Genomic DNA, 264,759 nt, shown 5'->3' with positions numbered 1-264,759 from the left:
ACTTTAAGTAGTTAAATATTAATATTATGCTCAATATAATATGAATTTAATTTATTGATAATTGAATGTGATTTGACATGTAGGAATTAATCAGCTATTGAATTGTCTGTTATAAATTTTAATAGTGAATTAAGTATTGAAAATTTTAAATTATTATTACATACTTATTATGTTTTAGAAAAGTATTTTATTATTTAAAATGGATATTATTGTTAAATTCTAAAATTGTTATGAAAAATTATTCCAGAAGTGCATTTAAAAAAGGGTGTAATTTCGAAGACATTCCTCGTTTTTAGTAGCAGCGTATCATCGTCACTGTCATCATCCCCATCAAGATCAAACTTTTGGAGGGGTCAGGCCTCCTTGCTGATAGGGTGAAAGGATCACAACTTAAAATTCTCTTTTTCCCTTTATAATTTTCATAATCAGCCTATTCACACCCTACTAGGCCGGGACTCTTGTAAAATACCCAATTTTAGAGCACAGACCCATGTCGCAGCTCTAATCCTGGTTGGTGGATCTTAACAATTATTACCGACGGCTTAACGTGACTTCCGAGCAACAGAGGTCGTCACCGCCAATTAGGAAACTGCGGGCTTGTACGCAATAATAACAATTACAGAAAAACCCAGTACCACACAAATCTTGGCCCAAACGCAGGGCCACTTGATACGTAGTTGAACTTCTAGAGCAACGAGGTATTCTCCTGTACCCGTGCTCTAATGCGGATTACTGAGCTTGAATGGTAAATGACCAGATTTTTGGTTTTTCATGAATCCTGCGGGAACCGTACATTTTCCCGGGATAAAAAGCAACCTATGTTTTAATCTAGGGTATAATCTATCTTCATTACAAAATTCAGTCAAATTGGTTTACTAGTTTTTGCGTAAAAGAGTAACAAACACACACCCATCCATACAAACTATCGCATTTATAATATTAGTAGGATGATAATGATTATCACATGTATGTTAATGTAAATTTATCCTCATTTGAACCAATGTATGTCAGATACTAAGACATAAGTATGTTTAGGGATTTCGTGGTACTGGCATGGTGTTCTAATATCCCTTCGACCTATATGCCTCTTAATTCACTCAAAAATCATCTGGTGAAAGAGGTTGAGCTTTTTTATGACCCAAGAGTGATCTTTGATGCCAGACACCGTTAGACTGTGGGCTTTTGAAAGTTTTGCATTTATATATAAAAAATATTACAAGATTGTTTATTTGGTGTTACACAAACCCTAAACTTTCTTAACTACTCGCTTTCTTCAAGCAATCCGAAACAAGGGCATTTTTACAATGTATGAATGTATGAATCATTATTTATAAAGAAAATGTTTATACTATAAAGAAAATGTTTCAATTCTTTTGTTTTTTGATAAATTTAAATACTCTTTTAGTAAAAATTAAAAAAATATTGAATTTTCAAATTTTTCCAAAACGTTCCAAAAAACCTGTCAAAATGTTCTTATAGGTACTCATTACAAATATTAAGAAAAGCCAAATCGCGTTTCATATAATCTTGTTACTTTTTTTTTAACAAATGATTACTTCAAACTAGGTATAACTTAGATGTTTTTTGAGCTTTTTCGATAGAGCAACCTTGGATCTTTAAACGAATCTACTGTTTGTGACTTTAGAGGTGTTTAAATGTATGCGCTGCTAAATTAAATATAGAGTTTCAAAAATAGAATATTTTATCTGATTCCTCAATTTTATATTCTCTATAGACTGAATTTAAATGATAAACTATTTATTATTAAATTATTTATACTTACAGTTATATTATTGCGTCTTTACTAGTTAAGTGGTAGGTATATTTGCGACTTTAAAAACAACGAATGTAACAAAGAATTAAAAACTAATAAATAAATAACTTGAGTTTGATTATTCATAGATTAGGTTTATATGTACAAGCCTTCCTTTCAGCGCTTCCCAGTGGTCTTTTACCTTAAAAACATATTATTTAAGAACTTGTCCTTAGGTAATACGGTCTGTGTAAATAAAAATAAAAAATATTGCTTCAGAAGTTTTTCGATAACATGATATCTCATTAGTGGTCTGTAGTGTAGTTTATTACAATTTAATAAACCTAATCTTATTATGAAATATTATTGGTCGAGTCTTGTAAAAAAAAAAAGTTGAGGGTCAACCTACAAAGCAGGGGCAATTTATGCAATTATTGTGCAGGCATAGTATAGGCATGAATTCTCCTTTCAGGCTGATGAAGGTTGGAGTGTCAGTTAGTAAATTACATGGAGTAATATGTCAATATTACATACGCTATATGCTATGGCTTTTTATGAAGTTCACGCGGACGAATTCGCGTGAATTTCATAAATAGCATGCGAAATAATACTGTTAACGCTGAATTTACTTCACGTGACTTATATGGAAATAAATAAGCACCTGGTCCGGGTAGGAGGTTTCGGCTGCGGCTGATTACTAAACTACCAACCAATCCATGGCGTAAAGCGGTATGATACTTAGAGAACGCAGCTCCTAGACAACGTTTAAGGGATAAAGGTTTCGATACTTCCCTGCTCTTACAGTTTTTCGCTTCCATATTATATATTTTCGTCTCTTACCATTGAGTGAGATAGCAGCCGAGCGCAAACTTCTAATTAAAAAAAAATCTTACTTAAACCGACGGAAGGTAACAGTCAACGGTCCGTATCACGTTATTTTTACTTGAGTGCAATGCCCTCTTGCTACCAGCAGAGATGCAATTTGCCCGTGGGCCTGCTGTTTTGATTTTTTAGGGTTTCGTTGAACAACTGTAAACCGATCACAACTAACTGACAGCCTTGTACTTTAAAAACAGGGGAAAAATTCTACTATTTTCTGTCACCATGCTTCGGCAGGTGGACACGTAGATTCTTTCTCATGTCAGAGAATATAGTTTTTGTCTTTCTTTTATGAAATGGTGTCAGCATCATCGCTTGCAAGCTAGCCCTAAAAATCTAATAATCATTCTGTGTTGCAACCCAATCTTTTATATTGAAAAAGCTTCAAAGTTCTAAACTGAGTAACAGAAATGGATAATGACAATTGAAATTCTATCAATGATTCCTAGGTTTAATGAAAACGGGTCTAAGTCTTCTTCTTTCTTTTTATGCACGTTTTGGGCCGTAACAACAATGAGGGCCGCAATAATTTCGTCAACGTCACTGTAGTAAATCATAGTAAGTAAAAAAAAGTAATTTTGTCCATCGAAGAAAATGATGTTAGTTCAAAAATAAAGTTAAGGATGTAGAAAGGAAGCCTTTTAAAAATTCCACCTACTGCTAAGCTACCTACCTACTGTACCGGCGCTAAAGTGGAACATACATAGATTAAAAATTAATAAATAAATAACTACTAAAACAGTTACTGAAATAGGCACAACGGGCAGAAGTAAGAGCGTAAGATTTGATGTCGGTTAAGAATACATTTTTTTATGATGAAGAAGTTCTCATTGGTTTTGGTTTTACCACTGAACCTACCTTATATATATACACACTTAACCAGATATTTGCTAGTTTTTTTCATTACTTTGTAACACGTATTATTTTAGCGCCTAAATAAGTTCGTTAGCCTCACTTATACAAAACCTGTTTATATATTGTTCAGTTTTAATCACGATGTTTAACTGATCATTAGTTAGAGTCAGGTCCCCGGCTTTGCTTTCTTAACCTGGTGTTCTACTGAGCTAAGTTTGCTGGCATTTATATACCTACGCTTTTTCAACTGCGCGGGAGGTAAGAATTTAAGCGCACAAGCGTGTGCGCAAACACAGGTGCACTCTTTTTTCCTTCACTCTTTTCACCCAAAACTACCGGAAAGAAACCAGTCACAGGTTGACAGCTAAACGTGCTCTCCGAGGCACGGTGGTGAATCACCGTCAATTTCAAAACTTCGGTACTAAGAAAAAAATATATAAAAAAGCAATGTGTCATCTCCTGATTCAAACGTGACTCATTGTAATGTGGACCTTTGAAAAAGTAGGTAGATCGTAACTGCAATGTCTCCTACTAGATGGCGCTACAGTCGCTATAAGACTGATATAAAAAGCATATACTAATTTAGGAATCGGCGACGGTAGGAGAGCCGTAGCTTAATTGGTTAAAGCGCTCAGGCCGCGATTGCCAGAGTTGCAAGTTCACATCCTTTCGGTTACGAAAATTTTATACGCATTTTAAATTTATAAAATCGGCACTAAGAATTTCTTGATAGAAAAATCCAATACTAATGATTGGCCTGGGGATCGTACCCAAGACATCATGATCTGCAGTCCAACATGCTCTAGACCAACGAGGCAGTTGTTTGTCGTCGTTTATCTACTATGGTTAAAAAGACGTCGAAATAATGTTTGTCTGAGCGACGCAGCGACAATCTTTGCTAGCGGCTTTTGATGGCGATATCTCGCTGCTAAACGTGAAAGACTCGACGATACGCTACAAAACGGTTATGAAGCTGAAAGATCCGGCAGAGCATGTCCTGGATCCGGCAGCGGATTTTCTACAATTTTGCCGTAGATGTAAGAAAGCACGAGCTGGGGATTTGCTCACCTCTCGTATACAAAATAGTGCGCTGTACACCACCTAACTCAAGAGAATGAGGTGAGGCGCGAATAACAAATGAAGATAGCAATGCGTTGGCGCTCACTTACGTACAACGCAAGGGTGCGATAGATGGTGGTGAGTATTCTTGCCGCTTTACAGTCAGCGTACTAAGACTACAGGACGTACCTAGTCTTAGTACGAGATTTTCTCGTTCGCTATCGAACTTTTGTAGAAATAAAATCAGAAGTATAGTATATGTAAGTATTTGCGACTCTAAAGCAAGTGAAATTAGGGCTATTTTATTGTTTGCGAGTGAGGAAATTTTGCACTAATCCTACGGTATACCTTTGCAGAAAAGATGCCAGATATTATGCCCACAACATTTCTTAAAGGTAGGAATTAGTAAACGAATTTCCTAGCAAGAAAAAACAGGATATATGGGTAATAGGTACATGACAGTGGAGGTTCATATCAGGACTTTATTTCCATGCCTCTTAAAACAATTTAGTTTTCGTTCTAGGTAATTATCAGAAACACTAATCAATCATTAAATAAGAGTTGATGCAAACAACCTAACCTAACCTAGCAACATCGGGGCAACGAGGCCTGTGCCCGACGGTGTGACATTTTTTAGGCTGATGATGTTGATATGCATGAGGACTGCCAAAGTTTCACTTCAGCAGTTCCCAGTAGGTATTTCTGATGATCGGCAAGTCATAAAATTCTTATAAAGAAGAAAATTTAACAACAAAACTAGGTAGGTATTAAAGCTTATCAAAATAAAGCAACTGGTAAAATATAATAAAAAAAATTTATTCATTCAGTGGGACTTAGATTTTAAAATCCTATCCTAATAGTTCACAATTAGATTTCTACACTAAACAACTACGTTTAATTTAATAATACAAGTTTATCTATTTATTATAAATATCTACGATTTTAGCAACTTCACCATAGTACGAGTAAATAAGTAAGTAAGTAACATCAGAAAAAATACATCTTTAACACACTTATGACTTAAATCGTAGAAACATATAAGTATAGATGAAAACATTGGTTTCGACATAATTTAACCAGTAAGTTAAGGATATAGAAGGAACACTTATGGCCCTAAAACGGTGCCCTGTGGAACACCAGTCATAAAAATACAGTAAAAATCCGATTAGCCGCAGTAATAATCTAAAATCCTGATAATAGAGGGTACAAAATAAAACGGAAATAGAAATAATAATATTGAAGGATTATCTTCACTTTCTAGAAATAACTTTTAATAAATATTATTAATGGTAGTGCTGATCGACACGGCGCGTCGTGAACAAAGAACGTAACTCTATTGTTTTAATTTTAACGGTGTCAAAAATCTAACAAGCTCTACATAATATCATAGTATAAAAAGTCGTGGTTGTCTATAAATACATAAATACAATATATTTAAAAAATACAAAATATATTATTAAAAGAATAGTAAGCATGTGTTCATGCCGTCCTGGCATTGCTATTCTGCTCTAAACTTTGTTTTTCACAGATTTACTTTTTATAAACAGTAAGTATAAATGAATCCCAATATATGACATTAGAATAAGATCAGAGTTTTGCTGCTAAAAATGTATGTAACAAATGTGGTTACTCGGATTTCTACTGTATTTGACCTTAGTATATCAATAATTTAATTATTCGTAGCGGTAGTATTGTGGGTTCGCTTGTTGTGGTCTTTGCTGTTGTTGAAGTTGAGGCTGGTGCGCCTGCTGTTGCTGAGGAATCTGGGGCTGAGCAAGTTGAGGTTTTGGGGTCGGGAATTTGACTACGATGTCGGTGGGTTGACGGGAAACCTAGAAGTAAATATTTACAATTAGATTCTTAAATTACGAATTTCTTCAAATTAACGAAGCGAGATGTAAAATGTAACTCGCCAGATATAAATTAACGCACATAATATCACTGTCTGTGAGAGATCTGTAATTTCTGAATTAAAGTTAGTAACTTAGCTAGAAACTTTAATAACTCTCTTAAGAGCTGGCGCTTATCAAGTCCAACGGCTAAGTCTAGCAATTTAAAGGGGCAATAGCGCCAGCATTTTGGGTACCATGCCCATAAGTCAACAGTTAGACGGCTTATATTTATTATAAATATTAATTTTAGTTTGTAATTATTATTTCCTTAGAAAAATATATTTTCCGTTGGTTTATTAATAAAAAATGAAGTCACTCATAACTTTTAAAATTAAACTCTTCGTTATCTGTTCTTGGTAGTAAGTTTGCTCATCACGTATATTTAAAGTATTAAGATGTTCTGATTATCAGCTTCTAATTCAAGTATTAGGTTAAGAGTTAAGTGTTCTTACCTCAGCCTTGAAGCCTTCTTTAGGATCAGCAGTGTAAGTTACAGTCCTAATAAAACCGTCACTGTCTACGACTGAGTATGATCCCTTGATGACATCACCATCTCTTTGCTCTTTGCGGTTCTGGTAGTTGGTGAACTGGTCATCGCTCACATCGAAACCAAACTGGTAGGAAGGATGAGGCTGCGAAGAAAAACAAATGATATACTACCATGACTGGCTTAGTAAGAAAATAGTATTGTAGCCAAAAACCAAACTTTTCGTCTTCTGCCAAACGAAGTATTTATTACATAAACTAAGTAAACAGTAAAGTTGGTTTACATCAAAGCATATATAGAGGCTGGAGGCTCGAGGATATTCATTACAGAAATAAACTTTCCTTTTTATTAATGTATCAAACTACTTTAAATTAATGGACCTACTTTTCTAATACCTTATAAACAGATTTCCGTCATTTAATTAGATAAGCCCATATTTTCCTTATGTCCAACTAAAGTAAACTACTTCCTTGCATCAGGTTGCATATACCACTTAAGTGCTTAGTAGATATAAAAGCGGACATTCTATTTCTCGTACAAGTGGTCCAATTGGCCTATCAAACGTAGTTATACGAACGAGACAATCCAGTTTGGAGTGAAAGTTATACTCGTGGTGGCGAACGATCCTACCACGATAACTGATCCGCACGTATTTGATATACCCAACAGTATTATTATACGGAAATGTCTAATGAACGTTGTGAAAGCAGCTTAGTTTACTTAAACAGAAAATAAAGATTCTTCGAGTCTTACAATATTGGTTTAAATTAGGAATGCAATCTGCCACATAAGCACCATTCCTATTTCTGTTTTAAGCTTACGTACATGTTGATAACGTAACTACTTAGAATCCTGATTATTTATTTCAGATTTAATATATCAATCATACTGTATTTGGCATTGATTATTTTATGTAACGGAGCTTTCTAGGCACTTACGACAACTTAGTTGCGCTTGGGAGATAAAATTAAGTATTCGCCATTAAAAGGATTTAAACTTTAACGCTCTGTATTTGGAGTATATAGTACTATTTATTAATAGAATTTCATATTTGGAATACTTTGATCATCTTTAAAATTTACTGGTTATAAAATAAACAGAAATTAAATTGCTTTACACACAACTTTTGAAACGTCAAGCTTATCTGGTTGAACTTGAGTTTACAATTGATTTCGACAGCAGAGTAGACTACCTATTGCAAGAAACAAATTTTTATTTACATATTACAATCTACACAGAATGTATAATTATTCGGTGTGTTGCAGATGAAAGCGGATTGCTGATTACTTTCAAATATTTTTTAGTTGAGTTTTTTTTATAATATTATAAAACATGAGTGGTATAGCACAGGGTACTGATTTAAGGCTATAACTGTTAAACGATGTTAAATGTTTACGGATAAATACTGTCTGCTAATTTATTATCAACTTCAATTTTATTAAAATTTAAAAAGCTTTGCTTAGTGGTGATGACTTACATCATAGTCTTCAGGCTCACGCTGTGGCTGGGGCCTGTATTGCTGTTGAGGTTGCGGCTGTGGCTGCGGCTGGTACTGAGGTCTGGGCTGGTACTGTTCTTCTTGAACATTGTAAGGCTGAATAAAAAAAAACATTATTAGAAAATTTTTCTTTACTGAATCAGATATTTGAATTTCGAATTATTTAAATTCTCTTGTGCGTGTGATACATAAAATAAAAGGTTTCAGATTTATTTTCGTAATCTAACGACCCTTTTAAAGAGCGCAACATTAACTCAAACTGGACTGGTCTATTTTTTATTTTCCTTTCTGCCATGATTAATTGGTTACAACGGCATATTATTTTCTATGACAAGTGGAAAAGGTATGTCTCAAGCACTTCAAAACAGGTAGGAAATTTTTTAATATCGTCAAATGAAGTAAGCTTATTTTTAAGCAAGTTAAGAGAAGACATAGGTTACTTTGTCGTTATTAAATTACATTCGTCTGTTAGCCTATTTGTCCTTTTGTCACACAGCTCAAAAACCTACATGGGGTATGGTACCATGGCTCCGGTTTCGGAGCAAAACGTTAGTAGAGGGTACATTGCCGAGGATCTGTTTGGTGTGGAGTACACGGATTGAAGAAAATATAAATTACACCATACAGATTCTCCTGCTGTTAGCGGAGTAGGTATAGCAAATTAAGCTTAATTTTCATAGTACTATGGACCACAATTTCAAGCTAGCAGCAGAAATAATCTCGTACATGTGGTAGACGTATAGCTTTCAGATGGAGAGAAAGGAAATCTTATTAACTTAATTTTAACTTACAAGTCTTGCGGGCGCTGGTGTAGGCTGAGGAGCAGGTCGAGGTATATGCTGCGCTTGAGTCTGACCTCCGCCGATGTATTGTCTCAGTAGATGTGGAGGAATGCCTTCATCCTGCTGAAAGTAAGGAAAGATAATTTATTCTATTAAAATTATTCATGCTCTTGGCAATAATGGCTTTGTCACGTTGGTCTTCTGAAGGTGGTATTCTTGTTTACGAATATCGAGGTATTACGTTCGTTTTAAAAATAGTTTAGTATCTTCCTAATTACGTTTCGCATGTTACAGTCATGAAATTAACTCTACATCACACTGTTTTATGAGATGCCCTTTTCTGAGTAATTCTTATATCATGTATTAACGTAGTTTTTTTTTTTTTTTTGTCAAATTTCTTTAATATGAATTAGTAGCAAAGGCCTATCAAAGGAATCCAAGCTTGAATCTCCAACATCAGCATCATATTTAACCTGTTAACTATCCAATACAGGCTGGCAAGGCAGGTCACTTAAACGGGGAACTCCTTCGATTTCGTGTGTTTTTTTTTATTGATTAAATGTATTATTATGCATAGTTCTGTGGTCTCTATAAGTTATACTTTATAAAGCTGAAGAGCTTGTTTGTTTGTTTACTTGAACGCGATTATGTCAGGAACCGGGGTCCGTTTTGAAAAATTCTTTCAGTTTTGGATAGCAGTTTAAACGAACACAACGTCGTTCTCCTTTAAAAATTCTAAGAAAAAGTCCGCGACAGCATATGTTAATCTCTTAAGATTGACTTAAAGCGGACACAGTCACGAGGGTCCGCAACTAAATTGTAAGTGTAGGAAATTTCATTCTCTTCCGTCCTCGTAATTTTCGAAAAAGGGGTACAAAGTTTATCTTCACGTATTAATATAAGTATAGATAACTCGGAGGACAATATCAATTATTAAGGACATGTAAAGACTTTCACAATAAAATTAACCCACGCCGCGCCGACCTGAACCGAAAACATCAATATAAAAACGAAACTGCCAATTATCAGGTTAATGTGCAACCCAATTCTGGGTTACAATGACGTAACTGTAACAATGCGACCGGTTACGTCGCTTTGAGCTGCTTTTTAAATGTAACACATATGTTATGCAAATGGACACGAAATGAACATTGACGAACCAATTTGAAACTACCTAGTAGTTAAGAACCTACTGTTGCATACATGCAACGAACTGCCCAGGTGTTATGTAAAAATGGTAATTTTAACGTGACTTATAATGGTTAGAATATGCAAAGGTTTCAGTGTCATAGAAAGAAAACCGCCTCAGTACTTATCTAAATTTCTGTCTGTGTTTCCAACTTTTTGGCATCTTCTTTCATGATTATTTGATAAATTAAGCAAAACACGTGTCTGCTTAAATTCTCATTAACCTGGGGGTTCATTCGTTGTAATACTGATCAAAATCTATTTTAATAGAGTAACAAGAGGGTTGATTTAGGTGAAAACACAATAGCATGTGATAAAATCCAGTCTCCTGACATTGGAGCAGTTTGAAAGGTTTTAGCTCTATGTGCTTCTCTTCTTGGCGAGAGGACGCCCGTACTAGTAGTGGGACATTACATAACATTCAACTGATGATAAATATTTTGAATAATAGCCATTCTTTTTGCTTATCTGCCACTTCAATACCAAAGAGCCAGGACTGCTGAAAATGAGTAGGTATCTAGCACAAATATTTATATTTTTAAATCAAAAATATCAGTACTAAACTAATCCGTGTGTTAAGGAACAGTTTGACTTCAAATTTTAACGCGACATTGCATTTTTATATAATACTAGCGGACCCCAGCGCCATCTGTCGGGCTGATTTGTGAATCTAAACCATCCAGGGTGCCACCCAAACGCATACCGAATAATTCATTCAAATCGGTCCAGCCGTTTAGAACTAAGAACTATATTTATTACTGACGTTTTTACTATTTTCCTCAATGTTTTTCCTTTTCCTAAATTTCCACTAATATTAAGTTAATGCGAGACTAACGAACAGCAATACATTTTTATTTCTATAAAACATTATTCTCATTTTCCGCGGAAACGGGAAATTATGTCAGACTGTGTCACAGCAAACCGTGGTGGTTTAGCTGGGAAATTATATAATTGTGCAGTAATGTCACTCGCGCTTGACGGAACTCGATCATAACAACTCTAGGTATTATCTTTACAGGTAATGTTAATTACGCTAACTTAATAACATCATTACCAAGAGAATAATTTCACTTTTAAATCCAACTTTCAGATAAGTGATAACGATTTAAACACCGTTACAGTATTTCTGTAACGCCTCGAGTCTCCTACCGGACTGAAATTTATCTTTTCTTTTTTTCTTATTAGGAAGGACACTTGCTGATATCCACCTGAGGGGCTGATACGGGGGAGAGGAGGGAGAGGGGCGCGAATTTGTTAGGCAACTTTGTATAGAAAGACTGTTTCAGAGCATAGACCCACCAAGCTCCTCCAATGCGGGATGGTGAGATTTAACGACTATTACTACAATTTAGTGAGCGTGACCGACGGCTTTACGTGCCCTCAGAGTCACGGGGGCTGTCACCGCCAACTACTAATAGAAAAGACACCATAACTTACATTAATTGGCACGAACCGGGATTCAAACACAGGACCCCGTGATTCATAGTTAAACATGCTAACCAATTGACCAACGAGGCAGTTAATCTGCCTTATACATAAACACTAGCAATAACGCAAAGATTCAAACTTGCGATAAATGCATTCTAGGTCATTGACTTATAATGTAATAATGTACCAGAGCAGTCATGTTGAACGTAATTTACTCACACGCACGTGGGTGACATTAAAATCATAGAAAAATACATTTATTCGTTGGGAAGTGTATGGTAACCGACTTATAACAAACGTAAAAGACACAGAAATAATTAATTCAGTGAGCTTTTTTGAAAATTTTGCTATTATATCTCTTTTATAGTAACTCTATCACCGAAGCGGCAGGCAGATTCTGAGTGCACTTAGTAAAATCTACTTAATTTCTTCTTTAGAATGCGTCAATTAACTCAGCAAAAAGAATCTAAAAAGTTTTAGTAAAAACTTACTTTTTAAATCATGATTTAAAAATACTTCCGGAAAATAAATCAAATAATAAAAATCGCGGATCAACACCAAGACACAACAATACTTTAACATACCCAAAAGAACCGGTAAAACGTGACTTAGGTCGTTAGTAATAACTTAATTTTTTCGTACATAATAATTAGTTATTTTTTTGTGCGCACTTTTAATCTTTCATCACGCAACAAACTAATAAATTACTGGATTGACTATTAAGAGAAATGCACGATAAGTGTTCGAGATAGCATAAGTTAGCCAGTCCCCTGATTCTGAAAGGATAATTAACGAACTTTAAAAACTATCAGAGTTGCAAACGTCGTAATAATATCATCAGTTATCGTATTACGTTGATAAAAATTAAATCCAAATCAAAATTCATATATTTCAAGTAGGATTCAGTCCGTTAGTAGTGACTCTACTACCGGTTCGGAAAGCAGATTCTACCGAGAAGAGCCGGCAAGAAACTCAATAGTTGCTCTTTTCCAACATTAACATTTACAATCATTTTTCTATCTTGCGGGAGATGAGAGCCAAGCTGGCTGCTTCCAATCTACATTGTCATTAAGAAATTCATCAAATGTATTTGTATTATGTGTTAGATGTGTTTTTACACATTTTTTAAATGTATGCATTGGTACGTCCACAATTACCTCGTAAAAGCGTATACTCAACCCCACAAAGGGGGAGTAGGAATTGACAAATCAAAACGACAATTTTCACGCAAATGTAAATTATTACGTTATTCTATAGTCGTCCTTTTAGTAATCAAATTTGTAAGAAATTCAAAATCGCTAATATGATAAATTATGAGCGTTTCAGAAACTAAGGTAGCACTTTAATGGAAAGCAGTCTAGTAGAGCCTGAGATTAAACTTGGTTTGTAATTTAACACGGATCAAGTCGAGACTGCAATCTAAAATATTAAAAAGGTCCTTTTACAAACCGCATCCGTCAGGCAATATCAAATCAGGACACTTTAAAGAACCCATTTAAAAAAAAGGTGCTTTCACTAACCTGTTGCTGATGTTGGTATTGAGCTATAGGAGTCGCGAAAGCACACCCCAAAACCGCAAGCGTAATGCACTGACGTAACATTTCACGACACTATAATGAATCTATTTTAAAAATAAATTAAAATAAAATGCACCACACACGCGGGAACCACAACGATGTATGTTGCGTGTAGATCACTCTCACTTTTTATATAGAGGCACCCCTTCTCAGAAGTGTGGGCGGGAGTACAGAGGCCTGTGAGACAATTTAGGACTGTAGGCAATTCGAAAACTGGAGCATATTCAGTTTTGTGCACCTACTGGCTAGTATGTACGGTTAATACTAATTTGATTTTTTTTTTACTTAGAGTTGCTAAACATTAGTTAGGATGTCCAGTATACTTCGAGGACGGTAAGCTAACTTTTTTGTATTAATTAATTATACTAACCTGCATCGTCGGATCATCTGAGGGATCCTAATCAGTTCAAATATTTCCTGTGTTTTAAGTTATTCATGGACTTCATTGTGGGATGTCATGTATTTATATAGGTGTGCCATCATTAGCACAACACAATTTAGAAATAAAACATGTAAATAGGATATCTTGAAAAATATGAAAATGAACTCAGGTCAAACTTAAATTATGGAAATAAATTCACTTATGGATAAGAGAACTTTTTAATGGATTGAGAGTTAGGGCATTCTTTTCATTAATTGAGAATTTTTTAAGTCCGTTTTTTAAAGTGTTTCAAAAAAAAAATTATTTTTTATTTTTCGAAATCACACATAAGTTAACATAATTTGACCAAACAAATGTGTTAAAAGTTATTGTGATTTGATACTTTTAAAATTAGTTCTTATTAAAAATAATCTTTTTCGAAAAATAAAGTATCCTTTTGTAATCAATTCTGAATTTGATGAAGTGCTTATAGCTATCAGTTATCAGTGCTAACGTAGTTATTGTCCAACTACAGTGAAATTATTTAAAACTTTAATTGATAATCTTAATATAATAATAACCAGTAAACTTACAGTTACAAACACTAGTAACAAATTATCAATGCTTATTACTATTAATTAGCTGAATATGAACTAAGAGATGTTAAAATTGTTTAGAAAAAAGATTTACATCTCTTCTCTACATTTCTGTATAAATTTACAATAGTAGTTATGTAATTTTGGTCTGGTGATTAGGACTTCAATCTCATTTTATTTTTATTTATTTATTATTTATGTTCCACAAATTATGATTCCAAACATAACTAAATAAAATAAACAAAGCATAGCTTAACTCTATAAGAGGTCTCTTCCAGCCACCCCAGGATGTGACTAAGATGACTTTATAATTTGTTATAAAACTTTCTGGTTGACCAACTTCTAAACCCAGAACGCACCTCCAATTTTTTTCACTCGCTCTAACGGTGAAAGAACATATGAGGAAACCTGCATACCTACTAGAAAGTTCTGCAAAGTTTACAAGTTCTCTGTAAGGGCAAGGCTTGTAAAGTGTTAGATTCAGCACCTCGCCAGAGTGGTGAACTACGACCCTTATAAATATTGGATAGAAGTAGGCGTTTCTTTGCGGATATATTATGAAAATTAAGCTTAATTTGCTATACTCCACCAAAAGCAGGAGAATTTGTATGGTGGAATTTCGTAAATCCTTATACCACACTAAACAGGTATTATTTCATGGCTTAACCCTTTTCATTCTTAGAGATGGCTCTGATTTTTGGACCCTTTTCATTCTTACAGCAGCCTTGTAGTGGGCCGATAATCGGTTGATATTAAATTATATTGTAGGTGGTAGAAACCACCTCCATTTCTCTACTTATTTCTAGCTAAAGTTTCTTTATCATGTGGTAACAGTCGCCCGCGATTTCGTCCGCCTGTATTTCGGTTTTTGGAACACACCCCGGATACTGTTCGTTTTCCAGGGTATAAAATATCGAACGGATGCTAGGTGTCTACGCATAATTTCTCAAAGTTTGTCTTGTAAAGACAACATTAGTATTGGTTGAATCCCGCAGGAACGGTTTCCGTTTGTTTTTGCGGAATAAAGCGTACCTATCCCATGTCCGTCTCCAGAATGCAAACTATTTCATAGCTGTGACAAATGTGACAGACACAGATTCACTTTGGGATTTATAATATTAGTACCTATATAATTTTTAAGTTATTAACTACATTTCTTAAAAGTAGTTAAATTGGTACATACCAATAAATGGAGGTCAAGAAACACGCAAGGTATGCCCACTGGGGGCTGAATGGCTATCTTCCTTAATTTATAGTTTTGTGTGCAATAAAGTGTTCCTTCTTCTTCTTTCGAGTGACAGACAAGAGTCCTAAAACATCGTTATTACATAAAAACTGTCTTCTCACAAAACAATGCCCATTTCAGGCGTTCGCTAAAGGTACTATGAACATACCAGTTTCCGGGTGTGTACAAGATCGACTGAAGCTGTGGAAGCTCCTACATTAGTCAAAAGAAGAGATCCATAGCCATTAGCCACATGGGTCACCGAACATATAAAATCTGTCGGGCATATAAAAAGAGACAGTGAACATGGTGATATTTCGAACAGTTCGTGAAAGACCAACTAAAAAAACACAAAAGCGGGTAGTTAGTACCTCCGCAGTCACGTCCCGACAAATCTGAAATTATTTATTTAGTATGCACTGACGTAATGATGGTATATATCCGTTTAAATCTTAGTTTTATTAACTACATTATTAGAACTGGGCTATACATATATATATATATATAATATATATAATATATATATAATATATATATATGTATAGCCCAGTATGAAGGTAAAGATATATATAAGATATATGAAGGAAGGATTCCGGACCGGGTTAATTTGAGAATTGGATTGATTAGTTACCATATATATATATAGTTTGTTGAATATTCATTTATTCATTACCGGCCTACAGCACTGCACGGGTGTCCCACGTATGAGAAGGGTTTAGACCAAGTCCACCACCCCGTGGTCAGTGGCGTGCATAGAGGGTATATGCACAGGGTATGCAAATGATATAAAATGTAAAAAATCTCCAGTTAGAGTTATTTTATACTTAAGGGTAGGCTTTTTATAACCAACTCTTACTATGTCTGTCCTTAAGTTTTTTATAACTCGTACTGGAGAATTTCTTTATTTTATATCATCTGCATACCCTGTGCATACCGTCTATGCACGCTACTGGCCGTGGTCCTTTGCGGACTGGTGGACTCGACACGCCTTTGAGAACATTATAGAAAATTCTCTATGAATATAGTAAAAGATTAGACTATTGAATCAGACGAAAGGGAAACAACCACAAATAGTCCATACTCCATAGACAACTTCTCTCAAATCCTGCCAATCGGCGTAACAGCAACGCCTTGGTATTCTTAGTGATAACTTTGACAAAATCGTGACTGATATTATTTAATAGCTACAATTGAATGTCTTGATACGAGCATGAGAACGTATATTATTAGGGTAGCCAGACTCTCTGCTTTCCTTGGATAGTCTACTATTCAAAATTCGGATAGTACGATAGACAAGTCGGGAGACTATAAATATATATAATACATATAGATTTATATTTCTTTAGTTATTAATAAATATCTTGATCCTAATTTACATTCTATTATACAAAAACTGGGTCAAACTTACATACAATCTCGCCGCACGTGGTAATTTTGATGCAGTATAAGATTGTAACGGGCTTATCTGTCTGGCAGTTACATTAAACCCACAATCAGTTTCGCGACATCGCGTTAGAATGCTAAATCACTTGGTGGCACATCTTTGATGCTAGGATGGTAACTAGCCACGGCCAAAGCCTCTCAACGGATAAAAACTGTACCCTTTTCCATTTCTAATTTCAACAGAAGAAATTTGATATAATTTAGAACAAATAATTTCAAGTCGATCATTTCACTGAAGCCGCCGGCTGTCATTGCAATACCTGTAAGTGCAACAAAAACACGTATAATTGCATTCTTATTGATCCATAGTTAACGGAAAAAAATATTTCAGATACAATGTTTAATCGCCTGTTAAATGTTAAGACATCAAGGCCTAAATGATAATTGACCAATTGGCATTATTTCATTAACTTACTATTAAGAAGGTATTGGCAAATGAGGTATATTTCAATGTCTCAATATGACACGGTTTCAGGTATTAGATTGTTTCGGGGATGAACAAACGCCCGTAATTAATATATACTTAATGCAAACTACTACTTCAATTTATATAAGGATATCACTACTAAATGCAATCTGTAATCTAAAGATTTTGGATTCGTTTAAGAAAACTGTAAACTTTGGATGTCAGTGTATATAGTTCAAATGGAACCGGATAGGTCACGTTTTACGCCGAATATCCGGTGTCCAACAAGAAGCATTTCAATGGCAGCCTAGGGGGGGCAAACGAAGATGTGGAAGGTCCAAAGGCAACATGTAAGCGGTCTCTGGAAGCGGAAATGAAGGCCTCAATCTAATCTTGGAACACGATTAGGTCTGCAGCTCGGGATAGGTCTGGATGGAAAAAAGTAGTGTCGGCAGAGTATAGAGTTGAAGGACTCAAAGAAGGAGAAGTATATAGTTCAGCGTTGTAAGGGAAAACCTAAATTCCGAAGCCCCAATATCTCAACCCCTTGAGTATCTTATATTAAATGCTTCCAAATTCATAAAATTTTAATATGTTAGCTGTATAGTAATGTGTTCTATGTAAAACTTATAAATAAACAAATTTAAACAATTACAGGTAACGAGCTGCTTGTATGAGATTTTCCTAAGATAAAAAGAGGTCGATATAGGAACCTTGGGCTTCGATATAGAGAACCCGGGATCTACAGAGAGGTCACCGCATGTACTAAGGGTGCAACATGTCCTGGTATATTTTAATGCAATATGCTGACCATAGGTATATTCTATAACCACGCCTAATCAAGAGGCCGCGACCTACATTAATTCACGAATGTTTAATCCTAAATGTTAAGAATTAAAGCGCAAATCCATACTCATATTATGAAGCTGAAGAAGAGGTTGTTGAGAGAGAGCTGAGAAGTCAGTTAGTTGGTTTGCAAGTACTATACAAGTTGGTATCGTAGGTACTACACAAGTATCACTGGGATAGCCGCATTATATAAGATACTTTTTACAGTAAGTATTGATGCAGTCTAAGATAGTTGCGGGCTTACATGTTAGGGCCAGTTATATTAAACCGATATCCCTAATCGGTTCTCTGGTCGGTCTGAACCACACTTAACGATACAAATACAGAAACAAACTGTTTTATCCACGTTCCTGATACGTTCCGCTAGAAGGAATAGGGAGATATGGAACCTCGGCAACTGTGTTTCCTACCACGTAGGTATAATTTTAACCATTTGGGAACGGCAGATAGGAATACAGTTGACACTACCCCTCCTCTCCTAAGGGGGTGTTGTAGTACGAGGCGACTAAGTTAATATAAAACATAAAAGTTAAGCTTATAGATCCAAAGTCGAGTAGAGAAGTCCTATTATAGTAGGTATAAAGGACTACGTAATCGATAAAAAAAGCTTGGGTGTGAATTATTGCTCTAACCAGGTTGCTCTTCTACAGTCCTACTAATTTTAAATGACAATACTTGAATAAAGATATTTTTGACTTTGACTTTGACTTTGAAACAATTGAGAAACTGCGATTATGGGCAAACCCTGGAGTCCAGTAGTGGACTGCAATGAGCTTTTGGTGATAATAAAAACTTGAGTAATTTCGAGAAAAGAGTGAATAGGCATTTTCTGGGTAGGCGTGCTCCAACTTAGACCTCATTAATGCCTTCCAATAGGCATGATTGTCCTCGAGTGCTAACCTATTGCTAATAAAAAAGCAGAGCAACTTCTGTCTATCCATCTGAAAGAATGCTTATTTATATTTATTTTAAACTTACTGTTGCCCGCGTTCGTTCTTACGGTTTTTAACAAATTCCGTAGGCCCCGTTTGTTTTCTTGGGATAAAAAGTAACCTATGTTAAGCTCCATCCTTTCAAATAACTCTATCTATCAAATCTCTCCAAAATTCATTTTCCTTACTTTACGTCATAACTAAAAAATAGTTAGGACGTAAAGTAAGGACAAATCAAACAAATACACTTACGCTTTAATAATATTAGTATGTTTGGAAGTTTCTTTTTTTTTTTTTTTTAATTTTTAAAAGTGTTTTTTATTTTATTTTTAAGCATTGTTAAGAATAAAAAAAAAAAATGAAAAAGAGTAAATGGTTCTTAAAAATATTAGTCTTGATTTAATTTAGCGCAATTTCATTTTGTAATTTGAAATGATATACGTAGTTTTAATAATGATATGCTTAGTTGATAGTATTATTCGTTAGTAGGGCAAATATGTGAGGGAGGCACCGGTGCGTTCCTAGGTGATCCCGGAGCCTCCCATTATGTACTGAGGCTGGCAACCGAGGGGGTTTTAGTGGGTAGAAATCCCACATAACCCAAATTCTCCCCAATTCAACCCAAAGATTTCTGCCCCGTCAACAAAAAAAAAAAAAAAAGGGCAAATATGCGAATAATTCTTATTGTAAATTCAACTCCACTAAAATGTACATTGTCCATGAACACATTCTTTGAAAGCTGAACTTTTATTAGATTAAAGCCTAACTTCAATCAGACAGACATAGCGAGCCGCTCCTGTAGACCAAGGAGGCAATATGTAATACATATGCATACAGTCATACAAAACCAGTCGAACACGTCTCATATCCAGCTGTCCGGTGTGTTATACTGCTGCGACTAAGTGTGAACATACCCCAAAACATATTTCGCGTCATATGTAATCTCCGATCATTACCTGCTTTGTTGGTCTAGTGGTTAGCATGTTTAACTGCAGATCACGATGCTTTGTGTTTGAATCCCGGGTGGGCTAAAAATTGCTCGTTTTTGGGTATTCCTCTTCAAGAATTCTTTATTTTAGCCCAGAGTAACGAAATCGGAGTTGTAAACCCACGTACCTCAGAGAACACGACGACCTTTCGGTCTCGGCTATTATCACTAACTTGTAACAACAATAGCTAAAGTCCATCAACCTGCATTGGAGAAGTGTGGTGTGTATGCTCTAAAACCCTCGCTCCAATGAGCCTCCTCCAGCCCAGCAGTAAGCTTTTAGCAAAAGGTCTCAAGAGCGTTGTTCTCGATGGATTTGCAGGCTCATGAAGCTTAACATCTACGCCTCGGATTCATTGACACAGGACGGCACCACTGCAAAGTGTTGGTCTGTTTATAGGCGATGGGTTTCCACTTATGTGGGCCATCTGTTTGGTCCGTCAATTAAAACTAATAAAAATAACTTGAACGCCCGACTTAGTGTGAATATACCCCAAGTCATATTTCACGTGCCTTCGATGACGAGTTGCTTTCGGGTTTCAAGTTGCGCAACTCAAATGTCACTTGCTAGACGCTGATAAAAAGTATCGTTTATTTCGATTAAAGCCAGCCGATTAACCCGATTTATATTCGATCTGGCCTGTTGCACATTACTTTTAGGTCGAAACGCAATTGAAACTAACTTACATGATGTTAGTAGTAGACGTTTGCAGAATAAAGTTATTTAAAAATTGATTCGTATAAACTTGTGCTCTATTTAGGGTTTAAAATTAGTTCAAATTAAGTTTTATTTAAGTACTAGCTGTTGCCCGCGACTGCGTCTGCGTTTGATTTTGTTTTTTGAAGTGGCATTCAATTTGGATGTAGTTCTAAAAAAAATAAAGTATTCAGTATCGCTAAGCCTTAAATATGGGGTTTGCTGTTGTCCGCTGAGGAGTTCTGTCCTACCACATTCATCAGATCTACACAAAGTTTGGGCAAAATTAAACACATATTATAACCTCTATAGTACAAAAATTATTAATTATTTAAATTTGTCGTAGTTATGGTGTAAAATCGTCAAACACTTTCATCCCCTCTCCCAAAGGAACCGATAAAAAGTATCCTTTATTACTTCTAACACTTCCAAGAATATGTGTACAAAGTTTCATGAGGATCGGTTAAGTAGTTTTTGCGTGAAAGCGTAACAAACAACTTACGTTGACATTTATAATATTAATAGGGACGACAATAGGCAGATATCTTAATCGAAATGTGATACTTTAATACAGAGCGTATTAAAAAATGCCATTGCTCAACAGAGGCTCTATGATCACGAGAGATCTGTCTATCGGACAAAGCCAGCTATCGAGGCTTTAGACCGACAATGGTAGTCTCATACCTTCCAAACCCGAGATCGGGGGTTGAGAGTTTTTATCGACAGTTATACAACACAACCCGAACGTCTGTTGAGAATTTGGCCAAAGATCTGAGAGCCAAATTATCCCGACACTATACCGAAGTTATACGTAGATACGTAGAAGATTTAGATACGTCAGCCACTCAGATTTCAGGAGGTTATACAAAGGACTGGAATGAGTCAGACTTCCCATTTATCGCCAAATATTATCATTTGATGTGTGCAATTCAATCACAACAATCTTAAGGACAGCTGTAACCCGATTCTTTCTGTCAGCGACCATGGCCTGATCTAATAACTTCAACAACAAAAATCGTATCGTTAATTTTCTCCGCGGTTCCAGCCGCCTTAAAATAAATTAACCAACAACAAAGTCAAAGTCAAAGTCAAAAATATCTTTATTCAAGTAGGCCCACAGGTGGCACTTTTGATGCGTACATAAGGCATTACACGGTAGTGAGATGATGGCGATAACCACATTCGTAAACTTAAAACTAAAGCTACGAGGGTTCCAAACGCGTCAACAAAAAATGTACATTCAACGTCCACAGATTGTGTTGTATAATAGTTCAGTTCAACGCTCTACTCAACCGGATCTATTACTGATGATAATATGATAAGGTTATATGTATTACAATAATTATGTCATTGACTTACATGCAGTTCCATGTACATGGCTCGACGAGTTGGGAAGTGTTGATAGAAACCGCTATTCTCGTAGTATTTTTATATGACCAAATCAGGAATCAAGAGATCGGTATCACAGGAGCACCAGAGTTTTTTATACAGCTCAACTAATCGCGAGCTGAAGTGGCAATGGGTGGGGCATATAGCTCAGAGAACCGAGGGGCTTTTAAGTCCTAAGGTGCCGGAATGTCGATCTCAAATATAGACAGACAGATCGTGCAGAGCCGGTGGACCTACTCGTAAGTAGCACAAGATCGCGGTATTTGGAACTACCTACAGTAAACCTACATCGTTTGGAATAATTCACTCGTTCTACCGCAAAGGAGTTGATAATTTTTAGGAACCCTATTGGCTGGACCGTCCTAGAGATCCGTTAGCTAGTGATATGGTATCTCATGAACCGCCCAGTATGTGTAAGTACATATTTACTGCCCCTTTGATATAAAATATTAAAGTGAGGTCCCCATACAACATACTAGTTACTTCGTGTTTTTATATATTTTTTTATTTTACATATTTTTTTATTTGTACACTAGTACACAGTTAGGAAAATAAAGCACACACACACACAGTAAGGGAATTATACTTTTTGCTCGATCATTAAAACGATAATATTATGTGTCTACTTATATCAGCTACGGAACACTGCATGTACAAATGGCTCTTATTGGGCGGTTTTTTAAATGCTCAATTAACGTCTTATCAGTTTATCAGTTATCTACAGTAACATTTGTAGTTTCTGATAAAATGACTATTAATATGCAAAAGTTTGTAGTCAAACTAAAATCTGATCTTTATGTTCGCGTCTTAAATCCAAGGAAGTTGAGCTGTAATTCGAGAAACCAAATTTGAGCTTCTAGCTGTTGCCCGCGGATTCGTCCGCTTTTGTTTTTTGAAAGAAACGTGGCAGCACTTTATATATTTAGGATAGCTAAGCCTGGTTTAAAATCGTCAAACACTTTCGTCCCCTCTCCCAAGAGAACTGAGCCTTATTTCGGGATAAAAAGCATCCTATATTACTTCTAATACCTTCAGGAATATGTGTACAAAGTTTTGCATGAAAGCGTAACAAACTAATTTACATTCACTTTTATAATATTAAGTAGGGAGTAGGGATGTAGCGATAAGGGCGCTAAATTGAATAGGTACTTTTCGTTAAATTTTTATATACAATATTTCTATCTCAACAGTAGCCATATAAACGTATAATAGGAATTCGGAACACTGTTCATATATCTTTAGGTACACCGCAGCGGGAGAAAGGAAGTTTTGTCCTTGTTGCATGCTATAGATTGCATATCTCTTGTAATTTAATTCCTTTCAGTGGCTGACTTTTATTACCAATATCATACGCTTTTCCTAGTCTTGTAACTTATATAGTTACCTCAAGGTACTTGAAGCGGTGATAGCGCATTGGGTAGGAGCTCGACTTCGCTTTCCGGTTGCCAAGTTCGAATCCCAGCAAACACCTCTATTTTTTTTAAATTATGTTCATTTTAAATATTACTTGCTTCCAGTGGCGTGCACAGGGTTTCTGACCTGGGTATGCATAAAGAAGAAAGATGCCATAAAATGTAAAAATCTTTCGCATTTATGAGTTCTACAAAAATTGTAGGGTAGGCAGAGCTTTTGTGCATGTATGAAGTGCACGTCACTGCTTGCTTCAATGGTGAAGGAAAACATCGTGAGGAAACCTGCATGCCGGAGAGCTCTACATAACGTTATCAAAGGTGTGTGGAGTCCACCAATCCCCACTGGGCCAGCGTTGTGGACTACGGCCTTAACCTGTTCTCATTGTGGGGGGAGACCCGTGCTCTGTAGTGGGCCGGTAATGGGTTAAAGTGATGATGATGAAGGACCTAGTTGACAATCCGTTATGTAATGAAGTCCGTTATGTATTAGAGATACGAGTCTATTATATTATGATATGGAGTCTATTGACGGCCGACTGGCGCAGTGGGCAGCGACCCTGCTTTCTGAGTCTTAGGCCATGGGTTCGATTCCCACAACTGGAAACCTTTGTGTGATGAACATGATTGTTTTTTAGTGTCTGGGTGTTTATCTGTGTATTTTTTTTTTTTTGTTTCGCACCCAGTTATCTTCTGATATGGTATCAGAGACCTTCTTTATGCGACTTTTAATCTGAATAAGTGCAAGCTCACGATGGTCGTGATATGGTTATGCTACATTGCTTTTTTTTTTACTGCCTTTTAACTTTTCTTCTACTTTCTACTTATGCGTGAGTGGCGCTGTCTTCAGTAGCCGTATCTGTATATTAGAAGTATTTATGTGTATTTTATTCATAAAAATATTCATCAGCTATCTTGGTACCCATTACTTTGGGGCTAGATGGCGATGTGTATATTTTCGTAGTATATTTATTTATTTATGTGTTGATATCCTTAAAGACTCCCCTGAGACTACTATATCTTAATAGCAATACCTAATTCACAGACCCAGCAGATGGCCTACCATATGGTCACTGGTAAACCCTCGCCTATAAACAGAGTAATACTTCCCCGGACATGCAAGGAACTCGTCCTACAAAGAATTTAAGCAGGAGGTCCAGGAGGTTTGAGGGTTCGATTCCGAGCAGGAGCAATTCGGGAATTTTTAATTTCTGAATTTTCACTGTTTCGGTCTGGTCAAGGCTTTGGCCATGGCTAGTTACCATCCTACCGACAAAGACGTGCCGCTAAGCGATTTAGTGTTCCGGTGCGATGTCTCGTAGAAACCGATTAGGGGTATACCATACTCCCTAACAGGTTAGCCCGCTACCATTTTAGACAGCATCCCTTACAACCAGGTGAGAATGCAGTCAAGGGCTAACTTGTAGTGGAAGAAAAAAAAGAAACCAAAGTTTATGAAAAAAAACAAAAATGAAAACAAAAAGAGTCTTTATCAACAAAAAACTATAAAATAGGAACAAATCCCGCGTTACCTAAATCAAATAGGAATACAAGACAAAAATCTGCGAACACAGTCAAATAAATTATAAAACCGTAATCAGAAATGCTTCGCTACAAAGTGCGTTTCTTCCCAACATGATGTCGAACTCCCCACTTATAATTTGCATTCTTGTCTGTTTTAACAAAAGTGTGAACGGGTCCTATAACGCCATCACTTTCTTTGTTATCGCTGTTTTGATTATGATCGCTGTTGTGATCGTGATCAGAGCTGTGATTGTGATCATCTTCTTCATCGTAGTAATCATAGTCATGGTCAGGTTGTTTAGGTATTGGTTTTATCTGTTGTCTTATATACGGTTGTGGTGGAACTGAAAAAAAATAGATTATTTGAATTTTATATAGCATAGAACAGTTACAGTTGACAGAGGAAACAGATGTTGGATAGAAGCAGGCGTTACTTTGCGGAAATCCACGATATATAATGAAAGTTAACCTTAATTTGCTATAGTCCGCGAAAAGCAGGAGAATCTGTATGGTGTAATTTATAATTTCTTCAATCCTTATACTCTAAACCAAACAGATCTTCGGCAATGTACCCTCTACGCACGTTTCGCTCCGAAACCGGAGCTTCCTCAGGAGATGTTGACATAAAAATCATATATTAACAAAGCAACGCTTTGCAGGGCATGCAAGTCCATAATCTTCATGCGTTGGTATCAAGCTATACTGCCCTGCTTCTAATTATATCTACTGCCAACTACGCCCTTTAGACTTTAGGTTTGGAGATGTTGACTTTACAATGAATAATTGTTAGTTTAAGGATTGAAGAAATTATAAATTACACCATACAGATTCTCCTGATTTTCGCGGACGATAGCAAATTAAGCTTAATTTTCGTAATAGATGGCCGACCTAGTAAGTGGTAAACTATCATATATTAACAAAGCAACGCTTTGCAGGGCATGCAAGTCCATAATCTTCAGGGGTTTGTGTCAAGCTCATGTGCTTCTAATAATACTGCAAACTACACCCTTTAGACCGAAACTAAGAAATGCTGCTTGGCGACAAAAGAAAAACATGGTGGTATTACCTATGCCACAAAAAAGCTCTAAAATACTGTTAATTTAATTGTTACTAGCCGTTGCCCGCGACTTCTAAAAAAATTAAATTAATCGCTAAGCCTTAAATGAGGGGTTTGCTGCAGTCCGCAGAGGAGTTCTGTCCTCTATCTCCAACCACAGTTTGGGCCAAATCAAACACATATTATAACCTCTATACCTAATACAAAAATAATTATTTAAATCTTTTATAATTTGTAGGAGTTATGGTGTAAAATCGTCAAATACTTTCATCCCCTCTCCCAAAGGAACCGAGCTTAATGTCGGGATAAAAATTATTCTATATTACTTCTGACACTTCCAAGAATATGTGTACAAAGTTTCATGATAATTTCATGGTTAAGTAGTTTTTGCGTGAAAGCGTAACAAACTTACATTCACATTAATAATATTTGTAGGAATTTACTAAAAATGTTAGGACATACAGATTTTAAAGCAATGGGTTATGGGAGTAAACAAAATGGCTATTTTCTTATCTGTTTAACGGCTTATGTCGTTAACGATGCTTATTACATAGCGAATGCTTGTTAATTTTGGCTATTAAATATGAAAATTCGGTGTATGAAGATCATTAACTAAGCATGTCAATGCCAAATTCCATTGCATCTTTGAAATTACCTAGATCAGAATAGAAACATGTTGTCTATAATGAGAATCCGAAAATTACTACAAAAGTTACCAAACACTAGGTGAAATCATTTTTTTACTGCAGGTACGTGCTGGAATCATTATTTCTTGTGTAAAGAAGTATTTTAGATGAAACCCATCCTAAAGTAATTTCGACGAAAATGTAACTCGTTACTTTTTATTAAAATTCAAATTAAAAACTTCCGTAGCGTTAATACAAAAATATTTACATAATTGTAAGGGAATGGTGATAACTTCATTTGCCTACTTAAATCTAAAGCAGGGAGGGTTCCAAACGCGCCCTGGTCTAAGAAGAGCCCACAACAAACTTATCCGGGTAATTTTTTTTGTTATCACCATATCACAGTAAATTTATATTTAGCTATAAAGTTAGAGCAATTCACACCCAAGCTTTTTTATCGTTTAAGTAATTCCTTAACATTATAATAGGATTTTTCTGTAAGCTTACGTTTTATAAACTTTGAACTTTTTGAGAGACAACTCAAAGATTTCATTTGGTAATTTGTTATAAAATAATTAATTAACAATTTTATGTAGCCTAGCAAACTGCACAAAGAGTTTATTTTTGCTTCTAATATTTCTATTCTTACAGTCAATAATGTTAAAATCCAACTTATTTGGAGTGAAGAGCTTTTTGTGTCAGAGCTCGTCCGGGGTCTTATCACAATGCTTATTTCTGCTGCTAATCTGCATTGTTGTATTCCATTCTGAAGAGAATGGCTGCCGGTGTAATGGATGGACCCAGAGTGGCACTTTGTAAGAGTTCCTAACAGGCCGTACGAATAATTGATCTGTATATTATAGAGAATGGTTTTCTACAAACTGTCACGTGGGCCATCTGCCCTAAAATTTATACTCCTAATTACCTACAAAAAATAAAAATAAACTTATAAGTCAGGTTAGCAGTATGATTTAGAATACTTACTCGGAAACCTACGAGGATGAGGTATTTGTGCAAACCTGGTGACTCGTATTTGTGGAACTCTGTGTACCGGATAGAAGGGGAAGGACCATCCTGATACCACCATTAGCACACAAGCGAGGACAGTCTGTAAATATAAATGTTTGTCCATATGTAAAAAACTATAAGACTATTAATATGTCGCTTTGGGATAGCGATAGTTCTATCGCTAATTTTAATTCAAAAATGCCAAATCCTTATTAATATTATAATTGCGAAAATGTGTTTGTTCGCTTGTCTTGTCCTACCGCCCTAACAAAGCGACTAATCAAATTGAATTTTGGCATAGAGTTAGAGTTGAAAGTGCGTAGAGAAATATAGGATACTAGATGTGCCCTGCTGCTTCGCCCGCGTAATTTTGGGAGGCAGCGTACTGCTACATAGTCTACGCCATAGTCATATATGAGATTATGAGATATGACATTTTGTTTTCTTACGTAATTTTTGTTTTCAATGAAAAGTATATTATTTCTAATACCTCCAAGAATATGTATAAAAAGTTTCATAAAGATCGGTCCAGTAGTTTTCGCGTGAAAGCGTAACAAACAAACTTACATTCATATTTATAATATTAGTAGGGAAGTAGGGAGGGATTATCCCAGGAAAATGGTTCCCACGGGTTTTTTGAAAAACCGAAATAAACGCGGGTAACAGATATGAAGAGCTTTTATTTTGGAAAGCACAGTCAAACACTCCAATTGATGTGATTTATTTTTATAGACAACGTTTATGATCACATTTGTATCACGATTTTGCACTGCGTTGTGTAATTTAATAGTATTATTGAAATGCATCGCATTCGCACGATGTTTACTTCCTGACGTTACGTAAAAAATAAATTAAATAGTTCAAACAAACTAAAAAACACGCTTGGTATAAAAAAAACTAAACTTATTTCTACCTTTTAGTTTAGTTTATTTATAACAGCGATTTTTTTTAGTTTTTCTTGACCTATTATTTTTATTAGAGCAAAATTAATCCGTAACCCATTCACCATCAAAGAGATAAATAGAGATCAAAGAGAGAAGTTAAAGATAATGGTTGGAAATTAAAATGAAAATCATACCTGCCTTTGTGTCTATAGCTGAACATTATATAAATTTACAATAATCTTATTTTACAAATTAAAAAGTAACAGCTAACGCCCTCTACCATCTAGTAGCTTAATGTTTTTTGTGGAATTTGTTAGGTACGCGAACGCCATAGGTTTTTTTACATTTGGGTCTAGATGGCACTGTAGTAATTAGTAAAAAATCTTATTTTTTATAGTGAAAATTGGAATAATCTTCTCAGATTAGTGTATTGTCATCGGTCCTCGATATGTCTACAAAGTTTGAAAGAAATCTGACCGTTCAAAGTGGGACAAAATCGAGCTCAAAGGGGTCGGTTACATACATACAGGTGAAGCTAATATAAAGCATGTAATAAGAAGAAAAGCTATACTTATAAAGTAAGTTTTTTTTTCAATTTTTAGGTAGGTACTTTGATTAAAAAATTATCTCTCACAAGATAGAAAATTTTAAAGATTGCAAACTGTAAAATGATCTTGAGAGAGAACGCTCTTCTCGGTGAAATCTGCCTTCCAAACCGGAACACATCGGTAGAGTCACAAAAAACAGACTAACTTAACTTTTCGTGTTTAAAAAACTGGGCCTAATCCAAATATATGAATTCTGAATTTAAAGAGAAGAAGTTTATGAAAGAATGAATGAATGAATGAATGAATACACTTTTATTGTACACCACAGAGAAAATTTACAGAGATACAAATACAACAGCACAATAAGGTAGAACGTACAGTATGGCGGCCTTATCGCTAAAAAGCGATCTCTTCCAGGCAACCAAAGGCATACAAGAAAATGCTATAATAAATAAGTAGGTGGTACAACAATCATTAGTAAATATTAGGATTTAAAACTAAATTAACATAAAATAAACATAAAACATAGTACATATTAAACATAACATATTAAAGATATGTACAAAAATATAAAATATATTCCATACATATATACAAACATATAAACATACAAATACGCAACTATAAATTATTTTATTACAATAAATAGTTTAAACCTATCCTATTGGTCAGTGGGACGATGTGCAAAAACCCTCTGAATACTAGTTGTCTACACAGTTAAACATTTTTCGGTAGGCACTGTTTTTGTGCCTGTATGAAGCGAGAATGCCCAGCTTAAATGAAACTAAAGAATACCTAATGTTATATATTAATAATTGTAAAGTAAAACTTAGTACGGAGTAGCATTCACAAATAATTGTTAATCATATTAGATTACACTAACTGTTAACAGTTAAAACGCGGATAGAACTAGGAACTGTGCAACAACTTCGGATAACATTCACTTATTTTAGACGACCTCATTGGCACAGTGAAGAGCGCTGCGGTTTTAAGTTGGAGGTCTCAGGTTTGATTCCCGGCATTTTTATTATTTCATAGTGGTGTCCAAAAAAAAGTTTAAATAAATGAAGTTTTACATGATCAAAAACATGTAAAGCTTTGGTTTTCTGTTACCAAAAGATTTATAGTGCATTAACCTTGACATCGGTCAAACGAAATTTTTTATATCGTTAATTGATCTGATTTCTCAACTAGCATCACGAGTAACGCTATATAAAAACGCAATAGAAAATATACAGCTGTTATTTAATCCCTATACCCATCCCTATCCCTATCCCTACTAATATTATAAGTGTGAATGTAAGTTTGTTTGTTACGCTTTCACGCAGAAACTACTTAACCGATCCTCATGAAACGTACACGAAGTCGCGGGCAACAGCTAGTATTAAATAAAGGTAACCGTCCTCAAGAATAGGGTTTTATTATAGTAATAATTGTCGGACAAAGAAAATGGCTTACCGAAAGGTGAAAAACTATCGCGTCGAAATAAAGCAACTCTTTGCAGGGTATACAAGGAACACGTTTTACCCTGCCATGCCGCCCTGCGTTTATCAACTTGAGGCATAACCTAAGGTGAGGTGCTAAGTTTCATATGCCTGTACCGGCTACCAAGCCCTTCACACCAGAACTCAACATTGCAACAATGCTGATTTGAGGCAGAAAGTAACATGTCCCCATACCCCGTAGGGGGGTATTTCCTCGTACGGTCTGTCACATAAAACTCTACTACTACTAAATATTGGCAAATTCCAATAAGATTTTTCTAATCCGACTGGCAGTTCTAAGATTAGCGCGTCTTAAGAAGAAAACTTTGATCCCATATTTCTGACTATTTCTTGTATACTCTGAGGTGGACTGTGGAGTTCTATATGAATCCTGAAAGTTATATTTTACCATTTGTGTTGTTGAATCGGTGATAGTGCATTGGGTAGGAGCTCGACTTTACTTTCGGGGAGCTGCGTTCGAATCCCAGCTCGTACCTCTATAAGTTGTGGGTAATTAAAATATCACTTGCTGCAACGGTGAAGTAAAACATCATGAGTAAACATGCATGCCGGAGAGTTCTAACTAATGTCTTCAAGGGTGTGTGGAGTCCACCAATCCGTACTGGGCCAGCGTGATGGACTGCGGCCTTAACCTCTCTCATTGTAGAAGGAGGAGACTCAGGATGATTTTTTGCGTTGTCAACCTACACACCCAATTTCATTGACATAACTTTAAAAAGAAATGAGAGTCTCATTTCTTTTTTCATACCTGTTTATATCCTCGCAGAAACACTTCTGCTTTATTTTTAGTATAGATAGATATATCAGAATACGAGGATTACAGAGTTCATCAGTTACTTTATATCTTACATTAGGAAGTTAGGTACGTTAACAACTAGTCGTAACAGTCGAAGTGCTCTATAATTTTCCGCCAATAACAGTTTGCGGAAACTATTTTGCCTTTATAACTTACTACTAGTAGAGTCAGCAAAAATTTAATTTAATAATAAAAGAGTAAATCGATTTAGTGTTATTCCTATTATTTACCAAAGCTACCGCAAATCTAATCGTACCTGTTTAATAAATGATGTACGCAACTCCTATAAATAATAAAAGAATCACGTAAAACGGTCAAGAAACTTAAGTGAAATCAATGTAAGTTCATGAAATAATATAACTGAATACAATTTATCCAAGTCAACAGATTTCAAAATCATTGCCTTTTTATTAGGTCATGACTATTTGAACGATATCATAACCCTAAATTTTGTAGTAATTTTAAATTTCTCCTTTTAATCATAACTTCGATAAGTTTAGCATACCATTTAAGTAATAAGTTGACACGAGACATACTAAGTTCTACAACTCAGGCAGGGTAGTGAAAGTTCCGGAAAAATATTAGTGCAAACATCCTGCGTGCAACTTTAACTTCACTTGAATTATTTTGCAACTAAGTGATAGGAGAATAAAAAGCTTACCACAAAACTTCGCTAATCAGAGAGGCCAAGACGACTGGAAAAATAATATGTAAGTACTGTTGCCCGCGTTCCTGTCTGCGTTTACTACGGTTTTTTGTCAAATCCCGTAGGAAATACCATTGTTTTCCTCGGGTAACAAGTAGCCTATGTTACTCTCTGTACTCCAACAAGTCTATGCAAAGTTTATTGGTTGCATATAAACATACTTTCACATTTATAATATTAGCAAGGACAAGTATAGTTTTGCAGACTGTACAAGTAACCGTATAAGCGATTCCCGAACGTAGTCGTACTTCCATCCCCAGCCCCAGTTCGAAAACCGGATCGGAATTTGCGAAACGTCACAAGACATGAAAAACATTACATAAAAGAAACACTTACCAAGGTGTAGCAATCCATATTATCGGTCTTATTCGAGGCGGTAATGGCGGGCAGGAGGTCGGACCGCCTCTTTTAAAGTAGAAAGAAAACTGATCACTTTCTATGCCGATTTTACGCCTTGACGCGCTGCGCTCCGCTTCGAGTAATCTGTCACGATAAATGATTTGCTTAGAATGACAATCAACTATTTTATGAATCATTGTTATGAAATAGTTGTACTGCAGGTCGGCCCTAAATGTTTCCGAGCCGTGGCAAAACATGGCATGTGCGTCTAATACCTAATTGAGATGGTAAAAAAACAAAACGAAAATCAATTTTTGTCCAAATATGAAAGTGCCGGCAAAAACAATTTGTCATATTTTGGTAGAACTTATCGGGTTAAACTTATTTTGTTTTGACACTGAAGATATAGCTATATTGACAATTGGTACTATAGCACCAATAAGTCTTGTTTTTATTTGAGTTCTAAAATCTGTATTTTTTTCTACCACATAAAATAATTGTATTGTTGTCTTTTTTTGTTTTCTTTTAAAATATATTTTTTTTAATAATATATTGTTTTATCAGCTAGTTAGAGGAAAAAGGGACTTCACAATTATGTAATAATCATCATGTGTCATAATAATAAGTGTTAAAGTACTAGTTTCAACAAAATACAGGACATTTTTTTCTAGGCAATTTCACTTTTGGACAAAAAATGTATAAATCTAGGATGATGTCCTTTAATATTTTATTTTTTCTAAGATATCACCTGGGACTATCGCCTGTTAATAAATAAATCAAACTTTTATCTCTACTTTTGACGTAATGAGACTAATCACGTGTGCAACCATGTTAGCTTCGGTAAACATAAAGAGATAAAACCAGATAATAAGTAGATCTAATTATCTCGTTTTGCACATCCTAGCCAAGACATTTTTCTGTACGCCCGTTTAGAATGAGTTCCAAAACCAATTGAACAATCGAGTGCTTTACTGCACGTAGAATGCTAGGCGCTTTACCGAAAAAATCATTTTACAAACGCATCAATCTGGCAAGCTGGTGCAGATTACCCGGTTTGCATGCAGATGCCTACGACCATCGACGTAATACCCATAAAGCAATGCCTACCACCAAGTAAATAAGAGTGCCTCCAACCTTCCTCAATGCATAACTAAGGCAAAAATTTAGAATTTAGGCGTGAAAACTGAAAAAATAGTAAGTTAAGTACAGCTGCCTCATAGGTACCTTTTCTGACAGGCTACCAATGGTCCAGCACGGCAAGCCGTACAAAAAACTTTTGTCGTAAAAAAAAAAAAAAAAGAAACTCAAAACACTGAGTTTTGAGAGTGGAACTAATATCTACATAATATATGAGTATTACACATATTTAAACGGGGATAAACTTCTCTTATTCCATTTCCGTGCTTTAGCAGGTGGACAAGTTAACTATATCCCCTGTCAGGGGATATAATCGGGGGATATAATTTTTCTCTCCTGCCTGTGCTAGTCCTGCTTGTACAGTTGGGTTTTACTCACTGGGACTCGCTAAATTCCTACAATATAACAAAAATATCTGTAGGTAGGTAGGTAAGCTATAAGTTTTATTGTTACAAAACGGTGACACGTAAGTAGGTTGGTATCAGGTACTTAATAAAAATTAATTATTAAAAGCAATCATTCGGTTGCCTCACGAGATTATGTTCCCTGTAATAAACTAAATTAAGTACCTATGATTTTTATTATTCCAGTTCTATATAGAGTCTCTGCGTTAGACGTATTACTGGCCAAGAGCGACCTATTTAGACGATTTGAAATAAAAATAGATTATATTATAACAATAGAATATAACACATCTATGAGTCTAACCTTCTAAACACATGTAGATTCACGTGGACTTTATTTGTTTATTTACAAAACCTTATTTATTATTCCAGGCTTAATGCGATAACTAAGCTAATTCTAAAAACAAAGGAAACTAAAACTAGCTGTCTTTATGAACTCGCCCGGTGAACAACTAAATCCCGTTAAATCTCAAATTATGATTACACTTTATACACCCACGTTGGGATAGTATACTATGTACTATATATATTATTGTGTATATAGTACATAGAATATTATCCCAACGTGTAAAATATATACTGTATATGATCTCTATTAACAAAACAGAGTTTTTAAATTATTTAAAAACCGCAATGTCAGTATTAATATATCTAGTCTTTTTGTAGGCGGAAAGATGTCAACCAACGCCAATCATGGAGGAAATATTTGCTGCCTAAGATACAAAATTTTCGCTGGTCCAGACAATGGGACACTCACCTCTGGGATAGCACAATTATACATAAAATCAGCAGAATCCCGGGAGTCCATTACTCCGACAACGCATATCCTAACCTTAACCGGGGCTGCCGCGGCATACCGCAGGTACTGACGATAGCAAAGAAGCTACGAGTATCTATTATACCAGCTAAGAACCCCTACTGATGTGACGCTATCTACTATACAACGTGTAAATGAAAACCAAAATAGTACGTCACAGGCTTTATTAGTGAACCACTGCCACAATACACGTGACTCCTGTAACTTTATAAGGTACGCGTAGCGAAGCGTAGGTGCTATGCGCGTGTCGGTCTTTTATCTTTAATAGGGTTGTCATAAGTAAACACTTCGAATGAAACACTTTGAATTCGTTTGTATGCAAAAATAAATATGCTTCTTTTGATTTAATATTTTTTAATGTGATTTCTTATGAAATGAATCCCTCAATATTTCGTAATTAAGTTACACGTTGTATATCGCTAAGAGCCCCCTGCTTATACTGGCAGCGCAGGGATTTCGGACCGTTTGTTTTCCTGGTATATAAAATAGCCTATGACACTTCCCGTCCTTTCAACTAATTTTATACCAAAAATTAAGTCGTTTTATTTTAAAGTTAGGTCGTATAGTAAAGACAAACAAACAAACACACTTTTGCATTTATAGTATTCATGTATTGATTAAAGGGCAAGAAGAGTACTACCGGTCAGTCCGCCACAAGAAACAGCCACTCTATGGACGTTTAGAGAAACATCAAACACTCTGCTGATGTAGATAAAATTAACTGGGATAAAAAAACTTAGTTTGAGAAAGAATGGAGGTTCAATAGAATATAAAATAAACGCGGGTCAGGTACAACCTTTTCTACAATGACTTTGACCTGCATTTATATTTATAGAGCTGCAAACAAACGTCGAAAAACATCTCAATCTCAGGTATCTCGTTTTCGTGGTGATAATAAAGCTCAAAATTGAATGACGCAATAAGCTTGTCCTTTCAGCCCATATAAATATACGTAAAATACCTTTAAAGCTTGGGTACATAGGTCTATCACGTAGAAGCTATTTGATAGAAACACATAATCTTAACTGTAGGATGGATACAACAACGTATAAGCTTGAGTAGGTACATCAGGTTGCACAGATCGATAATCTGTGGTAGTGGGAGTGACATTATTTTGCCTATTGGTATTGCAAATGTTCTTCAAGTTACATTAACTAATGTTATTTATCATGGTATAGGTAGGTACTTTCTAGGCTGCTTCTTTTTTTTTTTTTTTAATCATTCTTATAGAGTAATAACATGTAGTTATTAGTGTGTGTACATTTTTATTATTGATATCTCCCGCTTCTCAAGTGTCTCGTTGGCTCGTGATAAGGTCGCCTTTTGCTGGAAAATTATTTTTATTTTGTCTCGTAATTTCGTTTTTATGCAGTAAAGTTATTTAAATAAATAAAAATAAAATAAGTGTTTAGGCCTACCTTAACACAGGGCCTACGTATTCCTGCGCAGTGAACTAAAACGGATATCAGTATGAGTACGACATCTGTACAAAGCACCATGCCTTCAGATTGATTTTCAGATTGGACTTCAGATTGCACTACCGATTGGACTTATTAACTTGGGACTCAAAAAATTGTTTAAGTAAAGCACTTAAACAATTTTTTGAGACAGTGCCTCACCGGGCAGTTCCTAACTTAACATAGCTTAACGTTATTGTAACTTAACGTACGTTGTTTGAAAGCAAAACATAGTTAAAATTAAAAAACTAAATTCTAAATTTCAAAAAAATAAATTCAAATTGCATTGTGCGCAAATAATGGTTTACTATCTTATATCAGTTGAATGCATTCAATTTGTAAAGGTCACGTGAATAATAAAAACTTGTGATAGTTGTTTTATGTAAAAAAGAAATAAGTTATGAAAACTTACGAAGTCAATTTGTAATAAGTAAAAGTGCAACTACTCTACTTTATCTTAATGAGATTTTTTGTTTGGCAAGCAGGATTAAATTGCCATTGATACAGACAGACTCACGGACTCATTGACTTTGACTTTGAAAATCAATTAAACTATTCATCCCCGTGGTTCTATTAACAGGGCAAATTAGTAAGTCCAAGAGATGGTATTACAATCTTACGTAATGGTTAGTGATGATGAAGTCTGAGGTGGTAGCTGGCTAACTTATTACGGGCATGGCAGTTCTATTCAACCTAATCGGTCCAGCTAATCGGCGTCATCGTACGCTGAATCGCTTGGTGGCACGCCTTTTTGGATAGAGTGGTAACAATCCACCGCCGAAGCCTTCCACCAGATCATACCAGAGAAAATTCAGAAATTATAACTTCTCGAACTCCTCAAACACCGGGAAACGAACCCGGGACCCCCCACTTATATTAACCGCACCGCTGAGCACTGCACCAAGAGTATAATCTTCCAACCCCAATTTGAACCTCTACGTGCCTGTAAAATAAGTTCATCTAAAGTTTATTAAAAATGTATGTATAGAATTAACATATCGTCCAAATAAAAATTAATCATAGCCTCTTTTATTAGAGCTAGTTATTCTGAAATCACTTCAATTTACATAATTATATAGATATATCTAGATATTAACACACCAACTTTGAACTTTCTTTTCGGTAAATGTTTAAGTAGGTATACACATAAATAAAAAATCACATTGCATTTTATTTCTTTAGACACAATGAAACCTATTAATCAAGCATATACTTATACGATCGAATGCTTTTTGTGTTCGGTAATCTACCCTTTGTAGTTTAGCATATTGCCTAATTTGCATATTTGAATTCAATAAGAATTGGTACTTCGACCTTCGTTGTACTGGCATACTTTCCATAAACACTTTTTCTTAACAAACCCGTACTTACTTTGTATATATTTTTTTGTTATCACCTGTTACCTAGGCTCATAATTGTTACTTGTCTTACAGTAATTTTGCATATTCTACAGTCTCAGTCAGTTTTTTCTGTCTTTTTGTTATTACTGTTGGCGTTGATTAAACATCAATGGTCTTTATAGATTACTAGCTGTTGCCCGCGACTTCGTCTGCGTTTGATTTTGTTTTTAAAGTATTCAGTACCGCTAAGCCTTAAATGAGTATAGTAGTATATATATATAACATGTGAGTTGTGACTGACAATAAATCATAGACAAATAATTTGCAATAAAATAAAATTGCGACTATAAAGTGCTTATATTAGGCCTACTTAAAATAAATGAATTTTGAATTTTATAATTAAAGACCTAAGCTATCCTATCTCTTAAGTTGGACCAGACTGCTCACGGTGTGCCAATTTTATTTAAAATCGGTTAGGTAGTTTAGGAGTCCATCGCGGACAAACATCGTGACAGGAGATTGATATATATTAAGATAAGATAGGCCACGTCGATAGATGTTTCTAACTACAGTATACAACCTTCTTACCTACGAGCTACGGTTTGGTAAAAGCTTATTAGATTTGTGTTGAGATTCGGTTTAACTTTCTTATCTGAACTAAACTTTCTTTAGTTGTTTATTTCTACACAATCAGTTGCAGATAAGAGTGTGCAAGAGGTACTACCTTACGGTGTTTTATTCGTGTCTTTTTAATTTGAAGTAATGATTTTAGCTGATTTGGTTTGTGGTGCAATTCTTTTTTTTTATTATTATTTATTTACGGTAGGTATTACAGTAATCTTAATTATAAACAAAAAAATACAAATTATATAAACTGCTTTACCCAAGATATACGCGAACAACAAAGGGCATGGTGCCCAAGACGCTGACGCTATTTCCCGTCTGTATTGCAGGGCTTCTTCTTTGGGCACCAAATAAGTGATTCCTCTCCATACACAATCTAATTTTCCTAACTAAGAAATAAGTTCTTTAGTTTCTTAAAAAAAATATATCAAGCTTCTATTCAAAAAATTTCGTTCATTTATGCTTTTAGCAAATTGAATGTGTCTGAAGTACTTTTACTAGATATAAGGTACCATGAAGTGAGTCGAGATAGTACATAACATTATCAGTTTGATGCGAAGAGGAATTTCTCCGATAGAGTCCGGAATGATATCATTCGGATAGTCCGGCAGACCGATTGACTGCGATTATAAGTTAATGAAACCTCACTTCTTTAAAATGAGAGGTTGCGGTTATTCCACAAACAAAAACATTCCTAAGGAGGATATAGGGGGTATGGCATGTCGGTAGGTTTAAATATGCCAAAACTGAAACAAAAAGTGTCAAGTCAATTTTGAAGGACACAAATTATGCCAACTCCAAAATATGATGAGTTAAGGTCAAGTGAAAAAAGAAAGGGTATGGATATAAGGATGCCTAAGCAAATTTGAGACGACAAACACAGTTTCCCTGACCGATTTCGGCCACGGTGATCAATATCGATAGAGATTTTTCTACTACACGGGAGATATTTTACCCAGGTACACTCTATATTCCCTCAATCTCATAGGACCGGAAACAGATCAGGCTTCGACCAACAGCTTAACGTGCTCTCCGAGGGACGAGGCTGAATCGCCGCCGATTTCCAAACTCCAGTCTGGTACTAAGAATTTCTTGATAGAAAACCCCATACTATTTATTGATTCGACCCGAGAATCGAACCTAGACCCTTGGGATCTGCAGGCGAACATGTTAAACACTAGACCAACGAGGCTGTGAGACGAGAAGATGTCTCGTAAAGGGTTTAACAAACCAAAGAAACGTTTCTCAGCGCACCGTTGCGGTTTTTACGACAGGAAGCAATTTATTTCTTCAATGTTACGTAACAGCTATCACTCGAGCAAATGCCCTAAAACTCTATTGTGTTTATGGCTTTCGCGAACTGTCCAAAGAAGTAATCAGTAGGTTTTATTGCCACTGCTTAGTTTTAAGCTCCCAACTTCTCTATTCGTATACATATAGTTCTGTCAATACAGACATTTAAAATAATAAAATTCCCGGAGAGCCAAATATTGGTGGAGAGCTGGGGTTTACCATTAAAAATAAAGTTTTAAAAATCCCCATCGGTCCTTTGTGTGCTACAAAACTTATTCGGGTGTCAACGGTCAAAATTTGAGATTGTTTTTGGATTTTTCTCGAAAAATGGTAAGTTTTATCAAAAAAAAAGCTCAGTCTAAAGTTGTAGATCTTAAAATTCTTTACAAAACTACGATTTCTGAGATATCGCGATTCTAAGAGTCACATTTACTATCGTATCATAATCAGGCACTTAAGACAAGTATAAATACCTATTTGTGTCTCTTTTAAACTATTCTGAAAACATTTATTCAAAAGAATGGCTGGCTGTTGATGATGAGTGTAAAGTTCGCACTTGTTATGTTATATTTTATTTATATTTTTAAATTATACTTACAGTGCACTCAAAATAAATGAATAAACTGTTTAAATTATAAGACCAGTTAGCTAAAATTGAGTGAGGTTAAAGCAAACTAAACCCGAGCTTGTTCATCGCTAAAATACTAACCAACCGGACAAACAAGGGGTTTATCAGTTTGGTAAAAAGGTATTTGTTAAATACGGTTTCATCAGCAAATTTTCTACACCCAGCAGGTAGGAGATTACTTTATAAAAGAAATCTTAAAGCGTTGCACAGTTACCTATTAGTGACAAAGGCGTTGTATGTTTTGGCAATTGGTAGGTATGATGCAAGACCTTAGGTCTCGATGAGTGAGACTGGTAAGTAAAACAACGGGGTGTTATAAGTTTGACGTGTCTGTGTCTGTGTGTGTGAATTTGTGTCTGTCTGTGGCATCGTGGCTCCCAACCGGATGAATCGATTTTTTTTTTTTTTTTTTAGCTTGAAAGGTGAATCTGTCGATGGCCGCCGCCACAAACGGCGGACCACAATAGTGGTTTTTAATAACTCCCCCAACATGGATAAAAAATGGAAGGGCTTGAATAGTAGAATACTACACGCTATGACAAATTTTAAACCTAACGTAGCCGCCAAAAAAATTAATTATATTTATTTTACAACTTGCCTACAGCCTGAAATAAATGAATATTATAGCTCGTTAAAATCGATAGGTACTTGTTAGGTTTGGAGAGGCACATAGCAAAAAAATAAAACGTTCCCATTATGAAACTAATAAAATCATTTTAATAATAAATTTTAACAAAGAATTAAAAAAAAAAAAACTACCCTAACAATGGAATGGCTGAGCTTGGGGATCTTCACACAATTTTTTAAAGGTTGGGGCAAACCCAACTGACAGCGCTGTCCAAAAACTATCAAAAAAAATATTTTTCCTGAATTTTTTATGTATAGAAGGAGCGCCTCGCACTTCACCTCTGAACTTTCTACGTTACCCAGGTTGGGCGCCCCTGCCTTAGTATTCCTAAGGCTTATCATTTTAAATCTCCAACGGCCGTTTGAACTAAAGATTTTGGATTAGAAAGACTACTAACTTTGGGCACAAGTCCATCTACGAGCTTTCTGTCATCCATTCAATTGATCACAGTACTTTTTAAAAAAAAGACACTTAATGAAAGGTCGGACGCATTTCACATTTATTTTCTAATTAGGCCTATTCTTTGAAAAAAAAAACAATAAAACAGTAATTTTAATGAAAGAATTACCAATCAGCGCACAATAGCTTCGTCAACGCTCTCTATATAACGACCCAGCACTGTCCGCATCAGCTCACCCACTGTCAAAACCTCAAGATGTCACAACGTCGATCGGGCCCAACGGTACATGAAAAATTTATAAATGTTTATTTACAAACACAATAGTTCCATAAATAAATGTAAAAGTGAAGTGAACGAATGTAATTCTGCGGTGGTGAAAGTGAAAGTGAATGTTTGATTTAGTTTCAGTGGCTATGAATGGATACCGTTATTGGTATTCCGAGTGCCCTATATATATTTTATTTATTTAAACCCTTAGAAAAAGAGATTTTATCAGCTTAATAGCTCATAGATACACGGATGGATCGATTTGAGTGCGTTTGTTTTTACTTAGAACTATCAAGTTTGTGTAATGGTTAGCATGTTCATCAAACATAGCACGAAGTCCTAGGTTCCATTTCCGGGTTGGGCTAAAAATATATTGGTTGGGTCGCTCGGTCCGAGTTGTTATCACTCAAATTTTAAGCCAAAATTTGCGATTACTCTTCTTAATCTTTATGACCCAAATAAAACCCAATAAAAGCATAAGTCCCCGTTGTGTAAACAACAACTGAGAATATAACATGTAATATGACCTGAGTTTATGTATATGATTGCCGAGGTGTATTTCTTGGGAGAATGCCAAATACCTATTATGACAAGGATACTTTGTCTTATCTTCTGGATCGTAAAAGACTAACTCAACCTGAGTTTAAGAAAAAATAAGTCTCGACTTTTTGAAAGATGTTGAATCTATGAGGACCATGTGAAATTAGATTAGAGCCAGAAGCCTCGAGCAGTCTAGGGGCGATATAATTGGAATTCACATAGTATCTTTAAGATTTATGTTTGTGCCTTCCTTAGGCAGGATGTAAAGAATAAAAGCTTGCGTACTTCGTAAAAGTTAGTTTTTTCTTATTAGAAGGTAGACTTTCTGATTGCTGTGTGTGATTGTTCTGTAAATTATAATAAAAGCGATGATATGAATCTACTGAAAAGTGTTTAAAATATTATACAAGTACGGAACAAAGCGGAGATATAGCGATTTCAGTCAGTTGTGCAGTAAAAAATGATACGCACTGATTTTGTGACCGTAAAGTTTTATTTCGATTATGCTAATAAATATGAAATGGTAACAGCCTAGTGAACTAGAGGACTTCGGCTTCCTATTCGCGATTTTGATCCCCCTTTTTGAACTATAATTTTTTGGATTTACGTCCTATTTGAGTAAAATTAAGTATCATGGGGAAACCTGCATATCTAAGAGTTCTACACAGCATTCTTAAAGGCGTTTGAAGTCTACCAATGGCCGCACGTGGCCAGCGGTTGGTCGACTACCGTCTAAGCTCATCTTATTCTGAGACATTCTCTGTAGTGGGCTCAACATAATGATGCTGATATGATGTTTACCTTTCAGAAATGGGTCTGGTGTGTTTTGGTCCTCAGTTCAGGGCCAGTTTGGAGACCCGTGAGCAGTATTAGTGCACGTACACCAGATAAGATACCATCTACTATTGAAACTCAGGCGAAATTTTTTCAGTAAGGTCTATTTTCATATTTACTATCTATTTTTAATTAGTTACTAGATTAGAAATATTCGGCTTTGTTAAAAATCAAATAAGTATATATAATTAATATTAATTGGTTAGTCTGTCTTCTATGCAGTCTTATATGTTTCATCCGATTAAGATGAGACTTTGAAAGTGTAGGTAGCGCGGAGAGCATCTCATTAACTACCAGGTGGGATTGCATCCTGGGGAGTCTAACATTGTCCAGCATATAAAAAACATAAGACTGCAGTGTGGCCGGACATGTTTCACGTATGGAAGATTACAGCCAACCAAAGAAGATTATTACGTCGGTGCCTGATAGGTGGAGATCGATCGGGAGGCCAAAATTGCGATGGATATATGAATTAGTCCCGACCGACCGAGATGCACATCGGAATGCAAAACTGGCAGACATGGTCAGAAGATAGAGATAGAAATAGGTGGAGAAATCGATAGGAGTAGGCCCAGGCCCCGAAAGAGCAAAAGTGCCAATGATGATGATGGTGATGATCACCTGTCAGTAAGTGATGATGCAGTCTAAGAACTTGGCTCAGCTTGGTTTTTACACGGCAGCGTACCAGAACGCTAAATAACTTGGCAGCTCTTTATCAGTAAGGTGGTAACCACCGCTGGCATAAGGCAAAGATTTATCTTAACATGTAGTAAGCGCATTACTTACGAAAGTTTAAAAAAGGCTACCTTTGCCAAACAAATATATCTCAACGTAACCTAATTTCATAATAAATAATTATTATGTCCACTATGATTTGGCAACCATTTTCTGATCCTAATGAAGTAGTAAACTCAACTAATCAAGGTTAGATATTTTTTGTCGATCTCTCTGACACCGTTGACTTTGGAAGTGAGAGATTCAGTTCGAATCCCGTAGTGCCAGATGAGTTTTAGAATATTTCTTAATGGACTAGGTACGATATGATCCAAGTAAAATTAAACTCTGCATTCTGAGCCCAAGGCCGTGGGTTCGATTCCCACTACTCGAAAATGTTTGTGTTATGAGCATGAATGTTTTTAGTTTCTGGGTGTTTATATGTATATTCTAAGTATTTATGTATATTATTCATAAAAATTATAAAAATATTCATCAGTCATCTTAGTACCCATAACACAAGCTACTTTGGGGCTAGATGGCGATGTGTGTATTGTCGTATTATATTTATTTATTTAAACTGTCTAGTTTGTCGATAGTTCGATTCCTGAGTCAGACCAAGAGTTGTTAGGTATTGGCTATTGCATGTTAAAAAAGTCAGTAGTTATAATCCCAGAGTTAGGGATTTGGGGCGTTTACTCCCGTGCCTTAAAGAGCAAGGTCTCGGTTAGAATCGAATAATAATCGCCCTAACCCGTTCTGTTTCGAGATTTGTGTATAACATAAACGGTGTTATTATCTCTTTGTATAATTATGTATTGTGTACAACCAAATTAACCTTCATGTACCTTTATTTTAAAATTATCAGATAAGCGCTACAACTAAATATAAATATAACAAAAACCCCTAAATGAAGAGGAAAATTAATTTGCTTTATAGGGATTTTTTCTCAGTACAGTTGAGTCCATACAAGATAGAGTTCGGACACGTCTGCGAAGATCCTAACACGTGGGAGCAGCGATACGAGAAGAAAGACTTTAAGAACCACAGGGACATGGGAAAAGTAAAAGATGTTTTGTTTTGTCATTCTGCTTTGTCTCTTAACTAGGGATGCAAACATTGTTCAGAAATGAATCGATGCAATTACCATAATTCCGTTTAAATTCAAACCATCGATTCAAGCAAACACCATTTTGCAACCATTTTGAAAATCTGTTGGTAATCATAAAAAAATGGCTAAATTAAGGCGTATCAGAATCGCTCATAAAGAGTACCGTTCTACGGTTCACTCGGGATTTAATACCAAGCAAAATAATTTTTTTCCTTCTCCCCCTTTAATTTTCAATTTTATTTAACTCTTTTATTTGTTTAATTAGCGGCAATAAAATTGAAATTCAAAACACTACCTATTACAGTTCATGAGATACAGCCCGCTGAAAGAGCGACGTACGGATAGACGGACAGTTATACTAGTCCCCTTGGTATTCTTCGGTTGCGGAATTCTAAAAAGTCATGGACTTGGCGATGGTTTTCTATTCAATATATCAAACGTTAATAAGAAGTTAATTGACCAAAAACTCGATATTTGAAAAAGATCGGTAAACTGTTTGTATCCCTACTTCTAACTACTTGTCTATGTTTCTTTCTCTGTCGCGCTTCGCTTGGCTTGGCTGAAGGTACAGGCATTTGTCTTCACCGGAGAACTTCGACCAGGGACACCGGTTGGGAAACGATCGCCACTTCATAGAAAGGCATGAGAAATCAAGACCGGCTGCAGGACTTTTCTCTGCTAAAGTACGCTGCTTATGCTTATAATATAACTAAGATGGTGTAAATTACATACAATAAAACTAACAGTTTCTTGCTCCTTCTTCCGTGCAAGCATTAATAAGTAGAATAGGTTATACCTAATTATTACTGTACTAGATTGCTTAGGTATGGAGATTTCAAAAAATCTAGTTTTTAGGTATGGGATTTATTTATTACATTAATTCAACAGGAAAAGGTACTTATACATTTAGATAGGTACTAACAACTTAAGCTTTTTGTTCTATTACAAAAAAATCATTTCATTGTTTGTTAAATTTAGTTCTAATTCGTAGAGTATAAGATATTTAAATGAACTGGATATAAATCATTCCTATAATTATAATTTGCACTGAACGATATGAATCTACCGCGGGTTCACCACAGCATTTGAATGGATACTTTTTTCGAAGTAATATCAGCACATTTAACTAATGCGATTACACGAGATGTTTCTATGTTATTAACATTGCAGTTTTACTAACATCTTGGACTTTTTCTTTAGCATTATATGTGTGTGTGTGTGTATTTGTGTGTATGTTATCATTGTATTATTAATTTATGTTATATTATTCGAACAGGTACGATGGGGTGATAAGAAAGGTGGATATGGAGAGCATTATTGGGATTTAAATCATGCAGGGCATACTGGAAACCAGGAAAATGACGATGATTACGATGATGGTTCCTATAATGAAGAAATACAAGATTATCCAGAGACTGCAGAACAATCTGAAAAATATGAAGCTGAGGAATATAATCCTGATGCATCGGATTATGAAAAAAGTTCAAGGCCTAAAAGAGAAAACTCTAATTTTGAAATACAGACCCTAAAAGGTGAAAGAAAGTATAAAGAAGAACGAAGACCTGTAAAAAAACGGTCAAATGTTGATGAAACGAAATTTAAAAGGCATATTACAGAAAGTCAGAATGATTATAACAGAGATTTAGTGAAAATTAATCCAAAAACCAAAAGCTTAAAGCAGTTACATGAGCAGTATTTAGAAGATATTCACTATACAAATGAAAAAAATCATCTAGTTTTAGTTCCTGATCAAAATCTAAAAGAAAGCTATGAAGATAAAGCATCTAAACGTTTTATACCTTACGAAGTTGGTGCTGGAAGAAAGCATAGTCAACAAATTGCTTCAGCACCCGTTCTTAGGCTTATTTTAGAGTCATCCACAGGCCGTGTCATTGATAGAGCAACAGGACAAGCATATGTTTTGGAGCCAGTGAATCTCAATTATAATTATAGTTAATTTATTATTCATTACCGTAAGATAATGCAAGTAATTTAATTAGGAAATTATTTATTAAACATAATATTCGTAGAAAATTTATTTGTTTTATTAAACTCGATGAGAAGAAAACGTAAGCTACATGAGATTTTTGAAATAGCAAAATATGTGTTGAAAATAATCAAACAATAGTAAACCATTTTTAAGTATAACTAACTAAAATAAAATTTAAACTCACTAGTTTAATTTTTTTTTTTAGTTCGTACAGTATGCATAAATATTTAATTGTATTACAAAATTGAATTTATTAATTATCGTAAGTGACAAAATACGTTTGTCATTTTACCGACCTCTGTTGTAATTAGTCGAGGTCACACAAATAATGCAATAGTAACGAATGAACGATACAAGATGATGGTAAATTAGAGAGGTTTAATCCTATGATTCTTATAGATCCAGAGATAAGATAAGATAAGATTCAACATAAAATCTTGCTAGGTTGCAAATGATAGAATTTCAGTCCTATTGGAATAACATGCTTTATGAAAAACCATTAGTTTTTCATGTACTAGGCTGTAGAATTATTTATGAAGCAAAGTCAAGTAATAAAGTTAGTATTACTTTATAGATTAAAATATGTAAACTATGTATTATTCTACAATTCTTGATATCTGGCAAAGCAACATCTTTTACTTTATCTTTTTACAATTATTAATATTTCATAAATTTCTCATAAGTATCACGTTCATCATCATCATTTTCATCATTATTATCATCATCATCATCATCATCATCAAGCCACTGTCAGCCAACTACAGGGTACCGATCTTCTCTCTGAATGAGAAGAGCTAGGTAACTATGTATTCGTAGACTTCACAGATCGTTGAGGAGAGTATGGAGCGCTCCCAAGTCTCAGGCATGCAGGAGGAACCTGAGAGCTCTCCATATTTGATATTCTCTTTCGTGATATTTTTAAAACGTATATAATTCCAAAAAGCGAGATTGTCTCCCAAAACTCCCAAACTTCGTAACCATTAGGCTATCACTACTTTACTATTGGCTGATGGTTCTCATGAAACTTTTATTTGGACTAGATACCAACCGGTGCCTCACGGTTTTTGCCTCTCTAAGTTCAAAAGAATTGGACTATCAGTTTTGTTGACGCGTATTTAAAGCTTTCCTCGAAATAATAAAAGTATGATACTACTTTTATGGCCGCCAATTGAGGATTGGTGTAATCTGCCTGAGCTATCATTCTTATTTTCTGATATAAACAAAAAACTATTTCTTTTCTGACTTCCGAGAATTTGAGTAGAAGCAAACAACATAAAACCTTTTTATTTTTTGATGTTTCGTAAGTCGTAAAGATTTATGTATACTCTTTTTCAGTCGGCCATCTGAAAGCAACAGAACTGTTATATTGTATTGTCAGAATAAAAGTGACACAATGCAAAAAGAAAAAGTTTAATGGAAGCCATTTTATCTGAGCATTTAATAAACGTTATAAACCTAGATACGTCGTAATGACAGCTTTATTCGATTTTCGAAACGGTAGCTTTGAAGTTTACTTATATTTAATCAATGTTTTATATGTACGATATCTTCAGTCGAAAGATAACTTTACGTCTTGCAGCAATTTTTTTATGCAAACGCCAAACACCGTGCTAAATTAAAACTAATAAGACATTAAAAATACATAAGTAGCTAAGTGTTACATAAAAATACAAGTTGTGCCTCTCATAAAGCGTCTGGTTAGGTTATTAAATTTAATAAATAGAGTCCAAAAAGTAGGTGAATTTTAAGTTATATAAAAAGCTCAACGCTGTCGTTTTTTCAAGTGCAACAGGCTCTAAGTAGGCTACATAATTATTCTGTTTCTAAAGATAATTACTAAATAGTTTTACGTAATATTATTATCTGGTTAGTTTCTGCCTATAATAATTTCTGTGTCATTTACATAATAATTAAGTAAATCTACGTTATTATCGCTTTTCGGTCTTTTCAGACAACAGGGTCACGGCCCCGTTAGTGTTCTATCTAGAAAATAAAAAATGCTTCCATTGCAATTATTTGTTAGTTCAACACGCTTTATGACAGACACTAGTTCGTCTCGTTCTAACTGTTTCATAACTCTGCTCAAAGCTATAGTAGACTCTAGATTTCGGCCTCAGAATAGCAAGTGGAACGAACAAAAACGGAAAACACATAAGCAGGTGTATAATAAATTTATTTGATAACAAGAGAGATAATACATATTAAAATAATCGCTGTAATAAATAATATATCAAGCAGTTTTAGACCTTTTTAAATCGCATTATAATGATTATCTGCATTGCAGCATCAGATATCTGCTGATGAAATAGGTATTTGATTAAATTTTTTTATCTACATTTCTTTTATTTTCAATGCCTAAGAACTTCTCTACCATCTGATTCTTAAAAATAAATTTAGATCCAGATTTGTTTTATCATATTTTTCAAATGGCACTTTGATTTCAACAAAACACTTTCCCACACTTAAAATAGCATTAGAACAACAGAACTGAACTTTTCGGTCACCATTATCGTACAACGTACAGTTACATCCGTTATGTACATGCGGGTTTAACTTGAAGCCTTATCATTTGATTGATCTCTGTATCTCTTTATTCTTTTTTTGCATTAATGTAAAACAAAAGTAGTTGAGAGGGGTAATACTATTATCATTTGTACAGTGCAAGAAGAAGAGTTACCGTAAGTTTTAATTCAAGAATATGGGTAACATTTTGGTCGGCCGATTGTCGAAAGGGGCAGCGACCCTGCTTTTGCCGTGGGTTCGATTCCCACAACTGGAAAATGTTTGTGTGGTGTTTATCATAATATTATTAGTGTTTATGTATATAATTAATAAACAATTCCATCAGTCATCTTAGTACCTATAACACAAGCTATGCTTACTTTGGAGTTAGATGGCGATGTGTGTTATGTCGTAGTATATTTATTATATATTTTATAAAATTAAAATATTTTGGCAAAATTAGGACTTTTAACATACTTTCAGCAAAAATATGGCCATTTCCAACCATATGGTTCTTCGAACGAACTTTCATTACCTTAGCATATTCTTTAATATTATTTATTTAAGATCTCTTCATCACACAACTGTTATTGTTAAAGTAACTTATAATTTTAATATGAACGATACGCAATTCATTATATTTTTTAATATAACAACAAAAACACTTTGTACAGTTTTTTTCTCACTATGGACCGCTATGTAAGGTAAGGGCGCGAGAAGATCTCCCTATAATACGCCACAATGAGTTTTGCAAATGAGAGCACGTGCCAAAGATAAAAAATGCTTAAAGAAATGTCACGGACCGGGCTGCTGGTCCCATTGTTATATTTTGTAGTATTGCTTTTACTATTCATGAACCTACTTACCGTTTCTTTCATTGGGATTGAATGAATAATATTATAACTAGGGGATTTTCGGTTTCACCTTAATTGTTTAATTAATAATATAATTAATAACTATATAATATATAATCTCAATTTTGAATTTAGTACTTCGCTTTCTGAATACCTAAATAAAAAGTCAGTAAAATAGATTAATCTGAATTTACGCCATAAACTACGCGATTTTTTTTCTATGTTTTAGGCTAGTGCTTGATGGCTTTTAATGATGAAGTCTAGATAGAAGCGCGTTTGTCTTGAAAATTTACGAGCACTGCCTGAATAAAGGAATAAACATTGATAGATTTACCATAAATCTATCAATTAAAGTCAATGTTTGCCATCCTAAAAATTTAAGTGCATTCGATATCCTCGCAGATTTTGTTTTAACGCCCTTATCACCATCACCTTGCTGTAGTACAAAAAGAAATAATTTTGAGCGATATAAGGAGCCTACGACATTACTAAAGTGTAGATATATTTTTGTTTGCTTTAATTATAATTTCTTCTTACCGATTGGCAGCGACCCTGCTTTTGTTTTTTTTTTTTCTGAGTCCAAGGCCTTGGGTCCGATTCCCACAACTGGAAAATGTTTGTGTGATGAACATAAATTTTTTTCAGTGTCTAGGTGTTTATTTGTAAATCATAAGAATTTATGTGTATTATTAATAAAAGTATTCATCAGTCATCTTATCATCCATAATACAAGCTACGCTTACTTTGGGACTAGATGGCAATCTAGAGATAGTCACTCACAATATTTAACTATTAAAATCTCCTTGTAGTATTGTAATAATAATATGTTTTCTTATTGATGGTAAGTTATCCCATTTTGTTATCTATTGCAATTGCACGCCAAATTAATGACAATATATACTGTTTTAATAAAATATCTTAACATCATATTAGCATTATTGCAATGAATGATTTTTATTATTGTAATCCAGATTGCTATTTGCTTTTGGTTCCCACATCGAGTTAACTAATCTTTTTATAACGGCCACTATCACGTATTCCTTAGATAATGGCTCAAGGGTCAAAGGATACCCCTGTCCACCCTTGCAATTTTCAAGAAACCTGTTTGACCAGTTAAAGACGTGGGAATCTTGCCCATATCCACTTCCCCTTCCTGTATTTTGAAAATAGACTTTATTGTTATAGACGTAAGGCCCTACAACAGTCTCATTGGCGATAGTAAACTGTCCCTTTCATATTTTAGTGCAGTGTTCTTTTGATGTCTCTTGAATGGGCATAGGTGTCCCTTTTTGCACTTGTTCGTAGGTTAGGGTGCTTTATTTGATTGGGAGGCTAAATTTTCTACACACGGGTCTTCATTTTAACGTATTTATCAGCTTGTTTGGTTTTACTTCTGCATAAAATAAAATTTCTGTAAAACTAAAACTCTTTCTCATTTCATCATCATCATCACATCAACCGATAGAAGTCCACTGCTGGACATAGGTCTTTTGTAGGGAGTTCCAAGTTCCACGGTTCTGAGCCGCTTGGATCCAGTGGCTACCTGCGACGCGCTTAACGTCGTCTGTCCACCTCGTTGGGGGTCGACCAACGCTGCGCTTACCAGTTCGGGGCTGCCATTCCAGCACGTGCACGTGCACGAGCGCAATAAAACGTGGTGATATCGCATTGGGTAGGAGCTCGAAATCACTTTCGGGAGGCCGACTTCAAATCCCAGCACCTCACCTCTAACTTTTCTAAGTTATGTGCGTTTTAAGTAATTAAAATATCACTTGCTTCAACGGTGAAGGAAAACATCATGAGGAAACCTGCATGCCTGAAGTTCCACATAATGTTTGTCCGTCTGTCTGTTGGTTTGTTCTGGCTAATCTCTGAAATGGCTGAACCGATTTCGACGGGACTTTTATTGGCAGGTGGCTGGTGTAATAATAAAGTAACTTAGGCTATGTTTATTTTACAAAAAATATTTTATATTATCATCAGATTAAAAGTTCTATTTAAAAAACCTCCGTTTTATTTTTTACAAAAATAAACAACTAATGCTTTAAAAAAAAACGCGGACGTAGTCTCGGGCAACAGCTAGTACTAAATACGCATACAATCAGTGACAGATTATCTTTTTTGTTTGGAAGTTTGGTACGACCGTGTGTCCCATGAAAACTATTATACTTTCACATGCAAATAAAGGGTCATTTGCCAAAAGTCCTTTCCCAGACCGGAAAGTGGTCAGACAGGTTTTTGGACGGACCCCTTCTTCAATACGAATAAAAGGACTCGGGTCTTCCTCGTCCGTTCCTTTTGTCCAAAACCTGTTTGACTAGTTTGGCCATGAGAAAGTGTCTAAGAAATTAGAAATAGTTATTGCAGTTTTTTATTAATCATTGTCCATTGCCAAGTTTTAAGATGACAACGTTTCTTTGGCCCATATTGTTTCCTTCGCCTTTGTTGGTACATTAAACTAAAAAAAGCCTCTTGGTTTGAACCTCTTTCAGGTGTTCACACCAGTGATAGTAAGTGCATACTATTGAAGTTATACTTCTGTTGGCGCGTTAGGTAAAAATTATGAGATTTAATTATTATGATTCGCGCGTGTAGCATACAGGCAAATAACGCATACAAACTTACACTCTACTAACACACACATTTAAGACACCTGTCGTCTCGTATCTACACACCACGCAAAGTCGAGTGGGGAAGGGCGGAACGACTGTCGAGTCAGTCGTGTTCCGATCTCCGGACAGTGAAGACGTGGACCAGTGAGATTGTCGAGCCGATATCTACACACTGTTATTACATTATAAATACATTAGTTACTACATTTTGGCGACGAGGAGAAAGAAACGGTAAGTACTTTTGATATCATAAAAATAAAATAAAATAAAAGGGAGGAAACAGGTCACATTCATTCGGCTGTAAAAATATTACATTGTTAGATTGAAATCCTATGATCAATAAAGTCCAAAAATCAAATTTATCATATAATATTATTGCATACGATTAATAAATTACATAATATCACTAAGGTTTATCTACAAGATCATGAGTTAACTCAACTTTACTTAACTTTCGTACTTTGTTTATTACGACTGCTGAGGAATGTTACCTACTTGTTTTTTTGTTAGTGTAATTTTAACGCTCGACGGCTAACTCGTAAACAACCTATATTCTATAACTTTAACTAAGCATACGGAATACGAGTATCGGCATTGATTCAAATGGTTGTTTCTACCTTTAGTGCAGTTATATACTAATTAGGTATTAAACCCTGTAGCACAAGTTACCTTTGTTACTTGGTATACTGAATTTATATCGACTAAAACATATTTTGGTACAAGGAATTAAGTTACACAAAATGTGACTGATTTGATACTCAATAGTGAGTGATCTAGCATTAAATTGCGATATGTAATGCATTAAATTGTGAAATTGGTTGGCATTAAATTGCGAATTTAGGTAGCATTTAATTGCGAAGCTGGGGGTCATTAAATTGCGATACGAGATGTTAAATTGCGAGGAAACTTATTGCATTAAATTGCGTAATAGTAGATGTTTCGTTGTTTACAGGCAACAAACAAAATGGCAATGTGTACACTTGACAAATTCGAATGTGAAGGCGAAATAGGGTCTGTTGCAGTTAGGTGGGAACGGTGGAAACGCAGTTTATACATATATTTAGTAGCAGCTGGCATTGACACAGAAGTGAAGAAAAGAGCATGCTTACTTCATTTCGGGGGCGTGGAATTACAAGAGGTTTTCTATAATATACCCGGAGCGAATGTAACGCCAGGCAACACTAACGACGGAAAGGTATTCGAAATTGCAATTCAAAAATTAGATGAGTACTTTGCTCCTAAACAAAGCAAAGGATTCGAGCGGCACCTATTTCGACTTATTAAGCAAGAACCACAGGAAAAATTTGAAAAATTTCTAATAAGATTAAGACATCAGGCAACAAAATGTCAGTTTACAAATATAGAAGAACATATAATGGAACAAATAACAGAAAAATGTTCGTCGGATGACCTTAGGAAAAAAATCTTGAAGACTGGCGACAAAATGACTTTGGATGATATTATTTCAGAGGCTAACGCATTAGAAGTTATAGAAAGACAATTAGGAAATTTTGGAGGCAAGAAATTAGAAAGTCAGGAGGTAAACAAGATTATTACAAGAAGAGAGAGGAACCAGGATATAAGGAAACGTGCAGCTTGTAGTCGATGTGGGAGCACGAACCATTTTGCCCGCGATTCAAAATGCCCTGCCAAGACTAAGAGTTGTCATAAATGTGGAATTATAGGCCATTTTCAAAGACAGTGCCGAACCAGGGACGGACAGAAGAGAAAATCGGATCGAGAGGAAGAAACTCATAATAAGGATTTGAAAAAATTCAAACGAAACATTGAAGAAACTGCTAATGTAGCTTCTACGAGCAAACAATTCGACTACATCTTCAATGTAAACACGGGTCCTACAGTATCGTGTGAAATAGGCGGTACGGAAGTAAACATGTTAATAGACTCTGGCTGCAATCATAATTTAATCACGGACAGGACATGGCAATTTATGAAACGGAGCAACTCAAATGTTACTAACCAAAACAAGAACCCGCAAAAGAAGTTTGTTGCATATGGTAGTGGAACTCCATTGAAATTACTGGGAGCTTTTGATGCGGATATAAAACTAGGGAAAAGATTGGACCAAGCTACTTTTTATGTGATCTCCGGGGGTACCCGTAATTTGCTGGGCAAAATAACAGCAACCTCATTAGGAGTTCTACAAATCAATATACCAACAGCTGTTAATAATGTGGAATGGAAAGCCTTTCCTAAATTTAAAGACGTGCTCGTGGAGATCCCAATTGACAAATCAATAAAACCAGTTGCACAACCTTATCGCCGAATACCCATTCCTCTTGAAGTCAAGGTCGAGGACAAGATTAAGGAATTGCTGCAGAAGGACATAATTGAGGAGGTCAAAGGTCCTTCCAATTGGGTTTCACCGATCGTACCTGTACTAAAGGACAACGGTGAAGTTCGATTATGTGTGGACATGCGTCGCGCAAACGTGGCCATTAAACGAGAAAACCACCCACTTCCAACTATGGACCAACTGCTGCCCAAGATGAGAGAAGCAAAATTATTCACCAAACTGGATATACAAGACGCTTTCCATCATATTGAGCTTCACCCTGACTCGAGACCTATAACTACGTTTATAACTGGCAAAGGATTGTTCCGCTTCAAAAGAATGATGTTTGGCATCACCTGTGCGCCAGAAATCTTCCAAAAGACGTTGGAGAGGATTCTTTTAGGGTGTGACGGGGTGATCAACTTTATAGATGACATTCTAGTATTCGGGAAGGATAAGATGGAACACGACGACAGGTTAGAAAAAGTTTTAAAAGTATTGGATAGCTATAATGTCGTTTTAAATAAAGAAAAATGCATTTACCGAGCTAGAGTAGTCAAATTCTTAGGACACGAACTTTCAGAAAGTGGGGTTAGACCTCTAGACAAATACTTATCTGCTATCAAAAACTTTAGAGCACCTGCGACCATATCTGAATTACAAAGCTTTCTGGGGTTAGTAAATTTTGTCGGAAAATGGATCCCTCACTTAGCAACGACCACAGAGCCTCTTAAAGAGTTACTTCGGCAGAAAGCAGGAAGAAATTCCGACATTACAGGGTCGTGGAATGAAGCTCGACAAGCTGCTTTTAATAAATGAAAAGCTTCTCTTGTTGACATATCATGTCTGGGTTATTATAATCCTAAAGATAAAACCACAGTTATTGCAGATGCGAGCCCTGTTGGACTGGGAGCAGTACTAATTCAAACCAATGATGAAGGTTCTAGGATTATAGCCTATGGGAATAAGACACTAACTGAATGTGAACGTCGGTATTGTCAAACCGAAAAAGAGGCACTGGCACTGGTCTGGGCCATCGAACACTTTAATATGTTCCTTTACGGAAAAGACTTTGACCTGGTGACGGATCACAAACCACTAGAGACAATATTTGGCCCCAAGTCCAAGCCTTGTGCCCGTATCGAAAGATGGGTACTGAGACTGCAGTGTTATAGATTTAACATCAAATATAGCCCTGGTAAAAATAATATAGCCGACCCACTATCGCGACTTTGCAAGTCATCCGATGATCCTCCACTAGTGGGTGTAGACTATGTTCAACATGTGATAGACCAAGTAAAACCTGTAGCTATTCCATTACAAGAAATTATCGAATGCTCTCGTCAGGACGCGGAAATACAAGCAGTCAAAAAAGGGTCTTTACGATAATCAATGGGACGATTCAACTAAGTCTTTTAAGCTGTTTCAGAATGAGTTATGCTTCTATGAAGATATTTTGCTAAGGGGAACTAAAATTGTAATCCCGAAGAAACTGAGAGACCAAATTTTACGTATAACTCATGAGGGGCACCCAGGTGTATCAGCAATGAAAACAAGACTGAGAACTAAAGTCTGGTGGCCAAAATGCGACAAGGACGCGGAGAACTTTTGTAAGGCATGCAAAGGTTGTGTTCTTGTTTCCGCTCCTAATCCTCCTAATCCTTTAAAGAGAAGAGAGCTACCTTCAGATTCTTGGGTTGATACTGCTATTGACCTGATGGGACCATTACCTAGTAATGATTATATTCTGGTAATAGTAGATTACTACTCCAGATACAAAGAAGTAAAAATATGTCGGACGATAACAAGCTTAGAAATAATCAGCCAACTGAAAGATGTTTTCAGTAGGCTAGGCAACCCAGTATCAATCACGGCAGACAACGGACGTCAATTCACTAGTGAAGAGTTCAAACTATTTTGTTTAGAAAGAAACATAAAGTTATACAACACCATACCCTACTGGCCCCAACAGAATGGGGAAGTAGAGCGGCAGAATAGAGATATTTTGAAACGCCTCAAAATCTGTCAGGTTGAGAAGAAGAATTGGAAGGAAGCTTTGCGAGAGTATATGGTTATGTACAACAGCACACCTCACACAGTGACGGGCAAAACTCCTTCGGAATTATTCTTTCGGCGACAGTTTAGAGATAAACTACCAATGCTACAAGACATGACCTACAACTCTGAAGATTTGGAAATGAAAGATAGAGATAAAGAGCAAAAGGAAAAAGGGAAGGAGTACGCGGATAGGAAGAGACGAGCAGTGAATGGTGATTTGGACATAGGTGAAAAGGTCTATCTAAGGAATATAAGTAAAAGTAACAAATTGAGTTTAAATTATGAACCAACAAGTCACACTGTCGAGTCGAACAAAAATGGAGATGTGGAAGTTCGCAATGATACAACGGGCCAAGTGGTAAGGCGAAATATTTTACATTTAAAACGAGTGGAAGGACAGTGGAAGGCAGTTGAGACAAGTGACACGGATAAAATGGGTAGTACCGAAATCGATTCTGAGTAATGGAAAGTAATTATTTAATTGATTATAAATAAGATTCTTAATCAGCAAGATACATGTGATTTTAATGAAAATTGATTTAGTTATTTTTGATTTATAAATGTAATGCCTAATGATTTGCACAGGTATAATTAAAATTGTTTGAACAACAACAACAACAACAACTAACTATTAAATTAATTTTAATATTATATAATGTATTTTAATAAAATAAAAAAAATATAATAAAGGAGGGATGTAGCATACAGGCAAATAACGCATACAAACTTACACTCTACTAACACACACATTTAAGACACCTGTCGTCTCGTATCTACACACCACGCAAAGTCGAGTGGGGAAGGGCGGAACGACTGTCGAGTCAGTCGTGTTCCGATCTCCGGACAGTCAAGACGTGGACCAGTGAGATTGTCGAGCCGATATCTACACACTGTTATTACATTATAAATACATTAGTTACTACAGCGCGCACACTCGTTTCGACACATTTGTCAAAGTGTGTGGGCTCATGATTGGCAGTTTATTTACTTGATACAATTGCACAAAAATCTTAAATTTTAATGTTGATTGAAACTTGGCTGTCCGATAATGAATCTATTAGTATTCCAAATTTAATTATGTTCATTATGTCCATTTCTTTAATTATGTAGAAATATTTTATTGTGATATTTAAATAAACTTTATTTAACTAGATAATGCGATACAATAAAACTTTCAATGTATTAAAATACCTTTTTTCTATTGTTAGTGTCGTTTTTTCTACAAATGTAGATTAAGGCAAAGATACAATTTTTAAAAAAGAGTTTTATCTTGGTACGCCAAGGCAGTATAACTTCTAACGCGTGCATATATATTAAATAAGTGCATACATATTTTTGTTTTTTTTGTATTTGTTACTATAAGTTCCTACTAATCAATATTTTTTTATATATTATGTGCGAAAGTGTTCGCTCGTTACCTATGGTCCTATCAAATTTAACGCATAGCATTAGCTTTAATCCCGATATGAACATAATACTTTTAATCCTGGGTACCACTAGCCGTAATTTTCCTTAAAGATAGCTTGCACCCTGGGAAGGATATTTTTTTGTGTGACAGAGACAAACGCTACTGGAGGATGTAAAAAACGCTTATAAAGTCACCTAACTACAGCAATAATAAAAGGTTTTAATATAAGTTATATGCTAATACATAGTGATCTTGTGAAAAGACACATAATTCAAGGAATAAGTACGAAGAATTGAGAACTCCTTTTTTCAAACAAAGTTAAAACTTCGAATATTAGCATCAACCATTTCCGTGCGAAAGTAAGATGGCTACGTACTCTACAGATTAGACTTCAGTTTTCGGAACGACGGCGTATCATGTCGTCGCTAAGTAAGTTAACATTATAAACTCAAACATCAATTTATCTGAACTTATATTACCTACACTAAGAGATAACTTCTTCAATCTTCCCTTGACACTTCCGTCTGTACTCCTCTGTACCTCTATTTTTCCCGCCATTTTGTATGACCTTTCTTTTTGATCTGGGTTCCTGTCATTTTGAATTCATACTTCATCATATACTAACCACAGATTGTACATAATTTTGACCAGTCTGCACAAAAATGCCTTTTTATCTTCAACCAAATGTACATACAAAGGTAGATTTGCTAACATATGGACTTTGACCTTGGCCCCTTTGACTAAGTGGTTCGCGAGTCTCCGCTGCTTGAGCTAGTTGACAGAATTATTTTGGTACTGAAAATTCTACCACATGCGTAGAATTTTCACATGATTCAATACAGTACATCCACAAAAGTTCTGTAGGCACTTAGGACTATCGATTTGAACCTCATAATTTCAAACGCAGAGATCGCTACTTCGCGATAATGCCACCTTTTGTACTACATTCTTTAGGCGTTTATTTTTTTATTTTTGTTTTTCTAAATGATGTGGTGTACAAGTAAAGAGTATAAATAAATAAATAATTTGAATTTTTTTAAATTGCTGTGTTCTGGTATGAACAGTGTGGTAGCACACTATTCATACCAGAACACAGCAATTTAATAGAGAGAACCAATAATGTGTTTAATCTTACAAGGAGACGTCGATGCTCCAGATCTTCATAACCGACTGTGCCTATATACGTGCCCCAAAAGACAATAACCTTCGTCCACGAAAAAACAAATTATTCGTGGTCCCTTCCTGTAACATTGTTGCACGAAGCACGGCACCTGGACCGCGGTCATTGTGGTCATTCAATGCGCACTTGGACAGCAATGCTCAATGGGATCTATTCCATGACGGTTGGACAGCATTGTTCCTTGAATTGTTGAGATACTTTGAGAATATTGAATGACCTTTTCAATATTCGCAGAGCATCACTAATATTAATATCATTTCTTTTATAATGTTGAATGTCATCTTTCATTCATTTGTCTTAAAGTTATCCATCCCTATCCCTATCCCTATCCCTATCCCTATCCCTATCCCTACTAATATTACAAATGCCAATGTAAGTTTGTTTGTTACGCTTTCACGCAAAAACTACTCAACCGATCCTCATGAAACTTTGTACACATATTCTTGGAAGTGTTAGAAGTAATATAGGATACGTTTTATCCCGACATTAAGCTCGGTTCCATAATAACTCCGACAAATTATAACCGATTTAAATAATTATTTTTAAATATATATTGTAGATCTGAATTTGGTTGGAGATAAAGGACGAAATTCCTCAGTGGACAACAGCAAACCCCTCATTTAAGGCTGAGCGATACTGAATACTTTAATTTTTTTTATAACTACAACTAAAATTAATGCCACATCAAAAAACAAAATCAAACGCAGACGAAGTCGCGGGCAACAGCTAGTAAATTATATAGTCCTATCTAGTTAGTGTAAGTGCCCCTGACGTACTAACAAGATGTTAAATAAATGAGAATTTCCTAAATTATACCTACGCCTCGGTTCATGGACAGGTCCGCGCGGCTTCGTAGGAAGTGTTTCTAGCCTGCCTTGCGGAGTGTTGCTCTATTCATAGGCAATGGTTTTACCTCTTTCCATCAGGTGTTCAATCTCCTTGATCTGGCAATAATTATAAAAAAGGACTTTGGCTACTATGCAGAGTATCCGTTTTGAATATCTATGTTGAGTATATATATTCAAAACTAAACGACTATATAGACTAGATAGACATTGAGAGGGAGCGTAGGGCGTTGATCACGTAGAGATACTCCCAACATAGTATCTCTACGTGATCAAATCAGAAATGAGGAGATCCGTAGAAGAACCAGAGTTACCGACATAGCTCAGCGAGTTGCTAAGCTGAAGTGGTAATGGGTGAGAACTTTTGTGGATGTACTGTATTGAATCATGTGAAAATTCTACGCATGTGGTAGAATTTTCAGAGCCATAATAATTCTGTCAACTAGCTCAACGTCGGCCCCTAACGAGGTGGACAGACGAACGAGTCGCTTGGAGCCGCTGGAAACAAGCGGCCCAGGACCGTGGATTTTGGAACTCTCTACAAAAGACCTATGTCCAGCAGTGGACTTCAATTGGTTGAAGTGATGATGATGATGATGTAGGGCGTTGGCGATAAGATGTCATATGATAGCCCGCAAGTTTACATGGTGTACAAGGCAAGTGAAGCTTACACTTTTCAGGGCATATTGTCAAACATTTTATACGTGTAGCTTGTGGGTGTCATATACACAGAGGGCTTATAACGACCTACGTATAAAATACAATAATGGCTTCAGAGTATTGTTGGGGCTGCCGCGCTTCTGCAGTGCATCACAAATGTTTGCGGAGAATCACGTTGATGACTTCTACGCAATCATGAGAAAAAGATCTGCATCAATGATAAGCAGAATGCGCGGAAGCTCCAACAATATTTCGAAAATATTAACCAATAAATGGGAAAATCCCTTTATGGAGCACTGGGTTGGTACACACACACACCAAGTGCTCAAAAGGGTACTTACCTTAGGAGATTCCTAATTATTTATTATTTATAGGTTCCGCCTATTTTAGTTTATAATATAGTAAATTAGATAATTGTTATTGTTGTAGCTATAGATTTTTATCTGAATTAAACGTTATTATTATTATTTTATGCTCTGTACAGGTCAAGGTATCAACAAAACATTACCTAAGTACCTACATAACACACCGAAGGGGTTCAAAACGTCGTTGATAAAAAATAATATGGTCACGGTGGGGATGTATCAACCCTTTGAATTCAAATAAAAACACAATAGACATGCAAAAGAGACTAAATAAGATAAGGGCAACAGCAGTAGCTCGCAAACAGTTCGAGTGGTCACATCTAGGAATAATTGACTCCAAGTTAGAAGATAAATAAAGGATAAGAAGTTTTCAATACAACTAACAGATCTAAATGAAAGTTTTATAATTAGGACGATTTATTTTATTTATTATTATTATTTTTTATTTATTTTATTTACTTTTAATTATATAGTAAGAGTTCTAGTGATAGTTTTAATTTTGGAAGAAGGTGGTGAAAGAGATAAAGAAGGAGGAAGGTAAGCAATAGATACATTTTACAATAGTTGTTATTTTACATAATTCGTAGCTCTGTTGGTCTGCTAAAACATAATAATAAGTCTGGACAAAAAATTAAAATAAGTCTCGAAAAGCATGTTAAGGATGGGATTATGATCATGAGAAGCGGCGAGAGGAAAAAATAATAAAATGTAAGGGTCAACTCCATCTAGACTCAAATGACCATCAAGTTAAAATCAAGGCGAATGTTCTACCATGACAGGTCTATACTTGTCTATTTTTTTGTAGTTATATTTGATCTGCAGTATTAATAGCAGAAGTCTTAAATCGTTATCGGTTTTTAAAAACTATAGCATTACTAGCGTTAGCTCAGGATCCTTCACCATTGCTATCATCGCCAAAATTGACAAAATCAAATGGTTTCAATAAGGAGCTGTTTATCCCTTATTCTATGTGTATGCGATATGATATGTTCAGGGCAATGAGGATACAAACAACGTCTCTTTGGGTGAAACGTAGTGATTATATTCTCTTTGAGTTAAGAAAAAATATGACCGCAACATGTTTTCGTTAGGTAGGTAAGTACTTATTGAATTTACATATAAACGTGTTGTATGTAAACTATTTATATAAACTATCTATAGTAATAATAATACTATAAATACGAAAGATTGTTACAGTAGGTAGTATGTATGTAGGTATGTTGTGTAGGTATGTAGGTACTTAATAAGCTCACAAAGTACTCAACAGATTTTATAATTATTTTTTTTATAGAAAGCAAATTTCTCATACAGTAGCATAGGCTATATTTTATTAATTAATAATTATTTTAGGCTGAAGCAATGATATTTCTAAAGCACCTCAAAATATGTCACTAGCCAGCTGCTTTATCCGCGTGCACTGACTTAAAACTTGTCCGTCATACATAAATAAATCATAGTATATGTTTCAATTATACATTTATCGAGGAAAGTTATACTTATAAATAAACTGCAAAAAAGCTCAAATAAATAAACTTTAATAAATATTAAAATTAAACAAATAAGCTAAATAAAGTAAAATATATAAACTGAAACAAATAAACTCCAATCGTTTAACTGAAATAAATAAACTACTTAATATAAATAAATAAACTTAGATACATTATCTAAAATAAAGATGGCCCTACGTTCATCAGCTTTTAGCCGTGAAGTTTTTAAATACCTACTATGTAATGTTGCTAATTCGGTTAAAAGCACGGCACTAATATCAAGACTGTTAGTTTAGTTTGGCCTACCTAAATTATCACGAAATATTACCTATATCATATTCGAACTTACAATTTCGATTTCAAATTATTCATTGTTCTAATTTTTAAGTAGGTACCCTATTTAAATAAATGTTGTTCTAGCCCAAAGAGGATAAACAAAACACTACAGATAAATTTTTACTCCGCTATAAAAAATAAAAAATATAGTGTGGTTATAGATTAATTTGCTTTTTTATCGATATATAACTTTTTTCAAGTAGAGAGCTTTACACTCTAAGCTCTTTACTTGAAATAATTAGCACTTAGTTAGGTAGTTAGGTGCTGTTTTTTTTTAATATTGTACAATCAAATATATTTGACCACATTCTTGAATAGTTGCTATTATATCGCTGCTTCATCTCTAAACAAATACGATTTTGTTAGGGATAAACATATGAACATTTCATGTCACCTATGATTTCGAAATACCTGTGAAGTATAGTTCCAGCCCAGCGATGCGAAGTATAACGGCCTGTGTACATAATATGTCTACGCATGAAATATTCACTAATATATTTTTTTTGAAATCTTGGATTATGAATCCTCATTCTAAATTTCTTAGTACAAATCATAAAATGACACGGATTTTTAAAGCATATCTATTTAATTTTTTTATGTAAGCGTATTATAAAAATCCAAGTGAAATCTTAAAATTTGGGTTAAAAAAGAAAATGCTCTTGGCACAACTGAAATTAAGAATAATAATTTCATAAGTTAAAGTTGTAATAATATTTTGAGAAAAAATATTTCTTTCGGTAAATTTAATTCGGGCTGTTAATAATAAGAAAATAAATACTTCTCAGGGACTTATAATTTCTGATACCATGACGTAGGTACTTGTATGTGGGACTCGTAAGTTGTGAAGCTATTATCTGTGAAGAAATGGCTAAAATCTATCTGTAAATCCATTGAAGGGTGCAAGTTTCTCACACTAATTCTTCGTCGTCAAAATAATTATATTATTAAGAGAAACGGCTATTTCTGCTATTCGCTATTTCATATCTACAAGGAGATCAATGTTTGCGTAAAAAAAGTATAATTATTAATCAACTGATAAGAATCTGTTGTGATCCCCCTTATTACATAATTTTAATGTTACCCATTTAAATTTTAATACAAAGAGTATCCCTAATTATCACGGATAAGATTTCAAAGTACTAAGTATATATATGGTAAACTTAGTATTGCTGTGTTTACATTCAAATATGCAAAAGTCTTTGTTGCAAAGTAATTTACAAGTGAAAGAAAAATAAAAGAACAGTTAGTTTCTGGTGATAGCTCTTTATTAATTATCTTATAAGCTTACGCGGATAAGGTAAGTTGGATTGGATTATTTATTAATTTAGTTAGTGATTTTAAAAGAATTGGTAGAAATTTAATTTATCTGTCTCATTAAGAATTAAAATGTAGCAATGAAAACTCACACTATTTGTAAAACTGGTGCTGTTAAAGATTATTTATATTTTTGAAATAAATTTATCACAAATAAGTATTCCAATCCCAAATCAACAATAATAATTAATGAATGATAATGATATAACTCCAACAAATCAAATGGGTAAGCATAGGTTCGTGGTCTTAGGTTTAATCTTGCTTGATTACTTTTTTTGTACTTTTGTATTTTTTTCAATTTTTTTTTTGTTATACGCGATGGCCAAATGGTTTATTCTGGTTCGTTCATCCTCAGGCGAGCAAAGTCCTCGAAAACGATGTTGTCATCCTCCTCATTGGTGTAAAGAGAATTCTCGTAGCGGTGTCGCTCAATGGATTGCATCTTCTTCATCGCGTTGAATCGTTGACGCTCAACGCTACCTGAAAAAACAAAACACAATACAGGATGTTAGATATGATCATAGGCTATATTAAAGTATCAAAATGTTAGACTGGCAATCATACCCTCAGCTGGGTGCAAAAGCTTGAATGGCACATCAGTAACGAGTTCGCCACCAAGGGTTCCACAGTTCAGCTTGACGCGCACGGAGTATGATACCACGATACCAATGGCCTCAGCTGGGCATTTGCCCTCAGATACCATGGTAGAGCTGGCGAGATTAACATCATCTTCCTTAAGGTGACCATCCAAAGCGACACCTGTAAAAAGAGTGCAATATTATGTTTAAATCTTGACAACAGAGCAATTTAATTTTCGAAAGAATTGCTATTTACCACGGATGTCCTTGTTGCTGCGAGCCAAAGGCACTAGATAGAAGGTCTTGGAAAGGCTTGCCCCAGGTGTAATAGGGCATCCTTCACGGCTTTCCAAGGAAGCAACATGGCGGCTGAATTGAGAATTGATCATGGTAATCTCAACATGCTGCACAACCATGCAGCGAATGTTTCGTACAGACTTCCTGGAGTTGTTCGATACAATGATGTTGGCCGCAAGTTTTTCGCCGTGATAGTAGATCTCTTTGTCCAAAGTCACCTCGAGGCTAATCTTCCCGTTGCTGAATGTAAAGCCCTTGCTAACAAGAGAGCTCGGAAGGCGTCGTCCACGGGAGGCTGGAGCATGTTGCAGCTAATTAAGAATAAAGAAAATATTGTTACTATGTCCATAATTGTTATTTATTTCTTGACTTATTTGCAAAAATTAATGATCAATTGATCATTCGTTCTAACCTTCTTGATAGCAAGAGTAACGGAGCTCCTCTTGTGGCCCTTGTCATCTTCGTTGTCGGCCACATAAGTTCGTACGCAATAGTCAACGCCCATGGGTTTGCCTTGGTCCTCATCGGATGGTTGGAGAGTCACCTGCAAATATAGAAAATGTTATAATAAAAGTCATGTTGTTAGTCAAATATTTGCATAAATAAAAAAGAAAAATAATTTTTTTCATTACCGAGCTTGGCGACATCTCTGGGAAGGTGAAAGTAAATGGGAAGGCATTCGGTCCAAGTTTCTTCAGCAATTTCTCCTGGACAGGTGTCAATTCCATCTTCGCGTTGACCATTGGTACAACTTGTTCATTGCCGATGACCATTTCCTTCGAGAATTTGACTCCCATGACCTCATCTTCCTCCCTACCGAATCGGTATGTTGTCACGAGCTATAAAGAAAAATTGGCAAGGATTACCATCACTTCACAAGAACACTTTCACTATTGACACATATCACATATTGCTCTATACCTGGCTGTAAACTTTTCGTCCTTTCAGGTACTCGGTATCAACCACAACGACGCCATCTACGGGATCGCAGTAATCTATATGATCAATGAAGTCCCGCTTGCCCAGGTAAACCGTAACTTTTCCATTTGGTGTAGTTTTCTTAAAAACTTTCACCGCAACAACAAAGGCCAATGATAGATAGTCAAGCATTTTGGAGGATTTAAAAGAAACTGGAGAAAAAAGAGAATTTACTCTCGAGGATTTGAAACAATTGTTTGGAGTATAATAAGGAATGTGTGAGTTTGAAGCGCTCACCAGAAATGTCGCTGTTTCATATGTTGCCTTTATATATATATGCATCCTGTGAGGTTTCTTACATGGTATTCTAATAGGATTTACTACGTAGGTGTACAAATTGGATTAAAATAGTGTGACGGTAACTCATGGAAAAATCGATAATGTAATGCCACAACACTATCTAATGTAGGTTATTTTTAATCTTTCAAGGGAATGTCAAAAATTGTTTTGACAGTTCTAAAAAAGGGTTATTTTTAGCACTTTTCAAGTTTGTTTTTGTTGTGATTAAATTTTTTATTCCAGTAAGATCAATTATTGTTAACATAAAAACCTTCTTAGGATATTTAATGAAATGAAAATTTGTGTGCAGGGCGAAAATGTACTTGGCTTCAAATTGATCTAACAAAGTAAGGTGCAAGTAATTTTAAGGTTGTAAGTGAACCGTATAGGTATTTATATTTCAGTACTTTAATGACATAGTTTCGAATATGAGTAAATGCTCGGAAAAATTATAGCTTGCGGTTAAAACTCCTTTCCTTGGAATGCAAATTACATATCTAAAATCGTTTTATTCGTCTTACTTTACATGCACTTGAACTACATGTATGTAATTTTCGTAACGTTATTTTTCACTGGTTCGGTAGAGCAGAATTCGCAGATTCTATAGAGCAGAAGCCGGCAAGTAATTCTGCAGTTGCTCTTTACCAAAATGACATTTAACAATTTTTTAACAGAGTTCGATCATCTATAATAATTCTAGGTGGTGTAGGTATGGTAGGTAGATGTAATCCGAGTAAATTTTTTCATGCATCTTTGTAATTACATTACTCAAAATATACTGACAATTTATTTTACTTAGATATTAAATTATTGGTTTCTAATAGCAATTCATAAGGATTCTTACAGGAAGTATTGTTAATAGGAAAACAGTACTATTATTTTCCTTATAGGTACAATAGGATATCAAAGCTTTGAAGAGAAAGAATATGTGGAATAGAAATGTAAATTTTAGAAAATTATTTCTTGATGTACCATAACTCTTATTGATTCACAACACTTTTAAGTTTCACTTCTTTGCTAAAAAAATTTTGTGACACTATATTCTGAATAAATAACAAAAATTGTTTTGTTTGCTAAGCACAATTTAATTCTAGCTCATTTACTTTGGGTATTGATTTAATAAGTGAATTTACCAAAACTTGTAGATACAAATTATTATTTATTTAAAACCTAACATGGTTTGGCTTTAAACAGCATATTTGTAACAGTAGTAAAGATCTTGCAAAATTCAGGCACACATATCTGCTGCTGTATGAAAGCAGATACCAACCACTGCTAGCACAGTGGTTAGGACTTCACTTTCAGGTGGCCAAGTGCGAATGACAGCATTTCTATTTTTTGTAAGATAGGTTTGCTTTAAATAATTAAAATATCACTTGCTTCAATGGTGAAGGCAAACATTGTGAAAACCTGTATGCCTGAGTTTTCTTCATTTTGTTCTCAAATGCATGTGAAGTCCACTAATCTACACCAGTGTGGTGGAATACATCTTAAACCCTTTTCATTCTGAATGGCCCTGTAGTGGGCCATTATTGGGTGGATGATAATTAAATTCCTTATATTTATTAAGACCATGTGGTAATAATTATTTATTGGTAAGTTTGCCAACTCCCATTGAAGCAGCATGGTGGGTCAAAGTTCTAAATCGCTCTGATGGAAGGGGAGGCCAGTTTAAGCCTTCGTGTGACCATGTCATCACACTCACCTTATTAGTAGTTCCAACACCTAATAGAGGCCTCCTCTTATGGGTGAGAAGGATTAGAGTTGTGATTCTCCATGCTGCAATGCAGGTTTGCGAGTTTAATGATTATTATCAAAAGTTAATGACTATAACCCGGACTAACATGCCCAATGCTGAGAATTAATAGGCTGATGGTGACCAAAATTTCAGTTGTCAATAGCTCAGTTTTACTTCAGTGTATGGATACACCTTTTGTAATAACTGTGTAAGTATTTATCATGATACCTGTTATTTCGAACGTCAGATTTATAATTTTGATCTCAGTAACTCAAGAAGTTTCCTATGTTTGTAGTTAAGTTAAAAAAAAAACTACTAAGTTTCTCATCTATTATCTAGAATTGGTTTAGAGCTATGACAAAACTAGGTTATGTTGAGTAAAGAAAAAACATTTATGTTTAAATATTTGATGGAAGTAGCAGTTACTTTGCAGAAGGCCAGGATGTACCATTGACATTAACCTTAATTCACTATTATCCACAGTAACCAGAAAAAACTTAGTAAATAACAATGGCAATTATAATTTGTACGGTACATGGTTCACATAGAAATTAGGTACACCCCAAGATATGTTAACTTGAGTGTGTGTTAGTATTGTTAATTATATTATTTTAAAAGTAATATCATATTTCTAGTTACACACTCAGCATGCCAACATTCCTAACACCGGGCCGGCATGGCTACAGTGTTCGCTTCTCCCGCACAAGACCTGATGCGTTGGCTGTGGCTACAAGTCAATACTATGGCCTGGCTGGAGGTGGGACTCTGTTTTTCTTGGAACTGGCACCAGATGGGACAACTATTGTGGAAATGCAGAAGTTGGAGTGGACAGATGGATTGTTCGATGTGGTAAGGTTTCTAAGTTAAGAACCTGAGTAGTCATTATGGTACATTGACCTTTCCAATAAGTATAGCAAAGTTATTGTCTTTGCAGGGAAACTAGCAACTAGAACTGATTTGAGTCAAAGCACTTAAGTTTTTTTACAATTAGTAGTAGTGTAGTGTTAACTGCCTCGTTGGTCTAGTGGTATGTGTGTTCAATAACGGATCATGTGGGCCTGGGTTCGAATCCTGGGTTGGACAAAAAATATGCCTTACCTAGGAGAGCATGTTAAGCCATTTATCATGTGTTGAACAGTGAAGAGTACAACACCATATAACTGCATAATTCAGTATACAGTATTCTTTTAAGCATAAGTTACATTCTACTTCGTCAGTAACTTTGGAAAACATAGCACTCCCATATAGCTTTTCAACCTCTTTTTCCTAAACAAAAAGTAGCATATATGTGTAATCCTCTAACTGCCTGTACAAGTCCTATCAAAATTGGACCAAATCGTTTCAGAGAGAAGCATGAACAAACAGACTGACTGCAAGTATTTACTTGTGGTCATTATATACATATATGAATTTAATTTGGTTATTAAACCACATTATATTTATATATATTTAAATAATCCTTGTTTTTTAATAACCACATATTATATTCATATATATATTAAAATAATACAATTATTTTGATGCTACTAAAAGACAGTTAAATGCTCTTTATTTGTAATGAATACATTATTTTTCACATATTCCTAGAAATTGAAAAGCGTCATTTTGAAAAAAATACCTAAAAATAGAGGGTGTGTCAGTATTTAATAGCAAAAAGGCTTTAGAATCTAGTCCACAGTTCAATATCCTTGTACATCTTCAACATAATGCTATTATATGGTTATTCATAAGAAATACCTAGCATATTGAAGCCACAGCAATGCAGTTATGAGAGCGCAAGTATGACGAAAGCACTAAATAGGCTTACCTACGTTTTTGTCGTCTACAAGTATTTATAGATTATCTTTCAGCCATAAAAAAATGTATGAAATTATATTTAAAAATAAAGCATTTTTTGTTTTATACAGATTAATAACTGCCACATTCTAAGAAAATTTTACGATACATCAACCTGCAGTGTTGTCTCAACCAACCGGCGTCAACTGCTAAACCATCCCTTGTTGGGATCTAAACACCAGTTTATTTGTGCTTATGTCTATCTGCTCTTTGTGACTTGTTTGATATTATCTGTCCCTGTGAATTGTTTGATATAATCTGTCCCTCTTATCTATTTCCTAAATTATACAGAGAATCGTAGCAACCAGAAAGTCACCTGGTAGATTCCCTTGAATTATTCAGGTAATAATTACAGTTGTAATTTACCCGAGGGAAATTTGTCACAAGAATTGGCCTGGTGTAAAACCTTACTTATATTATTATATTTGCGAGTGTGTGTTTGTTTATCTATTTGTTCTTCGGTTACTTTCTAGTGAAGAAAGCAACCAACTTGATTTTGGCATAGAGTGAGTTGAAAGAACAGAGAGTAACATCGGCTACTATTAACCCGAGGAAATCAAACAGATCCTAAAGGATTTCTTAAAACCGTAATAAACTCGGCCTAAGAACGTGGTTTACAGCTAAATAATAGAACAAATAGCCAACACAGTTGCCCTTTTCAGCAAGAAGAAGATAAACCATTTCAATGTCACAAACCAGTAGTGAAAACTTGGATATAATGTTTGCATATGAATAGCTCTTTAATTTCCTACCCACAGACATGGTCAGGCACGGCAGATGGAGTAGCCGCATGTGGTGCTGGAGACGGCGCCGTTATAGTATGGAGGGGAGGTTGCGCCGCTCCTCTAAGGGTTCTGAGGGCACATCTCAGCGAAGTGTGCTCGGTGGACTGGCCTAGAGCTCATTTATTGAGTGCTAGTTGGGACACTACTGTTAAATTGGTAAGATTGATATATCTGAAAATTGTTGAGTTGTTGATACCATGAGATCTGAGTGCTTAGTGTGAGATTTTCTACCTACGTTTACTTATTCGATCGCTTGTAAGTTAACTACATTTTGTATGGGACGTAAATAGCGCCACCTAGTGACATACTGTTTCGCATTGTCGTAACTAGATAGCGCTCTTTCGATACTATATAAATTTTATTTAACTTTCACCTTCCGTATTCTGCATCCATATTCTGTAACTTTTGAAGAAGTAATTCACTTTTGTTGTATATCCATATAACATTTATGATCTATGTAGAATTGTTGTTAAATTATGAATGTTGTATGAAGACAAACAGTTCACAACTGGTCGAAAAGTTATTGAATAGAGAAGTTGATATGGCTGGTTTTACTACTTTTCTTAAGCTCAATTTAAAATATTTTGTCTCGCTTGTTATAAAGTCGCAAATTATTTGATACTGATTTTTATTTTGCAAACGTTCCGCTAAGGGCGCTGCTATAGATTCATAGACGAATTTGGACTTTACAACAAGATGGATAAGTTCTATTCTACTGTAACGTTACTCAACAATTGTTTCCTTACTCAAGTACGACTTTGGCTTAATCATACTTGTTTTCATACGAAGTGAAGAATAAAAACACTCGTGTTTAAAAATGCAACGTTGTGTAAAAATTTGAATTCAATCCATCATGGACTTTTCGAGTTTTATGGACACAAACATACAGGAGCAAAACTTTTTGATTTAAAGATTGTCAATTTTAGTGGGACCCCGAAGCAGAAGTATGCCTCAGCACGTTCGCGGGTCATTCTCAACTGGTCTACACGGCAACGTTCTCGCCCCATTCGCCTGCCACATTCGCTTCGGTGTCAGGTGATGGCCATCTAAAGCTGTGGACTTGTACGGAACCTTCGAGGCCTGCTGCGGTTGTAAAAGCCCACGAAGCTGAGGTAAAACTTTTATTATTTGACTACGGTTTTCTGATTTTCAGCAGTCTGTTAATTGTATGTAATTTAAAATATTCCCTCATAACCCCTTCAATATTTATTAGGTCTTAATAAATGAAATGCTGTTAACATATGTTTGCCGATTATCCAAAAAACTGATTGTTTCTAATGAATGCTATGGTTGGAGCTAAAAGGGCTACACTTGTGTGATGCTAAATACCCCTAATTCAGTAATTATTGAAACCTAGAAACCTTCATGTAAAAAGGTATATTTCATAAACAGAGATCATTTTGCATACTTAGACTATTTTTACATAGACCATTTTTTATCCTGTAAGTTCCGTAGATGATTTTAAGACCAGTTGCAAAGGCGTACGCAGTGGCCATAATGTTCGCAGGTTCGATTCCGGTGGGAGACTGGTCGCGGCAAGTAACTACACATGCTAGTAAACCAAGTGTCTTAATGTATTCGAATTGTAGACTAACCAAGTACATTGCCAATTCTTTTGGACACTTCACGAAACTAAATTGACTTTATTTTCTCATCTTCCGCAATTAATAATAAATGAAAGGGCTTCACTAGTAGAATAATATACACTGTATTGAAAGTCGGATTTTTTAAAATTTTAAATGTATTATTTTAACGAATTGTGTATAATATAGTAGGTATAGGCAAAAATGTATGGCTGAACTGAAAACCCTGTTTGTGTCGGTGTATTTATCGGTCTGGAACTGTATCGTCCCTTATCATCAAGTGAAATCGCAGTCAAACGCTAGCAACTGTATGAAAAAAAATACTATTTGGGTTAAGCCACTTTACTTCAGAAGGCCTTAATATCCTATTACGTTAGCTTCACAAAGTGATTACAGGATGCGAATGCGTTCAATGAAAAATCAACTTTATTTTAAGTGTATATGGTTGGTTATCGTAGGTGCTATCGTGCGACTGGAGTAGAATGGAGACGCATGCGCTCGCGACGGCCGGATCGGACGGACTCATTCGAGGCTGGGACCTCAGAAGACTCACTTCTCCTATGTTTACGTTAAAAGGTAAGTTTTTTGCCTGAAAATGTAAATATGCCTTAAAAATTTTATAAAACCTACTTTGGACCCGAATACTGTTCTGTATTCTTTTTTTTGTTGTTCGTGTTTTGTTGCAATAAAGTAATCCTATCTATATATCCATGTGTTTATAAGTACTACCCACTTATCTACAGCGTGATAAAAAGAAGACGGCGGTAGAATACGAGTCATCTCATCATCTCTTCTTCTTCTTCTTTTTCTTCTTCTTCTTTGACCTGGGCCAGTCTCCGTACTTAGTTGTTCGGCAACATCCTTTGTACGTAGTACTGCTGGTACGGCTCCCCGCTTGGTCACTCCAGTCAGCCAAAACTTACTCCAGATGAGATAACGAGTCATGTCATAACGTTGTGTGATGATAACCAATGACTTAATGTGCTTTCCGAGTCACGTAGGCCTATTGCCTAAACTCGTTCCAGATAAATTCAAATTCAAAATAAATTCAATTCTGCCGTGGTTCGAGGACGTTTTAGATTTTATTTAGTTTTAAATAGTTTATATTTATAAAACAATTATTTGAAAGAATAAACATGAAATATTTAAGACGGCCGAGTGGCGCAGTGGGCAGCGACCCTGCTTTCTGAGTCCAAGGTCGTGGGTTCGATTCCCACAACTGGAAAATGTTTGTGTGATGAACATGAATGTTTTTCAGTGTCTGGGTGTTTATCTGTATAGTATAAGTATTTATGTGTATTATATTCATAAAAAAATATTCATCAGCTATCTCAGCACCCATAACACAAGCTACGCTTACTTTGGGGCTAGATGGCGATGTGTGTAGTGTCGTATTATATTTATTTATTTATTTATTTAAATATAGTTTTTTATATCCATAATGTAGAAACATATATGGTTGATACTATTTTTTTTTTAAATCATTATTTATTTTTAAATATTAATAAATTAACATAAACGTTACGAGCAAATATAATTTATAAGGTATAAAATTTAAACCTTTATAATAAAAATAAATTAGCACCTTTATTCTAGCACCTTTAGCACTTTATATATTATATTTATGAAGAGGTGACAGCCCAGTGTAGTGTTCGATTTCACTTTCGAGGGGCCGAGTTCGAATCCCAGCACGCACCTCGAACTAAGTAACGTGCGTTAAGCAATTAAATTTAATTAAATTATCACTAGCTTCAACGGTGGAGGACAACAACTTCCTAATATCTATAATCTATATTTTTCCCTTTTCGCCTTTGGTTAGCTGGAAGAAATCGCTATGTAGCGATAAGGCCACCAAATTATACCCTTATCTTGCTCTTTGTTTTCTATGTTTATATATCTGTAAATACTTTTATCTTTGTTGTAAAATAAAAGTGTATTCATTCATAACTTCATTTATTCATTCTCTTCTAAAACCTGAGAACGTTTTAACGAGAATTGAATCCAGAACTTCATGATCCGTAGTCGAATATAGCGACTCAAAGCAAATACACAATACTGTAACGGACAGCAGCGTCTTCTGTGCCACTACTGCGTTCTATAACTCAACCCGTCTACCCAACGTGGTGATTAAGGGGAAAACCCTGTAGTTGGGAGAGGCCCTTAATCCAGCGGTGGACTGTAGGTATAGGCCTTTTTAAATTTTTTTTTGTTTTTGGAATTTCCTCCAAGTGTAGGTAAAACATAAAAAAAAATATCTTTAATAATAAGGTCTTTTGTAGGGAGTATACCACGATCTTGTAACGCTTGGGTCAAGCGGCTTCCAGCGAATCGTTTGATGTTATCTGTCTCGTCGGGACTACCAACGTTGTTTTCTGAGCGAGGTCACCATCGTAAATTCGTAATATTAATATCTGTCTCTTTCTTGCAGGTTGCGAGTGTGCAGTGCGGAGAGTGCAGTTTTCCCCACATGCACCGTCCGTTATAGCGGCGGTATCTTATGATTTCACCACTAGGTAATTTTTCATTTATTATTTCTAGAGTAGCTGACGTTGTGAAGGATCGGAAGGAAACTTTCTTCCAATATTCTACACAGTATACCGTGACCTACCGTGTCGTGTAGCCCTCCTTGGAGTGCCCTCCTTAAGGTCAAAGCGTGATGCTAAATAACCTGGCCTTCCTCAAGAATAACGCAAAAAAATAGTTTTAAAATCTTTCTGGTATTGCCTGAGTTTTTCATGAATTTTGATCCCCTATTTAACCATAATTATTTATTTTGACCATAATTAATTAATTTTGATTTTTCTTTGAAACCTGAATCATATATATTGTATTTTTAATGAACAACCAACATATTGTTACATGGAAAGTGTTACTGACTCAAAAGGTGCCATAAACATTTTTTTTCTCGTGCCAGCAAATTCTGATTTTACTTTAAACACTCATGCGTAAGAATAAATTTATTTCCGATTACTTTTGCCATAATAGCGTAAGGGATTTCTCATTTTTCCGAAAAAATAAAACCACGCGGGCGAAATCGTCGTTTATTAACATACTTTACCTTGTTACGTAAGCGGCGTCGACCGTGAAACCCTAACAAGATTTATACAATCTGCAAGGACAGCTACTACACGGCTTTAATATTATATGAACGTTTAATCGATATGTTGACCTTTTTGAAAGGCTTCCAAAAAGGTTGACGTTTTCTGATGGATGCGTATGTTTTGTTTACAATGTTAAGCTAACCCTCGGCTAAATCTTACCCATTTTATATTTGTATTCCTGCAAAAAATCTATAAAGGTTAACTGCTGGATAGTTCTTTCGTGGGGACTTAAAAATAACTCGTTCTTGACCCGCTTGTACCCTGACTCGTTTTATCAAACTTCTACCAATGTAACGTTAATAAACATTACGAAAGTACACACATCGCCATCCAGCTACAAAGTGGAAATGATGTGGAGGGTCATAACTCAATCATCTTAAGACCCAACGTCCATCGGTCCTTCAAGTTACGTGACTCAACCACTGCCATTTCAGTAACTGTCACATCTCATGCCATTTCTGATTGGCTCTTCAGAGAAACTCCTGCTAAACTCCTAATTAGAAAATATTTAACAACATTTCGGTGCCATAATTGATCACTGGCAACACTGCTTACTGCCATTTCAGTAACATCAGTCACTCTCATTTCTGATTTGACCTGCAGAGATATTCCAAGCTTAACTCCCTAGTGCCCACTGACAGACTGAGATTTCAAATAAGAAAATATTTAGCAACAACATTTCGGTGCCATAATTGAGTCAGTCACATCGCATTTCTGATTCGACCTCGAGAGATATTTCGAGCATAGCGCCCACTGATCGACTGAGATTTTTAATGAAAAAAAATTTAGCAACCACGTTTTGACGCCATAATTGATCACTGGCAACACCGAAATTCAGACAAATATGGGTCGATGCTTCGTTAAACAACAATGTGTTATTTTTACTATTTTATGGTATTTCTAGGATATGGGACTTAAAACGCGGCTGTGATCCATTAGAAACTATACGGCATCATTCCGAGTTCACGTATGGCCTTGACTGGAATGCGTTGAGGCCTCACCAGATAGCCGACTGTGGTTGGGATTCGCTTGTGCACGTTTTCACGCCGAGGTCTCTAGTGTGAGATATGGGTGAGTTTTTATAATAATAAATAAATATATTAGGACAATACATATATCGCCATCGTGTAGGTACTATGATGACTGATGAATATTTTAATGAATAATATGCATAAATATTTATAATATACATATAAACACCCAGACATTGAAAAAAAAGCATGTGCATCACACAAACATTTTACAGTTGTGGGATTCGAACCCACGGCCTTGGACTCAGAAAACAGGGTCGCTGCCCACTGCGCCAACCGGCCGACAATAATAATAATAACTTTGTTTAGGCCAGAAATAGTTTACACGCAGAGTTCTAAATAAACAAATAAAATAAATATACTACAACAATACACACATCGGGCTCGCCATCTAGCCCGAAAGTAAACGTTGCTTGTGTTATGGATACTAAGTTGAATGGTGAATATTTTCATGAATAATATACATAAATACTTAGAATATATATGAACACCCTGACACTAATATGTGGGAGTCAAACCTGCTTCCCTTAGAAAGCAGGGTAGACTGCACTCTGCGCCAATCGGCCGTCAATCGGGAAACCTCGTAGCTCTAGTTTTAAGTTTAAGAATTTAGTTATGGGCATCATTTCACTACCATATACGATATTATTATGTAATGTATGTGCATCAAAAGTTACCTCTCTCGAGCTATTTTGTAAATGGCTAACCTCTCCTTTCTAACAAGGCTTGTTAGAAAGGAGAGGTTCTAGGGCTCCATCTATGAAAAATATTTAACAATCAATTTAAAGAAATCGTTATTTTCAGGTAATCAAATACGTTTTACGTTAAGTAAAACGCCTTAGTGCTTTTACTATAGCAGTCTGAGACCCCATTTGACCCTAAACAGCTTTGTTAATTTTACGGTTGAAACTGCGTAATCTTTTGTGATAACTTCAAAGTTATTTCTAAAAGTATTGATCTCAGGCAAAAGTAGTGGAACGAAAGTTTTTTTCGTTATAATGAATACTAATCTTTATATATATATTTCTTGTGTGCGTGTGTATGTCACTGAACTCCTCCTAAACGCCTGCACCGATTTGAATTTTTTGGTATGCGTTTGGGTGGCACCCTGGATAGTTTAGATTCACAAATCAGCCCGACAGATGGCGCTGGGGTCCGCTAGTATTATATATAATTTCTAACTAGCCTTTTATATTCCTTATTAAGGCTTGGGTATACGTCAAATGGGCTTCATTAAGAGTACATTAAAACCGTTCTCCTCCGAACTTTTTATCTCTATGCTTTTATTTATGGTAATAATTGGCGGAGAACAAGCAGATATTTGACAGAAAAGAAAACAATTTTAGGAAGTCGTATACAGTGAAGATATACAAGAAACAGTTCTTTAATGCGCATTGCAGTTGGTATATCTTTTATGTACAGAAAAATGCCAATAATCATAGACTAAAATTATCGTACCATGTTAACTGACTTTTTTTCATTTTTAGGTACATGGAAACAGGGTATGGAAAAAAGGAAAAGGTGTGGCGTTACTTAGAGTATTAAAAGTTGTATTATAATGCGTATTATCTACTCATTAATAATGTGCCAATACGATGGAAATAATCGTTAATTTATGAGCATTTACACCTACATTCCTATGAAGTATATGCAGCACCAAGCAGTATGTTGAAAGATGATGTGACATTGCATACTTGCAATTGTAACACAATCCAATAACTTCAGAGTAAAATGGAACTAATTGGTCTTGTTTTAAAGCTTAAATTGGTCCATCTACAGCCACCATAGTGGCAAGATTGCAATTGTAACACGAATGAAAATAGCGTCAGAGTGAACTGGACCCAATTAATCTTGTTTTAAAGCTTAAATTCATAAATCTTCTATAGCCAGATGTCTGAATCTAATGTCAGAGTAAAATTGACCTTATGCACCTCGCTTTAAGGCTTAAACTGGTCCGGTCCATCTTCGGCCAGCGTAGTGACTGCAATTTTATCACGAATAATGCAATTCTAACGACAGAGTAAAATTGATCTAACGTATCTTGTTTTGAAGCTTTATTTTGTCCAGATCTCTACAGCAAATGTATCGGCACGCTTACAGTCGTAATACAAATGTATCACCATAACGGCATAGTAAAATGCACCTAATGAGCCTTGTATTAAAGGTTAAGTTTGTCTACTCTTCTGCTTGTACCAAACGAAACACTATCAGGGTGAATTTAACCTTTGGAACAATGATGCTTGGCGTCAAAAATAAACATGGATTTAGTACTTCTCTGGACAAGCTCTGCCACAAAAAGGTCTTCTACTACGAATGGAGTAATTATGACGTAATGTTCGATCACATTGAACGCACATGCATCCGATAATTGAATGCCAACTTTTGGCATAATTTGAACCTATTAAGGAATGCTTGTAAATAAATTCAGTTAGAAATCTTATGTCAATACCAATAAGGTTTAATTTTCAGCAATTTTAATTTATGGTTTATATTTTATCTTTTGTATAGAAAGCTTCTATTGATGTTAATGTATTTGTTATGAATGTAAATAATATTCCTAAGTCTTAAATGATTACATAATTGTTGATTTGAGTGTATCACAGCTTCTGACAAACGTTAAGGTAACCGTCGATTAAATTTTTACTAAAGTCAGTAACATAACTGGCAATTTGAAATCCTGTAAAACTGTAAAAAAAAGCTTTGGTACACTCATTACAACAAACGATATTACCAATCCGTTTTTTTTTTACTTTTGGGTAAGCAATTTTTATGAAGCGAATTTATAATGTTAAAAATACATTTCCTTTATACCTAATAAGTATTAATTAATTATTAATAAATATGGCGGAATATGATGTGATTTTTTTTGTATAAATTGGTTATTTTAACTATATTCGTATTACTTAATTCGTGAAATTCCACATTTTGTAATGTTTGTGTCACAGCATTTATAATAAAAATAAATAAATAAATGATATATGACCTAAAATCAATTAAAACAAAATTATTATGAAAGTTAATTTTATTCATTTGCCACATTTTAGAACCTTCTAATACACAAGTTTATATAAACTGGACAAAAAGTCTCACATATACATTTTAAAACAAAATTTATATTTGTATAATGCTGATCAATCCCTTGCTTCACAATAGCATCGTGAAGAAACCTGAGAAAGGGGGCAAGTGAAGTCTACAAATCCGCACTTTGCCAGCTGGTGGTCTACGATTTGAACCCTCATCATTCTGAAGGGACACCCGCGCTCTGTAGTGGGCCGGATATGTGTTGAATACAATGTAAGCTATCTAAGCTAAAGCATGTGATAACAGATGATTATGTGTGACTCAAGATGTGTCGCCAAAAGCAGCCACCTAAATGCGCATAGAGAACTGAAGTTGATGACTCGGTTGCACAGAATTCTTTAAATCTAAAATTGACAAGTCAAAAGTTGTACGAATTAGGTAACAACGCCATCTGTAAGAATAACTTCGTACTATTAACTACGTCTTCAAGTTGTCTCAGTGAATCGGGATATTGTATGAAAGTTCTGTTTTTTAGGCGAGGGCATTACAATCTGCAAATATCTCTGAAGCGCTTTTTGTTAAAAACATTCAAGTATGGGAAATACTTTGTATGAAGAAATTACATATAATTAAAAATTACATATAATTAAAAACTGCAATGAAGTTTAATTGAAATATTTTAGATAACAGCGCCATCTCTTAGAATCACGTTGTACTAATACGTCAAGTTGTTCCTCAACCTACGAACCCTACCTTCAATGGCGGTTAGAATACAATAAACATTTTTCAAATCGTTCTTATCGTTTCCCCTCACATCAGTGAGACTCAAAGCTGGAAACAATATACAAGAGTGTTGGTTAAATTTTTGTTTTAGGAATTTCGCCTCGCAGTTCTCGTCTTGCTTGCCGCTCGGTTTCATAGTGCATGCTTCGGTCAAGATGATGTTATTATTTGAGACAGTGCAGTGGGAAATATTGTCCGGAAAAGTAACGGTTGCATGGTGCGAGGCGTCTTCGATAGGTAGCGCTAAGTGCTTTATGACTGAAACAAAACATATTTATGCTCTACAGGTAGTTAAGGCGTTGAAAGTATGGGTATCCTGGCAGATATGTGTCCAAAGTGTGAGACTTTCTTCCTACGTTTAGGACTTATTCGATCGCGTAAAAGTTAACTACGATTTATAGGTACGGTATCGAAGAAGCGGCATCTAGTTATGATACTGGGAAACCGTAATGTCACTGACGCTAACTGTTATTAACTTTCACTCAATCAAATAAGTAAACGTTGGCAGAAAATCTCAGTCTTGGCACTTATAAAGATATATTTCTCTATCTTATCGACGAAAATCCCTATAGATAGATCCCGTTATTTTCAGACGTGTCAATTAAGCAGTAAGCTTTATCTATAACAGAATTATTGGCACCAGTATCTAGAGCTTATCAATACTAAGTATATACAATAATATTAATAAGAGGATTTTTCTTGTTTGTTTATCTGTACCCCCAATAGGCTTCGAAAGTACTGGACCGATTTTAACAATTTCTTCCCCAAAAGAAATCTAAGCTATAACCAAGTGACATAGGTAAATAATATACTTACTGCATGATTAAAGCACTTAAAATTACTTACCAAAAAGTCCGCGAGGGATTATATTCAACTATCATAGTTAAGTCGCAATAGCAGCTTTTGAGTGTGGTTTGTTACATTACAAAGTAGGCTGGCTAAATTAGTATCGCAGTATTAGGTAGTTCTTATTCAAATAAATAGTTTTATCATCAAGGGTGAATATAAAAGTAAAATACTTTTAAATTTATTTTAATCGGACAAAAAATGTAGAATTTATCGCATGTTTAAAAAACTTAAGGACTACATGACTGAACAAAACTTAATAGAGAAAGTTGTCTTTAAAACCACACCCCCTTTTTTACAAGAATATCTACTCAACTTAATGCTTTAAAAACTAAAACAAACGCGGACGAAGTCGCGGATAGCAGCTAGTCTATTAGAAACTTGCTATAAAACTAAATAAGACTTCAATGTCTCGAAATTTTCGTTACTTACAATTTTCTTTTACTTGTCCTAGTTTTATTGTGAGCAAATTACTGTAGTATCGACAAGATGCAACTAAGTAGGACTCCATGCATTTTTCGGTGGACTCTGAAAAAACATAATTATTATTAGGTATACAGTAGGTACATACCTGCTTAAAGTAATTCTAAGCTATATTTCGAACCTCCATCTATAATCCTACTAAATATTAATCTACGAGTTCTGTCGTCAATAGGAGTTCGTGAAAAATAAGTTTTCACGCAGAAATTCGGAGCCGATTTCAATGCAAAGCAAAAATTTTAAAAAGGACTGCCTACTTATTCTGGGCTACATTAAATATTTTTAAACAGTAAAAAAACAAAAATCTAATAAATTTTGTTCTATTGTTTGGGACTTATCTTCAATAATTATCTTTAATAAACGAATTGAATTGAATTGAATGGAATTCATTTTTTATAAGAGATTACTCTGCATTTATTTACTTACCGTGATGACTGTCATTCGATAACAAAGCTATTTTAGCGCTGCATTGCGGACAGTCCAAGAAGGAGTCAGCCACCGCTTGAATTGATATATTTTTCATACTTTCTACAAAACAAGTAAATAGATATTATATACTAAGTATTTGCAATAATCTTCTGCTTTACTTACTGAATTAGACTTTCCTCAGTTATGTAAGTTTTAAGCATTTACATAATAAATAACTTGCTTAACAGGGGAAGGAAAACATCGTTGGAAAACCTGCTACCTGAGAGTTCTCCTTAATGATCACAAAGGCGTGTCGAGTCCACCAATCCACACTGGGCCAGTGTGACTGACTACAGCCTGTAGTGGGCTGGTAATGACTATTCAAAGTAAAAAAAAAAATACAGATTAAAAATGTTTATTATTAACTTTCATGAGCGGATTCCAGAGCGCTCAACTTCAACTCAGCCTCCATTTCGTGGAATTCGACTACGCAACTCTAACTTTTAAAAGCTAAGGCAATAAAACTTAAGGCAATTAAAAAAAAAAATACAAACCGCTATTGCCGTAATAAGATCTTGATATTCGGGCGTTACAATGTGGGCAGCACAAAAGAGGTTTTTTCAATGTTTGAATGGATCTACTGGTGATATTCCCTGCAAATTAAACAAATAATGTATCTATTTCAATGCATACAAGTTTACGTATTGGTTTTATCAATTATTATAGCCCTGTCGTGTAGTATATGTATCCACCTTACCTGCGTTTAAGCATCGTGCGCAACAGCAATGCGCGGGCGCAGATAGTAAGCACGCAGGCATAGGCGACACACCATTGCTTTGCGTGCGAGGGTCTCGTATAGCATCTTCATTATCTAGGATAAATAAAACTTAGTAAAAATTACTGCATTATATTTTATAAATTGTTGTCAAATTTTATTATGTTAATACGTGGCAATGTTTATTAATAAACATAATATACTTATTTAATTCTTTCTTAATTACTTTCAAGCATTGAATCGCCATTAAAACCCTCATATTATATGTATGTATTTTGTTATTATTGTTTAGTCTATTTGAGTGGTTTGCAGTTGTCCGTTTAGTTTTGGAACGTATTTTTTTTTCATAGTGATTGGTAAAAATGATTTGCTTTAACGGTTAAAAGTGAAAGAAATCTTCGTGATGAAACCAGCATGCCTGAAAATTCTCCATAACTACACCCACTCACGAATGCAGGCACACGTCAAATCCGCATATTCTCCGTCACTAGAATCTACCCCCTTGATCACCTAGGCCACTAGATACGATTGGCAGCTACCCCTTCTGCTTCGGTACGTCAGACAAAGCAAATAATGAAAATATGTAGTATATACAACGTGTAACGGAATTACGAAAAACTGTTGAACTGTGCATAAGTATATTTCATAAGGAATGCTGTAAAAATATAATGTCAATAGAAGCATATTTATTATTACATTAAAAACATTCTAACTGTTTACTTATGACAACTCTATTGAAGATAAAAGACCGACATAAACCGGCGTAAAGTGAAAGGAGTCACTTGATTATACTTTTGCATGTGATGTAAAGGATTGATCTGATTCCTTTCAGTAAAAACTATGGCAATGGTTTACGCAAAAACTAATAGCGTTTCAGTTTCACAGACAGTCAATAATAAACCTCTGAAACCTCTGAAATATTATTTCGGTTTTCATTTATATTTATTGTATAATATATACTAAGACAATAAACCCATCGCAATCTAGCCCCAAAGTAAGCGTAGCTTGTATTATAGGCACTAAGATGACTGATGAATATTTTTATGAATAAGTAATATACATAAATGCAAAAGTTAAATTAATGTACCTATTCGCTAAATCGATCCTAATTGAGTCGTTACTGAGTAATATATTATTAGCATATATATTTACTGTGTAATAGTAGCGACCAGATGACATGTGAATAGAATAGAATAAATAAGTTAAGTAAAGAAATAAAGACGATAAATAACCTGTTTTCTTGGTCGTTGCTTGGACAGCACTTATTTTTGGAGTTGTAGTTGCTGAACCATTTTTTGCTATTAGTTTAGTTGTTTCGTACAGAGCTTTATAAACTGTGAACAGTTAATAATAACATTAGGTGACAAGTTATTGAGAAAAGCAAGGCAAGTTAAAAAGGAGTATTAGGCTAATATTCATATTAATGAAGACTTTTAAATTAATATATTGAGAGCAATAATACAAAGATTTCATAAAAAAAATACGAGTAGACAGCCGTGTTATCATTCGTCAGCTGTGTTAACAATCAAGGTCAATATAGGTTTTAGGATTAAGTACTATTGCAACAGAAAAAAGGTAACTAAGAGATATTATAACAAAACACACAGGTTCATATCCGCATAGACATAGGTTTTCTGAGCTGAATATTGTTTCGGGAAAATAAAATCACGAGAAGACATTAAAATAATACCTTGAGGCGATAAAACATCTCCACCAATGTAACTTTTCTGGCGGGAGCAAGGCAAATGATGGGCAAACGAAGTCGCCAGTCCAATCGAGCGGTTCGATATACTGCCTGGCTTTTTGCATGTAATATCTGAAAGATTTCACAAGAAGGTAGGTGCTGAAAAATATAGCTTTTTGTGACAGAGCTCGTCCGGGGCATCGATGTGTTCAGGTCTGAAGGCCGTGGTTGTCGGTTTACCTAATTTCAGGCATATGAGGCTTAACACCCAGCCACCGGTTGGTGTTCTTTTCATGCCCTGCGAAGTGTCGCTTTGTTTATAGGTGATGTTTTTCCACCATCTTCTTGGTTCGTCAATAATATGTATTAAAAAATGCCAATACCATAATAAAAAAAATTGTTTGTATTTAAAGCCGGTTCACGGGAGATTATTGTGCGTGATAACGTGCGTCCGATCCGATCCGTAGATGTGAGATAGTAGCGTCACAAGCCGAACGCTTAGGCCTATCGTGCCTCTCTATCGCTTGTTCCACGCTCGGCTCAGGCGGAACGTGGCAATGAGTCATGATTTTTCGTGCGTGTAGCCTGCGTTCATCTTTTTACAAGACGACCTATTGGCCTAGTACAGGGCAGTTTGTATAAAAACAGATAGCTTGTCAAACGTTTCTGGAGTTAGTGTAGTTTCATATACAGGTTCTGTCAAATATCTCTAGATACGACTCTCAGACGAGCGAAATATGGAGCTAACCTTACCTGTGACGTTGCTCCAACGTGATATAAATGACCTGGACCGATTTATTGATTTGCTCATTAACCAGTGTAACCGATCAACAGGACTGTTTCCCGAGAATGCACTATAATTCACTTTACTAGTGAAATGTCAATCAAACAAGACAGTGGATGCTAACCGACTTTATTGATCGTTTTGTTCTCATACCGACCTTTAGAATAACAATCCTAATTACATGTAACACTTTCCCCCCTTTTAAAGGAATGTGTATAAAACATATCTATTTTACATATATAGATTACATATCTATAACATATAATTATAGAGAATACAAACCAGAATTGCGATGGTGGACGTCTGTCTGCGCTTTGGCGTCAGTGAAAAAGCTGTGCACCACGCATCGCGGACGGTCGTACACAAATATGCAATCTGTAAGAAAAGTTAACAAATAAATCAAGTTTGTTTGTTGTTTGTAGGATATTTTCCGAAAGATGGCAATACTGCTACTGCTTAGTAGGTAATATATCATACCCTTTCATACCCTTTCAAACAAGAAACGATTTTCATAAATCGATGAACAAATATAAAAAAATACATACAGGTTAAGATATTATATCCTTCTCCATGCTATGTTATTTTACCCAAAACAAGTTACATTTCAAATAGCCCTTAACATCACAGAAGATCTTCAGACGATTGCTATGCAATAAACATAAGTAACAAATAGAAAAGTAAGGAGAGACGAGAAGATAAATATTATAGAATCTGCAGTCTCTGACGAAGTTTCCGCTGACTCAGTAAGATGGATGGCTAATATTTTTACTACTTACTGGAGTAGTTCGCTTGGATAAAAATATAATATATCGTAAACTTTGGAGAGAACTTCGCAACGATTGAAAAATCTGTAGACAAGAATCAAGATCGATGTGTCTATGTGTCTTTCTAGACAACATAAACAAATATTTTTGTTATAATCTGTGTAAAGTGTTTTCATTTTTTATACTGTTTCTGTTTTTGATGATTTCTTATCTGGTGGGAGGCTTCGGCCGTGGCTACCCTACCAACAAAGACGTGCCGCTAAGCGATTTAGTGTTCCGGTACGATTTTTACAACAAAGCCATTGGCGTGCATCGGATTCCTTACCAGGTTATGCATTCAGCAGTTCATTTTCATAAATAGGGCAAAAATTCTCCTTCTATACGAGTTGTATTTAAATTTTTAGGGTAGGCAGTGCTTTAGTGAGTGTATGAAGCGCACGCCACTGGCCAAAGCAGACCAGACACACTAGACCAGACAAGAGAAAATTCAGAAACAATGAATTTCCAAATTGCCCCTGACGGAAATCGGACTCACGGAGCCAGGGAGGTAGTCAAAGGTTAAAATAAAATGAACCCCGATTCATAAATAACGACAATTTTTATCGGGTCATAGTGGAAACGACCTTGACCGTGTAGTAAGGTTTTAGATATCCGGGGTTAACCAAAGAGTTACCGACGCGTGACCTGAGGACTTGATCCTTCATGTAAAAGATCCTTGATCCATGATGTAAAAGAATATTTATTATAAACTAAATAATTTTAAATATAAATTATGGATCATTTATTTCGATTTGGTTATTTATTTATTTATTTACCGTCACTTTTTATTTTATCATGTGTTTGTAGTATTTTAATTTAATTTGACATTTAATTAAGGTTGATCTTTTTAATATCCTTGAACCAAATTTGCACACTATTTATTTAGTAGAATGTTATGCTAAACTAACTATATTGTTTACCAACATCTTGATATTGTACAAACGTTCTTGCAAATAAATGATTATTAGTATTATTATTATTCATGCTGAACCAGAATGTTTTGACAGAAAAGCCATCCATCAGTTTATGAGCCGACCTGACAATCAAATCCTGGATGGATTCAAGGATTTCGTATTGGAACATGATTTAGACTAGAAAGTTATGAACAATATTAACCTCCACTTATATCATCACGTGTATTCGAGCAACGGGGAGGACTGGCTAGGATATGCCTGGACGTCAAAACACTGGCTGATTGCTGTTTTGACGTCTTCACATCGCAGTCTGTTCCTGAAAAATTAATAGTGTATGACATTCGAAGAGCGTAGAATTACATTGAAAGGATCTTTAAGATTACTTGAAGCAATTTTTTTTACTGGCTTAGTTTTAACCTAGCTTTACGACAATAAAGTGTAATCGGATTGCCTCCAGCGTATAAAAAGTACCAAAATCAGCCAATTAGTTTTTAATTGTTGTTGGAAAATAGCAACTGCTGAGTTTCTTGCCGGCTTCTTCTCGGTAGAATCTGCGTTCCGAACCAATGGTAGAGTCACTACAAACAAACAGACTTGACGTTTCAAAAGTGCTTATATTAGGCCTACTTGAAATAAATGAATTTTGAATTTGAAAAAAGAAAATTAACAAACTATACTTATGATAAATAACAAAAAACTCGATTGTTGCATCCCCTTTTCGCCTTTAGTACATTATATTACAGAACCCACCACAAAGGAAAATAACAATTTTGAATAAAAACATTTACATTACAAGAAAAAAAATGGCGGTATTAAGTGACTAGACTTTTAAGCCTTAAACGTAAAAAAATATCACTTTTTCTATTTGATTTGATTTTAGAAGAAAGGATCTTAAATCTAGCTTTAAAATGTAACAAACAATGGCCACCTATTTAGATTTTTTAGACTTAGATTCAATGTTTATTGTGATCAGGCAATTACTGTGATGATTTGGATCCAACTTTAATATTATACTGAAATTGGAACTGGGCTTTGGGTTCTTTGACGGTCGCGCTAGGACAAATCAAAATTGGATAAAAAGCCTTCATTTCTCTCTTCGATAAATCTGTCTATCTTTAAAGAGCTAAATTGACAAGTCTAAACGGCCCTTACTAGATGTCCCAGTGAAAAAACAAACTTTTGTAGACTCATTGAAATAGGTATAAATATTTGAAACTGTGACTGTTTTTTTTTTCTCTTGGCACTGCGAACCGATCTTGTGCAACTTTGGCACTTGCTTGGCCTGAATGCAGATATGCCTCAGGTACTCTGAAAAAAGCCCTACGATATGGATACCAAATTTTATTTCAATCCGTTCAGCAGTTTTAACGGAGACAGACAAACAAAAATTCAATAAAAATCTTTTTTGGACTCTGATCGGATAGATCGGACTCGGATCGATCATAAAGCATCCCCCAGTAAAAATTTTCAAAATATATTAAATGTACAGAAATCTTCCAGTTACAGATTTATTATAAGTATAGATGTTTAGCTTAATCGCTAAACCTTTTTTCATTTTGGACAAAAAATGGCAGAGAGATTGCTTGCACCCTACGGAGATATGATACTTTTTAACCCAATTAAATAAACGTTTCCTGCGAGATCATAAAACAACCGTAGAACGACGACTAAGAATTTTTATTCATTGAATTTTAAATTTCCTCCGGAAATGCTGGGCAATCGACCACTTATTTAGAAGCATTGACACGTGTTTACTATTGTGTAGATCAACCATCACCGTTCTTTTATGTGGCACCAACAATATTGACAAAAAATTGTATGTATGAACATTTTGAAAACATGACATCTCTACCTGTATCACGTAAGTTTGGACGCAGTTGTGGTATTGGCTCTTTTATATGTTTTGTTGTATTTTCATCTGAAATCGCAAAATCTTTTCTGACAACTACAATAACTTTGAATTATTAGGCCAAGGTTTCTGCCTTCTTTCTCAAAGGAAATAGCTTATAAGAGATTATAATAATTTGCTTTGTTAATTCCCGATCCATCTACACGGGACTTTGTATTTAATTAAAAGAGTAAATAATACTGTGTCAAACATGTAGCTCGAACTCCAAGTTCTGCAAGAACACAATATATCTAACTGCGGCCTGCGCCATCCTGGGGTAGAACAGGGTGCGATCGCTCTAGTGGACAGGTTGGACAGTGGTGCTTAATGTTAAATGCGGAATACGACTTCGGTAAGTGTTTATTTACAATAAAATGATTTTTTAAATTGTTATATTATTTAAGCTATATATGTGATTGTCAAAGCATTGGTTAAAGGAAACAATAAAACTATCACGTTCAAATCTAGGATTCGTGCTGATAACTATTATACTACTGATACATGCTGTTTATTAGCAACGCTTTATAGACTTCTTTAATTATTACCTGAAGTCATTTGATTGACCATCACTAAGTCATTACGATTTTGTGTCTTGATAGGTAAATTTTGTTCTTCTATAATGCTTTTGTCCTTAGTTGGGAGCACTTTATTGATGCTTGCCGATGGAGTTGCGTGGTATCCAGTACCGTTACTTACTGCAGATTGAACAAAATTAGTGTTACAGTAAATTTATAAAGTGGGTAAATATTATAATTAAACTTTTTATAACTATCAATTCATGTTTGCCATATATTTTATTAAATTGGTTAGGATTTACAAATTTAATTAAAAACCAATGTTCATGACATTGAGTTGGTGGGTATTTTGATATAAATACGTGTACACTTCAGTCCTACATGGAATAACCCATGCTTAAAATATAGTCCTTACCTGTATCACATAAATTCGGATGCAGTTGAGACATGTGTTGTTTTATATCATTTGTTGTATTCTCATCTGAAATAGTTAAATCTTTTTTGATAACAACAATCACTGTTCTGAAAATTTTCAAAATCAGGCTAATTAAGTTTATGATATTTTAGGTTCTATTGGGTAGGTAGGTTATCTCGATAGAAGAGAGAGAGGGGGCAATTTTATTTTTAAATAATTTAGGTACGTTAGTAATACCCAATTGAATTCCATACAAAGTCAAACGCAGGTTATTCTGACTGACAAAGTAGGCATCTCATCAGCAGAGAGATTTTACGACAAGAACTTTAATATAGCGCATGATACTTGCTATAGAAATTCATTATAATTACAGCTATACAGCTTTAATAATGCGATAAAGTTTTATAGCATATTTTTATGCAAATCAGGTAATTTGAACTTAATCATAAAAAGCTTCGATAATAATTTCATACCTGACTTCATTTGATTGAAAATCATTACATCAGTTTCATTTTGTTTATTCATATGTGTTTGTTCTTCTTGTGTAATGGTTTTGTCTTTAATTGGCAGCAATTTTGTGACGCTACCCGATGAACTTGGGTTGTATCCTGACGCGGTTACTACAAATAAAACATTTTTTTTAATTTTTTATTAAATAACAACAACAAAATACTTTTAACACAAGTTTAGTGTAACGCCAAATACAGATAATTTGGCGTTACACTGGAATTAAAAACTGGCATTATAATTCTACATCCATAAATACTTATAATATACATATAAACACCCAGACACTGAAAAACATTCATGCTCATCACACAAACATTTTCTAGTTGTGGGAATCGAACCCACGGCCTTGGACTCAGAAAGCAGGGTCAAACTGAAACTGCGCCAATCGGCCGTCTCCGGCAACTTTAACGAAGCACAAGCCATAATATCATTTATTAATTGAGTGATAACTTTAGTTGGCCACCTATTACGCCTAAATCAGAAGACCACATTGAGACAGACGGATGAGCAACCGGACATAAAGCGGATGCTTAGTCATGTTTGCACCCTTTTGGTAACTAACCCTAAAAATCCTATTCATAATTTTAACCTCAATAAAAGCTTAAATAAGGCTATAAAATGTTTGGATAAAATAGGATTAAGTAAAGATACGGATAAAGTAAAGAATTTTTTACCTACCGCAACTAATGGCAGGCTGGTGATTTATTAGAACTTTTGACAGCTTTTTCATTTCGCTAATACTCTTCCTGTCCTGCGAAAGCGCGATGACCAAGGACGCACGGTCCAGCGACTCGGCAACCATCGTCTCACTGATGCTGATTATTGATTCGACATCTGAAATTATTTAAATGCCCGGATAACATAAAACCTGCTATAATACTTACATGACCTCTGACTGATTATTTCAACCTTACGAGACAGTAAAAATATGAAATTTGGATTTCTCCTTTCCTTTTCAACCCCCGACGCAAAAACAAGCCTACTAGCTTTTTTCTGAATTATAAACAATGTGTAAATGAACACCGAAATAAAACTTTAGAGGCTTTTTATGTACATCATATATTGTGTCTGAGACTTATCTGTGAAACCGAAACACTTATAGATTCTGAATAAACCACTGCCACAGATTGTATTGAAACAAATCAGATACAGGTCTAACGTGCTAAAGTAAAATCAACTGACTCCTGTCACTTTATTAGGTACGCGTTGCATAGCGTAGGTAGGTACTATGCGCGTGTTTCTTTTATCTTGAATAGGGTTGTCATAAATAAACATTGAGCTGGAAAAAGTAATATGCATCTTTTGATTGAATGTTTTTACAGGGTGATTCCTTATGCGCCCTTCAACAATATTTCGTGATTCCGTTAAACGTTGTATATAGCAATACGTTTAATTTACCTTTCACAGATTCCTTAATGTATCCTTTCATCCATTTAGTAGCATTCAATTTGCTTGATATAACAGCGTTGGGCTCGGTGTTAGAATCGGCTGGACTTACTTTCGGCTCAGTCTGAGTTGTTAGGCTCAAAACTGTTTTACCTTGTTAGAAGAATTTGGATTAATTTTCTCGCAAATTTTTGTTTCAGCAATCAGGTAAATACATCCAATAAACAGAAATATCTAACTGTTAGATTCCATAGATGAAAAAATCATAGAAGTATTATATACGTCGAACAAAAGATGAACGGGGTTTTTGTGTACTGCAAAGAGCGACTTCTTCTTCAGGTTTAAACTGTTTGATTGTTAGACTTCACACACCTTTGAGAAGTTTACGGAGAACTCTCAGGCATGCCTTATTCCTCACGATGTTTCGCATCACCGTTAAAGCAAATTTAATTAAAATTGCTTAAATTTAAAACGCACATAACTTTTGAACGCACATATACTAAACTCGTTAAACGCACGAAAAGTTATAGGTGCGTTCCGAGGATCGAACTTGGTCACCTCGGAAGGAAAACTGAAGCTCTAACCACCGTGTTTATATTTTTAAAAGTATTATGCCCATTTTCACATACACACGACGAACAAGACAATGCTAAAATAATTCACACCTAATCTAAGGAGAGTTCTATGCATACATCAATCGTTTACCAATAGTTATCACCTAAGAGTTGGTGAAACGTTTTTTTTTCTATAAGCATCGCCTAAATCATATTAAGGCGATACCTAGGTTTAGTGAAAACGGGCATTAGTCTGTTTTCATTTAAGATTGTATCAAAGAAATTGTTGTTGTGATTGTATCAAGATTTTGTTCAAAAGTAATAAAAAAAAAGTTACATGCGACATCACTGGGAACAGGTGAAAGCACTTGAAAATTCCTTTCATCGACGTCAATCCTTTTGCAAACGCACTCATTTTTCGTACAATGGCACGTCAGAACACCCTCTGTAAGCAATAATAACGACTCAATACAATGGAAATAAAGTAATAAAATTTTATCAATAAAATAAAATAGAATGATTGCAATTTGTCTCTTTGTTAAAACTTTAAGGACTGATACGAGTATTTCAATCGGAAACTAACTGAGGTTTTACTTTCACTTACTTACATTTCCTTTTGCCGCTTGGCAACAATTGTCAAAATGTCTAATTTATTCATCAGTTAGGTTAGGTTAAGTTTCAATATAAATATAAATAATAAATAAATATACTACGACAATACAATACTACGACAATACTACAACATCGCCATCTAGCCCCAAAGTAAGCGTAGCTTGTGTTATGGGTACTAAGGTGACTGATGAAAATTTTTATGAATAACATACATAAACACTTATAATATACATATAAACACCCAGATTCTGAAAAACATTCATGTTCATAACACAATCATTTTCCCAGTTGTGGGAACCCACAGCCCAGAAAGCATGGTCACTGCCCACTGCGACCATCGGCCGTCAAATAAATAGTCGTTAATTAATTAATTCATCAGTTTGATTTTATGAGACAATCGAGAAATCGGTCCTAAAAGATTTAAGTCGTTCAGATATTATGTGGTTATATAAACGCCTTAAAATTTATTTGGCTGTTGCAAAATCCGTTCCTAAGTTGCGTAGGTACGTTTTATTTATGAATTTAAACTCGTTTCTTAGTTAAAACATTTTGTCAACCTCAACATTATCATCATTCTGAAACCATTACTGGGCCACCTAACAGGACACAGGTCTCAAAAACGCTAAGGAACAAACTCTGTCCGTGGTCGGTTAAAAGATTTAAGGAATCAAAATTCAAAAAATCTAAATTCAAAATTTCAGTCTTTTTGTAGTCTCTAAGACCGGTTCGGGACGCAGATTCTTCCGAGAAGAGCCAGCAATCGAACCATAATTGTATGTATACAGTTAAAGTTACCTTTACCTTCCGGGTGTACTTTTGAATTCGACCGTAGAGGATGTGCCTGTAATGTCGAATTCGATCGGTCTATGGAGTAGCGAGAAGTCAAAACGGATGTAGATTTCTTTGGTTTAAACGTTGTGTTCGTCTCTGTAAATTAAAAAAAAAATATTTAAAAAGCCAGTACAATTCAAAGCAGGATCAAAGTAAAACTTTTAAGAAACAATGGAAGAATTAGTGTGTAATATTTATAATATTTTTTTCAGTTTTAAGTTAAGGTATAAACTTGCCAAGTGCAAATAATACTCGCGCACTGAGTTTCCGCAACTTTCCGAAAAACAAATAGTTATTTATTATAGTTTAAAACTATTATAGGACTACTTCATAGATATCCCATTTGTTAGCGACGTTGTAAAGGATTATTGCTGATTTCTATCAAACTTTTCTAGGCATAGTTTTATTATTTCTGTAATATAATATTACGTAGCAAGGTACGTACTTACCTCTCTATCGACTCTTATTACTTTTTTCACTTTGTAATAGGAGACCATTGTATTGAATATTCCGTATAAGTTTCAACTTGATACCTTAACCCGTTCCTAAGAAAAAAGGCCTTGACACGTGGATGGATGGATGGTCGGACAGATGGTCGGTACGAACGATGAAAAATTAAAATTACTGGACGCACAAGTGAGGTATCAGTGTCTCTTTAAAAATTTATACAATTGACTTGATTTTTGGCATAGAGCTAGTTTAAAAAACGAAGAGTAACATAGGATCCCAGGAACATAACCGGGATTTGTAAACGGGCGAAACAAAAGCTAGTCATATATATTATTGAAGAATGCATTTTTTTTAAGGAATTTTAAGAATTTGTAACATTGATATTTCCTCCAAGTGTAGGTAAAATCACTTATAAAAATTATGAAATCAATTCAATCGGTGGCTTAGTTAACAGACAATCAAACACAATTTCGCATTTACTACATAAGTAAGTATAGATATACCAAGTATAAAGCAAAAATAAATATATCATACAAAATCTTTAAGTGCTAAAATACTATACTTCATCATCATCATCATCATCAACCAGGCACATTACCAGTCCACAACAAGGCACAGGTCTCCCCCCACAGTGAGGAGGGGTTTAGGCCGTCGTCCACCACGCTGGCCCAGTGCGAATTAGTACCTAGACTTCACACGCCGTTGAAAACATTATGGAGAACTCTCAGGCATGCAGATTTCCTCACAATGTTTTCCATCACCGTTATAAGCAGGTGATATTTAAATTGCTTTAATTAAATATATGCTTTATATTCATAATATTACTAACCAGTGGCGTTAACTGTGCTATTTACCAGGGTATGCATACAGGATTGATTGCATCAAATGGCAAAAATCCTCCTCCTATGCTAGACTCAGTGGCGTGCACTTCATACATGCACAAAAGCACTGCATACCCTAAAATTTAAATAAAGCCCGTATAGGAGGAGGATTTTTTTCTATTTTATGCAATTTTCTTGATGTATGCATACCCTGGTAAGAAACCCAGTGCACGCCAATGATGCTAGTTATATATCAATTTAAGGGTAGGCAATGCTTTTGTGCATGTATGAAGTGCACGCCACTGCTATTAACAAAGCTACCGTCCAGGCAGGTATTGTATAGTTGCAAGGAAGTTACCCAGAGTAAAATTGCCAAAGGATACTGATCAATAAAGGCAAGCGCCTACATCCCGTGTAATCTACACTTCCGAGACATTAGGCAATTGTCTAGGAGGTATTCGGGAAATTTATTATTTGTAACCGACTTTTTCCAGTGTTGAGGTTCGGTTGCGACTACGCAATTTTGTCGCTTGCGCTAGTTAAGTTACGTGGAATCAAGTTTGTGACTGGATGAGTGTAAGACTTAAACGGTTGTTTTTTTTCATAACCTTGCCTGCAATCCCACCTGGTGGTAAGATGATGAATTCTAATGGCTTTGGCTAGTTAACAAAGCCTTGCTGCTAAGTTATTTCGTGTTCCGGTGTGATGTCGCGTGGAAACCGATTAGGGGTATGACTACCAAACTCCCTATCAGGTTAGCCCGCTACCATCTAGACTGCATCATCACTTACCACTAACTTGTAGTGGAATAAAAAAAACAATATACACATGTGTACGCAATTCAGTCGCTTGCGCTAGTAAAGTTACGTGGAGCCAAGTTTGTGACTGGATTGGTGTAAGACTTTAACGTTTATTTATTCACTACATGTTAGCCCTTGTCTGCAATTTCACATGGTGGTAAGATTATGCATTCTAAGATGTTAGCGGGCTAACTGGTGTATGGCAGTTATATTAAACCCCTGATGGGTTTCTACGTGACAGCGTACCGGTACGCTCAATAGGTTAGCGGTATGTCTGTGTCGGTAGAGAAAATTAGAAATTATAAATTCCCAAACTGCCTCTGCCGGGTATCGGACGAAATACGAGTCTGGCACCTGTTAATATCATTGTAATGTGATAATTACGACCCACTGGTAACTGTCGGAATGTTACTAGGAGGCTAATCTGATAAAAGGGCTTAGACCGTGGCTAATTGCTACCCTACCGTCCAAGACGTACCCAATGAAGTTAACGTTTCAGTGAATTTCAGTAAAGAATAACCCGGCATTATTAAGTAAGATTTTGACAACCTCCCTGGCGCAACGGTGAGCGCTGTGAATTTAAGAGGATGGTCCCAAGTTCAATTTCCGGCAGGGCCAATTTGGGAATTTATAATTTCTGAATTTTTTCTAGTCTGGTCTGGTCCCCTTTTTCACGAATTGAACGAGAAACGAAACGAACGAGCGAGCAAGCTAAACCAGCGTTTCATAATTACTTTATGAAATGCGCATGGTGACAAGCCGTTGTCTAAGTCAATTTGTTTACTTTTTTTTTGAAATATACAACGAGGAACGTGTAACGAGAAGAGGGATATGCCGTAGTGGTTCTTAGTTTCGATAGGTATATCCTCCTCTAGACGCGGGAGTTCTCCGCCCTGCCCAAGGGTTGGAGGTAGCCATAACGCTTTTCGACCACGCAAAAAAAAAGAAGTACTTACTGATTGTCTACACTAGTTGACGAAGCATTTTTCTCTCCCTGTCAACGGTGAAATGGAAACACAGAATGTAACCGGCATTGAGTCGATAAATGAGCGAAGGTTTTAAGCGTGGTATTCAAGTTTTCTTCGTGCTTAGAACCACAAGATCCTTGCTCTCTTCTGAAAGGTCATTCGCTGAACGCCAATTTATTCGTGCTAAGAACGCAGCATGGCCGCCTCGGTTTGTCCTTGCCTTAAAGATGTTACTTAAAAAGAATCATGCTAAGACTTCAGTAAAAACAAACCTGCACAGTGAAAGACCGGCTCAACCTGCGTGGCCATTTCGGTTACGGAATTGATGAGCGTGCGCACCGCCATGAGCCGACTGCGCCCTATGTTAGCCAGGCATCGGGAGTTACTTTGGTCCCAAGTATCTGTAAAAAAAACTGAAATATAAAGAAGCAAGTTGGATACAAAGGTGACCCTCCGCGATCCATGCTTGGGTTTCGCTCTGGAAATGGACTGGCTGTCTCTAGAAAAATCACTGCTTACATTTTGTCCTCATTTGTAATGCCATAAGTAACATACAAGTGTCTCTTGAACTACAAGAGACACCTGTACTCCCTTTAACTTGTAATATAGCGTTTTTAGGGATTTTAATTCATTGGTTTACATTAATACCGAAAGTGGTAATACCTTACCGAACAGAGTTTTAGGCAATTGAATATCCTTAAATCAATCAAAAATACATTAATGCACACAACAAAAAATAACATATCTATATATATATATAATGAAATCAATTCAATGAAAATGGTCTTCGTTTGAGGCTCAATCACGCCTAAACCACTGATTGTATCGACATGAAACTACCACCATTCGATGCGAAATTTTTCCTAGATGGTTTATGGCTATCTATTTTTTGAATTCCAACATTCCTTCATTTTTTTATTGCTGTTTTACTTTTATGAACATTTATCCCGCTAATAAAAACAAAAGATAAGCATTTTCTCTTGATTCTTTTGTTTACATGGATTTCAACAGAGTGTATTAAACGGATTATGGTTTTTTACAAAAAATTTTAAAAAAGCCCGATAAAAAGTTAAAAATTTCGATGATAATCGAAGAATTCCCATCTAAATAGTCACTCACCACGAAATCTCGGGAACCATAAGACTTAGAAACGTGAAACTTGGTAGGAATACCAAAGAGGATTGCGGGGGCGTTAACAATGAACAATTCCCGTTTTTAAACTATAGCTCCTATAGACTTCAAATTTGGTAGGAATCTTCTGTAAGAGGTGTAGAAATAGGCTATGAACGAATTTTACGATTGCTCACCCCACAGGGGGTTGCGGGGGGGGGGGGGGGGGGGTATTAACAATTAATATTTTTAATTATCCAGCTAAAGCTCCTACAAGCTCCAAATTTTGTAGGAATTTTCTATAAGTGATGTAAAAATGATTTATGAACAAATTTTACGATATCCCACCCCAAAGAAGATTGCGGGGGCGTTAACAATGAAAATTTTCAATTTCCAAGCTATAGCTCCTATAGACTCCAAATTTAGTGTAGAGTGTTCTATATGTAATATAAAAATGATCTTCGAGCGGATTTTACAATGAATCACCTCCAATAAGGTTCGCGGGGGTGGGTGTTAACAATAAAAAATTTCAATTTCGGAATATAGCTTCTAAAAATTCTAAATATGGTAGGAATCTTTTATTATTCACATAAAGAACATCTCAAAATGGATTTCAATAAAGTCTACTTCCGACAGGAATTGCGGGGGTGGGTGTTAAAATCTAAAATTTTTATTTCTAACCTGTAACTTCTACAGACTCCAAATTTGGTGGGGATCTTCGTGTATGTAGGGATATTCGTGTATTTCCTTACAACAATCGTCTTTTTGGCAGCGGAGAAAAAGTCATTGAGAGGTTTCAAAAACTTAACTTTACATGTAGCTATCCAATCAACGGACTAAGAATTTTACATTCATTTTACTTTTGCAGACTACATAACCGACGAATTCTTTTATTGCGGGATCGCGGAAATGTAACAGATTAAAATGAATGCATTTTCCAAGCACATGAGATGTGGAAAAGAAATTTAGTTACTTATTCCAATAGAATTCATAAAAAACATGCACAATTAATTTTCTATAAAAAATTGATGTCACGGAGAAAATTTTAGTTAACAGAGAATTCGTCGCACTTGAACCTAGACAGATTTCTACTTCACATATGAGACTTGCAATGACTTTAACTTAAACTTTCAATGCTCATTTCAAATTTTTTTCTTCATGACAATTATTATTAATTTTTGGAAGAAAGGCACGGAAATGTTATAATGATTGCACATTGAAAGTTACAATGAATATTAGTGAGAAAAATCACCTGGATGAAAGATACAGGCTAAATCGATGGAATTTGGAATTTGAGTAAGTCTAAACAATATCGATGCTTACAGTTCTATCCGCGGGGCCTATTTATGTTCATACAAAAATAAAAAAAGGAGAATAATAAAAATATGAAAAAAATAAATAAAAATGAAACATAAAATGTAATTTATTTCCTTTTTCAATTCGCCCAGCGAAGCGGGCTGGAAACGGCTAGTATATATATATATACAAGTAGTAGTTTAAATTTGTGTAAAAAATGCGGCCTTATCACCTATAGTCATTTATTCCAAGCAACCATTTGCATAATGGATTATGAATTTAATAAGCGGTGCGGAACGTACCAAGAATATACATACATATTCCAATTCAAATTCAAATTCAAATTGAAAATTCATTTATTTCAAGTAGGCTTAATATAAGCACTTCTAGTCTGTCTTTTTGTAGTGACTCTACCACAGGTTCGGAAGGCAGATTCTACCGAGAAGAAGCCGGCAAGAAACTCAGCAGTTGCTCTTTTCCAACATCAAAAATTTACATTTTACATCTTAACATTCATTTTTCTATCTTGTGAGAGATGAAAGCGGAGCCGAATGCTTCCAAGCAACCTTGTCATTAAGAAACTCATCAATTTTATAATAACCTCGCTGCAATAAATGTGTTTTAACACATTCTATAAACTTATGCATTGGTAGGTCCAAAATCACCTTAGGAATCATATTATAAAAGCGTATACTCAATCCCACATATGACTTCTGCACCTTTCGCAGACGATATGCAGATGTCACTAATTTATGACCATTTCTTGTAAGTCGACTGTTTATATCCACTTGCATAGCTTGTGTAATGGGTACTAAGATGACTGATGAATAATTATATGAATAATATACATAAATACTTATAATATATAGATAAACAACCAGACACTGAAAAACAATCATGTTCATCACACAAACATTGTCCAGTTGTCGAATGGATGGAATCGAGCCCACAGCCTTGGCTCAGAAAGCAGGGTCGCTGCCCACTGCGCCAATCGACCGTCAAGTATTAATAATTACATTAATAAACATACTCATCCCTTAAGACGAATCTCTCGCGAAGTAAGTACTTTGTGTTCTTACCATTACTACTCCTGTTAAAAGGCCCACTGTATTGAGCATAAACGTCGCGTGTGGATTTATTAGCCTTCTCAAAACGTTTGTCGAATGATAATCCAGTCTTAGTTGACTTGTCATTAAGTTCTAAATCTGTGTTCATGCAGGCTGACGTACATACCGGGTGGATACCTGTAAAATACACAGTACCTATATTTATCATCGTCATCTTCGTTAATTTTTTTTTTTTATAGTAATATTGTCGAACCAAGCTGATGGCCAACCCGATGGTAAGTGGAAACCATAAACGCCTATAAACAGAGCAACACTTCACAGGGCATGTAAGGAGCACGTCCTCCAATATGCCGCCCTGTGTTTTTTTTTTTAATATATAGACAAGTCCAATCACACCTGATGGTAAGTGATGATGCAGCCTAAGATGAAGCGAGAAGCTAGAAGATGCCTATTCACTCTTTATTTGAAGGTACCCAGATTATAGGTATCGGGGAAGACGGAAGATGGGAGGGCATTCCAGGCCTTTGCGGTGCGGATCAGAAAGGAAGAAGCAAAACGCTTCGTACGTGTTGATGGTATTACAACAACGTGACGGTGCAGATTCTTGCGGTACCTCGCAGTTCGATGGTGCCCATCAAATGTAATTACCCATCCTTTCAGACCAGAACACAGAATTGAAACAACGCAGCTCAGTGGCATAAATAAGCATAGCGATAGTACTTTCCACGGACGAGTTTTGTCACAAAAAGCCATTATTAATTTTCCATTGCTGGCTACATCCCTCCATTCTTATAGTGCAGGAATAAATACCTTATACCGAACATGCTGCTTCTGTTCCTATCTTTTCTTTGATAAGGGTTTAGCTTTGGCTAGTTATAACCCCCCACCACCGACAACTGACAAGGACGTGCCATTACGTAAGTTAGCGTTCCGGTACAATGTCGCGTAGAAACTGATGACGGGTATTGTAGTGTATGTGTATATCCGGCTCGAAGGACCAAAATGTAGTGTGGACTGTATTATTGATTATGTAATGAAATTAAACGGATTGCTGGTTAACTAGGACATTTATTTTGTTACAAAGATTCTTGTTGTAGTAAATGCACTGAGACCGCCGATGCGTGAATGCGAGTTCCGGACACGTAAGTCGCGCTCCCGGGCCACTTTTAGATTCATAGAAGTTGACATCGAACAGTATTTAACATAACTACCACAGCGTGAAAAGGTTAGACCGCTAACATTGCAGTCAGGAGCTTATGAGGATATATGTAGTACATTAAAAAAAGTCTAAATTCAAAATCGGGCTCCGATTATCGAATTCGATTAACATTGCTTCCTATCTCTTTAGTAATTAAGATAAGTAATTAAAAATACCTGTGACGAAACTGATCAGTGTATGATGGGAACCATTATTGTACGAGGCACGATCAACTAAATCAGAAGCGGAATTACCTGAAATAATAATTTTAAAAATTGGATAAAAGACATTCTTTTACATCAACAAAATTTTTTAACCTGATCCACCATTGTACGAGGCACGATCAACTAAATTAGAAAAGAAAATACCTGAAATAATTATTTTTAGAATTGGATAAAAGACAGTTTTTATTTTTTAGAATAATTTAGAAACCGATCTACTCAGTAATGCTCATATTTCGCTACTAATTCGTCTCGATCCAAGCAAGTTATTGGCATGTAGAACGAAACATTGCCGTTTCAATCTACTTGCGAATAATTTTTAGTACATTAACAGCCTAGAGCAGTCCGCAGCTGGACTGAAGGCGTCTTCATGGGAGGATTTGCCCATAGTCACTACGCTGGGCAACCGGGTTGGTGATGTCAGTAGATGGTAGTAGAAGATATAGCATAGACTCTACTGCCCGTTCTCTGCTTATATTCTGTTAATCGCCTCGTACAACACTCGCGGGGCAGGAGGGCTGGCGACAACTGTATTCCGTTCTGCCATTTCAAAACCATCGAAGAACGGTGTTCCATTCAACAACTCTTTTATAAGAAGTGCAAATTAAAACAAGGATGAAAGATAAAATAAATATATTAATAGATATACTACAAAACAAACAAAGTAAGCGTATCTTGTGTTATGGGTAACTAAGATGACTAATGAATATTTTTATGAATAATAAACACTTATAATATAAAGATAAACAGACAGACATACACTGAAAACCATTCATGTTCATCACACTAACATTTTCCAGTTATAGGACTCGAACTCAGAAAGCAAGATCGCTGCCAAAATCGGCTGTCGATATTGCTCTTAAATAAGAGTCTTTATATTTTTATAGAATTCCGTTTTCATATAATTTTTCTATCGCACTCACGATTTGTGATTACAGTATTTCAGTTTTTTATTAGGTACGTACAAAAGCAGATGATGTTAATTTCTTATTTTCTTCTGATCATAGAAACACGCGTTTCATGATGAAATGTTTCATTCATGAAATGGTTATAGATGAAAGCAATGAAATGAAAGTAGATCAAACTCTTTTTACATAACGTTTGAATAGCTTTTATATTTATTATATCGTGGTAGTATTCAAAATAGTTACCAGCATCTGCAAAAGTTTTGAGAGCGCAGGACGTTGACTTTTCACTTGTAACCGATTGCATTGCTTCAGTACCTGTTTATGGAAACAAATCAATATCATTGTCCTTGTTTCTACAAGTATCAAAATCTCACAAATCACAGTAACAGTTATTTGAAAGCCCAACTACCCGCATTGGATCAGCATGGTGGGTATATGCTGCAGAACCCTCTCTCTAAGAGGCGGCCTGTCACCAGCTGTGGGACTCTAATATGCTGCGGAAGATGAATTTAAAATACAGGATGGAAGGAGTGTGGGATGAGTGGGATGTTTCGGTCTCGGCAAGTTACCATCCTACCAACAAAGACCATCTACCAAGCCTGCCAGTTACGTTGCTGCGTAGAAACCGATTAGGAGTGTGGGTTTAATATAACTGCCATCCCACTTATATGCCGTAACAGGTTAGCCCGCTACAATCTCAGGCTGCATTCATCAGGTCGGATTGCAGTCAAGGCTAACTTGAAAGGAGATAAAAAAATCTAAATATCTTACCCAAACATATATCCTCACGATGGTTTCGATAGAGCGATGGAGATGTCAAGCAGTCCGTATTTTGCAAGGTCAATATACAAGTATTCGTAGCTACGAAAAGCAACATAATAAATACGAGTTTTGTTTGAAAAATAAAAACGCTTTTTTTTAAATATTTTTTTTTTATTCACGCTATTATTAATTTATATTTATTGAAATTTTTAACACTATTCTTAATTTAAATTTAATAAAATTTATTTTCTATTTTTTAGTTCAGTTTTCTATAAAAAGCGTGTTTTTTTAGTTTTTTTTAAACTATTATTTATTTTCTTATTTTTAGTTTGGTTTATTTTAAACTGTTATTTGATCTAATCTACTATCAATTCCGTGATAACTTATTTAAAACAGCCCATTAAAAAGTAACAGCTAACGCCCTCTACCATCTAGTAGCTTAATGTTTTCTGTGGAATTTGTTAGGTACGCGAACGCCATCTGTTGGAAACGCCATAGGTTTTTTACATTTGGGTCTAGGGTTTTTTACATTTGGGTCTAGATAGCGCTGTAGTAATTGTAATTAATAGTTCGAAAAAACTTAAAATCTTATTTTTTATATTGAAAATTGGAATAATCTTCTCAGATTAGTGTATTGTCATCGGTCTTCGATATGTCTACAAAGTTTAAATCAAATCTGATCGTTCAAAGTGGGTCAAAATCGCGCCCAAAGAAGTGGGTTACAAACATACATACAAGTGAAGCTAATAAGAAGCTAATAAAAACCGCGAAAGCCTGTATAGAGCACAACATTTATTTTATAAAATAAGTAAATAAGTCTGTTTTTATTAAACAAATCCTTAAGAATAAAATAAAAAAAAAACATATTTTCATTAGAGACATAAAACTATATTACGTTAACCGAGGTGTCTTTGAGAGGTCAATAACCATTAGATTTTTCTTATTAAACTTATATATCTTTTAACCTTAAAATTACCACTGTATTTATACTGACACCTACTCAAGTGTAAAATGGAAAAAATATAAGGATTCCAAATCGAAAGTGACACAAAGAATATCTCAGAGCAAGATACGTTAGATAGTAAAGTCAATTTAGATAAGGTTTTACAATAAATCTTTTTGGTAATTTTACTTTTTCGGCTTACTAAGACTTCTAAAGAGATACTTTTATTCAATTTCACAGCTTTCTCAGTAATATCTCGTCTTTTGTTGGTTTATTTCGACAAAGTAACTAAAACATTTTATACCTGTACAAAAACTGTTCAATGTGCGATGGGGGCATCCGTTATAAGAAGCACGACTGACTAAGTTTGTAGCTGATGCGCCTGAAAATGATATCTATACATACAAGCCACTGGCCTATGTGAATATTGGGAATTTCTAAACATTTGCACAGTTGCATAGTCACACAGTTGCAAAGTCAAAAAGTTCCACAGTCTCACAGTTGCATTTGCATAATCAGCGTCGGGATTCGAACTCGCGTGGATTTTGCTATCGCAGCATACACATTTTTCGCTTTGGGATTTCTTCTTGATAATTGAAGTTTCTTCCTTAAATAAAACATCTATATGACTTTTATTAAAATACTGGCTGATACCCGCGACTTCGTTCGCGTGGATTAAGGTTTTTATTCCCGTACGCTCGTTAACAATTTTTAATCTCACCACGGGAACTATGAGTGATCGTTAAGGAGTACATGTCCTTTTGCCAGCCAAGCTGTCTGCCCGCAGCTTGGCTCGTAAACAATTTTCAGTTTTTCCTCGGGAACTGCTTACTTAAGGAATCGAGATAAAACGTAGCCTATGGTCTATTCCATGACAAAGGCTACATGCATGCCAAATTTCATCTAAATCCGTTCACATTTATAATATAGGTAGGATAGTAGGATAGTAGGATTTACGTCAAAACTTAAAGACATGGTACATAAACGTGGATAGCGGTGATAAGACTTCTGATTAGGATTTCGGCCGAGTTCGATCTCCGGCCAAATCTATCTTTAACTTTTCTGAGTTAAAAGATTTTTTAAGAAATTAAATATCACTTGCTTTTGCGGTTCAGGAAGACGTAGTGAGGAAACCTGTATGCCTGAGAGCTCTCCATAATGTTATCTATGTGCGAAGTCTATCAAATTGCACTTGGCCAGACTACGGCAAAGAAACCCCTAAAATTCTGAGAAGATACCCCATATAATGATGTATCAGAAACGCGCATAGTATGCCAAAAAATATATTTAAATTTGTAATAATTTCCAAATCGTTTACCAAACATAATATTAAAAAAAACAAATGCTTGTAATTCGATAAATATTACCCAAAAATGTTTGGCAACTTTATTTTTGCGCTCCTGAAAACTTCAGTTTTTCTACATCCAACCGCTGTGTTTTTATGTCCAAAATTGTAAAATATAGGATACATAGGATATTTATGTAAATGTTATTTTAATGAGACCGTACCAAGCTTAAATCCGGCCAAACTAAGGATAAACCAATGGAATAATTACAACGTTTCCATAAATCCATCTAACTTTTGTTGTTATTTTAAAGAATAAAAATTAAAAATTATTACCAGTATCTGCAAAGGTTTTCAGAGCGCATGACGTTGACTTTTCACTTTTAATCAATCCCACTGTACCTGTTTATGAAAAATCCATTAAAGCTTTACCTTTGAAGCGAAATAAAAATTATAAATTCAAGTTCAAATAATGTTTTTTCACACTTTACAATAATAATATAATAATAATAATAATAATAAACTTTATTTAGGCCAAAAATAGTTTGTACGCAGAGTTCTAGATTAAGTATATAAAAAAAAAAAACATTGCGTTTATGACTTATAAAGAAACAATACTTCTTAAAACATAAGATTTGGTTGCTGGTGCCTTCATCAGATTTCACAGTTTTATAAGTACCAGCGACCTTTAAACCAAAAATAATACCTGCTTACATAACAATATGTGTGCAGTTTTAAGATAATATAATAATAGTAATAGCGGGTAGGTGGCTAAAATCTTATGAGACACGTTTAACCATCCACCCGCCACTTCACTATTGCTTTGGCAGTATATGGCAAAGTTTAAGAATGTAAGTATTGGTTAGTATGTAATTGGTTAATATGATAATCAGTAATTAATGTGATATTTTACAAGTATCAAAGTATTATCATACTACGATAGTTTGTTACAGTTTTTAATAAAAATGAAGTGCATCTAATTATGATATATTATGGATGGTTTTTTTTTTTTTTTGTGAGAGTGAGTGCTAGTGCGTGTATTATGTGTGTTTAAATGTGTCTGTGTGTTAAAAATTATGAGTGATGGTGCGTGTATTATGTGTGTTTAAATGTGTCAGTGTGTTAAAAATTATATAATTTTTTTCAGAAGATCTTCTACTTCGTTATAATTTTGGGTAATAAGGTATTTAATCAGCTCTGTTTTACATTTATAAGTAGTATAATTTTTTAACATAAAATTTCTGCTGAGTGCATTATATAATTTAGGACCAAGGTAATAAGCAAATTTTTGCGCAAATACTGTTTTTAACTTGGGTAAGTTAAAAACTAAATCTTTTCTACGTCTCGTCATGAACGAAGGTCGTTTTTTATGTTGCGCAATAACAACTTGTTTTATAAATAATTTCCTGACTGAAAGTACGGCTAGTTCGGAGTATAACTGCTTTGTAGGGTAAGAGTATGTCTTGAATGCCATTACTTTAAGTATAGAGCGCTGTGCTCTTTCAACTGCTAATAGGGAATACTTATACACAATAGAAATACTTTTCTACATAATTATAATACGTGCATGCGTTCTTTGTCGATTTTAAGAATTCAATTATAAACCTATTATCTCTTTTAAGTGGCTGTATGCTCTTTTTGAGAAATAAATATCTTTAAACCGAACCGTTGTCTACGCGACATCGTACCGGAACGCTAAATCGCTTTTCGCCACGACTAAAGTCTTCCACTAGTCCAAACCAGAGAAAATTCAGAAATTACAAATTCCCAAATGGTCGCGGCCGGGAATCGAACCCGGGACCTCCAACTTTGACGGCCGATTAGTGCAGTGGGCAGCGACCCTGCTTTCTGAGTCCAAGGCTACGGGTTACATTCCAACAATGTTTTTGTGATGAACATGAATGTTTGTCAGTGTTTGGTTTAATTATTTATGTATATTATTCATAAAAATATTCATCAGCCATCGTAGTACCCATAACACAAGCTACGTTTACTTTGAGCCCTGATGGCGATGTGTGTTTTGTCTTTGTATATTATATTAATTTTATTTTACTTAAAATCTCAGCGCTTAACTCTGCGCCAGGGGTAGTCAAAATAATGTGCGAAAGAATGAATGTAAGTAGATACATGGAATTATATAAGCAAGATAATCATCACGGAAAGTGAGTTTTGAGATATAGAACGGGTTAAGCGTAGGTAGAATAAATTAAATCGGACCAAAATCGATGAAATGATCAGAAAACTTGGTTTGCCAAAACTTAAGTCTGTTGCCGAAGAAATAAATCTTTCTTTGGACACGCTTTCAAAAGTAGATAATGTAAAATCAATTGTTCTCTTTCGTAGATGGGATAAATAGGCTTCAATAGATTTACCTCCCAGTTAAGGTATTGTCGACTTTGAATATACCTGTATTAACTTACCTGTATTAACTGTGTTGCCCCTCGATATTCTCGAAGTTTCTGATGCTGCTTGTATTTGTGCAGATGACACCGATGTAACTTTAGTACCTGAGGAAGTTAAAAAAGTATTCGATGATTTCATATATGTTCACGTATTATTTTACTGTACGATATACTTTGTTTGAGTTATTATTTACGAATACTTTTTTACCTGTACAAGATAGAATAGTCCCTTTCGATGTGACCATAATGTTTTCAAATTTTCTGCATGGAACCGTCGTATCTGCAACACATTTCAATTTATTGAACTACAGTATACATATAAAAATTAGTCGCCTGTCTATGCGAATTCCTATAAAATTTATGAAAATAATTATTAAAATTGAACTGAAGTTCTATAGTAAAAAGATCATGCCGATGAGCCACGTAATGAATGTTATCAGAACATTCAAGTAGAAGCTAATTGTTAACTAATCTTATTCCAGCAATATTGATATTGACTGGTGGATAATCTGCACTGTGTCATCGTTATCGACTACGGCCTTAACACTTTCTCATTATGGAAGAAGACCCGTGTCCTGTAACGGGCCGTTAAAGGGTTGATATGATGATGATGTTTGCTACACCTGCTGAAACATTTACGTTGTGTTGCTATCTGGTGTTCTCCTGCTACTCAGGGCCGTTCGGGCGAAAGATCGCTAAGAAAAATATTTAACATCCCAGCTGCCCACTTAATCCAATTAATTTTAACTCATAGTTTACCAGTGACCACGCTTGATTTTGCATCCTTATAATGCTCTTGCACCAAGACACTCATTGATATTTTTCTTATTGATGGTACTGTAAAAACTTGAGTATCTGCAACAATAATATTTTTTTATTTTAATAAAAATCGTATTAATAGATTCTGTTAGGAATTTTCGCGCTCATTAGACCCTGATAATCATAATAATGATGGTGTCAGAAGTGTTACTTTTAGCTGTGGGAAAAGAGGCAGAAGAAAAAGTTCAAAAAGTTACGAAAGAACCAAAAGCTTAAAAGGAGTAATCCTTTTTATTCGATAAAAAGTAGAGTATATTCCTGTTTATATCAAATACACCTGATACCTCACGCGAATACGGCGTTATATCAAGGAATGACGCTAGACAATGCTATGCTGAAATGCCTGTGTCGAGAATATGAGAGAAAACCTAGAAATCACATAAAAAATAACCTTGTCAACACAACATATGATGCTCATAAACAAGCCCTAAAGGACTTATCGTTCTTTGACTATTCATTCATGGGTCAAACATATTTTTCTAATCCTGGAATCAAAAGTAGAACTCGTATTCATACTATATCGAAAGGGCAATCAACAGACTAATATAGCACGAGTTAATATATGAAACTAATTACAAAAGTACTAATAAAGAGAATTTATCACCAAACTACCAAAGGCGTCCTTGGAAACTTCCGACCCAATTTTATCTATAGGAAATAGCCCTTTTGGGAATACCTTCAGTACTAGCATATTAATTATAATGCCACGAGGTCGCTTGTGTCCTAATTTTGATTTAAATTTTGGCATCTACTTACAAATCTAGGTACAAATAAATACACTTCTTAGGTATGTGATATAACCGTTGTTTAGTTCAGCTTTTTGAAAGAGCAATTTTGTATTTACATACATTAACGTTGGTTGGGTTTTTCTTAAACACGAGGCTTACTAACATCTTGGCCAGTAATGTTAAAAAAAATTGGCCAATATGATGGACCTTGAAGTCGCTAAATAAAGGATTATAAAGCTGTAAAAAGAGGCCTCGGAGTGCGTTTGAACTTTAAAACCCTTGTAGCTTTTATGTTTACGATTGTGGTTATCGCCGTCAAAAGTGAAATGCAAAATAATTGATAAGTTATTCTTAAAAGTTAACTAGGAGATACAAACACTTTGCGGCATTCCATGATATATTATGAAAATTAATCCGGAGCATCCTTAGGAGATGTTGACTTTAAATAAATAATTGTTAACAATCATCGGTGTCGGAGCGAAACGTGCGTAGAGGGAACGTTACCAAAGATCTGTTTGTGGGGTATAAAGATTGAAGAAATTATAAATTACAACATACAGATTTTTCATAATTAACTAATCAAAAATGGATCAAAGTTTTAGGCACTGACCTTTATCAGTCAGTTCTTGGATGATCCCCTTAGACGTCATGATGGATATCGAGCGCTGCGATTTGTTAAGAGGCGGGATCACTTCCGTTCCTGATGAAATAACCTCATTATAATGGTTTTCAATAAAATCCAAGTCATCCATGTCAATTTACTCGTATTTGTTTTACACTAACCTAACTATAAAGGCTAAGAATAACAAATTTACCTTAACGTATATACTTGGTGTGTAAACATTGTGTATTGTATTGAAATAAGTGGCGTCTGCTTTAAGCCAATATTTTTAACTGTCCTAGTAATATAATGATTGAATTATCCTGTAATCTATGTATATAATAAGATTTGCACCTATCTAAATCTGTACAATTTTTATTTAGTTACATGATTTTTTCGTGTTTCATTACTGAGACGCAATATCCTTATTCCCGCATTCTATTACAATTTATCATGCTGTCTAAAGAAATGCCATTATTTTTTACACAGTCTGCATATCAGGTTAAAAATTCTGCGGCTTTTAGCGGTTCTGATACTTCGCCATATTTTTTAACATTCATATCAGTCCAATGCTGGAGGTCTCAAGTTTCTATAATTTCTTTTCATTCCTTGAACCTGCTCCACTAAATTGGGACAATCAATGTTGCATGTAGAGGTGTGCGCACAACATTCTAGCACCTTGCGCTTTAACGTCAGAACAGGCAACCTTTATAGATTATAGAAGACTAGGTGTTGCTCGCGACTTCATCCACGTACTACGTTTTTTACAAATCCCGCGGGAACCTCCAGTTTTCTACAATGGTATTACAATTCCACAGTTCTTCTTCTGTAAAAATGCGAATACAATTCCACAGTTCGACTTAGTTAAAAGAGTTAAGCAAAACTTTTATGTTGATTTGGGATTAAGGGGATTAAATAGTCACGGGAAAACTAACGGTTCTAGCGGGATTAAAAAAATATAATCTTTCAGGGGTAATGCGGGCACTGCTAGTTTTTGATTTATAGCTAGTTATTTAGTTTATGTTTCTTATTTTTTATGTGGACTATGTAACCTTAGAATCAGATTGAGCCACTGAAGTGAAGTGTGACCGGAAAAATAAAATGAGCAATGATCAAAGATGTTTTGTCAGTGTTATTGGAAAAAACTAACTAAATTCACCAATTCAAGATAGAGGAAATATATGGTAATCTCGGTCAGTTGCTTGTTAATTTACTAAACAGCATAAGCACAAAAGATCCTGGAGGGTCGAAGTGCATCCGCTGAAGCGGGCCTCATTACAAGATACTAAACAGCATAAAAAATTCTGCTTTATTGGTGCATTTGCATTTTTATATTATTGGCCTTATAATTACTTGATTAAACACCGTTATCATAACCCTTTGAACTCTTACCTCGGTCAATTCCGTAGTAGAAGTCATCGTCATTATCCTTTGAGATCATAGTAGAACCGGAAACTACAATAGGAGCACATTTTATATCAGTTGCTAAAAAAATACGAATGTAGTTATCAATACTTAATATTATTAATGCGAAAGTGTGTTCATTTCTTTGTTCGTCTTTACATTATCTTTTATCTTAAATAGGCTTGTCATAAGTAAACCCTTAGAAAGTTAGAATGTTTTCAATTAGTTAATACGGAAAAACTAATTTTTCAGGGTGATTCTTCATGAAATATACTTATGTACCTTAAACAGTATTTCGTAAATTTGGTTACACGTTGTATACCTAACACATAGCTTTATTTGAAAGGACGGAAAGTAACTTTTTATTCTTTTATTCAAACAAGAAATTTGAAGAAAAATTAAATCCTTACCAGCATTATTGCAAGTAATGAACACCTGCGTGCACGCGTCCTGGGACACAGTTTTCGCCAATTTGATATGGCTGAAGTTGATCATGGTGCTTGTAACCTTATTTTCCATATCAGTCGTAACATTCTCTGTAACAAAAAAAAACTGATTTAATCTAAATGCGACATAGCTCAACTAGTCTCGAAGCTGAAGGGTAAAGAAGGTAGGGCACATAGCTCTAAGAACTGATGGACTTTGGGGTCCCAAGGTGTTGGAGTAACAACCCCGCATTGTTGGTCGACCACCATCAGGACGACACCATCATAAAACGGGTCGCATGGAGTCTGGATACAAGTGGCTACTATTTTCAGCAGTGTCAGTACATATGTATGTACAAACGATCTATCAAAGTTTGATTGGAAACTCGTGATTTTGTTACATTATCCCTTAGATAAAGTTTTTACTCCTTAGCCTATAACAGTGCACGGCTGGACTAAAGGCCTCTCCTGGGTTTCCAAAGGAGGGTTTGCCCATAATCACCCGACTGCGCAGAAGGGTTGGTGATCCTAGTTGGTCGTAACTGGTAGTAGTAGCACAGAAGATGTTTCTGCGTTTTCTCCTTCATATACCCTTAGTCGCCACGTACGATACCCGTGGGAAGAGGAGAGGTGGTGACATCGGTATTTCGGTCTGCCGATTTTATCCCGTTTGATAGACACATTTATGCTAATAACATATACCTATTCAATACGCACAATAAGAGCACTGGAAAAGTTATTACTAAGTTTAATATTACCTGTTCCATTTTCTATAACGTAATTGGGTACCGCAATGTGGCTTGTTGATCTGCTTATACCACGACGAGTTTCTAAAAACACCAGTTATGTTCAAATAAAGTCATGTTTTTTTTTATACACAATAGTAGGAAATCGCGTTGCGTTTTTAACATTCTTCGTATACCTATACGCAGAATGGCACATAGGCAGAATGTTAAAAACGCAAAACGTTGAATCCACGAAATATTTATTTATTGTTAATCTTTGAAAGCATGAAAAGAAATTCAGTGTGACATCAATTCCTGTAAGAATTTAGGGATGAAAGTAAATAAATGCCCTCAAAAAATACCGTCGTTTAAGAAATTCAAGTCAATCCATCGGCGAATTTTAGAGATTTGCGGTCACAAACTGTGAAACTGTGAAACTTTAAGAAAGGATTCATTTTAGAGTCTATGCACTGTGTTGTGGATCCCACCCAAAGTTGATATGGGGTGGAAAGAATTTAGAAAAGTCCTATATTTTTGAAGTTAGATAAATTAATGTCTAGTTATATTTATCGTTCTATAGAGAGTAACTGTGGTATTTTTTTTTACAACCCACAAAGGTATGGTATTGAAGATGCCAGTTTTTAGATGAAATTTTACTTAACAGAAATTGTACGAAACTGCTATTCGTGAAAATAAAGAAAAAGTTGATTACACGTTACCACATATTATCACCATCACCTAACATTAGTGCATTCGTTAAGTTAAAACTAAAGCTAGGAGGGTTCCTAACGCGCCCTATTCTAAGAAGAGCTCACAACAAACTTAGCCAGGTAATTTTTTTTTGTTATCACCATCTCACAGTCGAGCTTTTTTAGCTATAAAGTTAGAGCGATTCATATCCAAGCTTTTTTATCATACATGTAATCCTTAATATTATAATATGAATATAAATAATGATAAATAAGACCTGTGCTGGATAACAAATAAACGGACCTTTATATTTAAACAAATAATTACCTCTGATAATGAATACCATTTTTTTTTATTTATACTAGTGCTACTTATAAAGGAAGTCAATTAACCTTCAATTGATTTATTCCACAATGTTGAGTTTCGTGGGCTTTTCATATTTTTCTGATCTTTTAATTTATTTTCACTGCTATTTCGGGCACCTCGAGTGTTGTGGTGCGACGGTTGCTTAGATAAAGATCTTGCAGCCAAAACTGTTGCTAGAAAAAGTAATATTAAGGCTTAAGTAAGCGGTGATATTCCAGTGGTTATGACTTCGGCTTAATTTTCAGGTGGCCATTTCGAATCCCAGCACGCACCTCACAAACAACTTTTCTAAGTTATGTGCGTTTTAGGTAATTAATATATCACTTGCTTCAACGGTAAAGGAAAATATCGTGAGGTAACCTGCATGCCTGAGAGTTCTCCATAATGTTCTCAAAGGCGTGTGAAGTCCAACGATCAGCACTGGGCCAGCATGGTGGACTAAGGCTTAAACCAATGATAAGATGATGAAGGTTTAAAATGTTAAACAAAAAACCGTATCAATATCAGCCTTGTAATTTATCTGAGAAATAGTTAAAGAACATCGTTAAAACTTGCCAAATCGCATTGAAGTTATGAAGTTAATTATCTCGTTTTACTATAAGCGAGTCCAGTACCCTGCTTTGGCAGTATCAGACACACGCTAGTGACCCACCTACTATTTATTGATGGACTCACCTCGGCGTTTTCAATAATTATTAGTATTAAAATTTTAAACAAGAGCGATGTAAAAGCAGCTTTTTGTGACAAAGCGTAAGGGTATTTCTGCCGCGAAGTAGCATCGCTGTGTGTCGGTTTGAAAGGCTTGGTTGCTTTTTTTAATATTCTACTACAAGTTAGCCCTTGACTGCAAGGTAAGTAATGATAGAGTCTAAGATGGTAACGGGCTAAATTGCTAAGGGTATGGCAGTAATATTAAACCCCTAATTGGTTTCTACGCAACATCGTACCGGAACGCTAAGTCTTTGTCGGTAGGGTGGTAAATAGCCACGTCAACAGCCTCCCACCAGACCACGAGAAAATTCGGGAAGTATAATTTTATTTTCCCCTGCTGGGGATCCGAACCTCGGCAACACATCTAAATCCGCAGAACACGCCGCTGCGCCTGTTTAATACAATACAATACAATACCTTTGCATCAGTTTGATGTATACTCGGTGGTACTTTGTAGATCGTATTCCTTGCATTCCTTGCAAAGCGTTGTTTAAAGAACATTCCACTAACCACTAGGTGGACCATCTGCTAGGTCCGGCAATTAAAACAATAAAAAAAATTGTACTTCATTGATCCAATTGAAGTATGCCAGCTAAACTTACATGGGTAGTAGAGAAATGGAAACATGGAAGGGCCGATGTTAACGTGCTTTATTTGTGACTTCTTACGTTTTGACGATGTCGTTGAAGAATCTGAAAAATATTATAGTACTATATTACAATACAAGGTTTTTTTGCCGTTGCATATTTAGTACCTACTACCGTAGAACAGGTTTTTTTAATCAAATAAATAAACTACGACAGTACACACATCGCCATCTATCCCGAAAGTAAGCATAGCTTGTGTTATGGGTACTAAGATGACTGATGAATATTTCAATGAATTATATACCTAAATACTTATAATATACAGATGAACACCCAGACACTGGAAAACATTAATGTTTATCTCACAAATATTTTCCATTTGTGAGAATCGAACCCACGGCCTTGGACTCAGAAAGCAGGGTCGCTGCCCACTGCGTCAATCGGCCGTTAAACTTGTTAAGCTTCTTATGCCCGTTTTCACAAACAACGAACACGGCAATGCATGAATAAGTAACGCCTTTTTACACATTATTATGTCAAATAGTTATCATCTAAGGGTTTGTGAAACGTTTTTTTTTTCTATAGACATGGCCTAAATCATTAGACATTTGATTTGGGCGTTTCTTAGGTTTAGTGAAATCGGGAATTAGCATGATTTTACGATGCAATTATTAGGGCAAGTTCATATTAATGAACTCACAAATTTAGCGATTTGGATTTTATCATATACACTATAGTTATATATATTATTAAAATTTACATAACATGCTGCATTATCGTATTGGGATAACTTTTTCCTGTAATGACAAAAATGTAAGATGGGAATAAATAAATAAATAAATAAATAAATAAATATTTGGAGACGGCTGTTCTAAATAAAGATTTTGTTGGCTTGCGAAGAACAACAAAATAATGTCGTATTTTGTTGTTCTTCGCAAGCCATGGACGTAAGTTTTAGTGCCATAGTATTCTTCTGCGGCCATGCCTTTTCTACGTGCCAGTTAACCTTGTATGACTTCGTAGGCAGTGATAAGATAATGACTGAGGGTCAGAATTACAAGATTTAAGGCAAGTTTTTAAGTTTATTTAGAATGAATGAATAAATGTATGAATACACGTTTATTGTACAACAAAGAAAAAAGTAGGTACATACATATAAACATAGACCAGGATGGTACAATTTGGTGGTCGTTTCACTAGATAGCGATTTCTTCAAGAGTTAGGTGAGGCAATAAATAAGATACAAACATTACACAAATAATTAAATATAATATATGACTATAATTAAATAATATACATATATAGTAAAAATATAATATTAATACTTAGTCAATTTATAACATCCTCAATTTAAACGAAATATAGAAAAATTTAATAACACAATTAAAAAAGATCCGCTTCAGCGATGCTAGACTGAAATATACAATATACAAATATCCTTCACTAGTTTCTTGAAGGACCCAATAGATTACGCCTCACGTATATCACGCGGCAGGGCGTTCTATATTTTAATAGTGTTATTTAGAATCAAAAATTTTATCACATAATAGAAGGTACTTTAAAAAAATCAAAATATTTAGAAAATTAAATAAACCTGTAAAGGATGTTTTAGGTATTGCGTGATTTAATTTAAAAGCGTCCAATTCGTTACTTGAATCACGTATCACATGCGAATTGGACTTGAAGTTAAACTGTTTATATAGGTACCTACATTTAAGAACCCATGCTTAAAATGTATGCAAACGTATTACCTATCCACGCGGAATTAGTGGTTTAGACCCTTAATGTTTCACGAGCTCTAACGATTATATTAAATACATGATAGTGATAAATTTCTAAAAATGCTAATGAATTTGATAAAATATCTGGTACTTATTAAGTTATAGTAAATTATCAAAAGTTTAATTATTTATCCACTTAAAATACAGTAACAAATGTTTCATGAGTATGAGTATTGTGTGTTGACGACCTTTATTTTTTTTTGGCTTTGGCCGTGGCTAGTTACCACCCTAGCGACAAAGACGTCCCGCTAAGCGATTTAGTGTAGGCAGTATTACCACAATACTCCCTAACAGGTTAACCCGCTACCATCTTAGACTGCATAATAACTTACCACCAGCTGAGATTGCAGACAAGAGTTAACTTGAAGTAGAATACAAAAAAAATTATGTTATGCAAATCGCATACCATTTTTACACAACGCCGCCCACGAGCTGAGCTTCAGAGAGGCGGTAATTTCGGCGGATTTTTGTTCTTTCGCCACAGCATCTGTCCCTTCAAAACGGTAAAAGTGAAATGTCTTGCGAGAAGAATTTGCTTGCTTTTTGGTTTTTGTATTTGAAAATCCATTGGAGCAAATTCCTCACCCTCAGCCTATTTACGTCCGATTGCTGGGAACAGGCCACCTCACTCATAGGAGATACAGTTTTAGAGCATAAACCGTTCACGCTGCTCCAATGCGGGTTGATGGGTTTAACGAATTAGTAATAATAACAGATGCTGACGGCTTAACGTGCTCTCCGATGCAAGGGGTTGACACTGCTATCTATCTAATTTATCTAACGTATAAAGAATTGAACTGATCATAAGTATATTTAGCACTGCGGGAAAACTTTTTAATCCCAACAAACATCAGAAATTCTACACTGACGAAGTCAAGGGCATTAGCCTATTTATAGTCATTATAATATTTTTAAAAAACGTTATTTATTTAGGATTCCGAACCCAAATGGTGAAGCGGAGATAGCTCAGTGGGTAGGACTTCGACTTTATTTTCGGGGACGAGTTCGAATCCCAGCGCATCTCCAACTTTTCAAAGTTATGTGCGTTTTAAGCATTTAAAATCTTGCTTCAACGGTGAAGGCGAACGTTCTGTGAAAGTTGTGTGAAGTCCACCAATCCGCAATGGGCCAGCGTGGTGGACTACAGCCTTAACCCCTTTTAATTTTGGGAGGAGATCCGTGTTTTGGGTATTAAAAAGTATTTTGTGACGATAAATCATAAAAAAAAAAAAACTATTTTGCCGATAAAGTTTGGTTATTAATTAGGGATTAAAAAATAGATATATTTGATAAGAATCAGTCACACTGTTTCGGAGGAGTGTGTCCCCGAGCACTAAAAACAAACAAAACAAACTACAAAATTTTATGTATTAGATGGCGCGAGAGTCTAACTCGCATTTGGCCGGTTTCATTTTTTATTTTGAGTTTACTTTCCTACGATCTGAATTTTCTACGTCAAGAAGTAATTTTGCAACTTCTTTCAGATATCAATCAAGCGTTGCGAACGTTTGATTGATATCTGTTTCATGAAATCTAGACGGAAACTCGAAATTTAGTGACTAAGACTGATGGTGCTTCAAGTTGGTGTTCAATTACTTAGGATGGCTATCATTAAAATAGGAAAAGACTGTGAAACTGAGTGATCTAGTAATAGAAAAATTGTAACCATTCTTGGATAAAAGATCTATTGTCTAGTTCCCACTTGACAAAAGGTTACTCTCTCATAGTGGGGTGCACTGGGTTTCTTACCAGGCTATGCATACAGTGAAATGATTGCAACAAATGCCATAAATCCTCCTCCTATTCCAGTTATACATCAATTTTAGGGTAAGCAATGCTTTTGTGCATGTAAGAAGTGCACGCCACTGCTCATGGGAGAGCAATCGCGTTGTACCAAATCATGGATTTCCGCAAGTTATTTATCCCTGCTGAAACTTTATAACTAGATTATTTTAGCTTTAAGTCTTTTCTTCTTTCTTTTATTAGCTTTTAATAATTTTTCTATGTATCCAATAAGTTTAGTTTCAGTTTAACAGTTCAAATTATATTAAAGTAAATTAGTTATTAATTGCTAATTTCAAGTGACGAACCCAGCTTCAAAGATGAATAAACGTAACTTAAAAGATATTTTGAGTAGTCAACTCTGAAAATAGTTAAATGCATACGCCACTGCTCATAGGAGAGAGTTTTAAGAAATTTAACTGCTTCTATATACACTACATTGGGTAAAAACTATTTACAAGAAAACAGTAAAACATAGGCTATATCTCTAAGTAGCAATCTTTACCAGGCATCCTAGAATTAGGACGATAAGAGAAAACCAACTGCATTATTGATAATATTTATATTTTATTCCACTACAAGATACCCCTTGACTGAAATCTCACTTTCTGACCGACCGAAGCCTTAACGTCCTATTGGGCACAAGCCAACTCTCGTATAGGAGATAAGTTTTAAGGCCAAACCCACCCACAAACTTCTTCGATGCGGGCCGGCGGGCTTTATAAAGGTTGCATAATCAAATGTTAGTGACAATAATTGGTGAGCAGTGGGACTTGATGTTGAAAGACTGAGGATAATGCGTACTTACCTGTTTCTCGAAAGACGAGTATCGTTGTTTGCACAATCGCGTTGTCCCAAATCATGGATTTACGCAAGTTATTTATCCTTGCTGAAACATTAAAACTAGAGTATTTATCTTTCTTTTGTTAACTTTTAATAATTTTTCAATGTATCCAATTAGTTTAGTTAGTATTCACAGTACAAATTATATTTAAATAAATAAACAATTAATTGTTAATTTTGGCCTTTGGCTTCCGAAGCGCTTAGAGCAAGAATAGCTGTTATATTGCTCACAAACACACTGACTCACAAACACGCTCACTCAGTGGATTGTTGTTCATGTTGGCAGAAGTTAACATCGCTATCCTACTATTTAGACTTAAAATTACAAAATCAAATAGTTTGTTTGTATTTCCACATACAACCGCTGAGCTCACCGCTACAGGGAGGTCTTTAGGCAGCTGTTTTTGGTACTTACGTTTGCGAAACCTCGAGGTGGATTTGGACCGGTAGGCCCATCGCTCAATGGTCTTCTTCCACACTCGGCTCCATCCTCGCTTGTGGTTCTTCCCAAGCCAAATACGGCTCTTAAGTGATTGAAACGGCCGATGAACTAAATTATACAATGTGATGAATTAGAAATCATTTAACTCATTCGATCGACATTTTAGTCTATGTTTGGACAACTAGCCTAGGACCCGAGCGAATCATTCTGATTTTAAACTCCATGAAACGAATATACATCACATGCACTTCACACTTTTCCAATATCTTTTCCACTTCAATTGCTTCTCAAGGGAGAAGGATAACATCGTGAGGAAACCTTCATACCTAAGCGTTCTCCATAATGTTCTCAAATGTGTCTTACTGGGCCATCGTGGTGGACTCCGGCCTTAACCCCTTCTCATTGAGAGAGGAGACCTTTGCCTTGTAGTGGGTCGGTAATGAGTTAATATGATGATGATGACGATTCCCAAAAAGCAAAAAGGGACCCTACTTTAACGGTGAAGGAAAACATTGATGACTTGATGACATACTGACTTGAAGACAAGACGACTTGCTTCAACGGTGAAGGAAAACATCCTACGTGCTTGACAGTTCTCCATAATGTTTTTAAAGGCGTGTGGAGTCAACCAATATGCACTGCCAGCATGGTGGACTAGGGCCTAAACCCTTCTCATTGTGGGAGAAGACCGTGGGCTTATATGATGATTGTGATGATCGTTTCGATATTATTTCCATCTGTGCTCGTGTGTGTGTGATAAGCAATAGAATAGAATAAAGAGAGAAAAAACTGTATTGCAACAAACAAAACACAGATGGAAAAACAAAATGAAAACAGTAATAGTACTTAGTGCTAGGGTGCAAAGGCGGCCTTATCACTAAAAGTGATCTTTTAAAGTGCCAAACTGATATAGATGTGGATGGTGCATAAAGTAAAAAAAGCTAGGTATATACAAGGAATTGCTTTGTAAGGTGATGGTGATATAATTATTAGTACTATTAAGTACTTACTACTCCTGTTAGGAGTTTTTCTATAATTTTGGCATTTCTTGCATCTCCCCCTAAAATCCCATGGGCATTGGTCATCGATGTCTTTCTTAGCCACTTCTTTTCTCCAACAATAATGATTGTAGTAATCATGGTAACTATATTTGTCTGAAATATTGTTTTTTGAAGATAGTTATTTTTGTAAAATTATTATAAAATTGGAAAAGTTTTGAGAGGCCAGAAAAAATATGTGTGCTTGTATTTTTGTGACTGTAAGGCTTTTTCACTTATTACTGTTTTACTTTGACTTATGAATTAATGTAATACTTTGACGTATTAATGACCCAAACTTGAGCTACAAGTCGGTTTTTATGTTAGTTTTGGTAAGCATACCTGGGCAAAAATATATGTATGCAAAAAGTGTTTATCTAGCAAGGAAACAAAGTTAGCACGTAGTAGCATACTAAATGAATTATATTTCATCTTAACCAATAATTATGAACTAAAGTTAGCTAGATAATTCAAAATAAAAAAAAAAAACATACCTGGACGTTTATTGCGAGGCGTCTCATTATGATTATAAAAGCACGAATCCTCTGTTAGGTACGAGGTCTTTAAAGATTCTATTAGACTATTCTCCTGTGAGCTTTGCATGCTGTATTCGTCTAAATGATCAAGTGTCCATTGACTTGGATTTGTATCGTAAAAATTTAGGTCAGGTCCAGCGATATTGTTTGATGTCGCATAGGCTGTTGTAAAAATGAGTAACATTGAACGAATGAATAGTTTTATTGTCCACTGCAGTAAAAAGGAGAACAGTAATAAAGCAACGATTGGAATAGGCGTCAAACGACATCAGAGTAGTTAAAATGGCCATGTGGCTACAAAATTGTTTCTTAAAGTTATAAGTCAGTCTGATATTGCTTCAATGCCTGTTTTGACTAAACCTAGAAATAGGCTTACTCTGATGCCTCGTGATTTCAGTGAGAAAAATAACGTTTCACGAAATCTCATTTGATGACTAGCTACGTTAGGCGCCATTTAAACTTACGACACCGATTCGGTTTATCCTAATTTTTAGAGGACACGTAAACTGACACTCGACGTAAGAAAAAAATACTAACTCGTATTTTATAAAAAAAAAAAAACTTATATCCATACGATAAATGATAATACAAATACAAAATATCACACCTTGTTGCAATAACAAAAGACAAGTTAGGTTATAGAGAGTTGCCTAGTGAAAATCGATTGAAAAATGTACGCCGGGGAATCTTACTTGATTAAGCGTTACATACTTAGGCATAGCCTCGTCCGTCGTTAGTGAAAACGGACATACGTCTTATATGCTGTCAAAAGAAGTATACAAGATGAACTAATTAAATGATGAGTTATTGTGAAAAAAATTGCAGATACAGTAAATGAGAAACCACGTTGATACACCTACTAGCAGCTATTATCGTAAAGATCTAAATAAGGTTTATTAAAATATGAATTAATGATATGAATTTTACTGCGGTATAATGTAGTATTATATTTTTGAATGAATTACTTATAATTTACCTTCACTTTCAAAATTAGTCGTTTTTTGTAAAACTTCTGATGGATACTCCACATACGAATTAACGGGGACTTTAATATCTTCCCGTTTTCTTAGTGAGTTTGGTGTTGAATGACATTTTACAGGTTTGTGAATATCTATAAAGGCGTAAATTAATTATATTTATAATAACTTCGCCGCTAATTACTTAGTTAAATTTCTTTACATCCAGAGTTAGTTAAATTGCAAGACATTTGAACCGTCTGAATACAATATGAATCAAACATAGGTCACAGTTCTTAACTTCTGGCAATATATTTTTAAGAGGTGGCGATTTGAAATTTCAAAACGCAAGATGAAGGTAGGGGGAATATAGGAGAATATAGAAGAAGAATATTATAAAACTTTACGTTAATGTCACAGGCCGACGTTAGTCAAAAAACAACGTACCTGCAAGTGTAATATAGGTAAATAAATAAAGTTATAAATAAATAAATACAATAAAAATATATACATTTTTAATATGGTGAAAACCATATTAAAAAGCATTACCTGATTTTAAATGTATCAACGCTGTCACATCGGTGTTAACTTTTGAAACATTAAAATACTGTTGTGATTCTAAAGAATCTCTGTTTCCTTTGCTAATTACAACTGTTGCTCGATTTCCAAATACGTAATCTAAATGATAAATTAAATACTATAATTATATAAATAGTAAAATTGCAAACAGGTCGACGTGTAAACGTGAGTGAGTTGACATCTCGTTTAGTTCAAAGATGAAAGAGAAAAATCAAACTTTTAAAAAGTAAGTAATAGTGCTTTATAAGAGTATAGCAAAATCATTATTAAAATAGTACCAAAATACTTCACACACATACCAATATTTCGTACTTTCCCGTTTACGGGCTTAAAGTCCGTCTCTTTTTAATAATACCTCTTTTGCGACAGTTATTATTCTATAAAGTTTTTTAATAAACACTAAATTTATAAAATTAAGTTTCGTCACTACCGGAATTGCTCTCTTTCGTAATTGCAGTTGTTGAAACAGATTTCTTTACAGTGCTATGGAATACGTATTGCTTTTCGTCATGCGGTATTCTCAAAATAGTTTAGTTTAGTAAAATCTATTAAAAATTAACATGTATGCCAAGTATTAAGCAGAAACAGATATAGAAGATGCTAAAATAGAATGCTGTACTCATAACCCTCAAAAGTGAATACATATTAAAAATGTGTTTGGCATCTAGGTTTAGGTTTAAAGACATACAGTCAGACACACAGACCTAAGTCACTTACATAGGAAACTTAGTTTTCTATAATAAATTAATACACTTCGCCATTAGACTAAACTAAATTCAATTTTACTTATTCAATGTATTCGTCTTTAAATTTATATTATGGATCTAAAAAATCAATTATGAAATTGTATACCAGATTCATCATCTTTAGTTGAATTATCTAATTCTGAAGATATCCAATTGCTAATATTATCATTTTTAAATTTAAATACTTTTAATGGATCCGTTATATGGAACGTTTTCATATTCGTTGTATTATCTAGTCCATTACTTGGTTCTGTGAAATGTATAAAATTTTATTGTACTTTTCATAGCTTCAAGTTTCATGTTTATCCTTTAGGTTATTGTCTACGCGTGAAACATTAATGAGTTGATTGTAGAGGACCTGGAGGTTCATGTCCGTCTATCTAAAAAGTATTTTTAGCCCCTCCTTTCGCGTAAGATAACCTTTTATGACTTACAAGGTTAGCCTGCATGGGGGAAAAAGGTATCTAAGCTTATATTCATAGTAGATTTGAAATAGCTTAAGATTGAACTGTCTGCTGTGCCTTCATAAGTATAAAATACGAGATCCCATCATCGAAAGTGAGATAATAATCAGTTTCGATGATCATGTAATAAATGAGTACAAAATCTAAGTGACTAACCATTTTCGTTCGGTTTGGAAGTGCCATCGCTTTGTAAATCTGTATTTATAGTTGCATTCGATACATTAGATTCCTGTGGTATATCTGAATTCCTATCAGATTCTAAGTACCAGTCTGTAAATTAACAAAACGTTATAATTATTCTAAATAGGAAAATATTAATGCTAGATTTTAAAAGTTCATACCTGATAAAATATCATTCCTTAAATCTTGTGTATTTACATGGAATAGGCCCAACGTTGGAATAGGTCTCGTTGTTAAAACTGATTTTGACGGTTCAGGGCAGAAATCTATAATTTTTATGTAACAATATTAAATCGATTATATCAAAATTCTTTCATTTAAATTTGCTACTTAACGTACCTGGGTTAATATTCAAAAGTTGTACTCTTTGACTATTTGTTTGTTTAATAAGAGATTGTTGCCTGCTTGATATATTTTTATTTATGGATTGAATAGAAACTGGTTCTTTACAGTGAAACCCTTTTGCAGTTCTACGTCTGGGTATAAGACTAGGTTTATACTTTTCTTCAGATGCTGTAAAAATATGTATGCCTGGTAATTTTTTTTTTAAATGAAAGAAAAATATTCAGGCAATATTTTGAATTCACATAAATTACCTAATGTACCGGTTTTAGATTTTTCGGCTAAATGTTTTTGGCGGCTTGTTCCAGCTGCAGTACCTAAAAGGTTTGAATGATTATAAAAGGAGCGCAGTATTAAATTTTTGATAGGAACGAAGATCGCAAGTATTCTGCATAAATTTGAGTTAGTAATTCTGAGTCATTCTGGGACACGTTTGAGCAAGTACTGTATGTATAAAGTCGTTAGCTGTCCCTGTTTATAACAATTTTATTTTTGCTTTTTAAAGAAACATATATTTATATATTTTTTTAACTTTAAAATTACCTGACATTATATTTGTTTGTCTATGACTTTTTGTTTTCTCGGAGGATAAATTCGATCTTATTGACGTCAGAGGTAATTTGGGTGATACCATTATTTTTGTTTCTTTCATTTCTTTTTTTTCTTTATCTAGGCAAGAGTTACTATTAATTAATATAATAAATGAAGAACGTCCATGACAAATATCATGTATATACTAATATAGATTAGTTACTTTCTTACCATTGGTGCAGTTATCTTTCATTAGTTTAAGATGTCCAAATTCTACTATATATTCCATTGCAGGTCCTAATAATGGAATTTCAATGGGCACATTCATAATTATGGTTGCATGAAACTTATAACCTAATCAAAATTCTCTATTTGTTTCAAGTTTCAGTTTCGAGTTAAATATAATTAATATTTACGAGCGTTTAATGGTTCTTACCGATTTACTGTAGAAATTCATTTAAACGCTCAATTTAGTGTTTCATTATTTTTATACATAATTACAAAAATTTTTGAAGAATTGAACATATTCTATCAAGCCATCATTGACAGCTATGACATTTTCCAGTCATGTTACTCTTTTTATGTTTGTCTTCTATAATAGTTCTTGTTGCTCATCTATGCTCAGTGGTTTTTCGGGTATTAAAACTCTTTGTTCTGCTTGTGCTTCTTCTAGTTTTTTCAATAGGTCTTCTTGAACGCTGTCAACTATTTCTTTTAAATTTTTAGCTGAAATAATAATTATAATCAATGGGTTTTTGACGTAGCTTTGGAAACGTGTGTATAAAAATATGAAACCTAAACGATTCAATCGTCTGCTAATTTTATTTTATGAATTATAAGATTGCATTGATAACATTAAAATAATACTAATAAAGTTGGATGAATGTTTTCTATCCTTTTAAACGATTTTAAGTGTTACGATGATGATGTGTGTTGTGAACGATGTTATGTTCCATCATAATCTTAAAAATATTGAACCTGTTTTCTGATTGAACTCTTCTGCTATTAACGATATTTTGCGTAAAGTTCCAACGTGTTTGGCTATTTCGCTTGCAACGTCATGTTCACCGCCAGTGTTCACCGCTACATCTTCTGTTACGGCTTTAAATCTTTCAGAGTGTTTAAATACATCACTGCTTAGTAATGGCATTTTGGGCATTTTAAAACCTTTAAGTTTTATTGTTGCTTCTGAACTTAATATTGGTGGCTCGATAGCTTGTGGAGAATTACTTTCACTAATTTTAAATGGATGCGGGACTGATAAAGTATCATTTTTCAAGAGTTCAGGGGCATAAGTTTGTAAAGTTTCAATTTTCATTGGGGATTCCCTCTTCAATGGTGATTTATTAGAAAATTTTACTGGCAGAGCATTTGTAATACTTTCGATTATTGTTTCTGATTGAAAAAAATAAATTTTAGAGCAATAAAATTGAACAATATTGTATTGAAAGTTTCTTAATATTTTTACTTACGCACTATATTCTTGGGTAATTCATCTTCCTGCCTTTTTTTAAATGCAAGTTTTCTTGAAATTTCGGCCAAAAACATGGAACATGTTGGTCCTAGATTAGGAATAATAATGAAATAGAGGCATATAATTATAATTTCAAGTAAGTTTTAAAGGATTTCCTTGGCTCAAGGAAATCCTTTAAAACTATAATATTACCGTCGCTTTTCCGTTTCTTGGAAGGTTTAGGTTTAGGTGCTGGTTTTTTATTCTTAGACTTACGAGGCACTAGGTTTTCCATGGCTGAAAAATAAATTGAATGCATCAGGTATATTGTGACGTAAAGAAGTTTTGAATTCAAACTTTTGTATTGTCACGTCTCATGAGTAATTTTTTTGTATTTCTAATCTCTACTAATATTATAAATGTCAATGTAATTTTGTTTGTTACGCTTTCACGCAAAAACTACTTAACCGATCCTCATTAAACTTTGTACACATATTTTTGGACGTGTTAGAAGTAATATGGGAGACTTTTTATCCCGAAATTAAGCTCGGTTCCTTTAGGAGAGGGTATGATAGTGTTTAACGATTTTACACCATAACTCCAACAAATTATAACAGATTTCAATAATTATTTTTGTACTATAGAGGTTATAAAATGTGCTTAATTTTACCCAAACTTTGCGTAAATCTGAATGTTGGAGATAGAGGACAGAACTCCTCAGCGGACGGCAGCAAACCCCTCATTTAAGGCTTAGCGATACTGAATACTTTAAATTTTTTTAGAACTACAACTAAATTGAACGCCACATCAAAATCAAACGCAGACGAAGTCGCGGGCAACAGCTAGTTACTAAATAATTTAATCAAAAATAAATAGTGTCTTCTGACTTAAGTAAAATATCATATAAGTCATTGATTTAATATTTCACTATCTGTCTAGAGTACCTAGTACACGTCCCTTCGTACGTATGGTACGTACGTACTTCGTACGTGTTCGTCGTACACCTTCAAGACGTAGGTAGGTACACCCAAAGGCGCACACACACACATAGATATTCTTTATTTCTGTTTTTAGCCATTTCCATAATTAATTGAACTGCTAGTGAGCTTCAATAACTTTAAAGATGTTGCATTTCTTGAGATTTATAAAATACACTTATACAAACAAACCATCACACAAACAGTACAGCGCTTCTAAACATAGTATGCAGTAATCTGTCATCACGGAAGTTTATTGTAATTTGTGATATATAAATAATCACCTTCATAAGTTTTGCAGCAAGTCCCGCGGCCACGGGACAGAAAATGTATCGACACTAGATAATATTTTGTACTTATTGCTTTGATAAATACCTACTAGAAATTTAGTAAAATTTGTTGTCGTAATGACGTTTTCTATTTCAAGGTTCAACGCTAAGTTTAACGATATGCACCATAGATTCATTTAATAACAACCTAAAAATTACGCATAGACATATTATTTAAAAAAATTATAAGAGCAAGTTAGCAGGCTTAAATGTTTATATTTATAAGTTTAAGAAGACGTTGAAGACGAGAAGTTGTTGACTAATAATCCGTTACGCAAGTACCAAATAATAATCTATATTCTGTTACGAGCCTGGATTAAATATTCTTGATTAGTGTCCAGTTACCTGAAGGAGAAGCAATGCACGCCTTGTATTAATAATAATTATTATAATATATTAACTATATTATTGGTCGAGAAACTCTGTACCATATGTATAATATAAGTCGCTTCCATCTGTAAAATACCATATATATTACCTGTATTTATATCTTTAGCCGAGCTTTAATAAGAGTGCTCAAAGAATTAAAATTGGAGTAGGTAAAAACCTCAGCTAAAACATTTATTCCTAGTTCTACTGGGATTTTTTTCCACTAGTTCTGTTACTACAAAAGCACACCCTGACACAAAACTATTGTTGTCTTACTCTTCTTTCTTTCTCATCTTACTTTTCCGAACTACTCGGAATAATTAATCATTAACATATTTTGTGCCATCTTCTTCACCATCATATACCTGTATACAATCTCCTGTCAGAATGAGGGTTCAGGTCGTAGTCCATCACCTGAACCAAGTGCGGATTGGTAGACTTCACACGCCGTGTTATATCATCAGGAATACAGGTTTTCTCACAATGTTTTCCTTCACCGTTGAAGCAAGTGATATTTAAAAATATTTATAATGCTTAAACTACAATTATTATTATATTAATAGTTAATTATTAATTAAATTATTATTAGATAACCAATTAAAAACATGGTTGATAAAACGTTGGCGTTGTTGGTGGTAATTTTTTTGTTTTTAGTGGTGGAGACTTCACAAACAGAGTTCTCCGTATGTCAAATGTGGCGCGGTGAATTTGCTTAAGGATATCCTGGCCTCTGATAATAAAGGTGTCAGTGTTTTTGGTAGACAGTTATAATAATTTTCAATTTCTTTTTATGAAGGTATCCCAAGAAGATATACGATCTTTTTAACAAAGTTATTTCCTTAAAATAAAAAGCGATGAGTTTAAATTATTTATTTATATTTTGATTAAATTATGTTGGTTGTTTGTTAATTCGAAGTGTCCCGGGAATCGCTTCCATCTGTAAAATTGTTACATATTACAGTTTCCCTAAAGGGCAGGAATGTGGTTTAAGAGATTTGTTTTCAAAAGAAAAGGACTACAGAGTCGTGAGATAAAACTACAAAACTACTGAGATAAATTGCCGACATAATAATATGCACACGCAGAAACGTCTCAATACCCCGCGTACCTTTTTACCTAGCTACACATGTACAAAATCCGAGACCACTACATCTTAAGATATTTCGAACAACTTGTCACAGTTAAAAATATGGTAAGTGATGATTTAAAAGAAAACAAAAGAAAATCTGCACACCATGTTCTTGTATCCAACCAGATTTTTCCTTGATAGTAATTATTGAGGTAAAACAGGTTTCTAAAACAAATAAAACAAACATTATAGGAAATAAGTGCAAAAGAATAAAACAACTGGTTGGCTTGAGAGCTTGATAAGAACTGATAATCTGAATTATTATAAATCAGTGTCCTAGCACAGTTGTTACTTTAAATTATAATATATTATATATCAGAATCATATTTCAACATTATTTTTCAAATAAGATGCAACATTAAATGCTGTAGTTTGCTATGTGGCTCATAGTGCTTAAAGAGGTCAGGTTTCTGCAATGAATTAAAATGTGAATGACGCCATCAGAATGTGGCATATATTACTTTTATAGTGTTCGACGGTTCTCGTGGAGAGGCCGAAGTTCGAATTGTGGTCTGAGGATTCCGTTTCGGATCTTGGTTGTGTTCTGATTGCTGTAGTACTAACGCAAGCGCCGCTGCAGGTTTTGCTGAAAGGTACATTTCAACCCTAACTGCGTTGGTCAAGCAAAGTTGGGCCGGATCGGTAATGTGGGGGTCGTAGAAGAGTGTGGAAGAGGTGAACCAGCCACTAAGCGGCTGGTTGGAGCAACGTAAGATTTTTACTCGTTATGCGTGTGTTAGGAAATAGGGAATTACAGCACTTTATCTATGATAAACACGATGATTATATTAAATATATCAACAAATCATAGTTTGTATACTCATTGATAATGTATTGAAAATAGAATAATGGACTTTAGTAGACTGTCAAATAAAAGTATAGGATCTATGGCGGGAGACGCGAGTTTGACAAGTTAGATTGGCGGCAAAGAAAAGTGAGGACGGATTTAAATTAATGAATTGAGGATAGAAGATTAAGTAAAGTATTGTGGATAGAACGTTACAAATTGGGAATAGATGATTTATAATGGAAACGACATACTTAACGAAATATTGTTGTGGCAAAACAAGAGTCGTATATACTGGTGATGGAGTTGAGATAAGTTGTTAAAAGTTGTTGGTACTATGGTTGTACCTGATGTAGCATCAGATAAGTATATCTCATCCTTTGGTTTATTTAGGTATCATATATGGAGCCCTAGCATAACTTTATACCGACAGTTTATGTAGCAGAGGTTGCTCTATACAAACAACTTGTTCCAAAAGTCCTGATGTTATAAGTGATAATAGTAGTTATGTTCGACCTGTCTTATATGTCTTGTATCAAAGGGCCTAGCGTTATTACATATGACAATGTTGTAATTGTGTTTATAAGTTGTTTTAATTGATTGAATAAAAGAGCAACGGTAGAGTTTCTTGCCAGTGGTCTTCTCTGCCGAAGACAGCATTCCGAACTGGTAGTAGAGCCATTTGAAGGTAACAAGTAATATGAATTATAGAGAAGCCTAATATACAGTATTAGAGTCAGTCTAGTTGTTTTATTTCACTCCTTGGGAAGTCAGGTTTATAGAGTACCGACCCACAACACTGCTCTAAAGCAGGTTGGTGGGCTTTAATGATGTCTTTTATAAAATGAATACTTTAATATGAGAAACTAGGTATTTAGCTTCAATAATACTGTTAATTAATGAAAGATCCAAGTGCCATCCTGAACATTGTGGGTATTATAGTGAATAAGTGAATACCTGGGCCTTCCATTATTTATATTTTTTTAGCACGTGCGACATAATCGCTATGCCTACTCGTGGTGCGGTGGTATCCATGAGGATTTCCCCTACAGAGTTGTCGACCGATCCATCCCACAGTGTCTCGAAGAGAACATCAAGTTTATTATCGTACCATAAAAGCAGCTAGTAGTGGTAGAGCTTATAGTGACAGAGCTCGTTCGGGGAAGTACCACCATGCCTTTTTTTGCCGCTAAGCAGCATTGTGTTCCGGTCTAAAGGGCGTGGTTGCCGGTTTAGTTACAGACACATGAGTCTGAGCTACGCCTCAGGTTGATGGACACAGGACGGCACGTTGCAGGACATGTTTCCCTCATGCCCTGCGAATTGTTGTTCTGTTTATAGGCGATGGTTTCTTCATACCATCAAACAATGTGTATACAATAAAGCAGTAGTTTTATTGTAAATCGTCTATGAGAAGAATTTGACCAAGTGTTTTAAATGAGTCTATCGTTACTTAGTAGATTTTAAACCTGCTAAGTCTTGGTAACTTCCGACCGCATCATAAAACTCTTCTTTACCAGCGGAGTCCGTTACTGTGGGTATCGACACGGTTGATGACGTAGTTGAAGCAGTTTTGTTCTCAGCTGCAGGCTGGACACGCCGCTTCTTCTTTTTGGGCTTAGCCTCTGGTGTCACTTTATCAGTTGCTGGTGCATCTTTCTTTATGTCGTGGAGCTCTAGCACAAATGGCTGGTTGGTTTGGTATAATCCAGATTTTGATGAGGATGATGACTCAGTAGAATTGTCTGATAGATCAAGAGTGCCCGCTAACCCCTGTTCTGTAATATTTATAAGCTCATTAAGGTAACAGTGAATGAATGAATGAATAAATGAGTGACAACAACACAACAGTCTCACTAAGCAAATGTTAAGTTTTTTCGTATGTTTTTAATTTTTTCCAAGATATGTCTCAAAAAAGTTATAAGTGTTTACAAGCTTCAGAACATAAGCGATACAAGACCATGTTCTGTCCTAAATATCTGTACTAAATATCACAGGTTTGTATATTTGGCCCTTCCAGAATGATTGAAAAAACGTTTGGTATCTAATTTATTGAGGTAGGATAGGTAGAGACTATGTAGTATGCTGCGTCCCGTAATTTACGCGAATGAAGCCACAGCGCACATCATTAATTAAGCAATTTTCTGTGTTCAATTATCTGATTGATGATTAATGGAAATTTGCCACTTTACCCGTGCAGACAAATGGATGGACACGAAAAATGGGTTTTAGGAAAAGGAGGAACTATGATAAAAATTTGTAACGGATTGATAAGAGCGCTGTAATTGTTGTAGCTGTACAAGATTAAGCTAATAAAGTTATACATAGTAAACACTGGGCTTTGATTTACAAAAGGCGTATTTATTCACTTGGCAAAATCTTTTACCTTATTGCGTTTTTAATTTTTATTTAAGCAATTAAATATCACATACTTTAACGGTGAAGATAAAACTGCATGCCTAAGAGATCTCCCATAATTCTTAAGGGCGTGTGAAGTCTATCAATCCGCAATTGGTCAGAATGGTGAACAACAGTCTACCTACCTATCCATTCCGAGAGGAGGCACGTTCCTTGTAGTTGCCGGTAATGGGATGATGATGACGATGATGATGATGATTGACTAAATCTGGAACCCTCTGATTGTAGTAATGAAATATTACTATTTAAGATGTATAAATATAATTATATTAAAACGCTTGCCAAAGCTATCCATCGTTGTTGATTCTTGCCGAAATTGAGAGTGCCTTATCGATTGCTTGACGTTGACGGATGCGGAATTTTAATTTACGTGGCCATTTTCATGCAAATTTTGATCAATTGCCGTTTATCTTGCTTATTAAATGCACATTTTTTGTAATTCGTTTTGCTGATTTGGTTTGGAAAACAATATATTGCTTTCATTGCAGATTTGACAGGATGGATCGATATTTGAAATCGAAAAATGAAAGGAATATATTTTTAAATCACTTTTATGCCCCCAAGTAGTTTCACGTTTAAAACGGTTTTAATATTCTATAACGCGTTTAATGCTGTTGACTTGTGCTACTGACGTTATTTGCATATTATTTAGTAGGTTTTTAATACATTATTTGCATTTCTTTTCCGGCTTAGGGCTCTCAGAATAATATGGATGCATCTTACTATTACGTAGATAGACTGGGAAACCTGTAATTATTAGTACGTCATCATAATTTGCAACAGTTGGCCGTCCATTGCTGGAGATGAGTCCTAGGGATTTCGATACTCCTACACTCATGTCCGTTTTCACTATTCTTAGTAAGTTCATCCGAGCCAAAGCTTCCTTCTAAAAACACGATAAAAGGTTTAAGAAGGACTTCTATACGTTAGAAGTTTCTAAGTATATCATATTTTTCGCAGTTCCTTTTTACGACGTGATCGACAGTGACCTTGGAGTCCTTAGGGACCACCCTTTGACCTTTTCTTTTATACGCCAACCATATAAGTAACAGACAAATCCTTATTGGGTAGCAAAATTCTATGTATGGGTACTAAAAATTATACTTCCAACTATTTTGTTTTTCTAAGTCGCTAAACTAGAAAACAGTTGTTTTGTCACTAGCTTGTTTTAATTGGTCAGTGACTTAATTTATTTGTTTAATTTTATCTTTGACTAACTTTGTTTATTTCATCTCTTTTGTTTTCTCTTTTGGTTTGAGGAGTATAAATAAGACTTAGTTTATATACAAATCAAAATCCTAACTATTACTATAAACGTAAGTGTGTTTTTTATTTGTTTGGCCTTCTTTTACGCTCTAACTAAGCAACCAATCGACATGATTTCGGCATAGAGTTCTTTAAAAAGACGGAAAGTAACATAGACTACTTTATCCCAGAAAAACAAAAGGTTTTCGCGGATTTGTAAAAAAACAAAAGGCAATTACTAGTTTTGCATAAGATGAAGCGCTTAGATTTGATTGCAAGTCGTACAAACAGTAAACGTGATCAAGCGTTTGAAAATCGAGCCACAAAAAAAAAAAAGGAAAATCCGTTAGAAATAAGTTTGAGTGTCTCATCTTCGCTAATAATATACAACCAACGCTTACACGCGATACCCTCGCGAGAGTAGTCTTTGGATACTTTGTGAACCACGGGATTTGTAGTTACTATGAACTATGAATAATATGGAAAAAGTTTAGCCGCTTATTTATCCATAAATAATGGATCGAATTCCATAAATAGTGAACCAATTTAAATTCTAAGTAATATTCTTCTCATATTTATCAAATATAAATACATTATTTCTAACCAAAGGTTTAAGAAAATCCAGTCTGCATTCACAACATTTAAAAAAAGTATTCATTAAGTGCAATGAAATTGGATGTTGAATAATGTAAACAGTTTGAGAGCTCGTATTGTGATATTCTATACTAAAAGCCATTCTGTAATATTTACGCTAGAAGCTATGTCATCGTACGTTATAGAACATTCCAGCAAATTTGAATAAACCGCAGCCGCAGAGCAGGTCGCACTGTGTTGTTTGGATCCATTTACACCGCTATTTGTTGATGGCTGTCATTCTCGAATTTTCAGAGAATAAGGAATTGTAATAGAAAATTTTATAATGGAAAGATAATAAAGATTTTTATTTTTTTTATTTTAGTTGAAATGGGTTGATTCATAATTAATTATTTATTATGGGGCTGGCATATCCGTGTTGGATAAAAGTCCCAAATAAATAAAGATTTAAAAAAAAAAAAAAAAATATTTATTATTATTATTATTATTATTATAAATTTTTATTTGATCACCACATGAAGTAAAAGAATTAATTATACAAGAAAACAGACATAAAAATAGCAGCAGAAAACAAAGGGCGGCCTTATCGCTTAGTAGCGATCTCTGCCAGTTAGGAAAACAAGCCTAGAATTAGGAAAAAAAGAGGAGAAAAAAGTGTAGGTGGTACAAAATATAAAATAATGTATGTATTTTACGTATAACTAAATAAAAGTAGCAATATATGAATATATTAGCTTATGTATTATTATTTAGTTATACACTTAGATATACTCGTAAGTATTAAATACATTAGATAGAAGTGTTAAAATAGATACCTACTACTTATTAAACATCGTATTCAGTTGGGCATTTAATAACACATAACCGCTTTTATAAATATCGCCAGTAATTTATTGTGATTTATTGCCAAATTAGAATTTAGGACGTTCAGTATATAAGAGCGATATAATTTTTTAAAACAATACTTTGGGTGTGTGTTTTTGATAGAATAGTTTAGAGAGAAATGCCGAGTTATATATTCCGGGAATGAAATTCCTTCCTGATATACTAACTTGTTATTTTTAGCGATGAAGTGAGGCAATAAATAAAATAAGAATTGCATTTTATTTATGTAACCTAAGTATCTCATTATAGTGAATCGGCGAATAACATGAATGATCACGATTCGCCTATTAATATTATCCTTAAAAACAACATAAGGTTAAGCTCCATAAATCATTTTAGCCTCGATAGTCGCTGACATCGGCAAATTGCTTTCATCCTTTAGTGTTGAACCGTCATACCTTATTATAGGCTGATAACGACAGCATGAATCGCGCTTAATCTCAAATGTTCACGCATAATAAATATATCGCGGCGATTGTTCATCTAGGAATAACCTCAGATAGACAGTCATCCTTGCCACGAGCTTGCCTTCAGTTTGTCGTGAATTCAAAAGTTTTTTTTGACAAGAAAGTGCCGATTTTTTAAAACAATTTAAAAGCAAGAACTTCAAGAAAGCAAGAATAGATTGCTTACCTAATTGGTATGCAATTTATTGTTGCTTGTTTTCTATTATTATATTAGTATTTATTTATCAAAATTTATTAATAAAAAAAGAAGCATCAAACCGGTGTTTAATGGACGGAGTATACGCGCATGTTCTCCAGTGACGAGGATGGGCAAAAATATGCACCAATGTTAGAAGCGTAATGGTAAGGAGAGAACGAGAAAGAGATGAGAGGAAAAAGAGAGAAGGTCGGCATGAAGCATGCCGACCTTCTCTCTTGCCGAAGCATGTAATGCGAGTGTTCTGAGCAATGCTTTGCGTTAATACTAACGTTCCTTGTTCTCTGATCGTACCTCACGCTGTAGAAAACCAATTTCATCCACACCATTGGGATTATCCAATTTTCAAATTACAAGGGGCGGATAAAAGCCAATAACGAATAACTATAATCACTTAACATCTGGTGACTCGCTTACACGTTTGCCCTCTATAATTATAATTAAAATTTTTGCATTCTCTTTAAATATTCACGCAAAAAAAGCTGACTGAATTTGAATGAAAGTCGGCTCGCAAATAAATCTTGGGATTAACACATGGGATATTTTTATTCCGGGAAACGAGTTTATTCCCGTGGGAAAACCGAAATACCACGCGGCCGGAAACTAGTTGTAGGTATAAGTGTCCTTTGACAATAACCCAACATTTCAATTTGAAATATTGAGAAATGTGTCCAAGAAATATATATTTAATAAACATTGCTTTTTTTTACACTTCAAGTTAGCTCTTAACTGCAATCTCACCTGGTGGTAAGTGATGATGCAGTCTAAGACGATGGCGGGCTAACCTACTAGGGAGTATTACACCCATATCGGTTTCTACGCGACATCGTACCAGAACTCGAAATCGTTTAGCAGCACGTCTTGTCACGTTATTCTTTAATCTTAAATGTAGGTACTTAATTATGCTACAAGTAAATTTTAATGTTACTATGCTTGTAAATGTATCTACACTTGATTTATTATTTAAGGTCCTAAACACATAATGTAACTTAGGATTGTTAGGATTTAAATTTAACTAGCATTATAATTTTCACTTCTTATTATTACTGTTATTTACTGTTATTTTTTTTAATTTAATCTTATTTTTGAACGAGACGATCGGTTGTCATTCTCCGATTGGTTAACGACTTTTTAACGGGAAATTGTGTTTTCTTCTTGGCGGGTTGGATCGTTCTTGAGAGAGTTATGAAGTGAATTGCGAGGTTGTAAAACGATAAGTTCATATTGTCATAGTTTATAAAGTAAATTAATAAAGTGATATTTGTATGGTATGTTTATTTGCATCTTTTCGTGGCCTCATCGCTATCCTACTAAAGTTCTAATAGGATGAACATACGAACTCAAGCTAAGAATGAATGAAACAACAGCGACAAGCAATTAATATAAAGAATGCTTTTACAATCAACTTGGCTGATATTCTTTTATAAATATATTATAAGAGAATTGCACAACTCACCCAGCATGGGAATGTTAAGCCACAAGGATATTAAATCTCAAAGAATTATTTCAATAAGTACAGCGGTTATCAGTTTAAAAAATCACCAGTCTCATCACAGCTGATCATGTCACTGTCACCGCTGACATAAGAGAAACGTTCCGAAATACGTAAAAATGTACCCCAATATTTAAATAAAAGCTTAATGTTTATTATAATTTAAAAGAATGCAAAAGCATGTTACAGTCTTTGTCGGTAGGATGGTAACTAGCCTCCCACCAGACAAGAACTGGGGAAAATGAGAAATTATAAATTCCCAAATTGACTCTGACAGGAATAGAACCCGGTACTTTTAACTTAAAATCACAGACCTCCCCGCTGCACCAGGGAGGTCTTCAGTGTTTACAGGCATAAAAGCTCCTAGTTTACAGTTGGTTTTTTTGTTCATGGGGTTTTTAGAGAATATTTAGTTAGGTAATTGTTTTGATATAAACAAGATTCAAATTAAAGAGACTTGTTTATAAGAACAGCTTGATAAAAACTGTATAAGCTCACAATTTAACATTTTCATAATATATATTACCTGATAATGGGAAAAAACGACACTATATTTTATACAAATCAATTTAGCTGTTTATTATTTATTTATAGTGAGCGGTGAGTAACCAGTGGTTAGGACTTCGGCTTCTCTTTCGGCTTGCCGAGTTTGAATCCCAGCACGCACGTCGAACTTTCCTAAGTTACTCGTATATGCATTTAAAGTAATTGTAATATAGCTTCAACGGTGAAGGAAATGTTTTCCTTCCGTGAGGAAACCTGCATGCCTGAGAGTTCTCTATAATGTTCTCAAATGTGTGTGAAGTCGACCAAACTGCACCGGCCCAGCGTGGTACGGCCTAAACCCATCTCATTGTGGCATAAGACCCGTGCCCCGTGTGAAACGGGGAGCTTACAATTCTGCAAGTTAAGTCAATGGTAAGAAACCACAGAATAAAGAACATACGAACCCTCATTTAGCCATTATTGCATGCAGTACACTGTGTCCAGAAAAAGTGAAAACGCCCTACGCACGTTTCACTTCAGACCCGTTGAGTGTTGCTAGCTCACATTTTTTTTCCTATTTTCCCATTATATGGTAAACGTTTCTTCAACTGCAAAATGGTTTTAAGTGACTAATCATTTGTTCGAGAAACACTCCAAAATTGGAGTGGTTTTTGCTTTAATATTCGTCGTGTACACGGTTTCTAGATGTTATTAAGTCTGTGTAAGAAACATAAACATTCGCATTTGAAAATTGAGGAGGTAAATATTTTCTGATTATTCTAAATCCATTTAAATTCGGTATGATCCCAAAATATAGATATCGTAAAGTAGCGGCCTCCCATATAAGCTCAGCGATTTGTTGCCAATTGATGCAAAATTCTATCGAGATTTTTGTGCTGAAAATTGTGAACGGAGGACTTTTAAAAAAATGCTCATTTCTTGCCAAATCTTTTTGACTGGTTTGCGACTTTTAGATAATTTACTAGTGGCTGCTGATCTGCCTGACTAATTTAAAATATATGACTTTGAATTTTTTAACATTTAGTTTTACAATAAACTCGTACCAGTAACTTTTTGTAGTTTTTAGTATTATTAAAACTAATCAAATAGTTGTATAGTTAAATTATTTTACTTTGACACTAACACTAACAGTTCGACAGTAAAGTATTTTTAAGGTTCTTGTGTTCTTATCTATCAAAACATCCGGGACAGGTCGGGAAGAATTTTAATGCGGATTTCTGCTACTTGTTAGACGTCATTTGTCCACCTAACCGAGTTTGTATTTGTTTTATAGTGATAATTGATGAACCGAGAAGATGCCTCCTGGCATACCTGATGGTTAATGAAAAACCGTGGTTGATAAACAAAGTGACACAATTCGCAGGGTATGCAAGTAATATGTGCTACAAAGTGCCTCCCTGAGTCTATTCACCTACGACGAGGTGCTAAGCCATATGTAGCTTCAATTACACCGGCAACCACGCCGGCAACCATGCCCTTCAGACTGCAGCGCAGCGATTCTGATTGGCGGCAGAAATAAGCATGACGGGACTTCCCCTGAGGAGCTTTGTCGCAAAAAGCTCTAATATTACATCACTTCAGTAACTGATCAAGTGAGAGGCTTCAGCTATCACCCTTCCGGCAAAGACGTGGCATCAAGCAACTTAGTGACCGATTGGGGTATCGCTTTTACTAACCCGCTATCATTTTAGACGATATCATCGCTTACCATCATATAAGATAGCACTCAAGGGCTAACTAAAGGAAAAAAAACCGTGTGTGTACACGTGTTAGAAGTTGTACTTCTTTGGCTTTCTTTAAATTTTATCTTTCGCCTTATTCTACGTTTGTAGAAGAAACTACACTAACAATAGAAAAAAGGTATTGTTTGAATTATTGGTAAGTCAACTGTCAAACCTTTTTTAGAAAAACTAAAATGTTGACGGTGTTCATGGTGTCGGTTCTTTGTGACGATGTGACTTTGTTAGAAAGCTGAATAATTCAACGCCTCCGTGTAAGCACCTACATTACCACATTATTATTCATACGCTACCTGGCAACTTTATTTGGATATTTGCATTTTATTGAGTCTCGGAAAAAATATTCACGATACGCTCCGGATGTTGATCCTTTACCGAGTTATAGAAAATGTGTGAAGAATCAATCAATTGAAAATTTTCGAAGCGTATTTTTACGCAAGGGCAACTTTTATTTGTTGGTGAAATACTTACGAACGATTTAGTGGTTACCTTGTAAACACAGAATTAAGAACATACGGAAACCGAGTACACGACTAATATTGAAGCATTAAAAACCACTCCACTTCAGTAGTATTTCTCGAACAGGAGGCTAGTTGCTTCATTCCATTTGTCAATTGGCAGTAATTTTACCTGTAATGTTTTAAACGTTTACCATAAAATGGGAAAAAGCAACATTCAGCGGGTGTGAAGTGAGATGTACGCGGGTCGTTTTCACTATTTTTGAACACAATACACTGCATGCAATAAGGCTGAATAATTCTGTTGTTTCTTACCATTGATTTAACGTGGTAAGCGTTGCGTTGTAACTTGCTACATTGTAAGTTCCCTGTTTCACACAGGGCACTGGTCTCATCCCACAATGCGAAGGGTTTAGGCCGTAGTCTACCACGCTGGGCCAGTGCAGATTGGTCGACTTCACACGCCTTTGAGAACATTTTGGAGAACTCTCAGACATGCAGGCTTCCTCACGATGTTTCCTTCATGCATGCAATAATGGCTGAATGAGGCTTCTGTATGTTCTTAATTCTGTATTTGTAAGTAAGAAAATAATACCATATTTATTTATGCGTAAGGAACCTGACTTTTTATACAATGGTATACTTTGGCTGTAGGTTAAATAATATTTTTATTTGCATTAACTTAAGATCGAAGTAGGTGTTATTACCCATCCGGCCGAAACCTAGTATTACAACAATGCTGCAGGGGGCAGAAATAAGCATGACAGTAGGTACTTGCCCAGACGAGCTCCGTCTCAAAAAGCTATTCTACTACTAAACTATTTCATCATCATCATCATCATCATCATATTAACCTATAACATGCCCATTACAGGGCACGGGTCAACTTCCACAACAAGAAGGTGTTAAGGCCGTAGTTCACCACGCAGACCCTGTGCGAATTGGTGGACTCCACACACCTTTGAGAAATTAAGGAGAACTTTCATGAATGCAGGTTTCCACACGATGTTTCCTTTCCCCGCTGATGCAAGAGATTTGTAAATTGTTTAAACGCACATAACTTAGAAAAGTTAGAGGTGCTTACTGGGATTCCAACTCACTATTTATTTAGCACCAGAAAAAAGCGTCTCGTTATGAAAACATACTGGTTGGACCGCATTTGGACTACGTGAGAAATACAAAACAGTATTGGACAAACAAATTGTTTGTATAACAACAACAACAAATACATACATATAGAAGCACTACGGCGGGCGATAGCAGGTAGAATTGAGGCATGTCTAATGAAGGCATATTTAAGCACCCATATGACGAGAAGTGGCATAAACCCGTGTCTCCACATAAAGTTATAATAGTCCCGTCGAAAACGAAATCTACACGGGACCTGAGGTTAGTGGTTCCAAAAAACCATTTAACCCTGGTTATGTTTAGATATTATCTATATATACTGGATGGCAACACATTTACAATGAATTGTTTCCGGGGAACCCCTGTCGAGAAATTCCTCACGTCTTTTCTAGAACTTCGAATTACAAAAATAGTACCTAAGAAAACCAGTGTTAAGTATCGTAAGAATGAAATGTAAATTTGAAGCCTATAAACGTGCTGTCCATGTCATGACATTATAAAAGGTCGATATTTAATCGCATGGAGGACGCATAAAGCTTGTTTTTTACCAGTTAGCTTAACCTTTAAAACGAAATACCTTAAGCCGCGTTTAGGTTTCGTTTCGTTTCGTTTTAACTATAATTTTCAGATTTCTTCCAGTGGCGGCTTCTCGAAATAATATGTCTGGCTTAGGAATCAGTTTATTTCTCGAATCTTCCTACTGCAGAATGTTTCTCAATCAATCTTTCCTGAGCAATAAATGTCAGCTGGAGCCTGTAACAGGGGTTTTTGGGTCGTAATTCGTTAATCGATGGGAAAAATGCAAAATGTATCTTGATAAATTACTTTTTTCTGTACCTATATAGCGTAAGCTCATCAATTAAGTTAAAAAATATGGGGCTCGGAAACAGATTTATGTAGGTAATTCTTTATGAAAAGAGTTTATTTCAGATTTTTATTTCATACAAATTGGTTTTTATTTTACCTAGCTAACGGAGCTTAGTCTTGGATACACGTAACTTTTAAAATTTGACATTTCTAAATAATTTCTCTGTTTGAATTTTTTTTCGAAGCCGGTTAAAAGCCCAAAATGAATGCGTATGAAGTCGCGGGAAAGGCTAGTTGTATAGCTATTTAGATTATCGTTAATATGATTGTGTAGCTATGCGTAGGCCTTTTTGTCATTAAAAATCATATAAAACTCGATTGTTTAATCTCGAAAATAGTATTAAAATACAGTAAATAATAATATGGCGGAAACACTTTCGCTTGTTAAGTACCCTTGGCGAGTCTATGTACCATCGGTCACTTACGATGTAAGCAATATGCCTCTAGCCTCAGGCAGTGTATTTCCGTTAAATGTTCTAATATATTAGTAGTTTAATTTGTTGCTAACAAATACCGGAAATTGCTTAGCAATTACTAATATCCTTAAATTGTTATATGATAAACCAGTGTGAAAAGGATGTTTAATGATGAAAGGCATTTAGAGGGTGGAAACGAAAAATAATAAAAAGCTAAAGAAAAACCTCTTTAATGCGGGATATCACCAAATTTAAAGGCTAAAGTGATTTTAGGTGTCTATAAATTATAAATATAGTAACAGTAAGTATTGAAATACATTATGCATTTCAATACTTACTGTTAATAGTATCCAGTATTGTAATATTACAAACAATTTCCCAAATAATTAGAAACATACAGAACTCTCATTCAGCCATTATTGCATGCAGTGTAAAACAAGTGATAATACCCTGAGTACGTTCCACTCACACCCGCGGAAAGTTGCTAGCTCATCTTTTCCCATTTTCCCCATTTTATAGTAAACGTATGGAACACTAGAGGTAAAATAATTACTGTCAACTGCTAAATGGAATGAAGTTTCTAACCGCCTGTTCGAGAAACACTACTAAAGTTGAGTGGTTTTTGATGCATTAATATAAGTCGTGAAGCGGCGATAGCTCAGTGGATAGGAGCTTTTCTTAGTTATGTGTGTGCCAAGGAAAACATCGTGAGAAAACCTGCATGCCTGAGAGTTCTCCATAATGATCTCAAAGGTGTTTGGAGTCCACCAATCCGCACTAGGCCAGCGTGGTGGACTACGGCCTCACCCCTTCTCACTGTGGGGGGAGACCCTGTAGTGGTCCGGAAATGGGTTAATATGATAATGATGATGATGAATATTAGTCGTGTACACGGTTTCTGTATGTTCTTAACTCTGTGCATTTTTTATACCTAAGTTCACTGTTTTCGATGAAAGCTTAAATCCCTACTAATATTATAAATGTGAATGTAAGTTTGTTTGTTACGCTCTCACGCCAAAACTACATAACCGATCCTCATGAAACTTTGTACACATATTCTTGGAAGTGTTAGAAGTAATATAGGATACTTTTTGCCCCGACATTAACCTCGGTTCCTTTGGGAGAGGGGATTAAAGTGTTTGACGATTTATACCATAACTCCGACAAATTATAACCGATTTTAATAATTATTTTTGTACTATAGAGGTTATAATATGTGTTTAATTTTGTCCAAACTGTGGTTGGAGATAGAGGACAGAACTCCTCAGCGGACAGCAGCAAACCCCTCATTCAAGGCTTAGCGATACTGAGTACTTTAAAGAAGTACTTTTTTTTAGAACTACAACTAAATTTAATGCCAAATCAAAAAACAAAATCAAACGCAGACGAAATCGCGAGCAACAGCTAGTACTGTACTAGAAAAAGTGTATCCGCATGTATACTTAGTAATTTGAGGTTTTGCTTCCGCAAAAACTTGACTCTGGATCAATTCGAATTAATTATAATAGATGGCGTTCTTATTTCTCTAAAATTATGTTTAATATTATTGATAGCCAAATATTCTACACTGCTGCGCAGATAGAAATGAGCGGAATTCCTTGCTACTATTCATTAAATTCAGGAAACAAACAAGTCAACAAGTAGCGGTACATTTGAGAAAGATTTAAATGGCTAAGGATTTGACAGCTTTGATGTGGCCATAGTGGTCGGTTTGGTATTACATTGTTACTTAAAATTATTAGATAGTATCTTCTCAGTAACTGTTTAATCTTCTGTTACTGTTTAATATTTCAAATACAGTATTTTAAACGTAGAACTCTCTTTTTTTTAGTTAGTAGCCGTGATAGCCTAGTGGTTAGGATATCAGCCATTCGGAGGAACTGAGTCAAATACCGGCACGCACCTCAAGTATTTCGGAATTACGTGCGTTTTTAGCAATTGAATATCACTTTTTTTAACTGTGAAGGAAAATATCGTGAGGAAACCTACATGCTTGAGTGATCGCAATAATATTCTTAAAGGCGTTTGAAGGCTACGAATGTACTGAGCCAGCATTGTGGAGTACAGTCTAAACCGTTCTGATTCTGAGAGAAGACCGGTGCCCCATAGTTGGCCGGTACTGGGTAGATGATGGTAATAATCTGAACAAACACAGCACTGATCTAAAAAAAAAATACACAAATATACTTTACATCTTGTAGACGGGCAAAGAAGAATGTAAAAAATTTTGACGACATTTTGGCGCGGACCAGGTTGTGAGCAACTACAAATTGAAAAAAGGCAAAACAAAATATATAAATAAATCCTTGTGAGTTTAAAGGAAAAGCGAACTAGGTTATTTATACGTTTATCGCGAACACGATTGAATGCCCGATACTGAAGTAAGTAGTTTTATTTCTCGCAGGGATTGTTGGCCGATAGAATTTAAATAGAAATCTAGGACTTGCGGATTTTAAGGATTAATATACCTTTATGGCAAAAACTACTTAACCGATCCTCATGAAACTTTGTACACATATTCTTGGAAGTGTTAGAAGTATTATAGAATACTTTTTATCCCGAAATTAAGCTCAGTTCCTTGGTTGAAAGTGTCTGACGACACCGTAACTCCGACCAATTATTTCCGATTTAAATAATTATTTTTGTACTATAGAGGTTATATTATGTGTTTAATTTTGCCCAAACTGTGTAGATCTGATGAATGTGGTTGGAGATAGAGGACAGAACTTCTCAGCGGACAGCAGCAAACCCCTCATTTAAGGCTTAGCAATACTGAATACTTTAAATTTTTTTAGAACTTCAACTAAATTGAATGCCACATCAAAAAACAAAATCAAACGCAGACGAAGTCGCGGGCAACAGCTAGTCTGAAATAAAAATCCTACGTTAGTCCGAATAGTTCGAGCTATGCGCCGAGGATCGAACTCGGTCACCCGAAAGGGAGGCCGAATATCTAACCACAAGGCTGTCACTTATTGTTACAGTCTATTTTTATTTCATTAATTCAATTTCTTCTGGCCTTTCAGTTATAGTCTAGTCGACAAGTTGAAAATGGTACAAAATAGAGATACTGCTCTTAAAATTATGTGCGATAGCTCATTGGATCCGGAATGACGTCTTGATAAATGTGCCAAAAGCGAAAAATTAGCACATAAAAAAATGCTAAAGTTATAAACAATTAAAGATGAAAAGAAAATGGTATTTCGTTTTTTGCCAATTATTATAATAATTTTAAGAGCAGTATCTCTATTTTGTTCCATTTTCAACTTGTCGACTAGACTATTAACCAAGAATAGGGATTGCAGACAAGTGCAAACTTATTACCATAATGTAAAATTGAATAAAACAATCTATTCTTATACATTTATTTACTGAGCTTATTAAAAAATACACTTACATTAGTGTACATTTATATAAGGGTAAACAATCATAACACGTAAACAGATGACAATTATTGTGGGGTACAGATGCAAAAGATGGAATGTCGCCAAAAAATAAAATAATATTCTGGATTCTTTTTAAATGTTTTATATTTAAAATTTTTATCAAAGTTCGCTAAGATTCTTTTGGTGCCCTATGAAAATCAGATGGTATTGAATTTTCCCGAATGTAGCTCAGGATATAGGGCTGAATGAAGTATCCAAGAAATACTATGAGAAACTCGTAGTCTAAAATTTTGATCGGTGCAGGTGTTGAGCCGATCATAGGTTGCAAACAAACGAACCATACGCTCTTACGCATTTATAATATAAGATTTCTTCTCTGTAAACAGCTTGGTGTACCCAATAATTTTGAATTAGTACATATTATCATCACCATAGCCTATAACAATCCAGTTTTAGACGAAAGGCCGCAGATTCACAATACGAGAGTTTTTCGATCATCATCACGCTGTGCAGATAGATTAGTGTTCGCAATAGAAGGTAGTAGTAGCATACAGGATGCTGCTGCCTTCTCTCCATTATATTCCGTTAGACACCTCGTACGAAATCCGCGGGAATAGAATTAGTGTAGACAACTGTATTCTAATCTGCCACACAGTGCAAATATTAACATGAATTAAATTGCGCGCTTGCATTGTATTATACAAATCATCGCTCTTTTTACGTGACGCTACTTATATTAATTAAACATCAAACAATTACCGACCCACTACAGGGCACGGGTCTCACAACATTAAGAACATTATTAACAGGCAAATTTGTCCAGAAGATTCCGAAGGGGACGGAAAAAAATACTCTGTAGATATTCATGATAATCATCGTCAGCACTGGGAACAGGCCTCCTCTCTCATAGGAGAGAAGTTGTAAAAGCACATACCCACCACGCTGCTTCAAAGCGGGTTGGTGGGAACTTGCAAGTAATAATAACCAGGACTGCAGGCATAACGTGCTCTCACGATAAAACCAGTTTCCTAAGTCCGTGGTGGAACTGAATTTTATAACAGAAAAACCCAATGCTTAACACATTTTGGCCAGGAATCATACCCCATTTCAAACTTGATCTGATATCGACAAGGCAATTGATAACTTATAACTTGAAAACTGTCCAAATTAATGGCACAGAAATTTGATGTTTTGTTTCGGTTTTAAATTTTTATCAAGATTTGCTGATAACTAAACGGACACAGATGAAACAAAAAATACGCTAACAAATTAAGCATCAATTAGAGGCATTTCTTACCACCATCATTATTTCTGAAATCGTTGTGAAATGGGTATTTTTCATTCTTTGAAATTTTTTCACTCAACCCCTACATACATACTCGTATATACTCGTAAATTACTCGTTTTTTCTTGGTACACGAAACTTACTTAAGTTTATTTCCCCATAATACCGGTTATAACTAGAACCTTGACAGGATTCCATCTTAATATTATATTACATAATTCATAGTATAATGTTAATAAAAATACTACTGTTGAAAAATTACTAGAGTTTTACTCCAAAATACTTTGGCACCATAAATTTATATTTAATTAAATAATTATTTACATCGTTTTACACTAACATCGATGAACAATATAAATATCAGTAAAAGTATTGGTATAAATGAATTTTAATTGTAACATGTCGACTCAACGCAGACTCGACACCAACTCCACTTAAATACGAGCATTGACTTTTTCAGAACGAGCTTAATGCCTTGTCATAAAACATGTTGTGATTAAAATTATAAAATAGTCAACAAGGACAAAGTGCTGCCAACAATTCGTACCACCTCCTAGTCCACTGACTACTCGCTGTCATGTCGTTACAGACTCGTCAACAACACCGCGTACAAGATTGGCTCACTCGAAATTAAGGAGTCGTTTTCGTATACCAAACACTGTATCACGTACCTTAAGTCTGTGTTTTTTTTTCCCCTTTTCTTTGTTGGGTTGCCTGGCAGAGATCGCTTTTTAGCGATAAGGCCGCCCATTGTACCTGTTTTTTATTGTGTTGTTTTTGTTTATAATTTAATTTCTGTTAGGTGTACAATAAAGTGTATTTTATTATTATTATTTATCATTGCAAAAGTAAAATGCACCTAATATCTCTTGTTTTGGAGTCGCAAATCCTCTACTTCTCATTACTGTTTTACAAAAGCCTGAACTAAATAGTTTAAAGACGAATTAGAGATTTAATTCAGCTCCAATTTTAGTCTGATATTCCCCACACTAGAAAATGATTTTTCGTTTACTATTAAGCACAGCAATCTTGCTGAGGTGATGGTGGTGATAGACTGTTTGACGATAGGTTGTCCACTCGTAGGAGACTATTGAAGGTGAATCGTAAGTTGGAGTTGAACCATGTTGGGACGGTGTTGAGGCGATAAATGAGCAATGGCCTTTAGGGCTCGCTTAGACAGATTGACGACCAGTGCATACACGAGCTCATTTCCCACGGGTAATTAATTTTATCATTCTTATCCACTTCATATAGTTCCAAGGCAGAACAAACGGAACATAGAACAAATTACTTACATAGCTTTTTACAAACTATTTGAATTGTGGATAACATATATTTACCCGTGGGAAATCTACTAGAACATCTGATCAGTCTTTAACATTTTGCGCTGATTCTTATTAAGAGAAACAATGGAAATTATGAAACATAAATTTATATTCTTATCCCATTATTTTGGGATATTCCAGGCTGTATTAGGTTATGAAATATTTACCGAAAATTTTATTTATATAGTGTCTAAGTAAATACATATTCCCTGTATTTTAGTTCGTTACTTATTATAAAATTGTATGTTTTATACTTAAAATCAAACTCCTAAGCTATTGTTACATTTAAACAGTAATTGATTATATAAACGTCAAAAAATAAATATTTTAATCTAACATGACTTAGTAATAACAATCATTTAAATTATTGAAAAAAAAAACGTCTTTTGTTTTCAAGAATTAATAATAGGTACTATTACAAGTTTTGAAGCTAATATTTTTTTTACCGGTACGTATCTTTTGAGCATGCTTTTTTATTATAGAAACATTCCCAGTCAAAAATCGTCAGTTACAAAGAATTACAGACCGTTTTAAGTATAACAATCTTTTTTAGAGTAACAAATTGGTTGTAAAGTTTCTAACTACGAATATGAACACATACATCGATAACAATTTATTTATAATACAATAGTTATAGAGAACTGGGTAGGGTCTACATTAATTATGTACAATAATAATAATTAACGCTAGTGCTTCTACCAGTCCCAGTCGCAATATCGGTGTTGCTTACTTCTAATAATCATTTAATTCTTAGTAAAAGTGAGGTGTTGAGAAACAATGAATTACAATTTGTGAATTCCATCCGAACCGGATCCGGATTCGTCATGCGAACGTTGACTTGGTGCAATGACCGCTTGTGCTTAATCTCGCACTTCATTCTCGCATCAAAATTGCGTATCATCTAAGTTATTTAAAAAAGTATAATTTTCTACATTGGCGAGTATTGCGTTCGTGGTCTTTTTTTAAATTTATTTTTGTCCTTGACTGCAATCTCACCTGGTGGTAAGTGATGATGCAGTCTAAGATGGTAGCGGGCTAACCCTTTTAAGAAGTATGGTAGTTATATCTATAATGGGTTTCTAAGCGACATCGCACCGGAACACTCGATTGAGTATCGCTAAGCGATTGCTTAGCGATACGTCTTTGTCAGTAGGGTGGTAACTAGCCACGGCAAAAGCCTCCCACCAGACTGGATCAGAAAAAAATCAGAGATTATAAATTCCCAAATTGCCCCTGGGAGGTTCGATTCCTGGGAATCCTCCTACTTAAATTCACAGCGCTCACTGTTGCGCCAGGGAGGTCGTCAAATTCTTGGGGCGAGAGTTTCAATCCAAAGATATAATGTAATGTATCGTTTGTTTGATTCATTTTAACTATATATTTTTGTGTTTATGTATAGGCAATGAGGCAACTATGCTATTGGATACATAAATTAAAGGGCGCCGCTGAAGGTTTAACATACTAGCTGGGTCCGCATCTACATAACTTGGTAACCGGGCTCTTTTGTGCGTACTGATTAAGAAAATATTGTCGTAGAGCATAATATATGGATATGATTTTGATCTCTAGGGCTTACTGCAATCGCTCTTACACCGTTTTAAGAAACATTTTTTTATTAAATAAATATTTTTTTATTTAACCCTCATCCAGATGATAAATAAAATAAAATGTGATTCTACAGCAAGAGCCTCTGGTTAAGATGATAAAGTGGAAATATTTCTACTTGAAATAATGTCGACTGTAGTTATTCTAGAGTCAAGTCGCAACAGTTAACGACGCTATTAAACCCATTCAAGAAGAAGAAGTGTATTCGGGCCATATGCAACAAAGGTCCTATGCAATCATGCAAGCCGCTCTTTAAATCTCTCAAATTACTAACGCTGCCAGGTATCTACATTTTAGAATCAGCATGCTTCGTAAAAAGGTACAGAAGTGATTTTTTTGAAATATGCGGAAATATTGTACCTTTCAATACCCGTTACCGAAATAAAATATTCTACCCGCGATGTAACACAGCACTCGGTTCTAAATGTTGTTATCATAATATGATTTTGATTTACAACAAATTGCCTAAAGCTATTAAAGATTTGCCATTTTTGAAATTCAAGGCAAAATTACGTGACTGGTTGGTTGATAAATGCTATTACTCGGTGAAAGAGTTCTTGGATAATAAAATATAATTATTAGTTTAGTTATTTTTTACTTGACATTCCATGTTTATTGTTCCATACAGTAAAATTAATGAAATTTTATTATATTCAGCCGATTATTTTGATTTTATTTATTTTGATGTTTTATTAATTATTACATAAATGAATTTGTTTAAATTAAGATTTGCATGTCATATATTATGACTAAACATGTATACCTACAATGTTTTATGCAAATAAAAGGATTTGATTTGATTTGATTTTTTCAGGCAGTTTTTATTTATCTCGAAGCCGTTGACTTACAATTCAAAGGGAAGTTCATTATTCTGCAAGTTAATTAAGGCTAGTAACAAAACAAGAAACTAGCGACCACTTCGCGTGGGGTGTCGGTAGTGCGTTACGGTCATACAAATTAACGCCTGCCTTGCGGTATATCGTCGGAGGCGGTGTGATATCATAGACACTGTGTATAGGTAAAAGTACACATAAGCTTACCTAGACGTGCTTTTATTTTAATTAATGACCAGCTCCTTTGTTTTCCTACAACACGGTTTGAAACTGCCCGGATATATTATCCATTTATTTCAGAGCTGCGTAGTGCCTAGAAGCTCAATTTTAAACGTGTATTGTTATTTTTGCAAGCCTTGCGGATATTGCGATATTCAGTGACATATAATTTGTTTTAACCGAAATATTTTATTTAAACTCTTAATTTTTACACAACTTTACAGCTAGGAATAGAAAGGATGAAATATCATGTATGGTGGCTGTATCTAACCAAATTTTTATCAAGATGTAAGGGTAGAGGCGATGCTTGGAAAACATTTCTTTTTACAAATTCCACAGGAACTGTCTGTTTTCCTGGGGTAAAAAGCCTATATTACTTTCCGTCTTTTCAACTAACTCTATGTCAAGTTGTTTAGTTAAGCTGTGAAAGAAGGACAAACATAACACAAAGGACAAATACACTTGCGCATTTTTCCAGATGATAATTACATCACGACATTAAACTAGAGCTATTTTGTGTTTAGTAGTTTAGTAAGGTGGTTCGTGCAGAAACAAAGGGGCATTGTGAATAAGTAGTAGGATAAGAAATCTCTTCCCCTGCTCCATTGTGGCTACTACATCATTAAGTGAAATCTTCAAACTGATGTTTGGAGGTCAGCCGGTGGAAAATTGTAGGACGATGTACCATCTTCTTAAGTTCCGAATACGTGTCCGATCCACTCTGTTATATCGTTGCACAACTTCCTTCCTCTGTCTCTCAGGTGCTCTTTTCCCCGTAATTTTGCCTTCAAGGATCAACCTTGAAAACTCTGATCGAAAAACGCAACCTTGACATTATCACTAAAGTTATAACTTTTTGGGTGTCCTGAAAGAAACCTTACTTGATTTTGATACCAATTTACAAAAACGTATCAGCAGGTCGTCTTTGAGTCTCGTGGTGGCAGTTGTTATTTGTTTGCAGTTGATTCTTGGGCAGGTTTAGACGAACCTTACGAGAACTTCCGTTCAACTGGTGCAAACGTTGCCTTTGATTCTTCATACTGTTGTCTTTGATCTGCTCAAAACAAAAATAGATATTATATTATGTACGTATAAATATTATTATGTGTTGTGTAAGTATAAGTATGTCTATTCATAGCTGTAGTCAATAAACAAACTCCGGCAAATTTTTACTGGCGCAGTGTTACGGAAACTGTGTGTGCCGAAATGGTGAGGTTATAATATACTTAGAAATATACATAAATTAATTTAATATAAATAATTATTTTTTTAAATAATTAAATTATAAAAGATCAATGCTATTGAAGTCCCACTTAGCTGATATTTTTTTAACTACTTTTATTATAAAAGGTCTATGCTCTCAAACCATCTTTCATAAGTGAGAGAGTTTTAGAGCATAGACATACCGCGCTGTTTAATGTAGTTTGGTGGGTTTTAACGACTATTACTACTTTGTGATAACAAACGGAACCGTCGGCTTTAACTGCTCTCTTTGATACCACCAATTTTCTTACTCCAGGTTGTAACTGAGATTTTTTTGATGACAGGAAACTGAGATGAGAGAAAAACCCAATAGGTACCCACCTAAGTTTTGGCCACACCCAGGATTCGAACCCAGAACATCATGTTCATATGTTCATCTATTCATCATCATCCCGAGATAAAAATGCTAATCACTAGACCAACGAAGCAGCTTTATCTAGCGGAAGGCATCGAATTAAAATGATCCTAAAATAAATACAATTGGATCTTTATTGTACAGGTTAATAATGGTTAAGATGTTTACTAAAGCGATCTTTCTAGCCTATTTCCAGTCCATTCTATTGTTTTCTGAAGTTCCTTGCCCTCAACCTTAGAGGTATTGTGCACAAAATTAACGTCCGGATAATATACATGAAGCTTTGTCGGTTCAAGTACATCTGGCTTGACGTTTAGGGACGTCTATTGTCATGGAAGTACCTACCTCGACGATCTTGAAATTTATGGATAAACCAGTATTTGATGGTGACTTCGTTGGCTTGGGAAATTTGATGTGCCTACGCTACTTTCTGACTACGAACTGCCACCATGCAAAATACGTTAACATTGTCTATACGAAAACAAAAAAACTATCCCACGGACCGTAAATTTGTTCAGGATAAAAAGTCTGAAGTAGGACAAAGGTAGCCTCTGAAGGTGCTGACTAAAGTCTATTTCCATGCAAAATTTCATATAGGTCCATGATTAAGTAACAAAGACCCATCCAAACTTTTGCATTATTAATAGTATACATAGTTAGTTTGTTGATAATTTAACCATGTTAAAAATGAATGGTAATCTTTTTAATAATTAAGTTTAAAATTAGTCTACGTTCTGTTTACATGTAGATGATTCAGTCCAAAATAAGAAGATCTATAGCAGAACCTGAGTAAGCGACATAGCTCAAGAAGTTGCCAAATTGTAGTGCCAATGGGCTGGATATTAGCTCGGAGAGACTAGATGTAGGTCCTAACTCAAGGCGGTGAAACTGTGACCCTAAATCGTAAAAAGCTGAGTTATATGAGCAAAATCAAGACGCTCCTGTTGCATATAACCTCAAAATATGAAATCCAGCAGTCAACATCTATTGGTTGAGATAAAAATGGCAAAGTATAATGCTCGGAGATTCGACAGCATTTAAATGGGTAATGAAAAAAGCTAACGACGTTTGAATTGCACTCTGGTTTGTAGAGAAGTTGTTTTTATCTAGTGCCAGTTTTGCTCTTGTTTACAACAGAAAGGTGGTTCCATAAGTATATGGTTCAAGAATCTTCCAGTCATTCGTATGTGTTCGAGATAATTTAAAAACGGTAAGCATGTAGGTATGCCATTCTCTAATGGTAAGGTTCTAAAATCAATATACTACCTTCTTTCTTAACAGCTCCTTATATGAATAAAATTGTACTTAAGGAAGTGATTTAGGCACTTAAGGAGGTCTAGTGCTAGTAATACTTAGTAATCTCGATATAATGAAACGAAAACGACCATGAATATAAAAATAGGTCCGTAGTAAATATTCATTACGCTTTGTAATTTTGGGCCTTATCCTGGCATTCTACCAAAGATTTTATGGCCTCTCGGGAAAGAGTATTATGAGCGGGAAGAAAAATTTTGAATAAGAAATTTATTTGTCGACCGCCGTTAATGATCGTAATAAAGAAAAAAGATTTTGTCTTTATTAAGTTTTGCCTTAGAAATAATGATAATGAAGTTAGCATTTCTTTGAAAAACTTTGTCGAAGCTTTTTTTTTTATTGAAACCTTTTATGTAACTAGCATTGCATCTGTCTCTCATGTTCAAAATTTGTAATCTACATTGCAAGTACTTTATAACCCTCGATTGAGGTAATTTTTGATTACCCCTCTGGCACAGCGGTGTGCGCTGTGGTTTTAACTGGAAGGTCCCTTGTTCGAACCCTGGCAGCAGCAATTTCTGTATTTTCTCTGGCCTGGTCTGGCTGGAGGTTTTGACCAGGACTACTTACCACCCTATCGACAAATTATGTCATTTATTTTAAGCCCATACCTCTAATCGGTTGCTACGTCACATCGTACCGGAACGCTACGATGATCATCAATTACTGTGATATTGCACTCAGGGGCTAACTAGTAGTGGAAAAAAAAATTACAGAATAGGTATGGATACTTTTGTGACAATTCAGTTAAGTATTAGTTCAATTAGGCTTATCTGATGTTGTAGTTTGGTTAGATTGGTAGCGATGCGTAGTTGTTTGTAAGATGTTGATCAGAGTATAACAAGAGCTAGCATTAAAAGGAAAAGAAAATCGCTACCACGGGATTTTCTTACATTCACAACGGAAAATAGAAAACGATAAGGTAGTGATAACGACTAAGACACCGGGAGGTATCTTTGCATCGTTCGAGTTTATCTAGGGCAAACTCAACGTCATGAAAACTGGTTGATAATCAAATATATAATAAAAATGTTATTAAATAAATAATAATTATTACCGTATTTGTAAAAATCTTAATCAATTTAATACAATATGAATTTATAGTCATCGTAAGTTTAATTATTTACCCACTTTATAAATTTACTGCAACAGTAGTCAACCGACAAACCGATGAAGGTAGATCTCTAGATATATAATACTAGCGTACCGAGCCCGCTTCGCCGGGCTAGATTTTGCTTTATTTTATTTAAACAATAAACTTACATCATTAAATTTTTAATTTAAATCTCATAATATATTAAATCATTTATTTCTCTCCGTATTCATTCTCTTCTCGAGCGAGTGAAGATCATTATCTACACCCAGTACACCCAACAATAGAATATCATCATAGTAAATAAAAGCTGTATTTGACAGTTTGACAGTTCAAAAATAAGAGTGCTCCGATCGTCACCAAACTTTACAGGATTACTCGCCAGGTTAATCCGGAGATTTACTGAAATTTTCATTGAAATCGGTCCAGCCGTTTAGGAGTCTATACGGAACATACCCACACACTTTCTCTAGATAGATAGATAGATAATAGATACATCATGCATGACAAAGCAAATTTTATGGAAAAAACAGTCACTGAACGTAATTTTGTTAATTTTAATAGAATAATATTAAAAATACTTCTAATTCTTTATTATTCTTTTTAATAAAACATATTTTTAGGAAAACTTTTTATTATTTTTGTTCTAGTGATTTATATGTTGCTAGATATGCTTGTAGGTATAATACGCTGATGAAATGAAAGAAGGTTGAATGGAATAATAATACTGCGAGAGAATATAATTTTATCAACCCACTTGCTGGAAAAACTTTTGTCGAGAATTCGGTTCGGAAAGTTTCGAAAAGGTCACACTGGGAAATGACAATAATTTAGTTATAATTCACAACGTTTTATTAAACTGACTTATGTGACAGTAAATCAGATTTTAGGGCTCATTACAGACCATAGGCGTGTTTATTATGAGGTATTTGATGCTGACTTAAACAAAACGAGTTCCTTCTGAATTCAAAGTATTTTTGTTTCAGACTCAAGTATAATTTCAAAACGTTAGTATATTGGCAGGCCTAAAGCCTAAGAGCCTAAAAGGATTATGTTTCTCAAACAAAACACCAATAGTATTGAAATAACACTGGTTTAAGAGATGGTCATAAGGGAGCTGGTCTGTCATTACACCACAGTACATTAATGACTGACAGGAATTTTATTTTTTTATAATATTTTATTTAGTTTTATTATTTCATTTTCATTTTCATTTACTTGATTTGAGTTAATTTAATTTAGTTTTAAATAAATTTATTTATTGATATATCTTTCTAAATTTATTTTCATTTAATTTCATTTAATTTGTTAATTGTTTCATTGATATAATAACAATGTTTAATGTTTATTGGCACAGCCTGAAATAAATTATAATAAAAACATTTATCTAGAAACTTCTATGTATCTTCTCTTCTTCTTCTTTATATCTACCGAATTTATTGAAGACATTCAAGTGGTAAAAAATCAACATTACTCCTTGCATTTACAAGCTGAAAGCAATAGTCTTTATACCAAATCGACTAGAATCGGACATTTTGGAATATCACCTGAGAAAAGTATCTACCAGTTTCCCAGCTTTGTAGATAGGTACATGCTTTTATAACATGATAATAGATTTGCAAAACTTTAATCAATGTATTAAAATACTTTAAATACATAGAGGTTACACAACAAATAATGTATTTTTATGACAAGATTGCTTGGCGGGAGGCTGCTCCACTTTGAAAAATGATTTTGAAATTGTAAAACCACATTGAAAAAGAGCAACTGCCGAGTTGTAAACACTTTGGTAATACAACAACACAGACTTTATGTTTCAATAGTGATTATATTAGGATTTTTAATATAAATTTTTAAAATAATTTTATAATAATGAATGCAATATTTAAGCTTTATATTGAGTTAGTCGAAAATATCAAAAGATACTTTACCCTTATAGTGAGCTCGTGTCGAGTACGGCGGTGTGATGACGTCAGCATTTCCGTGTGTGCCCGGGACTCGTTTGCTGCTGCGCTGTCTTCTGCCTTGATACACCACAGCCATTTGTATGGTGGAATGTTCCTAATGGATGCACAAATTGGAGATTCAAATGTCATTATTTCATGAGTTTCAATGGAGCTTGTAAAACCCGATTTAAGCCAAAACCCTAATGTTCCCCCCTGTTCCTTTGACTATCTCTGTAGAAACGGGTTAAATGGAATTTATGCACTTAGCTTTAAAGTTCAATAAAAAAGCCCGTCGGAATAATATATATATAATTTTCATTCGCTATGATGTTAGCGGGATAACCAGTTAGGGAGTATGGTTGTCATACCCCTAATAATATAGTAATTGAAATCTTAAAATTGTCCAAAGAATAAGTCTCTGGCGAGTTCTCCACGTAGCAAGATTTGCAATAAGTAGAGGTACGTATTTATATTTTGATCAGCTCAATGAGCTCAACTCCATACCACTTTCTACTCAAAACCCAATGAAGGTTTGCTTTTTTGTTTAAACACGCTAATGTTTGTTTGTTTAAACACGCTAATCTATGGAATTAACAGTTTGATTAAAAAAAAAAAAATTGATAGCCTATTTTTTGAGAAGGGCTCAATCCGTTAGGAGTCAGGTGACAGGCAAGCGATGCAACGGAAATACGAGTAGTATATATACTTCTCTCACATATATACTCATATATGGAAGAGAAGTTAGAAAGAAATTGCTGGACTCTGCTAGGACTATAGAACTGTGAATTTAATTATTACGGGGCCCAGCTTTACGATTTAATTAACCGAAAATACTACTTAATTAGGAAGATGAAGGGCCATAATTCAAGGAATAACTCGTTAATTCTTCACAAGTTAACAGTTAATCGTAAATCATTCACAGTGTACAAACTGAAAGTTTACCCAGAGGGAAACGGGGAAATATTGTAATTAAGGGGCATCTAAGAAGATATACGGCTGTCCTTCCTTGACATGTAATTGGTTTAGTTACTAATGGGCGAAATACTAAATCATCGTTGATGCAGCCTGTATAGTTTACGATGAGATATTGTGCGAACTGCCTCATTGTTATTAGTGGTTGGCGTGTTTAACTCCGAAATCGCGAGAGAGTCGAATCCCAGTTTCTCACAAAAAATTTTTTTGGTAACTAGTTTCCGCTATTTAAGAATTTTCAGTATCTGCTTGTAGTTAGGAAATTGGCGGTGAAATCCCCCGTGCCTTGCCGTCGATCCCGGTTATAATCACTACCTTGGGCCAATAGCCCATCAATCCGCAATGGCGCAGCCTGGTGGGTATATGCTCTAAAACCTCCTTTTCTGAATGTGAAGAGGCCTATGCCCAGCAGTGGGACCAAATAGGCTGCGGATTATGAGTGTGAGGTTTTGGGGATGTCTGAAATATTTTAGTCTATCTCTTTCTTCTAGAAGCAACACCAATTTCGGTTGCTGAGATTCATCTGGGAATTGAAACCAGGATATTATGATTTCAATACAGATACTGTTGATTGATAGATTAAGGGGGCTGCCGATGGAAGGCGATAAAAAACTTCCGTCTATCAGCTATTTTAGAGTCACTGCAACATCATTGTCATCATATTCTTCAGCAATATAGAAATCTATGTATTTGTCGACAGATTAGGGGTATGTATGGGTAAAATTTAACGGTCATATCCTAACAGGTTTGACCAAAATTACTTGTAGAGTATTTCTCTAATAAAAATATGAATATATATAAAAATACAAAATATTATCCAATCCCACACGACACGGTCTTTTCTTTATACTGTTCTTTTAATGTAGCGCTCAACAATAGGGGTCTATTAACTTAGTTGTAGCATAAAAAAAAAGTCACACGCTCTCTTAATTCACCACAGATATTTTAAAGCTACGAGTATTTAGCGATAAGGTCGCCTTGTATTGAGCTTGTCTTTATATAACCTGTAAGATTTTTGTGTGGTGTATTATAAAATTGTCTTCATTAATTAATTCGTTATATCTTTTATTCATTAAGTTCTTCATTTCTTTTATTATTACTTATTACTTACCGCAGACTGAGAAATATCCTGTTGGAGAAGATGAAGTATATGACCGGGTTTGCAGCAGAGTTTAAAGGCGCTAGGCTCTGTATGAGCGAGGCGATGGCTATGTTGACTTGGGTGTTGGGCACGTAGCCGTACACTTGCAGTAAGTCGAAAATCATGTAGGGTGACCAGCATAGGACGAACACTGCAACAAAGTTCTTGTTTAAAAGCCAACGAATATCTTAACAACGGTCAAATATAATATCAATAAATAAATATACTACGACAATACACACATCGCCATCTAGCCTCAAAGTAAGCGTAGCGTGTGTTATGGGTACTATGATGACTGATAAATATTTCATTTAACAATATACATAAATACTTATAGTATACAGATAAACACACAGCACTGAAAAACAGTCATATTCATCACACAAAAATTTTCCAGTTGTGGGAGTCGAATCCACGGCCTTAGAGTCCGAAAGCAGGGTCGCTGCCCACTGCGCCAATCGGGCGTCAAAAACACAATAATCAATCTTAAAGCCTATAATATATATTATAATCAATCGTAAAATAAGTTTACTAGTGCCAGCCGTTTCGAAATCTTCTGCGTTTTATGGCATAACATGAGTTGCGACAAGCCGTAGATAACACTGTCCAATCAACTTGTATACTTTGGATTGAACAAACCTAAATGGATGGTTTTACGACTTTGCATGCTGGAATTAGGTCTTTACAACTTCTTCGTTACCATTTTACCTGCCGTTGAGATCTCGTTACAATTCCATTCCTGAGTACCGTCTCAATAGCCTCGACTGTCTAGTTGGTCTAGTTATCATAATCAACAACGGATCACCCAGGCCAAGAAAAGCGCCAAGAATTGAGTTTGTTAATACATAAATCTCAGTAGCAGAGATAAGAAAATGGCGTCTACGTCCGTGCCTCAGAGAGCATGTTAAACCGATCCCGGTTATTACAACAACTGTGTGATAATAATCGTTAAAGCTCATCAACCCGCATTGAATTAGCGAAGTGGATACGTCAAAACAGATCAACAGAAATTATTAATCATTGTTCTCCTCTGAGGTCTGTTTGTTAGTCTCCAGTTGGGAGCGTACTCTTACCTGCAGAGACCAACTTCATTAATCCAAGCCACTCATGTTTTGAATGAATTTGCGTAGATACTTTTAAACCACTGACGAAACAAAACAATTTTACACAGACAATATCATATTGTAAAACACTTGAATTTGTTGCGACCTAAAGTTGCGGCAACTTTTAACTGTATAGTGGATATCTAACACGCTAAATAAACTGATTGTTTAATAAATTAAATAAATTAATATTCAAGTAAATTATTATTTCCGCTACTAGGTTACATCCAAAAAACGCGAAAGCAATAATGTCGCCGCTTAAAGTTTAAATATCACGCCGTGCTCCGCAACGGTTATGATTCGAGTCACGTAACAAATTGTAAATTTATAAGATTCCGGGATGACTGCCCTACTGTGTGGGATGTTTGTACGTGAGAGACCTACATTATTGTAAAATGTAAAATCGTATGAGATAAGTTTAGAAATCCTTCGCTGTATCTGCTCCAAATTGGTTTTAGAATCTTTAGTTTATTTCGATATTATACATTCTCAGTTGTGCAACTTGCCTTGTGAGGTAAAAGCCATTTAAGATAGAACATCTTCAGCCCATTTGTAGACTCTTTGTACTATACCCGTGCTCTTCCGTTTAGTATTCCGATGACTTGTGCACCTATCAACATCGTCATCATCGTTAATAGTATGATTACAGACTTTTGGTCCCGAGATAGGTCTTGTCTTCGGTGTGTGGAAATGTACAATTAATTAGCATTCCAGTGGCTTTTGACATCATCGTCGTCATCGTTAATATTCTAAAAGTTCTTAATAGCTCTCAAACTCTAGTATCATTATCATGCTCTCAAATTTGTATGAACCGACCCATTGGGTTTGCAATTTCGGATATTTAGATTTTTGGCGAGTCAGGATTATGCAGGCAGACTCAAGTGCCCTAATCAAACCTGCATGTATTGTACAGGTACCTACCTACTTTTACTACTAAACCACGATACTCAGCCTATTAATGTTCCACAGTCCATGACCCTCCATTCTGCGTTAATGTAACCCGCATTACAATCATCATCATCGTAATACATGCATCGGAGCAGAGTATTATGATAACGACTATTATCACTAACTTGTGATTACCAAAACCGACGGTTGAACGTGCCCTCCGAGGCACGGGGGTTTACAGAGCCTATTTCTCTTACTCTCTTTACTCTGGGCTGAAAAACTGGACTTAGAACCAAAGACCTCGTGATCCGTAAACATGCTTACATGCACAAAACGACGGCATTTTTATTATATTTGTGCGTTCACTTGGAAATGCCTTTCAAATGAAATATTTTAGCGTTTCATTAAAAATACAGTTTTTTTTAAAGGTCTAACTGTGTCCGAAGGGCGTTGAGGTTAAAATTAAATGTACCTTATAAACTTAAATTTCGTTTATGCACGGAAAATTAAAACCCCGTTGAAATGTGGAAAAACGACGTAAAAGTAATATTATAGTCAGCGAGAGCTTACACGTTGCGTGGTATTTCGTAAAGATGCAAGAACTATTTGCCTTTCAAATGAAATATTTCCCCCTTTCCCCCCGGACCTCGGTATCGAGTAGACGTGCGATCATAGTGTAAATTTTTATATATATTAATATTAAATTAAATTGTGTTCAAAAATAAATTTAAAATAATAGGAGTGCATAAGTGTTCAGGAGGTCTACTAGGAAGCCACAGGCCCCGTCTCAGCGGCGACGTCAGAGTTAAGAGTGTATGCGCCGCCCCTTCAGGACAGCCATCTTGCTGGAGGGCGTGATTCACTGCTGCGCAAGCGCCTCCTTCATTGAAGCCATCTTGTTCCGAGGCGTGGCCGTTAACGTTGACCTGCGCTGAGCTCATGCAACCCTGGTACCTGACAATTACTAACTGTAACGATTGTGACATTTGAACATCCAGACTTTTGTTATTGTTTGTACAGCGAATGGAGCACATGCGCATTTGATCTCTTAGTTGGGGTATTATAATGCCTGAGCCATACTTTCGACTGATATGATTGGTAATGCTTGTCCCACACTGTCGAGGAGTTCAGATTTGATAAACTAAATTACCTTCTAAGATTATCAAAAGTTAATATAACATAAATTAAAGGATTCAATATGAACAAATCATTCTCTGAATCTAACATTGCGGAAGATTCGCCTAACAAATCGGACTCAACATCAAGTTTTGTCTCATTGCGTAACAAAAGAAAGAGGGAAAAAGAGGACTTTAGTTTTGAATTCTCTGTATTCAAGGAGGAAATGAAAAGCTTGATACACTCTATGGTGTCCACAAATAGTGAAGAAATAAAGAAAATTACACCGACACTAGCAGACATTCAGCAATCAAATCGAAACATAGAAAATTCTATTGCATTTCTCACATCTCAAAATGAAGAATATAAAAAGAAAATTGAATTATTGGAAATGCAAGCGCAGGAAGATAGAAAATACATAACTATTTTGGAAGATAAAATTGAAGACATACAGAAAGGGATGAGGAAAACTAGCTTTGAAGTTAAAAATGTGCCGAGGAATGATAAAGAGACTAAGGAGGATTTGCTTGACATGGTAACTTGCCTGTCCAAAAACATTGATTGTGAAATAAGTAGGTCTGATATAAGAGACATATATAGAGTACGTCCAAGAAAGGAAGGACAAAGGAATACGCCTATAATAATAGAAACAATGTCAACAATAACCAAAAATAACTTCCTTAAAATGAGTAAGTCTTTTAATATAAAAAACAAGACAAAAATCTGTGCGAAACATTTAGGACTACGCCGTGAACCAGACGCTCCGGTTTACATATCTGAAAACTTAACAGCGAAGGCCTCCCGACTATATTTTCTGGGAAGAGGGCTTACAAATTCGGGTCTATATAAATACTGTTGGACGTCTTATGGCAAAGTGTATGTGAGGAAAGACGACAATTCGCGAGTGATTCTGATTACTAACGAGGCCCAAATTCAAAAACTGCAACAAGAAGACTGACTATGCTTAGTGAATACAGTGTCAATCACTCTTATAAATTTACATTGTTACTACATCTATCTGATTGTATATAATCTTAAAACATGCGAGCTAAATATTTTCATACACACATCACTTACTTTACTCACACATATCTCTCAAAGGTCACATTCCATAACTTACAATTACAAATTACTACCAAAAATCACCCTATATAGTTTGCTATACACACCAAACATACTCAAACAATCTTTACCTAAAAAATCTATGTTACTACTCTGGAATATCATAGTTGTAACACATGAATTGCTGCTAAGAAGGACGTATATTACACTACACGAAAAATACTGTAAGCTAATCTTTAATCATACCGTGGTGACGAACACTTGCTTCACACGCATACAGGGAAAAACATTTCAAAATGGATAATACACTATCAACAGTGAATGAAATAGACAAAACTGAAATAGCTACTTCAATAAATTGCGATATCGAAAACTTAAATGAATATATACATATAAATAAAAAAGATTTAACTATTATCACCCAAAATATACGAAGTATATATAAAAACATTGATGACTTACAAGTAACAATATCAAATCTAAGGCATGAAATCGACATATTAATACTAACAGAATGCAGACTTGACGACAGTAAAAACTTACCTCAGTTAAATAACTATATATCATTTGCTACAGCTAATCGTCTCAACCAAAACGATGGGGTAGTAATATTTGTTAAAAGCAATCTTAATCCTAAAATAAAAGAAATTATCTTAGATCAAGCATCATGTGTTCAGATTGATATTTTTAATCATATCATACTAGGTATATATAGGTCACCTTCTAATACTAATACTGATAGATTTACTGAATCACTTAGAATGCACCTTGACATAATCAAAACTTGTAAAAGTATTGTAGTAACTGGAGATATTAATATTAATCTTATCCAGAAACCTAATGAAAGTTCCACAGATCATAAAAATAGACATAATTATCTAAATATGCTATCTACGTTTGGACTTTTACCAGGGCATATATTACCAACTAGAGATAATAGCTGCTTAGACCACTTTATGCTAAAACTGGACAGAAAAAAGATCAATGCTAGTGTAGCTGTCTTTAACACAACCATCACAGACCATCTTATGGTATTTTGTAGTTTAACTAAAATTAAATATGCTAGAGAGACTACTAAGAAGAAAACTTATATTGATTTTGACAAAGCTCTTATAACACTAGCAAATAAAAACCTATCTTCTTTACTGCAATGTGACGACCCGAACAGTTTACTTGAAACTCTAACTACTAAAATCACTGAATCTTTACAAGAAAATACACATACTATGAATTTACCTAAAAAACAAAGAACATTAAAACCATGGATAACTCATGGTATCTTACGCTGTATTCGTCATAGAAATAATTTGCAAAAACAACTAAAACGTAATCCAGATGATAACATACTTAAAATAACATTTAAAAGATATCGCAATTACTGTAACAATTTAATTAAGAAAGTAAAACGTTTACATGATAGGAAATTATTACTTGATAAAAATCCAAAAGTGCTATGGAACAATGTAAGAAATTTAACTAATTCAAAACCCAGTAAAACAACAAATTCCCAATTACTAGACATCGACCCATGTCCTGCAAAGGCAGTTAACTCGGTAAATAACTTCTTTGCTAATGTTGGACCAAACCTTGCTAAAGAAATTGAATCAAACAATCAATTATCACTCCTTCACAAATCAATAGAGATACCTAACGGTAATAATCAATTGTCATCCTTTGTTATCTTAAATACCGATCACGAAGAGGTAACTTCAATTCTCTTGAAGTTAAAATCAGACAGTGCTTCTGGTATTGATAACATCCCTACAAAGTTTTTAAAACGCTCAAAAGACTTAATAGTTCCCATACTCACTTATTTAGCAAATCTTTGTTTTACAAAAGGTGTTTTCCCTTCACTTATGAAGCAATCAATTATTACTCCTGTGTATAAAAATGGGGAAAAAACTCAAATCAATAACTACAGGCCAATTTCAGTATTAACGGGTATGTCTAAAGTAATGGAAAAATTAATTAATAACAGACTAATTCACTACCTAAATAAATTTAACATATTATCTACCTCGCAATATGGCTTTAGACAAGGGAAAAGTACGCAAGATATCATCTTAGATTTAACTTCGCGAATTACTGACCATCTTGACCAGAAAAATAAATGTCTAACTGTCTTTTTGGATCTAAAAAAGGCGTTCGATACAGTTTCTATCCCCATCCTTGTAAAAAAACTACATAACATAGGAATTAGAGGAAACCAGCTTAACCTGATGAAGGACTATCTAAGTAACCGAACTCAGCGCGTAAAAATAGACGACTCTATCAGTTCTGATCTTGAAATGACCTTTGGTGTTCCACAAGGTAGTGTCTTGGGACCTACCTTGTTTTTAATATACATAAATGACTTATGTGATTTTAAAATAAATTCTGGACATATTTACTCTTATGCAGATGACACTGCTATAGTATTTTATGGGAAAACTTGGATAGAAGTTCATAGCGCTGCCGAAACAGGCTTAAGAAAAATTTCAAGTTGGCTTAATGCTCACTTTCTCACACTTAACACTAATAAAACAAACTATATATGTTTCGCAATAAATAATAAAAGTCAACCAATTACATCAAATCTAAAAATACATTACTGTGACGACCAGAGCGTAATTTGTACGTGTCCTACCATTGATAAAATAAACTCAACCAAATACTTAGGCATAATTATTGACCAAAGATTATCCTGGCATTCCCATCTTGAATTAATATCTAGCAGAATTAGAAAATTAATTTGGATCTTTAAAATCTTAAGACATGTTGCAACAAATAAAGTTGTTAAACAAGTCTATACAGCTCTTGCTAAATCCATACTGTCTTACTGCGTTCCAATATGGGGAGGAGCATCAAAAATTAAATTCCTTGAATTAGAACGTAGTCATCGCGCCTTGTTAAAAGTAATGTACTGCAAACCATATCGATTCCCCACAATTGAGCTATACTCCATAGATAACTTGTTGAGTGTGAGAAAGCTATATATATTACAACTATTATTAAGGAGGCATAAAACAGTAACCATAGACATAAACACAAAGACGAAAAGAAGAATAAACATTAGAACAGGTTCAAATATTGTAAAAACTACATTTGCTAAAAAACAATATACTAGACAATCGACTTATATCTACAAGAAGGTAAACAGTTTATTAAATATACACTCACTTAATACTTACCAGCTTAAAAAGACTCTAACTGAGTGGCTTGGAAAACTAACATATGAAGACACTGAGGCATTACTCGAAGCAAACAAGTAAAATCCCAATCGCAACACAAACACTCACACACACACACACACACACACACACACACACACACAAACACTCACACACACACACACACACACACACACACACACACAGAAACACACACACTCTCTCCCGGTTATTGATTTGATTTTATATATATAAGAATATATACACAGATAATACATATTATATACATTTTACGGAAGGCGGGACACCCTGGCACAAGTAAAATAATTACTTAAAAGGATGTCCCAACAACGGATAAATGTTAAATGTAAAACGTATTTTTTGAATAAAAAAATTTTTTCATTTTTTTTTTTTCATTTTTTTCATTTAAATGGAGAATGTATTCAGAATGGGCTATTCAATGCCTTTCGGCTTTTTGAGTGCCGAAAGTGTCTAATCAAGTCTTACGTTGATCGCATTAGATGGTATTAGTAGCAAAAACGACATTATTGTTGTCCGTTATATTCCCTGTTGCCTCGTACGATACCCACAGAAAGCGGCGGTGGTGACAACTGCTATATTCTCAACTACAATCACCACGCAGCAAATATTTAAAACTTAATATATACGCTGATTAGCGGCGATATCCTAGTAGGTAAGGAGTTAAAGCCCCGGCACGCACCACTGACTTTATGGAGTTATGTGCGTTTTTAATTTCAGAAATTTAATATCACTTGCTGTAAACGGTGAAGGAATACATCGTGAGGAAACCTGTATGCCTGAGAGGTCTTCATAACATTCTCAAAGGCGTGTGAAGTCTACCAATCCCCACTTGGCCAGCGTGGTAGTCTACGGCCTAAACCCTTCTCATTCAGAGAGGAGACATACATACATTCATAGCGATTTCTTACAGGCAACCAATGGCGTAAAAGGAAAAACATAGAAAAGAGGTAGGTGGTGCAATAAATAAGATTTAAAATTATACAAACCCGTCATGGTGATTATAGGTAAACTCTCCCGTTGGGAGACTATTGATGACGATGATTCACAATGCTAACATTTAAAAGAAGCCTTATCCTAGCGTATCTAAATAAAATGGCTAGCAAGATGGTACTTTAGAATAAGTATCTGCCATTAACTATTCTGAGCTCTAAGTGTCTGGCCATTATTTCTCATTGCTTGCATTAACATGCATTTGTTGGATTTATCAAAGCTTTTGTTTTTAAAAATGGTTGTGTATGTGTATTTTTTTATCATTTTTCCCCTTTTATAATCTAATGCTGACACTTTTAAAATGGGATTTTGTAATCTTCATTATTTTACGGTAAAACCAGTGCTGTGCTAACTTTCCTTTATAGATCTTCAACTGATAATTACCAAGAATTCTGCATCACCTCATTCGTTAAACTTATTTTAGGTTTCTATTAAATAAGCTGTTTGGTTTGCTGAATATTGCTACGTTTTATTTAATGCCACCTCTTCTAGATCAACATTGGTCAAAGTGCCAGTAGGAGAAATATCCAACATAATATAAGAAACAAACAATGAATTAAACAACACTACATTTTTGTCCAGGTTAGGTAGGTTTGTGTGTTCTTTAGTTCGCTGAGGTGAACATAGCATAAATGAACGTTAAGACAGTCATGCATGCGTCGATGTTTTATTTACAGATGAATAGATAAACCTGTCTTTGTTGGGAACCTAGCAATATTCATTGTTCATAGTATCTTTTTGTGAAGTTGTCAAATTCTGGCAGATTTACGCTAACGTAGATGTGAAACATGAAAACTTACATCAAGGCCTCAGATGTTTGTACGTTTATTATACAGTTTTATGAATTAACTTAACCGATTTGAACTGGAATACAATATGGTATACTTTTGTAAACAAAATCCCACCAGATGCAGTCATACTAAAACTATTTTATTTGCCATTAAAGTTCTAAAACCATTTAGAATATCCGTTCCACAAACAGTGGCATAAATAAAAGAACATTAAAAACAGCTTTTCTTGGATCCCGCGACATAAGTGGCTGGGATTAAGAATTTTAATATTATTTAAATACCTAATGTTTAAATACTTTATGAAAAAAGCTATTAGAGTGGCAGTTTTGTCCACTTAGAATATAATGGACGGGATCATAAAAATGTTTTTATCGTCGGTTCTAGCTATCATGTAGCATGTTTCTTTTGAGACAACGCTTTTTAATGCAAATTTTTCAGCATTGCTTTTTCAGGTCATTACACTATTGAGTTTAATGCGATTTTTGTGTAGCTGTAAAAAATTATGCTTTGTAAATCATCATCAAAAATACATATATATTTTAACATACTTGTTATTAATAATGGGTAAACTCAGCTAAAAGGTGTCACAAAACGTTGACCCTACTTCGATAACATTCTTTGGATATAGAAGAAGTTACTTCAAGAAAAAACACGATAATAAGCAAAAAAAGAAAAATACTTAAAAATAAATAAATATACTACGACAATATACACATCGCCATCTAGCCCCAAATTAAGCGTAGCATGTGTTATGGGTACTAAGACGACTGATGAATATTGGTTATTTATTGATTAGGATGAAACATTTATTTTTGACGGCCGACTGGATTTGGCCGGATTCGATTCCCACTACTGGCAAATGTTTGTGAGATGATCATGAATTTTCAGTGTCTGGATGTTTAGCTGCATGTCGTAATGTATTTTATGCATATTATTTTGATGTCCGATTGGCGCAATGGGCAGCGACCCTGCTTTCTGAGTCCATGGCCGTGGGTTCGATTCCCACAACTGGAAGATGTTTGTGTGATGAACATGAATGTTTTCAGTGTCAGGGTATTCATCTGTATATTATAAGTATAAGTATGTTTGTATATTATTCATAAAAATATTCAACAGTCATATTAGTACCCATAACAAAAGCTACGCTTACTTTGGGGCTAGATGGCGATGTGTGTATTGTCGTAGTATATTTATTTGTTTATTATTTATTATTTATGTATTTATTAAATGTTATGCTTTTCAACTTTTCCAAATTTAACTTTTCTTAATTGTTTATTATTAACAAAGATACTTACCCTTTTCTAAAAATAATTTTTTGCAAAAAAAAAATCAATCAAATGAAACAATTGCTTCATTAGTATTGTTATATTGTCAGTTGGAGTGATTTTCTCGAAATAAATTAACAGACCTCCGCATTTATAATAAAGGTTCTTACGCTTAAAATATCAATACCATTCGGCAATGCGAAATCATGTTTATACACGTTTTGTTGCCGTTATATTTTAAGACTAGATGTAAATCAAATCCCAGTTGTAATAAGGTCATAGATATACTTTAGAATATATAAAAGTATGAAGGCGTCTAACTATAAATGCGTAGTAATGTGACCCAATAAACATTCAACGTCATTTTACTTTCTCATAAATTACTCACTTTTTTATGTTTTAAGAAATGTTAGAAATCGGCCAAGCCTGAGTCAGACTTACGGACAGAGGGTTCCGTGCGGTACAGACAGTAGCATACATTTCTTACATATATTAAAGTTTTTAACAATTGTAATTGTTGAAGGATTTTACCAAATTATACCATCCACCCGATTACCTACCCTGTTCGGAACTTCCATATATAAAAGTACATATAAATAAATTGGATTCGACTGATTTGTTATCGCTACCAACGCCAACGCACAAAATGTGTAATTTATTTAATTGGAAAGCAAATGTGAAATATAATGAATGCTCCATTAAGTTGAATAATAATTGGAAATTGTTTCCATTTAATTAAACTGCTGCAGATTGTGTATTGTTTTCGAGTCGATCATCCACTTTGATAAGTATGTTTTATTATATTATTCTGGAAATTGTATTGTAAACTTTTTAAATTAAAACAATGCGAATACTTACGACATTATTTATCTTTATTACTCAATTATTATCTTATGATGATTTTTTTTGTGCGTTGTCACAACGGTGATATTAACATGTCAGTCTTTAGAATCTAGTTTCGCCCAGCCGTTATAGGTTGGTTCAGTCGTTGGTAACAATGTTTGTGGTAAATTGTCCTAGACAACCAGGTAACGAAGATAACGTAAGTTAAGTCTGTTACTCTGAAGAGATAAAGAATTAGATCCAATGTTTGTGATTTAGTAGTGATTTAAACTTTTGGAGAGTTTCGTTAAGCGAATGAAAGATTTGAAACGTTTCGTTTGTCCACGTAGCGCAATTTAACTCTAACTCAAAAACACATGCTTGTCCCAGCAACATTGGGAAAGTCCCAACGTTTGGTTGCATCACTATTATTGGTACACAATTCTGTTGAAAAATCCGAAATAGAATGGCCATCGTCTAACCCTGGGGCAAATGTTGGGGCAACTAGTCCAGAATATAGTTTTTTTTTATTCCTCTACAAGTTAGCCCTTGACTGAAATCTCACTTGGTGGTAAGTGATGATGCCGTTTAAGATGGTAGCGGGCTAACCTGTTAGGGAGAATGGTAGTCATACCCCTAATCGGCTTCCACGCGACATCGTACCGGAACACTAAATCGCTTTGTCGGAAAGCCTCCCACCAGACCAGACCAGAGAAAACTCAGAAATTATAAATTTCCAAATTGCCCCTTCCTTCCCTTCGAACCCTTCCTCTGCTTAAATTCACAGCGCTCAAAGTTGCGTTAGGGAGGTCGTCGAAATAGTTGAAATAATGTACTTACCAAACACGATTACGAAAGTCATCTTAACCGTTTTAATCTTAGCTTTCGGTATTATTCCACGACTGCTCGCTCTTCGACTATCCAAATCATCGCTGCCTGCAAGAGAAGTTTTAATTAAGTTCCTATTATCAGACTCATCCAGTTAACACTACTTAGAATAATCAAAAAGAGACTTGACGAAGCCGTCTGAATATGGCATAAGTGAAGAGTGCTGGACCTTTATGTGCCTTAGTAGTAATGGACGACTTTAGACCACTTCGGCATTCAACACTAGATCAAAGGCGTTGGACTAGCTTTTTTTTTTTGAATGAATGAATGAATGAATACACTTTTATTGTACACCACAGAGAAAATTTACAGAGATACAAATACAACAGCACAATAAGGTAGAACGTACAATTTGGCGGCCTTATCGCTAAATAGCGATCTCTTCCAGGCAACCAAAGGCATACAAGAAAATGCTATACGAAATTAGAAATTAAATTATTATTTTTTTTTTTTTTTTAAATATACTACGACAATAGTAAGCGTAGCTTGTGTTATGGGTGCTAAGATGACTGATGAATATTTTTTTATGAATAATATACATAAATACTTATATTATAAAATACATATAAACACCCAGACACTGAAAAACATTCCTGTTCATCACACAAAAATTTTCCAGTTGTGGGAATCGAACTCACGGCTTTGGACTCAGAAAGCAGGGTCGCTGCCCACTGCGCAAATCGGCCGTCTGCTTTGTCTATCTTCTATCTCGTAGGGGAAAGGGGAACGTGGCTTGATTTTCACGCTAGCCTAACGCAGGTTCGCGTACTTCTAAGATTATTATAATTGTGAAACAAGAGCATCAACAATATTATAATAATACTGCTTTAAGTCCTAACTACCAATATAAGCCACTTCCAAGTTCGGACCATTTATTAGGTATTCGGCTTATGCTGTCCACATAAGTAAGAAATAAGTTCAGCTTGTTCAGATTTAAGTTAAACTTTGACGAATTCTAGAATAGATTGAATTGAGCAGTTCTATTTCTATTCTTCCTTGTAGATAAGGATAGCAGAACTAAATTCAATCTGAAATCTTAAGATTTTGGATTACATTGAATATTTTTTTATTCCACTACAAGTTAGCCCTTGACTGCATTCTCACCTAGTATTAAGTTATGATACAGTCTAAGATAGAAGAGGGCTATCCTGTTAGGGAGTATGGTAGTCATACCACGTAGCACGTATTTGTCGGTAAGATGGTAACTGCCACAGTCAAAGCCCACCAGACAACTTAACTTAACTTTTAATAACTTCCGGCGTAAGTCTATGTGTCTTTGTTTTACTAACTTTGTCTAGCAGCTGCTCTCTTGCTGAGCACGCGTCGACTCTTCTGCTGAATTTTGATCAGAATGACCCCGTAGCAGGCAGCTATCGTGAGCGCAGGCGCAACAAATAGTGAGATGAATACCGTTGTCATCCATATCTGCCATTGCAGTTGGTTCATGCTTGACCAGCATTGGGGAGTACCTTTGTAAAATATAACAAGAATTTATAAAGTAAGTATAAGTTTTACAAAAATTTAATAAGGCCGAGTGATGAGGGCAGATCAGAACTCAGTTGTCTAGGACGTTACTCGGGGGAACGACAATACACACATCGCCATCTAGTCCCAAAGTAAGCGTAGCTTGTGTTATGGGCACTAAGATAACTGATGAATAATTTTTATAAATAATATACATAAATACTTAAAATATATAGATAAACACCCAGACACTGAAAAACATTGATGTTCATCACACAAATATTGTCCAGTTGTGGGAATCGAACCCACGGCCTTGGACTCAGAAAGCAGGGTCGCTGCCCACTGCGCCAATCGGCCGTCAATCTTCAATCAAATCTTTATTCAATTTAGGCTATAGTTACAGCACTTATGAACGTCATACATTTTTTGGTTTTAAAAATATTAATGTAAAAAATAAAATAAAAAAAACTACAATGATCAATAATTAATAATTAAAATTAAGTGAAGTTGCAGACTTAAAATATGTAAGAGATGTTTAATAAAATTTTGTTCTAAAGCATTAATTTATACTCTTTGCTACTATTACCATCTACTGATATCACCAACCCGTCTACCCAAGGGTGGATATGAGCAATCCGTTCAGTTTGGAGAGGCCTTTAGACCAAAATTGGACTTTTAGGTTATTGATGATAATTGAAATACTAATAGCTGAAACGGTTTTTTTGTTTGCGCTAATATGAATGAATGAATGAATTACTTTTATTGCACACCACTAAAAGGACATAGAAAAAAAAAGAAAAGTATAACAAAACAACGTAAATTTGGCGGCTTTATCGTTTCATAGCGATTTCTTCCAGGCAACAATGGCGAAGATAAAAAACACGTACAGAAAATAGTTAGGTGGTGCATATATACATATACCCAAACAATAATATCTTAATTATTGTTTGCAATTGTTAGCCTAATTATTGTGAAAGTTTGTTTGCTACTTAAAATAACTGTACTGAGCTTATTACCTCAGAAATGAAATAATGGGACGGGAGGGTGTTGCGACGCGTTTTGTTGAAGTTTAATGTGTTGTCGCGGGAAACCGCTACTCAGTGTATCTGATATATCATCAGCGCCATCTGTCGGGCTGATTTGTGAATCTAAACCATCCAGGGTGCCACCCAAACGGATACCAAAAAATTCATTCAAATCGGTCCAGCTGTTTAGGAGCAGTTCAGTGACATACACACGCACACAAGAAATATATATAAACATGATTGCCTGTCTTGTGTTTTGCAAAACTCTAAACTGGCTGGGCCTTTTTTGTTATTACTTTTAATCCCCTCTTTTTTCTCCTTAATTGATCATAAAAATTTTAATACAGACGCTTATTTTAGAAACAAACCGTTACAGCAAAACTTTTGTGATAAAGAACCGTAATCTAACCATTTTATCAAATATAAGTTGATATGGATGAATCCATTTGGAATATAATTTTTTTCGCGGAATTCTATGACGGAGATGAATGTTTCCTATTTTCCTATCTGCCCACTGCTATTTCATACCTATCAGGGGTACGGGCAAAGGGGTATCAGTATAAGGGAAGGTCCTTTATCCGAGAATAAAGTAGTTCTATATCTAGGAGCACCCGTCATATTGGATTTATGATGATAAACTCGCCGGATAAGCTCACTTTCATTTAGAATAGTTTTTGTATTCTACTCACCGTCCCCTTTCATTTAATAACCATATGAAGGCGGGGCCATTATTTGGACCCTCTTTGTGAGTCCGCCATTTTGAAACGTTCATTATTTTTATGATGACAGCTTTCACTCTATGCACTTTAGACTCGATTATCAGTTTTTTATATACGCGAGTACAATTACCTACGTGACGCAAACTCACACACGCACATTAATACACTCGATCATCGGAGACAACAATTTAAGGAGAGCACTGTCGCATGTAATACAGGTTTTTACCTACATCAGGGACAGTAGATTTTAAATTGCACCATTTCATACATTTATTACATACACACCAATATAATTTGTGAGGTACGCATTTGTTTGTATAAATATAATAATAATTACTATACATTATAAAAACTCTATGTACCTACATTATTGTGAATAAACTGTTTTATTATTATTATTATTATTTTGGTATATTATACGTATATTAGATAGTAAGACTGGAGTAAGAGACTGCGTAGAGTTTTTGATATCATCATCATAATATCAACCCATTATAGGCCCACTACAGGCACGGGCCTACTCCCACTATGAGAAGGGGAGTACAGACCGTAGGGGGGAAGGGGGGTATAGACCGTAGTCCACCACGCTGGCATAGTGCGGATTCTTGGACTCCAACATGCAGATAAATTTCAGGCATGCAGGTTTCTTCACGATGTTTTCCTTCACCGTTGAAGTAAATGATATTTTAATAACTTAAACGCATATAACATAGAAATGTTAGAGGTGCTGGGATTCGAATCCGAATTCGGAAGTTACACCGAAATACTAACCAATGGGCTTTCACCACTTTGCAAATTTTTAATATCCCGCAGATAATAAAAACTCACGTTGTATAGAAGCAGGCGTTACTTTGCGGAAATCCATGATATATTATCAAAATTAAGCTTAATTTGCTATACTCCGCGAAAAGCAGGAGAATCTGTGTGGTGTAATTTATAATTTCCGAATATTTTCTGCTTAGCAGGGCAAGCACGTGCGGTCCCCCGATTATATCCCCTGACAATGGGTATAACTAACCCCTGCTAAATCACTGGAACACTTTACCCCCGGTTATTAACACACATTTGTTATATCGATATTATTTCCACTCGTGCGCAGGGTTCCTAGATCAAAAAAATCTAAATTCCGGAGAATATGCCGGAGACTTGATGAGATTTCCTGACTTTCTTATAAATGTAATATTAATATTGATAAACATCGTGTTTATGAATAAACGAAGAAAATTTTCAAATTTTTCCTGCGCGTGCGGACTTTATGACTGTGAAGTGTGAATGAGACCGGGGGGAAGGGGTGAGGTGAGGGGAAGCGCCTCTCCATCCGCCCGCGCTCGCTATAACATGTCAGTGCATTACATGTAGAAATTCCGGACGGTTTAGACTTTCTCCCCGCATTCCGGACAAAGACCTGTATTATCGGACATGTCCGGACAATTCCGGACGTATGGCCACCCCACTCGTGCGCCAGTGCTCTGAGTGTGAATAAAGCTGTGGTAGAAGTTAAATTTATATCCTTTCCCCGGAGATATAATAGAAAAAAATCGTACCGCTAAGCAGTTGGGGTTTCGCTACAATGCCGCGTAGAATCCGATTACGGGAATGGGTGGTCTTCTTTGGTGGACAGCTTCGGGCGTGGACTGTTTACCACCCTGCCGAGCCGTGCTACCAAGCGGCTGTCAAGTGCTCCCGTACGATTCCGCGTAGAAACCGATTTGGAGTATGGGTTTATACCCTGTCTGTGATACCCTTAGCCCGCTACCATCTACTATTGGTACCATAATCTTGACAAACCTTTTTATAATTTTTGGGATTAGAACCCATTACCTAGTGATTTGTAGGCACCGTGCTAACCACTTTACCACCGATTCAGTAGAGCGTGATATACGAGTAGCTTCGTGCATAAAAGTAGATAAGAAAATTAAAATTTGAAATCTTAATTTTCGCTGAAAATGTGTACGTATTCATAATTTCGGTGCAATGTTTAATGCAGAACTCCTCGAATTTTCCTAACGCAGCGAAATATTACTTCAAATTATAATAAAATTTGTGACGACTATGAGTGTGAGGTATGGAGTAAAATTCTAAAAATATATTCAATTTGTTAGCTTTCATCATTTTAAAAGATGCATGGATCTTTTAACGTTACGGGTATGGCAATTATAAGCCATACTAACAGTTAATCAGTTTCCACAAGACATCGTACCGGCACGCTAAATCGCTCAGCGACCCCGTTTTTGTTGTTAAGTAGCCTCGACCGAATGATGCACCAAAGCAGACCAAAGGAAATTCAGCCCCTACCGGAAATCAAAACAGGATCTCCACTTATAGGGTAACAGCACTTACCACTGCACCAAAGATGTATGGGAAGGTATGGGAAACTCATCAGAAGTTGCAAACAGACCGGTTGCCAGTGTTATAATTTTATTAGGGACAACAAAGTGTATCAGGCAATCTTGAGATTAGTTCTTCTGAGTAACTTCTAGAGTTATTCGAGTGAGTAATTAAATTAGTTTCCTGTTGCCGGGGATAAAGTACTATTAATTTTAAAAAGTTTGTAATGCGCGAGCTTTATTTTATTGCTTGTGGCGTTTATAAATCGAGAAAAGGTAAGGCTCTTTTCACGAGGTTAACTCATAACTCAGGTTATTATGGATTCTCGGATCATGAGCTTCCAAAAGAAAGTAAACATTAAACATTATCATCATAATATAAAGTAATGGACGTCGATTGCTGGATATAAGTACTTTGTAGGGAACACCAAATACTATGTTATTGTGCCGCTTGTGTCCAGCTTTCTGCGACTCGTTTGATGTCATCTGTCCATCTCGATCAGCCAACGCTGCTTACCAGTGTGGGTACGATTCTACCAATACCCCAACTTCCATCGGTTCCACTCGCTATATGACCCGCCCACTGCTACTTCAACTTTGCGACTCATTCAGCTTTAGGAACTCTAGTTCTTCTACTGATCTCCTAATTTCTGATCATTTTATCACGTAAAGATACTCTGAGTGTAGCTCTCTCCATCGCCTTTTGAGTGACTCTGAACCTTCTTATGAGGCCCATAGCAAGCGACCACGTTTCAGCGCCGTAAGTTATCACTGGCAACACGCACTGTTTTAAGACTTTAGTCTTCAGACACTTTTAAGCGACTTAAGCACAACACTTTATGCTTAAAGAAGACCAAAGTCAACGTACCTTGAATATTGGCTTCGTCAAACAAAATCAGCATCGGCATACAAAAGAGGAAGCTGAGGACCCAAGCGCCAACTATAAGAGCGCGTGCACGTCTCCCTGGAAACAAATAACTTTGATGAAACTTTTTACATATTTCTATTATTAATTGACGCACTAAGCAGATAGCCTATCCAAGGCTAGGTGGGAAAGCATTGCATATAAACAGAACAACAATTCGCAGGCCATACCAGGAGTTCTTCCTAGAACGTGTTGCCCCGTGTCCATCAACCTAAGGCGTAAGTGTTAAGCATCATGTGACTAATAACTCCGGCAACTACGCTCACAGGAAATTGCGACAGAAATAAGCGAGATGGTAGTACTTCCCCGGACAAACACTGTGATAAAAAAATCTACTAATACTAGTGCTAAAACTAAGGCTTATACAGATACTAGAACTAGCTAAGAATGATTTCTATTTATTAATTTTCTATTTTGGGATTATAGGGATTTCTATTTTGATAGACTTCCATTGATATAATTCTTGCCTGCTTAGTTTAGTGATTTTTCTATTTTGTAATAAAAAAAAACTCTGATTTTACTTTCCAAAATTTAATCACTCAGTTTCAGAGATACTTCATGCTACGTAAGAAATATTTAAAAGTCTTAAAAACCAATAAATAAAAGTACTTACAACTTCCAGTGAACCTCATAGGATGTGTGATTGCATCGCATCGGTCCACACTTAGCGCAACCAGCACGTACGTTGAGGAATATGTTACTACACCCTAAAACAAACGTCACATTATTGCGATGTATCGTAATAAACCGGACTTCATAATTTCAACCCCTTACCGGCCCAGTAGAGGGCACGGGTCCCTTCCCACAATGAGGAGGGTTGAGGACTTAGTCCACCACGCTGGTCCAGTGCGGATTGTTGGACTTACGGATTGGTAGATTTGTTGATTCATAGACTTTGCGGTATCGCGATTTATTTAACCGAAAACGGAATTGAATGTTTACGTATGTCCTACTAAGGATGGTCGTGCAAAATTCATAAAAACTCAATATTAATTTATTTCAAGTAGGCCTAATATAAGCACTTTTGAAACGTCAAGTCTATCTGTGTCTAGTGACTCTACCACCGGTTTAAAATTCATTTTTATATCTTGTGAGAGATGAAAGCGGAGTCGGAGCAACCTTGTCATTAAGAAGTTCATGAATGTGTTTTAACACATTCTTTAAACTTATGCATTGGTAAGTCCAAAATTACCTTAGGAATCATATTATAAAAGCGTATACTCAATCCCACTAATTACTTCTGCACTGATAGGCAGATGTCACTAAGTTATGACCTTTTCTTGGAAGTCGTCTGTTTATTGTGCGTTCCAATTACCTACTCGTGTCATGAAAAAAATATTAGAAGCAGCCATATACCGTTCAAATGGTGCTCATGCTGACATATAATTCTTATATATACAGTCTCAAAATAGTATTACGTAACGGTACGATGATACAAAATTTCCCGCAGTAACAACTCTAAGCGCACCACAAAAATTAAAGAAAATAAAATATGAACTAGCTAACACACTACATACAATTAAATGGAACAGTGAACAAGAATAGAACAGTAAAAATATCATAATTGTTACCAGAAAGTTGAACTTGAACTGACTGAAATCGCTATCGATCGATCTATAAATATTCTAGCAACCAATAACCAAAGATAGTACTATCGCAGAGTGTCGATAGTTATATATACGAGTAGAAGCCTAAAAAAAACCGTTTACACGGTGATGTGGGACCTTACTTGCCTCAAAGGTAAGGGACCTATATTACACCATATCCAGTTATTATGAAAATTAAGGCTCAATGTGCTATACCTAATCCGCGAAAAAACACTCGCGCATTTTCGCGAAGTATAGCAAATTGAGCTTATTTTTCAAAATACATCATGAATTCCGCAAAGTAACGCCTGCTTCCATCCAACATATCCAGTGTCGCAAAGTTATCTAGCGGATTTCAGCGTTCAGAATAATGTGTAAATGCATTTCCTAAGGACTAATAAACGATAACGCCGTGAGATATTTATGTCTAAACAATTTTCCCGTCCTTTTTGTGTGAGATAAGACATGGTAAAGGGGTAGACATAATAATTGTATAATGGCGCACATTCTCGAGATCATCATTATTGTGTTGATATCATGCTTAAACTCGCTTAGAAAAAAGCTTAAAAAACCCCTAAGTGATACTAAAAATCTTGGGTACGAGCTCTCACACAAATAAACCATACGAGTATAATAGAATGCACTCCTTAGTCAGCTTTTTCTATAATATCTCGGATCACCGACGTCGCATCTTCATAAAACACACTTTATTTTATCCTCTAGATTGTAATTTTTAGGACACTAAAACTTTTATTAAAATTTTCTATTGTGATCCTGAGATATACTGTTATATTTGACAAACTATCCAAAGATACTTAAAAGAGAGACGAAAGTAAAGTATCTTTTTTGTAAAATATGTGACGCCCCAAAAAATAATAGTAACGAAATAATACGCAAAATACTAAATTGACACTTAAATACATCATAATAAGTGTAATAAGCGTATTTGTGCCACAAGCGACACAAAAAATGACCGATGTCCAGCAGTGGACGTCTGTCGGTTGACATAATAAAAAGAAATGATAAAACTTAAACTTCAGTAGGCCGTGTGGAAGATACAAATTTAATCAATTACATTACTTTCACAGATTCATGTAAGTATTAATCCATAGATTATATTTTTACTACTACAAATGAAAAGTAAAAGAATACATCTGCAACAACAATAATTTAGGTACTTATTTAAAAATGTATTTTATATCAAATTCTCATTTATGTATGTAGATAATTACATAGCCTCTTGAGTATTGGACTCAAAAGTTAGAAATTGATAAGAAATAGGGACTTGTCTACGAAAGCGAAAAGTAATAAAGGGTATCCAATTTTCAAGCAAGGGGTTTACTTTAGTTCGAATACCTGTAAATATTTCATCAGCTTGCACATTACAGAACCAGCGTACCATGATATCGTTATACGGTGAACTAGGTCTGGCAGAACGCTTATCAAACCCACCCATAAATCTGTAAAAGAAGAACAATATAAATAAACATAAAGGTGCGTTTTTAGTGTCAAAGCGGAGGGAATATTCAAAACTCTATAACACACAATATTAAAACTCTATTTGCCACGTTATATAAATAGTAAAGTAATGCTCGGAACTAGATGCAGCGTAAGAATTTTAAGTAAGTATTTTGAGTAGTTATACATGGAAATCGATAATTCCAGACATCTGGGTAAGGAGAAACATATTACTAGTATATTGGAGAATATGCATGTGTTTTCAGTTTCGGTTCGAAGCTTTTACAGCTTGGTCACTTTGTTATAATACGGATGGTGTCAAAAATTGTACAGCCTGTCGGTTTGTTTGTCTGTCAGTGCTGGCTAATTTTTTACATAATTTTTTTAAGCTTGCTTACTTCATATAATGATCTACGTTAAACCGGATGTCCGCTATATTTATCAAATTTCTCACATTCCCGTTACAGACTTTCAGAGACTTGACTTGAATACAACATGCCCATACTATGTTTCGAGACGACTTAGACCTTCATTTTGAGAGAACTCCCTAGAGCAGTGGTGTGTGCTGTGGTATTGGGAGAGGTTGGATATTTATAATTTCTTAACTGTCTTTAGACTGATCTGGTGAGAGGGTTCGCCGTGGCTGGCTAACATCCTTCAGATAAACACATGCCGCCAAGCGATCTAGCGTTCCGGTACGATGCCGGGTAGAAGCCGATTGGGGTACCATACCCTAAACATGTTAGCCCGCCGCCAAAACAGTCGGTTATAAATCTACGTTATTTACCTGCTATTGCAAGTTGCATGATGAAGAAGTTCATGCGGCTCTTTCTAGCCTTAGTGAGGAAGAGGGCCAGCACCACTGTCGCATTGCCAGCCACGATCGCCGCCAGCAGTACCCACAGTATTGCCAGCTGGGTACCCTGTATCAATAAAATAATAATAAAAATAATAAATAGACTACGACAACACACATCGCCATCTAGCCCATAAGTAAGCGTAGCTTGTGTTATGGGTGCTAAGATGACTGAGGAATATTTTTATAAATAATATACATAAATACTTAGAATATACATATAAACACCCAGACACTGAAAAACATTCATGCTCATCACACAAACATTTTTAGTAGTGGGACACGAACCCACGGCCTAGGACTCAGAAAGCAGGGTCGCTGCAAACTGCGCCAATCGGCCGTCAATAAACATCATCAAGAGTCTATAACAGGCCACTGCTAGCATAAAAGACTCTCTTAATGTCAGAATTTACCCATTATCAGTGGCGTTTATACGAAGCGGGCAGCTGATTAAGAAAAACTGAAATCTTACTTTTTAAGTCACTTTTGATAATTTTTGTGCATAACATGTTAAACTGGCAATAATGTTCTGTGTTAACTTAGTTAACGCATCAGAATTAACTATCTGTTAGCATATATTACAAACCTAGGTTGGTTTCTGATGCTAGCTATAAGTATTTTTTTGTAAACTTTTTTGTCAATGAATAAATAAAAATAAATGATATAAAATGAAAAAATCTCCAGTCGGTGTTATAAATACTAAGGATAGGCATTGTGAGAGTAATAAAAAGCCTATCTTAAGTTTTTATAACTCATGCTTGAGACCTGAAGATCTTCATTTTATATCATCATCATACCCTGTGCCACCGAATTAAGAACTTAAAAAACGTACACGACTAATATTGAAGCATCAAAAACTACTCCACTTTAGTAGTGTTTCAGGCAGTGCTTTAGCAGTTGACAGTAATTCTTTTACCTCTTATGTTTTAAACGTTCACTATGAAATGGGGTAAATGAGAAAAGTTTGTAAGCTAGCCACATTCCGCGGATTTAAAATTAGACATGGTCGTAAAAGCTGCGTGGTTGGTCTAATATCTACAGCGTGTAACCGAATTACGAAAAATTGTTGAGGTATAAGGAAAAATATTAAATAAAAGAAGCATACCGTACATCAAAACCACAGAATTAAAAACATACAGACACCATGAGCACGACTGTTATTGAAACACCAAAAACCACTCGACTTCAGAATGGTTTGCTTGTAAGCTAGCAACATTGCGCGGGTTTAAAGTGAGACGTTTGTACTGTGTTTGGACACAATGCACTGCATGCAATAATGGTTGAATAAGGTTTCTGTATGTTCTTTAATATGTTTAAAAAAATGTATGTGTTTACTTATGATAACCTATGATTACCTATTGAAGATAAAAGACCGGCACGCGCATAGTACCTATGCTACGCGTATCTAATAAAGTGACAGGAGTCACTTGATTTTGATTTTTCATGTGATGTTAGGGCTGTGCCTGATTTCTTACGGTTCTTCTTTTTATTTAAAATTTTACCTTATGAAATATACTTATGCACCCTTCAACAGTATTTCGTAACTCAGTAACAAGTTATAGATGTTGACCAGCCACGCGGCTTTTATCACATTTAAGTGATAGGAACCGGGACCTAATTACCTAATTCCGTATTCTGAGATATCTCAGTTATGTAATGAGTTGGGAAACTAAATACTTGAAATAGTTCTAACACATCAACAACTTTAAACAGCACGAACTCTCGTGTTAACAAAGGTCCTCTACAGCGGGTCAAGAATGTTTTCATGCGGTGTACAAAGAATTTTAATGGCCAAGTGCCGCTAATGGGTTTCCGCTGTAAATTAAACGAGAGTTGCGTTTCGCATAAGAATCAACTCTTATAAGATGAAAAAAAAACACGCGGTCCGTGTCCGTGTTTTTTTTTTGATCGCGTGACCATTATTACGTTATGTTGTTAAAATGAATTTAAAAAGAAAGCATAAGTTTTTGAAAGTTCCAGTAAAATTACGAATACAAATAATTATAATGTCTACGATAAGAATGCCTTTAAAAGATTTTACTCTGAGTTTAAAATTAAACAAAATACCTAGCAATACCTACTAACGGCCTACGTGAATAACCAATATTATCCAAAGCATAGAAGAATTTAATTTAATAGGCCTGACCTTATTTGTACAGTAGGAAAAATGTAGCACTTCTAAATTCAATCTAAAGGAAAAGATATCTGTGAGAGTGGACAACCAATTTAAGTCTAACTTAGGTGATTATATTAAAATGTATTTTCGTTGTATTGTTTTGTATTCTTAATTATTAGTCTACGCTCGAGCTAACGTACATTTAGTCAATCGTTTCGTGTAACCTTAATGTTATTTTGTCATTCTCGGGATCAGAGATTTTTTCTGGGTGAAAAGTGTGTTGTTATCTGTACCCATGATAACGTGTATGCATAATTACGTGATGGCTCAGCAGTTAACAAACAAACAGGCTCGTATTACCATTTATGTTATAAAATTCTACTTTTGATTACTATAGCTTTATATATCTCAGAAAATTTACTTAATTGTTTAGCATTATTGAAAATGTTCTGATAATTCTTGTTTAATAATAAATAGTTTTCACAGCCAAGTGCATGGCATTGTGTCGAAAGCAGTGGCGCGCACTTCATACAAGCACAAACGCACTGCCTACCCCAACATTTTTGTATGTCTCACAAAGTAGACGAATTGTCCTTTCTTCTTTATGAATACCCTGGTCAAAAACCCTGTGCACGCCACTGGTCAATAGGTATTTGATATATGTGCATTTCCGATACAAATCAGTTTTGTGTGAGACTCAGACGATGCAAAGATACCGCAAACATATCAATTTTAGAAAAATAACCCTAGAGCATAGTAATATTTCGTTAAGTTTAAGGTTCCTGCTTATAAGTTAATTTTATTTAACAATTAACAAGTGATATACGGCCGAATAGATGTCTAGACCAATATATCAGCAAAACGACTTTCTCCCACGACTTGGCACTAAGATCAAACGTTTAGGATATGCGCACACATATAAGACCCTAAGAACATCACCTGTAAATAAATAAATAAATAAATATACTACGATAATATAAACATCGCCATCTAGCCCCAAAGTAACCATAGCTTGTGTTATTGGGTACTAAGATGGCTGATGAATAATTATATGAATAATATACATAAATACTTATAATATATAGATAAGCAAAGGAAAGTTTAGAAATTATGTAAAGGTTTAGAAAGAAAGAAAGAAAATAAATCTTTTTTTTTACAATGCGCCACACATTACAATATTAACAACACCACATATTATGTTATGTGTGGCCCAATCAAGATAACTTACTAACTAAATAAACCCACAACAATAATAATAATAACATAAAACTAACATATATTTATATAATTACTAGCTGTTGCCCGCGACTTCGTCCGAAAGACATGTGCCTCATAAATGTGGCAGAACTTTATGTATTTAACTAAGCCTAGTTTAAAATCGTCAAACACTTTCGTCCCCTCTCCCAAGAGAACTGAGCTTAATTTAGGGATAAAAAGCATCCTATATTACTTCTAATACCTTCAGGAATATGTGTACAAAGTTTCGTTATGATCGGTTTATTAATTTTTGCATGAAAGAGTAACAAACAAACTTATATTCACATTTGTAATATTAGTAGGATAGGATAGGATAGGATAGGATATATTTATTTATTTATTTATTTTATTTATAGCCTTTTTAACAATCTTATGTTACTGATTATTTACTTATTGAGACACCGGTTATGCTTGATTGTTTTGCTTTGCATAGGCCTCCCCCAGGTTCTTCCATGCTTCGCGATCATGGGTTTTTCTTGTCCACAGAGGTCCTGCTATCGCTCTCGAGTCAACTTCTCACCTTCGGAATGGTCTTCCCCTTATTCTCTTACCGTCTCTAGGATACCACTCTGTTATATTTCTAGCCCAATTTTCTTTTTTCCTTCTCATTAAATGACCAACCCACTTTCATTTAAGGTTTTTAATGATTTATGTTACGTCTGTTATATTTGTTTTCCCTCTTATATGCCTAAGTTTTATTTTATCCTGTCTTTTTACTCCTATCATGCTTCTTTCGATATTATGTTGGCATGTTTCTAATTTTTTGAGGTTTTCTTTGGTTAGAGCCCATGTTTGGCAACCATAAGTCATACATGGAAGAATACAGGAGTTAAATGTCTGACTCTTTAGTTTCAGTGGTATCCTTGGATTTTTTGTGATTTCTTTCAACGACCAGTATTTACTTCATGTAGAATTAATCCTGTTTTGTATTTCTTTTGAGGTGATGTGTTTAGGAGAAATAATTTGTCCAAGGTATGTATACTCGTTGACATACTTGATGACATTGTTATTAACTTGAATAGGGTGTTTAGAACAGTTAGTCATTAATTTGGTTTTTGACATATTAATGAGTAATCCTACCCTGTGACTTTCTGCCACTAGTTGCCTGAGCATTTCTTGCAAGTGTTTTGGGTTGTTTGAAATTATTATAAGATCGTCGATGGTTAAGCTTTGTACCATTAACATTTATTCCATATTCTATCCAGTCTAGGTTTTTAAATACGTATTCCAGAGTGGCAGAGAAAAGTTTAGGTGATAAGGGGTCCCCCTGTCTAACACCTTTCTTAATCTGAAACTTTTCCCCTACTCTTTCTGTTCTTATTTTTGCTGTCATATTCCTGTATATGTTCTGTAATAATCTAATATATTTTTTGAAAATATTTTGTACACTACAGGATATATTTATATAAACTTAAAAATAAAAACGTACATATATCGATAACTAATTTAGATACACAGTATAATAGGTAAAGGTTTAATAAAGGACCGATTACTGCGGAGCCAAGACATTTAATCAGATATGATTTTTAGTCTGCGGAATTTTTCTCAATTCACTGCCTGTTAGATTTTAGACATAAGCTTAAAATTCATTCAGTAATTACTATTTTTATTTTGTAGGTACTCGCTAAGTATCTTGACGACTTTTGGTAATTTATGTGGGAGTTCCTATGTTTGATTCCAAGACGCAAGGAAGTTTATAATTTCTGGATTTTCTTAGATCTTCGCTGGTGGGTGTCTTCGGCCGTGGCTTGTTACAACCCTACCGACAAAGACGTGCCACGATTAAGCATTCCAGTGAAAGTACCAGTAATTTCTCTTGATGCCTATGCCTGTCACTGGAAACTAGGATACAGGCAATGTAAATGAAAAAAAATCATATTATTTGAATAAATAAGAGATTATCATACACTTTCATCACTATTGAAAATTGTGAAACAGTTTTTTTTAATTTTCAACCAAAAGTCCAAATTCGATTCGAGTTTTATGACGAATTAAAAATTCAAGAATTTCAAACACATTTTCATCCCCTGTGTAATCATCTAAGTAATTGAATTTTAGAATATCCCTCCTTACTAGGTAGAACTTTAGGTTGCTCGAAAATGTTCTCTAAAAATTTCAAATTTCTCCTTTCAGCTGTATGTATTTTGTCCGTTGGTCAGTCGGAGCAAAGCCTTCTGTACAATAATTTTAAATTGCGAAAAAAATAACAAAATGTGCGCATACCCTTACAGGTTTATTTATAGATACAATTTTGTTAAAACTATGAATGTTCTGGACTGTTTCGCTGCAAAATGGGTTTAGTGAGCGAAATTAATTGAAAATTGCCCCTTTCTTAACCTTCTTAACATCCATTTACCGTAACATACGGCGCTCAATTTGGAAACTTCAATGTTCATTATAAAGATATTTTATCTTGAATTACTTTTAACTAGCGACTCGCCTCGGTTTCGCAATGGTATTTTTTTTTATTTCTCCACAAGTTAGCCCTTGACTGCAATCTCACTTGGTGGTAAGTGATGATACGGTCTAAGGTGGTAGCGGGATAACTTGTTAGGGAGTATGGTAGTCATAACCCTAATCGGTTTCTACGCGACATCGCACCGGAAGACTAAATCGCTTAGCGGCACGTCCTTGTCAGTAGGGTGGTAACTAGCCTCGGCCAAAGCGTCCCACCAGACCAGAAATTATAAACTCCCAAATTGCCCCTGCCGGGAATCGAACCCGGGACCCCGATCTTAAATTCACAGCGCTCACCGTTGCACCAACGACCGTTGTCAAAATAAAGAAAAAGAGCTATACTTGTGGGACGTTCACATAGAACGTAAATTTAAAAAAATAATGTGTGTTTAAGACCGCACGACAGAAGTCAAAACAATAACTGTGTTTTATAATCTCTAAAATTTACAATTCTCTTTCAATATATAATATAAGTACGATAAACCACTCACTTCACACAATAACCACACAATGTAAAACAAATAATTGTTAAAATAATAATTATTACGTACCAATAATAACTATTAAATTAATAAAGACAATAATTATTAGGTATGAATATATACACAGCAGCGAAGAGAAGCTGACTGTATCTTACTCGCTCGAGTACACTCGTCGATCACGAGTTCATCCGATCGACTCTTTCACCTCAGAGCGTGACGGTGCAGCCTACTACACCAACGGAAAAATCCCTTGTGCGGTTCGCCAAAAAAAGTTTTCACTTCAAAAATCGAATTTCAAAATTCATTTATTTCAAGTAGGCCTAGTTTATCAGCACTTTTGAAACGTCAAGTCTGTTTGCATTGACTCTACCACCTATCCATTTCCCTATACCTACTAATATCATAAATGTCAATGTAAGTTTGTTTGTTATGCTTTCACTCAAAAACTACTAAACCGATCCTCATGAAAATTTGTACACATATTCTTGGTAGTCTTAGAAGTAATAAAGGATACTTTTTATCCGACATTAAGCTCTGTTCCTTTGGGAGAGGGGATGAAAGTGTTTGACGATTTTACACCATAACTCCGACAAATTATAACCGATTTAAATAATCATTTTTGTACTATATAATATGTGTTTAATTTTTCCAAACTTGGTGTAGATCTAAATGTGGTTGGAGATAGAGGACAGAACTCCTCAGCGGATAGCAGCAAACCTCTCATTTAAGGGTTAGCGATAGTTTAATTTTTTTTAGAACTACAACTAAATTGAACGCCACATCAAAATACAAAATCAAACGCAGACGAAGTTGCGGGAAACAGCTAGTGTTATATAAAACAATAATTTTAAAATACCACATTAAGTGATTGTATTAATGCTATTAATTTATCCTAAGTTGAGTTGAATTGGTTAAACTCACCTGATAAAAATAGAACTTGTTGATGCGTGTAACATTTTTCGTATAGTTTCCATACAAGGTTCCGTTCAGCTCCGAGTAGATGCTGCAGTCGACACAAGCCTCTTCCATGACCGTGCCGTTCACATCTTGCCCTGCGTATATCTGTGGACAAGATGACCTTATTAATCACTTGCCAATTTATTCACATTATATACCTACCAAGGACACACGTCCACATCCAGTTAGGTAGGTCCAATTAAAAGCACGGCTAGCATGGGCAGGAGCATTTAAATCCCCGGGAAAAGATATAAATTCTTATAAATCTTCTCCCACAGCTTTATCAACTCTCAGAGCATTGGCGCACAAGTGGATATAATATCCATATATGTGTATTAATAAACGGATGTAAACCTCTCCTATTCCATGTTCCAGTAATTTCGCAGATGGGCACGTTAATTATATCCCTTGTCAGGGGATGAAGAAGGGGGTGAACTGCTAAATCCAACTCGGATGGGCAGCGTACACCTTTTCGTCAAAAATACCTCAGTGCCTGAAGACCAAAGTCTTCGAGTAGTGCGTGTTGCCAATGACGCGTCCGAAACTTGGTTAGACTATGGGTCTCATAAGAAGGAGTCACTGAGCGGACGATGGAGAGATTATATGTAGTACTACATTCGGAGTATTTCTACGTGATCAAATTAGGAATGAAACATAGCTCAACGAGTCGCGAAGCTGAAGCAATTTGCAAACCGACTGACTTTGCCGTCTTAAGGTGCTGGCACAGAAGTAAGAACATACCGAATCCGTGTTCACGACCAATATTGAAGCATCAAAAACCACTCGTAGTGTTTCTCGAACAAACTTCATTTATTTGACAGATCATAGCAGTTGACAGTTATTTTACCTCCAATGTTCTACGCGTTTACTATAAAATGAAGAAAATGGGAAAAAATTATGAGTTAGCAACATTCCGCTAGTGTGAAGTGAGAAGTGCTCGAAGCGTGTTCTCTGTTTTCGGACACAATGCACTGCATGCAATAACGGCTGAATGTGGATTTTGTATGTTCATAATTCTTTGGGTGCTGAAATGGGGACCCCGCACTGGTAAGCGCAGCGAGGTTCGTCGGCCAAAGAGGTGGACAGAGGACAAGCGCGTCGGACGCCGCTGGACACAAGTGGATCAAAAACGTGGAATTTATAATTCCTTACATAAGACCTTTGTCCAGCAGTGGAGTCCATCGATTTATATGATAATGATGATGATAACCTGCGACTTTATCCGCGTTTTTTTGGTTATTTATAAAATCCCAAGTCATACGTTTGTTTTCGGGGGAATCTAACTGCAACTTTTTATATGTTGGATTAGTACTCAAGGTTTATTACAATATTAAATCATAAATCTCTTATTACACTCCATCACTCAGCGAATAAAAATTAATACCCGTACTTATTATTTGTGACGTAAAACTGTTTTTCTCGATCTTGTTTGTGATTTCACGAACAACACCGCAACGTTTGTCTTTATCTATAATTTTATAAGTTACGGTCAGTGGCGTGCATAGAGGGCATGCATAGGGTATGCAGATGATATAAAATAAAGAATATCTCCTGTCAGAGTTTTAAAAAACGTAAGGATAGAGTTATTAAAAGCCTACCCTTAAGTATTTATTACTCGTACTGGAGATTTTCGTCATTTAATATCATCTGCATACCCTGTGCATACCCTCTATGCACGCCACTGGTTACGGTCATCGAATACGAGGTAGGAAGGAATCAGAAGAAAAGCCACGATGCTGCTTCAGTGAAAGGTGCGCTTTGACAATTTTGATTACATCGATTTAAACCTAAGACATCGTGATCCGTTGTAAAAAGGACAACCTACTAATAAAAGAAATATTAGATAATTCCTTTTTTTACTAGGTTGGCCTTTTTTACTTGAATTCAGTGGACATTGGCTTGCCTTTATGATTATTTTGAAATCTGTTATTGACATAATCAATTGTTTTCTAGACCTGGATATTAAACTTTGTCGTCAAACATAATAACCACAAAAACAACGAGGCTAAACTACTAATTAATACGATAAGATCATGATTGGCAAATCGGGTATTGAACCTGGAACCACTTATAAGGCTAGTAGGTACACCCTTAACCAATGTGAAATCGGACCTTGTTTCGGTATAGCATTACTAGTTGTCTATCTATAATCTGAATTAGTTTCTTGGTTAATTAGGGTAAGATAACGTTTCCATTGTGGTAGTAGCTAATTACGTAACGTATGTAAACCGATTTGTAGTACAATACTGTTCAAATATTCTCCTCAAAATCCCTTTTAATATTCGAAATAACTTTCTCTCATAAAAATTAAAAAATAATAATAATAAAGCTCTTTATTACACCAGATACATATAAAAAAATGATACGGGAAACAAAAACTTATGTACTAACTTAGGGCGTAATGACGGCCTTATCACTGGAAGTGATCTCTTCCAGGCAACCACTAAATGCAGGAATAACAAAGCTGAACCGGTGCCCAGATAAAATAAAAAAACGATTTATAATTTTAAAACATACATTTTACACCGTAAATAAAAACATAATTTTAAAAATAAATATTTTCATCATAAATATTGAGACTATATATGGGTTTGTAATAAATATACATAAACATAATAAATTTATGAACTTTTCGAGATGAGAGGTGATCCTTCAGACGACGTTTAATTATATGAAAAGATTTAGAATCCAGAGATTCACCGCTTTAAACGTTTAAAAATATATAAATTAAATGTTTAAAAGCACCCGACTTTCAATATAGTGTACATTATTCTACTAGTCAAGCCCTTTCATTTGTTACTCATATTTGGGAGTTGTGATAAAATATGTGGTGACAGCCATCCTAGACCGATTGTTATAAAATATAGCTCAACACACTTCCGACTAATTCACATTTCAAATAAAATAAAACAAAATCAAAATCGGTTCATCCGTTCGGGAAATATGATGCTTAGATAGAAACGCACAGACACGTCAAACTTAACACGCCGTTGTTTTTGCGTCGGTGGTTAAAAATAGTCAATCTTGACTGTTTTCTGGGTATTAAGTGACTTTTTCATCAATGTATTGACATATTATTTTTATCATTTTGATCATAACTACGCGCATAATTATGATTAAAATGTCAAAAATAATCTTGTATAGTTACATACTGTAACATAATATTATATATTTAAATAATAAATATATTTTAAAGTTGTAATATAGTGACCTTATGCTCCAGAATAAAGTGCTTGTCGTAAAAATAAAATAATAGAAGAATTTCCATATCCCGTCACAAGCATAAGCGCAGGTGGATGATAAACCAAAAACATTATTTTTGTTCGGATGTACCTACAATTTATCATTCCTTTGGGCGTTATGAAAAGGAACAGACTCCACGTGTGGTTCTGAGGAATCTTACCTTAAGTAGAGGGTGTATCTATATATTAATTGTCATTCAAGATCTGAGTGACTGCCTCGTTGTAAGTTTATTTGACTACGGATCAAACGGTAATGGATTCAATTCCCAGGTTGAACAAATAATTGATTGTGGCAATAATTACGAGGTCTTAGTATTTCTAAAAAATAAGAACAAGCCCAGAGTTAAGATTTTTGCGTCGCGCAATCCCGTGCCTCGGAAAACTCATTAAGCTGCCTATGTATATAAAAGGAAAAATAGTAGAAATTAACTTTTTAATAATGTGAAATTAAAAAAAAATAGCGAGGAACTTTTTGTACGTTCTAAACCTGTATGGGAAAAAGCAGTGTGCTTTCAACTTTTTAGCCTAGCAATACTTTTTTGCTAGGACACTTTTCTTAATAAATAAGATAGGGGGTGAAGTTCACGCTTTTCAGTTATAAGTCTAGGGGTAGTTATAATATGTTAAGGTACAAAGTTCTCCAAAAGTTATCTTCCAGGTATTAGGTTATTGAGATCTCCGCCATACAGTCTCTCCATTTACAGATTGGTCTTTATTGCATTTTTGTATTGTATTTTGGGCTCCAAGTACATTCTAAAGGTCGTTCCCATCATTAACGACGCTGTAGTAAATATTGGGGTCAAAGAAATCCCTATATTTATAAAATGCATAGACCGTCGGACCGACATGTAACTCGAGATCTCCTTGATGGATTCTGATGTGTTTTCCGGAACCGTAAGTATATTCGTTTATTTCGGAACATTATTTGTGTACAAAATATGTTTCAATGAGCCAAGGTTACGATGCTTGTATAGGTTTAACATAGTCTAGTATTTTACAAACCCCAAAACTTAACTAGACTCTAGATTATGTCGGGGGAAACCAATAAGAAACATTTTAGTCGTTGCAAAAACTCAAGATATACTCATATATGTGGAACTAAAAATTTTCTTTAGTATATTAGTCTTATTTTAGTAAGATGGACAACTGTATTTATCTTATGAGTAAAGAAAATTTTTTAAAGGTTTTTTTAAAATAAGTTGAGCACATTCGGGTTAAGCGTATTTGAATCCTGTTAATTTATGTTATTTTGAAGAATTGTAAATTTCAAGATTTAATAATATTAAGACATTGTCACCGTCTAATATCCAAGAACTAGTTGTTTGTTCAGTGACCAGATTCTCCTTGTTCTTTCTCAGACAGACAAACAGAAAGAAGGACAAAAATAAAATAAAAATCTGTTTTTGACTCAGTATCGATTATAAAGCACCCCGGTCAAATTTTTTAAAATATATTAAATGTACAGAAATCTTCCAGATACAGTTTTATTATAAGTATAGATGGTAAGAAGGTATAGTTTATCTCATTTAATTTTTGTGTAGCCCTCGAGAACAATAATGAAAATACAAGCAACGGAATTAACTAATCTGCATTTCTAGCTTAAAATTAAACACACGCGGCGAAATGCTACAATTTAAGCACGTTATACAGAATGCTCCGAAAATGTTTCTGACAAGTGATACACTCCGGTTGAAACGCAAGCAAATATAGTTCTTACCATGTTATTTTAAGAGGTAAAATGTTCTGAACGCGTACTCGAAGTAGTTTCTTGCCTCTGATTAAATCACACCTGTCACTCTTTGTTAAAGCGGGTGTATTTCGCAGTTTTCAGTGAATTATTAGAATGCAGTGTACGAAAATGCAGTATTGAAGTTTATAATACCTAATAAGTCTCAGTTTCCAATGATTATATACTGATACTTTATAGGTTTATTTACAATATAACATTTGCAATTGCTTAAAACAGTTTCCGACAAGCACTTAAACAAAACGTACACTGAGAAAGGGATTTAAAAATCCTAAGGGGGCTAAAATATTTGTTTGTAATTTTTAGTAAATTACAACATACTATTGATAAACGAAAGACACCGGGAGGTATCTTTACTTCGTTCGAGTCCACGTAGGACTGAGGTGCATCGATCTCAACGTCATGAACATTGGTTGTTAATCAAATATAATTTTAATTGTTTCTTAAAAACTATCTATAAACTATTATAACTTTAAACTGTAAACTAACTATTTAATAAAATATCTGGCAAATATAAATTTATAGTTATCAAAAGTTTAATTATTTACCCACTTTATAAATTTATTGAAACACTATTTAAATTCGAACTTAACGTAAGCAAAGCTGCGGAAAATCTTGTTCGTTTTATAAGTTGTTACATAAGTTGTGATAGCCCAGTTGGTATAAGCTCGACTTCAATTTAGTTGGGCCGAGTTCGAATCCCAGCAAAAACTTCTATCTTTACTAAGTTATGTGCGTTTTACGTAATTCAATTATCACTTGCTTCAACGGTGAAGGAAAACACCGTTAGGAAACCTGCATGCCTAAGAGTTCCACATAATGATCTCAAAGGTGTTTGGAGTCCGCCAATCCGCACTGGGCCAGCGTGGCGGACTACGGCATTAACCCCTGCTCATTGTGGGAGGAGACCCGTGCCCTTTAGTAGGCCGGTAATGGGTTGATATAATTTGTTGCACTGGATTTTTATTTTGGGGTACTAACATGAAATGTTTACAAAAGTCTAGTATTAAATTAGTTACTTTATATTTACTATCCTATCTTATCAAGATTTAGATTAGTTACTTTATATTTACTATCCTATCTTATCAAGATTTAGATTAGTTACTTTATATTTACTATCCTATCTTATCAAGATAGGATAGTAAATATAAAGTAACTAATTTAAAACTAGACTTTTGTAAACATTTCATGTTAGTACAGTAGGGGTATGGCAGCTATATTAAACCAACCTACTTGGTTTGAACGCAAATTTGAAATTTGACACGTCTTTATCGTGAGGGTAGGGGTAGATAGCTAGCCACGGCCGAAGCCTCCCAACAAATTATCAATTAATACCAAAACAGGCCAAAATAGTAGGTACTTCAATTCAATAATAGTTTTCTTTTTATTTATTTCTTACTAGATGTGCCCTGCGGCTTCGTACGCGTAATTTTGGGTGGCAGCATACTGCTACATTGTCTACACCTATAGTCATATATGAGATTTTTTTTTTTTCACAAACATTTATTTATCTTAGGTATTTTTTTTTCAATGAAAAGTATACTATATTATTTTCAATACCTCCAAGACAATGTATAAAAAGTTTCACGAAGATCGGTTCAGTAGTTTTCGCGTGAAAGCGTAACAAACAAACATACATTCACATTTATAATATTAGTAGGGAGTAAGCTCAGGATATTAATAATATTTTTCATCCTTCATCACTCAAAAACAAAACAGCGAGACACCGTGAGAGGTCTCAGCACATCCTCGTGTAGTTGACATGCTATCAACTCTCACGAAACGTTTTTGTCAATATTTCTCATACCTGCGCTAAAATGTTGGGTGCACTCACGGTTCTAGTATTATTTTCTGCAATGTCTAACATGACTAAAATCTAAAATTCATAATTCGTTTAAAGGAAATTGCATGCAATTCTACAATAAACTACCAATTGTCATCTTGGAGATGTCTCTTAAAAAGTTCAAAGTTTGTATTAAACGTAAGCTTATAGAAAAGTCCTATTATAGTATAAAGGACTACGTAAACGATAACAAAGCTTGGGTGTAAATTATTGCTCTAACCAGGTTGCTCTTCTAATAATTTAAAATGACATTGTGAGATGGTGATAACAAAAAAAAACACCCGGCTAAGTTTGTTGTGGGCTTCTTCTTAGACCAGGACGCGTTTGGAACCCTCGTAGCTTTAGTTTTAAGTTTACGAATGTGGTTATCGCCATCATCTCACTACCGTGTGGTTCTTATGTACGCATCAAAAGTGCCACCTGTGGGCCTACTTGAATAAAGATATTTTTGACTTGACTTGACTTGACTTGACTACAGGTTTAGCTTGCTGGGAGGCTTCGGACCTGGATAGTTATCGTTAGTTAGTTAACGTTGTTAAGGTGGGTACCCTAACAACGTTGCGCTGCTAAACAATTTATTTATTTATTTATTCATTTCATCATATCAACCCATTAACGGTCTACTACGTGTCTCCTCCCGGAATGAGAAGGAGTTAAGGCCGTAGTCCACCACGCCCCAGTGCGGAATGGTGGACTCCAGACACCTTGGAGAACATTATGTAAAATTTTCAGGCGTGCAGGTTTCCTCACGATGTTTTTGTTCGAAGTTGAGGCAAATGATATTTATAATATAATAACTTACGCACATAAATTAAGAAAAGTTAGAGGTGCGTGCCCCCGAAAGTAAAGTCGAGCTCCTACATACTAGATCCAAAGGTGGTGGTATGAGCTGCCGAGGGAAATAAGACCGTCCAAATCATTAAATATCTTTAAATCGCGGCTAAAAGACTATTTCCTGTCTAGTATGTAGTAAAATATCTGTGTAATTTTATGGTTTATATTTATATAAACATATATGTTTTAACTATATATATATATGTAGTATTAGTTTGTATTGTATATGTAATGTATATAATTAGCACAATGTTGGTATTGCACTATCCCGTTTTATGTAATATATTTTTTCAACCAAAGGTTGTCTGGAGGTTATCGCTTCAAGCGATAAGGCCGCCTTTGTGCATATGTGTATTATCGTTTTTTTTGTTAACCTGGCTTTCTATTTGTATGTGCCATAAAGACTTCTTCTTCTTCATTGCACATCACTTACTATCAGGTGAGATTGCACTCACGGACTAACTTGTAATCGAATTTGTCTGGTGGGAGGCATCGGCCTTGGCTAGTTACCACCCAACCGACAAAGACGTGCCACTAAGCTCTTTAGCGTTCCGGTACCTATTGCAAAGAAACGCATTAGGGGGTACAATTTAACTGCCATATTCCCTAACAGGTTGGCCCACTACCATCTCAAACTGCATTTTCACTTACTATCAGGTGAGATTGCAGTCAAGGACTGGCTTGTAGTGGAATTAAAAAAAAATCTTCTGTGTGCTCGAACCTAAAGCTTTATGTAATCAATTGAACTTAAATCGAATGTACAGACAAAATTTTATTTTATTTATATTTATTTATTAAAGGAACACCAACAGCTTGTTCACAATACATAGTAAAGAAAAATTACAAATATTTGTGTCTAATCTGTGTGACTAGCCACTTAAAGTTGTGCACAGCATTAACTACAAAATGAACGATATTAAAACTACAAAATATAATAAAAATACGAAAAGTTAAACAAAACTAATAATACAATAAGAAAAATAACAAAAGAAAACTAAAAATTACAATCCAAAAATGCAGGCCGGATTGCTTGACAAAGCAGAAATAATAGCACGTTTAAAAACCTTTGGCCCGTTTTGCTAAGCCTACAGTAAATAATAGTCTACGTTTGTAGTACTCGTAAGTCCTGGACTTTGTGAACTTAGGCTTTGCTACGCTTAGCCCGAACTTGCAGTTAGGTTACAAATACTATCTATCGTAACTCCTAAGTAAAGTCTGACCTACAGCTAAAACTTTATAGATTTCAACCTAAAGCTCATTTGGAAACAGAAACTCCACAAAATTGATGGTAACCTATAAATATTAAGGCCTTATTGATTGGTTTATAAATATACGGCATATACCTAAAGAGGTCAAAGCTCACAAACAATAGGTTTTTATTGATATTTAAATACTAAAGTATTGCCGGAAGGATATAAAAACCAGATACTGTCTCTGACACATGCAATTTATACCTTATTGCCTAGATTATTCGTTTCGTTTTTGCCTGCTCTAGTGTAAATAATCACTGCCGCTGTGATCAATCAATTTGACAGCTATTCAATCGGCAATTTACAAAAGGATGTTATCAAGTTTCGTCCTTGAAATCCTTAACCTAAAAAACAGGTGCTCACATTCCTTCATTATTCATCCGATTAGGGTTATGTCTACCATACTCCCTATAATGTTAGAGGAATCATCCAGAAACTTGTTTTTAGAATATTGTAGAAAAATAGCTGAAAAAGTAATAAAAAGAAACAAATAGAAATAAAAGTAAACCTTAAAATTAGTGAACCTTAAAATAGTATAAAAGAATATAAAAAACATCAATGCTCTCATTTAAATTTAATGACACAAAGTCTCTGACCACCATGTCAGAGGTAACAAATAGCAAAATTATTAAAAAAAAAAAAAAAATAGGTTAGCCCGCTACATGTGGCGTGCACTTCATACATGCACAAAAGCACTGCATACCCTAATATTTTTGTATAACGGGAAGGATTTTTCAATGTTATGGCATCTTCCTTCTTTATGCATACCCTGGTCAAAAACTCTGTGCACACCACTGCCCGCTACCATCTTAGGGCTACCTTGTTGTGGATTAAAAAAAACATAGAAGGCGTAAAGCGAAACCACTTTTTTATAGTTTTAATGACAAGGTTGCTTGGAAGCATTCGGCTCCGCTTTCATCTCTCACAAGATAGAAAAATGAATATTAATATGTAAAATGTAAATTGTTGATGTTGGAAAAGAGCAACTGCTGAGTTTCTTGGCGGCTTCTTCTCGGTAGAATCTGCCTTCCGAACCGGTGGTAGAGTCACTACACACAGACAGAGTTGACGTTTCAAAAGTGCTTATATTAGGCCTACTTGAAATAAATGAATTTTGAATTTTGTATTTTGAACCAAGCAGATTGCCTACCTGATGGTAAGAGGAAAACCTTCGACTATAAACAGCCAAACTTCGCAGAGCATGCAAGGAGAACTTCCAGCAACGTGCCGCTCTGTGTTCTATAACCTGAGGCGTAGTTGTTAAGCCTCATGTGATTGTAATTACAGCGGCAACCACACCCTTCGGACCGCAACACAGCATTGCAACAATGCTGCTTAGCGGCAGAAATAAGCATGGCGGTAATACTTCCCCGACCGAGCTATATCACAAAAGACTCTGCTGCTAAAAAAAAATATTCCCATCCCAAAAAAAAAATAACATACACTACGACATTTTCTAAAAATAAAAAAAATATTCTACGTCAATAAAAACATCACCATCTAGCCCCAAAGAAAGCGTAGCTTGTGTTTTGGGTACTAAGGTGACTGATGAATACTTTTATGAATATGGGTGTTAATAGCACAGACACTGAAAAACATTCATGTTCATCACACGAACATTTTCCATTTGTGGTAAATAAACCCACGGCCTTGGGTACAGAAAGCAGGGTCGCTGCCCACTTCACCAATCAGCCGTCAAAATTGATTTTGTCGATCAGTATCATTTGAGTGCTCGCTATTCAAATATTGGTTTTAACGATGCAGCTTTGCTGGTAGGGTAAATAATAAATAAATAAATATACTACGACAATACACACACCGCTACCTAGTCCAAAACTAAGCGTAGCTTGTGTTCTGGGTACTAAGATAACTGATGAATATTTTTATGAATAATATACATAAATACTTATAATATACATATAAACACCCACACACTGAACAACATTCATGTTCTTCAGACAAACATTTTCCAGTTGTGGGAATCGAACTCACGGCCTTGGACTCAGAAAGCAGGGTCGCTGCTCACTGCGCCAATCGGCCGTCGGCCGAGGGTGGTGAGAGCTTCGGCCATAGCATCCCATCAGTTCTGTTCTGGGCTAATTAACAGCTTTAACTTTTAATTAAAATTTTCTTACAGGGTCGGAGAGCCACAAAAATGCTAAGTTATAAATGATTCATTTATTGCCTCGCGTGTCAAATCTTTATGACCCAATTTCTCCACCTATCGGCCAAACAAATACATATTAGAGAGAAATGTTTGCGGAAATTTCCCTGTTTGCACAGGAACCCTCTTGATTCACTTATTTGAACATTGGGAGGTTCGGCTGAAGGCAGGTTTTCATAGCTCGAAGCCAAACATCTGCATATTTCATATTGTTACTTCACATCCATATTACCGTTATATTCGGATAAACAATGAATGTAGCCATACTATCTTTTGGCAGCCGGTTGGCGCAGTGGGCAGCGACCCTGCTTTCTGCGTCCAAGGATTTAGACGGTAAAAATGTTTGCGCGATGAACATTATTGTTTCTGGGTGTTTATCTGTATATTATAAGTATTCATGTGTATTATATTCATAAAAATATTCATCACCTATCTTAGTACCCATAACACAAGCTACGCTTACTTTGGGGCTAGATTGCGAAGTGTGTATTGTCGTAGTATATTTATTTTTAGCTGTTGCTCGCGACTTTGTCCACGTTTATTTATGTTTTTAAAACATCCCGTAGGAACAGTTTATTTGGGAGATTCTATTCAAATTTAGAACACAAAAAATGCTATTGCGACTTAGCTATGATAGTGAGATATATTTCCTCGCAGACTTCTTTGCAGTAATACCAGTTCTTTTATCATAAAGTACATTCTTCTTATGTATTCAATAGTTTTCTCAGCGCAAGCCAAGTTATGGACTTTATAGGCAAAATTTTGCTACTTTGGGTTACATTATTGCAATCTCCAATTTTTTTAAATATAAATTGTACCCTATGCTACTTCGTGCTATCTTAGCTTTATTTTTGTGAAGAAATGGCGGAAATCGGTACAGTACTCTGGGAGCCTATGGGGTACAAAAAAATTAAAAAATACTTTCCTCTGTATAATATTAGTATTCATTTAGATGAATGTTATCAACATACAAGTTTCGCCCCGCGGTGTTACCCGCGATGAATAGGTTTTTTGGTTGCCCTTAGGAATTTAATGTTTTTCCAGGACTAAAAGTAGCCGTATCGATGGAGATTTACAACAACTCTCCATCGCTTTAACTAACTCTATACCAAAAATCAACCTTGCCATTAATAATATTATGGTATAGTTTAGATTTCACTAGTTTTATTGTATTGTAAGTATTCTTTGGATATGCCGTCCTTGGCTTTCATAGCTTTAAGTTCACCATTCAAATCTTGTCGATTCCAGGAACTTCTCGAAATTAAGAATAACGTGGCAGCTGCTGTCAATGCCCTTACGACTGCGTGAGGTCTAGGTAAGTACTAGGATACCAGCAGTAGTAATACTCTCATACTGCCCGACATATTGAAAACTTCCTAACTTCCTGCAATATTAGGAGAGTGTTATAACTACAGCTATTGGTACAGTTATAAATTTATTAGCTACATTTTAACTCAAAAACATCAACATCGGATGTATATTTTGTACCATTCATTTGCTAACGAAAGTGCTTTTCGTTACTCTCGGGCATCACACGGACAGCTCTTAAATTTTGCATTTAGAGGTGTCGTGTCTGAATTCAGCTGGAAAATATTCACCAGTTAGTAAATTAGTGGTAAATTAATGAGGGTCGTGATTAAATAATGAATATATTATTTACATTACATTTCATCACAAAACCCATTACCGGCTCACTACCGGGCACGGGTATCCTCCCACAATGAGAAGGGCCTAGGCCGGGATTTTTGGACTCCACATGCCTTTTAGGTATTATGGAGAACTCTTAGGCATGCAGGTTTCATCGCGATGTTTTCCTTCAAAGGAAACCGTTGAAACAAGTATTATTTTAATTGCTTAAAACGCACATAACTTAGTTGGTTAAGTTAGAGGTGCGTGCTGGGATTCGAACTCGGCCCCCCGAAAATGAAGCGGAAGCCAAAAACATTAGGCTATCACCGCTTCTGTCAATCACATTACAAAAAAATACTTAATTTTTATGTATAAATTATTCGTGTCTGCGTTACATTTTTAAATAAACGCAGACAAACAAGATTAATTCAATTATATTCGCAATATAATTTGCGCCGAGATCAATATCGTTAACGAATATTTGCTCTTTCTTTGATTTTCGCCGTAAATCGTTATCAAGTATTCCGTAGTTAAGACAAGAACCGTAACCGAATACCAAGCTTTCCGTCTAGTATCGACTAAATCGATAGGCGGTTTTAATTTATTTCGCCCTGTAGTCCCTAAAGCTTTGTGACAGATTTAATTAAAGACTACAACTTCTTTTAAAATATAATACCATCATGTAACTATTCAAAGTTCTTTTGTAAATAATTTGTACAAAACAGACGCATAAAAGAAATGAGGCTCCAAATTGAATTAGATCAGAGATGAGTTGGGACCAAATTTGGGAATTATGACCTTCTTGTGGATCTCAGACATCTTTCTTAATTTTTCGATGAAGTACCGTATATAAATATAATAACGGAGATTGTTTTCGTAAAGAGTAGTATTTTCAGACAGAGAATTTAATATGAACCATGTTAAAATTCAATGAAACAATATAAATGCATATAAAATAAAACATTTTTAGGTTTACGAATAAGAAAATGGAAAAAATGTGAGAAATTGAAATTATGGAAATACACAATTCAACATAGCTAAACATTTAAGTGTTGTGTTACATTTTAGTTGAAATAACTATATTTTATTGACAGAGAAGGATTATTTAAACCGTAATATAACTCTGTTTGTATGATATTACAGGATTCAGTTTACACATTAAATCTTTTGACTCTATCGGTTAGTACCAATATTGACGGAACCTTCACAGGCAAGTGAGTATAAAAATCAATAAAGTTACACTTTTTCACAGTTGAGGGCGTCCATATTGAAAAGGTACTTTAGTTTTAGGATGTTAGTATTGCCTGCCCTAAACGGTCGAAGTGGGTCTTGGAACATTGTATGAACGCCATATTTTTTAAGTTAGAGAGATTGGTAATGTTTACGTAATTGAAGGTTTCAAATAGTGGGTGTTTGAAGCTCCAAGAGCAAAAATAGATATGTTATTCACACACGTTAAGTGCACACGTGCTAAGTTCGTTGGAATATCATGAAAGAATTTGCGTTTCTATCTTTACTATCTTGTATTCCGTCTAGTAATTATTTAGTAAAATATTTTTGTTAGGTAGCTTGATTTATTGGGGAAGATTATTATTGCCATCTGTTATAAACCAACTGCTGAAATAATGTTTTTAATGTCTGATCGTTCATATACAAAAATTATCATTAACGTAACCTGGTAAAGCAGTATGTAATTTAAAACGAAAAGGTTTCTTTAAGAAATTTGTATCAACAGAAAATAGGTGTGCATCTATGAGAATTATGAAGGGCAATAACTCTTTTCGAAGTAAATACAATCCTTATGTTTTCATGAATTCCAAGTTTTTCTTCCGGAGTACTCGTACAATTTCTTCAATCTAGCTGAAGTTGATTAAAACTTTTGCAAACCTTGCAAAGAATTCGCAAGTTCCCAAGTATTAAGCTGCGCATAAAGTTGTATATCCTATTCTTTACTAGTTAAGCATTTTTGCTTTATTTGCCAACACATTAAAAAATTAAACGCCATGTAACACATATGAATGATTATAAATTACAAACTTAAAAAACCCCGCGACTTATTTTGGTAAACTTTGCTCCTGATACGACCTTCAATAAAGTGTACATTATTCTACTTGACAAGCCCTTTCATTTGATACCCATATTGAATGAGATGTGAAAAAATATGTAATCCGCCATTTTGTTTTCAAATATAGATTTTCTATTGTATTTATACTGTGTAAACAGTTCTAGTTAGGTTTAAATAAAAAAAACAGAAGTTTTAATTTCATTGGTGCTATTTCCCCATTGAAATTATTATATTCTTTCTTTTTCTTCAAAATTAGTTTTTTTTAATTTGTACAACTTTAATAGTTATTTTCCTAATAAAATCGTGATTTTTCTTGTAATAAACGGAATAATCACTTTTCCAAATTACTAGTAAAAACAAGTCTTTAAATATTATTTGGAAATAACACTTACATATTGAATTCTACAAGAATTATTAGTTAAATTTCGTCTGCATACTTGTATGAAAGCATTGTTTAAGTTAGTCTGTAATTCCAGATTATTATAACGAGAAAGTCTAATATTACCTAGCTCTATTATAAAGTAACAACATGCACAAAATGTTTGAAATGTTCTTTGCTCCGTGGAGAGATGTTAATTTTCTCATCTAGAAAGTTAATTTATATTATTGCTGGTACATTCGTGTGGGTTTTGGCCAAAAGCTATTTTCATACTGCGATCTCTGGCGTAAATTATGAAAATTCATATACCTGGAAACTGCATAGTGGACAAATATGTAGGTACTTCTATTCATATTCAAAAGCCTTATTCTATACAACCATTGAATTTTAAAATGGAATTACTACTTCAATCTGCCACGGAAGGTACTATTAAAAATCATACAGCCAATGACTGATCTATGATACCAAGTTCATGCTTATGTCTGTTGAGTAGCACTATACCGTCTTATCTTCATAAAACTCATATGGATGGTCCCGTGAAAGCTCGTTGGTACGTAAACTTTATTAACAATAGTAAAAAGTTTCGGAACGACCCGTTAATCGACTCAGGACCTCGCGTCCTTAGTCGAATACGCTTACGAAATATTCACTTGTGAAATAAGAACGATCAAAAAAGAGCAGGAAATTTGATGGTATTCAAAATGACTACGATTAAAGCGAACGAAATGTTGCCCAAAAACTTTGCAATGTTTCTAAATCTTGAACTTCTAACAAGAAAGCAAGCATACGAAGCAAAGTTAAAAGGGGAAATTATTTTGGTAAACTTTGCTCCTGATACGAGTAAGAAGATTAAAATTCTGATTTAGGAAGCCTTGAAATTAATGAAGTAATCCCCAAACATAGCGAATGAATGACAAATGCTGGAGTTTCGGAGAAGGGACGGGCATAAACAAAGAACATCATGAGTTGAGAAAACACATTCCTTTTTATTTCTGTTTCTGTCAACTTGCAGCTCGTATTAGCAGAGATAAGTTGGATTTGATGAAGGATTCGTTTGTTATTTGACGTTAGGTTGGGATTTAGAAAAGGCTTCCTTTGAAGGAGTGGAAATTTACATAACTCTTTGTAACGAATCTTTAATACTTTCCCCGATCATTCTGACAACCACAGATTTTATAAACTTTTGGAAGTTGATTAATTCAAATGAGTTTGAATGTAATAGGAATATTTCAAAATTAATTTCAGAAAAGGGACGGACACAAATTATCATTAAAATAAAACATAAAAATTATTAAAACAGAGACCGGAAGTAAAAAAAATACTTCCCGAGTCTCATTTATCAATGACAAATGCCAGTCTTCAAAAGAAGGGCCCAATACAAAAACCGAGGCGAATATATTTTTGGATAATCACGCCCTTTTCTGTTATTTAGCTTCGTAATAACGGAGATGAGTTTATTTTGTTTAGGAACTTGTATGTCTGCGAATAACAAAATATATTTATTTTATGTTTGATCTTGTTATCTTTAGCACCAATGGCGGCTCAACGCTACCTTTTTAGTGTGTGACCGCAACAATCTAAACAAGGTCATAGAAATGCTGTCCACAGTATATTAATACTTTGGCAATTTTCAACTTTACCAGATATTTAAGAACTCGGCCGCATTTTAGGGGGGACCTATTTCGATCCCAGTGACTTTTCGAAGTTATCTTGGCTTCAAGCAATTAAATATCACATGCATTAGCGGCAAAGGAAAACATCGTTTGGCAAACTGCATGCCTGAGAGTTCTCAGAGATGTTCTGAAAGGCGTGTGAATTCCACTTATCCGTGCTTGTCAAATGTGGTTCACTTGTACTGAAACCGTTCTGTTTCTGAGACTGTTTCGCTTTAGTGGGTCGGTAATGTTGATAATGATGATGGAACCTCTCATTGCCACTCTTAGACTTTTTAAAACATCAACACAAACCACCAACAAAAAAGGAGTTTCAGGAAAATATTCACGTATTTTATATGTATAGATATGTACGGTTCCCGCAGGATAGATAAAGAACAAAAAAAAAAGCTGCGTACGAAGCCGCGGGTAACAGCTGGTATAATAAAATATAATAATTAGAATAAATCTATGGGTGATTTAAAGTCATATAGTATCATATCTATCCATACATCTATCCTCACAAACTTACGCATTTATAATAAAAGTAGGATGGTACGCATGCATTCGATCGTTGTCCCATATCTCTTGCGACTTTCTGTTATTTGTGAAGAGTTATGTCCTTTATCTACGACAATATTTATCAGATCTTCATTAAAATTAAGTAATATATGCTTGATAGTATTCACTTTCAAATAAAAAAAGAATGAATGAAGAGCTATGAACTAAAAATTGATAAAAAAATTCATCCTATTTCGGAGGAAACTTATTTTTTATCGGGATAAAAAGTATTCTATATGTTGACCCGGAATATCAGCTACAACTATACCAGATTTTATTTAAATCCGTTCAGTAGATTTCACGTGATGTCCGGACAGACAGACAGACAAATATTAAATAAAAATCTGTTTTGGCCTCAGTATCGATTATAAAGCATCCCCCGGTCAAAATTTTCAAAATATATTAAATTTACAGAAATTATAAGTATAGATATAATAGTCAAATAACTATTACTAATTTTAGCATATCAAAGTCCCACTGTTGGGCACACGCCTCCTCTTTCTCATGTAACAGAGAGGGTTTTAGAGCATACACCCACCACGCTGCTCCAATGCAGGTCCATGGGCTACAACGGTTATTGTTATACTAACCGAGGAAGACTTAACATGCTTGCCTATGTATTGGGGTAGACATTGCCAGCTTCCTAATTTCAACCTGTTTCTGTAATTTTCTTTTCAGAAAACAACAAAATATTTTATAGCCCGACCCAAGATCAAACGCTGAATCTCGTGACCCGTATCTTAACATGCTAACAACTAAACCAAACACTCATTTTCTTTTTAGTAAAACTATTTTGTCTTCAAGGATCTGGAAGATTAAATTTTCGGAGCGAGTTTGAGCGAACAATAATCTCGTAACCCTAATGTGGTTTACGCCTTCAAAGGGTTGAGTAATCATCACCCACTCGGTATCAAAACTGGCAGCCTGTGAAATTTAGGCTAGAATATTAAATAGACCGCGTTGTTTATTACCAAAATAATTAAGGAGGTAAAATAGTAAATCCTTAGTTTTCCCGACCTCCCTAGCGCATCGGAATGCGCTGTGGTTTTTAGTTGGCGGTCTTGTGTTCGATTCGGTCGGTCTTGGTTTCCCCAGCAGGGGAAATTTATGTTCCGTTACGATGTCGCGTAGAAACCGAGTATATCCCTACTAATATTACAAATGTCAGTGAAAGTTTGTTTGTTACGCTTTCACGCAAAAACTTCTCAACCGATCCTCATGAAACTTTGTACAGATATTTTTGGAAGTGTTAGAAGTAATATAGGATACTTTTTATCCCGACATTAAGCTCGGTTCCTTTGGGAGAGAGGATGAGTGTTTGACAATTTTACACCATAACTCCGACAAATTAAAACCGATATAAATAATTATTTTTGTACTATAGAGGTTATAATATGTGTTTAATTTTGCCCAAACTGTGGTTGGAGATAGAGGACAGAACTCTTCAGCGGACAGCAGCAAACCCCTCATTTAAGGCTTAGCGATACTGAATACTTTAATTTTTTTTTAGATCTACAAGTAAATTTAATGCCACAATTAAAAACAAAATCAAACGCAGACGAAGACGTGGGCAACAGCTAGTAGGCTATAAAAGCTAGCACGCTACTTTATTGGACTAAATCATCACTTACCACCAGATGAAATAGCATGTCAAGGGCTAACTTGTAGGCCTAGTAGTAGAACGAATAATAGGACCACTGTAAAAAATATTTTACTGTGTGTGCGGCTGATGGTTAGAAAATTTGACTGCCTATCACTCTTTGTACTTACAGTCTATATAGTTTTCTTTGTTCATGCTTAAAAAACGCTAAATATCATTTCATTGACATTATGTTACTATGGATGTGCGAGGAAATCTTTATAGGAGACTTATTTATTTATTTAAGTATTAACATAATTAAAATAATTATGAGTAATTACATAGTAAACATAAAAAAAAATTTCCTTGCTAATATAAAAAGCAATACGAATTTTATGATCTATACATAGTAAATTTCTACATTTTACTTTAAAATGTTACAGAAAATATTTATTTCTTGCCTTTTAGTTTTTCAAGTCGATGGAAAAGGACAAGTCGTATACGACGCAAACCATTCGACTTATTATTACAGTCTGTTTAAAGTTATTTAAGATTTCAAATAACTTTTGGGTGATTGATTTAAAACAAACTAAAGATAATCACTCTGTTTAGACAGCTTGTGTTCGTGACAGACTTTAAATCAATCAGAGCTTTGAACTTTCAAGTAAAATTACTTTTGGTTAATTGCAAGGTTCTCACTCATTACAAAGGTCAACTTACAATCAATAAACCTGTTTAGTAAATGAAATCAAAGTTTAATAAGAATCGGAATAATAAAGAGTTTAGGCCGTAGTCTCCCACACTGGTGGTGTGTGGATTAGTGGACTGCAAACGTCCATGAGAACATTATATTTAACTCATACGTATATAGATTTCCACACGATGTTTTCCAGTGAAATATAATTGATTAAAATACATATAACACCGAAAGGTTATTTGGTGCGTGCCGGTTATCGACCTCTGAAACGGGGAAAGGGAGTTTGAAGTCCTAAACACTAGGTTATCAGCGCTTTACCTTCTTTTGATTCATAGATATTCATCATATTATCAACCTATTCGCGGCCCGCTACAGGGTACGGGTCTCTTCCCACAATGAGAAGGGGCTCGGACCGTAGTCCACCACGCTGGCCCAGGGTGGTTTGGTGGACTCCTCAAAGTAACTCTCAGGCATGCAGGTTTCCTCACGATGTTTTCCTTCACCGTCGAAGGAAGTGATATTTTAATTACTTACAAAAGTAGTTACGTGCTGGGAGTCGAACGCGATATTGAAGTCAAAGTCCTACCCACTGGTTATCACCATTTCTCATATACATTAAATCACTATAATTGTCCGGATTTACTTAACAAGAGCTGAGGACTTTGAAAAGAGTAATCCAAAAGGCAATCAATGCGGACATAGCCGCGGATAACTATTCTTATATTCATAAAACTTCATAGGTGTAAAAGACACTAAGGTGTTTGAAGTTCGAAATATAAAATGCCATCGGATTTTCGGAACTTTTTATTTCTTTAATTTTCTTGGACTATAGCAGTTTGAGGACTGTAAAATTGTTATTTTAATAACGAAGTATTTCATTAAAAGTTTTCAATTAGTTTATTTACTTGTGGGACACAAGTTCAGAAGCTCCAAAGTCAATTTAGAGTAGAAACAATCGAAAACGGCTGGGTATAGTTTAAACTTTTAAGTAGGATCGCAGACGCTCGAAAGGAAGATACTTACTGAGGCAGTTTATAAAATCCCCGCCCCCAAGTCGGTCACTATGCAGCATCGTACCGAAACAATGAATATGTTTTAAATCGTGATGTTTCTTGCAATGCTGTGTTCCGGTCTGAAGGGCATGGTTGTCGGTGTAATTAAAAGCACACGAGGGTTAAAACTTACGCCCCAAATTGGTGGACAGGGTGGCATGTAGCAGGACGTGCTCCTTGCATGCCCTCACAGCGTTGCTCTTTTTATGAGCGATGGTTTGACACTTGCGTAGGAACCATAGGTACCAGTGGCAATACACTAAGTACAGAGACAAGTCCAGAACAAGAAGAAGAAGAAAAAGAAGAAGAAGAAGTAGCAGAAGATGAATGTCTTTATTGGTATGACATTTAACTTACTGAAACCTTTTTTCAATATTTTTTTCAACAGAAATCTTTCTAATAGGTGAAAAGGTTAAATAAAATAACTGGCACTTCAAAGGAATTTGGACGGCCGATCGGCGCAGTGCTTCTCACAACTGGAAAATGTTTTTGTGTTGAACCTGATCGTATTTTAGAGTATGTATATTATTCATAAAAATATTCATTAGTCATCTTAGTACCATTGCGCAAGAAAAGCTTAGTTTGGCGCTAGATGGCAAAGTGTGCATCGTCGTGGTATATTGAATCGTGTAAAAACTGACGGTCGTTAAAAAAAAAGATCGCGCTGTCGCAATTGTTTATAAGGCCATTCGCAGACGTACCAGTTTTAGTTGAAATAACTTAACTTCTCACAGCAATAATAATGTAGAGATTACACAAACGTATGGATAAAACTATACGAAGTTTGAGACTGCGAGGTAAAGAGGGATTACATAGTTAAAACCAGAAATTTTAAACACCTCTGTAACGTGCTAGTTGTAATACAAAAAAAAAAAATTCCTAGTTTCGAAATCGAACTGTTTACGTTCTACACCTTTTAAATTCAACTTTTCGTACTTTACGATTAAAAAAATAAATAAAGGATAATCGTAAATTTGCACCATGCAATGCAAAATTTTTAGCCACGGACAGATATAACTATATAATATCCAATAGGTAACACGATTCTTTAGTCATTAAATAATTGTTGTCATAGAAAAAAAATGTACTAAGACAAACGTCGTAAACTGCTAATTGCGAGCTACCAGTAGCTGAAAATTGGCTATCAAAATTGCTCCATCCGCGCAGTCCCTTATGCATTGTATTTTATTTATTACAATTGCCATAACCCTCTAAAGCAAATTCCTTCTTCTATTGCATTACTTGCCATCAAATAATATACAGTGAAGGGCGAACGATTCGTCAAATATCAATATCTGTTTGATAAAAAATGAAATTGCCGATAGAAAACATTTAGAGTCTACGCATGCTCCGCCGCGGGCACCGACTGTTGCCCGCGGCTTCGTACGCAGTTTTTGGTTTTTAATGAATCCTGCAGGAATCGTACATTTTCTTGGGATAAAGAGCAGCCTATGTGTTAATCCGGGGTACAGTGGCGTGCATAGAGGGTATGCACAGGGTATGCAGATGATATAAAATGAAGAAGTACGAGTTAGAAATACTTGAGAGTAGGATTGTTATAACACTTACAATGCCTATCCTTAGGCTTTTTAAAACTCATACTGGAGATTTTCTTCATTTTATATCATCCGCATAACCTGTGCATACCCTCTATGCACGCCACTGCCGGGGTATAACCTATCTCCGTTCCAAAATTCTGTCAAGTTGGTTAAGTAGTTTTTGCGTGAAAGGGTAACAAACATCCATCCATCCAAACATTAGCAATTATAGTATTAGAAGGATAGGATATTGCTGATTCGAGAGAAATAACTTTAATGGTAGCAATTAAATATGTTTTTATTTTTATTTTTATCAATTAGGTATATATTCTAATAGTTATAAAAACAAGGTCAAAGTATAACAATGTTTATCTCAAATCGGTTCTATTAAATGTTTACTTTCACAGACAATAAATAACCATAAATAATTGGGATAAACTTTTTCAATAAATCCTTATTTATTTCCAACTAAATGAATTGTCTTCAATGAACCAAAAGTTTTGGTTCCTACAAAACGGATAAATAAACTGCTGCCTGCCAACCAGCCATTTACGAACAAAGAAAGTTTTTAAATATTAAGTCCACCAACGAATATTGAGAGTAACTTAAAGCATATTAAAATTAATGGCATTTATTATTTTCTAATAGAACAAAACGGCGGCGGCCTACTTCAAAGATAGGCATTGAATGAGATGCTCATCTGCGGGTAATCTGTTTTTAGGGTTCCGTACTGATTCCGCTGTCCGTCCGTCCGTCTGCCCATTAAGGTTGTTAGACAGTTCAAATTTTCACAGGTATTTCTTGATAGGAGGGCCGTTGGGCGCAGTTGGCAGCGACCCTGCTTTTTGATTCCAAGGCCGTGAGTTCGATTCCTACAACTGAATAATGTTTATGTGATGAATATGAATGTATTTCAGTGTTTATCTATATATTATAAGTATTTATGAATATTATTCATAAAAATATTTATCAATCATCTTAGGTAGAGACCCAAAAAACGCAAGCTTACTTTGGAGATAGATGGCGATGTGTGTATTGTTATAGTTTATTTATTTATTTCTGTTCCCGTTATAACTATAAATTTAGTTTTTGTAGACAGAATAAAATAAATATTTGAGGGGGCTCCCACAACGGAAATGATTTTTTTTGCCATTTTTATAGATAACTAGCGTACACAGCCCGCTTCGCCAGGCTAGATTTTGCTTTATTTTATTTAAACAATAAACTTGAACCATTAAATTTTTAATTAAAGTCTCATAAAATATTAAATCATTTATTTCTCTCCGTATTAATTCTCTTCTCGAGCGGGTGAAGATTTTCTACGCCCATGTACACCCTGAAAGTTTCATTGAAATCGGTCCAGCCGTTTCGGAGCCATACGGAACATACCCACACACTTTCTCTTTTATATATATAGAGATGGTGCGGAACCCTTCGAGCTCGAGTTCGACTCGCACTTGGCCAGTTTTTTTTTTTTAACTATATTGCCTGAGCTTGATGACAATCCTGCCCAAGGAAAAGCAATTATGAGGCCTAGCTATTCCCTCCTGCTGAGGTAATCAAGTTGTTCTTCTATAGAATTATGGAAAATAAAAACCTAATATTATCGGAAGTCGGAAGGATAGGACGGGACGATATCACTGTTTATGAAATTATGTTATAGAAAGGCTACGAAGGAAAAAGATTGCCGAATTTCGAAACTCATTCACTGAGGTATCCTGTAAAAAACTTTGTTATGTTTCATATTTTCTTTAACGACCTTCCTGACGCAACGGTGAGCGCTGTGTTCATAGAGGAGGTCCCGGGCTCGATCCTGGGCCTTGGCCTTCTGATGGTCATTGGCCGTGGCTTGTCAAAAACCATTCCGGTACTATTTTGCTTAGAAACTGATTGGGGTGCCATACAACAGGTAAGTCCGCTACATAGACTGCTTCATCACTTACCACCTGGTGAGATTGCAGTCAAGGCTATAAATATATGTAGCGGATTAAAGAAAGGAGGAGTGTGCTTTAGACCACACGACTGAAGTAAAACATCTTTCGCTTCATCTGCATGTAAACAGTTATACATATATGCAAAAATACATACTTGTATAAAAAACTAGTTGTGCCACATTCCGCTGTGGCACATTTTTATGGAACGGTTGAGAAATGAGAAAGAAAACAGAGAACACATAACATATGTCGAGTGTTTTTCTCACTTTCGGCAGATGGCGCGGTCACTTACGCGGTACATCGATCGTTAAAAAAAACTGTAGTTTCGCGGTCGCGGATATGTGACTGATGCAAAAAATAGATATAAAAACATCCCTGATGCGGATTATATAGCATGCTAAAATTTCAGCTCGGTACAGAGCTTTTTGTGTTTTTGAAACGTACACAAACCAACATAACATTTTTATATATAAATATATGCCGTAATAACTAAACTCTCTCTTTCTTTCTTCACTAACTTATACCTCCCTCTTAACTTCCGTTCGCCTCGCCCTATCACACTTTGCCAGCTTACCGTAAAGACGTTTTACTTCAAAAATCAAAATGTTAAAATTTTCACTGTACTCTGTTCGGGTTCATCAGAACACTGTTGCCTACTTCAACCACAGTATTGCTGTTTTTTCTACCAAAGGTAAGCTGATTATAAAGATCGTTTAATTATTTCTTTATACTCTTTATTTGTACACCACTCAGAAAAAAAGAAAAAAAAAACGAACACATGAAGAATGAAGCAGGATACAAAAGGCGGCCTTATCGCTAAGTAGCGATCTCTGCCAGGCAACCTTAGGATTGGGAAAACTAAAAAGAAAAACGAATAGGTGGAGTACACTATTATGTATATTGTACACTGATAAAAGTATAGGAAGATATATTTAAATTTCGAAAAAGTGGTGATTCCTTAATCCGTAAACCTTAGCGTATCTTTATGAGTGGCCGAGTTTGCCCCCGGGATTTTATTCCACTATCTATTCCGCGGTCCGCGTATGATTACGTCAGTAGTATTGTACTTTGAATTCGCGACTTAAGATCGTAACGTGCAGTGAAAAGCACCCTGTCATAATCTTTCATTAGTTACGAACTTTTCATGGTAATTTTGCTACAAACGTATTATTTAGTTGAGAAATCGTATAATTTTCTCAGAATTTCTCACCCTAACGTAGTGCTAGCTAGCACCTATATAATTTCCGAGAAAATTTGCTCTTCTTTTCCCAGAAAAGCAAATTTTCTAGGAATGCCGAATAGTAATGCCATTTGTCGTAGCTTGAACATAAATTCTTCCGGCTAAATTTAATTATTAGCTTCTTCAAAGTTTAGGTAGGTATTTTTAGGATTCCGTCCCAAAGGATGCAAACGGTAGCCTATTGCTAAGCCTACGCAATCAGCCTGTCCATTTGTCTGTTTGTAAGCAGGCTGTGGACGGTCAAAGCGAAAGTGTACTTTTTGGTTTGTCCTTTCACTTTTGCAATCATAACATTACCCATTTTTTTTTATTACCCTTCTAACGTCCAGCTTGGCATTTACCTCCTCTTTCATAACTGAGTGGGGTTTACAGCATACCCACGGATAGTTTGGCGGATACCCATAGCGGATTGGTATGGTTTAATAATTATTGTCATATATATCACGAATGCTCCCGTTGCCGGTGGTGTAGTGCGCCGCATGAGATGGTCTCAATCCATCAATGAGAGCGTCGTGCATGCGTACTATGAGGCGACAGAGGGGGAACCATGAATGTTCCTTGGGAGGAACTAACCTCACGTCGTACCAATCAAGGATGCTGTCTCTGCGCTTCAACCAACAATGACCGTGACTGCGCAGCGATTGTCATCCCTATCCCTACTTCCCTACTTCCTATCCTACTAATACTATAAATGTGAATGTAAGTTTGTTTGTTACGCTTTCACGCAAAAACTACTGAACCGATCATCATGTAACTTTGGAAACATATTCTTGGAGATAATAGAAGTAATATAGGATACTTTTTATCCCGAAATTAAGCTCAGTTCCTTTGGGAGAGGTGATGAGAAAGTTTGACGATTTTACACAAGGACTATATAAAAAATGAAAGAAATGTTCTAACAATGCAATTTCGATGCGTCCTATAACGATTACTATTTTTTGTAAGTGATAGGAGAAGCTGAGACTGATAGGAGGAGGTCAGACAGTTCTTTTCAGATATTGTTTATGCGAATAGATTTTTTTTTTTTATAAGAATACACAACTTCAAAATTTCAGTACAACTACACCAAAATTTAATGTCCCTGTGTTTCAAAAAATAAAAACAAACGCAGACGAAGTCGTGGGCAACAGCTAGTAATATTATAAATGCCAATGTAAGTTTGTTTGTTACGCTTTCACGCAAAAACTACTTAACCGATCCTCATGAAACTTTGTACACATATTCTTGGAAGTGTTAGAAGTAATATAGGATACTTTTTATCCCGACATTAAGCTCGGTTCCTTTGGGAGAGGGGATAAAAGTTTTTGACGATTTTACACCATAACTCCGACAAATTATAACCGATATAAATATTTATTTTTGTACTATAGAGGTGGTAATATGTGTTTAAATTTGCCCAAACTTTGTGTAGATCTGATGAATGTGGTTGGAGATTGAGGACAGAACTCATCAGCGGACAGCAGCAAACCCCTCATTTAAGGCTTAGCGATACTGAATACTTTAATAACAAAATCAAACGCAGACGAAGTCGCAGGCAACAGCTAGTATAATATAATACTGAAGCGTTGAATGGTTAGAACTTCGGCTTCACTTTCGTTATGTGCGTTTTAAATAATTAAGTATAACTTTCACGTTGAAGGAAAACATCGTGAGGAAACCTACATGCCTACGAGTTCTGTATAAAGATTTCAAAGGCTTGTGAAGACCACCAGGACCAGCATGGTAGCCTACAGCCTAAAACCTTTACACTGTGAGAGGAGACCAGTAACCTGGAACCGACCGGTAATGGGTTGATATGATGATGGAGGTTGCTTGGAAGCATCGGGCTCCGCTTTCATCTCTCACTAGATAGAAAAATGAATTTTACAATGTAAAAGAGCAACCGCTGAGTTTCTTGCCGGCTTCTTCTCGGTAGAATCTGCCTTCCGAAACGGTGGTAGAGTCACTACAAACAGACAGACTTGACGTTTCAAAAGTGCTTATATTAGGCCTACTTGAAATAACTGAATTTTGAATTTGGAATTTTTTTGAATTTTGATGATGCTGAATAATACAGATAATAACTGAGACCGACGGTAGCTAAATTTGGAATTATTTCGCAGCCACAGGACATCGCCAAATTTCTTATTTAGCCTGGTACTGAGATTTCTTTATAGAAAAATCCTTATCCAAAATCTCATTATCTAGCATGGAACATGCCAATCAGTGTGAGTAAACAAACATATTGTGATAATAACAGTGGCGTGCACTGCATACATGCACAAAAGCACTGCATACCCAAAATATTTTATAGAACTCGTATTGGAGGGAATTCTTTCCATTTCATGCCATCAACCTGCTTTATGCATACCCTGGTCGAAATCCCTGTGCACGCCACTGGATAATAATCTTTGAATCCTACCAGCCTGTATTGAAGCCATAGGCAATGGTCAGCTGAAGGCGTAAACAAAATAACTGTTTTATATGTCGCAATAAGCTCTTGTTACAATCGCCCTCATCATCACCAGCCGAATCAATGTCCCACTACCGGGTTCGACCGACTACGCTGCTTCAATGCAGACGGGTGGGCCATAAATTACAATCAACTCTCTGATATTTCATATTCATAAAGAATACCTATATATTTAATATTATACTTTTAACGTAAATGTAGGTCATTGAATTAAAAACGTACAGAATCCTCATTCAGCTATTATTGTATGCAGTGTATCGTGTCCAAATGTAACAGTGAAAATGCCTCATGGAGTGTTGATAGCTCAAAAAACTTTTTCCCATTTTAAGGTAAACGTTTAGAACATTATAGTAAAGAAAAAACATTTATTCATGTTAAGTGTTACAAACAGTACATCTTATAATAATATAGTAACAATGTATGTGTGAAACACCAGACAGAAACACAGCTCAGCATTTGCCATGTATTTTAGGTACATGCAAACCACTGATTTTCAGCTGAGACCCGAGTGACGATACGGCAAATTAAATAGATAAATAAAAATAATTGAATAAAGTGAAGCACAGGTAAAATAATTAATGTCAAGTACAAAATGGTATAAAGTGACTGACGGTTTGTTCGAGAAACCATTCTACAGTGGAGTGGTTTTTGCTTCAATATGAGCCGTGTACACGGTTTCTGTATGTTCTTAATTCTGTGATGTAGGTATATTATGTTTCATGTGAGACATGGAATAGGTAATTACGTGAAGCGCTTTCAAGTTGTACTCCACAGAAATTGTTACGTATTTTATCTCTGTAAAATGAATTCAATTTGCCGAAGGAAGCCGTGCTAATGATCTTATATTGTACTTGATATCTAATGCTTTGAGTACATTCCAGAATGTTATATTAAAATTTGGTTGCTTAGTGAATTTACTTCGCAACCAAACTTTATTTAAACCGTGTTTGTATTAATTAAATATAATTTATATAAACGTTTATTCAAGTTCCTACGAATACTTTTGAATAGGCGTGGAGGAAGCATATTTATGTAACTTCAGTGTTTCAAGACGTAACATCATCGTTAATTAATTGGATGTGTACTTTGGTAAACAACTCATTGCGTGCTATAAATAGTATTTGTCACGATTAAATAAAAAACAAAAAATCTCTGCTGTGGTCTTGCGGGAGGGTCAGGCCGTGGCTAGGTACCATCTTACCGACAAAGACGTGCCGCTAAGCGATTCAGCGTTCCGGTAACATAATGTCGCATAGAAACCGATTAGGGGAATGGGTGAACATAACTGCTATATGCCCTAACAATGTACCGTCTCAGACTGCATCATAACTTCCACTTAGTAGAATTTAAAAAAAAAAACGAAAATACTTTAAGTACAAATTTGGTGTATTATTTGGTTCTTCCTTACTTTGTTGATAATGAAATCAAGTTATTTTTCATATATTTACTTAGACTTTGTTTTATATTTATTTTTTTCCATCTTTGCGACTCGTAGATAAAACAATGCCAAGAACAAAGTTCGTCCATTCAGCCGATCCCAGATTATAATCTTACATTTATGTCTGTTCCGTTTAGTTTGCTTAGTTGTCGTTTATTTATATTGGGCTCAAATAAAAGGAGCTAAAACAAAAGAATATTCTTTGGGAGTATTAACAGTTGAGGTCTCGGAGATTGATCCTATCGAAAATAACTTCATCATCGTCATCATCACCATCAACAACCCATAACAGTCCACTGCTGGAATAATCACCAAGCTGGACAGACGGTTTGCTGATCGCAGTAGTAATAGCCGTCCGTTCTCTGTTATATTCCCTAGATCGCCTCGTACGACACCCGAGAGAAGAGGAGAAATGTTGATAACTGTATTCTGGTCTGCCATCACGGTCACGGCCTTAAATAATAACTTCCACGCACAAAAAAAATTCTATTTCAGAAATGACCTCATGGACTCAACATGTACGTTAATCCAACCTTATAATACTTACTCTGATCGCCGACTTTATAAAGGAAGTTAGTCTCTTTTGTTTAGAACAATTTTCTAATTTAAAACATAATAGAGCACTGTAACAATAGAAGAACAGAATAGGTGCTTAGAAATAGGGTTTATGAGAGAAGGATAAAATAGTTCATAGGTACGGTACATATTTACATATTTTTTCATTTTGTGCCAACTTCCTGCTTTATGTTACCCTGGTTAAAACCCTGTGCACGCCCCAGCTAGTTGCTTGCAATTCTATTATTCCTGACCAACAGGGTGTCTCTTCTTCACTGCCAGCTCTCGCCACAAGGGTGGAGAGTTTTGTCGGACTTACACCGACTAAACCCCCACGGTGTTTAGCTTCACCACCTAGTGACTAGGTTACGGGAAAATTTTTGTACAGCCGCAGGGTCTGCATATTATCGAGATGACCTCCCTAGCCTAACGGTACGCGCTGTAGCATGCAAATGGGAGGTCCCGAATATGATTAACGGGTGGCATCAATTTACTTTTTTATTATTGGCTAAGGTCTTATCTGGTAGTTTGGCTTTAGGCTATTTACAAACCTTACGTAATTTCGGTATTACGTAATTTCGGAATTTCGGTACTATTATCACAAAACTAAGACCTATATTAATCAACCAATATCGAGCTAAGAACAGGTTCTCAAGTTCAGTCCTAACCTTAGTATGTCCATATTATAAACGCGAAAGTGCCTGCTTGTTAAATATGTTAAGCTTGTCCACTAGGCCGTAGTTCACAACGATAGGCCAGTGTGGATTGATGGACTTGAAACGCCTTTATTAGAAGATTATTGAGAACTCTCAGGCATGCAGGTTTCCCATTGTTGCAAGGGATATTTTAATTATTAAAACGCAGATAACTCAGAAAAGTTATAGGTGCGGCTGGGATTCGAACTCTTAAACAATTTTGAAAGTTAAGTTCATATAATTACGTAATAGGCACAGTGCCTATAGGGCAAAGCAAAAACCAAAAGTTGACACACTCGGATTGATTGGAACGTAACAAATTGGTTTCGGTGACCTTTGTACTCACGTGTTTGTGTACTTTTTTTAGCAATCCGAAGCGTTTGAGGGGTTTGATTAGAAAGATTGCTTTTATTCGAAAAATCAACTTTGAGAGCCCGATTTTCCTATTAGTATTTTGTGTTGTATGAAAAAATAGAAAAATTCTAGGAAAAACTTGCTGCAATTTAAAACGCTCAAAGAAACATTAACTGCGTTTTCGGTGTAATAGGAAGGGCTGAAATCGTAAGACTGTCAAGACTGATCCAGTAGTTAACATGTTCAACTACGGTTTGCCTGGTGGTAAGCCTGGATTTCGGAAACCGTGCCTCGCAGAGTAAGTTCCCGGTCTAGAGTAAGTAAAATCGGTCCCGGTTATTATCCACATTATATAAAGTCCACCATGAACTGGAGCAACGTTGTGGGTTTATGCTCCAAAACTCACTTTTCGATGCCCATGCCCGCCAGTGGGACATTGATAGACCAGTAATGGTGATATTATAAGCCAGCCAAATACTATGACATACATGTTAAATTGAAATCTTTCACAAAGGGACCTCTAACATGCATTTGCTCTTTACGTTAAAGTGATTCCCTTGCGATAAGAGAGCGTTGAGTCTTAAGAATGTATTGAAAATATAAACTTTTATGCTTATAATCTTCTCCCAAGATATATTAACGAATCCATTGCATAGCGATGATCAACTCATATGGCGAAGGCCTCAGACCTATTCCAGTCGAGGGCAAATATTGTTATGATTGAATTAATAAATATACTTTAATTGCACACCACAAAAAGTACTTTAAAAAAGAAAAGTATAACTAAACAACGTATAAAATCTGGCGTCCTTCTCGCTTCATAGCGATTTCTTCCAGGCAACCAATGGCGAAGAAAATAGAAAATAATTAGGCGGTGCATATACATATATTGGTAATGTACTTTATAAAATTAACTTACATCTTAGGGTGGCTGAAAGAAATGTTTTCTAGAAATAAGCTTTACTTTGGACACCTCATACACAGAATATGCTACACATAGTTTTCGATACATAAAAAGATAATAAAAAATTAAAATTGCCAAAGTGTTAAAGGCCAGTGCTGCATCTGAAACGATCCCAAAAAAATTGATGACAGCTTTACACCTTCTATAGCTGTATTGTATTTTTCATTGTATCTGCTTGGCGTGATCTTAATTAACTTTGATTTTAAAATATAGATAACTGAAACGATTTCATAACTTGACTTTCATACGAGGCATCTCGCTCTTGTTAATTATATATATAATATTTAACAAATAACTTTTTTCGTTATTATTTTTATGAGTCAATTCTAAACGAAAAGAAATATTTTGCTTGTCACTGTATTAATTTTTTAAGATTTTTTTTTTAATATATATCTTTCAAGTGTGTTTTCAGGTCTGATTTAGCGAAATTAAAATAAAATCTTACCTGTATGTCTGCAATAAATATGCACTAAAACTGAAGTTAAAAAGTTTACTGAACGACAGAGCTACATGACAAATTAAATCAAGTAACTATTCATGAACACAGAACCCATTAATTCATTCTCAACACTTTTATAATTCAAAAAGTCGTATTAACTAAAACTATATTTTAGTAAAAAAATATAAACTTAAATTTAAGTGAATAAAGTTTTTTTTTCACTTTCATAAAAGTATAAAGACACGATTACAGTATATGTTCACTACACAATACACTCGAAATTTTAATAAAGTTTGCACAAAACTGTTCTTTAAAACAACTACGTAAAAGTTAAATTCGCGATCGCTCTGTCCCGGTGCAGGCGTGCGTCGTCTACGAAAGCTGTATTTAGAATCGCTTCACGCTGAAAACTAAAAGCGTGAGTGAGGGTTGTCGCCAACGGGAAAAACAAAGCATTAAAGATTGCGTCAAAGGAAAATTGCTGCAAGCTTTACATAATTAGGATTTTAGTAAAGGCGGTCTAGAATTCTACAAATGTGTTTACAAGTTAACTTATAGTTATTGATACTAAGGTAATAAAAATGGAAAATACTAGATTCGACACATTATACTTAACAGTTCTGTTTATCTATCTATATATTAATTTTAGGATTCATTGTTTAATTCTATTCAACTAACACTGTATTCTGCGTATGATCATTATCAAAAAGTGTTATGTATTTTATTCATTATTAAAATTTTCCAATCAAAAAGGAATTCTACTTAAAACTACCTTTATTTCCGTCCAAATTTAATTACGGATTACTAAACGCATGGCAGCCCTATCTGTCATCTACAATGTCTACGCAACTGCTTATTTGTTCATACTGATATCGTCTTTATGTCCATGTATGTTAAGGTTTATGGTTGTGTACGGTATTGGTAACATAATAAAGTTGCGACTTCCGTAGGTTGCGTTCGATGTGACAAACGCGCGCGACTGACATGTCGCGGATGACGCTACAATATAAAACAACATAAAAGACTACAAATGTTGCGGCCAGTAAAGAGACAGACAGGTAGTGAGTTATAAAAACGGTAAAATGTTAATGACGTACATTTTTGAAGTGAAACTACTAATGCAACTTCCAACAAGGTTGCGGTAAATGTTTAACACTTCCATTGATGGGTATTTATATTATCTGACAGTTTGTGTAATTCGATGTAGCTGTTGCCAACGTCCATACCATGTTGAATACACCGGTTCTCGTCCGATCACCGAAGTTAAGCAACATCGGGCGCGGTCAGTACTTGGATGGGTGACCGCCTGGGAACACCGCGTGATGTTGGCTTTTTGTAAAAATAAATAAGGAAGTACATTTATTATCTTTTTTACCGTGTTTTTAATAAAATTAAATAGAAAAAAAAATAAAAAAATGGTCATAAAGAAGTTTCACTTCTTACGTGTGTACACTAATACACACATACTTTTTTTCATATTGAGCATTTCTCATGGAATTCTATATCATGGGATATAGAATGGATATATATGGATCAGGAATTCCGCAAAGTAACGCCTGCTTCTATTTAACATTTTCTATATTGTTACATATTGTTTCATCTGAACGCCAGTATTGGTTTACTATTTTTATGGCAATTTTCTGTGTGTGCGTGTGTGTGTGTGTGTGTGTAATCCACCAATTCACAATCCGCCAGCGTTATGGACTACGGCCTTATACCCTTCTCATTGTGTGAGGAGCTCGTGCCCTGTACCGGAAAACGGCTGATATGATGATCACAATGTGAATAAAAATGGATGCATTCATTCCATTCAGTTTACCTGGCATAAAAATTCCTATTTTTAGGTAAACTACTGTACCTAGAAGAAATGGAGTAAAGAATCTAGGACAAACAAACAAATATCCAAATTTACTCACATTTGTTACAAAGCTCGCAAAACCATTCTAGTATCCATAATTCGTTTGCTTTATTTGGCGTGGACGATGTGACACTCCTATGGCGGTTTCTGATTTTTGCTGGCCTCGAGCTATTCCGTTTCTATACAATTGTACTGTATTATTAGCGTATAATCTCTCTTTAAGCTGTGATAGCGCAGTGGGATGGAGCTCGACTTCACTTTCGGGGGCCGAGTTCGATTTCCAGCTCGAACCTCTAACTATTTAAAGTTATGTGCGTTTTATCACTTGCTTCGACGGTGAACTCGGTGAAGGTTACTCGATGGCAATATGAAATATCATCATATCAACCTATTACCGGCTCACTACAGGGCACGTGTCTTCTCCCACAATGAGGATAGGTTAAGGCCGTAGTCCACCTCGCTGGCCCAGTCCAGATTAGTGGACTCCACACAACTTTGAGGACAGTATGGAGAACTCTCAGGCATGCAAGGTTTCTTCGCAATTTTTTCCTTCACCGTTGAAGTAAGTGAAATTTAAATTGCTCAAATTTAAAACGCACATGACTCCGAAGTGGTGCATGGCGGGCTCGAACTCGGTCTTCACGAAATTAAAGCCGAAGCCTTACCCACTAGGCTATCACCGCTTTCCCAATATACCCCTAAAATACTCTCTGCTAATTACCAAACGGAGCTCTGGTGATTAAGGATTTAGGTTGCATTATTTACCGAAATAGTTTTCAGTATTTATTTGGCAGCCGCTTTCTAAGTGCACCATTTTGAAAGAGATCACTGAACATTCGGGATATTAACGGGAGTTCAAATGGTTCGTAATCTACGCGGGTTTCATTTTCCCCCAAAACGGTACTTAAAAAGAACTACTGGGTTTTAAAAGTGTAAACCACTGTAAGTTTTAAGATGGCCGTAAAACAAAGTTGATCTTGTTCTGACTAGATGAACTTTATTTTATGGTCACCTCCATAACTCCTCGGCATTATAGACTATTGTCTGTAATAGAAACTTTTTACTAGTAGCGTCTTGGTGTTTTATTGGCGCATTGACCGATCTTTTGTTTATGGTGTAAACTTGGTACTTCCTTTTACATGGTTGCTTGGTCATCATAATAAATGCTCATTAAAACCAGTTTAGATTTGACGGATATATCTAAGGGTTGTATAAACTATAAGTGGATTTGGTTAACTTTTGAAAATCGGTTGAAAAAAAGGATGTTTTCCCCGGGTTGAGTCAAAAGGTGTTTGGATTTATGTGCCACTTGGCTGCACTCTGTACACGTATCTTGTTGTTGTTATTGCAACTACGTGTACAGACTTGTTCATCGTGGGAAACTATTTTCACAAATTTTTGCTTCGTCCGACATGCATTATTAAATAAATAAAAAAAATTTACTATGACAATACACACATCGCCATCTAGCCCCAAAGTAGGCGTAGCTTGTGTTATGGGTACTAAGATGAGTACTTGATAAACATAAATACTTATAATATATAGATAAACACCCAGACACTGAAAAACTTTATGTTCATCACACAAACATTTTCTATTTGTGGGAATCGAACTCACGGCCTTTGAATCCAAAAGCAGAGTCACTGCGCCCTGCGCCAATCGGCCGTCAACACAGCAGTAGTAGTAGAGAAGCGTTGAGTGTCAAAGCTCTAAATAACTCTCGCCTAGAAGTTAAAAGACGAGCTGTGTCTTAGACAGTTACGAGATTGATGGTGATTTTTCAACCAATGTTCGATCTTTTTTAATGAATGAATACACTTTTATTATACACACAAAGATATAGAAAATTGAAAATAAAAATTTAACGTAAAATACATAATTTGGCGGCCTTATCGCTACATAGAGGTAGGTGGTGCATACAAATATATACCTATACATATGAATGAATGAATGAATGATTTATTTATTTCTCCACATTACTTATTAGTATGAGTACAATATAATGTTGCTTACGGGCTATTTTGTTACACATTTATAATGTGGGGACTGTTGCTTGAACTAGGTAGAACCTGTATCTCAAGCCACCAGGCCCTTTCCCCAGGATAAAGTATACAAGGATGAATATAATATAGTTTAAGTAATGTTATAATCACAGTTATTCGGTAATATTTAAATTTAAGTAAGAGTAACTTCGTGTTCAATATGTTAAATAATGAATTTCTTTATTTTAACAGAAGATTTAACTTATGCAAAGATTTTAGATTAAATACATTCTAATTAATCTAAAAATAGTAATAATTAATTTTAGATTGTAATTTCTTATAAAATGTAATTTATAGTTTTTCATGCGTGTATGTGTGTGTGTGTGTGCGTGTGTGGCTCTGTGTGGGTATGTGTGTGTGTTAGGCATATGTGAATCATTTCAGTATCTGAATAATGCTTCTCAGTCTCATCGTAGTTTAGCCCACTTAACCAGTCATATAGTCGAGTTTTACAATTATGTATGTTTAACTTATCAATATTGAGTCTTTTGTTTACCTGATTATAAAGAAAGCTCCCCAGAAAGCATGGAAAGTTATGTGTAAATATTTTTTTTATTTTATTAGTCGCAAATTTTTGGTAATGTCGCCTTTTACCTATGTTATTAATTTTATTTTTATTTTGAATATGATATCTCTTAACAAGTTTAAAAATGAACAATTGTCGTACCGTTAGTACCTTACTTTCACGGTACAATGACGTTGTGGAATAATATAATTTAATAATATTTATTTAATAATATGGTAAAAAGCGGCTAACTTTTAGTAGCAGTCTTTGTGCGCTTTCGAGCTGTATCATATGAGTCTTTGCCGCTCCTCCCCATGTGTCGATCTCATATGTTATAAGTGATTGACATAGTGATAAGTATACTGTTTTCATTAATTTAGAGTCTGCAACATCTCTTATGTTTTTATAAATGGCTAGAAGTTTTCGTACTCTGTTTGTTAATGTTTTAATGTGTTCATCAAAAGTTAACTTTTTATCTATTAATATGCTTAAATATCTTACGTAGGGTACTCGTTCTATACTTGGACATTGACATGATCGGCTTCGGCAAAGTCCCGAATGGGCGTAAATATTATGAACGTCTGGAGGAGGTTGGGATTTATCTGTTATGGAAAACGTTACGTATTTGGTTTTTTTTGAGTTTAAACTAAGTTGATTATATCTTAACCACTGTGTAACTTTATTGAATTCTTTTTGGGCTTGAGTAAATACCACCTCCCAACTTCTACCCCCATATCATTAATACTGTATCATCTGCAAAACTCATTTTTTTCCATTTGCAATGTTTAATTTACAGAGTTCGTTTATGTATATTAAGAAAAAGGTCGGGGCGGAGATATATATATATCTAACATTTTGTTCAAGCAAATTCGAAAGAGCAAATAAAAGTAGCTAAGGATTCTATTACAATGGAATAGGTTTTTGAGATCCAATGGATAGCTGGGTTCCTAAGTATTTAAATATTTTAATGCCTTTAAGTGCTTCTAACGGTTTTTTAATGCGCCCTTTTGCTTAGTAAACTTGAGGGTTACGGTTATTGTTATGTCCAAAATCGTTAGCCAGTCATACCTTGAATATTACCTCAAAAATAAAGAGGCAATTTAGCATATTTTTATACAATCTGTTTTTTTTTTAAGAAATAAAGTTTACTTTGTTGCTCTTTGTTTTAAACAAAAAATAAAAGCTATATTACAAAAACAACGATCGTTTGTAGATTTTTTTGACACTTTTCATTAGTTATAACACCTCATCTATTGCGGTTTTTGTAACTAACCACTAATAATGCACTACATAAATATATTTTCATTGCATGGTTCCATACTCCCTTACATGGTAGCTAACCTGTAGTGCAACATTAAACGCAACATCGTACCGGAACGCTAGATTGCTTAGTGGCAAGTCTTTATCGGTAGGGTGGTAACGAGCCACGTTCGAAGCCTCCCACCAGACCAGACAAGAGTAAATTCCGAAATTATAAATTTCTAAATTGCCCTGCCGGGTATCAACCCAGGGCCTCCAACTTAAAACCACAGTGCTCATCGCTGCAACAGAGAGGCCGTCATATGGATATATTATAGGTTGGTATTTCTAGAGGGTTATCTCTCACTGGTCCTAGTAAGTTTGCTGATAGTACGTCCAATATAAAAATGGTCAACACTAATAAAAGTTCATTTTAGCGCTATTTTATTATTCTGCGCGAACGTGTCTCGTATGTATGATGTTTGAATAATAGTTTGTATGTAGGTTATTTCGGTTTATTTGCTAGAACTATGATATACCGCACGACTGAGTCAGTAGGTACGTAATACTTCTTCCGGTCGTCGAACCTATAGTCTGAATGAAAATGATTTCCTAATGTCTGTCGGTTGGTCAAAATTAGTTAGGAATCTATATATATATATATATATATTAGACAGTTTGCAGCAACCCTGCTTTCTGAGCCCAGGGCCGAGGGTTCGATTCTAACAACTGGAAAAATGTTTGTGTGATGAGCATGAATGTTTGTCAGTGTCTGGGTTTTATATGTATATTCTAAGTATTTATGTATATTATTCATAAAAATATTCATCAGTCGTCTTAGTACCCATAACACAAGCTACGCTTACTTTGGGGCTAGATGGCGGTGTGTGTATTGTCGTAGTTTATTTATTTATTATTTAGGTTTCCCATCTCTGCCCGCGACGCCTTTAATACGTGCCGGCTCGGTTTTTTTTCGCGTTGAAACATTTTTTACATTATATGCAAAAGGCGGCCTTATCACTAACAGTGATCTCTTCCAGGCTACCTTAACTATTGGAATAAGGCAATGAGAGACTCTATTCCTATGAGAACTTTATGAAAAACTCTCAGGCCTGCAGGCTTCCTCACGATGTTTTCCTTCACCGTTGACGTAAGTGATATTTTAAATATATAATATAATGGAATTGTGCCCGAACATACACTAAAAAAATAAATTACAATTACTTCATAGAAATACTTGTACCATGGTATTATTGGGCTACGTTGCTCTCTACGAGAAATAGCACATTCCGCGGCATCGCCTTGACAAATTCAACTCAACCAACTAAAAAATACTTGTTTACCTTTTATCTAGCTAAGGAAAAAAACAAAAGGTTTAAAGGAGCTTTTTATGGCGACAAAAATTTTCGGAGAAAGTACACGGGGAGGCTCGCATTTATTCATTTAAAAAGATAACATTCTTTAGACAGACTTTAATTTGTCTTTGTAACTTTGCAATTAAGTATTAGGCATTTTAAACTCAACATCTCTCGAAGATTTTTTGTTATCGAAGTGAACAGGCGCAGAGAGCGTATTATGGAGGATCTGGGTCACCATTAAAAAAAAAGTAAATTTAATATTTTACTAACTTCCGGAGTAATGCTTACTATGGCATATAACTTTAAGAGTGCCCTCTATCCTAATCCTAACTAATAGGTTCCATCAACCCTTGACTAAGTAGCGAATCTAATAAATTTTTGCCATAGAGTTAGTTGAACGGAGAGTAATAAATGCTACTATAGGTTAACGGAAACATACACAATATTGCTAACACAGGCGTCCTTAATAGTACACTGTAATCATGGTCAGTGTGTATACCTCGTGGAAAAGTTTTTAAAATTACCACGCGGCCGAAGCCGCGGGTAAATCTTAATATATATAAATCTCCTGTCACGATGTTTGTCCGCGATGGACTCTTAAACTACTTAACCGATTTTAAATTAAATTGGCACTCCGTGAGCAGTCTGGTCCGACTTAAGAGATAGGGTAGCTTAGATCTTTAATTATAGTCGCAATTTTATTTTATTGCAAATTTTTAGTCTATAATTAATTGACAGTCACATGTTATATATATATACTACTATACTCATTTAAGGCTTAGCGATACTGAATACTTTAAAAACAAAATCAAACGCAGACGAAGTCGCGGGCAACAGCTAGTATATTGTAAAGATTTTTCAAATAACATAAAACAATATAAAGTTCATACAATGTTTACAAAATAAATATTGCTTAGTTGTAGATATTTATACAAAAGTTATCTAAGCTAGTAAGTAATATTTTAAAACACTTTTTCTCTGTTCTATTAAAGTTTTATTCCCTTGCTATAACAATTACTTAAGTAGTTATAAGTGTCTACCAACTTGCAAGCTCTAGTATAAAGTTACAGAAGTTTGATATATAGTTTGAGTTTGTCAAATTATCTAATATAAATATTAAATCTAATAAAATATAATATGTTCTTGTACAGATAATATCCTTACTTTATTAAAACTATTAAATGCGAAAGTGTGTTTGTTTGCCCGACCTTGACGCCGTTACTAAGAAACCAATCGACTTCATTTTTGGCATAAAGTTAGACGAAAGTATGGGGAGCAATTGAACGCTTCACGTAGTGTTTTAAACTGCTACTTTTGAGGAGAGAGTTGTACAGAAGTGGGTATAGGTTAACCAAAAAGTGCGCTTTTATAGTGCCGGCAGTTGCGTGAACTTCATACATGCACAAAAGCACTGCCTGCCCTAATATTGGAGGAGGATTTTTGCTATTTGATGCAATCTTCCTGCTGTATGCATATCCTGGGAAATAGCTCAGTGCACGCCACTGATTGCGGGATACATCAACTTTTCTTGCGTAACCTAATACACAGTCTTGTACGTCTTGTAACGTTATGCTGAGACATACCCGGCAGAAGGAAATATATATTTTGAGATTAGGATAATAATGCCAACTAACAATAATTTCCAGGAAAACATTTTTACATTATATTACAATATTACTACACAATACAATACTAGATCCTTTTAATAATAATAATATTTTTTTTATTAGGTAACTATGACCCATTTACTATATAAAAGAATAATTTAAAACTAAAGTAAAAAAAAAAGAACTACATGAGATATTACTATTAAATATAAAAAAACTTAAAAATTACAATATCTGCCTCCAAGCAGCCTTACAGGGAGTTTAATATATAGCTTGTAAATTGGAGAGCCGTATTCTATTTATTAATGCTTTCCGAATGCTGTTACTGCTAACCCACGTTCTTTTCATCAAGGATGCTATTCGTTTTCTTCTTATGGCAAAAAAGTCATCAGTATGAGCCCGCGCGAACATTTCTGATAAATTAGGACCTACAATTTTCAAAGAATAATGTATGGTCCTCAGTCCACCAGCATAAAACCCTGTGAAAGAAGATTCTCTTACTCTTACGGTCAAGCTGATCACCATAATTCCGTTGATTGCTACTTATATCATAAAATGTATTACCAAATAGCAATGTTTTGAGATATAACATGATCAAGAAGATGCCATGATTCTGTTTGTTATTAAACCTATGACCTTTATCTCACCAATGTCATTTAAGCTTATATAAATTCCTTTTAGCTCTGAATTAAGTTATTGTATTTGACGATCAAAGACCGAGATCACAAGATTTTTCCACTCAATGAAAAGCAACATAGCAAGATCAATCTCCAATTCATACCGCGCCAACCAAAATGGACCGTTTCAGTCAAGTAACTTTCTATAGATCCTCCATTTGTAACTTGTTTCTTACACCGAGTGATTTCAAATTATTGCTTTTGTGCGAAATAATATTATCTGCTACTCATTACTTCAGACTGGAAATATTTACATTTTGCGCTTGTTATACTATCTTAGTTCGATTTATTCGAATGTAAAATTATGCTTTATTTAAAGGATATTTAATTTGTCTACCTCTCTGGCGCAATACTTAGCCAACACTAAGGTCTTATAAATGGGAGATCCTTCCCCATTTTAGGAATTTATAATATGACAATGTTGTCTGATCTGGTTTGATGGAAGGTTTTGCCCGTGAATTATTACCACATTACCGAAGAGATAACGCGCATACCTATATAGTTTTTATTATGTTCTATTATTGTTTTCAGTCGTTCTTGTCCTGTCCAGCATATGACGAGACAGCAGGTTTGCGCAGTGGGCAGCGACCCTGCTTTCTGCGTCTAAGGCGGTGGGCTCGATTACTACAACTGGAAAAATGTTTGCGTGATGAACAGATACACAAATATATGACTTAATATAAACTGTAATAAGTATTTATGTGTATTATATTCATAAAAATATTCATCAACCATCTTAGTACCCATAAAACAAGCTAGGTACGCTTACTTTGGGGCTAGATGGCGCTGTGTGTATTTTCGTAGTATATTTATTTATTATTATTATTTATAGGTCATCTCTCTGGGTTAAGGTTTAGGCCATATTTCGCTATGCTGGCTAAGTGCGGATTGGTAGACTTAACGTTATGAAGATCTCTCCGGTATGCAGGTTACCTTACAATGTTTTTATTCACCGTTAATGCAAGTGATACTTTAATTGTTTAAATTAAAAGCGCTCATAACTCCGAAAAGTTAACGTGCCGGGGTCAAACTCGGTCCCCCCGAAAGGGAGGCGCAGTCCTTAACCACTAGGTCATTACCACTTAACACGGTAACAAATCATCATCATGATCAAAAACCTATTACAGTGCACTGGTGGAGTAAAGGCCCAATTGGAGGATATGCTCACAATCACGACGCTGGGCAAGCGTGTTTATGATCGCAGTAGATGGTAGTAGTAGCACAGAATACGCTGCTGCCCACTCTCCGTTATATTCCCTTAGTCGCCTCGTACGACACCCGCGAGAAGAAGAGGGGTGGTTACAACATTCCTGTATTCTGATCTGACGTCACCACACTGTAGTAAATTATAACATGTAATTGAAAATGAAAAATGAAAATGAAAAAGTTTATTTGAACATCAACATTACAACTTGTTTGTTACATACATTGTGTAAAATATTGTTATAAGTCACAAAAGTATAAATAGCTAGCGAGCACACTAAGCTGAGCTTATTTTTTTAAATTAATTTTAAGCGCGCCAACCCGCATTGAAGCCGCGTGGTGCTTAAAATCTTGCTTACCATCGAGTGATGAAGCTTGTGCCGAGCAGGGTAACTTTAAAAAGATGGTGATTAATGTACTACGGACGGTATACATACGTATGTACGAGAAGTATAACAGAAAATCTGAGTTATCATCATAAAGTCAGGCACTGTAACGGTTTATAATATGACCACTATCCGGGCCTTTTTATACTTATGTGGCCTCTTTATGGTTACGTAGGAACTTTTATCTACGGATAATGTCTGCCCTCGTCCTTGACTGACCTTCGTTATGTTTCCACATAGCATGTCCTGTCGGCAAGCTACAAAGGAAATTGGGGTCTGAGATATTTTTCCGGTATCTCTTTTAACGCCTCGTGTAACATGCGGGATTCGTTTCTTTATATTCGTAATATTATTGGCTTGTTTATTATAGGTATCTATTACTGGAGCGAGGTCTATCTTTGTCTGTCTATGAATAATACTTACCTCCGTAAGATTCGTCATATAAAACGATTACCAGGCCACTACAGTGCGCGGGTCTCCTCTCAAAAAGAGAAGGGGTTTAGGCCGTAGTTCACTTACCTTTGAGAACATTATAAGAACAAGCAATGTTTTACTCAGACATAGAACAAGGACTGCTTTTGCTCGTCTACAATACATCACGCATGCCACCACTCTTTACAATAAAATTAACAAAAAAATTGCTATATTATAGGCGACAAATCGTTAACACTGGCGAAACAACATAGTCTCCAGCATCGACGCAATGTTGTCTGTTTATCGGTTTTTTACCGGATATACTTCGGTGAGTGTGTGTGTGAACTTCACAATCTTGTTCCTCCTTCCCCGTTCTACCACAGAACAGCGAGACACCGTGAGCGGTGGCATCCTTATGTGGTTGATATTCCATCAACACGCACGAAACGTTTTTTATCCACGTTTCTGATACGTGCCGCTAAGATGTGGAACGCCCTCCCGGCAACTGTGTTTCCTGCCACGTATAATTTGAGTACCTTCAAGGCTAGAGTGAATAGGCTTTTTCTAGGCTCGTGCTCCAACCTAGACCTCATCATTGCTTTCTAACGGGCATGATTGTCGTCAAGCGCTAGCCTATCGTTAAATAAAAAAAAATATATACCAGTAAAAGGTTTTCTGAATGTAACAAAACTTTGACAGCCTGAAGACCGTTACTAACTTACCTATGCAGAAACTGAGGTGCTTTTTCAGTTTATACCAATTTAAAATATAATGAATATAGATTATAGACGCACTTAATAACATACACACACACTCACATACAAACACAGATGCACACACACGCGCGCGCACACAAAGACACACTATTCACACCAAGACACATTACTAAATCGTTTCATTGTTTTATTTTATCTTGTCTTTGGTATGGAAGAGTGAGGCCTCCTGACACAGGTATTTTGATGCTTACTAGGAGGTCTCCACAACATGCATCATTTGCATGAAACGAAATAAACGATTTTTTTTTATTTAATTTATTATGGAGAGCTCTCAGGCATGCAGGTTTCTCACTATGTTTTCCATCATCGTTGAAACCAATGATATTCATAAGTTATTGATAAGTAAGTGATATTTTAAGTAATTAAAACGCAAATCTTAATATATATAAATCTCCTGTCACGATGTTTGTCCGCGATGGACTCCTAGACTACTTAACCGATTTTAAATTTAATTGGCACACCCTGAGCAGTCTGCTCCAACTTAAGAGATACTTTAATTATAGTCGCAATTTTATTTTATTGCAAATTATTTGTCTATAGTTAATTGACAGTCACATGTTATACATATATATAACTACTATACTCATTTAAGGCTTAGCGATACTGAATAATTTAAAAACAAAATCAACCGCAGACGAAGTCGCGGGCAACAGCTAGTAACTTATAAAATTCTAACTTTTATAAGTTATGCTGATATGAGATTCGAACTCGGCCCCCGAAAGTGAAGTCGAGCATTTACCCACTGGGCTATCACCGCTTCCGCTCCGTATGATACTTACAAATTCATTCAAATTTATTATCTTCGAAATAACTTACGAGTAATTATTTAATGGTAGTCATGTTAGTGAATAGGAGTAATGCTAACAAATAAAATATACGAGTGGGAGCTATTTGGGTTTATACGAAATTTATGTTAATAATAAAAGGTGTAGGTAACTTACTAAAAGATGAAATTGAGGCGTAACTGATGCGCGAATGGTGATTAAACATTAATTGTTTTCGATATGACCTCGCAACACTTCGTGCCAATTTCAAAACAGGGCCATCAATTTGAATTGCAAAATGCAATGTTGCTAACATTCTAGATAGTTCAAACAAAACTCACGTAACTGCTGCAGAGCTGTCATGTTCTTTATAATCACAAAAAAAATAGTGACAATTAATTATTTTCTTTTGCGGTGTTTATTCATTTATTCCTTTTATTAGTGAATTTACGTTAGTATACAGTCTTCAAAGCTCTTAAAATCTTATTTAAATTGGCATTGTTAGGAGTCAATTCCAAACTAGCAAAGGGGGTGCAATTTGCCTATAAAAGGCGATTGCCACATTTGTTTGGAGTCATTTTGTCAAAAGAAAATGGTGTTGCGCCGCCATCTTGTGATTATTTCGTAAATTATTTGTTTTGTGCATTACTTCGTTTTTCGAGTAAAATTAAACCTATCAGTGTGAAATTCTGTCGAATCATCTTTTATTTAATCATATCTCTCCTGATTGCTAAGAGTATTTTATTATTTATTTTGTAGAATAAGTATGTCTGTTTTTCTTGATTCTCCAACCACATGACAGCCTGAAGGGATGAAATAGATATTTAACGGACAAGTGCTTGGTGCTTCGCTTAGTGCTTTTATCAAATTATGCGGTAGATATATGCAGCATCTATGTATTACTCTCAATCGATAACATCAAGTACTTATATGTTCCAAAATGTCCACCCGGATACAGTGCAAAATAGAGTGTACACGTACAAACATCGGTGTGAACGCACTTGTTATTACGGGGAGAGTAATTCTGGGTAGTCCCTGCGGGGTTTATCGTGGCCGGTTATTTGGCTGTAACGGTCTCTTTTAATAAGCTTAGAATTAGTGGAGATTGCCGTCTTGGCTTTACGCGACCTCGTTTTTTCATGAAAGTTCGTTTTTATCTCTGGGTGTAGGAGATGTTTTTATTTTACCACCAGTTATATTTTATTATGCTCTATTTATATAAAAATATAAAAGTGAATCTTTTGTAGGGAGTTCCAAATACCTTGTGGTCTTGTGCAGCTTTGATCCAGCGGCTCCCTGCGATTCGTTTGATGTTATTCGTCCACCTCGTTGGGGGTCTATAAGCGCTGCGTTTACTGGTGCGATGTCCATCGGCTCTCTGAGCTGTGTGATCTACAACCCGCATTTTGAACAGATTTCTTCAGTCAGTAGATTCTATTTTCCTCATAGGTGATTTTCTGATTTGCTGTTTCATTATTGTTCTTTTAACAGATTTTATATTTTGTAGATTATGGCAGATGACTAAGGACGGATAGGGCCCCGTAACGCGGCCATAGACTTATCAAAATAATCCGTGAGCTTATTTATTTATTTTTTTGGTAAAGCAACTGGCATGATATCCCACCCACGCAGAAGGACTTATCGTAAAATGCACTCTTATATAGCCTACTTATTTGCCAAATAAGGAAGAGATCAAAAGGGCCTTCTAACAGGCTTACTCGCATTACATTTGTATATTACGCAAGTTTCTAAAGAAAAAAGGAAAGAAACTGTTTCCTTTTCTGGTTCATATTACTAGAAAACGTGACAGTAACTGCTTATGTACTACCGCGCAAACATTTTTTCTTTTTGGAAAATACTTTACTGGAAAATGTTTGTGTGATGATCATGAATGTTTTTCAGTGTCTGGGTGTTTTTTTGTATGTATATTCTAGGTATTTATGTATATAATTCATAAAAATATTGCCTGCTGAATATTTTATCTTAGTACCCATAACACAAGCTACGCTTACTTTGGGGCTAGATGGTGATGTGTGTATTGTCGTAGTATATTTATTATTATTATTTATACTTATCACAAACAGACAAGTGAGTCGCTCTCATCAGTTTTCAGTAATTACTATACATTGCATCTGTTTGAAGTCGACTGAAATCTTATATATAATTTCTACGCACACCTCCCGCAGGTGACGTTCGCATTTATATACCGTCCGACACCTGATGATGACTAACTTTTGTGTTTGTATCCTCTTCGATGATAAATAAATATATAACAATAAAACCTAGTACTGAAAGAAAATCATTATATTTTTTTTTACTAAATATGCTTTACCTGTACGTCATGATAAATTAAAAAAATCCGTGGATCGCGTGACTTAACGTTGTTCCATCATTAAGAAAGTATTATTTCCACTTTTTATTTAAATATTAAGTGACTTTAACGTAAAAGTTATTATATAAAAGGGCCTCATTTATTTCTTAATTAAAAGGAAATTAAGAAATATTTAGTTACGTTCAGTGTTCACCTTGGATGTTAACTGCCTAACGGATATTAAGCCCCTATTCAGAAATGGAGATAAGAATGAAGTATGGTTAAAATAAACATATTTTATTTAATAATTTCATAATTATCCTATAACAGTTTGCCTATGAGCATCACGCTGGGCAGACGAGTTGTAATCGCAGTATATGGTAGTAGTAGCACAGAAAACGCGCACCACTAATATGATTTTTTATCTGTCCTCCTCATGGTAGTTACCTGATTCCCTTGAACTGAAAACTTCTTTTGGCGCACCGCACACAGATTTTTCCGTAGGTAGTAAGTAAGCTCAACCGTTACGCTCTGAGGTGAAAGGCTCGATCGGGTGATCTCGGGGGCGCTGTGTGTATCAGAGAAAGATATAGACAGCTGCTCTTCGCTTTTGTTTCGCTGTGTTTAGTATATTTAATTCATACCTCATAATTGTCTTTGTTAAATTAATAGTTATTATTTGTACGTTAATTATTTTAACAATTATTTAGTTTACATTGTGAGACTAGTGTATCATGTATGTAGTTAGCGGTTTATCGTTCTAATATTATATATTTAAAAAACGTTATAAACAATAATTATTATAAGAACACAGTTTTTGTTATTTATATAGTGTTGTAAGCACACACTTTTTTTTAAATAAGTTGTCTTGAGACGACGTCGTAACAATAATAACACTCTACTTTAGTAGTTTTTAATTTTGTTGATATTGCTTTTGATTGATTGATCGAAAGCAATTTATCTAAGGTGGGATTATGTATAGCTTTAGGGTTCAGTTGGCGAACGTTGTTCTCACCATCACTTTTTATTTATGTAAACATATATGTGACAGGCCTGAATAAAGTTTTTTTTGAATTTTAATTTCAATTTCATGCAGTCTAAAATGGTAGCGGTCTAGCCTGTTAGAGGCTGTTTAATAAGACCTCTAGAGTTTCTTAAATACGTGTAGACATTTACAGAGTTTCGTATATAAGAAACTCTAAACGTCACGTCCTGTCTTTGTCGGTAGGGTGGTTACTTGGTTACTAGCATCGGCCGAAGTCTCCATCCAGACCAGCCCAGAATATAGAAATTATAAATTTATAAATTGCCCCCGTCGGGGAGTGAACCCAGGACCTCTTACTTACTAACACAGCACTCACTCCTGCGCCAGGGAAGACGTCCAGCTTCTTTCTGAAGTAAGCATCACCATTTCGGTCTGTCTGTCGCGTCTACTGTTGGACACTGGCCTTTCTCTATGCAAACTCACTCGCTTCTTTGGGTTTATCTGTTCTGTTCTGTATCGTTGGTACATCGTGCTGGTTGACTCTTGTCATTTTTCTGTACGGCCTCCGGCGTCATCACGGATCTGCGTACAGCTTCTGATATTCCATTCTACTACCTACCGCAACACATTGTGTCGCGTTGTGCCATTTTCAACCGACTTAAAAAAACGGAGGTTCGTTTTTTGTATGTTTGTTACTAAAACTATAAACCGATTTGGATGATTCTTTTTTGTTTTATACGGTTGACTTCAGAGGTGGTCACATATTAATTTGGTGAAGATTTGTTGGAGGAATCCGGGAGAAATCGAGGCAACTCTTCAAATATAATAGGCGCAATTGGAGTGTTTTAAAAGAACTTGTGCATGTTCTTTTTAAAAGGACCATATGATCAAAATAAACTATTTTTGTAAATATGGCTGCTAAGAAATGTATGCTCAACACAATTAAAAAGCTGATGGTGAAGAATTTCCCAACCATAAGCACCCCGGCTTCGGGAAAAGCAATATCTTGTAAAGTTCTAACTTATAATCAGTTGCTATTTGTTATAACTTAGATAATTAATAAACTACCCGATAAAAATCATTTACTTGGCAGTGACTTGAAAATGTTGTAAAAAATATGCTTGATTTTTAGATTCTTTCAAAGTCGGTTCTTTTTTGTCATATTTTTTTTATTAAAACAACAGTGCAAAAAAGGACTGGCTATGCTTCAAACCAAAAACAATTTAACTGGATGGGGAGCAGAACTTTGGGGTCCTAATTTGGTCATTTAACTTGTCTCCTTGCCCTGGATAATACGTTAAGCCTTCGTACCCGGTTATTGTCACTAACAGCTGAAAGTAATTGTATCATTAACCTTAATTGGGAATCGCTTTAAATTCTGATCTAATAGCCAAATTATAACATCAGATTATTAATTGATATTACTAAATAATATTTTGAGTTACTGCATATTTAAGTACAAACTCGGATAACAGAAATGTAAAAAATAAATTGATAACTTTAATTCTAAGTTTTAGGAAGTCTATTATTTTTCATTACGAAAAGAATGTTCTACTTTTAAATAACTTCCCCTCGTTTGGTTTAATAATTTTAGAGATGAAAACTTATTGGTGCCTGATGATTGATTTATTCATTTGAGGGAAGATAAATAATAATTAACATACATTTGACGTCTGACGTGACTGTCTCTATGAATCTGTATTCTCTTAAATTAGTATCGCTCTTTTTCACTCCTTTATGTTCAATCATACCTCATTCCCTCATTCTCTCCCACGCAACACATTTTTGTAACTTAGTCTATATTCAAAGCACATGCATAATAATATCAAATTATTTACAAGACGCATTAGGAAATATGGTATATTTCTGAAGACCCAACCTGGTACCGACATCTTGTAGAATTAGCGATTAGTGTAAGCCTGAGTTACAGTGTAAATCCAGGTTAATTAACACATAAACAAACCGTGATTTTCCATCCACGGCAGTTGGCATAAAATGAGAGCCTATCAAATCGGCTTAGAATATACTAAATATCAAAAGCCCTGATTAAATAACGGGAAAACGAAGCTAGCAGTGAAGAGTTAATTAATTTATCCAATTATCCAAAGAGGCAGACGAATATTATAGATACAATCTAAACATATCTGAGACAAGACAACTATAATTTGTTGTTCTTTACAAGAAAATCAAAACACGACTCGCGAGATGATTAATTTTGTCGGCTTTGAGCTTAGATGTTTTTAAAAGTATAGATGCGGTCTCAAGCATTATATTAGCGATAGCAAGCAAAAAGAATGGCCTGGCGTTTACTTACAGCCGAAATTAATACTTAAGTTTAGATGGCAGATAGAATTGAGTAGTGCCTTTTCCAGCGCTTCCCTTCTAGAATTTAGTAGTGCTATCCTTATAGCACTACTAAATTTAATCTGCCATCGGAATATTTTTGTTACATTTATTGTTATTACCTTCGGTTGGTACTAGCGGTGAAAGCCCAGTGGGTACGACTTCGACTTAACTTCCAGGGGTCCGAGTTCAAATCCATTTCTGGCCCACTACAGAGCACAGGTCTGCCTTAAAATTGAAGAGTTCAGGCCGTAGTCCACCACGCTGGCTCCGTGCGAATTGGTAGACTGAACACACATTAGAGAACATTATGGAGAACTCTCAGGCATGCTGAGAAATCCTTTCTCCCAATGTTCTCCTTCACCGTTGAAGCAAATTATATTTGAATTGCTTAAAACGCACATAACTTAGTTACTTAGTTACTAACAAGTTAGAGGTGCGTGCTGGGATTGGGATTCCCCGAAATTGAAGCATAAGTCCTAACCACTAGTCTATCATTGCTTCTGCTCATTATATTATGGACGCATTTATTATCCTTCTATTTATAAAACATCACGGGTTTTGTCGTGTAAAACTGCGACATATTTTGGCGGCAATCCAACAGAACTGTTTGCTTACAACGAGGATTTACTGCGAGACACCTCATAAAACGCCTTCATTTGTCAAGTTATTTCATAAATTTAACTCATGCTTTTGCGCGGAATGATTTATGTTTTGCGGTATTTTCCTATTTTGTTTTTAACGACTTCCAAAATGATCAATTTCAGCATTTTTTTATTTGATTAAGTCTAACATATTTTGGTCTTATCAAAACAGCAAACAAAGAAAATAACGTCATATATTTACCTAATTGTACCAAAATTTGGATTTTGGCTTGGTTTCACATGAGCACGAAGAATTTGTTTTTTTATAATTTTATTCACATCTAGTATATAATAAAATAGTTTGTAAAGTAATAATTGCAGACCCACAAGACCGACATAGTCATTACAAAAAAAGACTTTTACTTTCTTTATTTTTGAAGTTCTATACTGGCCTTTGCGGATTGCACGTCACAAGACTAGTTCTATAAATAGAGACAACTTTAAAACGGTTTAGCAATGTGTCACTAGTTTGTTAGTTTAGGCCGCGTATTAGCTAAGTTTAATAGGAGGGCTTATAACAAGAGACTCGTAAGACTACTGAAGGAAAATTTGCGGATATTTGCAATTATAAAGTTATCAACTCGAAGGAATATTGATTGTATAACTCCAACTTTATAATAACAACTTAGAACGGGACCCAATCCAATAATCTGAATTAGCCTGTTATTAGTTAAGTTGAATATCCCATTACCACGTTGTGGTCGTTATATGAAAGGTCCACAGTTTTCTGTTGTACATATAGGAAAGACTTTAACTTAGGTCGGCTCATGTAAAATTTGGTTAGAAAGTGTAAACCGTGTTATCCATACTGAATGCGAAAGTATGTTTGTTTCTTTGTCTTAGAACTTATGTTTGGCTCAAACCCAGTTCCGATCTTGAGGAAATTTGGTGCATCGAGTATGTTTCATACTAGAAGAATAGAAAGTTTTATGCGTGATTAAAAAAAAAATGGTTTAAACGCAGAAAATACATGGGCAATAGTCACAAGTATGTAACATTTTAAAGAAAATGTTTTTATTAAGATACTTAATTTTAATAACACTCTTAGTAATATTATAAATGCGAAAGTTTTTTTGTTTGTCACTTTGTTCGTTTATCCTTACTTTACATCATAACTAAGTAACCACCCGACTTGATTTTTGCCCCAGACTAAGTTGAAAGTACGAAGAGTAACATAGTTTACTTTTCATCCCAGAAAAACAAACCCACGTGATTTGTTAAAAAATCGTTATAAAACCAGACGAAGAATGCGGTCAACATCTAGTTGTCCAAAATTAAAAATAAAAAATTGTTTGGTATTTTCTGTTATGAGATATTCGATTCTATACTATCGTAAACGTAACGTAAACGTAACTTTACTACTCGTAACGATTACAAAGTTTAGATTTAGGAATATACCTACAAAATAATATGCTATTATTTACGCACTTAATAAAGTTCTATGTCAGCCATTTTGCTGTAGTCATTCATTCATTCGTTCACATGTTATAGGGATACGTAATATTATTGCTATCGGAAACTTTGTTTTGACGATGTAGAAAGGGATCCCGGAAGGAACAAATAAAATTGCCCGTAAAAAGCCTGGCATTGGAAAAGCTTGACGATCAAGGTCGAACAAGTTCAGGGCTGTATTCTCATAAGGATGTTCCCCTTTGTAGAGAGAAAGACGTTTCGATGATTTTGTTCAAAGTTCTCACAGATGCCGAAATTATTTTACCACAAAGATAGTGAATAGGTTTAGGAAATCTTGTAATATATCTATTAAGAAGTTTTGGTATATAAATATAAGGCGTGAGTATTTGTTGTTGTTATGGTACTAATGCACCGAACTTGATGAGATTTGGCACATAATCTTGGACACTATTAGTACCCAAAACGCGGGGATTTTGATGCTAATCTACATATTTTAAATTTTCCAATAGAAATTGACTCTTTGTTTAGAATCAATCCCGATTTTCTGACTTTTGTTTTTGAAAATTTTTGAGATGCAAAATTTTACACTTTACACGGATAAGTGCTAAATATCACATCAAAAAATATGTTTCGTTCGTAACTACGATTACAATGCCATTCTATCAGGATTTTATTCTGCTACCGCTAAATTACATCACCATTTTCTATAAATGCAAAGGTCAGGTGCTTTTAGTATCAAACTTTTTTATGGCTTAATGATACACTTTTAATATAAAATACATTCACCAATAACAAAAGACCTGTCGAAATATCATGAAAGCCCCAATATGCTATTTAAAGAGGAAACTCTCAAAATTCGTGATAATAATAAATCACACTCAGTTGAAATTTTTAACAGCACTTTGTTAATTGTTATGAAAAGAACCATTTTAACTGTAACGCAGCTTAAACTTAAGGTAGTTCATCCACTAAGCCCCTACTGTACAATTTTTACTCCTCTTTTTCTTTTATAAAAATTCTCGAAAGCTGTACAATTCTTTTATAACCTTTCCCAAACTTAAGTTATATAGCGTTGTAAACCAGGTAGGCGACCGAAGAGAGATGCGCGGGGTATCTACGGTTTCTAGACGAGCGGTGGCCGTAGCGAAAGTTTTAATAACGATGATCTGTGATAGCACGTGCAAAGTCTCTGCTACCGTAGTTTTGATATCGTTTTCATGTTGTAAATTTCTTCATAGCCCTAATTTTTATAATCCATTGAAATTTAGGAAGTAGGTGAGTTTGCGGCCATATGCCGTATTGTTAATGTTAATTGATAAACATTTAGTTAATAATCTTGAATTAACAATAGTGTATGTCAATAAAGGATTTTTCTTTATTTATTATTTATTTATTTTATTATTAAGTATTACTGCTTTAGTTCTTCTTCTTGTTCTTCTGCTTGCGGCTCAGGTTCACCTGGTCCCTGGTGTCACGTCGACCGGTTACGATCTATTGTCACGCCGCTGTCTAGATCTCCCAGTAAGCATTGGTCGCCGCCAAGAGCAGCACTTTCCTTTCTTGAAGAAATTTAGCTTCTTCTGGTTGTATTACCTAAAAGAATGCTGCATTTATGCATCAACGCGGAGCAGAAACATGTTAAGTGCAGCGGTGACGCCGCAGCGTATTTGCAGAGTCTGCATAGATCCTGCAGGTCCTGCAGGTTTAGGTTGAACATGTGCCTGTTAAGCCCACAGTGCCCCGTAAGCGCTCGCACTAGGATGCATAGGCTTTTCTGTTGAGTTCTAGTGCCTCAGACGCGGCCCTTGTGTAAGACAGTTTTAACTGTTCCAGTTAGAACTGGTTAAAACATTAATAAGAAAAAAGTGCGAAAACTATTCAAAAATGTCATGATAGCGGTGCCGCCGTTTGCATATCGGACGACGGTTACTAGGGTCTTCATCACGCCGTTACACTGGCAAATAGGAGGAAGATGTATAAGAACTATGCTTAACAGACAGTTGCAAATTGCAATATTTTTGTTACATATGAAATATCTGATTTGCGTATTCTCTAATAGACATTCTCGCACTGTTCTGATGGAACGTTTCCTTAGACTAATAAAGTCAAGAACGAGATGTAAAGTTCATAAAATGGTACGAATTATACTCAGTGCGATGAACTTCGTCAATTTATTTACGAGGGAACTTTTACGAGCAATAAAAATTTATGCTTTATTTCCTTGAAATTAGGCTAAAATTAACCGACGAGAATTTGTAGGCGAAACGATAGGCTTAGTTAGCCCTTAATATATAGTGGCATTTCCCTTTCCTGATTTCGAGTAAACAAACATTTTAGTATTCAGAGGTAGCGAGTATAACCATTTGGTCGCAAGCTTGTTACAGTAATTTTATAAAGTGGGTAAATAACCAAACTTTTGATAACTATAAATTCATATTTGCCAGATATTTTATTAAAATAATAAAGATTCTACAAATACCTCAATAATTATGAATTAGATAAAAGATAGATTTCAAGAAACAATTAAAATTATATTCGATTAATAAACAATGTTCATGACATTGAGTTGGTGGGTATTTTGATAAAAATACGACTGCATTATCGATACACTTCAGTCCTACATGGACTCAAACGATGCAAATATACCTCCCGGTGTCTTAGTCGGTTATCATTTATAATCTAGAGGGAAGGCCACCTATAATACCGGGAAGTCTAATTTAGTCACAATACATATACCGAACTATTACATATTGCTTGTTTCTTTGACGGCGGATTGGCGCAGTGGGCAGCGACCCTGCTTTCTGAGTCCAAGGCCGTGGGTTCGATTCCCACAACTGGACAATATTTGCGTGATGAACATGAATGTTTTCAGTGTCTGGGTGTTTATCTATATATTATAAGTATTTATGTATATTATTCATAAAAAATATTCCTCAGTTATCTTAGTAGCTATAACACAAGTTACGCTTACTTTGGGAATAGATTGCGATGTGTGTATTGTCGTAGTATATCTTTTTTTTTTTTATTCTTGTAGTTCTGCTTATTATTATTTGTCTAAAATCTTACAAGTTAACAATAATTCAAATGCGAAAAGCTTTGACCAACATCTTAAGAACCTTTCGCTTGGTTGTTGGTTGTTGGTTGTTGGTCGTATACAGAAAGCAGTAATTCTTGAAACGGCACAATACGTATTGTGATGAGGGTCCTCACTCTGGAGCTCTGAACGCCAGTCGCTTGGTTACTGAAAAATCCCGCATACGGATAGTGTGCTTACGGAGTGGTTTAATAGTGTTTTTTTTATAATTTACACATTGAAGGTTGCCCAAAATTTTTTTTAAATAAATGATATATTAATAGGCTTATATCTAATCTATAATTGTTATTCGTATATCATGAGTAAGACAAACAAAAACAAAACATATACAGACAGATCGTCAAGATACGCAATTTATTCGATATGCCGTCGACTCGAGCTGCAGAAGTTATTTGCATTTTTAGTGCTTTCTAAAAATATCTCTCATCCCTATCGCGATGCTTTTATCAATGTGAGGTAAAAAACTAATATTTATATAGACACACATACGTACACACACCCACACACTCACACACACACGCACACACCCACACGCACACGCATACTCACAAACACGCACGCGTACTACTTTGCACTTTAAATATATTGTAATGTCAACTTCTGCTACGTAACATGTCTATTATTTCTAACATCAACACAAATATTTTTGTTTATTTACCTACCCTCGTTTTTATGTTTATTTCTTGTTGTGTAAGAGCGGTGTCTTCTGACACAGGGGTAGTAATACTACCCTTAAAAGAAGGCTCCAGCCATTAGTGTTTACAGTAATTTTATTTACCCAAATAAACTATTTTTTTTTGTAATTTATAATATAAAGATTGATTAACGCTACAACGAGACGAGCTTTCGTTATTCAAACACTTTAAGCCTAACTTAAGCCCCAAAGTGGTGACTAGAACTTGAATGATCGTTCTAATATATTATTTGTTTACTAAATTAGGTCAAACAACCTCAAGTGAGTCCTTTGGGGGCACTAAAGGCATCTCGAAACATAATTCTAATAACGTCGATCAGATAACAAACCGCGAAAACCGAACTTTCCAGCAATTTCATGTCATATTACATTCATTATTTCGGCTTTAGGAGCTTGAATATCTGCCAACTTTTCCACAATATTCTTCCGCTTTTCTTTTACGACGCTGCAGCGTAGGGGATTGCCTATGTTACAATCATCTACTTAAGTTTCAATATAATAGAATAATATTTAATTTAAATTTATTAAATAGTAGTAATCATCGTGTTCATCATCGTCATGGTCATCATCATCATTTTAAACCCATCACCGGCCCACTACAGGGCACGGGTCTCCTCCTACAATGAAAGGGGGTTAAGGCCGTAGTCCACCACGCTGGCCCAGTGCGGACTGGTGGACTTCACACACCTTTGAGAACATTATGGAGAACTCTCAGGTATGCAAGATGTTTTCCTTCACCGTTGAAGCAACTTATATTTTAATTGTTTAAAATACATTGTGTATTTAATACCGTCGCACATAACCACTAGACCAATAGATTAAAGGATATAAACACTGCACTCATTAATTCACGCAGGATTTTAAAGTGTAAAAAAATAACTTTTAATTTCCTACTTATTGGCGCCAAACAGAGCGCTGACCCGTCTGTAGGTAATACAAGTCATCAATTACATTCTTTTAAACAATCACTCTTCCTGACGTGAACGATAAAAGCTTTCTGCATCCGATAGCATTTGGTCAACATCTGTCGTATTAAAAAATCAATTTCACTTTATACCAACCAACCAAATAAACATTTTCAAATAATATACATGGTACGGATTAAAAGCTTTAACTGAAAGGCAGTTAAAATCCATATCTCATATACCTTTCATGTAGGTACTTAATAGGGCTGAGCCTGTACCACCCCTATAAGTACCTATATGAAAGGTATATGAGATATGCAACTCTTTAGAACAGAATTTACAAAATTACTACGCCTAATAGGGTGTAGGTACTCGTATATAAGTTACGTCCCTCTGCCAGCAGTTTGTTTGTAGCAGACAGTGCCGGTCATCAAACCGTTGATGCCACTAGTCTTATTAATCTTAAAGGAAATATAGCTTGTTGGGCACTTTTGTAGAGCATAAGTTATTTTATTTTTTCATTAATATTTATGTAAATATTTTTTTTTTATTTAGATATCAGGCACACTTAAAATAAACACATTTTACATTGATTTTTTTTAACACATACATAATCATGAGCTGATGTGAATTTAAATAGCAAGTGTAAAAATCATTACCATTTAACGACATGTATACAAACAAAAAATAAAAATTAAAAAAGAGGGCAGTCTTAAAACTAATATACATAAAACTAGGTGAACGATTATCCTCAACCATTTACAGAAACACGATTCAGAGGAAGGTTCAGGATAGATAGTCAAATCTCCGAGACTTTTCCTTGGAACTGATATTTTTAAATGAATAGTTTCTCCTTTTCTTTTAGTTAAAAATATTAAGTTCCACTAATTTTGTATTATACTACGCTGTTATCAGATATATAATCGTAAATCGTTTCCTCAAAAATAAACTTTTATTGCTGAGTTATGATGAATTCAAAGTATTCGTACTTTGGGAGATACTTATTATGCCAATAGGTCCTAAGATGTAAGAAATATGTTCTCTGATCTAAGCTATTACGGCGGAAAGTTCCCAGATTTTAGATTTGGCACCAACCCAAGATCTTAAACTTCCCGAATATGAAGGAAGTTTAACGGGATACAGTAGGAATATTCGGTTGTTTTCTTGAATTTGCCCAACAAATCTTGTCACAATGCCCTCTCGAGGCTACTCGCTGAATTATATTAGCTACTACTTATAAATTCACTCTTATTTCTAGTTTCTAGCGTATACAAAATTCTCAATGCGGTTATTAACCAATGTTAAACTTTTGGTTTATATTTTTTAGCAGTTTTCTACCGAGTAGAACTTTAAAGAGCATAAGATGCCAGATTGAATGCTAATAATTAAATATTGACCAAACAAAAATTGTTGATCACACAGATCACTGAAATTAAATGTTATTATTTGTAATTGTTTTATAAAAGAACTATGTTAAGATTTTCCAAATGTTAGTTTTTAATCATAATATTTTATATTCTTAATTTTATTGTTGTGCCAAATAAAAGAAGATTATGTGCAAAACTATTAATCAGTTCTTAACTACCTCTTAATTGCTTCACCACATTATCATAAAACGGTCGATTGTTTTAAGATGTTACTGGCCGAAATCTGACGTAGTTTCTTAATAAGAGTTACTTTTCTATTAAGTTAATTAAAAAAATCAATATTCAACAAACTAATATTTGACGGCCCATTGGCGCAGTTTGCAGCGACCCTGCTTTCTGAGTCAAAGGCCGTGGGTTCGATTCCCACGAGTGGAAAGTGTTTGTGTGATGAACATGAAAGTTTTTCAGTGTCTGGGTGTTTATCTGTATATTATAAGTATTTTATGTATATTATTTATAAAAATATTCATCAGTTATCTTAGTACCCATAACACAAGCTACGCTTACTTTGGGGCTAGATTGCGATGTGTGTATTGTCGTAGTATACTTATTTTTATTTATATTTATAATATGTTATTTGATAAAAAAGAGCTGCAGTACGTAAACTACGCTGAATAACTCGTCAACAAACATGTACTATGGTGGGTCTTGACTCTATATCCTTTGAGAGATTTCAGCTGCAGAACATTAATGTAACTAATAAACCAATGAAGAAGATATATATTTTACTGAACTTAAACGACGGGAACAAAGCTAGTGCAAACTCTTTACAATATGTACCAGGGTCTCAGAGAAAGGGAGGAAGTGAGTGTAATTTGTTATGAGGCCGTAAAGGCACCCTCGTAAATAAATCGACGAAGTTCATCGCACTCCGTGCAATTTTATGGATTTAACGCAGCGTTTTTGAGTAAAACGACTTTGTTCTGTGGAGTTCCGTAATAAACAGATGACCCTTTTTCACTAACTTCGAAAAAAGGAGCTGGATGAACCCAAATACTTCTGGTGTCGAGGACTTGTGTAATCTGCAGATAAAGACAATGGTACAATATTATTGCAATGGGATGTACCCATAATTGTTCATCGACTGGACACGATTCGATGATCTTTGTACCTCAGAAAGAACATGCTTTTTTGAAGTAGCAAATCCCATAAGAATTTTTTTTTTTCATTTTTCCCTAAATACTTATCCAACACAACTGAAAACCATCGCTAATAAACCACAAATAATAATAAAAAACACATTTAAGCCCGAAAGTGCTACGATTACACAGACTCAAAACACACGAACAAAAGGACAGACAAAAAAAGCTATGGAGAAAACCCCCCAATGTGACCTCAGACTCTCATTTAACATGATCCCGAGTTTATGAAACTACGATCAGTGATCAAACTTTAATAATAACTAAGTTAAACTTTAAGTAATTTAGTCTTCGGGTACGATGCCGCATGGAAATCTATTGTGTTGTATGGGCCTTTAAAAATTATAGGTTTTACTCTTAGCAGGTTAGTGCGCTAATATCTGCGCATCATCACTGGCCAACAGGATTGTAATCGAATGCAATAGAAGGGAAAAAAATATTGCACATCATCCTAATCAACTAAATTTGGAAGTGATCAACTATTCATTGATCATTTCCAAATTTAGTACCTGTGTATTTAGATTTGTGTTCAAAGGAATAGTCAATTCAATTAAATCGGGGTTTTTGTAAATGATTTCCGTGTCACTGTAATTTTCCGATGGTCACTAAACAAGATCAAATTGTCCTCTCCTCAACTTTCTGTTTCTCAAATTGTGAGGTACCTACAACTTGTGCGAATTGGTATCAGTCGAATCAAATTTACTATCGGTAGGTGTCGGTATCTAACGATCAATGAAAATATATTGATTGACCGTTAGATTGATAAGCCTCTTAGAAACTAGGGTTAGTGTCGGACCCTTCCAGTTTTTCGAACAAAATGCAGGATTACATACCGATACCTACAGTGATTTGACCGAAACCAATTCTCACCAGTTGTAGTATAAATTCAATTTCTATAAGAAAGACATCTAGACAATCCATACATGTCCAGAAACAAATTTAAATAAAAGTCAAGCTTTTGTTTCAAGGACATTATTTTGTTCTAGAAGTACATAGTAGAAATTTCAAACACTACTTTAAAGCACATTGTTAGACGAACTAACAATGTGCTTTTTTGTAGCTTTGGTAGTCGGTTATTTAGACACAATATTAATATTAAGGTTTTTAGTGCAAATGGTTGTTCAATGACTTCTGTGGCGCAGCGGTGTGCGCTTTGTTTTTATAAGCGGAGGTTCCGGGTTCAAAATTCAAAATTCATTTATTTCATGTAGGCCTAATATAAGCACTTTTGAAACGTCAAGTCTGTCTGTTTGTAGTGACTCTACCACCGGTTCGGAAGGCAGATTCTACCGAGAAGAAGCCGGCAAGAAACTCAGCAGTTGCTCTTTTCCAACATCAACAATTTACATTTTACATTTTAACATTCATTTTTCTATCTTGTGAGAGCTGAAAGCGGATCCGGATGCTTCCAAGCAAACTTGTCATTAAGAAATTCGTCAATTGTATAGTAACCTCTCTGTAATAAATGTGTTTTACGGATTCTTTAAACTTATGCATTGGCAGGTCCAAAATCACCTTAGAAATCATATTATAAAAGCGTATACTCAATCCCAGAAATGACTTCTGTACCTTTCGCAGACGATATGCAGATGTCACTAATTTATGACCATTTCTTGTAAGTCGACTGTTTATGTCCACATTTTGTTTATAAAGACTAATATATTGTCTAGATATGTTATGTATATGTTTCTTCGGTCACGTATCCAGGCGTAATGACGTGTCCATTGAGCGACTTGTGGTTCAAGGTAAAGTAGAAGGTACCAGAGCACGCGGAAGATCACCGATGAGATGGACGGACCAAGTGAAGGCCACAATCGAGGCTCATCTACATGAATGCGCAAGAAAGGCAACCGTTAGAGAAGAGTGGCGAAATATTGTCAAGCGAGCCACAACACCCAGATGACGACCACGACCAGTCTGTCAAGACTGAAGCGACTAAGAAGAGAAGAAGATAGAATATGGTAAGATCCCCAGCAGGGACAATTAGGGAATCTATAATTTCTAATTTTCTCTGATCTGTTCTGGTAGTTCAGCTTCAACTTTAGCTGGTTAAAGACGCTCCAAACTATTTACCATTCCGGTACGATGTCGCATAGAAACAGATTAGGGGTTTGGGTTTAACTTCACTGGGGTACGCCCGCTACCATCTAAGACTGCATCATCACTTACCACCAGCACGGCTAGCATGGGCAGGAGACAATTATATCCCCAGGGAAAGGATAAAAATGCATCTTCTCCCACAGCTTTATCAACTTTCAGAGCACTGGCGCACAAGTGGAAATAATATCCTAATAATATATGTGTAATAATAAACGGGGGTAAATTTCTCCTATTCAATGTTAACGTGCTTTAGCCGGTGGACACGTTAATTATATACCTTGGGGATATAATCGGGGATATAATTTTTATCTCCTGCCCGTGCTAACCCTGCAGAAGAGATTGCAGTTAAGGGCTCTCTTGTAGAGGAATAAAAATTAGCACCTTATATTGAGCCTATTTTTCTGCAATTGGCAAATAAGCCTATTTTTCTGCAATTGGCAATTAAGCTTAAGATATTGTGAGTCATTCAGACTAACAATATCTTAAGCTTAATTTTCATAAAATATTATGGATTTCCACTCACGCGGAAGATCACCGATGAGATGGACGGATCAAGTGAAGGCCACAATCGAGGCTCCTCTTCATGAATGCGCAAGAAAGGCAACCGTTAAAGAAGAGTGCCGAAGGATTGTCAAGCGACCCAGGTGACGACCACGACCAGTTTGTCAAGACTGTAACGACTAAGAAGATTATGGATTTCCGCAAAGTAACGCCTGCTTATATCCAATACTCGCAATAGATGAAGAACAAATTCTAATCGGACCTAATTTAGTAGCACCCAAAATCCAAGCAAATTCTCTATAATGCACAGAACTAAGAACTTACAGAACCAAACCGCGTACTCGACTAATATTGAAGCATCAAAAACCACTTCAATTTAGTAGTGCTTCTCGAAAAAACGGTTAGTCACTTCATAGTATTTAGTAGTTGACAGTAATTGTTTTACCTCACTGTTCTAAACGTTTACCATAAAATGCAAAAATGGGAAAACTTTTGTGAACTAGCAAGGGACGTTTACACTGTTTTCGGACACAGTGCACTGCATACAATAATCGCTGAATGATATTCTGTCTGCTCTTAATTATGTGCCATGATGACAGCACAGACTTGAAATTATACAATCTGATACATCAAAAAAAAAAAAACTTTACACGGACGGACGGACAACCAAACTATGTGAACCTTTAAGAAAATTATGCGCTTAAAAAACCATCAAAAACAAAAACACATAGAGCGCACTGCATTGGGAACCTGCGTCTTTTTGTAAGGCGGTTTAAAATCTCCACTTGTATTACACGAACCCTCATCTCTTTTGAGTCCCTTACACCGATTCGACCGAATTGGTTTAAGGCACTCCGGCTTAACTTATCCCACGGACTACTATACCCCTCAGAGTGGAAATTGAGTGTGCGAAATGTGGGCCCCGCCTTTTATCAATAATACTTTCAGAAAAGCTAATAAATTAATATTTTAAGAGTAGTTAGGCATTGATATATTTTCTTTTTCCATCTAAATTTTATTCTATTATTTCTATGGCATGAGGTGAGGCAAGGTGCTTTTCATAAGTAATTAACGGATTTTTTTTATAACCCGAGTTAACCCAAAAAACCCTGCGTGGTCTTTCTTTTTTTTTTGCTTTCTTTGCTTTTTTACGTACCTATTTTTTATTGTATTGCTGTGTTTCATATTTATGTATGTTTTTCTCACGAAACACAACATAATATGATATCCACTAAAATACGTTCTCGACGAATATTTCGCTACCAAACTTCAGTTTTGATAACACCAATTTGTTAAATTCTTTTCTTTTGAGTAGTAGTGGAGCTCGTCCGGGGAGGTATTACCATCTTGCTTATTTCTGCCAGCAGCATCGCTGTATTCTGGTTTGTATCTCTTGCACATGTCGTTACAGGCACATGAGCCAAGACACATAGCATATATTTATTTATTTAACTCTTTATTTGTACACCACTATGAAGTTAAAATAAAAAAATTACAATAGAAATACAAAGACAGAAGTAGAATACAAAAGGCGGATTTATTGCTTAGTAGCGATTTCTGACAGGCAACCTTTGGATTATGACAAGATGAGCGAGAGCGGACAGGTGGTGTAAAATTATTATAAACATATATTCAAATAGCTAAATACAAATACATAAACAAAGTTGCACAAACGAGAAAAATGCATATACATATATAAATATATATATTTATATATGCTATGTGCTATACTATAAAGAATAACACCAAGACCTCATGTTGACAGGTATACGGCATTCGACTTTTTGTAGGACATGTTCCTTGCATGCCCTGCGAATTGTTGTTTCGTTTATAGGCGATGGATTTCCACTTACTAGGTAAAACATCTGCTTAGCCCATCATTTGACAGCCGACTGGCGCAGTAGGCAGCGACTTTGCTTCTGAGTCCAAGGCCGTGGTTCGATTCCCACAACTGGAAAATGTTTCTGTGATTAACCTGAATGTTTTTCAGAGTCTGGGTGTTTATGTGTATATTATAAGTATTTATAATAAGCATTATCATGCCATATTTGCTCTTACTGACAGCGCTCTCCATTCTCTCTCGATATCGGTTTCGTCTTTGAGGTGAGAGGTCAATATATGCCCAAGATAGAAACTACTCTTTCTAATGTTATCGCATTAAGCGAGATAGTCGGTACTTGGCCCCAAAAACCTTCACCACAATCTTTCTCGTATAAAGCCAACAACTGAGTCCACAGATCGAGATGGAAAAAAATTACATCGGAAAAACCTGCGTGTTCTTGTTTTCGTATCTTTCCGTATGCCCACAATCTACATATTTATGTACATATATATATATATATATATATATATATATTTATATTTATTCATAAAAACATTCATTAGTCATCTTAGCAAGCTTTGTTTACTTTAGTGCTAGATGGCGATGTGTGAGTGTGGCTAGATATTTACGTATTTATTTCATTATTAGATTGTTAAAAAAAATTATGAGGGTTAAATAATTTCCTAAGGCCTACGATTTTTTGTACAAAGTCTTAAGTAAATCAGCCTGAATATTATCCTGCTGGCATATTGCGAAGGATTAACTGTCTAACTCGAACGCGGCGGAATTAGGGAGGAGAAATTGGATTGTAGCAATTATCTGTTTAGGCTTTCGGGCTGTAGGCTTATTGCAGGGTGAGATATTAAGGTAATTACTTCCCGACTTCGTGAAAGAACAGGGTAGTAATGTATTTATTAATGAAAATTAGAGTACAAGCAACTGCCTTGTAGGTCTAGTATGTTCGACTGCATATCACGAGGTTAGGGTTACAACGCCGGGGTTAGGTAATGCCTACTAATGCTTCACTACCGTGCGTCCACTAACATATTATTAGTAACTAGGTATTATACGCGGCTTTCCTTGAGGAATAAGACACCGACCATGAATACAGAAAAGTGTGTGTTGTGATCAATTTAAGGACGCCATGTCGTGTGTCTTAACATTAACTGTTAAAGCTTGTAAAATTTGTACGCAAGTGAGCACAGTACGCAATTATGTATGTACCTATGTAATTTGTTCACAGTTGCCTATTAAAGTCCTGTAAACCATCCTGGGGTATTTGATGTTTATCCAGGACCATAAGGAGCCTGTGTTATTCCCCATCCTTTCCACTATGTCTATGCCAAAAATAAATCGATTGGTTGCTGACAGCAAGACCAACCCGTCTTTCTATTTCTTTTTTGCAAAGTAGCACTTGAAATTAAATTAAATATTTAGAAATCTCACATAACGCTAAATCCCTTGGAGAAACATGTTTCTATAGAAAAGTCATGGCGTATTTTTAAATGGCTGAATGGTAAATAGGATCTATTAACCGAGCTTTTTTCCGCTTAGTTGATAAATCAAGAACAACAAGCAGCTGTTAGGAACTCTAATCCCTTTGAAATAAGATTAATCTGTCTCATAAATTAATGTCAGATGTGATAAGAAAAGTTTTTTAATTACAAACTGCTTACGGTTAAGATTGATTGCTCAGTGGCGATCTCTTAATTATTATTGTCAATTTGTCTGCCCGTCTGTTTCCTATACATGACAGATCTACGGTATTTGGAATATTGTCGGACAAGAACTTTTACTTCTACAACATTTTATAATCTACCAATAAGGGGGCGTCCATAAATTACGTGAGGTGTTTTTTTAAATTTTCTGCCCCTCCCTCCCCCCCTGGTGAGATGTCGTGAGATTTCATTCAACCCCCTCCCCCATCCCCCAATCTCACGTGAGATTTTTCAAAATGTGAGTTTCTTACGTAAACGCGTTGGATTGTTATTGTATTAAGAAAAAAACAAATTTGCTTCATGCTTTTATTTACGACTATTCAAGACTAGTAATCAATATTGCTGAGAATTTATTATAAGTGTAATAAAAATTTAACAATAGAACACTTAAATCGTAACTACTGTGATTAAAAAAAGAATATCTACTCTAAAACGTCGAAGTATGAATGAAATTATTTTCTTTCGAACGAATTAATAAATGATCTTAATCGTATTACGATTACGCTTAAGATAAAATCTTAAGCATGTACAATCTGGATTAAATGGACCAAAATAGTATAATTTTTTTTTGTTTCAATCAGAAAAAAAATTGCGTGATATTTGCCGAGACCCCCCCTCTCTCCAACGTAAGATTAGATGAGATTTGACTCGACCCCCTCCCCCCCTTAAACACCTCACGTAATTTATGGACGCCCCCTAAGTAGGTAAGGAGTTTTTAGAAAACAATGGTCCTTATCATCTTGCTATCAGAGTTGGAGTTATTACGGGGGTCTATCTTAAAAGCTTATTTATCATAAATACCTTCCTTCCTTTATTTATTAAACAAATAGTATTCCTAATCATCATGATCATGATACCAACCTATTACAAGGCAAGGCTCTCCCACAATGAGAAGGGGTTAAGACCGGTGTCCACCACGCTGGCCGCGTGCTGATTGGTGGAATTCACACACCTTTGAGAACATTATGGAGAACTCTCATGCAGGTTTCCTCACGATGGTTTCCTTCACAGTTAAAGCAAGCATATTTTAATTGCTTAATACGCACCCAACTTAATACATTTAGCACTTAGCACAAGATGTACGTGCTGGTATTCGAACTCGGCCTCACGAAAGTGAAGTCGAAGGCCTACCCACTGGGCTATCGTCGTTTGCCTGATATCAATCGATTATTAAACATGAATATAAATATATATTTATGCGTTATATATGCATAACGTTCAAAAGTAAAGGATTTTTTGCGATATACTTAACGTGCGATAAAGCACTAGTAAAAATATATATACACAGGTTTCCGAAATAACACAACCAAAATAACAATCTGTAGACCGAAAACTATGTTTATTGTTACAATATCAGCTATCTCCACACCACAGCATTAGCATATAATTGAGAAGGCTCCCTCGTAAGCTATATTTCACGGAACCCATTACAGCCTGTTCATACGTGCGTATTAGGGAGATCTATTACCGCGAATATGTAGGCCACAAACACAGTAATTGATAGTTGTTCAACAATAACATCTAACTAGCCGTCGATCACACTAGCGACAAATGTTCATCATCATATCGTGTACAACGTGTAACCGAATCACGAAATGCTATTGAGTGGTGCATCAATTTTTGAAGTTAGGTATAGTTCTTTTGGCGCGTTAGGAAAAAATGATGAGGGTATTTTTTTACGAAGCGCGCGCACATCGTCACATAAAACCAACACCCTGAAGTTAGCCTTAGTCAACAATTTAGTTTTTCTAAAAAAGTTACCGACAAAGTAAAAGTAAGGACATCTACACTTTTTTGCGTGAGAACCGACAACTGTATTCACGATATGTATTTATTTTTTGAGACATTTAAATAAACTTTATATAACAAGATAATGCGTTATAATAAAACTTTTTATGTATTAAATACCATTTTTCTATTGTTACTGTAGTTTTTTCTACAAATGTAGCATAAGGCGAAAGATAACATTTTGGAAAAGATATTTATCTTGTTACGCCAAAGAAAGTTGACCGGAGTCACATCATTTCAATTTTGCATGTGATGTTAGGACTGCATATGATTACTTTCAGTAAAAACTATAGCAGTGGTTTACTTAAAAACTATTAGCGATTCCTCTGGTATTATTGATATTACATTTCACACCACATCATCTGATTGCTCGTTAGCTCGCTATTTATTTATATAAAAAAAAATCATAACAACTTTTTTTTCAACAGGTAAATTGTTTGGTTCTAAAGCAGCCACTTCCGAACAGCATTCAAATACAATCAATATTTGAAATTCGGTTATTCCTCATATTTAACTATATAAGCTATAATGTTAGACAAGCATAAAACACAATTATGAAAATAATAATGCTGAAATTTTGAAAGTTTTAAAGTGACGAACGATTCCGCCCGTTTTTAGAACAGAATGTGTCCACTCAAAGTAAAAAATGCAATTGGACAAATTGTTGTAAAACAAAAAGGCTTTAATATGCTCATTCTCTAAATAGTATAGGATGGTTTATATAAGCAAGCTCATGGATTACTATTCTTTACTCGTAGCATTACCTTCAAGCAGGAAGTCTTGGGTATTCTTTACATGTAAATTTTTATAGCAAAACTTTTTTAGGCGTAAAAGGCAAAGTACAACTGAATACTAGAAAAAGGTCCGTATTTCTTAGCACAATGTCTTTAATAACTTTTGTAACGGCTATGAAGTGCAGGTGGGTAGTAAATGGTAGTACTAGACTTATTGCACTGCTACCAGACACCGGCGCAATGCAGCATAGGTAAGAGACAAAAGTGTTACATTCCGATTATATCACAAACCTTTTCTTGTTTTCACATATTATGGTTTAGAACATTATAGTCTTTGCCAATCGCGGTCTGAGCGCTTTCTCCGATTAAGCTGCCGAAATTAGTATATGCCTTTCACATTAGTCTTGTAGCGACTGTAGCGCCATCTAGTCGGAAACGTTGCAGTTTCGATCTACTTTTTTCAAAGGATATTTTTATCTTTATTACAATGAGACACGTTTGAAACAAGAGATGACACATTACTTTTTCATAATTTTTATTAGTGTTTTTACCTACATTTGGAGGAACATATCAATTTTATAAATTTAAAATGCATGTAATTTTTTTTTTAATTGGAGAAAGCGCTCAGGCCGCGATTGCCAGAGAGTCGCAGGTTCAAATCCGGTCGGTTCCGAAATTTTTTTATATGCATTTTAAATTTATAAAATAGAACATTATAGTAAAAATGACTACTTTCAACTGCAAAATGGAATGTAATGACTATCCGCCCGTTCGAGAAACACTACTAAAGTGGAGTGATTATTGATGCTTCAATATTAGTCGTGTAGAGGATATAATTTTAGTCACCCTATAGCTGGATATAGCATGTATAGCAAGGCTAGCATATATAGGCTCATGCTGGCAGTTATCGATTTATCCCCTTGCTTAAGTCCGAAACCTACCATTATTAAGGCCTGATCTCATCCGGCCGAAAGACCACACCGCACATGCCACAGAGTTCGGGGAACTTAGACGTAAACTATCAACAGTTGCAAACTTGTGGCGTAGCTCCAGTTAGGACGAGTTGAGGATAACTTGTTACGTAGTTTACAACAATAAACTCGCAGTGTTGTGTTGTCTAAAACCTTCAGAGTAATATATATAACTACCCAAGTATTATGTTGGTTCCTACATGCACAAGCCCCATGGGTAATACTTCGGTTTCCCTTTTACTTATAAATACTCGGCATTCACATCAACATATCGGAATTATGTGCTTTTTAAGCATCTAAATTGTATTTGCTTTAACGTTGTTGGAAAACTGCAATTCGGTAATAAAAATGATAAAATTATATAAATACTTGGGGACCTTGCTCACGAGATTACCGCCATGTGGAGTGTTGAGTCGACCGTTATTGTTCCGATCGTCGTTTAAGTCAATATGGTCTTCTCTCGAAAAACTTCGACCAACATCTTAAGAAGCTTTCGCTTCGTTGTTGGATCAAGGATCGGATACAGAAGGCAGTAGTCCTTGAAACGGCACGTCGTATTGTGAGTAGTTTCCTCACTCTGGAGCCCAGACCACCGGTTGCTTGTTTTTTGTTGCCGGATGTTTTTTTATAACTTTTTATTAGTGTTGTTTTTATTATAATTAAGCATTGTTAAGAATTAAAAAAAATAAAAAAATTATGGATAGTAATAATAGAATAGATTTTATATTATATATTCATCAATCATCTAAGTACCCATAACACAAGCTACGCTTACTTTCCTGATTGAAATTGATTGTCATTTGTCGTAGTATATTTACTATTATTATTTATTAATTAAGTCAAGTCTTTGGTACCTAATAAAATATAAAATTTGTTAAATGGCCCGGTAAAATGTACTAATTCATGTTTATAATGCGGCTTTGAAGGAGAGATAGATTTTGTTTGTATTGCGCCATAAATCTCACCGCGGTACACTCTGGCGGCGATCCAAAGGAACAGTGTGTTCACAACAGGATTTATGGCGGGACACCTCATAAAGACCGTTCAAATTTAGTCACAGTAGTGATTGTCTTATGTCGGAGGGGCCAGGTTCAATCCCCAGCTGGGGCAGTTTGGCAATTTATAGTTTCTGAATTTTCTCTGATCTGGTGTCTTTTTTATTTTATTCTGGTGGGCCGAACCCTGTCTAGTTACCCCCTCCCAACTCGTGTTTTCGATACAATGTGTAACAGGTCAGACTGCATCAGCGTGACTTTGCTATTAACCACCAGGTGACATTGCTAGGGTAGGGTAACTCTTTGGAAGCAAACCAAGAAAAATGGTTATACCATAATGCTTAGGCCATAGTCAACCAGGCTGGCAAAGTGTGTATTGGTAGACCTCGTACACTTTTGAGACCATCATGGAGAACTTTCAGACACAGAGGTTGCATCCGATATATAATTCCTTGGATTAAAAAAAATACTTTATTAGGGTTGCGTATAACTTCCACGAAGCGGTGATAGCCCTGGACTTTGACTACAAATTCGGGGTGCGAGTTCGAATCCTAGGACGCACCTCTTACATTTTTAAGTTATGTGCGTTTTAATCATTAAAGTATCAATTGCTTCAACGGTAAAGGAAAATATCGTAAGACAACCTGCATATCTGAGAGTTCTCCATAATGTTCTCCACAATGTTCTCAAAGGTGTGTAAAATCCACCAACCCGCATTGGGCGTGGTGTACTACGGCCTTCACATTGTGGGACTAGATCCGTGCCCTGTAGTGGGTCGGTAATGGGTTGATATGATAAACTTCCACAAACTCTCACTCATAAGAAGGTTCAGAGTCTCTAAGCGGGCGATGGAGAGAGCTATGCTATAAGAAATGAGGAGATGCTTAGAAGAGCTAGAACTAAAGATATAGATCAGTGAGTCGCGAAGCTTAAATGACAATGGGCGGGGCATATAGATCGAAGAACCGATGAACGTTGGGTCTTAAGGTGTTGGAATGGCGACCCTGCACTGGTAAACCACGCGGAGGTCGGCCCTCATCGAGGTAGACAGACAATATCAGGCGGATCGCTTGGAGGCGCTGAAAACAAGTCCGGGACCGTGGATTTTGGAACTACTCCTGGATTGATGAACTTCCTTTAAAGGAAAGTCTGTGCGCGAATACCTAATATTTTGATATTATGTACATAATATAGGTACGTAATACGAAATATTCAAAGATTTGATATCACTTATAATACTACTTTTGGAGTCGACCCAAAACTGGGTTCGCTATCGGCATCAATTCTCAAAGTTAAGCTATAAAATACACGGCGAGTAAGTAAGGGTCGCTTTCACTGAACAGTGCTTATTGTCGCTATTAAATGCAGGAACAGCCTTATAATACGCGTATTTCATGAGGACTATTATAATCATCATCTCAAGAGAGGCATTGTAATATTACATAAAAACAATACCTTTTGTGCCAGATATAGAGATTGCGAAAAATCTCGCAAGCTTTAATGGTTGAATATCTAAATTAAGTTGATACAAAAATAAAGCAAAGTCTAAGAATATCAATGCCATAACATTTATAAACTTAGAAGTTGTACAAGATTGATTGTATGTATAAAGAATGAAGAAACTACGGATTATTTTATAGCATAATAAACTTTAGAATACATGAAAAAAAATTCAACGCTATATTTTATCCAATATTTAATGGTCTTTTTCTTCACACCCTATTCAATAGAGAGCTGAATTCATCATTATCTATCTGCACCACAAAGCGTTCGCCTTCATTTATAATAGCGATTAAATAAGTAAAATTTGACCACAGAATACTAAGCATTCGTATTGAAATTCAAAATTCATTTATATTAATTAGGCCTAGTTATAAGCACTTTTGAAACGTCAAGTCAGTCTGTTTGTAGTGACTCTACCACCGGTTCGGCAGGCAGATTCTATTGAGAAGAGCTGGCAAGAATAAATAATAAAAAAAAAAATATACTACAACAATACACACATCGCCATCTAGCCCCAAACATAGCTTGTGTTATGGGTAGGTACTAAGATAACTGATGAATAATTATATGAATATAGATAAACACCCAGACACTGAAAAACATTCATGTTCATCACACAAACATTGTCCAGTTAAAAATCAGCAGATTGCTCTTTTCTAACATAATTTTATAGTTTAACAATTTAAGTTAAACTTCGGTATCGTTTGGTGAGAGATCTCTCATCTCTCACAAAACGAAATGGCCTGCTTTCAAGCAGCCTTGTCGTTAAGGAATTCATCAATCGTGTCCTAACCCCGATTGGTTAAATGTGTTTTAATATATTGTTTAAACTTAGGTAAAGGCAGATCTAATATTACCTTCGGTATCATGTTATATAAGCATATACCCATCCCCACAAAGGAATTCTGTACTTTTCTCAAACGATGTGCAGATATCACTAATTTATGTCCATTTCTAGTAAGTCGACTGTTTATATCGACTTTTTATTTATAATTACTAACGTTCTGTTTAATAAAGATTATATTATTATAAATATATTGCGAGGCTACTGTAAGTACACCTATTTTATATATCGATCGCAAAGTTCTCTTCTGTAGCATAAATATAGAAATTTCCTGCGCAATTGCGACAAATAGTAACTACTATTGAAATTAACCCTCTACGCAGTAATAGCGACCGATTGCTATTGTCACAGGGTAAATATATTTCTCAATGTAAGGAAAAAAATCTTCCTCTACTCGATTAGAATAAATTCTATATAAATGTTCGCATTTGTATGTAGTTATCTACATCGGTAAAGAGATTGATTCGAAGCTATAGTTACGTAGCATAACCAAATTATACAATATTTTTCTGTTTTAATTTTACTCTGTGCTGTGTGGTGACGGCCGATCAGAAAACAGTTGCCACCACCCCTTATCTTCCCGCGGGTGTCGTACGAAGCGACTAGGGGAACATAACGGAGATCAGGCAGCAGCGTCTGTGCTACTAATACCATCTACTGGAAACACCAAGCGTGGTGATCATGGGCAAACACTCCCGTTAGGAGAGGCCTGGAGTGGACTGTTATAGGCTACTGGTAATCATGATTTTCTACTGCTTTTAATTCCTCATAAGATATTTGTTTTCGTTTTCATTTTTTTCGGTTGGGCTTTTGTTTTGCCTCAATAAAAACTATACCAACATGTTACTCTCAAATAGAAACTAATCTATCCGGTTGCTTCGTTGTTGCATAAAAGAATGGCTAAGCAACAAACATATTATTATATCAAGATGTTCAAAAAACCTTGGCTTTGTTGTTAAAAAATGCAGTAAATTTAAATAATGTGGTTAACCCACACTGCACTGGTGCAGCAATTTAAATTATAATACCGCGAAATTATTTCGCAAGTGTAATTATTTTTGTTTATTTTTAAATAAAATGTTTATCGAACTTGTTTAGTATCTACATCTACATCGTAATTTCAACGCCGAGTATAAATTTCCTTTATCACGGAGAACTTATTCTATGTTCCGCGTTAGTTGCGTTATTGCGAGATGCTCTTATACGTTTTTTCTTCTGCTACAAGTTAGCCGTTGACTTCGATCTCACCTGGTGGGAAGTGACGATGCAGTCTAAGATGGTAGTGGGCTAACCTGTTAAGGAGTATAGCTTTAAATATATTGACATTAAAACCATATAGTAACGGAATCGGTTTCTAAGTGACATCGTACCGGAACGCTATATCGCTATTTTATCCGTTAGATTAGTAACTAATGTTACACTAATATTATAAAGTGGGTAAATAATTCATATTGGCCCGATATTTTAGTAAATTCATTAGGTTTTTTACAAAAACGCTAATAATTATTATATAATTAAAAAACAGTTTACAAAAACAATTAAAATTATGTTTGATTAACAACCAATGTTCATAACATAGACCCAAGTTGGTGGGTGTTTCGATATAAATATGACTACATTTTTAATACACTTCAGTCCTACATGACCTTGAACGGTGTAAAGATACCGTCAATACCTCAAATACCTCCGGGTGTCTTAGTTTTTATCACTAGCTACGGTCGAAAACTGGCACCAGACCAGACCAGGGAAATTTCTGAAATTATCCATCCCCAAAGACCTCCAGCTCAAAACAAAGCACTCACCGCTGCGAAAAATGTATGGATTATTTTAGAATGCAAGTTATTTTGGCACGTAAGCTACGGCTAAAAACGAATGTTATATTAATAAGTGTCATAATATAATTATGTCTTTAGGACTGGGATGTATTTTCTTTTAATAAAAGAGCTTTTTGCGATAGAGTTCATCGCTTGACGATATTCATTAATAAATATATATAATTCTCTACCAATCAGTATTCAGTACTGGGCCAGCGTGGTGGACTATGACCTAA

The 264,759-nt window shown here is 35.2% G+C and overlaps 9 protein-coding genes, 1 long non-coding RNA gene and 1 other non-coding gene across 12 annotated transcripts; 3 read left to right on the top strand and 8 right to left on the bottom strand.

The window, feature by feature from the left end:
• Positions 1–6,219: 6,219 nt before the first annotated feature.
• Positions 6,220–13,422, bottom strand: LOC120626060 (cuticle protein 19.8). The gene is made up of 5 exons (XM_039893342.1): positions 13,342–13,422; positions 9,215–9,328; positions 8,403–8,519; positions 6,891–7,070; positions 6,220–6,378 (listed from the first exon to the last, which is right to left on the bottom strand). The coding sequence occupies exons 1-5, from the start codon at positions 13,420–13,422 to the stop codon at positions 6,220–6,222; spliced, it is 651 nt and encodes a 216-aa protein (XP_039749276.1).
• Positions 13,423–25,304: 11,882 nt separating this feature from the next.
• LOC120626033 lies at positions 25,305–32,701 on the bottom strand. The gene is made up of 3 exons (XM_039893313.1): positions 32,684–32,701; positions 27,885–28,008; positions 25,305–25,561 (listed from the first exon to the last, which is right to left on the bottom strand). Exons 1-3 carry the CDS (start codon positions 32,699–32,701, stop codon positions 25,305–25,307), a joined length of 399 nt encoding a protein of 132 aa, XP_039749247.1.
• Positions 32,702–56,680: 23,979 nt separating this feature from the next.
• On the top strand, positions 56,681–57,655 carry LOC120626032 (uncharacterized protein K02A2.6-like). The gene has a single exon (XM_039893312.1). It carries the CDS (start codon positions 56,681–56,683, stop codon positions 57,653–57,655), a length of 975 nt encoding a protein of 324 aa, XP_039749246.1.
• A 7,226-nt stretch (positions 57,656–64,881) lies between these two features.
• LOC120625776 (arrestin homolog) lies at positions 64,882–66,893 on the bottom strand. The gene is made up of 6 exons (XM_039892977.1): positions 66,584–66,893; positions 66,295–66,501; positions 66,075–66,206; positions 65,622–65,973; positions 65,352–65,546; positions 64,882–65,267 (listed from the first exon to the last, which is right to left on the bottom strand). Exons 1-6 carry the CDS (start codon positions 66,770–66,772, stop codon positions 65,119–65,121), a joined length of 1,224 nt encoding a protein of 407 aa, XP_039748911.1. The 5' UTR covers positions 66,773–66,893; the 3' UTR covers positions 64,882–65,118.
• A 209-nt stretch (positions 66,894–67,102) lies between these two features.
• Positions 67,103–79,727, top strand: LOC120625875 (peroxisomal targeting signal 2 receptor). 2 transcript variants are annotated; one of them, XM_039893126.1, is made up of 8 exons: positions 67,103–67,266; positions 69,293–69,506; positions 71,252–71,434; positions 72,205–72,390; positions 73,320–73,437; positions 75,290–75,374; positions 76,867–77,033; positions 78,481–79,727. In XM_039893126.1, the coding sequence occupies exons 2-7, from the start codon at positions 69,306–69,308 to the stop codon at positions 77,024–77,026; spliced, it is 933 nt and encodes a 310-aa protein (XP_039749060.1). In that variant the 5' UTR covers positions 67,103–67,266; positions 69,293–69,305; the 3' UTR covers positions 77,027–77,033; positions 78,481–79,727. The 2 variants fall into 2 exon arrangements, with proteins under 2 accessions (XP_039749060.1, XP_039749061.1); XM_039893127.1 differs by having other exon boundaries at positions 67,103–67,291.
• A 273-nt stretch (positions 79,728–80,000) lies between these two features.
• On the bottom strand, positions 80,001–121,929 carry LOC120626030. Its single transcript, XM_039893310.1, has 36 exons — positions 121,869–121,929; positions 121,348–121,491; positions 120,307–120,445; positions 119,861–119,941; positions 115,505–115,594; positions 114,218–114,364; positions 113,169–113,240; positions 112,396–112,521; positions 111,974–112,036; positions 110,591–110,680; positions 109,193–109,288; positions 108,642–108,713; positions 108,452–108,538; positions 106,368–106,433; positions 103,813–103,902; positions 103,285–103,356; positions 102,089–102,166; positions 100,727–100,891; positions 97,514–97,642; positions 94,173–94,298; positions 93,097–93,204; positions 92,218–92,358; positions 91,498–91,653; positions 90,783–90,929; positions 90,310–90,375; positions 89,925–90,074; positions 89,344–89,409; positions 87,694–87,807; positions 86,057–86,149; positions 84,997–85,122; positions 84,539–84,640; positions 83,289–83,402; positions 83,086–83,184; positions 82,550–82,651; positions 82,076–82,171; positions 80,001–81,055 (listed from the first exon to the last, which is right to left on the bottom strand). Exons 1-36 carry the CDS (start codon positions 121,893–121,895, stop codon positions 80,730–80,732), a joined length of 3,966 nt encoding a protein of 1,321 aa, XP_039749244.1. The 5' UTR covers positions 121,896–121,929; the 3' UTR covers positions 80,001–80,729.
• Positions 121,930–122,892: 963 nt separating this feature from the next.
• On the bottom strand, positions 122,893–123,954 carry LOC120626107. The gene is made up of 3 exons (XR_005658831.1): positions 123,876–123,954; positions 123,416–123,544; positions 122,893–123,021 (listed from the first exon to the last, which is right to left on the bottom strand). It is a non-coding gene; the product is annotated as an uncharacterized LOC120626107 (long non-coding RNA).
• A 323-nt stretch (positions 123,955–124,277) lies between these two features.
• On the bottom strand, positions 124,278–125,811 carry LOC120626029. Its single transcript, XM_039893309.1, has 4 exons — positions 125,721–125,811; positions 125,175–125,348; positions 124,812–124,925; positions 124,278–124,441 (listed from the first exon to the last, which is right to left on the bottom strand). The coding sequence occupies exons 1-4, from the start codon at positions 125,809–125,811 to the stop codon at positions 124,278–124,280; spliced, it is 543 nt and encodes a 180-aa protein (XP_039749243.1).
• Positions 125,812–126,225: 414 nt separating this feature from the next.
• On the bottom strand, positions 126,226–142,046 carry LOC120626028. The gene is made up of 9 exons (XM_039893308.1): positions 141,987–142,046; positions 133,918–134,056; positions 132,222–132,530; positions 130,427–130,551; positions 128,423–128,513; positions 127,375–127,458; positions 127,181–127,270; positions 126,687–127,103; positions 126,226–126,434 (listed from the first exon to the last, which is right to left on the bottom strand). Exons 1-9 carry the CDS (start codon positions 142,044–142,046, stop codon positions 126,301–126,303), a joined length of 1,449 nt encoding a protein of 482 aa, XP_039749242.1. The 3' UTR covers positions 126,226–126,300.
• A 10,669-nt stretch (positions 142,047–152,715) lies between these two features.
• On the bottom strand, positions 152,716–189,733 carry LOC120625841 (cardioacceleratory peptide receptor-like). Its single transcript, XM_039893079.1, has 10 exons — positions 189,611–189,733; positions 182,309–182,444; positions 181,420–181,523; positions 179,091–179,184; positions 178,421–178,516; positions 173,307–173,486; positions 171,970–172,065; positions 159,872–160,052; positions 157,774–157,903; positions 152,716–152,871 (listed from the first exon to the last, which is right to left on the bottom strand). Exons 1-10 carry the CDS (start codon positions 189,716–189,718, stop codon positions 152,716–152,718), a joined length of 1,281 nt encoding a protein of 426 aa, XP_039749013.1. The 5' UTR covers positions 189,719–189,733.
• A 33,428-nt stretch (positions 189,734–223,161) lies between these two features.
• Positions 223,162–223,280, top strand: LOC120626114. Its single transcript, XR_005658833.1, has one exon. It is a non-coding gene; the product is annotated as a 5S ribosomal RNA (ribosomal RNA).
• Positions 223,281–264,759: the final 41,479 nt, after the last annotated feature.

The sequence above is a fragment of the Pararge aegeria genome, chromosome 8 (genome assembly GCF_905163445.1).
Source record: "Pararge aegeria chromosome 8, ilParAegt1.1, whole genome shotgun sequence".
NCBI lineage: Eukaryota > Metazoa > Arthropoda > Insecta > Lepidoptera > Nymphalidae > Pararge > Pararge aegeria.
The sequence above is the reverse complement of the archived record's forward strand: the minus strand, read 5'-3'. Positions and strand labels throughout refer to the sequence as shown.

Bases quoted from the DNA above. Each gene is read 5' to 3' on its own strand.
- LOC120626028 (XM_039893308.1), bottom strand. From the start codon at position 142,046: ATGCCTTCATTAGACATGCCTCAATTCTACCTGCTATCGCCCGCCGTA. The intron at 132,531-133,917 runs GTTTCCCAGTCT...TAAATATTACAG, and splicing joins TGACGTACTAATAATTACAG to AACAGGGGTTAGCGGGCACT. The intron at 127,271-127,374 runs GTAATATTATAG...TTCCTAATCTAG, and splicing joins CAAGAAACGGAAAAGCGACG to GACCAACATGTTCCATGTTT.
- LOC120625841 (XM_039893079.1), bottom strand. From the start codon at position 189,718: ATGGAAGAGGCTTGTGTCGACTGCAGCATCTACTCGGAGCTGAACGGA. The intron at 181,524-182,308 runs GTAAATAACGTA...CTTCTTTTACAG, and splicing joins CATGCAACTTGCAATAGCAG to ATTTATGGGTGGGTTTGATA. The intron at 173,487-178,420 runs GTACGTTGACTT...TATTTTACAAAG, and splicing joins TGACGAAGCCAATATTCAAG to GTACTCCCCAATGCTGGTCA.
- LOC120626029 (XM_039893309.1), bottom strand. From the start codon at position 125,811: ATGGTATCACCCAAATTACCTCTGACGTCAATAAGATCGAATTTATCC. The intron at 124,926-125,174 runs GTACGTTAAGTA...GTTAATTTACAG, and splicing joins ACTTTTGAATATTAACCCAG to ACTGGTACTTAGAATCTGAT. The intron at 124,442-124,811 runs GTTAGTCACTTA...TACATTTCACAG, and splicing joins TTCCAAACCGAACGAAAATG to AACCAAGTAATGGACTAGAT.
- LOC120625776 (XM_039892977.1), bottom strand. From the start codon at position 66,772: ATGCTTGACTATCTATCATTGGCCTTTGTTGTTGCGGTGAAAGTTTTT. The intron at 66,207-66,294 runs GTAATGAAAAAA...CTATATTTGCAG, and splicing joins CAGAGATGTCGCCAAGCTCG to GTGACTCTCCAACCATCCGA. The intron at 65,974-66,074 runs GTTAGAACGAAT...ATTCTTAATTAG, and splicing joins TTACTCTTGCTATCAAGAAG to CTGCAACATGCTCCAGCCTC.
- LOC120626060 (XM_039893342.1), bottom strand. From the start codon at position 13,422: ATGTTACGTCAGTGCATTACGCTTGCGGTTTTGGGGTGTGCTTTCGCG. The intron at 8,520-9,214 runs GTAAGTTAAAAT...TTTTTTATTCAG, and splicing joins CACCAGCGCCCGCAAGACTT to CCTTACAATGTTCAAGAAGA. The intron at 7,071-8,402 runs GTAAGTCATCAC...TTTTCTTCGCAG, and splicing joins GTGAGCCTGAAGACTATGAT to CCTCATCCTTCCTACCAGTT.
- LOC120626030 (XM_039893310.1), bottom strand. From the start codon at position 121,895: ATGAGACGCCTCGCAATAAACGTCCAG. The intron at 102,167-103,284 runs GTAACTATTTTG...TTATTATTTCAG, and splicing joins CAAAACTTTTGCAGATGCTG to GTAATTCCGCTTCTGATTTA. The intron at 93,205-94,172 runs GTAAAGGTAACT...TATTGCTTACAG, and splicing joins TTCAAAAGTACACCCGGAAG to AGGGTGTTCTGACGTGCCAT.
- LOC120626033 (XM_039893313.1), bottom strand. The intron at 25,562-27,884 runs GTAAGTATTCTA...ATTTTTTTTCAG, and splicing joins TCATCCTCGTAGGTTTCCGA to TTCCACCACAACCGTATATA.
- LOC120626032 (XM_039893312.1), top strand. From the start codon at position 56,681: ATGAAAACAAGACTGAGAACTAAAGTCTGGTGGCCAAAATGCGACAAG.
- LOC120625875 (XM_039893126.1), top strand. From the start codon at position 69,306: ATGCCAACATTCCTAACACCGGGCCGGCATGGCTACAGTGTTCGCTTC. The intron at 72,391-73,319 runs GTAAAACTTTTA...TGGTTATCGTAG, and splicing joins TAAAAGCCCACGAAGCTGAG to GTGCTATCGTGCGACTGGAG. The intron at 75,375-76,866 runs GTAATTTTTCAT...TGGTATTTCTAG, and splicing joins TCTTATGATTTCACCACTAG to GATATGGGACTTAAAACGCG.